Source organism: Lemur catta, chromosome 16 (genome assembly GCF_020740605.2).
Source record: "Lemur catta isolate mLemCat1 chromosome 16, mLemCat1.pri, whole genome shotgun sequence".
NCBI lineage: Eukaryota > Metazoa > Chordata > Mammalia > Primates > Lemuridae > Lemur > Lemur catta.
Window position 1 is genome coordinate 12,120,307 of NC_059143.1, and position 282,475 is coordinate 12,402,781.

The following is a 282,475-nucleotide window of genomic DNA, read 5'->3' on the forward strand; positions in this document are numbered from 1 at the left end:
CACTCGTTTCTGAAAGGTGATCTCAGCCCCGCTCCCGCTGTCCTGCTCTCAACCTTCTCGGCGTTCAAGGACGTTTTCTGCCCATTCTCCAGTTACCCTAATCTCTGCCAATTTCTTTTGGGGATGAAGGACCCCGAGGAAGAATGTTAAATTCTCAGGGGGCGTTTAAGGTGACCTGCTGCATCTACCGAGCGCACTGCCGTGAGGCTGTCTCAGACTGCGCAGGTAAACTGCCCATCGGTGAGCTACAGGCCATCAGCTGTTATCCGGATAATAAAGCTTTGCTACGTTCCTAGGCTATTAAGCGAAGCCATTGGTTCATTTTGTTTCTAATATGCTTTGATGGTGGTGTTGGGCCTCTTGGTTTGCAAATGGAAGCAAGAAAATTCCCCAAGTAGCAACTTCACACAAACCAAGCAGAAAATTATACCATGTATGGGCATCATCTGTCCATGAACTCTCTAAAGGGAAGATCCTGCAAAAATAATGGACTGAAGTCATCCCAGCCTTCAAAAGAGCCACCCTGGGGGGAGGGGAATCGAAGAGAGGGCTAAAAAGCTGTCATTCGTAACCCAATCTGTATATTTCTATGTGACTTCCCTGTTCCTGCCTGTTCTAACACCATTTTGTTCATGAAGAGTCACAAGGAAGACACAGCATAGAAATGACTGAGAGTGAGACAAGGGAAAAAAAAAATGGAGGAAACACACCACTTATGTATGTGCACAACCAGCAGCTGACAACTGTAACTCCTCTTTGATCAGGTAATTCTCAAACTTGACAGTGAATTGAATTGATCAAGTGAAACCTATGTTTTCTCCTATGGAATGAAAGTTATACCAGGAAGTTGTCCAAGAGTTTGAGGACCAACTTTTCATTGTGAGGACCACAAATACCATATTTAATCAGCTATTGATGGCATTTATTGGTAAATACATTTTATTTTGAGCATCTGTTACAAGCTAGGCATTGTGCAAAAATCCTCAGTGAGCCCAAACTGACATGGGTCAGGTCCTGCGTTTGCAGAGCTTCCAGGCATTCCCGTGCAATGAGGGGTGTTAAAGTTCCTGATGGACAATTAGCTGAACTGATGTTTATTGCATGTCTCTCTCTAGACCCAGATCCGTGTATACTGGCACAGGGCTACTCTGGGAGGATAGAAGAAGAACTCTTGACTTTCAGGAGGTCACTTCTTGAGTTGAGGCCAAGAGTCCAAGAGACCTTCTTCCCTTTCCATTCTCCAGCCAGGGGAAAGTACACGAGAAACTCAGGAACCAGAGAAACTTCCATGAGAAACAGGGAGAAGGAAGCTTCGAGAGGATAGAGAGCTTAAGCACATTAAGAAACAGACTAACTGGGCAGGTCATCTGGTCCCAGACATGAGCAATAACGTGCACGTGACTGGCAGAATGCTGCAAGTGTGAGTCTTTATACGCCGCCAACTACACCCAATGAACACTTGAAAACTGTCAGTTTCCTGTAACAATCTGATGGAATTTCTTCTGTTTTTTTAAAAAAGCATCCCATAGTAACTTACACCCTTGATTGTGTGACCAACTTACCTAAAGCAAAACCAAGGAAGAGCTACTTCATAGAACCCATCCCCTCATTCACTTGTTGGTCATGACAAAATATTCAGCAGGGGACACTTCCCTTGGAAGCAGTTAGCCTCCCAGGCCTCCAGTAGCCCCAGCTGCCTTCTCGGCTGCCTGGTAGAAAGGAGGGTGGGTGCCCGTTCCTGAGGCAGCAGGCAGACACATGTCCCCCGGCCCCACCCCAGCCATCTGGGCATGGGACATTCGATCAAGATGAACTGATTTGCCTCCAGGATGTGGTCAAGGATCATGAGACTGGCCTGGGCTTCCCGCCCTTCAGCTCCCTCATCTCTGTTTCCTACAACTCCAAATAATGTCCCCTGGATTTCAAGGTCTATTTGTAGGTATCTCTATTGCTTCCTTGTTCTGCTAATCTAATTATGGAAAAAAGAGAGTCCTTTAAGACTAGATATCTTGAATAAATTTTTAGTGCAAAGCATTTCTAACATATTACCCTAAGATAGTGTCTTACACATTCATAAATCAATGATAAGACATCCTTCATTCTTTAAAAAAAACTGCAGTTTGATAAGAAATGAGAGACAGAAATATCTCTGAGAAAGCTTAACTGGCTGTACCATTTAGCTTGGTCTGTGTTTTGGAATGCCAGCGTTCAGGGGATACGATTGGGTTTAGCTCCACTTGAGATGGCATTGCATTGGATGAGGCACCTTCAGAATGAACTCAATTAGTCTCCAGACTTCAACATTTATAAATAACAGCTACTTTTCCGTCTTGTCAAAGGCTTTGATCAAATAGATCAAAACAAAGAACACTTGCTCTCTTCAAGTTTCCTTAACTTACTTATTTGCAAATATGCCATTTGCTATTCATAGCTGAAGAGTCAAAAATCTCATAGTATCTTTTGAACCCAAGACAGGTCTTATAAACTGACTGATTAGATGACATTCTTAAGTACTATGGTCATTATTTTAATCATCCTTCTTGTGAGATGCCAGGAGGAATGCTCCTGTGTTGATTAGGGGTGTGTACCTTCACACATTTTCTGCCATCACCTGAGAATTGCAAACCTGTGCAAAGCTGAAATCATACCTGAAATCACACATTTTTTAAAAAACTGTTTAGGAGTTCATGTGATGGACTTAGTGCACTGTTCAAAATTTGCCACCCTGGCCTAGTAAGCAGAATGATCAAGCAATAAGCCCCTCTTTCCTCAATTTTCTCTTTGGAAAACTGGAAACCCTCATGTGGCTGTTGGGAGTTGAGTAAACTGCTTAACGTAGCGCCCGGCACACAGTGAATGGAGGATGCGCACTCACAATTGTTATGTCACTCACCACTTCAGTAACAATGACAAATCTGCAGTCAGGTTCATGAGCTTTGTCATTTTTTGTGTGTGCCAGCTGACATGGAAGCTGACCACCGACTGCAGTTCTTTCCAGACAACAAGTATGGAGCGTGCACATGTACAACCCGATCAGATAACCCTGTGTGGTAGCTAATGGAACACTGGGCTCTTGGCTTCTAGCCCCCTTTCCTTTCTGCAGCTCCCAAGAGAAAGCACATAGCTCAGCTTATGGTTTAGGAGATTTCATCCTCTACGTTGCAAAGGAATTTATTTTAGAACAATTCAATGAACTCTCTGAGTGGATTAATAACTCTGCATAAATAAATTCAGATTATCAGGCAATTCTACAATAAAGATCTTTTTCCTCAAAAAGATGAAATTAGTTATTAGTTTCATATCCTTTAATTTTTTTCAGATGTTTCTTAGACCTAAGAATACTTCGTACAGCTAATTGTATGTCACATACTACATTTGAGAAGTCATCGCTGTCACACTTATGGTATGGCTGTGAACACATTTTTTTCATCATAAGAAATAACTGACAAAAATAGGCTGTTTTAGAATTTTTTGCTTGTTTGTTTCCAAGAGAGCTACAATAGCTTAGGCAATAATGTCTTCATATGTAGGAGCCACATCAAACTATGTTGCAGTTAATTGTTTATTTATGGAATGAGAGTTAACTGTTGTGGAATCAACAAAATGTTCTAAATAGGCAAAATGTGTATGATGCTTATTAAATAAATTATTAAATTTTAGCACAATCTTGGTCCATACACAGAATAGTGTGGACTCTTCGTGAGCAACTTAACTCTAGTAGTTCAGGTTGTGCAATTCTAACCAATGTTTTAAGTATTTAAGTACAGTCAGTTCTGTGTATTTGCAGTATTTATGTTCTATAAAGTCACTGTGAACTCTGAATTAGCAAATGCTGAACAATTGCTCATAGGGGAAATCCAGGGTTAGGTCTTTATGGGGCTCTGGTCACAGTGTTTTTGTTAATCAATCAATACAATACTTTGTTTTATGTGTATTTCCACTTAAAGATACCAAATTTAATATATCTTGTTGATTGATTAACACTGAACTCATGGAAAACCCCACTATAACTCATGCCTGAACGAAGCTTCGCTAACACACATATTTTCTCCATAAGGCACATTACAGCCTTCTTGTGCTTAGAACATTTGACAGCACTTCAGCTGTCTGCTTGGGAGCCATTTTAAACAGTGAAATCACCAACAAAACTGCAAAAAACGTGGCACTGAATGTACCATGACAAGGACACTTACTTACAGTATGAGCTGAAACGAGAAGGCAGAATATTGCCTTGTTGGACCTCAGCTGGGAACATACACATTGGGTGACACAAATGTTTCCTCACTGCATAGATCCACCGAAGACCAGGAAAGTGCCGTGTGTATTGCTCCTGGGGTTACAAATAAATTTTAGCAAGTAAGAGAATTCACAAATAGGGAATCTGTGAATAACAACAATTAACTGTATTTCAACTAAGGTCAGGGAACATTTGGGGAGCTACATTTGGGGAGAAAAGGAAAAGTTCTTGGAATTTTGTGATCAAAATATTTGTTCATTAAGAATATTGAACACGTTTTGCATGTCGGGAACATTGTACCAGGCAATCTGGGAGCCAGAGAAAAGCAGATCTAGTTCCTTATCATCTTAATTGACTGGAAAGCAAGACACACACTTATGAAATGACTTAAGAACTCTATACGGTTACATTCAGTAAAGAGAAGACAACATAGCAAAAACCTGTGTGTCACTAGGTGCGGCTGCTCACGCCTGTAATCCTAACACTTTGGGAGGCCGAGGCAGGAGGTTCACTTGAGCCCAGGAGTTGGAGACTAGCCTTGTTACCAATGTACCTGGGTTCCTATAATCTCCCAGGATAGAAAGCAAGAGACATCACTAGGCTTTGCAGATGCTGCTGCTTCCCGGAGTCACCTGCTACTAACCATGGTCAACCCCACTGTGTTCTTCAATGTCGCCGTTGATGGTGAGCCCTTGGGTCGCATCTCCTTTGAGGTAAAGGACCTGGAAACCAAGAAGTGACTGCTTATCTAATCCATAAAGCTATGTTAACAGATTGGAGCTGTTTGCAAAGTTCCAAAATCAGCAGAAAACTTCCATGCTCTGAGCACTTGGAGAGAAAGGATTTGGCTATAAGGGTTCCTGCTTTCACAGAATTATTCCAGGGTTTATGTGTCGGGGTGGTGGCTTCACATGCCATAATGGCACTGGTGGCAAGTCTATCTATGGTGAGAAATTTGATGAGGAGAACTTCATCCTGAAGCATCTTGTCCATGGCAAATGCTGGACCCAACACACATGGTTTCCAGTTTTTGCCCTGCACTGCCAAGGCTGAGTGGCTGCATGGCAAGCATGGTCTCTGGCAAGGTGACAGAGGGCACGACTGTTGTGGAAGCCATGGAGCGCTTTGGGTCCAGGGATGGCAAGACCAGCAAGAAGATCACCATTGCTGCCTGTGGACAACTCCGATAAATTTGACTTACATGTTTTGTCTTAACCACCGGAACATGCCTTCTGTAGCTCGGGAGAGCACCCCTCTACCCCACTCGCTCGCAACCTCCTGAAATCTTGGCGCTCTCGCTGCAGCTTTCCGGGTTCCATATTTTCATTATTCCCCTCCACGTCCAGCTGGGTTGCAGAGTTAACTTTATGATTATGAAATAAAAACTAAATAACAACATCAAAAAAGAGACGTCCCTAGACGTGGCAGCAAAGAAAAAGTTTACTTAGCTTGTGCACAAGGGAGCCAGCACTTCTCAGTGGAAAAATCTTTTCCTTCTCAAGGGAAAATCTGGGCTGCTCCCGAGGCTGGTGTGGGAATTGGTTCTATGTGGCTTTTCTAAAGGGAAAGGTTACGTGGAAGCATGTATGGGAGGCATGTACCAGGCCTGTGCGGCAGCTTTACATACTTCATGGATGGTATGTAGTATCAGCATTTTAAATCTCCACCCTGGGTGTGATTTTTACTATTAAAATGAAGAAAAAGTTATTATAAGGTGGAGCTTAAGCCTAACTGTGCGCCTTTGGAGGCTCCAGGGAAGTCTCTTGCTCCCTAGAGCAGGATTTTGCAGTCAACGAGATTTTGCTGTCTTGTTCTTAACTGGCTGAAATTAGATAAATTGTAATCTCTGGATCACATCAGAACAAGAAGCTATATCAAAACAGAAAACTGATTAGTCAGCCTGTTTCAGCCTGAGCAACATAGCGAGACCCCATCTCTACAAAAAATTTAAAAATTAGTCGGGCATGGTGGCACACGCCAATAGTCCCAGCCACTTGGGAGGCTGAGGCAGAAGGATCACTTAAGCCCAGGAGTCTGAGGTTGCTGTGAGCTATGAGCGTGTCGCTGCACTCCAGTTGGAGCAACAGAACGAGACCCTGTCTCAAAAAACAAAACAAAACTGTGTACCTAGGCCTGCGGGGTGGCTCACGCCTGTCATCCTAGCACTCTGGGAGGCCAAGGTGGGCGGATTGTTTGAGCTCAGGAGTTTGAGAGCAGCCTGAGCAAGAAAGAGACTCCATCTCTACTAAAAATAGAAAGAAATTATATGGACAGCTAAAAATATATATAGAAAAATTAGCCGGGCATGGTGGCGCATGCCTGTAGTCCCAGCTACTCGGGAGGCTGAGGCAGGAGGATCGCTTGTGCCCAGGAGTTTGAGGTTGCTGTGAGCTATGCTGATGCCACGGCACTCACTCTAGCCCGGGCAACAGAGCTACACTCTGTCTCAAAAACAAACAAACAAAAAAAAACAACTGTGTACCTAGATGATGATGAAGAAATAGAGCTTGATTGAGGCAATCAGAGAAGTTGAATATTAATTGGGAAAGACTGTGGAGTGGTGTGGGTTTGAGCTGAGTGTTTTCTGTTTTGTTTGGTTTTGCTTTAAGTCTGCTGCGATTTGCAAGAGAAGAAGGGGCAGTGAATGTGACCTTGTGATGTTTTTAATAAATAAGGAAAGGCAGGGCCTGCTGGGAGATTAGCTAGACTGAGGTGCTAATCTCAGCGGGACCAGTGGGACTGAGGAGAAATGGACTTGAGGAAAGGGGACAGGACATGCCACTGTTAAAAGACACAGTGAAGACTGGTGGAGACGAGAAAAACAAAACAAAACAAACAAAAACCCCCACCAAAGTCTGGTTTCTTTTCTCTGGGAGGTAAGAGGGGTGACCAGAAATCCTGGTTTGCCCGGCCAGTCTCGGGTTACTCGGGTCACTTAACACTGTTCATTATTTTTAGTGTCTCTTTTCATCTTCAAATGTGCCTTGCTAGGTCTGCATAATAAATTATTTGCTCATTCTAAGAGACCTAAAATGAACTGAAAGCCACACTGTTTGTTCAACCCATCTTTATAAAGGCTAAAACATTAGTAAATATCAATGCAAATACAAATAGTAAAGTAAGAAAACGAGAAAGCTGGATTGCTGTCAGTCGTAATGCCTCCATCGGAGCAAGTTCTTCTGTTGTTGCCTCATGCATTCTGGTAACTTTATGAAGCTTATATTTTTTCAAAAAAGTTGATTTAGTACTTGAGACTTGGTTGTTTAGTTGGTTGCTGATGTAGCCGGGTATTTGCACAAGCTTTCCTTGGCTCTATCTTTGCAGAGTTGATTGCTTAGAGTTAATCAGAGACATTTCACTATACACGCTCTTAAACTCATCTTCAGGAGCTAAGAAAAATATGCAAGCATGTTGGTATACCCTCTGTAAATGATCCAGGCTTGTCCTAGCACAGTTAAGAGGCACACAGCAGCCCACAATCTAAGCCACACTGATATCTTAGAACATTTTTTACTTAAAAAAACTAAAACAACATAAGTAATAAGCTATGCATAGATCAAAGTGACTAATATCTTTTGACTAATGGAAAATACAAGGTGAGACAAGAGTTTCATATTTAGAGAGTGTTGAGGGGTCAGGAGGAATGTGCCTTAGTTTTCTATTACACTCTGACATGTTTTTTCCTCGCTTTTAAAAATATAAAAACAAAGTATTTTATTTCTTGAATATTCTGAGGTTATGTTTCTAAAGGGCTGTTTGGGGGTAAAGTGGTGCCAGGATTCTGGGGAAAAATAGAAAGAACATTAGAAAAAAGCTACCAGAACTTAGTTCCAATGTGTTTCAACCCTAAAAGAACCTTTCACTGTACTACTGGAGATTCCAATGTAATAAGATTTTTAAAATATTAAAAATAAATGTTCGTGGGCCAGGTGCAGTGGCGTGTGCCTGTAGTCTGAGCTACTCGGGAGGCTGAGGTGAGAGGATTGCCTCGGCCGGGGAGTTCAAGGCTGTAGTGTGCCATCATCGTGCCTGTGAATGGCCATGGTACACCAGCATGGGCAACAGAGTGAGACCGTGTCTCTGAATAAATAAATGTGGATTGTAGTTTTCTGATGTAAATTTTATCAAAGTATAACATTCTTACAAAAATATATAAATCATAAGTGATCAGCTGAATGAATTTTGACAAAGTGAACACAGCCACGTGTAACCGGCACCAGGATCACAGAGCAAAACACGATCAGCACTCAGGGCCCCTCTCGGCCCCGCCCAGCTATCAACACTGCCCCAGACTGCGGCTGTTCTGACTTCCAACACCATCGATGACTCTGAAAAGTATTTCTTATTCATCTTATTCACATTTTGTCCCTATACCTGGCCCAATGCCTGGTGCCTAATACTTGTTTAATAACTTGGGTTGAATGAGTGAAAGTGAGCAGATATTTGATTTTAACAGGCAGTTCATCAAATTAACATACATAATAAAGAACTAGGATCCAGAAATGCTATCCTGGAAACAAGCTGAAAACTCACACTTTGAACAAAAGAGTACATTTCAGTTTTATCTTTTTTTGTCGTTGTTTTAGAGATACGGTCTCACTCTATCACCCAGGCCAGAGTGCAGTGACATGGGATCATAGCTCACTGTTAAGGAAACCCCATTATTTGAAACCATTGCTTTTAAAACTCTTTAAAGCATATTACCTCTTAAAGTGTCATAAGAAGATGCTATTGTCTTTGTTTATATAAAAGATATTGAGCAAATATCTTTAAAGACTTCTTGGGTTTTTTTACTCTTTGAAAATTTACCTTGACATTTACTTTAACCTGATTTTTTTCTCTTTTTCTTAGAGATAGGGTCTCGCTCTGTCACCCAGGCTAGAGTGCAAGGACATGATCATAGCGCACTGCAGCCTCCAACTCCTGGGCTCAAGTGATCTTCCTGCCTCAGACTCCCGAGTAGCTGGGACTACAGGTGTGAGCCACCACACCTGGCTAATTTTTTTAAAATCATTTTTCATACAGATAGGGTCTTGCTACATTGCCCAGGCCTGTCTCAAACTGCTGGCCTCAAGCAATCCTCCTGCCTCAGCTGCCCAAAGTGCTGAGGTCACAGGTGTGAGCCACTGCGTCGGGCCTCAGTTTTATCTTTTAACAAATGTAAACAACTCAAATAAATCTAAACCTCTGTAAAGTTTTCCTTGAGTCTTTCTCAGCGGCACTCACTACACATCCACTGTAACTGGTGAGGCCAGCCTCAGGGGACCTTATTTCTTCTTGCTTGACAGCAGACAGTGTTACAGAGACCCTCCCACCTGCCCGATGCAGCCAAGAAATGACTATTTTCGGCCCTTCCCACCCCGCTCCAAGGCCTGGTCCGTCGGAGTACAAAATAGTCACCCTCTCCCTAGGCCAAAGCATGTGATCCGCAGCCAGAGTGCTTCCCACCCCACCGAGGGAGGGAATGAGGGGCCAAATAAGGTTTCAAAACAGGCGCTGCCTCAGCATTACAGTTTTCCTTAACTGTACTTTTAAATAGCTGGAACTAAGAACCAGGCATTGCCAAGTCACTGCTTAGCAAGAGATCTGTCATCTGTCAGAGATAAGAAATAAAAGGAAACCCCGCTTCAAGCTTTGAACTGCTGCTTCTAAGTGAGTCCCAGAGAAATACAAATAAATTATATCTTTTGAAGGCAGATTCATTACGAATAATCACATTAGACTGCAGTTCTAAATACTTCCAGATACTTCAAAATTTTAAAGGGAGCAACTCTGGACAACAGAAACCATTTCATGTGGAGGATGGTTTCCTCCAATCTGCCCACTCCCTTCCCCAGAGATATTTGCTCAGAGATGACCCAAACGGGACAAACACACACATCCATCGTATCCACATGGAAAGCAATCTTCAAAAATAGGAATGTTAGCTGGGCGTGGTGGCTCAAGCCTGTAGTCCCAGCTACTGGGGAGGCTGAGGTAGGAGGATTGCTTGAACCCAGGAGTTTGAGGCTGCTGTGAGCTACAATCACACCACCGCACTCCAGCCCAGGTGACAGAGTGAGACCCTGTCTTTAAAAAAAAAAAAAGGAGACTGGGCGCGGTGGCTCAAGCCTGTAATCCTAGCATTGTGGGAGGCCGAGGCGGGTGCATTGTTTCAGCTCAGGAGTTCGAGACCAGCCTGAGCAAGAGCGAGACCCCATCTCTACTAAAAATAGAAAGAAATTATCTGGCCAACTAAAAAATATACAGAAAAAATTAGCCGGGCATGGTGGTGCATGCCTGTAGTCCCAGCTACTCGGGAGGCTGAGGCAGGAGGATTGCTTAAGCCCAGGAGTTTGAGGTTGCTGTGAGCTAGGCTGATGCCACGGCACTCACTCTAGCCCAGGCAACAGAGTGAGACTCTGTCATTCATAAATAAATAAATAAATAAATAAATAAATAAATAAATAAATGAATAAATAAATGAATAAATGAATAAATAAATGAATGAATAAATAAATGAATGAATAAATAAATGAATAAATGAATGAATAAATAAATGAATGAATGAATAAACGAATGAATGAATGAATGAATAAATGAATGAATGAATGAATGAATAAACGAATAAATAAATGAATAAATGAATAAATAAATAAATGAATGAATAAATGAATGAATGAATGAATGGATGGATGAATGAATGAATGAATAAATGAATGAATGAATGAATAAATGAATGAATGAATGAATGAATGAATGAATGAATGAATGAATGAATAAATAAATAAATAAATAAATAAATAAATAAATAAATAAATAAATAAATAAATAAATAAATAAATAAATAAATAAATAAATAAGGAACGTTAAGGCCAGAAACACAGCTGATTTGCCTGAGGAAGGCTGAGCAGGGAAACCAGGTCTTTCCCTTCTTAAGCCCCTTTCCAGCTATGTGAGACGGAGGCCCTTAAGCAAAGCAGTCTTTTTTTTTTTTTTTTTTTTGAGACAGAGTGTCGCTTTGTTGCCCGGGCTAGAGTGAGTGCCGTGGCGTCAGCCTAGCTCACAGCAACCTCAAACTCCTGGGCTCAAGCAATCCTCCTGCCTCAGCCTCCCGAGTAGCTGGGACTACAGGCATGCGCCACCATGCCCGGCTAATTTTTTTCTATATATATATTTTAGGTGTCCATATCATTTCTTTCTATTTTTAGTAGAGACGGGGTCTCGCTCTTGCTCAGGCTGGTCTCGAACTCCTGAGCTCAAACAATCCACCTGCCTCGGCCTCCCAGAGTGCTAGGATGACAGGCGTGAGCCACCGCGCCCGGCCAAGCAAAGCAGTCTTTGCACGAGCTGTTCCACCCGTGTGGGACGGCAGGCCGACCTCTCTGCGTGGAGGGCTTCAGCTCCACCTGCAGGACCCTGGCTGTCCTCAGCCTTTCTCTGAGGGTCCCCAAGGCCTTCAGCCCCTCTCAGATGTTGTAACACATAATTGAGAGAGAATTTATAGCAGAACTTAGCAAATCAACAACAAATCAACAGGGAAAAGATGAACAACCCAATAGGAAAATGGACAAAAGGCTGGAATCAGCACTTCAAAGGGAGAAAATATTTTTGACAACTAAGATGGCCAACATCAATTACTACCTCTCCCTCCAAATTTTCTAGCAATGTTCCATTAAAAAAGAATCCCAGTCACCGGTTATTTTATGCAGTTAACGTCTGTTTGTATTTACCTTCGTCTCTTAGAAATGCTTCTTGCATCCGACTCCTTCCTCCTGGGTTTGTTTCCTGAAAATGGTGGCACCTCAGTTGTCTACTGATACATAAAAAATGACAACAATACTTAGTGAATTAAAACAATAATTATTTATTATTGCATTTGAGACTCTGGGTCAGCTGGGCTTGTTCCCGTTCTGAGATCAGCGGGCAGGGTGCTCGGAGACTGGCTCACACGTCTGGCGAAGTGCACAGGTTACACAGGGGACGGAAAATTTTAAGACTTGTTTTGTGGCCTAACATATGGTTTGTCCTTGAGAATGACCCATGAGCTGAGAAGAATGTATTCTGTAGGTGTTGGATGAAATGTTCTGTAAATATGTATTAGGGCCATTTGGTCTATACTGCAGATTAAATCCAATGTTTCTTTGTTCATTTTCTGTTTAATCTGTCCAATTTTGAAAGCAAAGTGTTGAGGTCTCCAACAGTTATTTTATTGGGGGGGGGTCTATCACTCTAATTCTGTTAATATTTACTTTACCTATCTGAGTACCCCACTATTGGGGGCACATGTATTTATAATTGTTATATCCTCTTGCTGTATCAACCCGTTTATCATTATATGACTTTGACTTTTTAAAGTGTGTGTCTTGAAACCTATTATTATATTATCGGATAGAAGTATAGCTTTTCCTGCTCTTTTACGGTTTCCATTTGCATGCAGTATCTATCCTTTGATTTTCAGTCTGTGTGTCTTTATAGGTGAAGTGGATTTCCTGTACACAGCATACAGTTGGGTCTTGTTTAGTACATTCACATTCAATGTTCTTATTGATGGGTAAGGACTTACTACTGCCATATTGTTATTTGATTTCTGGTTGTTTTGTGATCCAGATTTTCACCTCTCTTAAAGAATTTCTGTAGATTTTCTTGAATAGATGTTTCTTCAGTGCCATTTGCCCTTAGAATCATCTCCAGAGGTTTTAAATGGTTGTTTTTTATGCTTTTAACCAGTTTCCCAGTATAAAAATGAAACAATTTTATTTTACTAAAAACTGTTGTTTGAAAATTCTAGATTAGAAATATAATGGAATTAATCCCACCCATTTTATAATGACTATAATCAAGTCATAGAGTCAAAAGTTTAAAACAGAAAATGATACATTTATCTTTTTAGTACTAATATTTAACAATTGGAACTTTTATCTTTTGGCACTAATATTAACAATTGATAACCAATTTCACTTAAAATAATTAGCAGTGATGTATATGCAATAAATGTTAGTCTCTTTGTTTAAAAAACTTGCATCAAGAATTCTATAAAACTTTAAGTTTAGCCTAGTTTTAGTACAGACCTGGCCAAATGTATACATGAAAATTGATGGGTGTAATGTGAAAAGAGGCATGGAAAAAGTTTATTAATATTTCAGTCACTTCAAAATACAAATAGGCTATTATTTTCCTTTGGAAGAAGAAATCAGGAAACAATAACCATCATCACAATTTAAGATTATATCACACTATGTAGGAAGAATGGCTGTGGTGTTAATTTTTCTTTAGTTACATTTTTTTGCAGTAAAAGTCTAAAATTAAAACCTAAAAAAATGTAATTGTTCTTATATGTTAAATATTAAAGACAAAAGTGGTCTATTATTAATATCTAGTATAATATGGACCTCAATATTTGCTCAAATGTAGAAAAGGGTAACTTAATATGTTGAGAAAAATCCTTAGCTATTCACCTGCAAAAATACAGAAAAACTTTTTATGTAATTGCTGGGAACCATCAAGGTTAATTTTTAAAGGGTGGAAAAACCCCACAAAATGTATATACATCCTTAAAACGTTATTGATAGAACATTTCTAATATTATAAGATAAAAAAAATTATAGATATGGGCTCAGTGCTAGATAATATCCATAAAATCTGCTATTTTAAAGAATAAAAATTGACATTTCTAACAAAAGTTAAGAAATTTTAAAACAGATTTTCTTGCTTTTATATGGTCTCAATGCCTTGGATTTAAAACATGACTACCTTCTGGATATAGGGAATTATAAAAGCAAACTACTTCCACATATTAATCATGCTTTCAAGTCTAGTTTCTTTCTTTCTTTCTTTTTTTTTTTTTGAGACAGAGTCTCACTCTGTTGCCCAGGCTAGAGTTGAGTGCCGTGGCATCAGCCTAGCTCACAGCAACCTCAAACTTTTGGGCTCAAGTGATCCTCCTGACTCGGCCTCCTGAGTAGTTGGGATTACAGGCACACCCCATGAAACCTGGCTAATTTTTTTGTTTCTATTTTTAGTTGCCCAGCTAATTTTCTTCTATTTTTAGTAGAGATGGGGTCTCACTCTTGCTCAGGCTGGTCTCGAATTCTTCAGCTCAAATGATCCGCCCGCCTCGGCCTCCCAGAGTGCTGGGATTACAGGCGTGAGCCACCGCACCCGGCCTCAAATCTAGTTTCTAAACAGTCATTTCTCTCCAAAGTTTCTTACCTATCATTTTCATATTATCTGACATCTAAGAACTCCGAATATTGGTATAGGTTGAGTTTCCCTAATCTGAAAATTTGAAAGCAGAAATGCTTCAAAATTTCAAACTTTCTGAGTGCTGACGTGACATTCAAAGGAAACTGGAGCATTTCCAATTTCAGATTTTCAGATGAGGGATGCTCAACTGGAAAGTATAAAGCAAGTATTCCAAAATCTGAAAAAATCCAAAGTCTGAAACACTTCTGGTCCCAGCATTTTGGATAGGGGATACTCAACTGTTAGCATTATGGAAGCCAATCTTTCCCATAGATGATTCTACTATTGCCATCTTATTTCTTTCTCTAACAACATGTTTAAATGATTTCCAATTATAAACATAGGTTAACATTGTAATAGTTTACTAAGGTAATTTTTATGGAGGCTTCAATTGTAAAAAAGAAAAACACTTATCTATTCAGTAGGGAAGAAACAATCCTGTTTATTAACTTTACTGCATATTAAGAAAGGATTAAAAAACACACACATTTCCTGGGACACAAAACTGTACCAAAAGTATTTCCTTACAAAATAACTTCACAGATCAATAGCTTTGAACTGACACAATGACATCTGTACTAACATACATTTATAAAGTTTGAATTAATGCACAATTCAAATGCTTTTACAGCACATTAATGTGAGAGTGTATGTTTTCTTTAACCTCTTAAAAATAGTAATAAAAAATTACAAAATAACGTAAGTGTAGAATTAAGGCTGAGACTATATAATCTAGTATTAATAAAGTCAAACAATACTTATAAAAATTGATGCTGCTGGATATTTTATATATATATACAGGATAAGTCTTTAGAAATTTGAAATGCTACTGTTGTCACAAGTTCACTCACCAATTTAATGTTTTTCTATGTATCTTAACATTTGAATTCCCAGATACCTGTGCTTTTTAATTTTTATCCTGAATTCTTCACTGTGTTTTCTCACATATTTACAATTAAATATCTAGCCTCTAGAACCTTCCTTACACAAAAGACAAAACATCTTTGTTAAATAAATTCACACAAAAGTAATAAAAAGGTTTCAAGAAATAGTTCTAACATTTGTTATAATTATACTGAAAAATAGTACATATGCTTTTCTTCAGGACTAACAAATGCTGTGTGCCAGTTTTACAGTCACTGCCATATTAGCACATTTTCCTCTGACACATTTGCAAGATGACGACAACCAAAGAGCACGATAACTGGAATAATTCTAGTAAATCCATTCTGTCCAGTGAGATTCATAAAATTGAACGGTTGCTTCCAGTCCCATCTGGATAGACATGAAAATTCATGCCCAGATGCTTGTATTGTCCCCAGAAATATTCAGTCTTGTAAGTCACCTTCTTGGTCTTCTGAAACAAAGATGGAGAAGGCAGAGCATTCTTAGTGAGGCCAATGGCCCCCTCTCTCTACCACATTTCATATATCTAGTTTGTTTATAATCCTGGTCAAAGTGGAAAAAAAAAACACGTAAGTTTTATGTACCAAAGATTTCCTTTTCCTGAACTCCCTCATCATACCTGGATACTTAAATATCCAGTGGAACTATGCTCTATTAATTATAATTCTTGGTATAAACATATTTAATTAAATCCTTATATAGAATCGTTTATGTCACAAGTATACAAAGAAGTAGTAGTTGGCTGGGCATGGTGGCTCATGCCTGTTATCCTAGCACTCTGGGAGGCCAAGGTGGGAGGATTGCTTGAGCTCAGGAGTTTGAAACCGGCCTGAGCAAGAGCGAGAGCCTGTCTCTAGTAAAAATAGAAAACTTAGCCAGGCATGGTGGCCCATGCCTGTAGTCCCAGCTACTCGGGAGGCTGAGGCAGGAAGATCGCTTAAGCCCAGGAGTTTGAGGTTGCTGTGAACTATGATGACGCCACTGTACTATAGCCTGGGCAACACAGAAAGACTCTATCTCTGGGGGTGGGAGGGAAGAAAGTAGTTAATGTATGTGTATATATACACACTCAGCTATACATATACATATACGTATATGTATAACTATATATAAGTAACATAAGTAGTTCTTACCATAGTTCTTTGGAATGGTATTATCTCAGACCCAAATTCTGTAGATTTTTGCCTACTTTTTACCCTTTCCTTAAATGAAATTACTGTTTTAAGAATTATAATGCTTACTATAAAAGTCATAAAATAATAGAAGCAAAAGGAAAAATGTTTTAAAATGCCCATAATCTCATTCATGTAGAGATGAACACAGTGAACACTTTGGCATGTATCTTTTTTATTCAGATATATCTAAATACTTTATTTTCTAATGATAGTTTCCCGAATTGCCATCTCCAAATAGAAGATACGCTTTTTTTTTTTTAAGACAGAGTCTCACTCTGTTGCCCAGGCTAGAGTGCCATGGCATCAACCTAACTCATAGCAACTTCAAACTCCTGGGCTCAAGCGATCCCTCTGCCTTGGCCTCCCAGAGTGCTAGGATTACAGGTGTGTGCCACTGTGCCCGGCCAATACACATTTTTGATAAAGAGTTAATTTGTAATCTTTATGCATAAGAAATCAATTAGGAAACCAAAGCCTCTATTCAAGAAAACAACTGAGTTTACCTCATAGTATCATACATTGCTAAGCATGTTTAATTGATTCTAAGATCCACATTTTTTTCACATTTAACATCTCTGAAATCTAGATGCACTTTACAATGTCATGAGTTAATTAGAAGTTATTTCTCTTTAATGTCTCAGAAAATAGTGGCATTTCTTATAATTAGTGACATCTTAAAGTGGAAACATAGTATGCAATCTATATTAAAAGCTAACAAATATAAATTCAATATATATACAAATATAAATAAAAACATAAACATAAATATATAAAGGCACACACATACTATGTATCTATTTCCTTTCCTACTATTAAATTTGTTCCTGATTGTATGGATGAAATATATCAATACTTCAATACTGTTAAGATACTTTATTTCAAATGCTCAGACATTTTGAGAGAGAGAATTATTACTTCAAAATTTATGGAGAATAGGCAGAGATTGGGGATGAGAAAATCACTAATTAAACAGTGATTTTAACAAATTTCCTAAAGATAAGCAGGATGCAAAAGCGAGAAAGTTATAGGCCAGAATACACCAAATTTTTAACCTAAAGCTTCTAACACTGCCACTACAAACATTTTGTGTTTACTATATGCCAAAAGCTGTACTGGCAATATGGTTCTCTTTCTTCAGCTCTGCGAAAACATTTACAGTCTTCCCCCTTTAATATTCTACAGTTTCACTGTGAAGTATCTTAGTGTATCTTTTGTCAGTTATTGCGCTGGGCATTCAGTGGATGTGTCCCTTTCATTCATCCCTGGGAAACTCTTTTGCATGATTGGTTTTTTTCTTTCTAGGATTCCTGATAGTCTGAATTGATTCTCTATGTCTGCTTCTATCTCTTTACATATTTTTTTTCCTATTTGGAAAATTTCTTTGACTTCAGTTCTTTTGTTGGACTTTTATAATTTCAACAACAATATTTGTAATCTGTGTTTACTCATTCTTGTCCTGGCTATTCTTTTTTCCTAATTAGTAATTCTGAATAAAAAGGATAGTCTCTTTACTGAATGTTCTTCCAGGGTTGGTTTTGCTATTTATCTTGCATTTTCTCCCTTATGTGGCTGACTCCCCTCATACGCATAGTGATTCTTGGTTATCTAACAACATTTGATGAAGAGGATTATGTTGTTAGCCAGGATTTCTTCTACTGTTACAAAAACAGAATGGTTTTCCCATCAAGTCTCTTCTCCGAGTGGGAATTATAACTGGGATAGGGCACAGCAGGGTCAGTAGGCCCGCAGGCTTTGCTTTGAATGTTTGCAGGAGAGCCAATTATCAGGCTTCTGGCTCCCAGAGTCCAGCAACTATACTAAAAAGCCAATATACCAACGTTCAATTAATTTCCATTGTTTTCTAACTTTGTAGTTAGCAGCTTTTTATACCTCGTAACAAGGGAAGAAAGCTTTCAAAGTTTGGGTTGAAATCTGGCACATTCTAGGCTGTGGCTTCCTCTCCTTTTCCATTCTGCTCCATCGTTTTATCTCCCATCCTCCCTGTTTGGGACTAGACTCTGAGTCTTTCTGGGGTTGCAACAGGCAGACTGTCTCCCATTATTTCTATACTATATCCCAATCCTTTCTCCTCTAGTATATTATTTCTATCCTGTTATCCCCAGAAACTTTCAAACAAATCTGAAAGCAGAATGAAGACATTTTCAGACATGCAAAAACTCCAAGTTTCTTTCTACAGTTTTTCTAAGGAACTTATAAGAAAGAAAAAGACACAAAACCCAAGAAATAGTGGGTTCAATTGAAGACAGCAGCCAAGGAAGACCCAGGATGGCAGAATTTCAGAAGGCTCACCCAGTTACTAGTGACTGGTACAGAAAGAAGAGGATATGATCAAGAAATATGATGAAAGAATAAAGAAAAGCAATTAAAAACTCCAGAAAAATAAACAATACATAAGAAATAGTCTAAGTAACATTTAGAATACAATTTAGCATGATTTTAAGAATAATAGAATATGGAAGATTTGTTTGGAACACTGACTAGTGGCCTAAATAAGGGTCATGACATTAGAACGATACAGAGAAGGAAATGTAATCCTAGCACACAACCTTACCTAGAGCCAAATATTCACATAGCTGTAATAATGTAAAATGTTTATGGTTTTTTACCTTTGAAAAAACCATGGAGAATTTGGTTGTGGCTGTAGGATAGAATACAACTAAACAATCACGATAATATTAAATTCACAAATAATTTAGAACAATTCAGTTCAAAAGTCATTAGGTGGGCCAAGCAACATAGATCTTCACACCAAGAGGTCAGGTGTACTGTACTGTCTGAAGTTGATAAAATCAGAGATAAGTATATCTTAAAAATGATGGCAACAACAGAATAACTAAAAATTAACACAACAAAGGTTGCCTCTGGGGAAAAGAATAGGGGTGAGGATGCATAGGAGGCAAGACTTTATCATCATAAGCTCTTTCTATACCTGTTCTGTCTAACACAGTAGCTACTAGCCATGTGTGGCTCCAGAATACTTGCAATGTAGCTAGCCCTAATTGAGATTTGCTATCTTCTGAATTTTGAAGACTTTGTATGAAAAAAAAAATGTAAAATAGCCCATTAATAATTGTTTACATTGCTTACATATCGAAATAATATTTTAGATATTGAGTTCAATAAAATCTATTATTAAAATTAATCTCATTGTTTCTTTTTATCTTCTTAACATGGCTCCTAGGGGATTTAAAATTATATGTGGCTCACATTATATAGTACAACACTGTAAATCTATAGGATTTTTATATGTATGACTTTGATGAAAATGATACTACTAACTAATAACACTGGTAAACTTTAACCCACACTACCTCTGAATTGCTACACAATCTTAATTAACAAGATCCAAATCCATGTCTGTAGCAGTGCTGTAGTAACACCAAGGTCTGGGGCAAATTCAGTGTTGAGGGCTGTGAAGCAGCCTCAAGAATATGCACTTTACATCTCAGCCTAAAACAGCTCCTGATTTCTCATTTTACTGGGAAACGGGGTTCTGGTTTCTTAGAAAACCAGAAAAAACACTCCCCTCTGTTCATAAAATATTTTTTAAAAAATTATGGCAAACCTACATAAAAGCAGAGGGAATAATACAGTGAACTCCTGTCTTGAGCTTCAGTGATTGGAACATTCTGCCAACTTTGTTTTGATATATCCTCTACCGCTTTATTTTTCAGGAGCATTTTAAACTATATTCCAGATATCATATCATTAAACTGATTTAACCTCAGTATGCATTTCTATCTGTGCACATTTATTTTAAAATAAATACTATGTTACTATACACAAAATTAACAATTCTGTAATATATCTAATAACCAGATATTCAAATTTCTCCCATTATCTCAAAGTTGTCACTTTAAAGTTGGTTTATTCAAATCTGAATTCAAACAAGGTTTGATTTTGGTTGTTGTATCTTTTTAATCTCTTTTATTCTATAATAGTTTATCCTTCTCCCTCCCCTTTTATGTCATTATAATTTATTAGCAAAACCAGTCATTTGTCCTGTAAAATGTCCCATTCTGGACATTCTGGATTTTTGGACTGCTTCCTGGTAGTAGTATTTAACTTGCCCCTAAATTCTCCGTATTTCCTGCAAAATGGTAGTTAAATTGAGCCCTTCTTAAATTTGTGAGAGAATTAAGCTCTAATATCTTAAGGCATCTAATGTATATAATAAATTAACTAATTTCTTATGCATCCAGAATGGTACTAGCTAGGTACTCTCCTAGGGAAAACTGGGAGAATAGTCATTCAATTTTCTGCAGTGCTTAATTTTCCCACAGAAGCCAGCTGAGAAAGGGTGACTAGAGGCATCTTCAGATTCGGCTTACCTCCTATTGTGGCATATATAACAGCAAATGTCCTACTACTTTTAGTGTTGCTAAGATTGATCAGTGAGTTCAAGTGTGTCAATCTGATCTTTCTATTAATATTATTAAGTTTCCCCATCTTTTCAAGTATCCATTGGTTATTGTTGCCTAGATTCATTCCTTTATCAGGAGTGGCAAAATTGTGACGTTTTAATTGTATCATGCCTCTTATACTTTACTCTTATATAAAAACTTTCCATAAAGAAGAATACTATCGGGTGATGGGTACACTGTAAGCCCTGAGTTCACCACTACATATCCATATAACAAAAAGACTCGTACCCCCTAAATCTATTGAAATAAAAAAAAAAAAAGAACTTTCTCTAACAATTTGGTAATCTGAAAGACGGTTCATACAAGAAATACAGAACACAAGTCTTTCCTGTATGAATACATTAATTTTCAAAGGAATGAGTCAGTGCCCTAGCAATTGCCAATGATGACCAATGAGGGGTTTTTTGGTATCACGTTGAACTCATGATTTCTAAAAATTATGTGTTTAAATCCACTGCAAAGATTCTTTCTGATGCTAAATTACCCCACCACACTTTCAGTGATCAGCTTAGAGTTTGTATACACTGAATGCCCATAAACAAACACACAATATTGCCATGGCTACATGTGTGTAAACATCTTTCAAATGGACGAATACCATATTCTTATAGACTCATTATATTTTCAATAGCTCTTCTCTCTAATTTATTAATACATTAAAGACAGGTTATTCTAAGCAAGTACAGAATTTTAAGTACTTGAGAGATACCAATGAACTTAAAATATAAAGAATTTTACCTCACAATTTTTTGCAGCATGATTGGGGGGAGCTGTTTATAATCTGGCTATTGCCTATATGCCCAACCACATCTTGACCCTCTCCCTCTTGCCACCATGCTTTAGCCACTAGCATCTTTTCAGTTTCTCTAAAATACCATGGTTGGTTTTCTCAGAGTTTTCAAGCCTACTTTTCCTCTCTGACTAAAACCAATCCCTACATGGCTGGCTCCTTCTGATCCTTCAGTTCTCTGCCTCAATGCATCTTTCCTGACAACAGATACTGCTTCCCCATTATTTTCTATCACTTCACCATTTTTTTCTTTCCTTGTAAATAGAAAAAAGTGCGTTTGCTTTTTAAACTGTCTCTCTTCTGTGCAGGATTATAGAACTCCAACAAGGACGAGAACAATGTCACTTTTATTGACACAGCAACATACAGCATAAAGTGAGCGTTCCAGTATTTCCTGAATAAATCTAGAATATGCAGATAGACAGGGCACAGAATACCAATCTCAGATGCTATGGTATCAAGGAAACCATCGAAGCTTGATATAAGAAACTTGTTCAGGTAGAATCTATGCTTAAACTTTTTGAAATAATGTATAAGAAACCCCAGTACCATAGTGTCCTTCTGTGGGATGGCCTTATTAGTGGCTAATCTATAAATAAAAAGGACATTTTTCTTACCACTGAGTTAGGTTGCAAATGGCTGTGTTTGCTTTTTGGTGATCTAAAGGGCAACTGATTCTCCAAAGCAAAAATTATAAGCCATTTTTAAATAAGTATGTACAAATGTGTTTGCAAACTGTATACTTATCAAGTTGCTGATCCTATAAAGGAGAATGCAGTGTATTTGAAAGTTAAGCCAAACAACACAAAAGCAATTTGACTCTTAACATAAAAATAAACTATTAACATTTCTAAATAATTAGCAAAAATCATTTAGAAAATTGGGTATCTTCTAGGAGAACATCTTCATCATCATCACTTGGTTTTTTTGTCTTTTTAGTTTAAAATACTAATTCTGGCTCAAGGGGAGAAATCAGAAATGAATTCATACTGTTTTTAAAGTATAATGACCCAAGAGCTCTGATAAACTAACCAATGATAATTTTCAGGTCATAATGAACTCACCTATTTTGTCTTATAGTTTCTCTTCTCATTCTTTTAGGAGGAATTGGACAATCTGTCACCTCAACCTTTGTTGAATGACGCAATGAGTCATTACACTTACGTATGGGAGTCATACCTGCAAAGATGGAAAATGTAGAAAGTTAACCTTAAAATAAAAACACTGGAATTATTATATGAAAGAAAAGCAAATACAAATATATCTTAATTTATAGAAAAAGAATTAAGAAATAATACTGAGAATGCCTCCTATTACTCCTGATGAGAAGAGTTTATAACCATTTATTGGATGACTTAGAGGTTAACAGTTTCTGTTGACTTAAGTTCTGGATCATTTGCATTCTTTCTTCTTGCAGTTGGACTCTTTCTCTCTCTTATCATCAATATTTATCTCCATACAGAGAAAGTATAAGTTAACAAAAAGTAAACACCTAGTTTTTGCTCTATTAGCTTCAGATTTTTCTCTTGTTCATCAAGTTCTTGCTTTTTTTGCTTCATATCTGGAGTACGAAGGTACTCTAATTGATTGTTAAGGTCCTTATTCACAGCATCCAGCTTGCACAGAGCAGAACGATACTGTTGAAGAATATCTGTAAAAAACCAAAGACATTCGATGAAATCACTGATCTCATACCAAGCTCGTGTTTTAAGAAAAAGAATTAGCAACACTGGGTTATTGTGTTATAATGACTCATGGGAACTACTTGTAAAGCCATAAAACATTCAATGTAAACAAATGAAATAGAAAAGCATAATTTAGACCCCAGCACCAAAATGTTAAATTTTAATTTTCTTTGATTGTTTGACTTCAGTTTATTTGTATCAGCAAACTGTTTTCTACATAAAAGTGCTCTATCAATTGGATCACTCACAGGCCAATGTTTACATCCTGTCTGATACTCAGTATTTTGAGGGGAGGGTTTCTTTTTTTTTTTTGAGAGAGGGTCTCACTCTGTCACCCTGGCTAGAATGCAGTGGCACCATCATAGCTCACTGCAACCTCAAGCTCCTAGGCTCAAGCGATCCTCCTGCCTCAGCCTCCTAAGCAGCTGGGACTACAGGAATGTGCCACCACACCTGGCTAATTTTCCTATTTTTTGTAGAGAAAGGGTCTTGCTATGCTGCTCAGGCTGGTGTTGAACTCTTGGGCTCAAGTGATCCTCCTGCCTGCACCTCTCAAAGTGCTGGGAAGTGCTAGGATTATAGGCGTGAGCCACTGGGCCCGGAATGATTTTCAGTATTCAACCCAATTCCACGTGGCCAGGAGAGGGAAAATGCATTAAATATTGTACTGTTTGAAAATTACTGCTTCCCAAATGAAACCTGGTAAGTAACAGGGGGTTTCTAATAAAAACATTTATAAATGTAACTGTGACATGGATTATGCTGTGGTTAAAACTTGGCAGCAATGCAACTTACTAATTGTTCTCATTCTTTGTACAGTGAAAAAAAAGAAAGAATACCACTGCTTCTAACAGACATAGCTATTATCTTAAATACAGAATATTCTTTCAAAAACACACTGAGTAAAATACTTAACTTTCAAAAAACTTAACTTTCCTTAAATTATTTTGTCTGAAAATGTATTACATTATTTAGGTTTGAGATTATTGCTGGTCTGCATGATTTACTAGACACTAATTTTTTTTTTTGTTTTTTAAAGACACAGTCTTGCTCTGATACCTGGGCTAGACTGCAGTGGCATCATGATAGCTCACTGCAACCTCAAACTCCTCGGCTCAAGTGATCCTCCCACCTTGGCCTTCCAAAGTCCTGTGATTACAAGCATTGAGCCGCCACGACTGGCCTTAGAAACACTAAATATTAAATAGTGACTATAGTCTAGGGGTTAGTAAACTACTCTCCCTGGGCTAAGAATGGTTTATCTAGTTCTAAATAGTCACATTTTAAATGGTTATATAAATACCTTCATAGTAATAATTTCCTTGACTTTGCCACTTGGCCATCAAATCCCCAAACATTTATTACCTAGTCCTTTAATATGCCAGACAGACACAAAGATGATCAATATTCATGGGAATGAACATATAAACAGACATTTAACAAACATATACAGTAGTTTACACATAAAAATTCTGAAAGAGGCTGCTCGTGGTGGCTGATGCCTGTAATCTCAGCACTCTGGAAGGCTGAGCTGGGAGAACTGCTTGAGGCCAGAAGTTTGAGACCAGCCTGGGGGCAGCACATAGTGAGACCCTGTATCTAAAAAAATTTTTTTTTAATTAGTAGGGCATGGTGGCACATGCCCATGGTCCCAGCTACTTGGGAGGCTAGGGGTGTAGGATTGCTTGAGCCCAGCAGGAGTTCAAGATTGCAGTCAGCCATGATTGAACCACTATACTCCAGCCTGGGTGACAGGGAGACTCGGTCTTTAAAACAAAAAATAAATAAAACTGTGGAAGGAATTATTTAAGAGTACAGAGTATATTAGATGTAACATGAGTTATTCTACATTTTACGGGTCAACAGTAGTATTTTAAAAAGAAAAGTATGCAACATTCTAGAAATCTACATATAGAATGAGTGCACAAATACACACGCACACACACCTGTGTGCGCTTGGGAACTTACTCATATATTTAAATACAAATTCTATATTTGCAACTAAGTGATGATAACGCCCTCATGTTCCTTATTCTTTGTGATTTATTTGGAATTTCAGGGAAAAAGTCTTTAGGAAAAAGGCTGGTTTTCCGGCCTGACATACTTCTAATGTCACATTAATGTTTTCTAAGTACATAAATTTATACTTATTTTGTGTGTAAGGTTACAATACTATGTCCAAACTAAAATCTGATGTTGCCCTTACACAAAAGACAATACATAAAAACTGAGGATATCAAGGATTGAAATTCTATTTCTTAATATAATAAATTAGTAATGAGATTAATTTCTTTTATTTATTTATTTTTTTAAAACCATTCAGACTGCATCCTCTACCTTTTCCCCTTGAAGGGAAAGAATGATCAACAGCAAATGGCGGTTACAGCAAAGCAACACCAAGAGCCGCCTTCACACTCAGGAGAGAATGCTGTGTCTCCCGTGCTCTGCATGTTCAAAGAAAATTCCCTAGTAGTGAACTACAGAAATGACCCCTGAAAGTATAATCTTCTTTTATCTTTTAAATACTCAAGAAATGAGCATATTCAAAAGTTTTAATAGAACATTAATCTTACTTATAAACAGAAGGATGGGATATTAAATATTTCCCATTAAATTCAGTACATTTTATGAATAAGGTTCAGTTTATGCATCAGATGGACAGTAGAAGCTTCATATGCCTTATCAACCCCCAATTTTTTGTATATGAAATGTAACTTCATAGTGTCTAGTAAGTCTTACTTATCAATAGGATTTGTTGAAAAGAAAATTTTAAACATCACATTTAATTATTTATAAATGATTTTAGAGCTCTTACACATTTTCTGAAAATTTCACTCATCTGAAAAAAACTGATGAAGCTTTACTGTGATGTAAACAGCAAAATATTTTTAAAAATTATTTTATGTAACAGGAAGAAAGCCCGAATTATATATAATGCATTCATTTCTATATGACACATATTAAGATAGATTATTTCAATGTATTCAGGAAAATGATCACGTAAGCAAAGTTACCAAAATAACACAAAAGGACTGAAAGTATATCTGAAGGGCTGTTATTAGGTGAGTGTTTAAGGACTGCCCAAACATGGGTTGCTTTAATAGGCTAAAGCAATTTTCTCACCACTGGAAGATTTAAGCAGTTAGATGAGTAGGTAGAATTTCCTAAGTAATATTTAGCTCTCTTCAAACTCTGTGCTCTACATGATTCTAAGAACTTTGTTGGCAAAAAAGTGATAAGCACTTGTGACTGGTAAAAAATTATGTGGAAAAATACACCAGAATCTCTGCTTTGACTTGCTTCAAATAAACCACCCAGGAAGAAGAGGATAGAGGTAAGCTGTGAGAGGGTGGGTATACATGAAACAAGATTGGCTATGTTCTCATAATCAAAGCTGGGCTATAGGTCCATGGGAGTTCATCATACTGCTCTATTTCGATAAAAACAAAACACCCTTTCCCTGAAAACGACAGCATTTAAATAATCTTGGTCACTACTTATAAAAATATTAAGAATGGCTTTACTTAAAAATAAAAACACCAATAAGTGAACTGTAATAATTGAGAACTTAATATTAGAACTAATAAATTAAGCATAATATAATAAACAATAAGTAATGTCAATCCTGGCCAGACATATAATACTCTAGAATATATGAACGTAACAAAAATCTTAATAATTTTGGTGATGTCATGATTATAAACTATATATTACAGTAGTCCCTCCTTATCCTCGGGGGATATGTTCCAAGACCCCCAGTGGATATCTGGAACCATGGTTACTACCTACCCTATATTGTCATGCGTTGCTTAATGAATGGGAGTATGTTCTGAGAAATGCTTCATTAGGCTATTTTGTCATTGCACAAATATCATAGAGTGTACTTATACAAACTTACATGGTACAGCCTACTACACACCTAGGCTATAAGGTATATCCTATTGCTCCTAGGCTACAAACCTGTATAGCATGTTACTGCCCTGAATACTGTAGGCAACTGGAACATAATGGTAAGTATTTGTGTAGCTAAACAGAAAAAATAATGCTACGATGTTAGGCAGGTATGTCACCAGGTGACATGAATTTTTTGGCTCCATTATAATCTTACGGGGCCACCATCGTATGTGGTAGGTCATTGACCAAAATGTCATTATGCAATGCATGACTATACTGTTTTTTTCTTAAAGTAAATTTTACTTTTTAAGGAATAGTCTCAACTATATGAATTCCTTCAAACTTCACTGGTAAAGTTTAAAGGAGTAAATAATGGGGAATGTTTGGGAATATCTTGGCTCCTTTTCAATTAAGTATAGTTTCAGATTTTAGAATTTAACAAATATTTTGGAATATTATTATAAAGTTAAACTATGAGTTCTGACTATTGTTTCATCTTTAGGGTGGTTCCTTTCTGGCCTTGGCTGGTTTTCTCACATACATGCACTTATCAGTACTCAGCTAAATACTGGAGGGAGACTTGGGGGTGGAGGTGAGGGAGGATAAGAGAGGAGAATTTCTCCTAGGAGTGGTGGGAGCCTTCTACAGGCTGTGACCCCTTGCTTCTAGCCAGCCAATATAATTGTCTCTACGTGTCTGTGCTCTGAAGTACATATACCTAGCAGGAAGCCCCCTCTAGGTCATTACTTTAGAGCCTATATGCTCTTAAATTTATATAGTTCTACTATACTTGGCTATCTGCTTTCCCAACACAGAGCAGTTTGTTGTTGTTAACTTTCTTTTAATTGCAGCCACCATGCCCAGCTAATTTTTCTATTTTTAGTAGAGATAAGGTCTAGCTCTTGCTCAGGCTGGTCTCAAACTCCTGAGCTCAAGAGATCCTCCTGCTCCAGCCTTACCAAGTGTTAGGATAGAAATTGTTATTTAAGTACTTATTCAACTTACCTATTTGTTTCCCTACGATCAGGCACTGTTTTGGTACTGGAGCTCCAAATACCATTCCTCGAAGTTTATCCATTGGAGGAGCTTTATTCTGAAGGCCCCCAAACTTTCCATTACTTCGAATTCGATCTCCATCTCTGGTCAGCAGTGTAGGACAGTGGGCAATTTTAACAACCTATTATAAGTAAATGAATATTAAGTAGAGAACAGCTTGTTTCAATTGCTCTAAGAAAGGGGAAAACATTTAAGGCTTTTGAGATTAGAAATGACATGATCATGGCAGTAGTTTTACAAAATTAATAACTAGTGATGTATAAGATGAACTAGAGGGAAAAATCCAGAGACAGGAAGATTAATTAGACTACTTTTCAAATGTTAGCCTAAACTAAAATAGTAACAATGCAAATAGAAAAAAGTGAAATTGATGGCTTGATTAGTAAGAAAAAAGAGGACAAGCCAGAGAGCTCTGTGCTTCTGATCACATGGCTGTATCAGGGCAGCATCACCAAGCCAGTTTAGATATAAGATTTTTAGATGGCTAAAGGATTGCAAAATGATAATACTACACTGAAGAAAATACAGACTGAAAAGCATAGGACTGAATTTTCCAAGAACAATATTATGATTTCATTTATAGGAAGAAAAAGAGCTAATAATTTGAGAGTTGGGGGAACCAGAATCATGTAGAAAAACTGAAGTCAAGGAAAGGGAAGGCAGAAGGAATCGTCAAGAATTAAATTCTTCAGAGAAGTCAGAATAAAAGGAAAACACTGGATTTAGTATTTCATGATCTATAAGAATGGTCTTGCAAAAAAGGTCTAGGAAATATAAACAAATAAATGTTAAACTTCACTGGTAACCAGAGAAGTGGAATTCCAGTCATATATTTTCACTACTCAAAATGTCAAAACACACACACACAAAATTTTGGAGGGTGCTATGGAGTAAGAGCCTACTTGTACACATCTGCTCTGGGGCAGCCATTCTCAAAGAAAATGTGATAAGTGTTACAAATTTTAACATTCTGCACCACCTAGCAATTCCACTCTTAAGAATTTAATCTGAAAAAAATAATCACAGATGTGAACAATGTGCACCGAAACATTTCAGTAATGAAAAACAGTAAACTTACAATGTCTTAAGTTACACAAATAAATTATGGCACATCCACACATCAAAATAGAATACATACATTAATAAATGGTTGAAGAAGAAAGTCATAATTCGTATTTATTTGTTTTGAGACAGGGTCTCACTATGTTGCCCAGGCTGGAGTGCAGTGGTCATTCACAGGCAAAATCATACTGTACTACAGCCTTGATCTCCTGGGCTCAGGGGATCCTCCTACCTCAGCCTCCCAAGTAGCTGGATTATAGGCATGTGGTACTATTCCTTATAGAACATTATAATTTAACATGTACGAATTCAAATCTAATATTGGGGCTAAATAGTCTGTGAATTATATAAATAAAAGATAAAGTAAAACTACATCTTTAGAAAATGAAATATAATTGAAATGAAAATGAAAATACTTTATAGGTGTTTTCCCACCAAACTGGCTACTTTAAAAAAATTTAAATGTAATAAGATGACTATTTGAAGAAATCCTATGGTGAATTTGTTGGTAAAGTCAGTATTTACAAATTCTAAAATTATTTGTTTTAGTAAAAGAAATAATGATATGTTTTCTAAAAGTAAACATTAAAAATATAAAATGGCTTCATGTGCTATCCATTTATCAGGATTCAGGCAATGTTTTTAAGGATTTAATACAATCATAATTAACAAGCAGTCAGATGTACAGACTTGTCTATTCTCCTGTTAACAAACTGACAATATAGGAGAAGACAGTTATAAGCCTCTGGTAGATGGACAGTTTTTCAATTCTCCCTTATTCTCATGAGTTTACCTCACTAAGCACACTATTAGGACAAAAAAGTCATGATAGCATTTGTAAATTCAGCGAATAAACAACAGTGTTACAAATGTAGACATTACTTATTCACAACTGCTGTAGGGACTAGCAAGAGGTGGAATCAACAAGGAGCTGAAGTAGTTTATATAGCATGAAGAATGTAGAAAGAGAACAGTAACGAAGACTACCAAAGCCCAACAAACAATGCAATGTTACACCAAGGGATATCATCAGTGCCTTTTCTCAGAAGAGCTTTAAAACAACATTTAACTGGTAAAGTTACATATGACTTCATTAAAAAATTTGGAGACAAGGATATCAAGATGTGCTGTCTGTATCAACTATTTGGAACAAATACCATTCCCGTTTTTGTCACATAGCACTATAACATTTTTTGAAGCTAATATCGGTATCTTTCATCAGCTTTAAGTTTTCAGCTATTAGTTCTTCAAATATTGCCTATGATCCTTTTCTCTTTCCCTCTTGGCCCTGTTTAGACTTTAGATTTTCTCATTCTATGCCTCATGTCTCTTCAATATCTTTCTCTTTCTCTCTGGGTTGCAGTCTAAATATTTTCTCTGATCCACTTTCCAATTCACTAATTACCTCTTAAGATGTTAAACCTGCCCAGTTAGTATTTGATTTCTATAATATCTTTTTATTTTTAGAAGCTCTATTTAATTTTTTTCTTTTTTTTTTTGAGACAGAGTCTCACTTTGTTGCCCGGGCTAGAGTGAGTGCCGTGGCATCAGCCTCGCTCACAGCAACCTCAAACTCCTGGGCTTAAGCGATCCTACTGCCTCAGCCTCCCGAGTAGCTGGGACTACAGGCATGAGCCACCATGCCCGGCTAATTTTTTCTATATATATTTTTAGTTGGCCAGATAATTTATTTCTATTTTTAGTAGAGACGGGGTCTCGCTCAGGCTGGTCTCGAACTCCTGACCTGGAGCGGTCCACCCGCCTCGGCCTCCCAGAGGGCTAGGATTACAGGCGTGAGCCACCACGCCCGGCCAAAGGTGAGCTTTAATTTTTTTCAAGTTGACTTGTTCTTTTCTCACTTTCCACACTTTCATTTCTTAAACTATATTAATCACATTTTAAATATTTGCTCTTATCGTCAAATGGAAATTTTTCAGTGCTAAGATAAAGGTGAATTCATCCAGAAAGAACCTGTGTTTGTTTCGATCAAATATGTAAGGATGCTACCAGTCCAGCACCACATGAAACCAAATGTTCACCTTGAGGTTTTTCAGAACATCCAAGTAGTATGAATGTAGGTTGTGAACAGATGAATTTGTTTATGCTGATGAATCTTCTAGAAAAGTATTTAATTTTTCTGTCTCCACTTATTGCCAAGGTTCAAGAGATGCAAATTTTTAGCAGTCCCCAGAAGCAGCTAGAGTTGAGATGGAGGTGGCAGGTTTATTTCTTTGTTCACCTTTACATTAAATTTTAGCCCATTGCGGGGTGGGAGATGGCGGGGTGGGGTCCTAGCTATCAGATTCCCCATGTTGGTAAGAGCCCCGGGTTTTGTCTCCTACCCTTAAACCCCTCAAGAGATTGAAAATTGATACTCAGGTTTAAATTAGTTTGGCAAATGTTCTCAAGGCAAAAATCTGCCTTTAGTGTTCTTTATCTCAATGGGTTCCCATTTCCACTTAAAATCTTTACTTTCTTGCAAGTTCATTAAGATAGATATCTGAAATAACATTTTAGTAATCTCAGATGGAGTTTCCTATGGTTGATCTGTCTAGTTCATCTTTGTATAATCCCTAGTGCACTGTGCTTAGTGGAGTGTTGGAGTCAGCTTGTACTGGGTCACAAAAGCCAGGTGTCCCAAACATTGCATTCAATGACTTTATACAGGCAGTGGGAAATCAGCCATGATGAGTATTTACACCAAGGAAACTGGCAAAAGCCACAAATCAAGGACCCCCACACCACCTCCCCAGAGAGCTGGTTGTTCAACATTTAACAGCACAACATTGTGTCTCACACACAGTAAGTATCCAAATATCTGATTGAACTAATTGGTCTTCCGGTCATCATCCTATTCTTAATTCCGTATTCACTGGTAAGCTTCTCATCTCCAAACCAATTCCATGTTATCATAACATTTAATGGGTACGACTTCTATGCCATAATTTAGGGCATATAAACACACATATCACCAACAGAATATAGTAGCCCTCCCATCTAAAATCACTTTCTGGTACAGTATTATTATATTATTAGGTTCGCAAGAAAACATTCATGAAGATGTCAAACACCATTCCTCAATTAGCTGAATAATATTCAATAAAAGCACTAATTTAGCTTTCTCAAATTAGTGAAGATGCGTTTATTACTGTTTCTTAACTAAGCCCAAAGAAAAACTGCTCTAAAGAATTCAGTTCTAGTTCTGATATGAATTACTACTGTGATCTAGAAAAAAATTCATTATTTGTTGTTTTTTCTTTAATTTTTATTTTTTTAGAGATGAGGTATATCGCTATATTGCCAGGCTAGAGTGCAGTGGTTAATCTCAGGTGTGATCATGACTCAAGTGACCCTCCTGCATCAGCCCCCAGAGTAGCTGGGACTACAGGCACATAGCACCGCACCACCCAGCTCTCCATTATTTGTTTTGAGCTTAAGGTTTCCCATCTATAAAGTGAGAGTAGATGAAACTGAAGGTTGCCATGATTTCAGAATACACAATTTACAAATAATGGCTAAGATCAAGTCTAGTGCATTGCCAGTAAAATGTAGCCTGAGGGTCAAAATCAAGTCAAGGAAGTCACTTTGTTAAATCCTCAGAAACATTTAAAGTGCTGCTCTCCTAGACCCCTTTAGCTAGACAAAAAGGCTTCTAAAACTCTTAACAGGATTATTCTACCCTATCTCACCCTGGTGGACGAGAATAATAACCCCCAAAGATAATCCCAACTGAGCCCCTGGCCAATGCCAGGTGACTTGCCAGATGGCAACCAGCAGCAACTGCTAGTTATGTAAGGGAGGTTATTTTGGAGCTGCCATCATCCCAGTGCAACTAACTAATATTGCAACTAGCTAACATCACTTGGAGAAACCCACAGACAAAAGAGAACTAATACACTGTTACTTAAACTCACTAAACTTTTGGATTGTTTGTTATGTAGCAATAAGCAACTGGAAAATTTATATTGCCAAACTGTCCTCCAAAGGTGCTATAGGCTGAATTGTGTTTCCCCAAAATAAAAGTTCTCAGTATCTCAGAATGTGACCTTATTTGGAGACAGGGTCTTCACAGAGATAATCAAGTTACAGTGAGGTCACTGTGGTGGGCCCTAATCCAATATGACTGGTATCCTTATAACAATGGGGAAATTTGGACACAGTCACACATAGATGTGAAGAGACAGAGGGAGAAGACAGCCATCTACGAGGCAGGAAGAAAGGCCTGGAATAGACCCTTCACTCACAGTCCTCAGAAGAAACCAACCCAGCTAATGCCTTGAATTTTGACTTCCAGCCTCCAGAATTATGAGACAATAAATTTCAGCCTGGTGCAGTGGCTCATTCCTGTAATCCCAGCACTTTGGGAGACCAAAGCAGGAGGACTGCTTGAGTCCAGGAGATCAAGACTAGTCTAAACAACACAGCAAGACCCCATCTCTGCAAAAAATAAAAAAACTGGCTGGGCGTGGTGGTAGGTGCCTATAGTCCCAGCTACTCAGGAGGCTCAGGCAGGAGTTTGAGGTTCTGGTGAGCTATGATGATGACACTGCACTTTAGCCTGCACAGCAGAGTGAGACCCAGTCAAAAAAAAAAAAAAAAAAAAATCTATTAAGCCACCCAGTCTGTGATACTGTGTAATGGCAGCCCTAGCAAACATACAAAAGGTTACACCAAACTGTACTTCCACCAAAATTATCTTAGAGTATTCTTCTTCCAATACTATCCTCGATAACAGATACTGTTTTGAGTCTTAAACAATTTCATAGCCCACAAACATATCTCATTTTAATTTGCATTTTGGCCTATTCATTCATGTATTTTGCCTAATTTTAGGTTGCTTATTGATTTGCAGGATTTACGTTGGTTTTGACAGGGCTACTTAGTCATCCTGTACATGTATTATCAAAAGGAATGATTTCTATATATGGCTTTAATATATTAAATTTTTGAAATACGTGTGAGAACTGGAGCCTATAAATTAAAAATGAAATCAAATACATACCTCTTTTCTATAATGATTGGCTGCATCCAGATTATCCAAAATAATTGTGTCTCCTAACAGCATACCAAATACTTAAAAAAAAAAAAATTTTTGAAAGTTGTGGTATTTTCTTTGGTCATATTAAAATTTAACACACTGCAAATCTTTCTTTGATAAATAATGCTAATATAAAATATCACTTATAAGCTGCATTAAGAACATTAACTTTCATAATCAATAATTTGTAAATCTGTATCACAAATGCAACACCTCTACAAAATAAAGCCACCATAATATCCTTTACCTGTTTCACAATGTTCTATATTATCTGGAAACGTTAACAAATCTCGAGCAAAGACTGGATCTCCAATGGGCTTAAAATGCAATTTTCCATTTCGGAAATGAGGTAGAGGTCTAAATGAGAAGAAATTTTAAAAAGGTATTAAACAAAGCACATACAACCTTTTAATTTTAAAAAATATGAAAAACATATGAATATACTGTATATCATTCTGATCATATAATCAACTCCCAAATTCACAAGTGCTACTCCTAAATGATTAGCTATTATGCTCTTAGAAACAAAAACAATATTTACCATATAAAAATATCTGCTTGATTGTATCTTACTGCTACCTTCAATTAGTTTGTACTAACAATATAAGCCAAATGTAGTTTAGTTTGACAAGGAAAGTAGAAAAGCAGCCTCTAAACCTGGTCCTAAACAAGGATGCCAATGATATAACTTCATCTGTTCATTTTTTCTAACCTTTTCCAATCTGGAAGAGTCTTCTTATAAATAGAATCAAGGGGCAACACTTGCTGACGACCTTGGGTTTCATCATAGATACGACGTGCAGCATCAGTGGTCAGGGTGACTACACAGTCCATGTCACTTGCCAGATGCCAGGAAATAACCATTGCAGCTCTATCATCTTCGATTTGTGCTAGATGTGCAATCTATAATCCATTTTAATAAAATTAAGTAAAAAATTAAAAAATACATACATAAAAATTTGATAAATACTTTAAAAGCCCAAGTCTAAATAACAAAAACACTTTTCTGAAACACTAACATGAATTAAAAATAAATTCTCAAGTTGTGAAAACTTATTGACTTGAATATATTAAATTGTCTATTTGGCTATTACATGCTGAAAAAATTTTCAAGATTAAATTCCAGTAAATGTGTAAATAGGCAAGTAAAAATATTTAGGAATTTTACCAGCCAATTGAAGATATGTTTTTTTCACATTTTAGTATCTCTATAAATGGGACATGCCTTATTAGTAAAATGACCATAAAGTATATTTAAATAATTATACATGAAATCATTGCAGTTTTAAGATTCAATTAAACATAAAATACAGTTATAGTTAATGTACCCCTCCCTTCCAAGTAGATAATTTACTCCAGTATTATAGTGTATCTTTCAGAAAACAAATCTAAATGTCACAAATGAGAATTGTTTCTTCTGTTTCTGCTTATAGGAACATTTCTTTGGAGCTTAGGATAAATAATTACACTCCTATTTACAAATCCTTCCTTCAGTCACCAACACTCCTGCTCAAAGTCCACCTAGGTTGGAATACTGCGGCCAGTATCAAAACCTCACTCATCATGCTGGTATGGTCTTATCTACCCTTTACTCTTACCTGGTCTGGTAGCACAAACCTACCCTAGCAATAAGACATGTAAGTGAAGATGAAAAAAATGTTCTAGCCAATGTAGGAAGAATTACTAGAGGAAAATCATAGGTAAGCAGAGGAAGCAATTCTTATTTGTGATATTAAGATATGTTTTCTGAAAGAAATACTATAATATTGAAGTTAAATCTATTTAGAACGGCATATTAATGATATTTATGTCTAACTGAATAAAAAAATCTTAAAACTGCTGTAAATTCCTCCTCATTTAGGGATGGGCATTTCAAGATATTTGGAACTGAGGAGGAAAAGACTAAAATATCCAAGTTAATTGAGGTATTCATGATGTTAAAACTAAATACATTGTAAGGTTTGGGGGGAAAATGTCCCCTTGTTCCTACCATAGTTCCATGATTACTTATTCTAGTTTTAGGATAAATGCCAGGAAGAATTTTTTATAAAGGAAGCAAGGGAGAAGATTAAGGATGATTTCGTGGGACTGAAAAGTTTTCTCTTACTGGTTAAGATAGAATCTGTACTTCTCAAGAGACAGAGGAGAAACTATACCAAATGAAATATCAAAGATTTCCCCAGATTTTCAAGATATGTAATTAGAAATATTTAAACAATAGACTTAAAAATATTTCTCTTGCTAAAATTTATTTTATATGTTGGTAAAAATCTTACATATTGTGTAAGAATTTTCTATCGGATGGATCATTAAAATGTGGAAACCAGACTATCTATAGTTATCTACATGCTTAGATTAATGGGACTTCTTTTTTCTAAAAATTGGTTCTGAACAATCCTCAGAACCAATTTTTAGAAAAAAGAAGTCCCAAGTCTAAGCATGTAGATAACTATAGATAGTCTGGTTTCCACATTTTAATGATCCAGCAATCCCATTACTGGGCATCTACCCAAAAAAACAAAAGACATTCTATAAAAAAGACATTTACACTCGAACGTTTATAGCAGCACAATTCACAATTGCAAAGATGCAGAAACAGCCCAAGTGCCCATCAATAAATGAGTGGATTAATAAAATGTGGTATATGTATACCATGGAGTACTACTGAGCTTTAAGAAACAATGGTAATATAGCACCTGTTGTATTTTCCTGGATAGAGCTGGAACCCATTCTACTAAGTAAAGTATCCCAAGAATGGAAAAATAAGCACCACATGTACTCACCATCAAATTGGTTTCACTGATCAACACCTAAATGCACATATAGGAATAACATTTATTGGGCGTCGGGCAGATGGGTGCGGGGAGGAAGGGATGGGTATATACATACATAGTGAGTGCAATGCGCACCATCTGGGGGATGGACACGCTTCAAGCTCTGACTCGGGCGGCAGGGGGCAAGGGCAACATACAAAACCTAAACATCTGTACCCCTATAATATCCAGAAATAAAAAGAAAACAACAACAACAAAAAACCCATTACATATTAACATACTGTTTTCTAACTTATGAATTTATACCCTTAATTTTTCAATTTGCAGATCTGGGGTTTGGGTAATAATGTAATAGGGTTTGGGTAGTAAACATTGCGACATATCACCTCCTATTTTCAGCGTGCGGTTCAGTATATAAAAAAACTACCATGGACTTTGGAGTCATAGAGACCTTGATTTGCATCTAAGCTCTGCCTCTAACTATATTTTAGCAAGTTATTGAAGTTCTGTGAACTTCAATTTCCTCATGTAAAAATGGGAAATACAACAAAGAGTTCATACAGTGGATATGAAAGTAGAATGATGTATTAATACATAAGCAATAAGCACAGACTATGCAGTCAGACTGCCTGGGGTTTGAGTCCTGGCTTTGCCACTTCCTAGCTGTGCAACCTTGAGCAAGTTATTTAATCTATATACCTCGGTTTCAGTTTAACTTTAAAATAAGGGTAAAAGCAATTAAGATGAGATGTATATTAAGTGGAAAAGTTAACAGGTAAAACATACACATATACCACAAACCTTAACACGATTAAAAACCGAAGATGTCATAGGGAAAATGCACATTATAAAAGATGTACAGAGAAGAAGTGAAACTTAGCTAAAGAACTTACTGATAATTGCAAATATTAACAGAATTTTGATCCAGAAAAAATATAAAATAGAATGTTCACCATTGAATAATGGCAGGACAAAATGAAAATACAACTCATTTAACATAAGTAAAAACAGAGGACAAGGACGGCAACAGAGAAAGAAGAATGGCATTTTCCCTCAGCAGCAAATAATGTAGTAAGTTGTTTGTTTGTTGTTGCTTTTTCTTAAATAATTCACTGTCTAACATTAGACTCAGAACCCAGAAGAATTCTGATATTTTTCTCTCTTCTGTTGTCTCCCTTCAGTCACCTATAAAGGTGCTGGCTCCCTATAAAGCTGTACGACATGAAAGCATCTCTAAGTAGACAACAAGCCTTGAACTAAGACATGTTATCAACTTCTGCCACAGCCTTCAATAGCAGTATTATAAATTTCAGTTTTAAACTCTGCCAAATCCCAATTATGGTAATGAGAGCAGGTAATGTATTGGAAAAAATTTACAAAGGAGCTGACACTCTTATTATGTCACATTTAGACAACACATTTTAAACAAAATAAAACAAGATAATAAAGTACACTGCCTCTTAAAAGGCTTAAACACAAACCTTTCCCAAAATATCTCCAGTGCCTTTAGTATAGTTTGGAAGAGTACATGATCTTCTAGGTTTTTTCTTTAGTTCATCCTGTTCTGATAGCTTTCTTTTCAAAAGTGCTTCAATGTGTGGCATCTGTAATTTATAAACAAAAATTACCTACAAGGCCAATTATTCTTGTACCAGGCAGCCCATAATGACAGCAGACAAAAATCAATAATTTGGATAACTCAAGAACATGAATAAATAAACATCACTTAAAAAAACTATGGTTATAATAATATAAAGCTCTCACTTCATTGATTTTTTTAAATCTTAGTTAAGAAATACACTACCTATAATAGGACTTCTCTTTGAAACTGAATTACACATATAGAAGAATATAAGTTTAGAAAAAAATCTACATTGCTTTCTATTACTTTCTCTTATTTTGTTTACCATCATGTATACTGGTTATGCAACCTCTTCAACTGAATACTTGAGCTGGTGTATTATAACTACATTTGTTGGTATTATTACATTAAAAATACAAACTGCAATTTATTTGAAAAGAGAACCTATTTTGCCCTTTAAATGTCTAGTAAGTGACTACACTATAATACATGTCTTTCTATCTCTAAAACAACACTGCCCAAAGAATTCCTAATAAAACATGAATGATAAAAAAAATTGTAGAATAGAATTCAATAAAAAAATCTTTCATGTCACTTGGAAATTGTACCTGTTGTGTTGTAGGAATGTCAATATTATGTACTTGTAGCTCATTTCGCAACTGGGCCTCTTTTAATCTTGCTTCTTCAACTTGGCCTAAAATTAAAAACAAAAAAACTGCATTAATTTCTGATAGCCCCCAAAATATAGATTTCAAAAAATATTTTTAATTATTTTTCTTTTTTTCCTTTTAACGCCTGATGCTAAAATGAAAATTGACAGTTGACTAATTTACAAATTCAAAATTAAACTATAAATCTTAAGACTCAATTCAAATATACAAAAATGAGAAAGAAAATTAATACACGCAAGGGAGATATTATGATATCACACTGTAAACTCCTAGTAATCCTGGATATGTTATTTAATCTTTATTCTCATGACTACATATAATTTATAGATAACTGTACAAGGTTATTCTTGGAACCAATGAAGACGTTATGGAAACAATGTTTAGTGTTGCACAAATGACATATTATCTGATTACTAGATTTAGTTCCTAATATACTATAAATATCCTTGATCTTGTACAGATATATAAATCTGAGTACTCTGTGGCAAGTACTAAATATTTGTCAGTTAGCTGATCAAAATTTTAACCATGTAGCTAACACAAAACCAAAAACCATAGCAAAAACTCTGACAAATGAAAAGGTAAAAGATGATAGAGCACAGCTCAACAATGCCTTGTCTTTTAACCGCATATAAACATTACTAGAAATTTTAGCAAACATTCTATGGACTGACTGAAGAATAAGTTACATGTTTCAGTATCACTGTGTGCTGCCCTATATCTCCATGGTGTGACATACTACAGATATTTTTAGTAAAGTACACACAGTCCATGAGCCAAATAAACAATTATATTACCCATTACTCCCTCAGTGATAATGTCATCCAATATCTTTTGCCAGAAACTGGAGCTAGAGATAAACATTATTATGTCAGTAAGCCTTAAATCTTCCACAGATTCAGATTTCTAATAGAAAATCTCAAATTTTTGTAGGTAAGCAAAATAAAATTTATTTAAAATCAAGAATACCTCATCTTAAAAACTATCAAATGACAAATAACATAAGCCATCATTACTACCTTTCTTCAGTGTTCTGAATTTTACCTGCAGTCCAGGAAAGCAGATACATGTTTGTGTATCATGGTCTTTACCTTCTGCCTCACCACTCCCTGAAGAATAATTTTACAATGCCTTTGAATACAAAATAACTTACGTTTCATTTCATCAAGAAGCTGTTGATTGGCTTCAAATAAACCTCTATATGCAAAAATAGATTTAGATAATTGGTCCTTTTCTTTTGTAAGTGCTGCCATTTGTTGCTGCTTCTTAACATCTAAGTAAAAAAATACAGATAATTTAAACCTTTTAAAAACTTTGACTTTTCCAAAACATGTCATAACACAATTAGATAACAAACACATTAATGAAAAGCAAACAAAGTTATCTAAAGTACCACTAACAGTTTAACCGTTTATTTTCCTAGAAACTTACCATTATAAAACATAAATGGTAGGATATATGGTTCTAATGTTCTTGATAAAAGTGGTAGCCGAGGCTCAAATATAATAAAATATTCAGTACTATCTCTTCCAGGACTGTTTTCTGCCAGCACTAGACTCTGTATAAATAAAAAAGCAGAAAGAAAAAAACAGATTTAAAAAGATATTTTTCAATCCATAAATGTTACATATTTCATTATGCATGCTCTGTTTTCAAATAAGTAGTGAATTTTCAAGGCAAAAGGCATAGGCCAATCCTTAATATTTCATCACCACCACCTAAGACTTAAAACTTTTTACCTTTTGGTATTGGTTTGACAGCCAAATAATCTTACCAACAGCTTATGCAAAAATTATATGTAATAGAGAATTGGAAGAAAAATTATCCTTTCCTCCACACTAGAAATATCAGTGGCTACTTATATCTCGACCTGCAAAATCTTCTTGATTCTAACCTTTAAACTGAAGCAGTATGAAAGTTTATAATCACAAAGCCCAATGCTGAGTTTAAGTTACAGCTGTTACTATGGAAGTAGACCCAGCAGTCCCAGGTGACAGAACAAGAGATCTTGAAAAGCTCTAAAGATTTTTCATTTTTTCATCAATGCCCCCAAAACCCTTGTGAAATACTTTAGATTAGAACCATAGCATATAAATAATGCAAATATATTTTTACTCCAAATGATTTTTTCAGTTTTACAGGAAACAACAGATACTAGCTACTTTGTTTTAGACTACAACAACACAGACAAGTTAATTTTTAAAAATCTAAACCGATATGACACTGTAGGTCAAACCATAAAATATAATTATAAATTATAGCTAACAATTCTTTTTTCCAAAGAATATAGAATACAAGCCCACCATTAAAACAATTCCCAGTCCCAGTTTGTGAAAGCTATTTTCAATGGATTTACATAAATGTAAACAAATATAAAGAAAAAAGTTTGTATTTTAAAAGTAACATACTTTATACTTTAGCAACTTACTTTCAGCTCTCAATTTAATTTGTTGATCAATTCATGTGAATTGTATAAACACCAGTTTTAAAAATGTATGCACAGTACAGATACACTACACTGTAATACCCATTCACCGGGTGGTGAACAACATTTATTATGTTTGAAATGTTAAACAATTATCCATAACACAGCAAAGGATATATCTTTCATGTTTCTTTGTAAATGTGTTTTCTAGGATAAATAACGAGAAACATAATGACTAGTTAAAAGTTTATTCTAATAGGTAAGTATCAAGTTTCCTTTCAAAAAAAGCTGTATCAATTTATCCTCTCACCAGCAGTACATGAGTACCCAATTCCCCTGCTGCCAGCCAACACTTAATATCATGTATTTTTTCCTAAAAAGATGGACTGAAAAACAACCAGTCATTATTGCTTTAACTAGCATCTCCCAGAGTGGTACTTAGGTCATGCTTCTTATATTTACAGATCATTTATATTTTCTCTTCCATTAATTGCCTGCTCATATTCTTTGCCTTTTTTTTTTTTACTTTTTTTTTTTGTTTCTTATTGATTGCAAGAGTTCTTTAGGAGGTTTTTGTTTTGTTTTGTTGAGACAGAGTCTCACTCTGTGCAGTGGCATCATCATAGCTCACTGTAACCTCAAACTCCTGGGCTCAAGTGATCCTCCTGCCTTAGGCTATAGGCATCTGCCATGGCACCTGGCTAATTTTTCTATTTTTTGTAGAGTTGGGGTCTTGCTCTTGCTCAGGCTGGTCTTGAACTCCTGACCTCAAATGATCCTCCTGCCTTGGCTAGGAGGTTTTAAAAATATGTTCACTGTATCAATCCTGTATTATATGTATATACATATAGTTATGCTTCTGTCAAAGGTGGACTGCATATAGGATGGTGGTCCCATAAAATTATAATACTGTATTTTTACTGTACCTTTTCTATTTTTAGATACACAAATAGTTACCATTATGTCACCTACAATATTCAGTACAGTTATATACTATACAGGTTTGTAGCCTAGGAGAAACAGGTTACACAATATAGCCTAGGTGTAGAGTAGGCTATATCAGCTTGGTTTGTGTAAGCACAACTTATGATGTCTGCACAACAATAAAATCACCTAATGATGCATTTCTCAGAACATATCCTTGTCCTTAAGTGATGTATGACTATATTTAGACTACTACCTTTAAATTTTTTTTCTTTTTCTATTATAGAATAAACCTCTATGTATGCATCACCCAGTGTCAACAATTATCAACACATTGTCACTGTTCTTTTAATTATGTTTAAGATATGCTTACAGTACATAAAGTTTAACTTTTAATGTAACTAAATATAATCTTTTCCATTATGACATATTTAGAGAGGCCTCTCTTATCTCCAAGTTTTATAGTTTGTAATCCCTGATGTGCAGCTAGCAAGAAAAAAGAATAAACAGAATAATAGAAATGAAGAGAAATTAAGAGTCAAAACTGAATCCAAGCAGAAATGGTAATCTGGCATATGAGAAATGGACAAATCCATATCAGAATGAAACTTAAGACACCTACTTCAGAAATTTCCAGATCATGTCAGCAAATAACGCAGAAAATTTGAATCACACACATTTATAATTTGAGCAATTACAAATTTAAATTAAACAAAGAAATAATGTGGAACATTTACAAATACTGGTTGTGCTCTGGGCCAGTGTTTCCTTAACTTCCCTAATGATAAGAATCTCCTGCTTGTTAAAAATCAGATTATAGATCCCTGCTCAAGATACATGAAATCAGTATACGGGGCAGGAACTTCAGAGTTTTCTACTTATCCAGTGAGGTATTAGGGACCTCTAGTGGTAAGAGGAAATTTATACGAATGACTCGAAGAGTAGATTTTACATGCGGCTGCTGAGGAACTGCCAAATCACTGCCTTAACCTCAGAAGCATATACAGCAGGCTTAGCAATTTCAAATGACTACAGGGGGCGCCAAGAAAATAGGACATAGGAAAATAGTCAATAGGAAAAGGGGGCTAGGTGTATTCTATATGTGCCTTCATTACCTAATTTAGGGTATGAGAAAATTTCACTTTATTCTCCACTATAATAAAAATAAAAGAACAAGTGTGAACATAAGTGGCACTTGACACTTGTCCTCAATGCCAAGAAATGAAAAGAAGTGGCATGGATGCAGGTGACTGCAAAACATGCACTGAGAGGAGCAGACACTGCTTAGTCCCCACATAAGGCTGCCATTAGAGAATCCTTGCCCAGTGTTGCCAGATCTTTAGATTTCTCCAAATAAATAAGAAATGCAGATTTTTTTAAATGTAAAAACCCCAGAACTTTAAATGTTGGAAACTAATTAAAATAAAAATGCTATATTGGTCAGTCATTGCCAGACTAACTGACAAGTCTCGTTTGTTTTTTTGCTGTTGTTTTTTATTTTTTAACACACTGACTGCTACACTAGAAAAAAAATTTTTTTCCTTGGGGTCACAGTGTTTTATTATGAAAATAGAAAAACTTCAAAAATAAAACAATCCTTTCTAATCTAATAAAAAATTGTTATTGTTTTCTGCACGTGAGTTATATGCAACTTGAAAAATAGTTGTTGTGGCTCCCAAGGTAAAGAGACATGAGTTATATATGCTTCACGAGGCCCTGGGCTCAAAACTATCATCAGTTAAATACAGTTAATGGGTTAAATAGAGCCCAAGATCCCACTCTGTTGCCCAGGCTAGAGTGCCGTGGCACAATTATAGCTTACTGTAACCTTGAGCTTCTGGGCTTGGGCAATCCTCCCACCACAGCCTCCCATGTAGCTTGCACTACAGGTGCATGCCACCACACACACCCCCTTTTTTGGGGGGTAGAGATGGGTCTCGCTCTTGCTCAGACTTGTCTCAAACTCCTGGCCTCAAGCAATCCTCCCACCTCAGCCTCCCAAAGTGCTGGGATTACAAGCATGGACCACTACACTTAATGGGCAACTTGACAAGTCTTTAGGCCAGATGCAGCTGGCAGACTCTCAGTTTATAAGCCTGTTATTAAAACAATGTGATATTATCAATGCATCAGATACAAAATGAACAACAAAAATATAAGAAAAGTTAACATTTCAAATTCATTAGTACAGAAAGAATTATTCAATGAAGATACCAAGAAAGTCAGTTAATGAATTTGAAAAGGGTCAATAAAATCCAGACATATCAAAGATTAAAGGTGTAAGAATATTAAAGATAGTATTGTGAATATATTCTGCCCCTCCAATATAAACAAAGGTAAACATCTGAAAAAATTCAGGAAAAAGTATTTATATACAAAAAAGCATTAATATCTTTAATATATAATTAAGAAAAAATGAACATTCCAAAAGAAAAAAAGTCAGTGGACAATTCTACAAAGATGAAAAATGTTCAACCTTACTAATGACAAAGAACATTTTTTAAAATAGGAAATCTGGTTATAATTTTTAAAACTGTTCATATCTAATATGCTAATATGAGGAGGATGGATACAAACTTCTGGTGGAAATATAGAGCAATTGGCAATAACTATCAAAAGGCTTAAAATGTGCATGTCCTGCCTCCAGCAAATTCTGCTTACAGCAATTTCTTAAAGAAATAATCAACATACGCAAAAGAATTTACAGTCATCTCTTAGTATCCATGGGATATTGGTTCCAGGACACCCCATTGATATCAAAATACAAAGATGCTCAAATCCCTGACATAAAATGGCACAGTATTTGTATATAACCTATGCATACCCTCTTATATACTTAAATCAACTCTAGATTACTTATAATACCTAATACTATCTACAACCCTATGTATAAATACTGAAGGGAATACTGACAAGAAAAAGTCTACATGTGTTTGGCACAGACACAATTTTTTCCCCAATATTTTTGATGTACAGTTGGTTGAATCCATGAATGTGGAACCCGTGGATACAAAGACCAAATGTATGTAAAAGAAGGCTTATGCAATCCCTGTTGATAAAAACAAGCTTTAGAAAGATACTAAATTTTCACTAAGGACTGATCAAATAAATTGTGGTCATTAATACAATGATGTAGGCTTATTTTTACTGATGAACAAATATATCAGATACATTAAACAAGAAAAGATTTTTATAAAAGCACAGTTATATTAACGAAATTTTACATCCAAATATAAACATGTTTATGTATATAAATCATACACACATGGTATGTAGGCAATAGTAGTGTACATATGGAGACTCTAATGTTATATACTAAATTGCTAATCATCATTATCTGACAGGTGACAATACTGAAATTATTTATGAAATTTCTTATACTGTGTATTTTTTAATACAAATAAAACTATTTTCATTTCAGAAAAAAATAAGCTGTTTAATTAAATTTCACCTGGGCTATGTTTTATTCTGTTTCTATCCACATAATGGCAGTTTTTCAATAAAACATGAACATCATATTATCACTAAAGCTAAAAACCAGTAGAATTAAAAAAGGTATTTAAATATGATAGTTTAAATACAGAAATCTTATTTACCAAAAAATATAAAAATTTACCGTGATTTCAGCTGAGCCATTCACAAAGGGAAATTCAAGTGTTCTAACTTTCCCGTTAAAGAGTGGGGTATCAGTATCTTCCTCATTAAAACCTTTAATGGTAGCTATAATAGTGCCAACCAAATCAATTCCAGTATGATTGCTGTGTTCATCCTTAAAATAAACAATGGAAAATAACTAATCAGAAGAACTGGTTAGAGGATTAAACTCAGAGAAGGGCATGTACAAATCAGAAATAAGACGTATTTATAGAGCCCCAAACATTCAATTATCCTACTTCTTAATCTAAGCGCAGAATTCACTTCCAAGTTTAAGTGTTCCACAGGCAGGAAACAGTTTCAGAAATCATAAAAGAACCAGCAACTTCCATCTAACACAATGGCTCTTAACTTTCTAAACTACAAGAAATCCTATTTTTAAATTTCACCTTTTTATGTACTTTTACCACCTACTGATATGAAAAAGTATTTAATAACAAAGATATCATTACCTTATAATTTTCAATTATTTTATTAACTTCAGCATCTGCATACATTTGAAAAGCAATAGATTTGTATGTGTGAAATATTCTATATGATTCAGACACTTGGTGCTTATATGAATTTAAAGACCCTTATAGTATTAATAATTCCATGGAACTGCTTACCCCAAAGATGTATGCGGAAGAAGAACCACTTGTTTAAAATAAGAAAATAAACTTTAGTTAGGTATCCCACCAGCCAAATTTTCCAGATAGGTGAAGTCCCGCTACTGTGTTTTACATGTTTTTGTTAGTATCTTTGGCAGCTCTGTTGCTACTTATTGTCTGGGTAATAAACAGCTTTGAGGAGCTCTGATTTTCTTAACTATGATCAGTTATCACAGCAGATTTCTTCAAAATATTTAATTTCTTCTGACCCCTCAGTGAACTGGACATTTAAAAATCAACATAGTTAAAATACATTCACAATATATACATGAAATAGGGGAATAAAGGTATGTATTGGGATAAGTAGGTAGATTTCCGCATTTTTCAATCAGTTCTTCCTGGTATAATATCTGTACTCATTTTATGTATAATGTTATGTGTTCTATTTTTGTACTCAAATACAAAGATGTTTACAAATATTTAGTTCGTTTGCACAAATTTTCCATATAACCTTAAAGTGAATAATTGATCTGATTCTATAATAACCACTTTGCACTCTAAAATAAAAAGTAATTTTTTCTCATTACCCTTTGTAGTTTTGGAAGAAAATAAACATTACCGTGATACTGAGATGTAGATCTCTGACCAAGGTCCTACTGGCAACGGAACGAACATTAGAAACAGCTGGTGTAGGTGGTTGACTTTTAGGAACTAACTTCACTGGCTGATTAGGCAGAACATCAACTATAATCTTATAAAACAAAAGAAGCATTCTGATTAACAATATATTGATGCTTTAGTATTTAAGAGGAAGGGAAGACAATGATGACATATACTAAGTGAAATGAATGTTACCCTCTAAAATTTATTTCCATCAATCCCTTAAAAGTAATCAATTTACTTTTAAAATTCAAAATAAAAGCCAGGTCGGATTAATTTCCGAATGTTTATAACCGACTAAGAACAAATTTAGGGTCACTGAAATATGTAGTTAATTTTTTAAAATTTAGTACACTGACAATATTAAATGGAGATGATGTATGTTAAAACTACCTTGACCTTAACTATCAGGACTTTTAATAACTGAAATGTTATTAATTGAAGCTTTTTCGTGTATGGTTGACATGAGCAACTTTACCATGCTATACACTAAAATGCTTACTGAGTCTTTGATAAAAAGAGAGATGGAAAGTGACTGCTGCATCAGGTCCAATTATTGAACAAATTAAAATATATTCTATTCTAATTTTCCTAGAGGTTGAATTATTTATACTTTGAATCCAATAATTAATTCACTTTTAAACTAAACATTTCATTCATAAACTAAGCAAGAAAATGTACGGCTAACTGTAAAGAAAATAAACAAACCTGTTCACTGTTGAGAATATTTGCTTTATCCATCATAAAACCAAACTGGATACAATATGTCCCCACTTTGTTAGGAATTACTTTATCCCTAAATTAAAAAGAGATAAGATTGATTACTGATAATTTTTAAATAAATGGCAAAGGAATCCAAAGCATCAACATTTCTGTTCCTTTCACAAAAAGTAAATGAGTAAGAAGAATAGAAAAACTAATACTACATTCATCTTCATTCATTCCACAAATATTTCTTGCATATTGGGTTTCATCCAGGTCCCTCTTACCTGCACATTTTTACAAAACATCTAGAACAAAGGTTCTGGATATGGTAAAAATGGAAAGAATAGAATATAAAGTGAGAAAGTAGTAAAACACCCCAAAACTGCTAAATTGTATGTCAAGTAAATTTTGCTTCATTTCTACATTATAAATTTCCAAGGGACAGTTTTGTATTTCAAAATTAAGACCTGTTGATCTTCTATGTGACTTTATTTTCCATTTAAGTACTATTCTAAATATTTTAACTTTAGGTGCAGGAGCCAGCCTGTATGGGCTCAAAAAGCCCACTGTTACATATTTTTTGGTTTTTCTGTGTGTGTGTTTTTTTTTTTAGAGACAAGGTCTTACTTTGTCATTCAGGCCGAAATGCAGTGGCATAATCAGAGCACATTGTAACCTCGAATTCCTGGGCTCAAGCAATCCTCCTGCCTCGGGCTTCCGAGTAGCTGGGACTACAGATGTGCACCACAATGCTCAGTAGAGACAGAGACTCTATGTTGCCCAGGCTGGTCTCAAACTCCTGGTCGCAAGCAATCGTCTGGCCTCAGCCTCCCAAAATGGTGGAATTACAGGTGTAAGCCATCATGCCAGGCCCACTGTTAAATATTTAAGAACTTTGTGAGCCAGCTGTTAAATCATTGGAACCCTGAAAACCGCCATGGTGGGAATATTTACACCACGGAAATCAGCAAACAGTACAAATCAAGGCTTTTTTTTTTCCTCAAGAGAACTGGTTTACCAACACACTACAGATTAAACCAAACTGAAACTAAGGTTGCCAAACTACCTGCTTACTTCTTTTCACTACAACTCACACCTTTGATCAGGCTCTGAAACAAACAAATGACACAGAAATTTTTGTGGGTGGTTCTCATTGCCTCTAAATCAAGTTCAAGGGCTATCTCTTTAAGAATCTTTTCCAAGAACCCTTTCCCCAAATCCTTCCTATTTACTATCACTTCCAGTGAGAATGGTGGCTTACTTGTTTGCATGTACACAGAGACACTGTCAACTACCCAAAGGCAAGAAATTTTTTAAAATTAGTTTTTGAATCCTAGTTCTTAACAGAGAGCATAGCTTGTACAGGTAGCTCAATATATGCTTGATGAATAAACATGTAAATAAAGAATAGAAAAATAAATAAAATTTTAACTTTATACATATTAGGCACTTACTGGGATTAAATTATCAATAAGGTACTTAGTGCCCAAGAAGAGGCACTTACTAGCCTGTTCCGGTCGCACTTTATTTACCACAAAAAAAATATGAATGATGTTCTATGGTATACCTTGACATGTGCAATGTGGCTCATGATCCCCAAGGTATCTCTGGCATAGCATTCATATTCTCAAAATACTGGCTCAATGTAATACAAAGTGCATAGGCTTTGAACACATATCTGAATTGAAATCCCAGCACTGTAACATCTTTGCAATCTTGAAGAAAATTATTTAACCTTTTTCTATGCTGTTTTCTCTGAAAGGATAATTCCTAAGAAAGTTACAGGAAGAATTAAAACAAGACTTTTGCTTCCAAATGGCAGGCCAACCCCTCTTGATGAAAACAGCCATACAAGAAAACATACACTTTAAGATGGTCAAGAGCTAACAAGCTATAGTAAAAAATAACTCAGCAGAATATAAGATAGAATGGAGGCTCTTGGGAGATGAGCTTCACATCTAAGGCTGCTTTACTCCTGGGAGCAAATGCTAGCAGTATAGGGAAACCTAAAGCAGACAGGCTCTGAAGGGAAATGCAACTCAGCTTTGAATCATCTCAGCCTCTGAAAACGGACTGAAGTGATAACAGACTGGTAATGGCCTAGACAATTGACAAAAGCAAATGTAAACTCTCTCTAGGGAAACATATCATTCTATACATTCAATTATTTTTATAAATATTCATAAATAAAATGCCTGGTACAACAACAAAATAACCAGACATATGAAAAAGCAAGAGAATGAAAACCAACAGAAAGCAAGAAACAATCAAAAAAGAGCTAAAGGAATTCTAGGCAGATTTTAATAAACTGATTGTTACTCAGGGTGATACAAGGTTAAAAATTCCAAAAGAGAACTGAACCTTTATAAATATTAAATGCAAGTTCTAGAACTGAAAATGCCAAACAAAAAATTCAATAACTCAAAGAGGGATTTACTAGCAAATTAGATGCCGCTGAAGAGAGGATTATTTAACTGAAGATAGTTCAAAGCAAATATCTAGAATGAAGAGAGATAAAAGAATGGGGAAAAGAGAAAAGGGTAACAGTTAAGACAGGGCACAGTGCAAAAAGGACTAACACGCTTATAATAAAGAGTGGCAGAAGATGAAAAGAATGAGAAAAAAGTCATATTTGATGAAATAATGGGTGGCAATTTTTCCAAATGGAAGACCACAAAATTCAAAACCTATGAAAACCAAGCAAGATACAAAAGAACAATCTACACACAGGCACATCATAGTAAAACTGTTGAAAGCAAAACTCAGAAAACAGCCAAAGAAGGGAAAAGGATTTCTTTTAAATGAACAAGACAGACAGCTAACTTCTCAACAGAATGATGAGATAATGAAGAATGGCTTGAAAGTACTGTAAGAAATTGCCAACCTAAAATATCATACCCAGTGAAAATATCCTTCAAGTATTTGGAATACAGATATTTCCAGGTAAAAATAATGAGATAACTCATCACCAGCAGAAATACTAAAGGAATTTCCTCAGATGGAAAATAATACTAGATGAAAGCCTTGAGAGCCTTGAGATCAGGATTAACAGAAAGTAGAAACAACTTCCTTTATTTGGAGGGAAAAAAAGATTAACACAAAGGACAAATGAGTAAATCTAAATGAACATCGATCGTAAGCAGTAATAATAATGACTTCGTAGGTTTAACACACACAAGAAAAAGGCCTGTAAGCTGGGAGAAGGAAAATGGAATTAATTGTTCTAAGATCCATGAACTGTTCAAGAAGGTAAAAAAAAAATACAAATTATTACTAGATATTGGTATGCCAAATATGCATGTTATTATACTCTCTAAGGAAATCAGAGAACAGTAGAAAGACTGTATAACTAACAGGTTACTAAGGAGTAGAAAATGACAATTACAAACAATAAATCAAAAAGAAAACAGGAAAGAGAAAGTAATAAAGAACAGTTGAATCAAATAAAAAATATTAAGATAGCAGATCCAAAAACAAGTGGATTGGTAATTATATGTAAGACCTAAACTTTTCAATTAGAAGACAAAGATTATCATAAAGAAACTATAATGCTATTTACAAAACATACAAGCAAAAGAATGAAAAAATATATTATGCAAATACTAACCCTCATAATCACTAACAGTTTTTGCATGTCATTCATATGAACAGTTGGTATACAGTTATCAAAGTAGACTGTAAGGCAAAAAACATTACCAAAGAAAAAGAGTACTTCATAATGATAAAAGATTAAATTTGCCAGAAAATATTAGAAGAATCTAAAAGTCTGTATGTACTTAATAACAAAGCCTCAAAATATGTAAAGCAAACACTAGGAAAAATACACAAACTGTCATTCATACTGGGAGATGTACCATACTGCTAGATGGAGCAAACCAAAAAAAAAAAAATCAATAAAGATATAGAAATATTAAACAAAAATGACTAGCAAGTTTGACCTAATGCAATATAGAACACTACCTCAAATGCAGAGTATACGTTATTTTTTAGTATATTTGGAATATATACAAAAACTGAATACATATCATTATATAAAAATTAAGCACTGCTGCTCAAGATTATCATAAAGAAAGTATAAAAGCAAGTCAAAGTGTGGGCAAAGATATCTAAAAAGGGGGCTTATCTCCATAATACATAAAGAACTCCTAACAAATTAATATGAAAATAACCTCAACACAAAAGTTGGTAAGACATTTGAACAGGCATTTCACAAAAGGTAATCTAAATGGCAATAAATACATGAAGAAAAGAAAATGTCAATTAAAATAAGCGTGATGCCACCCCACTACACATTCACCAAAAGACTAAACCTAAAAAGACTGACGACACCAAAAGTTGGGCTGGGTGCAGTAGTTCATGCTGGTAATCCTAGCACTTCGGGTGGCCGAGGCAGGAGGATAACTTGAGGCCAGGGGTTTAAGACCAACCTCGGCAACATCAAGACCCCATCTCTTCAAAAATAAGAAAAATTTTTAAAGGGGCATGGTGGTGCACACTTGTAGTCCCAGCTGCTTGGGAGGCTGAGGCAGAAGGATTGAGTGAGCCCAGGAATTTGAGGTTGCAGCAAGCTATAATCATGCCACTGTACTCTAGTAGCTTAGGCAAAAAGGAGAGAGATCTTGTCTCAAAAAAAAAAAAATACATAAAAAATAAAATAAAAAGAAAACAACGTTAGTAAGGATATACAGCAATATGAACTCTCATACGCTGCTGATGAGAATATAAATTGGTAAAAACACTTTGGAAAACTGTTTGGCAGCAGCTACTAAAGTTAAACATACACATCTCTGTTTAGTTTCACTAAACATATGATCCAGCAATTTCACTTCTACATGTGCACCAATGTTATCAGACATTATTTGTAATGGCCCAAAACTGAGAATGCAAACAGCCATTAACGGTAGAATGGAAAATGGCAGTATCCACAGTGGACTTCAATACAGCAATGACAATGAATTTATAGCTATATGTCATATAATAACCTCACAATGCTAAGTGAAAGAAGTTATATACAAAAGAACACGTTATATATATAAAGTTCAAAAATGGGCACAATTAAACTGGAGACTTTAGGGATGTGTGCTTGGATGACAGAACTCTAAAGAAAACCAAGTCAGGAGAGAGTCTGTGGCTGTGTACGTGTGTATCTACATGACCGTGTGTGCAACTTGCACAGCATGCTGGAAGGAAGGAGGTAATAACTAGGAGGGGCACGAGGCAGTGCTTCCATGATAACGGCAATCTTTTACTTCTTGACTTCAGTAGTCACTACACAGATATTCACTTTGGGAGAAACCACAAAGTTGTTTATCTTGTTTTTTCTACTTTATGGGTTTTCTACCTCACTTTTTAAAAGGTTAAACAAACTAAACGAGGCCAGGTGTGGTGGCTCATGCCTGTAATCCTAGCACTCTGGGAGGCCGACACCTGAGGATCCCTTCAGGTCAGGAGTTCAAGACCAGCCTGAGCAAGAGTGAGACCCTGTCTCTACTAAAAACAGAAAAAGTAGCTGGGCATGGTGTTGTGCACCTGTAGTCCTAGCTACTCAGGAGGCTGAGGCAGGAGGATCGCTTGGGCTCAGCAGTTTGAGGTTGCCGTGAGTGAGGCTGACACCATGGCACTCTAGCCGGGGTGACAGAGTGAGACTGTTAAATGAGATTATATCCAAAACCCTAAATACAGTGACTGACAAACAGATTAGGAACTCAAATATTTTCATTCATTCAAAAATATCCAACATATAGAAAGATATTTTATTATACTGACAGTGTAGGTGATACATTTTTTTATTGAGGTAACATTCACATAACATAAAATTAGCCATTTTAAGGTATAAATTCACTGGCATTTAGTATATTCACACTGTTGTACAACCAACACCTCTGTAATTTTAAAATACATGTGATTATTTTCAAAATATTTACTAAAAGCTTTCTTCAAATGGATCCTTCAAATGTTAAAATACGATTCAATTGAAAAAATTATGTAAATATTTTGGAATAATGAAACAGCCAAATTCTCACACATTTTAGTAGACTTAATACGCTGAAAGATAATTTAACAGACTGAAAGAAGGCAGTATGCTACTTTTTGGATGTGTAAATCAGCTCCATGTAATAATTTCAGCATACCTAAAAAACCAAAAACAATGTTATTCAAAGCGCGGTCCAAGGTCAGGGGCTGGCCTGAACATTTTGTTACTGGTCTGTCACAGAAAATTACAAAACTCAACATATTCAGAAACTTTTTTAGCAATGTGAGATTACCTCAACACAAGTACACATTCAGTGGACTTTTTTAAAAAATTAAACAAAAAGCATCAGTTTATAACAGAGAATTTAAAAATAATAAAAACTGGTCCTTTACCAGTTACTCTGAAAAAGCACTGAACAAACGTAATAAGCCTTTTAACCCTATTGATGATAATTTAAAGAGAAATTTTTTTTTTTTTTTTTTGGAGACAGAGTCTTGCTCTGTTGCCTGGGCTAGAGTGCCATGGCGTCAGCTTAGCTCACAGCAACCTCAAACTCCTGGGCTCAAGTGATCCTCCTGCCTTAGCCTCCTGAGTAGCTGGGACTGCAAAGATGTGCCACAATGCCCGGCTAATTTTTTCTATGTATGTTTTTAGTTGTCCAGATAATTTCTTTCTATTTTTAGTAGAGATGGGGTCTGGCTCTTGCTCAGGCTGGTCTTGAACTCCTGACCTTGAGTGATCCTCCCGCCTTGGCCTACCAGAGTGCTAGGACTGCAGACGTGAGCCACTGCGCCCAGCCTGAAGAGAATTTTTAACTAAAGAGAATTTTTAAAGAAACTTCAGATATAATCTTTTTCTGATTTGGAAATGGAGGTCCAAAATGAAGAAGCAACATGCTCAAAGTCACATAAATGTTGAAAGCTGGTCTAATGTTTCTTCATAAGATCTTAGAATTATAGAAATCTCTCACATAATAAATTATAAAGTACTCTGACAACATAAAAAAATTCTTCTGATAACTTTGATAGTTTCAAATGCTAATATATCCAACACAACAATTTTCCCCAAACCAATTTATGAAGGTTAAAAACAAACAAAACATTATCTTTCCCAAAAATCTTTGACAAAAAATTACAGAAACTAACATTTTCTATTTGATCATAAATTACTTTTCCTTTGGTGAGCCCACAAATACCTCCAAGGTTGAATTACTTTGTGACAAAACATGCATAAAAATGTGAAATGACTTGAGAAATACCTGAAGTAGAAGCAGCCATCTTCCTTGTCATTATCTTTTATTTTATTACAACTAAATGTTTCTGCCTAGAAAGGGGAGTAAAAGAGAAGAGGGAAAGGAAAAATGACAAACTTTAAACATAGTATATTTAGGATGAAAACTTTCCTGAACTGAATGTGTGAATCCAGACCACAATTGGAGTTTATAACAAGTATACACACACATGTGTATATCTCTGTAATACATGTAAGGCACAATGAAAGACTGGTCACAGTGGAAAGACATCCCACTATTAAAGGGCACATAATAGATCTCTATGGTGATACTATTTTAAGGTAATTGCAGCTTGATTGGACTGATGGTTTAAATTAAAGAAGCAAAGATTCAGGTAGCTCAACTGGTAAACTTTCAGACTATTAAATTAAGCAAGCCAGTTTCTGAAACAGATGACTAAAATGAACCATAAATGCTGAAGTGGATTATTAAATCAAGACACTGTGACAAGCTTTAAGATATAGTTCACAATTTAAGATTTATTTCAGAAATGCACTGTCCAGTATGGTAGCCAATAGCCACATGTGCCTACTAAGCACTTGAAATGTGTCTGGTCTGAATTGAGATATGGTATAAAAACACCAAATTTCAAAGACTTGGTAAGATAAAAGAATGTAAAATTTCCTTAACAATTGTTATAATATTGAGCATATACTGAAATGGCAACTTTGATATATTAGGTTAACAACATTAGAATTAATTTTATTTATTTATTTTTACCTTTTTACTGTGGCTACTAGAAAAGTTAAATAACAGGTGTGATATTTCTATTGGATAGCACTGCTCTAGACCGTCCAAGCTCATCTCCCCATTCTCCCTCTCTTTCCCCTCTAGACTATCAATCACCTATCTCTGTTATCTTATTTCTATGTTATCCCTTCATGATATTTAATGGCTTTTGTCTTGTACTACTGTCCAGATAAAATAATTTTGAAACATATGCTGATGTAATTTTTTTAAATCCCAAGGAATGGGGTACATTTCTCAAATATACACACACTGTATTTTTATATTCCATGACTTACAGTTGCTGGTGGCCGATTCCCACTGCTAGACAGCTTCCACATTTTCATGGAAATACGTGCTGGATTAATACTTTTAATGATACTGTCATCTTCAGAAATAACAGTAATCATAAAATCTGTTATAGTAAATATTTAAAAATTATTTTCTTTCTAGTTCAATTAATGGATAGAGTTAAATAATTTTATGTCTTAAAGCATGTATCTTATTTAAATGTTAATAAAATTCTGATGAAGAAGAAAATAAAACTCTTCTTTAACCAGGATACCCCGACAATTCATCTGTACAACTTACTAATCATAACAGACAATTCTCTAGTGCCAAATCTGGACATCAAGGCTTTCCCCAGAAGTTTAACAAATATATCTTTGCTCCTAACATTCTCTTGTTTTATTTTCACAATCTGCTAATGCTTTAAGTTCTAGCATGCAAGATGAGAAAGGATAGACTGTATGCTTAGCAACTTACAATTAGGCCAATTGGACACCATATGCTTTAGGTATTTCAAGAATAGAATGTTCCCAGCACTCTGGGAGGTCGAGGCGGGTAGATCGTTTGAGCTCAGGAGTTCGAGACCAACCTGAGCAAGAGCGAGACCCCGTCTCTACCAAAAAAATAGAAAGAAATTATCTGGACAACTAAAAATATATAGCAAAAATTAGCCAGGCATGGTGGTGCATGCCTGTAGTCCCAGCTACTCGGGAGGCTGAGGCAGGAGGATTGCTTCAGCCCAGGAGTTTGAGATTGCCGTGAGCTAAGCTGATGCCCTGGCACTCTAGCCAGGGCAACAGAGTGAGACTCTAGCTCAAAAAAAAAAGAAAAAGAAAAAAAAAAAAAAAAGAATAGAATGTTTACTTTCTTTTATGATTTCCAATAGCATACAGTAACTAAAGTATCATTATATATAACATTCCCATTATACTAACCATCTGTAACATTCATTTGGCACCTGTTAGTTTTTTAATCACAGGAAATAGATCTTATCTCCCCTAGATTTAAAACTGTATTCAAAGTACACAGAGTCTACTTTATAAACTATAAAACGGTATGTATACATGTAAGTAAAAAGTACAAAGGCCATGTATGTAACTTAATTATTAAAAATTATTCTTAAAACATTTTAAATCTAAATTTTGGGAGTACTTCATTCACTACTTAAAACTATTTACAGGAATTCATCCCTTTAAGAAAATAGAAGTCTTTCAGAAAGTTGCCTGTGTAAAGCAAAAACTAATTTCTATTGACTTAGCATCTGCCACACTATATTGAAATTATTTGCTCACTTGCCTCCTACATTACACTAAACCCACTGAAAACTGTCATATTCATTATTGTAACTAAGAGCCCAGCAAAGTACCAGAACATAGCGGGTACTTAGTGAATGTTTATTGTTCTGAAATATTTGAAATCATAAATGCTGATGTGATGTGTTTCCACTAATATTAAGCTAAACAGTCCTGGTTTTGATGGGCTTAAGATAACATCACAACATATTTAGTGAAGCATAACTCCACAGTTCTCACCATTTAGTTCATATTTCTTTTATAGAATTTCAAAATTCAGTGAATGTACGAACACCAATGGAACTAATTACTTCAGGCTCTCAGTTTATGTATGAACTTTCAGTTTACTCTTGACATTAAAAGAATGCAGGACACAGTGATGAGAGTAGACACTGCTAAGTCAAATGTATTTTCTTTGCCATTTAGAAGGCTATTACATGCATGATTTTTTATCATGCTGAATACCTAGGATAAATAATTTATTCCACTACTATGAAAGGCAAATTATCACTAAAATTTATTTAAATACTATGAAATACTCACCAGTGAAAAGACCCCCTGCTAAAAAGGAAGCATCTTTGTCATACTTAACATTGATACGAACGGGTTTTTCAGGGTCTGGAAGAATCATTAACTTAATTGTAGGTCCTTCTATGGTACTCTTATTATAGATGGCTTTAACCTGCATAGTATGTTCTCCCCTAACGGGGAAAAAAAAAGAGGAGGGGTTCAAATTACATTAGTTATAACCTAAAAATTCTGAGACAATTTACATGAAGTTTAACTCTTTTAGGAACCTCAACTTCTATTCACTCCCAACTCTTGCCTAACATTACATAGGATGGTTATTACTCTTACCTTCAGCAAGTTATAAGAAAAACCAATCTCTATAATACCAATGACTATCAAACTTTAGGTTCTTACCTAGGGGCAAAAATACTGAACACTCCCAAATTAGCCCTGCCCTTGTCATCTGTTTTATGCTGTTGGTTTGAAGGCATGAGCTAAAAACAAAACAAAACAAAATGATTAATTAGAAAATTCTAGAGATCAAGTTTTCTTCTATTACAATATTCTTTGCCTCTATTCCTATTTTAAAAGTTGTATTTGCACATACTCTAAAATCTAAACTTATTGAATTTGAGCTAGTTCAAATAATGTAATATGTAATCACATAATCCAAAGGATAATAACTCATCTTGATCAATTAAACTAGAATTTAATATATTTTCGTTATTAAGTTGTAGAACTCTATGTTCTCTCTTTTGAGATCACTGATATCAAATGAAGTTTGGTAGCACAAACACTGAAGGTGTATTCTAAAGCTGGGGCAGGTGTGGGGGATGGCATTAGAAAAATAAACATATACTGTATGCACATATAATCTAGTCAAGGGATCATAACACTGTCTCCATTCTTATTTCATCTTTCCCCTGAATGTTCACTGGGATATGCCTCTCAAATTTTTGCTGCAATACTACAGCAGCAAAATCAAGTGATAACCAAGGCTTTTACTTTCAAGTGATTAAGTGGCCACACTTCTTAATAACTGGTTAGAAGAGTCTCTCCACCTTTTACAGATGCTTCTCTAGAAACTAGAATCATACCCTTATTCTGGGGCTAAAAATAATCACTGTCTAACTCTGCTGGAAGCAAACATTTAGAACAAAAGTAAATTTGTAGACCATAATAGCAACAAATCAGATTCTCTCCTAAACCCTAACACCCATCTCTGCTTAATAGAACCTAAAGAGTAGGTAGTAACAGTACATGCAGACAGAAACAATAGCTGGAGAAGGAAAAACGAGGAGTAACTGAAATGACAGGATAAAGTCCTGTTTATACCTATCCAATTGTCTCTGAACATTCTCAAAATATTTCTCCCATCTGGCTAACAAATCCTTGTTGCGAAGCCAGAGAAGTCTTATACATCAGGTCATATAGGAGCAATATCAGACTCTTGTTTAAGAGTCTTAAGAACCCTGATTCTGAGTACTTTATTATGTATCACAAGCCATTCCTGGCACTTTAATATTCTGTATGACTTTTAAGATCAACTTGTCAGGTTCTGGGAAATCCCTGCTGGGATTCTGACTGAACTAATAAATTTGAAGAGAACTGCCATCTTTATATAATATCAATTCTTTCTACCATTACATTTGTAAAATATCTGTGGAAGGATATACTCAAGACTGTCTGAATATAACCCCAGAACTCTCTCTGTGCTGTGTAGCAACAACCTGGCTGGGATCAATGAATTCCCTTAAACCAACAGAAGGGTTGTGTAAAAATACAACTTTGCAAGGACTGGCAGCTTTTCTTCTTTTGAGGGTCTCCAACTTTGCACCAGGTACTAGATTCTGAGAAGCTTCTCGATACTCATGGAAACAGGTGATACCTAATCTTGAACTTTCTGGTAGCCAACCCTACATTTGTCCCCAAACTTTACAAGGCCCTCTTCATTCCTGCCCCACAAAAAGAACAACAGAAGAGAAGGGCTTTACCCTAGAATACAACACCTGTATAGCTTTAGCAGCTCTGCCCAGGCTCTGGTAGCTCTCCATAAGATAAGGAGAGGAAGGTACCTCTGCATGTCTCTTTTTGCTTAGCCTCAGCATGTATGTTTCTCCAATAATACCTATTCCTTAACCTACACTATTGGTCATTGTGGTATCTGTCTTCATTCACTTTGTCAGTGTTAATTATCTATTCATTATAATCTGAAATGTAAATATTACTGGTACTGTATAATAAACGCTCAAACAGCTGTAACTACACAATGTTGGCCCCTTGTTGCACTGTTTGTAAGACTTGAACTTTACTTTCTCAAAATAATTTTTAAAAATCTTTAGGTTGATTTATACTAAGCAGTAATGAAGGTTATATAAAACTATATTTAAAAAAGCAGAAATGTGACAACTAAAGATACAATCATGAGAATGAAATCCAGAATTTTAAGTACGTGAAGTTTAAACTTACCTTTAAATTGCTAGCTTTTATGAGACTTATTTTAACATGTGGTACTGGTGCTGGATTATCCCATTGATCACAAAGTTGAACAAGAAGAGGGTTCTGTAAATCTCTTCCATTAATCACTGGAATGGACTGAAAAGAATATAAATATTTTAAGAAGCACTAAAACAGGCCAAACAATATAATTATTGGTATACTTGTAAAATGATAACTTACTTTATCTCTGTTGTATTCACACATGGTTTTCATCAATGAAAATAAACTTTTAAAAAGCCAATTAAGTTGTTACAAATGACCCTGTTATGGAAATGATTAATAATTTATTTAAAAAATAGCATTTGGCATTACAATCTTCCCTCAGTATCTGCAGGATATTGGTTCTAGGACTTCTGGTAGACACTAAAATCCTCAGATGCCTAAGTGACTTACATAAAAAGGCACAGTATTTGCATATAACCTATGCATATACTTTAAATCATCTAATACAACATAAATGCTATTTAAGAACTAGAGTGACTCATTCAATAGAAAAAGAAGCTTATCTTTGCTTCTCAGATTTAGCATTGGCAATCTGTAGTCAAGCTCCTCTCTCAGTTGGTTTTCAGCTCTCTGCCATTATACATTAAGGAGCTTTTTCTAGCCCTTGGTTAAATGGGACTACCCACTGATGATCTATCTACACTGTGTTGTTGACTTTAAAACGCTTCTTGCTTTTTCCCCAGCTAATATGTAAGGCTTGTGTAATTCTAGGAATCTGCCTGCTGACCTATTAATATTGGGCATATCAAAGGAAACACATTATTAACCAAGATAACCTGACAAAGGCCCAATCCTCTGTGTCAGATTTTAAAAGTTAAAAAAAAAAGGAGATGAAAGAAAACTAAAGAGTGAAAAAGGAAAGCTCTCTCCTACTGAGAATGTTCCTTCTGCTTCTTCCACCCCCTACACTTATCTGAGGTAGCTAGTTACCAAATTATGGCAGGAGGTTGCTGGAAATGGGGAGAAAAATTAACACTGTGTTATAGATAGGACAGTAAGGCGGGAAAAAAAGGCCAAGCATGGTGGCTCACGCCTGTAACCCCAGCACTTTGGGAGGCTGAGGCAGGAGGATCACTTGAGGCCAGGAGTTCAACCAGCCTGGGCAACACAGCAAGACTCCGTCTCTATAAAAAATAAAAAATTAGCGAGGCATGGTGGCATAGCGCACCTGTAGTCCTAGCTATTGGGAGGCTGAGGATTGCTTGAGCCCAGGAGGAATTTGAGGCTGCAGTGGACTATGATCACACTACTGCCACTCTAGTCTGAGCAACAGAGACCCTGTCTCTCGGGTGGGGGAAAAAGGCCCCTTGAGATTGGTTTCATTATAATGCTGTGTACCATAACATTTACACAGCTACAGCTGACTAATATTCTACCTGCTAAAGTTTATTAAAAAGCTTGAATTCTGACAAGTACTGACAGTTTCCAAATGAAAACATATGGTATTTTATTCCTAATCACATAACTGTTTACCTTAACTAACTTTAAAGAATATCCTTTTTAAAGGACTCCTGACTACTTTTAAAAAATACCTTTCAGTAAATGACTTGTAGCCAAAGCTGATAATCATAAAGTTTTCCAGGAAATAGCATAAAAAACAATTTCCAAAATCAAATGTCCATGAATAAAAATCTGCCCTCTGTCACGTTTTAATATTGGTATGTTATTTAACATTTCAGAATTTCTGTTTCCTCATTTATAAAATAATATACATGCATATTTATATATTTGTTTCTATTTATCATGCATAGGTGTTATATCAGTTCCCCTCTGCCACTCAGATTCTATGAGGGGAAGATGGGTCAGGAATTAAATTAGGAAACTCTAGGAAAAAATCACATGTTAAATGATCACTTTTCTAGCCTTATCTCTAATAACCATATGGCTTAACAGACTGATAAATTAGCTTATGTTTTATTTTTAAAGTTTCTGGATTACTATGGTAACTGCAAATAAATCTTATAGTAACTTTTAAGCTAACACGCTGTCATTATTTTTTATATCCCCTCAAAACCATATAAAAAGATGAATATGTCAAGATTTTTTTCCACCTCAAAAGTATACAATTGGCCACTGCAGTGGCTCACACCTATAATCCTAGCACTCTGGGAGGCTGAAGCAGGAGAAGTGCTTGAGCTCAGGAGTTTGAGAACACCCTGAAAAGAGCGAGACCCTGTCTCTACTAAAAATACTAAAAATTATTCCAGATTATAGTCAACCAACAAATCCTTTATTGCTATAAACAGGAGTAAAAAAAATGTGTTAATTTGTTATATAAATGCTCCCAGAAAAAAATAGATGCATGGGATTTTCAGTGAAACCCCTTGGTTAACACACTATTATTTTTAAAATTGTTTTTTAAAGCACACTGTCATAACCAGTTTATTTGTCTTGTAAACTCACAAATCAAAAAGGGCAACCTCAAACTAGGGCACAAGCATGTAAACTTTTCTTAGATGACCTGTTCCGTTACTAGAATAATTTCATCTACTACCATGATTAGGTGAGTTCATTGTCCTTTATAAAAAAGTTAGTTATCATACTAACAGTTAAAGCCCTGCTATACCATAACTGAATGCCAGAATCTGAACATTTAAAAATTAGAATTCTATCAAAGGATATAAAATGTCAATTAGATACGAGGTCTAAATTCAAAAGATCTATTGTGCATGATGACTATAGTTAATACCGTATTATATTCTTTAAAATTGTTAAAAGTAGATTTTTAAGTGTCCTCACCACAAAAAAAATAAGTATGTAAGGTAATGCATATGCTAATTAGCTCAATTTAGCTATTCTACAATGTATATATATTTCAGAATGTTGTACAGCATGAATATGTACAATTTTTATTTGTAAATTAAAAAATAAATAAAATGTTAAAAAGTAAAATTAGAATTCTAACAATTAAGTAAAAAAAGAATCAACAGGCCGGGCACAGTGGCTCACGCCTGTAATCCTAGCACTCTGGGAGGCCGAGGCGGGTGCATTGCTTGAGGTCGGGAGTTCGAGACCAGCCTGAGCAAGAGCGAGACCCCGTCTCTACTAAAAATAGAGACGGGGCCAACTAAATTATCTGGCCAACTAAAAATATATATAGAAAAAATCAGCCAGGCATGGTGGTGCATGCCTGTAGTGCCAGCTACTCGGGAGGCTGAGGCAGTAGGATCGTTAAGCCGAGGAGTTTGAGGTTGCTGTGAACTAGGCTGAAGCCACGGCACTCACTCTAGCCTGGGCAACAAAGTGAGACTCTACCTCAAAAAAAAAGAATCAACAAAAGTAGGATTTGACAGCTATTTGCAAAATTAGTATTTAAGATTTAAGTATTTGTATGGGTATAATGGCTTGATGTCTGAGATATGCTTTTTAAAAATCTAACAAAAAGTTTTAATGTAGTGTGAGAGAACAAACAAAATTGGCAAAAATCAGTAACTGCTATAACTGGGAAGGCACATGGGGGTTTATTATACTATTCTTTTTACTTTTATGCATGTTTGAAAATTTCTGTAACATAGGTTTTAAGATTTGAATTATTACACTAATTTTTTACAAACTAGGATACAATGATGAATTAAATAATGAAGTATTAAGACACAGTACCTTGCTTTCTTGTTATTGTTAGTTAAGACTGTTTGTTGTTACTTCAACAACAAAATATACCTATTCTGATCCACTGACAATTTGAAAGTAATAAGCCATGTGATATTAAATTCTTTTAGTCAAGATAAGAAGTTACTTACCTCCTTTAGTTCTGGCCAGTCTATTAGGAGAAGTTTAGCTGGAGGTCCAGAAATTAGCTGCACTCGAATAAAGTCAGAAAACTCACGCCAGGTAAAACAAAGATCCTTATTTCCAGGAGGACCTGGAATAAATCTGATGCCTCTTACACTTATACTTTGTGTGTTTTCCTAGTGAGGAGAAAGAACATTGAGAAAAGACGGGGATATCACTTAGTTTTCAGAAAGTGAAATAAAATGTTTTGTCATTATTCCATGGGCATACAGACGTGTTTCTGGCTAACATAACAGCAAATAAATTGCACCATGCCAATAGTGGCACACCATAAATTTTATTTTTGAGAGAGGAGAGACTAAATTTTTTAAAAAGGGGGGGGATCTAAAAGGTTACTTTATCTTTTCCTAATTTCCTTCTTGCTTAAAACATCTCCTTTTTGCTACCCAAATAGCCAAGCATGTTCCTGCTCAATAGCCTTTGCATCTGTTCTTTCCCTTTGTTTGCAACATTCTTTACCAGATATCTAAATGGCTTTTCTTTAGTTTTTAGCACATAATACCTTAATAAGAAGGGTCCTCTTGACTACCCTACCTAATGGCACACCCCTTCCCTATTTTATCTTTCTTCTTATCACTTATTTCTTATCATTGCATGCCCATGACAAGACGATCCCCACAAACGTAGGGCTTTGATTTCCCACTGCTCAATCTGTTACTTAGAATAAAGCCTAACATATCACATCAATGGGAATCAATGAAACTTGCCCATAATCTTTGCAATGTGACTGAATGATATAAACTGATTTCATACTGGCACGAGCGCTGTAGTATTCACATTTTAACACTGACCCTTAATGATATAATCATTTTAAATTTCTACTGGGTACAAATCCATTTCATTAAAATTTTAAAATCAGAGATAAGACTTAATGTTTTATGTTCTGAAACAACAATTTGCAGTACGTTTTATGTAAAAAAAAAAAAATCACTGTAAAATAACCAAAACTAATCTCTCCTAAAACCCCAATGAACACAGAATTTTTCAGTCTTTGGAAAATAAATTAAATAGATATTCATTAGTAAAATGTATTAAAAGTTCAAACATGTAAAGTCTATCCTAGGATTCCACATTTAATAGTAAAACAACTTCAAAAGCCGTATTGAAGAGGTGATTCCTTTTTTAAGTCATGCTAGAAGTTGTTCTGGTTTTATTTCAAATCTTGAAAATGAAATTGCATTTACAAACTACAGGTAAGTACAAACAGAATTAAATATAAAATTCAGAAAATAAGCCAAGATAGTATATATCAGTTGCACAAAATGAAAGAAGCAGAAAAAAGTCCACTTGGCTGGAGAGTAATGAGTTATGAGAGGAGAAAGATGTGAGATTATGCTGGGTAGAATATTATAGGGTATGACAACAAAGCCATACTAGGGCAATGGATTTTTCTTTGCCTTTTTGAGACATAGTCTCGCTCTGTCGTCCCAGCTAGAGTGCAGTGGCATCATCATAGCTCACTGCAACCTCAAACTCCTGACTTAAGTGATTCTCCTGTCTCAGCCTACTGAGTAGAGCTGGGAGTAGAGCTGGGACTATAGGCAAGCACCACCATGCCCAGCTAATTTCTTTCTATGTCTTTGTAGAGACGGGGTCTCGCTCTTCCTCAGGCTGGTCTCGAACTCCTGACCTTAAGCAATTCTCCCACCTCGGTCTCCCAGAGTGCTAGGATTATAGGTATGAGCCACCACACCCGGTCAGCAATGGATTTTAAATGCAGTATAGTGTAAAATGCTGATAGATCTAATGGGTAGCATGAGAACTGAAAACTGACCACTGATTTGGTCAGGTGGAACAGAGCAGAAAAACATGATCAGAGTGGCTTGCTACGGAATGACAGAAAAGCATGTAAAAACAGCGCATACAGCTCTTCCAAGGAGTTTTACTATAAAAAGGAGGAAGGCAGTAGATAGACAGGAATACAGGACCAAAGGAAGTTTTGGTGGTGCATTTTTTTTTTTTTTAGATTAGAGACATTTTAGCATGTTTACATGCTGATGGGAAGGAACTAATAGAGAGGAAAACTGAAGATGTAGGAAAACAGGTTACAATTTAGGAGCAATTAGGTGAAAGAGGATAGGAGCCTGTGCACAGAGTGATAGGAAGCAGGGATTCTTCACACGTAACAACGGGCACACATTTATTTTCTGATTTCATCTACACATACGGTGTAGCTAGATAATGGAAGACTAAAAGTCAAAGAACAGACTTGATCATTGTACAGGAAACAAAACATCATTAAAAGTTCCTCAACAGTGAAAGTGGTCTTCTGAAAATTATAAAACAATAATGTAACAGATGAGTAGAGACAGAAACTAGTTAGAAAGGGCAACATCGAGGCTACTATTGTGATTATTCTATTAAGTAAAAAAGGGTAAAGGAGGCTCTCAAAAGAAGAAGAGTTTTAAAAAGCATTCAATACTCTAAAGGAATTCAACTTCCCTTAGACCCGTGAGATCTTCCTTCTCACTCACTCTGGCCAGGTAGGTTCCTTGAAGACCCAGCTCTAGCTTGTCTATTTCCCCAAAGCTGTCTCTGACCTCTCCAAGCAGAGTACATTATGCTTGTTTATTTTAAACTGAAAGAATTCCACCAGGGTTTTTCTTTTTCAAGCTAACCTGAATTATTTGCACAGTTGCAAACCTTAACAACTAAGGTTTTCTGGATCAATATCATGTTAATTCAGGTGTGAGCACCAAGAAATTTTATTTAAACAGCTACTTGAAATACTATCACTATATATATACACATATCTATATCCCAAAATATTTATGGATGAAATGGTATGATGTCTGGAATTTGCTTCAAAATGATATGGCATAAGGAGAAATGATGACTGTTGAAGTTGAATGATGAGAACACAAGAATGACTCACATTTTTCTATTTTTGCATGTGTTTGAAATTTTTCACTATAAAAGCCTTTTAACTACCTTTTATGACTTTTCATTTTAAAAACTAAAATCAAACTTTTTAGTTATTTTAGGTTTTCCGAAACTTTTTGTGATACATAAAACAATGGAATAAACCAACTCTCACAGAAAGGAGCCATACCTGAAAAGTAGTTGTCAAATTTGAGGTATCAAGTCCAACCCCAGCAATTGACAAAGCAGATAAAGAACTTGGTGAAAATGCTTGAATCTGATTTCCATACTGATCTGTAATTATTATAACTTAAAAAAAATTTTTATTTTAGTGTTACTTTTTAATGAAAGATACATCTATAATACACTTAATAAAAATATGCTTAGAAATTTACTCTTTGTTCCCTTACTAAATGTTTTGGAATAAAATGATTATACTCATTTCTCTTATACTCACTACAAACAATATCAAGAATCTACATTAAGTGCATTTCAACATGATGCCATGTTAATCAGATTTTATTAAAGGTAATATTTTAATATTGTATAATTTTCTAGATATAAGAAAAATTACATAGGAATTCATTTGCTTTACACTTTTGTTTTTTTAATTGCTTTTGAGAGACATGATCTCGCTAAATTAGCCTTGAACTCCTAAGCTTAAGCCATCCTCCCACCTCAGCTTCCCAAGAGTCTACAGGCACACACCACCAGACCTGGGTTAATTTACACTTTTAATGTTAATTATTATTACAGAGTCTAACAAAAGCAAAGATCTTTTCAACAAAATATTTTTGCCAAACTGATTTCAAAGGTATGTCAGCCTAGGCAAAGATAGTCAAAATACTTCAATCTTTTCCAACAATGGATTTTAAACCAATAATACTATATACACCCAAAGCTTTCCTCTCAGATTATGTATGCTAAAGCCTCAATGTAAGGAAACATCATAAAAGTGATTTAAAGAAAGAAAGCAGGCCATACTTACCTATTTCTCCTTGTAGCTCTTGGCCCATTTGTACTGTTTTTCCTCCTTTTAACTCACATTTTAAATGTTTAGGTTCATCAGGAAGAGGTCTGAAATTAGTTAACCAGTTAAAAGATTTAAGTTACACCATTAATTGTAGGAAAAAATTAAAATAGTTTCAGTACACTAAAGAGTAACACATATATAATGTTTACATTCTAAAACTCAAACATAGTAAAACCTCTCCAAATACCTCAATTTATAGAACATGGCTATTAACTCAAAAGGAAATAGGGAAAAGACAGTTTAAGATATTAAGAATATGGACAAAAAACACATGGAAATGTTAAATTATAATATCTATGCTGTATTAAAAGGAAATTATGATGAGAACACTGAGAGAACAGACAGGTCAGTAAGAATAACTCATCAAGAGATCTGACTATGGTCACAAAGCAGTATATCTGAAAATTTAATCTCAAACACAGAACTGTTCTAAGTGTTGGGAATAGTATGGAAATGGGTAGAGGAATTAAAGGGCAAGAGGTTACTAGAAAAGAGGTGTCCAAGGAATTGACAGGCCAGGGTAGAAGATAGGCTTTTCTATGTATTTATGTAAGTCCTTCCCTTTTCTATGAGTTCTACGTATTAACTTTGGTTGGACTTTCAACTTTGAAAATCCTCACTAAGCAATGAAAGAATTTTTCCTTCTGAACTACATTGACGAATTATACTGTATCTTTTGTATTTTTCATGTCTTTGTCATTTTGCAGGTGTTTTAGCTGTTGCTTGCACTAGGAGGACTTTCCTTTAATGAAGGTTCTAGTTCTTCCAACTACTAAAGGGCCAATTTGGTACAGGGGCATAGTGATAAGAATTAATCACTATCTCCAATGAAGCTTTATTCCAAAGACAATCTATCATATTTCATGGAAATCGTGATATTTTCTACATTAAAAACAACTTTCATACATGTACTAAAATATTTTTGTTGCTGTATGCTAAAACTTAAAATATCTCAAAACATAGTAAGTCCACAAACCTTACTGTAAATGCACTTTCCAAAGACACATGATCATCTTGGAATGAAACCTGGCAATAGCGCATATCTTTTACAGATGTTGGTACCTGTACATCAGGAAGTAGACCCTGTACCAAGTGTTCTTTGTTAATCTCGGGAGTCCAGTTAACCTAGGAGAAAATTATACATTTAAGAATAATACAAAGCTTAGTCTACCTAATGCCCTTGAGGCTACTGCCACATCTTTTACTGAAGACTCTTAAAGCTAAATTATAACCCATTCTCCTCACCCCCAAGAAAAAAGAAAGCCCCCTTATGACCAGAAATGACAGTACTTCATATATTACTATGAAAGAAAAGTATCCTTTGTCTTTTGTGTTAATGTTGCCATTATCTTTCAGTGCAATAAAATAAAAATTCTTAAGTCATTTCGTTAGACCTTTGCCACAAAATAATCACTGTGCTCATTAAAGTTTAAAAATAACACATATATCATGTCATGTGATCTATTCTGAAAAGTAATATTTGGTTGTTTTTCTAAAAGAATCTTATTTATCGAGGTTTTGAACAAGATCTATGTAGACCCTTATTGAGCATCATGAGAAAAGAGGTTACATTCACTGATATAACTTCCACCCTTCTAGCCACCTTTTGATTTTAACCCCTTCTTGGGTACTTTTAGGCCTACCTTAATTTTAGATCTCTTTCATCCCATATTTTAATTTTTTCTTTAATTAACACTTTTCCAAGTTGATTATCCTACTCTGTCATACTTTTAAACTTCCAATCCTTTCTATTTAAGAATTTTTAGCTCCATTTTTTGCTTTTAGCCTTCTATAGTTGTGATTTTAAGATCACTGATAGTCTGATTACTGTTTCCTAGTCATGCTGCTCTAACATTTTTAGTTACCTTTTAAACCATCTTTATTCTCGGTTCTTCTTTATTGTACTTTTTTTTTTTTTCTAATAATGGAGGTTAAGAAGCAAACAGGAGTTATACAAAAATGATAAAGGCTTTCTTCCCTGGCCTAAGCTATGCTATCCCTTCAATGGATTCTGAGCTCAGTTCAAGCTGACTTCCCTCTATCTGGGGAACAGTACAAAACAGCTGTAAAGGCTGTATATTTAACTTAAAAAAAGAGCAGTATTCACTATCTTTTGCTGTCAATGAAGAGGTGCATGTTTTAAAATCTTTGGTACCCGAGAAATACATAACTACTATATTTGAGGCAAAATGCAGGCCACAAGCTTAGAAAATAGGAAAGAGAGGGTACTATGTATAGGGAGAGACTCTCCATTCAATGTTTTTTCTAAATCTTGATAAGAAACCAGGAAGTGGAAGCATTATTGTGGGAAAGCAAGGAAGTGTTCAGAAGTCAGATCTCTGGGACCGCTTTTAAACCACTCACCTTCGAATCTGCTGATACCGATAAAAATGGTTTGCTTCTCTTCTAAACAGGATCAAGATTATTTCTCTCTCAATCCTCCCTTCCCTCATTATGAAGGGGAAAAAAATAAACTGCCTGGAGCAATTGTTCAGATTCTTAAAACAAGGTCAGTTGAACCTCTGCTAAACAATCCTTTTAAAATACCAGATCCTATACCTGGAAATTCAAGATGGGTAGGGCATACCAGTGTGAAAGAGTAATGTCCCCACAATGGCAACTTTCCAAAAATTTACTTAATTGGGACCCCTTACACAATGTTAGCTCTCCTAACATGGGAGGATGTTTATCTCTAATTGCCTCAAAAACCCAGTTAGAAAATTATTTTCTCACACTCAAGATTTAAGGAGTTTTATTTGTATAGACATTAAGGGAAAAAGTATAGTCAGTTCTGCCATAATGCTTGCTTTAAAAATACAAATATTTTCCAATGCAATTAACATATTAGCAAACGATTTAAACATAAAGTAAATTTCATGTTTGCTTAAGCACAATTTCATCCATGAAAAAACGAGGTGAGCAGAGAACACTGAAAGATAAACTATCAAACACAAAGTAAGAGTTATAAACTCAAAGCACAACTGCCCTTTCATTTTGTTTGATTAAACACCTGGGACTCAACTCTTTGTCTTTTAAGATTAATCACCTGCAGGTATCTCTAAGCCTTTCTTTTCACAGCCTTAAAGAGCCCTAGGCAGACAGCAGGAGTGTGAACTCTCCATTCCAGCTCTTGCCAGAACCACATTTCAAGGACCCTGATAAACAGGCCTCACAGAGAAGGAAAAAAAAAATAGTAAAAATAAGACACAATAGCTTCACAGCTATTTGTGCTATCAGTTGGCAGCACTTTCTTTTTCCTTGGGCCCCTAACAGAAACCCCAAATACCTTATCCCCACGCCCATACTTCTTTCTTTATGTGCCCTTCTCATACTTTGAGAAGTAAAATAAACTTTCTTTCTTTCTTTAAAACTATTCCAAGGCCGGGTGCGGTGGCTCACGCCTGTAATCCTAGCACTCTGGGAGGCCGAGGCGGGTGGATCACTCGAGGTCAGGAGTTCGAGACCAGCCTGAGCAAGAGCGAGACCCTGTCTCTACCAAAAATAGAAAGAAATTATCTGGCCAACTAAAAATATACATAGAAAAAATTAGCTGGGCATGGTGGCGTATGACCACATGATGCCATGGCACTGACTCTAGCCTGGGCAACAAAGCGGGACTCTGTCTCAAAAAAAAAAACAAAAAAACAAAAACCTATTCCAATTGTTGTGTTGAGGAATCTTTCTCCACCTGCATATTAATTTACACCCTAACAAACACTGTACCCAACTGAACCAAACCATGTGGGAATACACAAAACAATGAACCTCAAGACACCTACCAGTCACCTCAGTTGACTATGTGTTATGAGGCACACTTATCCACGTCTAGTGTTACAACTTTCTGTCCAATTTCAGATCACCCTCTTTCCACCACTTCACAGAAACCCACAAGCTGCAACCCTTCCTGCAACTTCCACAAGCAAGGTATACTGCCATATTAGTATGGTATTTATGTACTTCTTACCATTTAATATGCATTACACTATTACTGCTTTTGCCATTGTTTTAGTAGGTTCCTATCTTTTTTCTTAATGGGTTACTGATGAAGCTTGAGAGTTATGCCTCTAATTTCCATTTCCCCCATAAGCCCTGTGATTTTTATTGCACAATTTTGCACAGCGCAGTGATTTTTGGGAATGCATGTGTCTTGTTATAAAAGAAATGACTGCACTTTGAAAGAAGCAAGCATAGATTGTCTACCTTCGCCTTTAACAGGTATTTTCTTTAGTGCCTTCAGAATAAATATAAATTTATTACTTGGTAAAGTAGTAATCTTGATTATGACTATGGAAATACAGCCTGTCAGGAAGTGTACAACTAAACAAAATGCCAAAAACTGGAAATTTTGTTTTAATGTTGGAATCATTTTTCTAAGTACAATTTTGTCACACATGAATCATACACATTTTAATCTGGTCTACCAAAAAATGTTTATCTAGACTAGAGTTTGAAATAACAGTATGATTGTTCTGTGATAAACTGCATCCTAAAGGCTACCCATAAAACTTCTTGTTCAGAGTCTTTCACACATAAAATGAAAAAAGTTCTTACAAATAATCAATCTGAGATACTTACTTTAATTTTTTCTGCTAAAGCTGATGTTATATTGATTTCTCTTTCTCCCTCATCATACATCTGAAAAATAAGATTACGCATAATGTCGCCTGCTATCCAATTAACCTCATCCTGATGTTTGATCTGGATTGCCTTTTGTCCTTCCAAGCTGAATATCTGCAGTCTTGCAACATGGCTACTGGGAAGCAACTTAATAGTCTTCTCCACAGATGGCACATCTTTAAAATTCTAGGAAGAGAGGAAAACACAAATATATACTGAGTGGCATCTGTACTGAAACTTTCTTTTTTTTTTTACTTTATGGTGAATTCTTTATACTGTTGAAGAAGTTAGTTTCAATATAATGGAAGAGCTTCTTATATACTGTTATATTCACAGGTTTTGTCATTAAGAAGGTACTGTACTACTGGTAATTCCATATTTTATACCAACAGGTTATAAATGACAGTAGCCACATTCTTAAAACCAAAAACAAGTATATTTGGACTAAAAGGATTCCCTTCTCCTTAATTTCTGAATTTATTTAAAAGTTTTGCAAACTTATTTTAATCCATCCATGTCACATATTTCGTGACTAGCATTTATTAAGAATAAAGATGTAAGAGCTTTCCATAAAATTAGAGACAAATAGGTGACACAGAAATACACTATTTAGTGGTAACAGGTTACACTGAGGCTTTCAGTGTTTTTTCAATTCAGAACACGTTGAGGTAAGTGAACAACGCTGCTCACAGCCAGAGAAGGGATCTAGATGCCCTGATCTATATTTTGGCATACTCATGATTTTTTTTCATATTCATAATTTATTATTGGCATACCAGTATTCTACAGATCAGTGAAGAAGAGCTGGATTATGCTACATAAACTGATTTTAAGGCACACAAAATTAAAACATTACATCATTATTTCACAATCTACATATAGTGCATTCCACAGCATACCCTAAATTAAAGTAAGTTTAACCAGAAAATACCTTTACAATCTTCCTTAACTCGTGTCTCCTTTCTCACCCCGTTGCAGCCATTCCTATGGAAACCCACACAAGTGACTGATGATTTATTTAAAATTCTACCTCACAGAATATCAGGGAAATAACCCATCCTCTGTTATAAGCATATCTTATCTTCTTGACTCTTTAAACTCAAGAGTTGCTACCTTTGGATAACATTTTATAATTAAATATTACAGGATATACTGTGATATTTAACTGACTTAGATTGTTGGTCTTATGCCTGCTGCTGCTCAGTAGTATTTACATAAATCCTAATGCTTGTTGCTCTTGCCTCCATGTCCAGATTCCTCCCTATTTCCAAGTCCTGATCTTTTGCAAGACAGTATGCTCAAAAATGCTGCTCACATTATTGCATAAAGGAAATGCATAATAAATACTTTAAGGGTATCAAAAATAACCAGTTTGAAAATAACTGGAATAAAGTCAAGAGTCATCTCATTCTAATTAAATAAATAAATCTTCTACCCTTTTGAGGCTGAGGATATATTAATAATTGATGTATAATTAGCAGGAAAATATGAGCTAACAAAGAAATTAGGTTATCTATCACTTACCATACCAATTCTTAGGAAATCACATGTATTTTACTTAAGAATCTGTTATCCCATTCAGCAACCTGAGGAGAGTGACTACTTATATATAGCACCTTCTTCCATGTTGGTTTCACCATCAGTCAAGATGCATCTCCAATAAAAAGTATACTACTAGCAAATTATAAGGAAATCCCTATTTGCAAAAATACTAATAAAAAACTATGTATTCATAAAAATTAAACACACAAATTGAAGGTTTATATGTCCTTCAGTGGTGTTTTAAATAGGGATATTTATCAAACTTTCTAAGAAACATGTGAATAACAAAAAACAAAAGAACAAAAATAAAATGACGCATTTTAATATAAGAAAAAAAAATTTTTGGAAAATATAAATCAATAATACCTACAGATACTGTAAAAGGTTTCATCAAGACAATTACTAATATTTGACAGAAAACATTAAACCAGTCATTACACCATTTCATGTTGCCTTTTCTTCTCTTTGGCTAAAAGAACCACAAATATCTGTTTTAAAAGTTAAACAACTTTGCATAGAATACTATAAAACTGTTAAACACTATTTGTATGAGGACTCAATATAATATCAGTGAGTAACAGTAATAACTTACAGGTATTTCAATTCTTGCTTTAAGTGTCTGGTCTTTTTTAATATTCTGAACTTGAATTGGAGATCCTGTTAAAATACTGGTTCCAGAACTACTGCAATCCACAACATAGACTGGAAGGTTTGGAGCACCTGAAAACTATTTGAAGGATGCAAAATAAGACTCAAATAAAATGTAACTGATTATTCAACAATTGTTTAAATTTTCAAATAATTCACTACAACTACTATTTCTGGCTATAATTCTAAAATATTGGAAAATTCTAAATAGAACTCACTGAAATTTTAGAAAATTTCTGTAAAAAATAATTTTCTATAATGCTAGGTAAAATTTATCTGTTTTGGAAGGAAAACCAACTTCTTCAATCATTATTCTTTTCTTTTTTACTTTAACTGGGCTTTCCTTTTCTTTTTGTGGTCTTTTACTCACTTTCATTTAACCATTCATTCCCATTCCTGAAAGACATTTCCATCATTCTATTCACAAATAAAATACTTCATCTGAAATGAGGGGGATGTAGGCAAGGGAAGAGAGGGAAAGAAACTTTCATCCATAAATTCCTTTATGTAATTGGACATAGCTGGCAATTATATTGGCTTATGGTTGGTGAAAAACCACTGGCAATGAGAGATTCCATAAATTCCTCCATGGGATAATAATTAAAGACTTAAATGCTAGGTAAGGTTTAGTACAAAGTAGCTAAAACATACAGTCATTGCCGTCCACTATGATGGGACTCAAAATCTAAATATTCTTGTCTTCCAATAAGCTTACCTTACAATAAACAATCAATTTTGGTTGTGCTGTTATGTTGTCTGATTCATCTAATATTTCCACCTGAAATGGGAAAGCTGTTCCATTTTCTATAACTAAAATTTCAGAATCAGGTTTCACTTTCAATCGATGAGGGTGACCTATCAGGAAATTATATAATGAAATATACATACAGGTTTCAAAGACTGAAGTATGACAATATCAAAAGAAACAACATTAAAATTTAAAGACTTAATATTTTATAAATAATGCTAAGAAAAAAATAAGCAATGTCTATGTTTAATCAGTTCTATCCTGAAATGCACGGATTCTATACATGACGAGAGCTGTCTCAACTGTATAAAATACCTGGTGGCTATGCTTAGTTTTTTGCCACAAGTTATGACAGTGATAACTCATGTGAGAAATCACCTGAACAAGTAAAATCTTAAAAAGATTCTGGGGAAAAAAGTATTCAAGAAGAAAATTGAAAGTTTATTAAACTACCTTATTTAATAACTTCAGCTTTATGTAATGACTGATTTCTCCACCACAAGTTAACTATATGCCTGCTGTAGGTATTCAAAGATTCGATTCTTGTAATAACATAAGCAGGCCATTTACTGTTTAGATCGTCCACTACCTTTGATGTCTAAGCAAGTTACACCACAAGTTCCCTCTAAGACTAATAAAAGAGGGTTTATACTTCTGCAGTGAGCCAATCTGATTTGTTCTATAAAAAATTGTTTTAAAATTCAATTTAGGCCGGGCGCGGTGGCTCACGCCTGTAATCCTAGCTCTGGGAGGCCGAGGCGGGTGGATCGCTCGAGGTCAGGAGTTCGAGACCAGCCTGAGCAAGAGTGAGACCCCCGTCTCTACTAAAAATAGAAAGAAATTATCTGGCCAACTAAAAATATATATACAAAAAAAATTAGCCGGGCATGGTGGCTCATGCCTGTAGTCCCAGCTACTCGGGAGGCTGAGGCAGTAGGATCGCTTAAGCCCAGGAGTCTGAGGTTGCTGTGAGCTAGGCTGATGCCACGGCACTCACTCTAGCCCGGGCAACAAAGTGAGACTCTGTCTCAAAAAAAAAAAAAATTCAATTTACACTAAATACTGGTAACAGACACATACAGAGACAGTTATTGGAAACATTTTATTTTGTAATAATACTAGCTGATATTTATTATTTGCTATATGCCAGACACTGTGCTAAGTTTTAATTAAGGACTATTCTCATATAAACCTCACAATAATCTTAATGAGGCAGGCACTATTAACTATCCCCATTTTATAGGTAAGGAAACTGTGAGCAAAGACATTAAGTATTTTGTCCAGGTCACAAGAGTAGTAAGTGGCAGACTTGGATTTAAATCCTGGTTTGTAATTTGAAACCCCTTGACTTTTATCACTATACCATACTACTTCCTACTTTACCATTTTGCCCTAAAATTCCCCAAAAATGTCAGATCTAGTTACTAAGAATTTTACTATCCAAATCCATACTTTTTAGCTAAACTCTGAAATAAATGTATACATGTTTATTAATATGTAACGATTTTTTTCTTACACTTCTACAGTTGTGCCAATTTTTAATTCTTTATTAACTCATGCTTCAGGGAAACCTCAAACAGTTTGAATTTGTGAAAGTAAATACCTAATAGTTTCTTTTTGCTTAAAACCAGTATAAAAGGTCACATATGGACAAAGATATGATCATGATATTGTTAATATCAGAGCTAAAGCTTATATGCTAAGCACTGGTTTAAATGCTTTACAGATACAGGCAGTTCTCACTTTGTACAGTATTAATATTGGGAGTGTGTCCTCCATCCAGTACTCCAGAATCATGCAAAGCGAGGACTGCCTGTATTAACTCAATCCTCACAACAACCCTATGAGAGTGCATATTATCTCATTTTACACATGAGGAAATGGAGGGATAGAACAAGTTAACCTAGATTCAAAACCAGAAGGGCCAACTGCAACAGACTGCCTCCCAAATTAGCCAGCATTTTCTATCCCGTGTAACTTTACTGCAACCTAATTTTTTCAAGTTAAGTCATTATCGAATTAACTTAGTAAAAATGACATTAGAAGCTTTTCTTCTTAAAATATGAAATAGTTATATCAACAAAAGGTAAAGGACAGGCCCAGTTCTTTAATAATATAAGCCTAATATATATTTCCCTAGAAATAGTTCCCTAATATATTTCTAATATTCAAATTTTTCTCTCAAGATTCATCAACATTATCCTAAAATTTCCTTTTTAAGAACTATTCATTTCTGTCAGTGCTGTTTGACATTGGAATGTATTTTCAAGATTTGTATCATTACCAATCCCTCAAAAAACTCCAACTTTATAAGTATCATTATTTGTAAGAATATTGTTTAAAAGGTAATTAGGAATATTTCTTTAATATTACCAGGTAGTAATCTGATTTTCAAAATCTGAGAGTCTTCTTTTAAACCCGGCAGGATAACCTTCAGGTTATAATTCTGTCGAAAAAAATTGTAAAAATTTAAACCCAGGTCCTAAATACACATTTAAGTAGTTTAGCCTCAATTCTGATTTATTTTTTGCTTTTCATTTTCATACCATAATAAAAATCTACTCACCAATTTTATATTTACTAAAATTATCTAATCTATATATGTAACAAATTCAGAGAAAAAATTAACCAATACTGCTTCCTTCTACATGATAATCTCTTCAAACTCAAAACGTATAACTTCTGAATTATTATCAGAATCAAGATGAGTATCATAAAAAATGTGAAATAGTAAAGTGTAAAGAAACAAAAATCTCAAAATTTCTAAATACAATGTGGTATTCTGGATTGGATCCTAGAATAGAAAAATAACATTAGGCCAGGCACGATGGCTAATGCCTGTAATCCTAGCACTCTGGGAGCTCGAGGCAGGAGAACTGCTTGAGGTCAGAAGTTTGAGACCAGCCTGAGCAAGAGCGAGAGCCCATCTCTACCAAAAATAGGAAAAAATTAGCTGGGCGTGGTGGTGTGCACCTGTACAAGTCCCAGCTACTTGGGAGGCTGAGGCAGGAGGATCACGAGCCCAGAATTTTGAGGTTGTAGTGAGCTATGATGACACAATTGCACTATACGCAGGGCAAAAGGATGAGATTCGGTCTCAAAAAAAAAAAAAAAAAAAAGGGAGAGAGAGAAAAGAAAAATAACATTAACTGAAGACAATTGAATTATGTCCATAGTTTTGTTAATAGTATTGTGACAATGTTAACTTCTTAGTTTGTATAAATATATGAGGTTCTGTAAGACTTTAATAGAGGAAATTTCTATATGCAACCTCTCTATACTATCTTTGGATTCCTTCGTAAATCTAAAGTTACTTCAAAATAAAAAAAGTTTTTAAAATCTAGAAATCTCTTTAGTAAGTTTCTATTTCTAAAGTCAAATTTTCCATAAATTTCAAGTTCTTTTTCCAGAAAAATCTTAATTCAGAAAGATATATAGAACTTGATCTTTGATTTGATTATACAAAGCAGTATATAGTACCTGAACAAATTCACATGCTCCATTTTTTTTTTTTTTTTTTGAGACACAGTCTCGCTCTGTTGCCCAGACTAGAATGAGTGCTGTGGCGTCAGCCTAGCTCACAGCAACCTCAAACTCCTGGGTTCAAGTGATCCTCCTGCCTCAGCCTCTCGTGTAGCTGGGACTACAGGCATGCGCCACTATGCCCAGCTAATATTTTCTATATATATTTTTAGTTGTCCATATAACTTCTTTCTATTTTTAGTAGAGATGAGGGGTCTCACTCTTGCTCAGGCTGGTTTCGAACTCCTGACCTCGAGCGATCCACCCGCCTCGGCCTCCCAGAGTGCTAGGATTACAGGCGTGAGCCACTGCGTCTGGCCCCACATGCTCTATTTTAAACATCATATTGATAGGGAAGTTTTTAGAATATATAGTCAAAGAAATGATACAGTAAAAAAGAGTCACTTATTATGCTACTAGTCATAGTGTCCCTGCTAGTCATTTAAATCTATTAGCTGCTTAACAGACCTAACTGAAAAATTACCTTGTTACGAGTTTATATCTTTACCTTTCCTAATTGTATTCCTCAACAAACATTTCCTTTTGTCTAAATACCAAAGCAATATGTTTAAAAATGTGAACTAGTTTCTCAAATTTCTAACTGTTATTTTTGTTCTAAGAAAAACATTCAAAAAATGTATGAAGGCCGGGCATGGTGGCACACGCCTGTAATCCTAGTACTCTGGGAGGCCGAGGCGGGTGGATCGCTCGAGGTCAGGAGTTCGAGACCAGCCTGAGCAAGAGTGAGACCCCGTCTCTACTAAAAATAGAAAGAAATTATCTGGCCAACTAAAATACATATAGAAAAAATTAGCCGGGCATGGTGGCACATGCCTGTAGTCCCAGCTACTCAGGAGGCTGAGGCAGTAGGATTGCTTAAGCCCAGGAGTTTGAGGTTGCTGTGAGCTAGGTTGACTCCATGGCACTCACTCTAGCCAGGGCAACAAAGTGACACTCTGTCTCAAAAAAAGTATGAAAAAAGTAATAGAGAGAAAAAAGAAAACAGTGTAGTCCTGGATAACTGTGTTAATATAATGGCTTTGAATGTGACAAAGCTGGAATAGGGATGATGAAGACCACTGAAAATATTTAAATCATAAATGTTTAAGCAACAACAGTGGTGAACATGTGAATTCTTCTTACATATATAACAGATAAGTCAGGTGAAAAGATGCTGATTAATTCCTAAGGACCCAATTACTGTCATCTTCTTTATAAAAATAGGTCATTCCATTTTAACTTCCTATTTCATATTTACCATATAAGAAATAAATATGTAGCAAGTATTATAAAATTTATATATAATGCTTACCTTGCCTTGACAAGAGTTTACAGGGCCCCTGGCTGTAACACCTCGAATTATACAATTTGGTCCTTTGGTTATTTCTTCATAATGTAAACATAAACCACTGGAAAAAAATAAGTTGTCTTTTAATTTCCTCTCAGTTAACAAGCTGCAGATGTGTTTTGCTTTCCTATGTGCCACTGGCATGTTTAATTCATTTTTCTAATAAAATGTTTTTTTTAAATAGGAAGAAATAACTAAACAGAAGCAAATTTGCATGAATTTCTTTTACAAAGAAAACTGATCCAAGAAGTATTGATAAGTGATATCAATGGGCTAACCACTGAAAAATGGTAGAATAGATATAATATAAAATTAAAACTGCACTTACTGAATTAGTAAAGATACAAGGCAGCCCACAATCCAGTGCTAGACCATGTATACAAGACTAAGAAAAGGAAATACCAAAATAGCCCAGGACATTTTTAAATGATGTCCTCCTCTGCCTTAGCCACAGATTCCTTCAAATCTTTTACCAGTGGGATTTTAAAAAATTTTTGGCACCTGTTATTAAACTTAGGTAAAATCTAAATAATCAAAGATAGCCTTGTAATGACATAAACTGGTTAGAATATATACTGAGATTTCCTGATTTATTGCCATGAGCAATATAATTCCTAAATCAGCTTTGACCAAATGCAGATCTTTACAGTGGTAACCTTTTACTCTGTCAAAGGTAAAGAAAGGGAAAAAAAAAGTAAAAAATACACCATGATGGAGAAAAATGGTAGAATAGAATTTAGAATAGAAGAATAGAATTTAAATATTTACAGGTATTTTCCAAACAAACTGTAAAGCTCATTTGAAAAAAGATGTAAAGGGATACACAAGATAAAAAACAGACTGCCTGGGAAAGATGGAATATTAAACACACACAGCTCCTTTCACTATTACTTAAAACCCCACTAATATGACAATAAACAGATTTCTTTTATTCGTTATTAAAGGCAAACATAAAGAAAGGGTAGAAAGGAAAAAGAGACAGGAGACCAAAACTTATCTACTAGAAAGCAGGACAGACCAGTGGCAAATGACTTAGCAGTCCCAAGAAAGCTGAATCCTAAAACAGCAATAGAAAGACTGGAAATCAATTTATACCACAGAATCCCCAGGTACTGCTCAGGAACTGGTTGTACCAGAAGAGAAGAAGAGAGGTCTGGGATCTAAACTTTGATCAATACTTTTTATTTTAAAGCTTTCCCTTTTGCCTCCAAAGTATTGATCAAAGTTTAGATCCCAGACCTCTCTTCTTCTCTGGCCAATAACTAGCAGATTATCCTCTGAAAAGGTCAAATCGGAAGATCCCTGAACCAGGGACAGCAGATAAGCTGAGAAACAGGGTAAAATACTAAAAAGAAAAGAAGAGGTAATCCTGAATGAATGTATATGGACACTGAGGTCTCTCCTCCCCAACTCCCATGGCAGCCTTGTTCCTTGACTGGCTAGGAACTAAACTATTCACCTTTCCAGGCAAAAGACTGAAGATCCTTCTTTGAGGAAACTGCCCAGCCCAAGACCTAAAGATACTGAAAACAGGATTTCCCCCACCAAAATGCTCCAGACAGACGTCCTACAGTTGAGCTCACATGTTCGCAGAGTTTCCCATCTGCGTTTAAGTTCTCTACTCCTTTACATGCACATGGCCAATAACAAGAGACATGAAGAAACCAAGAACAAATAAGAAAAAGCAACAAGTTGGAGACAACAGAGAGTATCTGTATAGGTAAAAGAAAGATTAAAAAAAAAAAAACCCAAACTACTATTTATTTTATCAGTGCAAAAAGGTATTACATTCATAAAATAGGATCTACAAAAGAACATTCAGAGAATCAGGACAAATTCATGGAGATTAAAAATATGATAGCAGAAAGGAAAAAAAATCAAAGATAAGGTTGAGAAAATATATCAGAAAGTAAAGTAGAAACAAGCAAAAAAGATTAAGAAAAATAGAGAAACATTACAAAAAGCAGAGATCCAATCCAGAAGGTCCAACATCCAATAAACGAGGATCCCAGAAAGAGAAAACCATGATGACAGGTGCAGAATGAAGTATTTCAAATAATGAAGAGATTTATACAAAGATATATCACTGTGAAATTTCGCCCCCTTGAGAATGAAAAGTATATCCTATAAGTTAAGAGAATAGGAAATATATATATTTTTTAAAACCAAAATAAGCTTAAACTAACCAGCAACACTGGAAGCTAGAGAGAAAATAATGAAGCAATGCTTTCATATTTCTGATAGAAAATAGTTTCTGGCTTATAATTCAATCAATCAAGTATCAGGCTAGAATAAAGACATTTCACAGCAAAAATTTCACCTCACACTTACTCTTTCTCAGGAAACTAGTGAAGGATGTGCTTCAGCAAAATGAAAGGGACATGGGATTTTTAAAAACTACTGGAAATCCATGAAAGGTCAAATGCTAAATAAAATAAGCCTCTGAACAGTCTCACAAGTCTGGAATGTTTCCTCAGGGACCAAGAACCATCTCTTTGAAATGTAATTTAAAAAGATAATGCCCTACCTCCCAATTTCCTGGGAGAGTAGGAGACTGAACTCTGTTGTTGGCTTACTTCAAATTGCAGCCTCTAATCATAAATACCTCTAATCATAAAGATCCCATAAATTTAAGGATTTTATCTTGAAAGCATGGATGTAATGGTTTGTACCCACTAAGCTATATAAAACAGCAACATTCCATTTGTCTTTGCAAATCTCTTAAGCTGACTGCATCACAAAGCTACTTTCTTTCACATCTACCATTAATGGAGAGGATTTCTGGGTTAAGAGAAAAGTTCTGTGTTTAATCCTATTTCCCCTACTTCCAATACAGAAGAAAGACAAAGACAATCCCCAGGATGAAGGTGGAGGAAGATCACAAAATGACAACTATGAAAGCATAAAAACAATCCGTCCAAACAGAAGCACATCACAAGCTCAAAGAGATGTCTCCAAAAATATGAAACTGACAGATTATCACCTAAACATCTTCAAAAGAGACTAGACAATTGACAGAGACTTTAGGGTTTAACTTGTAATAAATTTAGCAAAGAAAAAAGTATAGTAAAAATAAAGTTGTGAAATAAAGTAAGTAGAAGTTCCATAATTGTAACAAAGTAAGGACTAAATACTGATCCAGTGAGAATAGAACTTTACAGAAGAATGAGGAACAGGAAAGATACCTATTTGTAATGAAGGTGGCAACAAGAGTATGTCCTCATCTTCCATGACCATTAAGTCAGGAGGTAATGCCTAAAACTGAAAAATCTAATAGTAAAATTAAAGTTACACATATGGCAGTAGTCACCAAAAGAATCAAGTAAGAAAGCTGAAAGAGGTTCTCTGAGAAGTGGATTGTGGAGTAGGGAGGAGAGGAACCCTTCTATTTTATGACAAGCTTGTCAATCTATTTGATTCTTTAAGCCATATGCATGAATAAATTATTTAAATTTAAATAACACTGAGAAAAACAAAAATAGCAAAGAAACGCACCCATTCAATGGTCCTACTTAACTGAAGATACATTCATGTGAACATGCTACCAAATTTTTTTTAAAAGTCCAAAATCTTAAATATCACCATGTATGTATGGCAGAGACTTCATATGTAAGAATATTCTATCAAGGGTAAGAGGGAAGTTATAACAGATAATAGGTATAGAATAATGCACTAATATTTTCCATTTGTGTCTAGACTGCATGTTTTTAGTGTTTTATTACTTAAATAAGTATTCAACTCTTCCATTGCTGTTTAATATTCAAATTGATACAATATGTCAAAAAGATAAGAAGGACTTTTGGCAACTTGAACACAGAAATATAAAAAATTAATTTTGAATATTTTTTATAACCATGTATTACTTTTCAGAAACTTAATTATGGCATAACCTTGACACAACACTATCTCACTAGTCTGTCAACTTCGAGAAAGCAAATTTCCTTATTCACTTCTATATCGCCAGCTACCTGGAATATAACACCTTCTCAAAAGATTGAAAGTAAACAATTCTATCACAATGGGAAAAAAATACATAGAGACAACAGAAGAAGGTATACATAAAAAGTATGCATAAAAAGACAAATTTGGCAGCCAATGCAAACAAAGAAATATGTACCATTTATACAAATTAATGTTCAGAAGAAGAAACAACTCATGCTCTTCAGACTGATCAGCAATTTCTTCCTGGCCACCTCAGAAAGAGGTGATTAAATAATGAACATCATCAATAACATCAATGGACAGATGTTAAGTCTCTCAGAGCTATTTCTTAAGGCAAGGGCTTGTAAGGGCTACTGAAGTAAGGACAAACTCTAAGACAGGACCCAAATTTCCAGGGAAGGCATAAACTTTATTGCTACGGTTTTTAAAACACCAAAATTGCATTGGCAGGTTAAAAACCTACTACTAGGTAATACCACTAAGTTTAAATGGCCATAATGTCTAAGTAAACAACAACAACAACAACAAAATAAATACTGGTATTACTAACAGAATTGCCAGGAGACATCATATCATACTTGGAAAAGGAAACAGAGTTAAGAACTAAACACCTAAATAACTTCAACAGTAAATTCAGTCAAAAGATAAACTTCAGTGAAGCAACTTACATATGATACTGTAGTCACAGAGGACAGTTTGGAGCTAAATAAATCCTCCAGATATCATAAAATTCACTAAATGTTTTAAATGATAGTAACAAAGTTAAAAACTTCACACAAATAATTTAAGTTTAAAAAAAGAAAAGAGGGAATGCTTAGCAAATATGAAAAAACAAATACAAATTGTTCCTTCAAATTACCTTGCTTCAAGAACTGGCTGAATATCAGTTACTAGTTGACTAGCATGACCAAATTCATCCTGAAACTCCAGAGGGATATTGAATGGAACTCCAACACGAAAAGGAGGATCCAGTAGACCAAATGAAAATTTCTCTGGCTTACCCTCTTTAACAAAAACAAAAGTGAAAACAAAAAGCAAGTTCATTGGTCAGAAAATTCACTGGAGGTCAGAAACAGTTTAGGACTATGATAAAGATGGCATTTTAAATCTGTGCAAAAATTATATAAATTTTATTGACAATCCACTTGGGAAAATAATAAAGTTAGATCTTTATCTCACACCATACATAAAAGTAAAATTCTAGAGGTGGAGATAAATTTATTTTTAAACTAAGAAATCATTAGAATATAAAGAATATGTTTATAACTTTATCAGAAGAATGAAATTCTAAGGCATAAAACAATCATCAATAGCTATAAAAGGATATATTTGCCTAAGGTAAATAAAAGAGAAACTCCACATGAAAAAGTATTTGCAAAATATGCAATAAAGAATTAAAATTCAGAATTCATGAAAATCTCCTATAGACCAGCTGTTCTCAAAGTGTGGCCTCTAGTCTAACAGTTTCAGTCATCCCCTGGGAACTTATTAGAAATGCAAAATCTAGGGCCCACTTCAAACCTGCTGAATCAGAAACTCTGGGGGGAGAACCAGCAGGCTGTGTTTTAATAAGCCCTTTAGGTGATTCTGATACAAACTCAAATTTGAGAACCACAAGTTTAAACTATTAAAATAGGCACAACAAATGAACAGGCTTTCACAGGTGACATACAATGTCCAAAAAGGCTAGAAGAGGTACACAACCTCAAAATTACAAAATAGTTTAACCACCAAATATGCAAAATAAATACATAGTTTAGCCAAGAATGAGCATGTGGGAAACTGAAATTCTCATAGTCTGCTAGTGAGGGTCCCACAGCATAGCCTTTTGGGAATTCTGCTTCTTGGTATCCACTCTAGAGAGATTCCAGCAGATGTACACAAAGCAGTATAATTCTCTTCCAACACAGCAATATCGTTTGTAATGGCCAAAAAATTAGAAACAACCTAAAAGGTTCATCAACAGGAAACTGCTTAAACTATAGCACATCCATACTATGAAACATATTCCACAGCTATTTAAAGAACATGGTAGATTTATATGTACAACAAGAAACAGTCTCCCAAAAAATTGAAGAAAAGAAAAAAAAAAAGGAAAGAAAACAGTCTCCAAGGCAGTCCTTCTGATCAAAGAAGGTAATCACAGCTACTTAGATCAGTTCTCCCCAAAATCCCCATAATAATGACACTACAGATCTTTTTTAAGAGACCCAAAAACCTACAAAAAAAGCAAACAAGAAAAAAAGACAACGGTAATAGAATTTGAAGGCTAGAGAACACATGGACAAGGCGAACTGACTTAGCAGAAAGGTCCAAGCACGTCAAATCCTCAAACAACAAAGTTACCAGAGACCCAATCTGCTTCACACTGTAAGACACTCAAAAGGCTCAGGAATGGCTATATCAAGTTGCAGTAAAATTGGAATAAAACTGGAAGATCTGTTGAAGTCTATTTAAGAAACAGTTCCCCAGATCCTCATCCCTTAACGCACGGGCCAAGTAACTGCCCTCCTCATCCCCAGTAAAGATGAAAAGTTTATTCTCTGGGAAAAGAAGAGTAGGTCTAAGAAGTAAGGAACGCAGCACTACTAAAAGTCTCAGAGTTTGTTGCAAATAAAAAAAATCAACTGAAAGATTATATACTAAAGTGAGACAACCCCCTCAACAGTCTTCCCCAGCTTGGCTCCTAAAATACTGGCAGCCAGGTCTTTACCCTCCTAGCACATGACTAGAAGGCTCTACTCTGGGAATCTGAACAGCCAAAGAGAGAAGGCCTAAAAATTCTCATACCATAATTTCCCCCAATGAAATAGAAGTTTTCAAGTGTTCTATTCTTAAATATGAGCAAATCACTAGTCATGTAAGAGAGTATCTCACAGGAAAGACTCAGAGAAAGAGAGAAAAAAAGTAACAAGAAAGAAACAGACTATGAGTAAGGAAAAATGCTTCAAGAAAAACTCCAACTATTATTAACATCTTCACAGAATTAATAAAGATATTGAATTAATGAAGTAGGAAGAGAATGCTTTGAAAAGGAATAATGGGGGTGGGGGGAAATTTAGAAGCTAAAAATGATAGCAGAGGGGAAAAACTCAATAGAAAGTATAAAACATCTAGTTAAGGAAATCTCTAATGAAAGAGAAAAACAAAACCAAGCAATGGAAAATAGAAAAAAGAAAAAATATTAATAGTATATTGGATCCTTGAGTACAGCCTTTTGACTGAATCCAAATTTTACAGAACAGATCCTTTTAATACAGGGATTTGTTCTGTGAAGTTTGGATTCAGTCAAGGGGCCACACTTGGGGATCTGGAGGGCCACACATGGCATTAAAGTTATAGGTTCCCCACCCCTTGTATACAACATCAATTTAAGGAAATCTCCAATGAAGTGGAAAACCAAAGAGATGGAAAGTAAAAAAAAGGAAAACAGTGTATCAGAGATCCAACATTTTAATATTACATGTTCTGGAAAGAAAGCATACAGTAGGAAATCAAAGCAATGCAAGAAAATTCCTAGAAAATAAAACAGGAGCTTCCAGACTAAAAGGGCATACAAGGTATTCTGTTGGATGAAACTGGATGAAAACAAACTCACACGAAATGATACAATTTAAAATTCTAGAAATTGGGGGTGTCACATGCAAAGGGTCAGGAATTAGAACAGCATTAGACTTTACCAGCAACAATGGAAGGTAGAAAACAATGATGTCTTCAAAATTCAGAAGGAATATGATTACCAAGTTGATTTTTAAGGCCATTTAAAAATCCAGATGGTTACCTAACTGTTCAAACATCTTTTACTGAATTATCTATCTTTTCCTTTTTGATTTAAAATGCCACCTTTAGCATATATAATTATATATTAGTATTTTGCTTACCTTTAACAGAAAATTTAATTATTTTAGATGGTAGTGGTCTTCCTGCATAAGTGTCTGCATTACTTTCATTCAATACAACTTGTAATTTCAATGTGTAATTCCCCAACTTTTGAATGTTTTCTGGATAAATTAAGAACAATTAAAAATCAAGTCAGCATAATGCAGATGAATTTTTTAACATTAAGAATAAGAACACTCACCCATTTTTTTAAACCAGTAAGGCCATTTTCCTCCATGTTGACTAATATGAGAAATGATTTCTTTATTTCCACTTGAAGCTTAATAAAAGAAAAAAGAAGCAATTTGCCTTGAGAAATTGAATATGAAACATGAATATAAAATGTCACCCTGGCAAACATCTTTATTTGCTGTACATTTTAAAATTTCTTTTAAAGCTTCAAAAGCTCTAACATCATCCTATGCAAGTGAACAATAATGAAAGTCTACTCATTCAGCTCCTTAAAAATCCCTTTATTTCAAGTCTTTTACTTTATTTGTAAAGTCTTTTATTTGTAAATAAGCTTAATTGGTACACAAAAAAGAATATATAGTGAATTTTCTTTGATACTAAGAATCATTTTCCTTAAAATTGTTTTCTCCAATTTTAAAATAGCATAGTTTATTGATACAGAGTAATCTCCAAGTTCTACTCAATTACTGTTAAGAGAAAAAAGAAATACAGTAAAGATAAGTCAAACACTAATAAAATTACTACATAAAGGAGGAGGAAGAAAATAAGACAGAGGGATTGACTTCCCTGAAATAACATGACTTTTATGAAATAGTCCTTGGTATTTATTGTCCACTTTGGAATTATGTAAACAACTTAAATATTCAAAAACCAGAGTAGCCAGGCACTGGGATTATATCAGTAATCCCAGCTACTTGGAGAGGTTGAGGGAAGAGGATTGTTTATGGCCAAGAGTTTGAGGCTGCAGTGAGCTATAACTATGCCAAAGCACTCCAGCCTAGTCAACAGAGTAACTCTATCTCTTCAAAAAAACAAAAACAAACAAACAAACAAAAAAACAAAAAAACCCATACACACAATAAAAATAAGGCCATTCATAAACAAAACCAAAATGTTTACCAAGTAGGTGACATGACCACATAGACAAGAAAGAGAATAATTTCAATTAACTTTAGAATTTTTTTTTTTTACTATTTACATAGAGAAAAATATTGTAAGGACAAATAAAGCCACAAACTAAATGTAATTCAATGGTCTTATTATTTGTAATATCAGCATTATTTTGAAACTTTATATATATATATATTATATGGTAAAGCAAATATGCAATTGTTAATACTGTTAAGAATCATGATTGTCAACAGAAAGTAAATATATTGTATGTGGCTGCATTTTTGTGACAGAGTGAGACTCTGTCTCAAAAATAAATAAATAATTAAAAAAATTTTTTTAAAAAGAGACTGGGTCTACCTCTGTTGCCCAGGATGGTCTCTCACTCCTGGCCTCAAGTGATCCTCCTGCCTCAGCCTCCTGAGTTGCTGGGATTACAAGAATGAGCCACTGTACCTGGCTTTCATGGCCGTGTTCATTCGACAATGGCACGGTTAGGTAGTCATGACCAAGAACTTAGGGCCCTCAAAACCTAAATATTTAATACCTGATCCTGGCCGGGCGCGGTGGCTCACGCCTGTAATCCTAGCTCTGGGAGGCCGAGGCGGGTGGATCGCTCGAGGTCAGGAGTTCGAGACCAGCCTGAGCAAGAGTGAGACCCCGTCTCTACTAAAAATAGAAAGAAATTATCTGGCCAACTAAAAATATATATACAAAAAAATTAGCCGGGCATGGTGGCTCATGCCTGTAGTCCCAGCTACTCGGGAGGCTGAGGCAGTAGGATCGCTTAAGCCCAGGAGTCTGAGGTTGCTGTGAGCTAGGCTGATGCCACGGCACTCACTCTAGCCCGGGCAACAAAGTGAGACTCTGTCTCAAAAAAAAAAAAAAAAAAAAAAAAAAATACCTGATCCTTTATAGTTTGCCACCCCTATCATAAAGGGAAGAGACATTTAAGAAATAACATTTTGGCCGGGTGCGGTGGCTCACGCCTGTAATCCTACCACTCTGGGAGGCCGAGGCGGGTGGATCGCTTGAGGTCAGGAGTTCGAGACCAGCCTGAGCAAGAGCAAGACCCCGTCTCTACTAAAAATAGAAAGAAATTATCTGGCCAACTAAAATATATATAGAAAAAAATTAGCCGGGCGTGGTGGCGCATGCCTGTAGTCCCAGCTACTCGGGAGGCTGAGGCAGTAGGATCCCTTAAGCCCAGGAATTTGAGGTTGCTGTGAGCTAGGCTGACGCCACGGCACTCACTCTAGCCTGGGCAACGAAGCGAGACTCTTGTCTCAAAAAAAAAAAAAAAAAAAAAAAAAAAGAAATAACATTTTGTCCAAAGGTGGGAAAACTTGGCTTGTATGGGAACCAAAAACAGCAATTGTGGTTGGAGCATGGTGAGTGAGGATGAGATGAAGTTGGAGAGAGAGGAAGAGCCAGTTGATGTGTGGAGTCTTGCAGAGCTATGATTGGTTTTCTGGGCCACTAAAGGTGAACATAATATAAAACAAGAGAGTAACATAAACAGATTTGCAATTTAAAAAGATCACTTTGGGGTACAGTGAGGTAAATGAGCTGGAGCAGTGCAAGACTGAAAGTGGAGTCTCCAATGTGGTAATGACTAAGTGGTTAAAATGAGAGATCATGATGATATGGACCTGAATGGGCAGAATAAAGATATACAGTTGTTCCTTCGTATATATAAGAGACTGGTTCCAGGACCCCTGTGTATACTAAAATCTACTAAAGTCTCATAGTCAGCTCTGTAGAGTCTACGTATATGTAAAGTTGTCCCTCCAAATATATGGGTTTCAAATCCCATGAATAATGTATTTTCAGATTTAGTTGAAAATAGTCGATATAAGTGGGCCTAAACCCATGTTGTTCAAGGATCAACCGTACTTTAGTATGGTACTTGGCTGTACACTGGTAACAAGGAATTAATAAAGGAATGGAAACACCAATCCTTTCCCAACTTTTCTAAAAAAGTAAAGAGAGAACACTTCCTAACTCACTCTATGAGGTCAGCATTACTTGATACCAAAGCCAAAAACATCACAAAAAAAAGAGAAACATATAAACTTTATGAATATTGATGCACAAATTCTCAACAAAATGATAGCAAACCAAATTCAGCAAAATTTTAAAAGAAATTTCTTAGTTCACTTAGTGTTCCTTATAAAAGAATACCTGAAGGCTGGGTAATTTATGAGGAAAAGAGGTTTATTCGGCTCATGATTCTGCTAGTTATTAGATTGAGCATTTGGTGAAAGCCTCAGGCTGCTTCCGCTAAGGGCAGAATAGGCAGAGATCACATGGTGAGAGAGGAAGAAGGAGAGAGAAGGGGCGGGCGAGGTGCCAGGCTCTTTTTAACAACCAGTTCTGTTGGGAACCAACAGAGCAAGAACTCACACTTTGCTGCCAGGACAGCACCAATTCTTTCACTAGGGATCCACCCCCATGACACAAACACCTCTCATTAGGTCCTACCTCCAACAGTGGGGATTAAATTTCAACATGAGGTTTGGAGGGGACAAACATCCAAACCACAGCTGGACTATATACAATAACCAACAGGGATTTATTCCTGGAATGTAAGGATGTTTCAACAAATAAAAACCAATCAATGTAATACAATACTTTAACAGAATGAAGGAGGAAAAAAACCCACATAATCATCTGAATGGATGTAGAAAAAGCATGTGACAAAACAATAACCTTTCATGATAAAATACTAAATAAAAATGGAATAGGAAGACACTTCCTCAACATGATAAAGGCCTATATAAAACCCACAGCTATCATATACGTTCAACTGTGAAAGACTGAAAGCTTTTCCTCCAAGATCAGGAACAAGACAATGATGCCTCCTTTCATTACTTCCATTCAACATTGTATTGGTCCTAGCCAGAGCAATTAGTCAAGAAAAACAAATAAAAAGCACCTACTTTGGAAAGAAAGTAGTAAAATTATTTTTGTTCATAGATGATATGATCTCATATGCAGAAAACTCTAAAGATTCCACAAAACAAACTGGCACAGCTGAAAAAATAATTCAGCAAAGCTGTAAGATACAACATCATAGCCTGAGCAAGAGAGTGACCCTGTCTCTAGTAAAAAAAAAAAAAAAAGATACAAAATCATGTTCAAAGTTGCAAGATTGAAATATGTACTATTGTTAAGGTGATGATAATACTCAAAGCAATCTATACATGCAATGCAATCCCTACCAAGATCTCAATGGTGTTTTTTGCAGAAATAGAAAAACTCATCCTAAATACATATGAAATCTCAAACGATCCAAATAGCTAAAACAACCTAGACAAAGAAGAATAAAGTTGGATATCTTATACCTCCTGATTTAAAAACTTACTACAAAGCTACAGTAATCAAAACAGTGTGATACTGGCATAAAGACAGACATAGAGAATCATGGAATAGGGAGCTCAGAAACAAGCCCTCACATGTATGGTCAATTGGTTTTCAACAAGTGTGCCACATATCGCTATATACTTGTGTGTCTGAGCTGTAGATTTTCAATTTTTGGTATTTTATTCAGTATGTGTTCATTTTTGAATGCCGTGTTAAGTTTTTAAGTGTTGTAAATGAACACATATTGAATAAAATACCAAAAATCGAAAATCCATAGCTCAGACACACAAGTATATAGTGATATTTAATTATCTGTTATAGAACAGATAATTAAAATTGTAAAATGTTAAGTATTTTAGTCAGTCGAGACAAAAACAATGGACAAAAAAGTTAACAAACAAGGTGATGAAGGTCAGGGAAATAGAAGATGAGCAGTAAGAGCTGGCTCTGTTCCCTTTACCACACAGTGGACGAGGCTTACTATATGAACCAAGTATTTCTGGCCCACAGGTTCAGAGCTGCAGTATTTCTGATTTGGAAGGGACCTTAAGGCTTAGCTAAATTCCTACCCAGTACAAATTCCTCTATGTATATACACCATATCTTTACTTTAGCACAGTTACCTACATGACAAAATTTAAAATAAAGTGTTTAAGAAGAATTAAAAAAATATCCACAAAAAGTAAATTATTTATAACACACTTGAAATTCCTAACTTTAATCAAATCCATTTCAGATTCCTTGGTCATCAATAATTATAAGACATTTAAATCTGCATTACAGCTTTAAGAATAATATTAAAGAAAATCAGTTTTTATACTTACAGTGTAATATAACTTTAAGCTCAACTAGGAGTTTCTTTGACCCTCCGTGACTTGTTCCTGGAAGCTTTTGCATTGCTTCCCCTTTTTTATTCAGTATTTCAATTCTTAGCGCACCTATATGAGTCAAAAATTAGAAAGAATATCTTAATTATACCCAAAGAATTTGGTGAATCCACTAAGGACTTTCCTTACATTACATTTTAATTTTTCATGGTCCTTTACATATTGGAAATCTAAGACAAAAGAAAAGTATTTTTTTGGTATTAGAAAAATAAACATACCAATGGGGGTTCCAGCAGGCCTAATCTCATTAGGCAATAATGCATCTCCTTCAGGCCAAGTTACCGACAATCTATCAGGGAGCCTGTTATGAAACCACATATTAATGTTTCACAAATTTTGCTAATTATGGTATTGGTTAGATATAAGTTATTTTCTAGTAACAAATATTTACTGTTGATATATTGTGAAAGGTTAAATGTGGAATTCTATATAATTAATCATCTAAAAATTTTTTCCTTCCTAACTATTGCTGTGGCTACTAAAAAAAAAAAAAGACAAAATCTCTTGATATTATGAGCCAAGAACTGTCAGATTTATATATTTGTTTATAGTATAAGTTATCTTTGGGAGATAGAATAACCTGTAACAATCAAAATTCAGTAAGAATCAAAAAGACTGCATCATTAGCTATACAAGCAGAAGAGTCATTTTCTACCTCTTTTACTTTATTTTTACTAATCTTTACCTCGGCAGGTACTATAATTTTCTTCTAGTTGTACACCAAACCAAGTAGTTTTTTTAAAAAAATGCCTTAATCATAGCGCCTTTAAGAGTGGCACTTCACTGGACAAAATGTAATGGAAAAAAAAAAGAGTGACACTTTAGCTATATAAGATTTCATTCTTTTTCTACAAAACAAATGGCAGATTCTGTTTTTGTAACTAGATCTCTCAATTGTTTTTCCTTTTAAAGTCAGGAAGTTCATCTCAATATATATATACAACATCTAAGAATACAAATGCCCTATCAGCAGAATGAATAACACAGTCAAAAATACTTAAACACACTACAATTCCTATTAATTTTTCTTTTTTTTTTCTTTTTTTTTTTTTTGAGACAGAGTTTCACTCTGTTGCCCAGGTAGAGTGCCGTGGTGTCAGCCTAGCTCACAGCAACCTCAAACTCCTGGGCTAAAGTGATCCTCCTACTTCAGCCTCCCGAGTAGCTGGGACTACAGGCATGCGCCACCATGCCTGGCTAGTTTTTTCTATATATGTTTTTAGTTGTCCATATAATTTCTTTCTATTTTTAGTAGAGATGGGGTCTCGCTCTTGCTCAGGCTGGTCTCGAACTCCTGAACTCAAAGGATCCATCCACTTTGGCCTCCCAGAGTGCTAGGATTACAGGCGTGGGCCACTGTGCCCGGCCTTAATTTTTCTTATTATTTTTGTCACGTACCTTTTTTTTGAGACAGAGTCTTGCTGTCACGGAGCTAGGTAATGGCGTCAGCCTAGCTTACAGCAACCTCAAACTCCTGGGCTCAAGTGATCCTCCTGCTCAGCCTCCAAAGTAGCTGGGACTACAGGTAGGTGCCATCACACACAGCTAATTTTTTCTATTTTTAGTTAGAGACAGGGTCTTGCACTTGCTCACGCTGGTCTTGAACCCTCGGCCTCCCAGAGTGCTAGGATTACAGGTGTGAGCCACCGCACTGGCCTTTGTTATGTATCTTGAAATGTGACTTACCTTGCCATTTCATCTTCTACATATTTCTTAACAGCTTTCTCTGCAACTGTCCTATCCAGCTTTGCAATTGGCACAGTTCTTATTTCATCATAAAGTGCCTGAGGTTCCTGAATAAATAAAGGTATACCAACATTTCAAAGAAAACTATTTAAATTGAACTGCAATAAAAACACCCATTTGTTTCTTTCAAAGAAATATATTTTATTTAAGTATATAAATCACAGTAGCTATCCTTACATTTTATCACAGTGTTTATTTCATTTTTTATGTAACCTCCACAGACCTGATATACCATTCAAGTATTTACAAGAGAGAATGATGTAGGAAAAATAATCTACTCCAGTTTTACAGTTATTCATTCTTGAAATATTTCTCCAATGTTTACTATTTACTAGTTTGTGGGCCCTAGAGGAAATGTGCACTTTATAAAATTACTGTGATGACTAGCAATAATGTATGTATGTTTGTGAAACATAGGGCATATAGATGTTAACATAATAATAATCTATAGCAGTAAATATTTAAAAGCTAATTAAGCTTTTAGCTTAAAAACACAAAAAAACATGCAAATACTACAACTACTTTATCCAATGGAAAAACCAAACATAAGTAAAATATAAAATACTATATCTTAACATTTATACAAAAATGGTGCCAAAAAACTGTCAATAAGTATTTTTTATTACATGAAATCTTACCATTGCAATTTGAACCTCTCCTCCTGTAGCATATACTTCTCCATCATGATCACCATAAAGAAAAAATCTTACTATGCTTCCATAAAAGACAGGAAGTGTCTTGATTGTCTTAACCTAATAGTTAGTTTTTAAAAAGGGTTTCAGTATTAATATTTATTAAGAGAAAGTTTTAATAATAATTATTTCATAGAACTTTTTCACACAAAGCAAAACCAAAAAACTGTGGTAACTATCATTAGAAAAACTAATGAAACAATCATTCTATTAATAATATTCAAATAAAATTATATTTTTGAAGTTCTCCACTTATTCGTAACAAATCTTTGTAAAAATGCAGCAGTTTCTTCATACAAATATGTCATAGGTAAGCATGTGTCTTAAAAGTCCATAATTCCTTCAATTATTATGAATGCCAAAGTACCGGAAATCTTTTTTCTCCATAAAATCTTGCTCTCAGACCATGAACTGCAATTTATGAACTTTAACAAGTTAACACGTCTTTCAAATACATGAGCTCAAAACTTGTCTATATTTCTTTTCCTTAGTTGGCTTGAAAAATCTAAGGGTAATTTCCATTAGTCCAATTCAGGAATTTCCAAAGACTACAAGAGTTTATACCCTTTCTAGCCTCATTCTAAACTAGTTCTCTTCACACACACACACACACACACACACACACACACGCACACGCACACGCACACAAAATGGGTTACAGGACAACCCAACTCTTACTGCTTACTGTTTCCCTGCACTTACCTATGTGTGTGTCTATGCTCAGATGATCTTATTTAGAAAGCATTTTACTCAATCATGCAAAGCATTTAACAAAATGATCACCCCTTCCTTCCTGTAAGTCTTCGCCTAGCTTCAGGGATACCATATTCTAGTTTCCTTTCATCTCACCAGCTTATCCCTGTCAGTCTCCTTTGCCAGCTCCTCCCTTCCATTCTAAACCCTGAATGGTGGGAGGGCTCTAGGCTCAGTCCTTTGTCTCTTTAGCTACACTCCCCACTTCTAGGTGATCTTGTCCAATTCTATGGCTTTAAGTATATGAAGGTGTCTTTCTCATCATGGAGAGAATAGATGCCCTTCTACCTTTATAATTATCTGTATAAACCCAAGCCTCTACTCCTTTCAAGGTCTACACAAATGCTCGTTCTTGCCCCATGATTTGCTCTTTTCTCCCAAGCCCCAATACCACCCAAAGTGAAAAAAATCCTCTCTTTTCCTTCTAACCTGCCAAAGCATTATTAATCCTCTCTTTTCAATGCACGTATTCTCTCCTTACCTATTATTATTTATGTTTACATCATCTCCATTTGTAGGCTATAATATCCCTAAGAACAAAGTACACATCTTGCCATTCTCCACAATATAGTCAAAAGCTGCAATAAGTTACTGTGTTTGCAGGTGCTCAACAAAGAGTATTTAAAAATCATTATTTCACATCACATTTAAAAAAAAAAAACACTGGGATCTCCATGTGAGTAAAGTTTAGAGTAAGAAACAATAAAAAACCTTGCTGATTAAGCTTTTGGCAATAAACAAGGTTTTTTTAAATGCTATAATAAATTATGTAATTAAAATCAGTTTGTCCTTTTCATTCTCTCCTGGCCTCTGAGAAGCCAATACTTGCATTTTGTTGTTACTGTTGTTAAATTCTAATACATCTAACTTAGTTTCAGATTCTACTAAAAATCAAATCTAAAAATAAGTTAAATCTCTAGAGATGATGGAGGGCACATGGTGTCAAACATGTCCTTTAAGAGTCTGAATAAGATTTTTTCATGAAATGTAAGATTGGAAAAAAGCTATTTGTAAAAATAAAATATCTTTTATATATGCAAGTTTGCATATGTATTTTAAACTAAATTGTTATAAAAAAAATAAAATAAGTTAAACCTACCAGCTGTCCTGTTTTGTATATTTTTCCATCCCATTCTATTGCCAAGTATGTTGCCCAGGGGCCTTGCTTTTTAGAAGGAAGATCAGGACGTGTAATTACTCCTTTAAAATGTGTAAATTTTATTTGTTTATCGTACTTTTCATGACAGTCCTTCAGCCATAAAGCAAATTCTCTGTCAATTTTCATTCGTTGCTCCTGTAAAATTTTAAAATGTTCTATGAAATATAGGCTAATACTAAACAAATATAACAATAGATACTTCTCATTCACTTCATTTTTCCTTCCATATACCTCAAATCAGAAAATCTAATAAAAACTAAAATATTTTGCTAAATCCTTCTCTTGTAAAACTTTAGGTGATTTCAAACAAAAGCATTACCAAACAAGACATCTTTGATATCATTCTTGGAACCAAGGTCTCAGTGGTCAATATCAACAACAAAACTTTCCTTTCCTACTTTATTAGGTCATTAAATATGAAATGTCCAATTTCAAATCAAAAATGTAGTTTGTTATATCTAAAACAAGAAGCAGTACAATTAATCAAAGTGTGTGCCTAAACTATTGACACAGTTTTGCCATCTTCACGGTAGCTTGCTTATGCCAGCAGCGAAGAAGCCTGGAGAATGAGAGGCAATGAAATTACAAAAGACATTTTCCACAGTTTGTTTAGAATTGAATATTTTTCCTTGCAAGAAGTGGTCCAAAGCCTTGAAAAAGTGGTAGTCAATTGGTGCAAGGTCTGGTGAATACGTTGGACGACAGAGAGTTTCCAAGTCCAGTTTCTGTAGTTTGAGTAGTGTTGTTTTTTGCAATATGTGGTCTTCCAAGAGGATTGGCCTAATTCTACTGACAGACCTCAGCGGCTTAATCACAACCATCCTCATCATTTCATCCAGTTGATTGCAGTAGACATCCACTGTAATCGATTGACCAGGTTTCACGAAGCTGTAGTGGATAATACCAGTGCTAGACCACCAAACAGACACCATTAGCTTTCCTTGATAAATATTTGGTTTTGGACTGTGTATTGGCATTTCATCTTTATCCAACCATTGTGCCAAATGCTTGTTGCAATTGTCAAAAAGAATCCATTTTTCATCACATGTTAACAATACATTGTAGAAATGATTCACCTTTGTGTTGTGACAGCAAACAAAGGCAAGAAGACAATTTCTCTTCTGACACTCAATTTAATTCACGCAATATCCATCTATCCAGCTTCTTTACCTTGCCCATTTGTTTCAAATGGTCCAATATTGTTGGAATAGTAACGTCAAACCTTGCTGCTAATTCACGTGTAGGTTGAGATGATTTCACTTCCACTACAGTTTTCAGCTCACCATTACCATGTCTTGGTCTCAGGTCACCCACATGGCTCATTTTCAAGATTAAAATCACCAAAATGGAACTTCTCAGACCATCGAAATACTGTACATTCATTAGCCACATCCTTCCCAAATACTTCATTGATATTTCGAGCAGTCCATGATGCATTGGTTCCATGACAAAACTCGTATTAAAAAATAACACAAAACTGGCCGGGCGCGGTGGCTCACGCCTGTAATCCTAGCACTCTGGGAGGCTGAGGTGGGTGGATCGCTCAAGGTCAGGAGTTCGAGACCAGCCTGAACAAGAGTGAGACCCCGTCTCTACTAAAAACAGAAAGAAATTATCTGGCCAACTAAAATATATATAGAAAAAAATTAGCCGGGCATGGTGGCACATGCCTGTAGTCCCAGCTACCCGGGAGGCTGAGGCAGTAGGATCGCTGAAGCCCAGGAGTTTGAGGTTGCTGTGAGCTAGGCTGACGCCACGGCACTCTAGCCAGGGCAAAAAAGTGAGACTCTGTCTCAAAAAAAAAAAAAAAAAAATTAACACAAAACAAAGAAATAATGGACTTAATAGAATGCTAGAACAAATGGGCCTGACTGACATCTACAGGACATTCTACCCAAAATCCACTGAATATACTTTCTTCTCATCAGCTCATGGGACATTCTCCAAGATTGACCATATCTTAGGGCATAAAGTACGTCTTAAAAAATTTTAAAAAATAGAAATTATACCATGCATCTTCTCAGATCACAGCGGAATAAAAGTAATAATGGATCCTAACAGAAATTCTCATTCCTACTCAAAGTCATGGAAGCTAAACAACCTTCTCTTGAATGATTATTTTATAAATGAAGAAATCAAGACGGAAATCAAAAGATTCTTTGAATTAAACGACAAAGGAGACACAACTTATCAAAATCTGTGGGACACAGCTAAAGCAGTCCTGAGAGGAAAATTTATTTCCATAAATGCCTATATCAAAAAGACAGAAAACTTACAAATAGACAATCTAATGAATAGACTCAAAGAGCTGGAGAAGGAAGAACAGACCGATCCCAAACCCAGCAGAAGGAGAGAAATTATTAAGATCAAATCAGAACTGAATGAAAAGGACAACAAACAAACCATAAGGGAAATTAATAAAACAAAGAGTTGGTTCTTTGAAAGAATAATCAAGATTGACACACCTCTGGCTAGGGTAACCAAGAGCAGAAAAGAAAAAAACTCTAATAACCTCCATCAGAAACATGAAATGAGAAATCATGACCGATGCCACAGAGATACATGACATCATCTATGAATTTTACAAAAATCTTTATGCACACAAATTGGAAAATGAGGAGGAAATGGACAAATTTTTAGAAACACACAGCCTTCCCAGACTCAACCAGGAAAAAATAGAATTCCTGAATAGACCAATATCTAGATCTGAAATCGAAACAGCAATAAAAAACCTTCCCAAAAAGAAAAGCCCTGGACCAGATGGGTTCCCACCTGAATTTTACCATACCTACTAAGAAGAACTGGTGCCCATCCTACATAAACTATTCTCCAATATCAAGAAGAATGGAATTCTCCCCAACACATTTTACCAAGCCAACATAATTTTAATACCAAAACCAGGAAAGGATGCAACAAAAAAAGAAAACTACAGACCAATATCCCTTATGAATATAGATCTAAAAATTCTCAATAAAATCCTAGCAAATCGAATCCAAGTGCTTATCAAAAAAATAATCCATCACGACCAAGTGGGCTTCATCCCAGAGATGCAGGGATGGTTTAACATACGCAAATCTATAAATGTAATTCACCACATAAATAGAAGCAAAAATAAAGATCATATGATCCTCTCAATAGATGCAGAAAAAGCATTTGACAAAATTCAACACCCTTTTATGGTAAGAACACTTAACAAAATAGGCATAGACGGAGCCTATCTAAAAATGATACAAGCCATATATGACAAACCCACAGCCACCATCATACTGAATGGGGAAAAACTGAAAGCATTCCCACTTCGAACTGGAACCAGACAAGGCTGCCCACTGTCCCCATTACTTTTCAACATAGTATTGGAAGTCCTTGCGAGAGCTATCAGGCAAGAGAGCAGAATCAAGGGAGTTCAAATAGGGAAAGAAGAGATCAAACTCTCACTCTTTGCTGATGATATGATGTTATATCTAGAAAACCCTAAGGATTCAACCAAGAGACTCCTGGAATTGATCAATGAATTCAGTAAAGTCTCAGGATACAAAATCAATACACACATATCAGAGGCACTCATATATGCCAATAACAGTCAAACGGAGAACCAAATTAAGGACTCAATACCCTTCAAAATAGCAACAAATAAAATAAAATACCTAGGAATATATTTAACTAAGGAAGTAAAGGACCTCTATAGGGAGAACTACACAACACTGAGGAAGGAAATCGCACAACATGTAAATAGGTGGAAAATCATACCACGCTCGTGGATCGGAAGAATCAACATTGTTAAAATGTCTATACTGCCCAAAGTTATCTACATATTCAATGCAATCCCTATTAAATTACCAACATCATTTTTCAAAGATATAGAAAGAATAATTTTACGCTTTGTATGGAACCAGAGAAGACCCCGTTTAGCAAAAGCAATTTTAAGCAACAAAAACAAAATGGGAGGTATTAATTTGCCAGACTTCAAACTATACTACAAAGCTGTGATTATTAAAACTGCTTGGTATTGGCACAAGTGCAGGGACACAGACCAGTGGAACAGAACAGAAAATCCAAATATAAAACCATCCTCATATAGCCATCTAATCTTTGACAAAGCAGACAAAAACATACTCTGGGGAAAAGATTCCTTATTTAACAAATGGTGCTGGGAAAACTGGATAGCCACATGTAGAAGGCTAAAACAGGACCCACAGCTTTCACCTCTCACAAAAATCAAATCACAGTAGATAACAGACTTAAACATTAGGTGGGAAACTATTAGAATCCTAGAAGAAAATGTAGGAAAGACTCTTACAGACATTGGCCTAGGCAAAGAATTTATGAAGAAGACCCCTAAGGCAATCACAGCAACAACAAAAATAAATAAATGGGACCTGATCAAATTAAAAAGCTTCTGCACAGCCAAAGAAACAGTCATGAGAGTAAACAGACAACCTACAGAATGGGAAAAAATTTTCACGTACTACACATCAGACAAAGGACTGATAACAAAAATATATTTAGAACTCAGGAAAATCAGTAAGAAAAAAATCGAACAACCCTATCAAAAAGTGGGCAAAGGACATGAATAGAAATTTTTCAAAAGAAGATATAAAAATGGCTAACAAACATACGAAAAAATGTTCAACATCTCTAATCATCAGGGAAATGCAAATCAAAACCACAATGAGATACCACTTAACCCCAGTGAGAATGGCCTTTATCAAAAAGTCCTAAAACAATACATGTTGGCGTGGATGCAGAGAGACAGGAACACTCATACACTGCTGGTGGGACTGTAAACTAGTGCAACCCCTATGGAAAACAATATGGATATACCTTAAACAGATTCAAGTAGACCTACCATTCGATCCAGCAATCCCATTATTGGGCATCTACCCAGAAGAACAAAAGTCATTCTATAAAAAAGACACCTGCACCCGAATGTTTATAGCAGCACAATTCACCATTGCAAAGATGTGGAAACAACCCAAGTGCCCATCAATTCACGAATGGATTAGTAAATTGTGGTATATGTGTACCATGGAGTATTACTCAGCTTAAGAAATAACGGTGATACGACATCTCTTTGGTTCTCCTGGAGAGAGTTAGAACCCATTATATTAAGTGAAGTATCCCAAGAATGGAAAAACAAGCATCAAATGTACTCACCAGCAAATTGGTTTCCCTGATCATCACCTAAATGCACACTGGGGAATGATATCAACTGGATATCAGACTGAGGCAGGGGGTGGGGGGAGGGGATGGGTATATGCCTACATGGTGAGTACCAGGCGCACTGTCTGGGGAATGGACACGCTTGAGGCTCTGACTCAGGGGGATGGGCAGGACATGGGCAATATATATAACCGGAGCTTTTGTACCCCCATAATAAGCTGAAATAAAAAAAATAAAAATAAAAAAATAAAATAAAAAATAACACAAATTTTTTACTTATCCATGGTTTTGTAAAAATTGCTCTAAAAGAAATCTGAAAGATAATCACAAGCCAAAACGTGCATTTGAAAGAATAAGGATATATCTTCACAATTAAAAAAAAAAAAAAAAAGTGTCAAAGTGAGATGTCAGAGATATCAGCCATCAAACTTAGTACTTAAGGAAATCAGACATTCCATACTCAATAACCTAATAAATCCTAGGATATACGAAAAAATGGTAACACTTGCTGCCTAGGAGGAGAACTAGCTGGCTCCAAAAACGGAGTAGGTGGAGGCCTTCTCACTATAAACCACACATATTCTCAATGGGATGATAAAGATTCATTATGTACCTAGCACATACATACATACAGTACATAGACAGATGGTAAATCTATGATATTAAAATTTCACTGGGGGAAGTAATCAAGAAAAAATGTCTTAAAAGGCTCCTTATGAGGAGGATAATGAAAATAAGGTTGGGGAACACTGCTACACAAAATTATTTTCTTTTTAATTTCATATTTTATACATATGGCCCATTAAAAATTAAATGATAAAATAAAAATTAAGAGATGTGTTTTTGTCAATCATCCTTCACCCTGGTGGGAGAGAATATAGACATTTATGCTCAACCATAAGCTGCCATACACTCACTCATTTATACCCATCTGTAGGACAATGAGGAGGTAAGACAATCTTCCCATAACATGCTTTCACAGAGGACAATCCATAAAGTTACAGAAGCCCATTCCTTCCTACATACCTTATGCCATAATATGCCATTTTCCAAAGGAAAATTAGGCAAAATGATTTTAGCCTAAATTTTTGAAGTGTACTGTTAGAGGGATACACTGTCTTAGTTATTAATAAACAAAATTTGATTTTAAAAAGTTACTTGAGTAAGAAATACACGTACACGGTAAAGACTCAGAGGTCCAAAATGGTATACAGTTTCAAGGAAATCCCCACTGCTCTCACTCCTGTCCCAGGTATCAACTCTTTCCCTAATCAGCAAATCATTGCTGTCAGTTTGCCACCTTGACATGGATATTAAAATTATTAACAAGGAGCAGGAAAGTCTGACTACCAAATTCTTAAACTGCATTCCAAAATACTCAGGACTCATTATCAACCAAAAAAACTGCCACATGCATCAATTAAATCCAGAAACTCAGTAACAGTCAAAGTATAATGTACTAGGCATGGCAAGGTGACAGCTAATCTAGGAGAGTAGTATGTAGACAGTCACTCTATTCTTTCAAGTTTTCCATATACTTGAATTTTTCAAAATTTGAAAAAACTCATTTAAAAAGTACAATGTAACAAATTAATAGTATTAACCTATTTTAGATAACTTTTGAAAAGATCTAACTGCGCAATCAACATTGGATAATAAATACCATATTTATAAATGAATTCTAAATGTATCATAACTCATTTTATTTACTTGTTTGTTTGAGACAGGGTCTCACTCTGCTGCCTGAGCTAGACAGCAGTAGTGTCGTCATAGTGCAGTGCAACCTCAAACTCCTGGGCCTCAAGTGATCCTCCCACCTCAGCCTCCCAAGTAGCTTGCGTGCCACTGCACCCAGCTAATTTTTTTTGCTTTTTGTAGAGACAAGGGTTCCCTACATTGCTCAGGCTGGTCTCAAACTACTGACCTTCTCTGGCAGTCCTCCCACCTCGGTCTTACAAAGGGTTAGAAGTAGAGGCATGAGCCACCATGCCTGGCTATACTAACTCATTTGATAAGACTGTTCTTAGTGGATAATTCTTAAAAGTGTCTTAATCTTCTGTGATTCAGAATCTCTACAACAGCAAAATTAATTCTGACATTTTACATGAATGACTGACTATAAATACTACGTACTATGCTTAGCAATTTTAACTTGATAATAAAATCATCTATTTCTTGACAACTTAATACTAAACTACTGAAAGAGTAGTTTCAAGTAAAAGTTTCCGAGGTATGTGCATAGAATACAAGCACACTAGTATACTAGCACCATTCAACTTTTTTAAAAAAATTATTCACGGTGGAATCATTTTTTTATTAATCAATGCATGTATTTTAATATTGATTCAGTCTCAAATCATCTTTTAGCTAAAGTATTTCACAGTTCTAGCCCATTTTTACCCTCAAGACTTGCTTAAAATTGCATAATTAGGTTACTGCTGTACAAACATAGCCCTTAAAATAGACACAATTGTTCATATATGCTCTCATTAAGTGGAGATGCTTCTGTGGCGTGTACTTACTATGTAAAGGGCTTGATATTGAGATCGAGTAAAGAAATGTAAATTCTATCCAAACATAACCAGTTTATAATTTCTGAGTGATATAAACACTTTGAATGTTCATGAAACATTTATACATCATATTCTTTTGATTCAATAAATCCAAAGTATACAAAATATCAGTAAAATCCTACACTACTAGTATCTTTCATTTTACTTAAAAATAGAACATTTACAAATATTCAAAACTTTATATTTAAAAATCATACCTGTCCATTTAAAATTCTTGTAAAAAGAGTGTTCTTATCTTTCAATTTTAGCTCAAGATCCATAAAAGTCAGTTTATTTGTGCTGACCTGGAATTTGTCATTAGTGAATAATGCACCAGATATTCTATTGTAGCATTCAATTGGTGCAAGCCCTCTCTTCTTAGGAGGAGTACACCAGTCAAAGCTTGAACAGAACAAAATATAATAGTTAATAAAAAAGATTAGGTTATAAAACAATATAATTTCAGCAAAAATCAAAACTTACTCTTCAACTGATGTATAGGGTATTAATCGCCCATTCCAAAAACATTCAAAAATAGGCCTTTTCCCTCTTGCTGCCTTCTCAAGTATGAAACAATCATCATCATCATCTTCATCTTTTAATTCTAGATCAAAAGAGTTAAGTGGAACAAAATGTTTATTACTATAATGTGTGTGCAATTTTTATCACTCTGAAGTCAACTGCTATAATGAAATATTAAAGTTGCTTCAGAGAGAAGATAATGCAAACACATAATCTTTCACATCACAATCTATAAAGCCTGAAGGTAGTTTTACTCTGCCCTCAGAAAGGCAGGTTTCCAAAGTGGTTCCAGATTACCAATGGTGTTTGCCATTTAAAAGTCAATAATTACTTATATACTAATCAATCTGTGTTAAGAGTACTACATTAGCTGCTGAACCTGTAATCTTTAAAACCTATTTATAGAATTAAAAGAGTCATATACCCAAAAAGATTAGCTTAAATCTTGCATCCAAAACAGTTTCACAATTCTGTCAGAACCAGTATATTCACATGAAAATCATCTGAGAAATCTATGACATTTAATAGTATCAAGTTTGCCTAGGTTGGACAAATTAGTCAATAATACTGAATTTAAATTTACTTTTTACGAACTATTTCATTTGCAGATTCAGGTAAGTAAGAAATATGCATGCAGTTGGAATTACAACATACATTACTATGTATCAAAAGCATGATTAGCACAATTGTCTATAACATTATGGTTCTTAGTAATACATTCTCATTTATCCAAATAAATTAGGATTAAACATTATGATCCTGATATATTAACACCTCAGCTATCCTGGCATTAAATCATCCATCTAAAATAAAGCCTTCCCCCAAAAAGCCCTCACAAGAAATCCCCATGTAAAAGTTCCTTTCTTCATGCCTATAATCCTAGCACTCTGGGAGGCTGAGGTGGGAGGATCCCTTGAGCTCAGGAGTTCCAGACCAGCCTAACCAAGAGCAAGACCCTGTCTCTACTAAAAATAGAAAAAATTAGCCAGGTGTTGTGGTGCGTGCCTGTAGTCCAAGCTACTTGGGAGGCTGAGGCAGGAGGATCACTGAGCCCAGGAGTTTGAGGTTGCAGTGAACTAGGCTGACACCACAGCACTCTAGCCAGGGTGACAGAGCGAGACTCTGTCTCAAACACAAAAAAAGTTCCTTTCAATCAAACCAAATCACTTTGCTCTGATCATCACTCAACTTACTGGCTCTTATGTTAAGATATCATTTGAAAACTTTATATCTTTTTGTCTATAAGCATAAAAAAATTAGAAATAACAAATTTAAAAAGTCAGAGAAATCACAAGAAGCGGAGTCACTGAGAAGTAACATGTACTGAACACTTACTAAATAGTGCTGGGCACTCTTGAGAACTTGCCTTGGTTTCTTATTTAACCTTCACAACACCTCTATGAGTTATGAACTACTACCCCCTTTTCACAGATGAGCAAACTGATGTAGGGAGTAGTTTGTCCAAGTTTACACAACAGAAAGTAGCAACGATGGGATTCAAATTAGGAAGTCTGGTTGCAGAGCCCACAAAACTAAGAATGTACTTACTAATGAAGCACTCTAGATAAGAAAGTTTGATATTATTAATCTAAAAATTCACTGCAATCTCATTAATACCAGTAGGATTTTTTTAAATGAATGTACAAAGCTGATTCTAAAGGTTATCTACAAGAGCAAAAGTTTAAGAATATTTTCAAAAAAGAAAAATAGTGAGAATGTCTTGCCCTGAAGATATCAACATACAGGATAAAGCTATAAGACAGTATCATTACTTATGTACAAAAATATAAAATAGTATCTTACAGTAAAAAGTCTAGACCTACATACTTACTGGAACTTTATATTATAAAAGTAATATTTCTAACTCCTGGGAAAATTATAATATTCAATAACTGACGCTATGAAACTGAACACCACCTAGAAAATACTTAGTTAAATCCCTACTTTACTCTATGTACAAAAAACAAAGACAGATGTATTAAACATCAAATGACAAAAACAAAAAAACTACAGAATTTTTTTATAATCTTGACGTGTAAAAACCCTTTCTACAGCAAGAATAAATCAGAAAGCATAAAGAAAAAACTGATAGATGTGGCTGCATAAAGTATAAAACTTCTTTATAAAAAAAAATAAAGGGAACATGTAAAGGAATAATAAGAATATATATGTAGCAGTTCAGTTCAGTAAGAGATCTAAGATAAAAGAAAAATTTCTCAAAGCTTTATTCATCTGAAATTAAAAATATACAAAAATCAATCATTATAAAAATTACAAATGCCTAACTTAAGACTTACATAAGGAAAAAAATTTTAGTTATTTATCTAACCTTAATAGCCCAACTAATAACAATCCTTTAATGAAACAAATTACTATGCTAAATCACAACTTCACATTCAGTAGCTAAGATAAGACATTAACGTACTTGATGGAAAGCACGGATCATCAGGGTAAGTTTCTCTATCATATAAGAAAGGATGGTATCGGATAATCCCTTCCACTACACCGTCTCCTTCAACATGAGCCTTGAACTCAAAACTATCAGCTGCTGTGTTTATATACAATGTTTGCATGTCATCTTGTATTTCCCTTAGGTTGACAATTTTAGGTGCCTTCCCTTTTTCAAACATAGAAATCTAAAATAAAAATAAAACAAAAATAATTAAATTCTATGGTCACTTGACTTTTGCTCTCAGCTATGATTCAACAACAGAATAGGCAAAAACTATGTTTACTTGTACAAGTAACCATCTGGTTTAATGAAATATATATATTTACATATGGATTAAATAACTTTAACACATTAACTGCCACGTGAGTTGTATGTAACTCAGGCTAGTTTTGCGCGAAGGGCCTGGTGAAGCGTATGTAACTCACATGTCTCTTAACCATGGGAGCCACGAGAACTATTTTTCAAGTTGCATATAATTTACACACAGAAAACAACAAAAAATAACTAATTTTCAATTAAATTATACAGGATCATTTTGCTTTCAAAGTTTTTATTCTACTTACATAATAAAACACCACGGCCCCAAGGAAAAAATTCCTTTTTCTAATGTGGCGGTCAATGTGTTAAGAAGCATTTCAATAAGGAATATACTACTAAAAACTATAAAGTAAGCAAAGAAACAGTAAATTAGAGCTAAACGACAGATAAGTAATGAGTATATTTAATTCAAGGTTTCTTGCTAGAGGCACAAGTGGAATAACATTGTACATGAAATTTTTTCTAATGTGTGGGCGAGGATATTAAGAACCTAACACTCAAATGTTCCGTGCTTCTAAATCTTGTCACCACTAGAAGACTTCTATGAACAAATGGAAAACTATGTTATGTCCCTTTTCCTCTCTGCTTCAGGACAAGATGTTTGGTAACAATTCATGTCACTATAAAAGAGAGAAAAAAGAGAAACATAGTACTGCAATAAATAAAAGTTCAAGAAAAATACATCTAAGAATGATCTCTTTACTTGGGTATCAAATAACCAAAGTACTTTGGAAAAAGACAAGGAGAGGGAAGTTATCTAATTATTGACTGTGTTTTGTTATTCAGAGTCACTTGGAATCAGGACACATAACTAAGAATTTGTAATATTTAAGATGGATTATTCTCTTACTTCAATATCAATGTTGTTGAAAGGTCCAACTTCTTTTGATGTTCGTATTTCATTTCCTTTTGGGCCATGAATATAGTAATGATAGATATGCCTAAAATATAGAATAACTTTATACTTTTAATGCATATAAAAATTAGTTCATATAATCTTCTATCAAAAAAATTTTATTAACAGTACTCATTAGGTGCCGAGCACTTTATTAAACATTTTTAAATACAGTATTCCATTTACTAGTAAAAACAATTCTGAGATGCAGGTGTTATTACATCTCATTTTACAGATACAGAAACTGGGGTACAGGGAGTGTATATAATTTATCGAAGGTTACAGAACTAGAGTTAAGGAGAGGTGGGCTTCAACCCAGGCCTTTCCAACTTCAAAGCCCACATAGTTTACACTTCCAAGAAGTATAGTTTATGAAATAACTAAAAAACTAGAAAGCAACAGTCTATAATTCTATTCGCCAGGGATGTTGTAGAAGGGACTCCATTATCAGGACAGGGGTAGACTGCATTGGATACCTTTAAACAATCTTCTCAATGTGAGAATATCAACCTAGAATGTTCATTTCTCCTCTCCTATGGCACGATCTTACCCCAACATTCCAAAAACAAACAAAACTAATAAATTCAACATCATCCCATTGAACACCACTACTTCAGAAATCTCTGCTATTTTATTTTTTAAGTTCAAAAAGATTACATTTTGGTGGGATTATTCACGTCTTTAGTTATTCCTGAAATAGATTATTTGCAATATTCTTTCTTTGTTAGAGCAAAAGTATATTTTAATTATGTTATTCACATTGAGTTCCTTCAAAAAAAGAAACTATGACTATAAACTAACTAATAAAATAAGTAGTAGAGAAGACAAATCCAAAGTCGTATTTAATTATTTATTTATTTATTTTTGAGACAGAGTGTCACTCTGTTGCCCAGGCTAGAATGAGTGCCGTGGCATCAGCCTAGCTCACAGCAACCTCAAACTCCTGGGCTCAAGCGATCCTCCTGCCTCAGCCTCCCGGGTAGCTGGGACTACAGGCATGCGCCACCATGCCCGGCTAATTTTTTCTATATATATTTTTAGCTGTCCATATAATTTCTTTCTATTTTTAGTAGAGACGGGGTCTCGCTCTTGCTCAGGCTGGTCTTGAACTCCTGAGCTCCAACGATCCGCCCGCCTCGGCCTCCCAGAGTGCTAGGATTACAGGCGTGAGCCACCGCGCCCGGCCCAAAGTCCTATTTAAATATCCTGGATTACAGGGGCAATAAACAGCAATATTGAAGAAGAAAAAAAGTATTTCTAAAAACCAAATTTATGTTCCCATAAAAACAAAAACTTTAAATTCTGTTAATATGCATTTATGTATAGAACAGAGAATCTCAAGTGCAATGGGGTAAATGTGAAAAGAAACTTTTTTTTAAAAAGTATGAATTTTGTGCAGATAAACATCTTGCAAGAATCAGTAATTCAAACTCATATAAATTATGGACATGATCCAGTAAATAGAATGTATCATACAGCTATAGAGAAAAAACTTAGAGCCATTAAATATTCCTATGATTTAGTCTAATGGGATATATAGTCCCTACAAGTTTTACTGGAATAGATACACAATGACTTATTTTCAGTACTAATATGTCACACAGGTACACAAAATTTTTTATTTTAATAGATTTGATGCATTCATTTGATGAACATTTATTGAGTATCAACAAGATACTCTACACACTGGGGATATAGCAGTGAACTCAAAATGACATTTCAATGGGAGAAAGCTGACAAAAAAATAAAATATATGGTATGAAAGATTATGATACATGTTATGGAGAAGCAGCACAAAATGGAGACAGAAGAAGTGATGGCGCTGAATTTGATAAATTCTGAAATTCATTTTTAATTTTATAATAATCCTGTGCCTCAAATAATGCTCGGTACACTGAGATGCTCTACAAATATTCACAGAATAAATGAATAGAGAACTGTTTTAACACTGACAACAGAGTACTTGATAGGGAAGGAAATGGTACAGGAGCAAAAAGGACAGCCAACAGGCTTCAACGTATCTGTAGTATTTTCTGTCTTTTTAAAAAAGATAAGTAGCAACATTTCCTGAACCAAATATAATTACTTACGCTAACTGTCGCGTCCAAAGATGGAAATAATTTTTCAAGTACTGTATGTGTTCTGGTTGTACCCCTGTGATAACAACAGCAGTAAAGCTATTTTTTTCCTTCTCCTCTGTGATAAGATGATGTAGAAATCTTTCATCATCATTTGTAATGTGAACAGAATCAGATGGCTACAAAAGCAAATAAAAATACAAGAGATTAAATCATTTGAATTATAATTATACAAATTAACTATCATATCAAATTTTAATGTGATTCATTTGGATATTTTCAGAAATAAGCTTCAGGAAAACTTCTTGTAGGACACTGGCCCAAAACAACAAACTGGCTGACTGTGTGAAAACACTGGGAGGACAGGGGAACTTTCCACACAGATTGCAAAACTGGCACACATAAAGAGTACTCTATCTCATAATGCTAACTAATTTTAGAATCATAAAGGAAAAAGTAAAGACAAATACAGAATTTTAAAATGCCTTTAAAAACTGAGGATACTTATCCTAGGATGGAATGAGTCCTTACTTGGGATACCTACCACTTGACTTTGTCAGGACCAATGCCCAGCCCTCCATGTTCAAGAAAACTAGAGGGAAGCCTGGACCCAGCTGGCTGAGTCCAAACACAGTTTTTAAAGGGGGGTAAAATCATCCTGTGCACCAGTCCACTTTAATATCTGTAGCCTATGTAAGGGGGCAAATATGAGGATAAAAATTACAATCTTCTCAATTTGCAGGATGAGTTTATGTTTTAATACTTGCGTACATATGAATGTGTGTGTGTATATACACACACACATATATCCAGTCATGTGCCACATAATGACATTTCAGCCAACAGACCACATATACAATGATGGTCCCCTAAGATTATAATACCATATTTTTACTGTACCTTTTCTATATTTAGATACACAAATACTTACCATTGGTGCTACAACTGCCTACAGTATTCAGTACAGTAACTGTACAGATTTATAGACTAGGAGCAGCAGGATACACCATACAGCCTAGGTGTGTAGTAGGCTATTCCATCTAGGTTTGTGTAAGTATACCCTATGATGTTCGCACAATGACAAAATCACTCAATGATGCATTTCTTAGAACATTATCATTGTCATATGTCATGACTGCATATATTAAATGCATTGCTACAGATAAACAAAATTTAAGAATGGAAATATGTACTAAATTATTATCTTTATGTAACTGCTTGATTTTCTTATTTATTTTTAATTTTTTTTTTTTTTTTTTAGAGATAGGTTCTCACTCTGTCATCCAGGCTGGAGTACAGGGGCACAATCATACCTCACTGCAGCCTCGAACTCCTGGCCTCAAGTGATCCTCCTGCCTCAGCCTCCCAAGAAGCTAGGATTACAGGCGTATGCCACCATGCCCAGTTAATTTTTTTAATTTTTTGTAGAGATAGGGTCTCACTATGTTACCCAGGTTGGCCTTGAACTCTTGACCTCAAGCAATCCTCCCACCTCAGCCTCCCAAAGTACTGGGATTACAGGCATGAGCCACCACCCCTGGTCTCTAAATAATTCTTATTACTGTATAGTTCATATGTATGTAGATGTTATAGCTACAGATGGCACATGCTTGTAGTCCCAGCTACACTAGGCTAAGGTGGGAGAATCACCTAAGCCCAGACGTTCGAGGTTGCAGTGAGCTATGATCACAACACTGCACTCCAGCCTGGGGGACAGAGCAAAACTTCATCTCTAAAAAATAAAAACATTATTTTTAAAATAAGCACATATTATTACTTTCTTAATTAAAAATAATAAAAACAAACCCTTCAAAATCATTCTAGTGCATCTTTATACATTAAATTACTAATATTATAGTTACAATATATATCATACAAGTAACATTTTCCACACTTTGAGAGTTAGTAGATTAGTCTGGGTTTATCAGTGATGCAAATTCATTATCCAAATATTTATCAAGCACGTTCTCTAGTCCTATGTCTCAAATTGTGCCTCAGGAAGATAGGTCCAAGATAAATAAGATAGTGAGCTCTTGATCTCTACAAATTCCATCTGGTTCTCATGACTTTTTAATTCAAAAATAAAATGCCATCTGGTAGGAGATGAAAAGTAAATGATTACAAAACAACATGCCATTACGAAGATATGAACCAAGAATTACAGAGGTAAAAGGAGGGTGACATTCATCTAGTAGAAGGCTGAGTAAGAACATTCCAGACAGATGAAAACAGGATTTAAGAGTATAAAGGGAACAAGGTAGTTTAGAATATATGATAAACATGTGAGGAAAGATTAGGCAGAAAAAGCCAAATTACAGCAGTGGAAAGTGAGTGGAAGATTGGGTTGATAAAAGAAATGATTTAAAAGACATAATTAAGTGTAGTGAATGATTAACAACAACGGTTACCAATTTTAACTGCATGGCCAGAGGATGCCATTAATAGAAAAGGATAGCTGAGGGGAAGTGGGGAAAGAGAAAGAATCAGAAAAGTTTATAGATAATATTTTATTTCAAATGTACCAAAAGTGACTTATTTCCAGAACACCTAAGGAAGGACATCTAATTGAAATTGGAAATGGGTGTGCTGGATATGATCAGTTGGTATTCATCACCTATTCCTACCACCTTTCATTGTACCCTCCTAGGCTACAGAGGTTGGAAAGCCAAAAAAAGTATATTTTCTAAAATCCCTTGCATTTTGGGTCATGGGTGAAAATTAGGTTTCAACAATTAGATGTACTAGCCAAAGATTTGGAAGCCAAAAATGAGGCATAGGCTATTTCCTGAGGTTTCTTAAAGGTTTTCTGTTATCAGAAAAACCAGTAACCATGTTCCAAGTGTCAAAAGGCCACACTGCAGCACTGGTTATGGTCAGAAATTTCTAGGTTCCAGTGTTGGTACAACTGTGGCTGTGAGATCATTCCAACTCTTAGATCACAGATACGGCAGTGAGTTCCTAAATTCCAGGCCCAGTGGTGGTCCTCCAACTATGAGACTATAGCAGATATTGCAGAATCCCTTAAGGGTCAGTTTGGAGTGCCCTGGCATCATTTTAGGAGGCTCTGCCTATAGTTCATCTTTTGGCCCTTCCAATAATCACATAAGCATCTAATTCACTTTACTAAATACTTTTCTGTTCAAAGTGTCTAGACATTTTTTTTCCTCTACTGACTGAACTCAGCCTGATTCAATGCCTCAATCTTAAGAGAAAGCCTTGACAAGAAACACAGATTTGATGTTTGTATTTAAGTGGTAAAACATATATGAAAAAGGCAAGTCTGCTAACTACAGAACAAGAACCACTAACTCCACCCACATTCTGAAAACTGGTAACAGGTCAGGGATACAGAGGAGTCCAACAAAGTAGGCTGCAAAGGACTGGTCAAAAACAGAAAAGGACAAGGTAGCCATTGGTACCCTGAAATGTTCGTTGGGATGAACTAAGCACAAAACACAAAAAAGGCTAGCGCAGAAATGGTGATTCAAGAGACCCCAGTTCCATTCAAGCTTCGTAATATAAACACAATTTTGAAAAGCCACTTAAATTCTCAATTCCTATTTTTTACCAGTTTTACCACAGCAAGAAATATTTCCACCATTATATTTTATAGGGCTTTGTGGTGGTAAGACAAGACAGAAAAGACAGGATGGAATACTGTTATGTAAATACATCAAAATACGTAATTTGCTAAACAAATAAAACAAAGTAAAAGAGAAAAAAGTGGGTTGAGCAAAAGTAATTTCCTGGACAGAGGGAATGTTAAATTACGGAGAAAATAAAAGCAGCTAATAAAACGAAAAAAATAAAATTCAGCCCACTAGTAATGAAAGAAAAGGTATTCTTTTACTTACAAAATTGCCAACATTTTACTGCCTTTTCCCCTTCTTTCTTTTTAAAAGTAAAGAAATGATCAGACAGGTACTTCTATATACAGTCGTTAGAAGTGTATTTGATTTGGGCTTTTTAACCTTTCATTAAAATAATTTTGTAATATGTATCACGAACATTTAAAAAGTCTAAATTCATTCACAACTCTTAAAATTCTAACAATCTAAACTAAGGAACAAAATCTGTAATTCAGAAAAAATGTTACACAAAGATATTCACGGCAATGTCTTTATACGTATGGTAAAATTCTTCAAATAAGCTAAATGCTCCACAGAATAGTTAAGTTACATCATATTCATTGAAAGAAATATTATGAAGCTATTAAAAATGTGTTGTATACCAAAATATTTTGTGAAATGCAGACAAACTCAAAATGCTAATTTTTAAAATTGTGGGATCAAACCTTTAAGTACATAATTTTAAAAGTTGAACTAGAAGGAAATTCACCAAAATATCATCAATATTCTCTGACATTTGGAAGTATTTTAATTTTCTTTATTCTTCCTATAAATTTTTCTACAATTTGATTTAGATCAGAACACCATTTTTAAAAACCTCTAAACTGGATGGGTGTGGTGGCTCACTCACTCCTGTAATCCTAGCCCTCTGGGAGGCCGAGGCCGGTGGATCGCTGGAGGTCAGGAGTTCAAGACCAGCCTGAGCGAGACCCTGTCTCTACTAAAAATAGAAAGAAATTATCTGGCCAACTAAAAATATATATAGAAAAAATTAGCCGGGCATGGTGGCGCATGCCTGTAGTCCCAGCTACTCGGGAGGCTGAGGCAGTAGGATCCCTTAAGCCCAGGAGTTTGAGGTTGCTGTGAGCTAGGCTGATGCCACGGCACTCACTCTAGCCAGGGCTACAAAGCGACACTCTGTCTCAAAAAAAAAAAAAAAAAAAAAAAAAAGAACAGCCTGAGCAAGAGTGAGACCCCATCTCTACTAAAAATAGAAAAAATTAGCTAGGTGTGGTGCTGCACGCCTATAGTCCCAGGCAGTCAGAAGAGTGAGGCAGGAGGATCTTCCGGGCCCAGGAGTTTCAGGTTGCAGTTAGCAAGGCTGACGCCACCGCACTGTAGCCCAGGTGACAGAGAACACTCTGTCTCCAAAATTTAAAAAAAAACCCTCAAAATTACTTTCAAATAAAAATTTTCAGATACAAAATAATGTTTCAAACAGAGAAAAGTTGAAGGAATATGCAATAAATACAACTCACTGACCACCAAGATGCTATCCTATTAAAATGAGAATTTGAATGCAAACTTGTAACAGAAATCTCTCATTTATTTCTCTGGAAGTCTGATTTCCTGAAAGTCCATTACCCTATCACTGTTATTCTACTCTATTTCTATTGTTATATAACAAAGATTTTAAAACCCAAATTCAGACCAAGGAAAAAAGTTTACAATCTTACAAACAATTTATAGAAAGCAGTTAGACTTTGAGACAACTTCTTGTCTGAAGACTTTCATAGCCTAAGAAAGCACATAAATGATAATTTTTGCTACTTGCATGACTAAAGCAAAAAGAGTGAAAAAGTAACTCATTTTAAAAATTTCATACCTTCACATTTTTAAAACAACTTTGCTATCACAGAAATTAGAAAAAAAGTTACGTCCTATCATCTAGCCAAAGGAATAAATTTACAATTATGAGTTAAAATGTACCTTTCTGTTTCTAATATATCCACTATATATTGCTTCTTTATTTTTCTCCTTCTTCTCAAAATCTTCTTTAGAAAGTACAAGCTCATGAACATCTTGGGAATCTGCAGGTTTGCTTATCATCTGTTAAATATTAAAAAGAGCACTTTTAAAATTCCTAATAGTTAAACTGGTTAATACATTTGTATAGTTAACCTCAAAATAGTTTGATCACTTTTCATTTGTAAGAAATCTTTTTACTTACTCTGGCTGATTGTCCAACAAAGAAAACAGCCTGCTTGCCCCCAACACCAAAATAGGAAATATCACTATTTAAACTGCGTGGCACTGGTACTGGACGAACATATCCAGAATGATCACTAAAACAAAAAATTATATTAGCGCAGTGATTTTAAACAAGCTACTTAAATGTTAAAGGAAAAATTTATTGCTCTTAATTGTTAATAAAATGATCCCCAAGCCAGCTAACACCCCTAATTAGAAGGTGAAATAATCAGTGCTGAAAGTCAAGATATTATTTAGTCCACTGGTTCTCAAAGTGTAATCACCAGACCAGTTGCATCAGCTTCGCCTGAAAACTTTATGAAATGCAAATTCTTGAGCCCCATTCTACTAAATCAGAAAATCTCTCAGCAAACAAGACTAAATAAATATCCTTATCATCGTTATCACGTCTCTAGAACCTTCCCTTCAAAACTGTTTGCTATATCAAAACTTATTAAAATATTATCTGAAGAATAATGGGGATTAGAGTGAAGAAAATTCTCATTTTCATGTATCATGACAAATAAAAGAGTTCTAAGGGAACCTCCCACTACACCACAACAACACTGCGAGAAGAGGCATCACTGGTCTTTCAAAATAAACAAAGTCACTAGGGGCATCATTTCCCAAAATCAGAAATAAACAGAATTGGAAGTGAGACGGGAACCACTGTTAAACTCAATGGAAACCTTAAAGAGCAGATGTGACACAGCTTGAGAGAATTAGAGAACAGAAAGATGCATTCAATATGGAGATACCTTCAACAGATTCAAGTAGACCTACCATTTGATCCAGCAATCCCATTATTGGGCATATACCCAGAAGAACAAAAGTCATTCTTTAACAAAGACACCTGTACCCGAATGTTTATAGCAGCACAATTTACAATTGCAAAGATGTGGAAACAACCCAAGTGCCCATCGATCCACGAATGGATTAGTAAACTGTGGTATATGTATACCATGGAGTACTACTCAGCTATAAGAAATAACGATGATACGACATCTCTTTGGTTCTCCTGGAGAGAGCTGGAACCCATTATACTAAGTGAAGTATCCAAAGAATGGAAAAACAAGCATCACATGTACTCACCAGAAAACTGGTTTCCCTGATCATCACCTAAATGTACATCAGGGAAGGATACCAATTGGATATCAGACTGGGATGAGGGGTGGGGGGAGGGGGTGAGTGTATCCCTACATGATGAGTGCGTTGCACACCCTCTGGGGAATGGTCATGCTTGAAGATGCAGGCCCGGGGAGGTGGGGGGGGGGGAGGGGATGGAGGTATGACTACATGATGAGTGCCAGGCGTACTGTCTGGAGAATGAGAACAGACGCGCTTGGGACTCTGACTCGGGGGGATGGGTGGGACATGGAAAATGTATATAACCTAAACTTATGTAACCCCATGATGAGCTGAAATAAAAAGGAAAAAAAAAAAAAAAAAGAAAGATGCATTCAAAGAACTTGCCCATCAGAAACAAAGAAAAGGAAACTAAAAATATATCAAAATATAAAAGACATGAATGACCACAGAAAAATATCTCACGCAAGTTTAAATGTAAGTTCCAGAAAAAGAGGAGAGAGAGAATGGATAATAGCTGCAAGTATTCTCAAACCAAGAAAAGACACAGATCTACAGAGCCAGGAAACCAAGAGTCCAAACAGGATAAATAAAAAGAAATCCATATCATTGCAAACATCAAAAACAAACAGAAAAACTAGAAAATAAGCTAAGAGATAAAACAGGCTTTGACAGCAACAGTAAAAGACAGTGGAACAATATCTCCACAGTGCCTAGAGAAAAATCTATCAACCTTGAACTGTAAACTAAAGTGAAATAAAGAATTTACAGGGGCTGGGCGCAGTGGCTCATGCCTGTAATCCTAGCACTCTGGGAGGCCAAGTAGGGAGGATAGCTTGAGCTCAGGAGTTCGAGACCAGCCTGAGCAGGAGTGAGACTCCGTTTCTACTAAGAATAGAAAGAAATTATATGGACAACCAAAAATATATACAGAAAAAATTAGCCGGGCATGGTGGCACATGCCTGTAGTCCCAGCTACTTGGGAGGCAGAGGCAGTAGGATCGCTGGAGCCCAGGAGTTTGAGGTTGCTGTGAGCTAGGCTGATGCCACGGCACTCTACCCTGGGCAACAGAGTGAGACTCTGTCTCCAAAAAAAAAAAAAAAAATTTATAGGTAAAAAGATTGCAGTGAGCCTTTCCTTTAAGAACCATGCTGGCGGTCAAACGCTATTGGATTTTGGGACATTTTGGATTTCTGAATTTTGCCTGTTCAATATGTATATATGTGTGTGTCTGTGTGTATGCATGTATGAATGAATGAATGAATCTTTATTTATGAGACATTTTGAATTTTCGAATTTGGCCTGCTCAATATGTATGTATGAATCTATGTATGTATGAATGATTATTTGTTTGTTTGTTTGACAGAGTCTCGCTCTGTTGCCTGGGCTAGAATGCTGTGGTGTCAGCCTAGCTCACAGCAACCTCAAACTCCCGGGCTCAAGTGATCCTACTGCCTTAGCTTCAAGAGTTGCTAGGACTACAGTCATGCACCACCAAGCCTGACTAATTTTTTATATATATGTTTAGTTGTCCAGCTAATTTCTTTCTATTTTTTTAGTGGAGAGAGATGGGATCTCGTTCTTGTTCAGGCTGGTCTCAAACTCCTGAGCTCAAACGATCCTCCTGCCTCGGCCTCCCAGAGTGCTAGGATTATAGGCATGAGCCACCGTGCCTGGCCTTTAACCTGTATTTAAATTTTTAAAAGTCAAATTCTATGCTCAGCAAAAATATCTTTCGGGGAAGGGGAGTTTGAGAGGTCCTGACTGTCAGACAAACAAAAGTTGAAAAAATTCATCAAGAAGAGACCCAAGTTATTAATGTAAAATATAAAAAATTTTAAGAAAGATCTTCAGGAAAAAATAGTACTGGAGAGATTTATGTAAAAAAAAATTGCATATAAGCACCAGAAATGGTAAATATGTGGGTAAACATAACTGACTCAGGGACTCAAACAGATACATTAAATGCAAGTATTCATAGCAGCAATTATCACAACAGACAAAAGGTAGAAACAAGTCATGTCCATTAACCTATGAATGGATAAACAAATATGGCATAGGTGTACAATGGAATATGCCATTCAACTATAAAAAGGAATGAAATTCTGATACATGCTACAACATGGATGAATCTTGAAAACACTATGTTAAGTGAAATAAGTCAAATACTAAAGGACAAATACTGTATGACACCACTTAAATAAGGCACCTATAATAGGTATAATAAATTCATTGAGCCAGAAAGTAGAACAGTGGCTAGCAAGACTGGGAGTAAGGGTAATGTGGAGTAACAGGTAGAGCTTCAATTTGGGAGTGGGGGTGAAAAAATTTTGGAAATGGTAATGGTTGCAAAACACTGTGAATGTAATTAATGCCATTGAATTATATACTTTAAAATGGTTATACTGGCAATTTTATGTTACGTATATTTTTATCACAACTTTAAAGAAAAAGACTGCATTAAAAAGAGACAGAACAGTATGTTGTTGGGACACAGAGCAGATGTGTATAGCTTAGAAATGTCAGGAAGGTGAGAAGCAGCCTTTTCATATTAAACAAAAGAGAAAACCAACTGAGTGGTTAAAGCAAAATAACAATGTACTTTTATATTTAAATGTTAAAGTAAAATGTATGAAAGCAAAAGCACAAAGATCGAGACAGCATAAATGGAAGTACATTGTTATGAAGTACTTTTTGTGAAGTAGTATATTAATTGATATAGACTATGATAAACTAAAGGTAAATACTAAAAAACAAATAACAAAGATGGTGAGCTTAAATCCAAACACACCAATAATCCTATTAAATGCAATTGGCCTAAACATCTCAATTAAAAGCCAGAGACTGTCAAATATTAAGACAAATACCTATTGCGTAAAAGAAACCCTCTTTTAATATAAACAGACAATAGGTTAAAAGGTTGGTAAAACAGTTATCATTTTAACACTAATGAAAAGAAAGCTGGAGTGTATATATTAACATCAGACAAAGTAAATACAAGGAAGGTATCAACGAATGAAAAAAGGACAATTAAACAAATAAATAAATGGGTAAATAAAATACACTGTCACTCTCCTCTGGAGTTTTCCAAATTATGTTAGACTATTAAAATCAAAATAATACTGTTCTTAATGTATGTACAGATAATATGTAAGACAATTAAATCATAAATGGGAGTTAGGAAACCTAAATTGTGATAAGATTATTACAATTCACTTTAAATGTAAAATGTCCATGCTAGTAGAATGTAATAAGTTTGTATGTATACAGTAATGCCTAGAGCAACCACTGAAAAAAAATACAAAAAGATACACTCAGAAAGACCATGAAGAAAATGGAATACTAAAATATGTTTAAATAATTCACTGAAAGGCTGGAAAGAGAAATGAAAAAAACACATGGCTGGGCATGGTGGCACAGCTACTTGGGAGGCTGAGGTGGGAGGAGTGCTTGAGCCCAGGAGTTCAAGTCCAGCCTGGATAATATAGCAAGTCCCTGACTCTTTAAAAAAAACAAAAAACCCAGAAAGACAACTTTCTCCTCTAGGGCACAAAATTTAATTTAATAAAAAAGCTGTAACATGAGAGAGGCAAGATGGCGGATGAGAAACACCTCCAGCCAGAGCATCTCTGCAAGAAGGAGGAATTTTAAATGAAAGAGCAAAAACAAACACACATACAAACAGATCAGATGAGGGGCAGAAGGAAGGGTGCCTGAACCTACAGGAGACTCCACATCAAAAAGCTGCAGAGCAGAACTGGAAGGAGAAAGGCATCCGCAGGGATTAAGCCCAGATAGGCTTGGAGACCAGTGAGGACAGGTGGAGCTGCTTAAAGAGACCTGCTGACACCAGCCCAGAGACTGCTGCCGCCAGTGAGTGGGGAGCCTACTGTAAACAGAGCACCACCCTCCTAGCTCCCTCACAGTGCCTCCCGCCTAGGGGGCCTCAACTCCTCAGGATTCATCTTGCTTGTTCCACACAGACATTTCCCAACTCCAGCTCAGATTGCAGGAGTCCCAAGGGTTCAGTGGGTCCTGAGACATCTGCGGGACTCCAGAGTCCACTCATTCTGGGAGGACTACCTCCTGTACAGAGGGTCGGAGACTACTAGTGTGCAGCCCTTCCACCACCTAGTCAGTCCTTTATTCTCTCTTTCCCTTCCTCTACCCACAGCTGCCAAAAGAGGTAATTTAGCCACCACTCAGAAGCATCCACAGGGAATGAGGCTCACACCTTTCCTTTTAGGGCCCTGCAGTGGACTGAGGGGTGCCCGGACTACGAGCTCCCTACCCACCAACCCTTCCTGGTGCTGCTGGCCCGGTGACCCCAGCAAAGTAGGACAAACACCAAGGCAGAGGGACCCTGATCCAGTTTGGGCACCCCATGGGTGACTTGAGACCAGCATTTTCCTCCCTGGTATGCTAAGGGATTGATCTCCGGGCCAGAGAAGAGACCTACAGGCCATATCCCGTACACCCAGGTCTCAGTCGCATTATCCAGGGGCACACAGGGGATATTTGTGAATCAGTTTACTGAGGTGTGTGTGTCTTCAGGGGCAGATCAGAATGGGTCCTGCCTGCAGCTTGCTTGTGGGGAACCCCTATTCCCATGAGAGAGCCAAGTTCCCAGCTCAGGCCAGGATCCTAGGCAGGGAACCTCCGGGCTGGCGTCACAGTAGTGGGGGAGCTCAGCTGGCTTGCGGTCCTGCCTGCTGGCAAAGAAACCAGAGAACAGGGAAGGGTGAAAAGGAGCAAGGCCTGCTCCAGACTGCCAGACGGCAGGTCCCAGACAGTAGGTCCCAGACAGTCCCACCTCCACACCCATACTTTCTGGTTGAGTGGGGCCACTCAGCTCCTCCCTAGCAGCTTTGCCCAGAGGCGGGGGAACAGACCTTTGACCCCTGCTAAAAGCATTTATGGAGCTAGAGGGCAGGCTCACCCAACCCAGCCATGCCCAGTGTCACTCCCTGCCCTGCCCCTGCTGAGGTAGACAATAAGGACACACCTGGAAGTCCCAGGACCCCACCCTCCATCTGGGGCACTAGAGTGCCTCTCCAGAGGAACTAGAGCTAGTCACAGTACCCCAAAACAACATTACAGCTTGCTCCTCTGGGCAAGTGCCACCTACTGACAGGGAGGTCAATCTGAACACCCTTATACTGCATCTACTGACTCATCATACAGGATGTGGTCAAGTCTCACTCACAAGCGCCACCTACTGGCTCAGAGACTACACTGGGCATGTCATTATCTAAATAAAAATGCAAAGGTAAGAAACAACAGCTGCTCCACATGGGAGGAACCAGCAAAAGAACCCCGGAAGTATAAAGAATCAAACTGAAAGGACACCGCCAAAAGGGAACACCAGCTCTCTAGCAACAGAGACCAAACAAAATCAAAACACTGAAATGAAAGATGAAGAATTTCGAACATAGATTGTAAGAAAACTCAATGAAATGCAAGAGAAAATAGATAACACAGAGAAACTATAAAAAAAATCCAGGAAATTGGACAAAAAATTCACTGAAGAAATTGAAATATTAAAGAAAAATCAAACAGAACTTCTAGAAAAGAAGAATTTATTCAAGGAATTACAAGACACAGTAGAAAGCCTCAAGAAGAGGGTAGATCAAGCAGAAGAAAGAATCTCAGGGATTGAAGATAACACCTTTCAATTAAACAATTCAGTCAGAGAGACAGAGAAAAGAAATAAGAGACAAGAGCAAAGCCTACAAGAAATGTGAGTTTATGTGAAGAGACCTAACATGAGAATTATAGGCATCCCTAAGGGTGAAGAAGAAAATATACAACAGCTGGATAAACTATTTGAGGTTATAATGGAGGAAAATTTCCCTGGCCTTCCTAGAAATCCAGATATTCAGATACAAGAAGCTCAAAGGACTCCTGGGAGACTCATCGCAAACAGGAAGAAACCACAACACATAGCCATCAGATTGGTCAAAATAAACACGAAAGAGGCACTCCTACGAGCCATAAGGTGAAAGCAGCAGGTAACCTACGAAGCAGGTAAGCCATCAGACTAACTGCACACTTCTCAACTGAGACCTTACAAGCCAGAAGGGACTGGGGCACCATTCTCAGTCTTCTCAAACAGAATAATGCCCAGCCTAGAAGTTTATATCCTGCAAAACTAAGTTTCCCACATGAAGGAGAAATAAAAAACCTTTTCAGACAAGCAAAGACTGAGGGAATTCATCAAGACAAGATCTACCCTCCAGGAAGTACTCAGAACAGCGTTACAAATGGATCAGCATAAAAGATACTCACCAATGTAAAATCATCCAAAAGCTAAAGGTCAAAGGCCAGATACCACAATGGCTCAAGAGAGAAAACAAAGCAACAAAGTTCAATTCCACAAGATAAACAGAAATCTGCCCCACTTATCAATTCTTTCAATAAATGTGAACAGCTTGAACTGCCCACTAAAGAGACACAGGGGCTGGGCGCCGTGGCTCACGCCTGTAATCCTAACACTCTGGGAGGCCGAGGCGGGTGGATCGCTCTAGGTCAGGAGTTCGAGACCAGCCTGAGCGAGACCCCATCTCTACTAAAAATAGAAAGAAATTATCTGGACAACTAAAAATATATATAGAAAAAATTAGCCGGGCATGGTGGCGCATGCCTGTAGTCCCAGCTACTCGGGAGGCTGAGGCAGTATGATCGTTTAAGCCGAGGAGTTTGAGGTTGCTATGAGCTAGGCTGACGCCATGGCACTCACTCTAGCCCGGCCAATGAAGTGAGACTTTGTCTCAAAAAAAAAAAAAAGAGAGAGACATAGGCTGGAAGAATGGATAAATATATACAAGCCAAGTATCTACTATCTTCAGGAAACACATCTAACCCACAAGGATGCATTCAGACTCAAGGTGAAGGAATGGAAAACAGTATTTCAAGCAAACGGAAAACAAAAGAAACCTGGCATAGCAGTTCTGATTTCAGGTAACTTACTCTTCAAATCAACAAAAGTAATGAAAGACAAAGATGGTCATTATATATTTATATACCAAACTCAAGTGCACCCAGATTGATAAAGCAAATCCTACCTGATCTAAACAAAATGATAAACAGCAGCATCGTAATAGCTGGAGACTTCAACACCCCTCTGACAGAACAGGACAGATCCCCCAAACAGAAAATAAACACAGAAACAATGGACTTAAACAGAACTCTAGAACAAATGGTCCTGACTGACATTTACAGAACATTCTACCCAAAACCCACTGAATATACGTTTTTCTCATCCACTCATGGGACACTTTCTAAGATTGACCATATCCTAAGCCACAAAGCATGTCTCAACAAATTTAAAAAAATAGAAATGATACCATGCATCTTCTCAGACAGACCACAGTAGAGTAAAATTAGAAATCAACTTCAACAGAAACACTCATCTCTACACCATGGAATCTAAACAACCTTCTGCTGAATGATTATTGTGTTAAGGAAGAAATTAAAATGGAAATCAAAAGATTATTTGAACTAAATGATAAAGGAGAAACAAGTTATCAAAATCTGTGGGGCACAGCTAGAGCAGTCCTGAGAGGAAAATTTATATCCATAAATGACTATATCCAAAAGACAGAAAGATAACAAATCATCAATCTAATGAATCATCTCAAAGAAATGGAAAAGGATGATCAAACCAATCCCAAACCCAGCAGAAGAAAAGAAATAACCAAGATCAGAGCAAAACTAAATGAAATTGATAATAAAAAACTATATGGAAGAGTAATAAAACAAAAAGTTGGTTCTTTGAAAAAATAAACAAAATTGGCATGCCTCTTTCTAGAGATAAACCAGAAGCAGAAAAGGACTCTAATAAGCTCAAGCAAGAATGAAAAAGGAGAAATTACCACTGATACCACGGAAATACAAAATATCATCTATAAAAACTAAAAAAACTCTATGCACATAAACTTGAAAACATGGAGGAAATGGAAAAATTCTTAGGAATACACACCCTCCCTAGGCTTAATCAAAAAGAAATAGAATTACTGAACAGACCAATATCAAATACTGAAATTGAAGCAGCAATACAAAACATTCTTTAAAAAAAAATGTCCCAGACCAGATAGTTTCACACTGGAATTTTACGAGACCTACAAAGAAGAACCAGTGCTTATCCTGCAGAAATTATTCTACTACATCGAAAAGGAAGGAATCCTCCCCAACATATTTTATGAAGCTAACATTACCATGATACCAAAACCAGGAAAGGACTCAACAAAAACAGAAAACTACAGACCAATATCCTTATGAATATAGATGCAAACATTATCAATAAAATCCTAGCAAACCAAATTCAGGTGCTTATCAAAAAAATAATCCATCACGACCAAGTGGGCTTCACTCCAGAGATAGCGGGATGGCTCAACATACGCAAATCTATAAATGTAATTCAATACACAAATAGAAGAAAAAACAAAGACCATACGATTATCTCAACAGATGCAGAAAAAAACATTCGACAAAATTAAGCACCCTTTTATGGTAAGAACTCTTAACAAAATAGGCATAGATGGGACTTACCTAAAAGTGATAAAAGCCATATATGACAAACCCACAGCCAACAGCATACTGAACCAGGAAAAACTGAAATCATTCCTGCTTAGAAGTGGAACAAAGTTGCCCTCTATCACTGCTTCTATTCAACATAGTGCTGGAAGTTCTAGCCAGAGCAATCAGACAAGAGAAGGAAATCAAGGGCATCCAAATGGGGGCAGAAGAAGTCAAACTATTGCTCTTTGCTGATGATATGATCTTATATCTAGAAAACCCCAAACATTCTGCCATGAGACTACTGGAATTGACAAAAAAATTCACCAAAGTCTCAGGTTACAAAATGAATATACACAAATCAGTAGCGTTCATATATGCCAATAGTCAAACCAAGAACCAAATCAAAGAATCAATACCCTTCACAATACCAACAAAGAAAATAAAATACATAGGAATATATTTAACTAGCGAGGTGAAAGACCTCTAGAGGGAGAATTGCAAAACACTGATGAAGAAAACGGCAGAGGACATAAACAGGTGGAAACCCATACCATGCTCACACATCGGCAGAATCGACATTGTTAAAATGTCTATACTAACCAAAGTGATCTACAGATTCAATGCAATCCCTATTAAAATACCAACATCATTTTTCACAAATCTAGAAATAATAATTCTATGCTTCATATGGAACCAGAAAAGACCCTGTACAGCAAAAGAACTCTTAAGCAAAAAGAACAAATTGGGAGGCATCAATTTACCAGAGTTCAAGCTATACTACAAGGCTACAGTAACTAAAACAGCATGGTACTGGCACAAGAACAAAGAGATAGACCAACGGAACAGAACTGAGAACCAGTTATAAAACTATCCTCATATAGCCATCTGATCTTTGACAAAGCAGACAAAAAAATACACTGGAGAAAAGAACCCTTATTCAATAAAGGGTGCTGGAAAAATTGGATAGCCACATGTAGAAGACTGAAACAGGATCTGCACCTCTCACCTCCCACAAAAATCAACTCGCAATAGATAACAGACTTAAATCTAACGCATGAAACTGTAAGAATTCTAGAAGAAAATGTTGGAAAAACTCTTACAGACATTGGCCTAGGGAAAGAATTTATGAAAAAGATCCCAAAGGCAATCATAGCAACAACAAAAATAAGCAAACAGGACCTGATCAAATTAAAAAGCTTCTGCACAGCCAAGGATACTATCATGAGAGCAAACAGACAACCTACATGAGAGAAAATATTTGCATCCTACACATCCAATAAAGGGCTGATAACTAGAATCTATACAGAACGTGGAAAAATCAGCAAGAAAAAAAATCAAACCACCCCATTAAAAAGTGGACAAAGCACATGAACAGAAATTTTTCAAAAGAAGACAGACTAATTGCCAACAAACATATGAAAAAATGCTCAACATCTCTAATGATCAGGCAAATGCAAATCAAAACCACAATGAGATATCACTTAACTCCAGTGAGAATGGCTTTTATCAAAAAGTCTAAAAACAACAAAAGTTGGTGTGGATTTGGAGAGACAGGAACACTCATACACTGCTGGTGGGACTGCAAATTAGTACAACCTCTATGGAAAGTAATATAGAGATACCTCAAAGAGCTAAAAGTAGAGTTACCATTTGATCCAGCAATCCCATTACTGGGCATCTACCCAAAGGAAAAAAAGACATTCTATAAAGAAGACATCTGCACTAGAGTGTTTATAGCAGCACAATTCACAGTTGCAAAGATGAGGAAACAACCCAAGTGCCCATCAATACATGAGTGGATTAATAAAATGTGGTGTATGTATACCATGGAGTACTACTCAGCCAAAAAAAACAATGGTGATCTAGCACTTCTTGTATTACCCTGGATAGAGCTGGAGCCCATTCTACTAAGTGAAGTATCCCAAGAATGGAAAAACAAGCACACGTACTCATGCTCACCATCAAATTGGTATAACTGATCAACACTTACGTGCACATATAGTAGTAACATTCATCAGGTGTTGGGCAGGTGGGAGGGGGAGGAGGCGATGGGTATATTCACACCTAATGGGTACAGTACACACACTCTGGGGGATGGACACACTTGTAGCTCTGACTCCAGTGGGACAAAGGCAATATATGTAACCTAAACATTTGTATCCCCATAATATTCTGAAATTAAAAAAAAAATTTTTTTAAAGTATAGCATGACAGACTTATATCTTATGGTATCAATAATTACATTAAATATAATGATATAAAAATATACTTAATAAAATTGGCAGAGTGGCTGTTTAAATGATCCAATTATATGTTATCTACAAGAAACTCATTTCATATTTAGTGATATAGGTAGGTTAAAAGAAAATGGAGAAGAGATATATCATCTACACACATAAAAAAAGCTGGTATGGCTATATTAATAAATAAAATAGACTTCAAAGCAAAGAAAATTATTAGAACAAATAGCAGCACTGCATAACTATAAAAGGGTCAGTCGACCAAGAAGGCACAGAAGGCATAACAATCCTGTGTATGCACCAAATAACACAACTTTAAAATACACAAAGCAAAAATTAAGAGAACTAAAAACTGAAATAGACAAATCTAGAAATATAGTGGGAGACTTCAATACCTCTCTCTTAGTAACTATTAGCAGGATAAAGAAATGAATAGTATTAATGATATCAACCAGTAGAATCTAACTGACATTTACACAATGCTTCTCCCAACAATGCTTCTCAAAACACACCTTTTTCTCAAGGACACTCGGAAAATTCACCAAGACAGAGCATATTCTGAATCATAAAACAAAACTTAACAAATTTAAAAGAACTGAAATCACACAGAGTATGTTCTCTAACCATAATGAAATCAAACTTGAAATCAACCAAAAGATAATCAGAAAATCTGCTGGGGACACTTGAAAATTAAACAACACACTTTTAAAACAACTCATAGTGAAAGTGGGGATAAGGGGGGGGGAGAATATAAATTTATTACCACTGAATTGTACACTTAAAAATAATTTTAAAATTAAAAAAAATCCATAGGTCAAGGAGCAAGCAGCAAGGGAAAAAATACACTGAACTGAATGAAAGTGAAAACATAGCTTATCAAAATTTGTGGGATGCAACCTATTTCCTAGAATTATGACTAATCAAAATCTATGAATATAATATTCATTAAAGAAAAAAAACAGTAAATAGTTTCTAGGTTGGGCACCGTGGCTCACGCCTATAATCCTAGCACTCTGGGAGGCCAAGGTGGCTGGATCATTTGAGCTCAGGAGTTCAAGTCCAGTCTGAGCAAGAGCAAGACCCCATCTCTACTAAAATTAGAAAGAAATTATATAAACAACTAAAAATACATACAGAAAAAATTAGCCGGGCATGGTGGCACATGCCTGTAGTCCCAGCTACTCGGGAGGCTGAGGCAGTAGGATTGTTTGCGCTCAGGAGTTTGAGGTTGCTGTGAGCTAGGCTGATGCCACGGCACTCCAGCCCAGGCAACAGAGTGAGACTCTGTCTCAAAAAAAAAAAAACAAAAGTTTCTGAAAATTCAGTTAACTTTAGCAATACTTCTAGGAAATAGACTGAAAATATCCTCCCATATTGTCCTTAAAATATTCATGGGAAAGCATACAAAAGTTTAGGGAAGAGATCCTGTTCCCTCTAAGGGAATGTGAGCTGGGATTAGACCATAAAATTAAAAGAGAATAAACAACAACAACAAAAAGTGTTTTTAAAAAGTTTAGGGGAGAAAGAACCTCACTGATAAAATACAACACATACATAATTAAAGCGACGCAAAACTAAAGAATTGTCTTCACTGATTAGGAATGGACACTCTCGTAATCACCAGACAGTAAGTCTCCTTTTTCAGCCCAAACCATCCATACAAACCTCATCTAGGCAAAAACTTTATCATAGCAAATAAGGCTGAGAACACAGATTTCAAGTAGGTCTCAGAATTGTGTTAATGAGTCTAGAAAAATTCCTGTATCCACACTCAAAGGCTATGTAAATATCCCTTCATGAGAATAGGTAAAAGTTGAAAAATAACCTAAGATTTCAAGAAACAATTTTACACAACAGTCCTCTGGAGAACTAGGAAATTTGTCTCATTTAGAAATAATTTACATCAAAGTGCAAAAGAATTTCAGAAAATATCTCATTCATATTCTTTATAGAATAAAATAGGCTACTTTATCTTTTAAAAACAAAAGCAACTGATTTAATAGAAGAGAGATTCTCAACATGCACAAAGCAGAGAAAAAAAAACAAGCAAAAAATATACCAAAAAAAAGTAGAAGCAAAATTTGCATGGAAACTAAACATGAAAAGTGTTTAAGAAAAAGGAAAGGAGAGATATCAAATTAGTAAAAGAAACTAAAAAACAATGTAAGTGATAGCCAGGAAATAGGGTGGAGTGACTATATACGTATATTTGTATCTCACTATCTTGAAATCTACCAAAGGAGAAAAATCCCTCCAAAATGAAGAAAGCTCCACCTATAACAACACTGGCCACTGACACCTATCAGAGCCTCTGGAAAAAATCTGCTAGACACAACGGAAATAATCAAATTAAAATAGCATGCTTGAACATTATCAATAAACATAATCTCTAAATTCAAATAAATACAAATATTGGGAAGTAAATGAAGGCACATCTTAATCTACAGAAAAACAGTGAGAACAAAGCAGCTTTTTCTTAAGGAAAATTAGAAAGAAATCCTGTTGGAGGTGCATTTCAGCAACCTAAATATGGCTTAGGTCATTTAACATGCCATTTTTATTTTCCCAGAAATGGCTCTTTGACTGAGTTGAAAGCCCTTGCTGAACCAAGCTGAAAGTGCAAAAAGTAGCACTGATCCAACACATACCTTAATTATATCCACCCAGCTGATCTAACTAATGTCATACTCCTTCTACTACAAAGTAATTAAAATGAACACACAATATTACAATTATGTTCCAGGTATCCAAATAAACATCTAAGGTATCCAAATTAACTATTTGAATAGTGACAGAGTTAATAGAAAATTTTCTAAGTTTCTGTAATGTTCTATATTTTGATAGGTGTTTCAGTTATACAGATGTATGCATTTGTCAAAAATCAGCAAACAGAGTAAACCCTTCCAGAATGGTACCATAAGCGTAAGGACTTCTGCAAATCTACTCACTGATAAAAGCAATGTGGACACTCCAAAAAATTGTCAAAATCAGCTTTTTCAGAACTCTGAAAATTAACCAAAGGCTTATAACAACCCAAGGGATGGATACTTATTCCAGAAACATGGCTGTATCTCAGTAAGAACACTGAGGTCTGTGGTGTTGTAACTTGCCCTATTCCATTCCCCTCTGACTAGCTCCACAGTAACCTTGAACACCAACAGTCTCACAGCCACTGGAGTTTCCAAAAAGCCCCATCCCCAGAGAACTGTCATTAATGGACCTGTCCAGCAGTTCCCTAAGAACTCTCACTTGCAGGGGTTGTCTTTATTTGCGCAACTCAAAGCTTGCTCCCCATGGACAGTTTTTCCCCCTAGGGAGGTGTCAAAAACCATCAGTGGTGACCATTTATCATCACAGCTGCCTGAGGCGATGAAAACCACTGGGCAAAACAAGAATCTGGCCAAAAACTTACAAGCAAAATCTGTGGAATGAGGTCCATAGTGGTTTTGTCATTGTTGTTGGTTTTATTTTTTTCTTGAAACAGAGTCTTGCTGTGTCGCCCTGGCTAGAGTGCAGAGTACAGTGGCGTCATCACAGCTCACTGCAACCTCAAACTACTGGGCTCAAGCGATCCTCCTGCCTCAGCCTCCCAAGAAGCTGGCACTACAGGAGTGCTATGACACCTGGCTAATTTTTCTATTTTTAGTAAAGATGGGGTCTCATTCTTGCTCAGGTTGGTCTCGAACTCCTAAGTTCAAGCAATCCTCCCGCCTTGGTCTCCCGAAATGCTAGGATTACAGGCTCAAGCCACCATGCCCAGCCCCATAGTGCTTATTAAAAGCTTCAGCATACTCATAAGAATTGAGAAGGTCACACCCGTACACATGCTCATGAAAGAACTGAGAAGGCCCTAATCACTCACCTCTGGCCAACCTTAAGGTTCTGTGCAAGTAGCAAAAGCTAAGACTTAAGTTGTAAACTGTGACTGAACATTAAAAACATTCCCCACTATGCACAGAGACCATCAGCAAAAGCTGGGAGACATAGGGTTTCAAGGCATTTAAGAAAACGTTCGGCCGGGCGCGGTGGCTCACGCCTGTAATCCTAGCTCTGGGAGGCCGAGGCGGGTGGATCGCTCGAGGTCAGGAGTTCGAGACCAGCCTGAGCAAGAGTGAGACCCCGTCTCTACCAAAAATAGAAAGAAATTATCTGGCCAACTAAAAATATATATACAAAAAAAAAAAAATTAGCCGGGCATGGTGGCTCATGCCTGTAGTCCCAGCTACTCGGGAGGCTGAGGCAGTAGGATTGCTTAAGCCCAGGAGTCTGAGGTTGCTGTGAGCTAGGCTGATGCCACGGCACTCACTCTAGCCCGGGCAACAAAGTGAGACTCTGTCTCAAAAAAAAAAAAAAAAAAAAGAAAACGTTCACTCATTAGCTGACCACTAAGCTAACCAAGCAGAGGTTTCAATGGTAACATGAGATAACGGATAGAAAATTAGTTCACGGAAGCCACCACACAAACATACAACAACAAACAGAAGCAACAACAAGCCCTGGGGAGGAGAGTATCAGATTTCCAGAGTTGCTACATTGTATTACTTAATATATCCACTTATCAATAAAAAATTATAAGCCATGCAAAGAAATATTAAAGTATTGCCCACATATAGGAAAAAGAGTAGTTAGCAGAAACTGTCCCAGAAAAAGCCCAGCTATTTTAAATATAGTCAAAGAACTAATGGAAACCATGTTTAATGAACTAAAGGAAAGTATGAGAACAGTATTTCATCAAATTAAAAAAAAAATCAATAGAGACAAATTGTAAAATAGAACCAAACAGAAATTCTGGATCTGGAAAGAACAATAGCTGAAATGAAAAATTCACTTAAGAGATCCATGAGCAGATTTGAGCTGGCAGAAGAACCCATGAACTTGAAAGCAGACTGACTGAGATTTAGTCTAAGGAACAAAAAGAAAAATGAAGAAAAATTATCAGAGCCTCAGAGATCTGTATGACACATCAAGTATACCAATATATGGATAACAGGAGTTGGAGGAGGAGAAGAGAGAAAAAATATTTTGAGAAATAATGGCCAGAAACTTGCCAAATTTGATAAAAATATTATGCTACATATTCAAGAAGCTTAACGAATTCCCAGTAGGATGAACTCAAAAAGATCCACAACTAGACTCGTCAGTGTTAAACTGTCAAAAGCCAAAGACTGAGAGAGAATGTTGAAAGCAGGGAGAAGCAATTTGTTACACAGAAGGGATCCTCAATAAGATTATCAGCTGATCTCATCAGAAACAAAAAAGCCAGAAAGCAAGGCTAACATATTCCAAGTGTTGAAAAAGAGTGTCAACCAAGAGTTCTTTATCCAGCATAGTAGCCTTCAAAAATAACAGAAAGATTAAGAAATTCCCAGATAAACAAAAACTGACAGAATTTGTCACTAGCAGATCTGCTCTACAGGAACTACTAAAGAGTCTTCAGGGCTAAAATTAAAGAACATCCAAAAGTTACTCAAACACACATGAAGAAATAAAGAGAAAAGTAAGGTAGAGTCTACTACACAAATAATCTAAAAAGACAGTATAAATGTATTTTTTTGTTCGTAACTCTTTTCTCCTATCTGACTTTTAAAATAATGGAATAAAACTGTGGTGATGGGGTTATAATGTATAAAAATCTCATTTATATGAAAATAATAGTATACAGGAGTGGGAGGGAAAGAAGCTATACAGCAGCAGTTTTTGTACACTATAGACATTTAATTGGCATTAATTCAAACTGGATTGTTATAAATTAAGATGCTACTTGTAATCCCTAGAAAAACAACTAAAAATGTGCATTAGCAACTATTAGAAGTATATTAGTGATTGCCAGGAGTAAGGAGGAGGGGGAAATAGGGAGTAAGTATCAATGGGTACAAGGTTTCTTTTGAAATGGTAAATTTTTACCATTCTGGAATTAGTGGAGATGTTTGCATAACTTTGTGATCATATTCAAACTATGGAATTGTATACTTTAATACTGTGAATTCTGGCTAACCACAGTGGCTCACACCTGTAATCCTAGCACTTTGGGAGGCCAACGCAGGAGGATCACTTGAGGCCTAAAGCTCAAGACTAGCCTGAGCAAAAGTGAGACCCCCCCCATCTCTACAAAAAAATAGGAAATTTAGCCAGGTGTGGTGGCACATGCCTGTAGTCCCAGCTGCTTGAGAGGCTGAGGCAGGAGGATCACTTGAGCCCAGGAGTTTGAGGTTGCAGTGAGCTATAATGATACCACTGCACTGTAGCCCAGGCAACAGAGCAAGACCCTGCCTCCAAAAAAAACCCTGAATTTTATAGTAAATTATATCTGCATAGAAAAATAAATTCAATGATGATACACTTAAGACAGATATGAGCATTTAACTGTACAATATGTACATTTTATCTCAAAATAATAAAAATATTCAACTCATCATTGCTTTCAGTATTAGAAAAAAGTATACTGATTTCTATAATTTATTTTAAACTGAATCAAAAAATAAGATGAACTGATGGCTGATGGGATAGATGAATATGCAGTAAAGCAACTATCAATGGCAGAACCAGGGGGTGTGGGTATATGGACATTTGCTGTAGAATTCCACTCTTCTGTATGCTTAAAATGTTCATAATGAAATACTAAGGAAAAGAATAGTGCTAAGGAAACACTCAGATCCAGGTTGTAGATCATTTTATAAGAAGACTAGCCTGAACTCTACCAAAAAATAACAATATTATGAAAAACATAAAAGGTGGGGGAACTATCATAAAGAAGACTGGATAGACATGACAACAAAAAACCTAATATGGAGATTATAGTAGACATTATTTTACCAATGATAAATTTCTTGGGTGTGATAATGGTTTTATGGTTATTTGTGAGAATGCCCTTATCCTCAGGAGGTACATGCTACAGTGTTTAGGAGTGAAACGTCATGAACTGACTGCAACGTACTTTTAAATGATTCAGGAAAATAGTGTGTGTGTATGTGTATGTATGTAGATAGATAATAAATGTGAAAAAATGTTAACAACTAATAATTCTAGGTGAAGGATATATGAGTGTCAGTATTGTTCTTTCAATTTATCTGCTGGCTTGAAATTTTTCAAAATGAAATGGGCGGGGGAAGAAGGTAGTACCCAGGTGAATGAAAGTTACCTCATCTCTTTCTACTCTCTCTCCCCTTCGTATTCTGTACTCCAACCACACTGGTCCCCTTTCTGTCCCTCAAACAAAACAGGACTGTCAATTTCAGAAGCCTTTGCCTTTGCTGATGTTTCTTCTACTTGAAATACTCCTCCCCTAGATCTTAATTTGGCTGTGTTCTTCAAATCATTCCAGCCTCAACTCAAAAATAACCCCAAAGAGGCTCTCTTTTCCAACCACCTTACCTAAAGGAGATGCCCACCAGCCCTATCATATTACTCTACATTTTATTCACAGTTAATAATCAATAACTGAAATGCTCATAAATGTAATTTTGTATTTGCTTGTTTCTCTCTCCAATACAACATAAGCTGTTGGCCAAAATTCTCAGTTGTTTTGTACTTTTAGCCTGTTCTTCCTCTTCCTCTACTGTCTGTCTCCTAATATCCACTCCTATATCCAGTAAAAACTGAAATGGAAGGAGTAAAGCAACTGATAATTTCTTCAATATAAGCAGAAGCTAGAAGACTGAAGGGCTGTATCTGATGTTGACAGAAACTGGAGTGATCCAAGAGACTGATACTGAACTCAAAGACAGTATGAGTACCTAACAGCCATAACAACAACTAACTGTTTACTAACACAATACCTATAAAGCTGGGATCAAAACCAGCAACAGGGGCCAGGTATGGTGGCTCATGCCTATACTATCATCACTTTAGGAGGCCAAGGCAGGAGGATGACTTGAGGCCAGGAGTTCAAGACCAACTGGCACAACATAGCATGATCCTGTCTTTACAAAAAATTTAAGTAATAGTAATAAAAAAAAAAAACAGTAACAAGAAGATTTTTACCAGAAATTAAAATTTCCCCAAATTTGGGTTAAGTTTAAAAGTTTGTGTTGTGCTAGGATCTAGAGAAAAATCAGAGTCAATGTCCCATGAATCCAGTTAAGATTTAATTTCTTTCTATTGTTCTAGTTGATTTAACTGATATTTCTCTGACCTTTTTGCCTGATTCGCCATCTATTTTACCTTCCCTTCTACCTAATACTTCCATTGTAGGCTAAATCCTATCTTTAGACTATAAAAGACTGGTCTTTGCCTTCTTCTCTCAAGCTGTTTTATAAATCCTTTAAGTTCCACATACTTATGAAAACAGTGAATTAGAATGGTTACAGAAAAGTTTAAGGTCAGAAATAAGAAGTAATAGCTAAAATGATAGTTTATATTTATCGACTGCTTACCATATGGAAAGTTCTGCCCTAAAGATTTTCCGTGTATTAACTCACTTAGTCTTCACAAAACCTTATGGGATATTATCCCCATTTTATGAATACATAAACTGAGGCACAGAGAAGTAAAGCACCTTGACCAATGTCACACAACTAGGAAGTGGCAAGGCTAGAATTCAAACCAGGTCAAATGATACCGGAGTCTTTGTTCTTAATTATGTTGCCTCTTACAGTAGTACTGTTAAATCTTTACAAATTTGATGAAAATTCTGAGACTGCTGAATTTCAGAAGCAAGAAGGCAAATGTGCTAACTGCATTAATTTTAACACATTATTGAGAGTGATCCTTAAACGTGGGTGACTTTTCTCAAAAAAGCACAGCAAAGAGCAAAGCAGGTTATGAACAAACACTAACTACTTAAAAGAATGCCAGATTCTTCCCAAGTATGTTATCTGAAGTACACAACACAGCTTAAAATACCAAAAGACTCATGAATCAAAGCTCTTTTTACTAGAGTTCTACTATTCCAAGAATCCAAATCTTTTTATCTCTCGCAGCTGTTAGTGTATTTTGTTTTCCCTATGACATTCATATTCAGGATATTTTCTATAGCTTATTCTGATACAAAACTTAAGACTGGATTCTACTCCCTAATAGCTGTGAATCTTCTGCAAAACAGAGCTCTGAAAGTAGAGCAATAACAGTAAGTTCCACAGAACCACATGTAGTTTTAGACATTTTGCAAGTGGTATAAAATGACTTCTAAAGTCTGTTTCAAAATCATTCTACTGTTCTAGAGGCTACATAGAGTTAGTAAGAAAAAGGGAAAAGCTCCAAGGTACTCAACTTATCACCATAACTCCTATATACCTCAAGAAATGCAAAAAGAGCTATTCAATGGAAAGGCACCACATTTTGTAGTTCTATTTCCGAGTATTGATCAAAAAGATTCTATAATATCAAAACCTAAATAAATATGCTGATAACATCAAAACTTCCAATGTATCATGTGTATCTAAAGGCATATTAGAATTTTTATCCTTATTAAAATACATAGCTACCCATAAAAAAGTAAGGTTTTCTAACCTTTCAAAGTCACCTTGCCGTGTAAATTTTGACAACCTATACACGGCCCAGTTGTTAAGCTGCTTAGAAGTCATTCCTCTTCCATTATCTATCACTGCAACAGCAGGTTTTCCTTGTGTTTCATCAAAAAGCTATGAAACAAAATAAGTTCAAAAAGACAGAAAAAGTCAAATCAATATTTTAAAACATGAAAAGTTAAATATGAAAAAAAGTGATTCAGTGAGCTCACTCATACACTGCTGGTGGAAGTGTAAATTAATACAACTTTCTGAAAGGCACTTCAGCTATATGTATCATAAGCCTCAGAATTCTTCATGTCCTTCAGCCTAGAAATGCCATTTCTCAGAATGTAACTTAAGGAAATAATCAGAGATGTGCACAAAGACATATAAGAATATTCATCATCCCAGCATTGCTTTCAGTGGCAAAAATATAAAAATATGTAAATGTTTAACAGAACACTGACTACATAATTTATATTACAGTCAATAAACCACTCCATAGCAGTAGACTATTCTGTTACAGAATATTCATGATATGGCAAATGTTAACTATTAAGGGAAAATAGAAGATTATAAAAAATAAAATGTACACATACATGTGTACATATATGCATAGAAAAAAGATACATGAGAAAATTTTACCAATGGATGCAGAGATACCTGATAATTATTTTTGTGTTTAGGTTATCCTGATTTTCTCATTTTTCTCCAATGAACTTACACTACTCTTCTAAAAGTAAAAGTTAAACTGCTTTATAGTATTATTTTCTTACCAATTTGATCTGTATTCTTCTAATACCAATGTTACGAGAAGTGGCAGACAATGAATTATCAATTAATTCCGCAAGTGCAAATGCTGGAAAAGATTAAGAAAACATTATTGCTTAACTTTTCCCTACCAAATACTTCATATGAAAGATCAAAATGGAAGAAATTCTCAAGTATCTTAAAACCATCACTTTTATTTTCCAAGGAGCCAGAATTAAAGTATTATCCTAATCCTAACAATATAATACATAATAAAGGCATCAACACAAATCACCACTTGCATAAAAAAGCAGTCATCAACCAGTACTTGTATGGCACTAGTGATATGGCATGACTTAGCCAACCATGACTCCTAGCTTCAAGGAGTTTATAATCTAAAGACAGAGGTAAGAAACAAACAGAAGACCATGACCATAAAATCAAATAATAGTTTGTGGTATGTAATTACATTATGCACAAGTCCAAAGTAAGCACATTTAGAGATATGAGGGCAAATATAAAGCAACAATAAGTGTCTCTTAAAAGCTAATTTGGATACACAATTCTCATGACTAACAGAAACTTGTCAAATGGCAGAACACATCTGCTTAACTGACATAAAATTGCTATTGATTCCCTACCACACCACCAACTTGACATTCAATTTATCACTGGCAGAGCTCTCTTTTCTTCAAGGTCACTACTCAAACTATTTCCTGCTTTTATTCCATTAATTAAAAAGAAAGGGAACATACAAAATTTATGTCTCTTAATTCCACAGAAGCTTAACCCGACTAAAGCTGTAATTAATCCACAGAATAGCACTCCAGCAAGCACTTCCATTCATTCTACACGCTCAAGAGATGGCTATATTGAACTAATTACAAAGAAGTTACCACAAATCAGACATGTATAAGGATCTGGCTAAGGGCAATAACTCTACAAAATGAAGAAGGGCACTAGACACAGTGGCTCTTGCCTATAATCCTGGCAACTCTGGGGGCTTAGGCAGAAAAACTGTTTGAGACCAGGAGTTTGACACCAGCCTGGGCAACACAGCAACACTCCATCTCTAAAAAAATTTAAAAAGTTAGCCAGACATAGTGGCGTGCCTGTAATCCCAGCTACTGAGGAGGATCACCGGAGCCTAGGAGTTCAAGACTGCCACTGCACTTCAGCCTGGGCAATTGAGTGAGACTCTGTCTCTTCAAAAAAAAAAAAAAAAAAAAATGAAAATGAAGAAGGAACATTGCAGGAAATGGGAGGAAAAGAGACTTATTAAGAGAAATTTAGAAGGAAGAAATGAATAAAACCTAGTATCTGATTAGATAAAAAAGAAGAGGAAAAAGAAATCCAAAATGCGTTTGAGTTTCTGCCTCTAGAAGACTGGATAAATGGTCATATTTCCGATGAAGGGAAAATTTAGAGGGGAGGAAAGAAAAATTCAGTTTTAGATATAATGCCCTACCACAACACCAAGTTCAATGAGTAGAGGTATTTCACAGGGAGCTGAAGCAGATACTAAGCATAACTAAGAGACTGAAGACAGCCAGAGATAACGATTTTTGCTTCATTGACATAGGTACAATAGTTAAGGCTACGATCAGCTTACTAAGAGAAAAGTGTAAAAAGAAAAAAGATCACAGCATGACTTGAAGAAACATCCACCACACAGTCAAGAAGAATCAGAAGCTGGGAAACAGAAGTAAGAAAAGATGCAGGAACATATCGTAAACTCACAGAAATCAAACAAGAATTTAAGCATTGAGGTTCTCTGCTTATGCACATAATGATGGTAGAAATAAAGACTGAGGCCGGCCTGTAATTCTAGCACTCTGGGAGGCCGAGGCGGGTGGATCGCTCAAGGTCAGGAGTTCAAGACCAGCCTGAGCAAGAGCGAGACCCCCGTCTCTACTAAAAAAAAAAAAAAAAAATAGAAAGAAATTATTTGGCCAACTAAAATATATATAGCAAAAATTAGCTGGGCATGGTGGCACATGCCTGTAGTCCCAGCTACCCGCGAGGCTGAGGCAGTAGGATTGCTGAAGCCCAGGAGTTTGAGGTTGCTGTGAGCTAGGCTGACGCCACGGCACTCACTCTAGCCCAGGCAACAAAGTGAGAAATAAAAACTGATACAACTAATCTGGAAGGTAATTAAACAAACTATATTGAAAGTATTTAAAATGAATATATGTGTTGACTTTATAATTATACATTTAGAAATTTATCCCCAGGGAAAGAATTAAAGATTCATTCAACATTCAAATACTTATGTACTTACTATTCGCCAGGCATTGTTCTAAGAACTGAACAAAATGGACAAAGGTCCTGTTCTTACAGATTTAGCATTCTATTAGAGGAAGACGGTAAATAAAATATAGTCATAATAAATAAGTAAATTCTATAGTATGTTAGAAGGGGTATGTACTATGCAGAAAAGAAAACGGAACTGAGAAAAGGGATCAAATAACAGTAAAGACATAGAGGGAACACCATGGCACTTAAATAGCGTGATCAGGGAAGTCTTACTGAGAAGGCAACAGACAAGTAAGACTTGAATTAGGTGAGAGAATGAGTCCAGGGCTATCTAGAAGAGCATTACAGACAGGGGGCCCTAAGCTGAGAATATGGCTGGCACTGGAGGGGAGTGAACAAGCAAGAAGAGTAGCAGAAACAAAGTCAGGGAGGTACAATGCAGAGCTGCTAAGGCCTGTCAGTAACTAAGGACTACGGCTTTTACTGTTAGTGAAATGGTGAGTTATGAGTGTTTTCAGCAGAAGAATGATACAATCCGACTTTTCAAACCTTATATGGACAGGGATAAAAAGAAAGATACCAGTTAGGAAGACACTATATATTCTAGGTGGTATGATGGTGCCTCAAACTAGGTGGTAGCAATAAAAGTGGTGAGAAACAATCATTTTTAGATAAATATTGAAGATAGGACCAATGGGATTTTCTGACATATTGAATGGGAGGCATGAGACAAAGAAAAATTGATATAATTTTTGACCTGAGCAACTGAGCAACTGTAAAGACAGGGAAATGATCAATTCAGATGGGGAAAACTATGTGTAGTATAGAATTTAGTGAACAGATTAGGGTTCCCATTTTAGATGTCCTAACAAGATGCCACATAGGCAGCTGGAAGCTCCAAACTGGAATTCAAGAGGTAAGTGTGGTACTACTTTCAATATTTAACTAAAAATGACCATTTCTTGCCACCTCCATTTGAGAGTCACTTCTAAAAAGACAGTAGTTAGAGCCATGAGCTTGGACTTGATCACCAAGTGAGGAAGTAAGACAAAAGGTAAAGGACCAAGGACTAAGCCCTGAGGCACTTCAACATTAAGAAGGTGGGGAGAGAAAAGACGAGAATGAAGCAGTGAGATAAGAATGAATGCCAAGTAAAAAAAGTACATCAGAGAGGAAGATGTGATAAAACTATGTCAAATAATGCCTCAAGTAAAATGAAAACTAAAAATTAATCACCAGATTTAGTCATTGGTGACCCTAAAAGAGTAGGCACAGTAGAGTGGTAGGGGCTACCGCCTGGTCAGCGTAATCAGGAGAGAATGGGAGGAAGAGAAGTACTGCTGATAGTGAATACAGTCAACTCTTTCGATGAGTTTTACTATAAACAGGAGCAAAGAACTGGACAGTAGCTAGTGGAGGAAGATTACGGTGTTTTTATAATGGGAGACATAAGAGCTTTTTGTACAAAAAAACAATGTGGAGGTACTAAATGTACTGGTTATAAATTCGAGCTCTGAAGTCATTCTGCTAGGGTTCAAACTCTGGCTCTACCATTCATTAGCAGAGTGGCCTTGGGCAAGTTCCCTAAAATCCCTTAGCCCCAACATCTTCTGCAAAATAGGATCATCACCTATGTCATTTCTTAACATAAGCAACCACACATGATTAAGGATTAAATGAGGTAATGCTCATAATGTACTTGGCACAGCGCCTGGCACTGCAGCTCATAGTAATAACGGCAGTAGTAACGTAAGGATGCACATAAAGATTTACTCACAAGAACATTAGGGGTCATTTGTAACAATGAAAAAACTAAAAACAACCTAAATGTCTCCTTATACAAGAATACTGTTCAAATAAATTATGTTATCTAAATATCATCAAAAACATATATATTTACATATATATTAAATATGTTCACTTTATTTTTAAACAAAAAAGCAGGTTAAAGAAGCATGCACCATATAAAATGATTTTAAAAAATCAGATAATATAAAAAGGTCTGAAATAATAGACACAAAGCATCGGTGGTGGTTATGTCTGGGTGATAGAGATTTTCTTTATGTTTATTTCTATGTTTTCTAATTTCCTGCAAATAATAATGCATATATAATGAGAAAAATAATATTAATAACAAAGTTTACAAAGAACATCTAAGTAGTATTAAACACTTTGGGAGGGTCCAGAGAGAAAGTATTCAGTAAATCAACTGATTTGTAAAGATCACTAGCAAACAGTCTAGAGGTGAGACAGAAACTAGCAAGTAATAAAGGTAGAAGGAAATGATAAAGACATGAGAAGAACACAAACTACTTACTTATACAATTTAGCCACATAAACTTGTAAGATAAAAGAAATATTTTCTTAATCGGGAAAGGTATGTAGGAGGCCAGGAAGAATAAATGAAGAGAGGAGAGTATGCAAGAGATGGAAGGATGTACAGGTACAAGACCCCTTCTAAGCTGAAAAGAAATAAGTTCTACTAGTAAGTTAGCTTTAATAAAGAGCATCTTTAAAGATGACTTAGGTAGAAAAAGAAATATATTATGACAATGCAGTTGTGTAAGGAAGCTCAAAATGAATGATCAGTCTTCTAATAAAGTAGATTGAGAAGATTTATAAAAAGTGAAGGAACATGACACAAGCCCTGGGGATAAAGGAGAATAATAGTTTATCAAAGTTAGTATAAATGGAATACTTACGTAATGGATTCTGTCCTTCACTTGCATAATATTCATACATGCCACTTTTAACCAGTGTGTCATAGTGAGGTAAGAAGTCAATTCGTTCTTTTGTAGCTGTTAGAAGTAACTGATTGACTGACTGCAGCAGGTATAGGGTGACTCCATCTTTAACAGTTTCATCTGTAATTAAGAGTTTAAGTGCTAGGTTAGGACCAGAAACTCAATGAACTGATAAATTTTGAATATACAAATTGTACCTATGAAATATCTTTCACAATGGTACTGGCAAACTCCCAAACAACACATCTACCTATAAATCCAGTTTTTATTAATGGTATCAATGAAACAAGCACAAACTCTCACTCATTTGAAACACTCAATTCTTAGTAAGTTAAACTATCACAGGAAATCAGATGAGGATCTGCACTAGAGCGGTATCAACATGAATGGAGAAGAATGGTTAAATTCAAAAGGAATCAGACATGGAAAACTGACAGGTCTTGGAAACTAATTCGATAAAAAAAGATAACAAGAATTCAAGCTGGTTATGAAAAGTAGCTTCTTAAGGGCCCAAACAGAAGATCTATGCTAGGTGTGAGAGTCTCATTTTCTATAGCCACAGCTGATTATCAACTATTTTCCTATAAAAACGCTTGAAAAATATGACCTCTGAGCAAACTATGCACATATAGCCAGTTTACTCCCTCATCCCAACAGATTAACCAAATCATCAATAGATTAAGGTGCTTATCTATGTAATGAAATAGTTATTGCCTGATCATGTACTAAAACATATTAAATATAAAGCATGAACTTAGTGACACTGTTTACTTACCAAAATTATCAGAGGTAATTTCTTTCCTACTTGTTGTTGTAATAACAAATTTTTCTTCAGGTGAAATGCCGAGTGTCTAGAGAAATAAAATCAGTTATTACTCAAAGGAAATAAACGCATTATTCAAGTTTATAAAAATATGAAAATATTGATAGTATATTACAGTCTTTTAACAATTACTACACTTACTTGTCTAGGAAATATAAGACTTGGTTTTTTTCAGGGAGTTGTTTTATTTTTAAGAATAGGGTCTTGCTCTGTCACCAGGGTAGAGCTCAATGTAACCTCAAACTCCTGGCTCAAGTGATCCTCCTGCCTCAGCCTCTGGAGTAGCTGGGACTACAAGTGTGCACCACCACATCTGGCTAATTCTTTTATTTTTTGTAGAGATAGTGCTATGTTGCCAAGGCTGTTTTTGAACTCCTAATACCACAGTGCTAGGATTACAGGCATGAGCTACCATGCCTAGCCTCGGTATTTTTAAATTTTGTCTTTGCATAATTAATATAACATAAATCTATATAAATTACCTATTTAACAAGGTTTTTTTTCTGCTACTATATGCCACCTAGGAACACTAGCAATTCAAGAGTTTTAACATCAGCAGGACCTACCCAGGAAAAAGATACATTATTTCATGGCAATATATAAGTTATCAATTTATCTGGAGCTAAACATTAACATAACACCTATGTTAATATGGATTAGCTATTTAAATATGTAAAAACAAAACAGAAGAAAACAGGTTGATATTTTGTAGCACTGAGGTAAGGACAACCATGCTATGCAGAATATCTATATTAAAGAATCTTTATATTCATTTTAACCCTAACCAAAAGCAAACTTTAAAAAATTAAAGCAAATTATAAATTACGGGGAGAAATTGCAACAAGAAACAAAGGGTTAGCATCCATAACAGACAAAAAGCCTTCATAAATCAAGAAGGCAAAGATCAACAGAGATAAAGGAAAAAGACATGAACAATCAAAAGGAGAAAATACAAATGACCGATTAAGACATGAATTATAAAACCTCACAACTAACCAAAAAATGAAAATTAGAAAAGGGGTTAATATTTTCACTTACATTAAAATTAAGACTCATGCTCTTTCTAAAATGAAACAATAATGATGTACAAACAGTTAAGAAAAAAGGCTTTTCCTTCAGGTAGTGATGGACTAGTTAATCTAGACAAACCTTTTCATGGAGGACTAAAAATTCTAGACTAATAACACTCAAATTTTCAATAATGATACTAATAAAAAACACTTATTGCTCACTACTGAAATTAACTAGGGCATCAACTCCTTACTCTGAATATCAACAAATTAAAGGGAAAGAACAAATCATTTATACTGCTTTTCTTATACCAACTGTATTTCAAGGTAACAAAATAGCTCTAACTGATGAGGCAAAGTTGTTCTTTAAAAGAATTCCAGCTAATAAATACAGGGGGAATGGCAATCAGAACATCATCATCAATGTGAATCATCACATCAAAACTTTTTTATGGAGGCATCCAGCTGAAACCACCTGAATCCCGCAAATTCACTGTTAGCACTGCTATGAGTGGGTGAAAAACATCCACACATTATGTGCCTCCCATTGTGATGTGATATGCACAGCACCACCTGCAAAATACTCTTTGCCTCCCAACTCCAAAGAGTTGGCTTAAATCAAGCCTTTAGAGCTAATTTCTAATTTACAAGACACATATGGAGATAAAATAAATTAAATGACACCATAAAACAACATAGACAATTCTAGAACATGTAATATTAAAGAAAAACCTAGTGGATTTCTTAATAGGTCAATTCCAGGAAAACTAGAGACTGAGGGAGGAGGGATTTGTTTAAATGCTTTAAATCTGAAAAAGAATTAAGAAACAAAAAAATAAAGTTCAACATGAGGACCCTTTTTTGGCCTTTCTGCCTCAGTGGTGAAGGGGGGGCAAAAAAAAAAAAGAAGCAAGTTCTGAAGTTCATTCTTGATTGCACCTACGCTGTAGAAGATAGAATCACGGATGCTGCTAATTTTGAGCAGTTTTTGCAAAAGAGAATCAAAGTGAACAGAAAAGCTAGGAATCTCAGGAGAGGGGTTTTAACCATCAAGAAGAGCAAGAGCAAGATCACCGTCACTTCTGAGGTGCCTTTTTCGAAAAGGTATTTGAAATATCTCACCAAAAAATATTTGAAGAGGAATAATCTACATGATTGGTTGCGTGTAGTTACTAACAGCAAAGAGAGTTACAAATTACTGTACTTACTTCCAAATTAACCAGTACGAAGAAGAGGAAGATGAGGAGTAAAATTATCTGGAATATTCTGTATGAGTTCTTGAATAAAACTTGTGAATAAAAAAAAAGGCATTTTTATACAATCAGAGGACTCTGAATATGGATTGACAGATAATATTAAAAATGCTTAATTTTGATGGTGTGATAATAGATATTCATGCTGAAATACATTAAAGGCGAAATGAACTAAAACCTAGGATACACTTTAAAATATATTACAAAAGACAAAAATGATGCTACTGTGGTAAACTCTTGATAACTGTTAAATCTGGGTAATGAGTATATGGGGTTTCATTACATGATTCTCTTTGTATACATTTGAAGTTTTCATAAGAAAATTTCTAGTTTCAGCCGAATGCAGTGGCTCACTCCTGTAATCCTAGCACTTTGGGAGGCCAAGGCAGGACGACTGCTTGAGCTCAGGAGTTCAAGACTAGCCTGAGCAAGAGTGAAACCCTATCTCTACTAAAAATAGAAAAATTAGCCAGGTGTGGTGGTGCACACCTGTAGTCCCAACTACTCAGGAGGCTGTCGCAGGAGGATCACTTGAGCCCAGCAGTTTGAGGTTGCAGTGAGCTATGGTGACGCCACTGCACTCTAGCCTGGTGACAGAGTAAGACTCTGTCTAAAAAAAAAAAAAAAAATTCTAGTTTAAAATATCCTGTAACAGACAGGTGGAAGAGAATAGAGGGCTCTGAAATGGGCCCACGCATATATGCATGGAGAGCATATATGGTAAACAGGGGTGACTTTACAAATTAGTGGGAAAGAATAAACTGTTCAATAATGATATTGAGACAAGTTCATCACATGCAAATAGATAAAACCCCATCTCAACATACATAAAAATAAATTCTAGGAGACTTAAAGCAGCTGCACATTAATCCAAAACTACAGAAGAAAACACAGAGGCAAGGTAGCTCACACCTTTAATCCAGTGCTTTGGGAGCCAAGGAGGGAGGACTGCTTGAGCCCAGGAGTTTGAGATCAGCCTCAGCAACACAGGGAGACCCCATCTCTACAAAAAATTTAAAAATCATCTGGGTCTGGTGGTACAATGCATGCCTGTAGTCCTAGTATTCGAGAGGCTGAGGTGGGAGGATGGCTTGAGCCCAGAAGTTTGTGGCTGCAGTGAGCTATGATGATGCCACTGCACTCTAGCCTGGACAACAGAACAAGACCCTGCCTCAACAACAACAACAATATAGAGAAATAATTTTGAGAAGCAGAAAAGGATTTCTGAAAAGATACAAATGGTCATAAACGAAAAGACGAGAAAACATGAAAAAGACGCTCAACCTCACTAGTTATCACAGAAATTAACTTATTGTCATTCCCATGAGGTACACAAAAATTTTTAATTCCGATCCTATCAAGCACAGGCCACCATATAGGGAAATAGGACCTTACACATTGCTGGACTGAAAATAGTACTGGAAATTAGTACAGCCATATTAGAAAGCAATCTGGCATACTTCAGCAAACTTAAAGATACTCATATCATGTTCAATTCCACCCTAGAGAAAGGAAGTCACAGACATAAACTGGGAATAAGATTCTATTTCTTGAACAGAGACAGAAATTGACCTTACAGATTTTTTTTTTTTTTTTTTTTTTTTGGAGACAGAGTCTCACTCTGCTGTCCAGGGTAGAGTGCCTTGATGTCAGCCTAGCTCACAGCAACCTCAAACTCCTGGGCTCAAGCAATCCTACTGCCGCAGCCTCCCGAGTAGCTGGGACTACAGTCATGTGGCACCATGCCCGGCTAATTTTTTCTGTATATATTTTTAGATGTCCAGCTAATTTCTTTCTATATTTTTTTAGTAGAGACAGGGTCTCGCTCTTGCTCAGGCTGGTCTCAAACTCCTGACCTCGAGTGATCCACCTGCCTCAGCCTCCCAGAGTGCTAGGATTACAGGCGTGAGCCACCATGCCCGGCCGATCTTACAGATTTTTATTACGTTTTTGAGTGATCACAAAAGCCATTTGTTTTTTAGTTCATTACTACTTTATTTCTATAATACCCCAACTATTAAATCATATGCTTATGCATCCTATAGAACAAAATGAGCTTTTATAACTATGTGCAAATGATTTTTTTAAGATCTATATACCTCTAAAAAATATTTATATCTAATTGTTCCATATAACCTCCCCATAAATCTATTATTTTTATTTCATTTGGAAGTTTTTTTAGTACTCTTCTAAATAATTACGTAAGATAGTTCCTCTCTCCTTCCTGTCAATTTATCTTTAAGGCACCTTAGTCCCTTCTTCAAACATTTGCAACTGTGTTTTGTTATTCCTAATATTCTGGTTTTACCCAGCATTGCCTATATTTTCCTGCACTAGAGCACAGTTCACTTTCTTTTCATTTTTAACCTATATTAAAAATCCGTAGATTTAAATCCATAAATCTACTATTACTCATTAAGACACATAAGCTATCTTTTTGTTTTGCTTGCTTCATCTATAATTCTATAAAAATTGTTTCTTGAATTCATAATCCTTCTAAGTATTTTATAGCTCTGATATTTGAGAACTATATATATTTTTACATTACTATTCATTATGTTTTATTCAAGACTTCATACCCTTTTCTAAAAGAAAGAGAAGGTCTTTTTTGGTCTAAAAATCTTAGACACAAACTAGTCTTTCAACCTGGCCTTTAATACAGAGATACCTCCTCTGCATTTCTATACATGAAAACAGGATGACATTCTATTTGGGCAAGAGTCTTGATTAGGCTTTTTCATAATAACTTCAATCCCACCCTTTTCGGGTTTAATTTTTAAAGCATATGGATCTGCTTTTCATAAGCAATACAAAACACCCACCCTCCACGTCCTTATATTAGCTTCAAACTACCTGCTGCCCAACTTTTCTTATAAGCCAATTTTAAGAAATATTTATGAAGTGCTAACCTGCATTCCATAAAATCCTCTTAAATACATTAAATTCTGTCCATGACTTAAGTCAGTCAAAAACTAAACACCTTAGTGCATTGCTCTGAAACTCAGCAAACTAGCCTTTAATGATCGCATTTTGGCATTGTATCTGATGGCTGTGTCCCTGAATCACCCACAGACCAGGAACACTCAACATTGGACGTAAGAAATTTCTACAAAAAATTGGGTGGTTACTGGTTAAAGCAGCTTGCATTACACTCTAACATATACCCTACCTTGTATTACGACAGAATGTTCCTATATGTAAGGACACTGTCAAAGTTATCCCTTAGGATTTATGAGGAAACCAGGAAGAAATTTTTCTCAAATCAAAGTTCTGCTTCCCTAGCAGTTGGAATGTTATTTTATAGACATTGTGGATTTTGTAACAATTGGCTCAGCATTAGTGTAATGTATTACCAAATGAACTCTCCCATTTATCACCTTTCCTCTGGTAACTTACTATTCTATATCTATTTTTCTTTACTTTTTTCCCTTCTCATCTTTTGTTATTTTTAATAAGCTACCATAAATACACTTTTTAAGAAAGTAAGAAACTGGTTCATATAACTAAACAGCTATAAATCAACTACAGCTATAAACCAACTCCTGTCTTCAAAGAGTATACAGTATTAAAAATATATAGAGAGTAAAAAAAAAACCCAATTAAAAAATGGGCAAAGGACCTGAATAGAAATTTCTCAAAAGATGACATACAAACGGCCAACAGGTATATAAAAAATGCTCAACATCACTAATTATCAGAATAATGCAAATGAAAACCCCAATGAGACATCATCTTACATCTGTTAGAATGGCTATTATCAAAAAGACAAAAAATAACAAGTGTTGGTGAGGATGTGGAGAAAAGAAAACCCTTGTGCACTGTTGGTAGGAATGTAAATTAGTACTGCCATTACGGAAAACAGTATGGAAGTTCCTCAAAAAACTAAAAATAGAAAACCACATGATCCAGCAATCTCACTACTGGGTATACCAGGTCTGTGTGGAAAGTGCCCAGCCACGTAATATGAAAAATAGAGACATTTATTGAAGAAGATACCAGACACAAGAAACATTGTACATAGGACAATGACACCTCAGTTCCCTTCAAAGTAGGCACCTTAGGACCTCACATAGTTCTCCCAGAGTCTCTTAACCTAACCCGTACATGTTTCAACATTCTCAGGTATTCTGCTTGTTGCAGGCCTTCCAGAACATGGATTATTTTTAACAGATTCCCGACCATCTTGTTATATTAACAATGGCTGGCTACTTTCCGGAGGTACATCCAAAGGAAATGAAATCAGAGATATGTGCACTCCTATGTTCACTGCAACATTATTCACAACAGCCAACATATGGAATCAACCTAAGTGTACATTAACAACAATGAATGGACAGGCCGGGCGCAGTGGCTCACGCCTGTAATCCTAACACTCTGGGAGGCCGAGGCAGGTGGATCACTCGAGGTCAGGAGTTTGAGACCAGCCTGAGCAAGAGCGACACCCTGTCTCTACTAAAAATAGAAAGAAATTAGTGGGCCAACTAAAAAATATACAGAAAAAATTAGCCAGGCATGGTAGTGCATGCCTGTAGTCCCAGCTACTCAGGAGGCTGAGGCAGGAGGATCGCTTGTGCCCAGGAGTTTGAGGTTGCTGTGAGCGAGGCTGACGCCACGGCACTCTAGCCCGTTTGCCCGGGCAACAGAGTGAGACTCTGTCTCAAAACAAAACAAAACCAAAAAAAAAAAACAATGAATGGACAAAGAAAATGTGGTATGCTACGAAATACTATTTAGTTATAATAAAAAATAAAATTCTGTCCTTTGCAGCATCATGGATGAGCTTGGAAGACACTATGTTAAAAGTGAAATATGGCAGGCACAGAAAGATAAATACCACACGGTCTCACATGTGGAGTGAATGTAAAAAAGTTGAACTCATAGAAACACTAAAATGGTGGTTGCAGGGAGGAGGGAAATGTTGGTCAGAGGACACTAAATTTCAGTTAGGAGGAATAAGTTCAAGAGATCTATTGTACATCATGGTAACTATAATAACAATATAACATATTTGAAAATTGTTGAGAGATTCTAAATGTTCTCACTACAAAAAATACATTGAGTTAATGCATATGTTAAATAGCTTGATTTAGCCATTCTACTATAAATACATATATTAAAACATCATGTTGTACACCATAAATATATACAATTTTTTACTTGTAAATTAAAATTTAAAAATTCTTAACATTTTAAAATGAAAATCAATTGGCCCTTTATGTCCAGGTCTGTTTCTGGCCTCTTTATTCTGCAGCATTTACCTATATATCTATATATACATCAATTTGTACTGCCTTGACTACTATAGCTTTATAATAAGTCTTGAAATCAGATAGTTCCTCTCTGACGTAGTTCTTTTTCAAAGTTTTTTTGTTTTGTTTTGTGGCTATTCAAGGTGCTCTGTATTTTAACATAAACTCTATTTATTTATTATTTATTTACTTTTTTTTTTTTGAGACAGAGTCTTACTCTGTTGCCCGGGCTAGAGTGCCGTGGCGTCCGCCTAGCTCACAGCAACCTCAAACTCCTGGGCACAAGCGATCCTCCTGCCTCAGCCTCCTGAGTAGCTGGGACTACAGGCATGCGCCACCATGCCCAGCTAATTTTTTCTCTATATATTTTTAGTTGTCCATATAATTTCTTTCTATTTTTAGTAGAGCCGGAGTCTTGCTCTTGCTCAGGCTAGTCTCGAATTCCTGAGCTCAAACAATCCGCCCGCCTCGGCCTCCCAGAGTGCTAGGATAATAGGCGTGAGAGCCACCGCGACCGGCCCATAAACTTTAAATTTTGTTCACCGATTTCTGTAAGATTTGGGGGAAAAAAACAAAAATCAATGGTATAACAAGTGCCATGGTAGGGTAATAAGATACATAGTGGAATCACACAAAGGAAAAAAATAGATAAATTTCTCAAAAGTGGGGGGTGGGAATAGGACATACGTATACATAGGACTTAGTATCTGGGCATATTTAAAAACTAACCAGTGAGTCATTTTCTTAATCTTGGATTCTGCAAGGCCACAGGGCTCAGGTGAGTCAATAGCCACTGAATTGAGCAGTGTAAGGTCCTCTTTCAGCTACCCTTCCTCATCCTCCCTCTTGTGACTGCCTCCCTTTTCTATAAGGTGAGCTTTCCTCAAACAGCAGTTTAGGATCCATAATAATCTCTGGCACTACAAACATTTAATGGTTTAATTTATGTTTTAATAAAAATTTTAATTTAGTATACTATTTTGCCTCCTCTTCAAAAGACGAAAATGAAGGTGCTCATATACAGTTGGGGGGGTAGTTTTTTTTAAATACAGCTTTGAAAGCAAATTGACCTAGATTCCAATCCCAGTTTCACCGCTTGTTAACTGTATAATCTTGGACTTAATTCAGTTCTTCATGTATGTAATGGAGACAAGGTTATGGGATCTTCAACATAATCTAATAATACTTAAAAGGGTAGATTCTTTTAAAAAATAAAAGGTAGTCTTTTTATTCTTACTAGTTCTCTCTTATTTCTAATCAAATTTAATCTTCATCTGTTCTAGCAGGATAATAAAGTGAAAGGAAGGAGGAAAAGAATTAGTCAAAGGAAATATTTTCCTTAGTTTTCAAGCTGAAACATTGAAGGAAGGAATAAACACATCTGTTCCCTATAGCAAAGAACTTCACTTGAGGCAGTGGTACAGAATGAACATGGGTTCTGGGTTTGAATAATATTAATTTCAATTTTACTATCTTAGATAAGTCACCATCTCTACGAATAAGTTTCTACTTCTGTAATAAAAGGCCCATAATACTTCCCTTATCTATCTAACAGTTACTGAGACACCTCACAGGGGAGAAGGGAGAAGGAAATAGCGTATTTCTAGACGGACGATAAATTAGCACAATCTTTTTGAAAAGCAATTTAAAAATATGTATTGGGAGTATTAGTGATGTTCCTGATCTTTGATTCAGGAATTTCACTTCTACGATTTCAAACTAAAGAAACAATAATAAAGACATAAAACGCTATATATTCAAAGATGTTTATCATAGCATTACTTAAAATCACAAAAATTTAAAGTAATGTAAATGTCAACAAAAGAGATTTGGTTATGTAAACAGTGATACCAAATCGACCGTTTCAAGTTTTGATTATGAAGACCTCAGCATCAAAACAGACACTTCTGACAATATTAAGTGAAAAAACATGTATTATAGCTATAAAAAAAAGGTGGGAGGGTGACGGAAGGCCGCAAAGACATCATAACCCCAATTGCTAAACGGGTTATAGTAGTAAGTTTTACAGTGAGTAAAAGGTTTACTTTTTCCTCTCTGGTTCCATATTTCCTTTAATGCGTTGATATTTTTACAATAAAAATAATAAACAGTTTCCCTTTTGTGGTATGGTTCTGAACACAGAATATTGAACAAAAAAATATGAGCATTCATTCATTCACTTTCAAACACTATGGGAAGCTATTACATCCATCAAGGCACAGAATGAAATTCAGAGTTCATAGGTTTTTGTTTTCATTCATTTATCCATTCTAATCTGGGCATTTACAATATGCCAGGGCAGTTTTAGCCGCTGGGACTACAGCTGTGAACGAAACGAAGTCCTTGCTCCGAAGCTGTTTTTACCCTGCGGATCTTAATTTCAGCAGTTATGTCTCCAGGAACATTTCTAAACCTATCAGCCTACTCAAAGGCAAAAAACTGCTTCAAAGTTCTTTTTCCTTGGAAGGTAAGGGTTCTTTACAGCTTAAAAAGTACCTCATGTGGTTAATTCAGGGCATGACAATATTCCCTCTTTAAAGCTTAGGCAATAACGTCATCCCCTCGTATCTATAAAGTGCTTCACAGGTTAAAGCAGGTTTTCCTACATAGTCATTCATTTTTAAAGCAAACTAATACGGTGGGTATATACGTTCTTTGGTTTTGCACAGCTGCCCACGAACACCCTGAGACAGTTCAGGAACTCCCACGGGCTGGGGCGCGGGAACCAGAAGGGCAGCTCCACTGGAGAAACTAACTAACTTGGACAAGTGTTTCCGCGCAGAAGGACCACGCCAGGGCGGACCTCACAAACCCTCCTGACAGGACAACCCGGGCAATTACTGCATCATTCAGTGAACCTGAGTAAACAGACTCCAGGAATTTCACAACTTCTCACCGTCGCCACACTCTCCACAGAGCCACAGGGTATAAGTCTGTCCACTGCTTTTATAAAAGTTACAAACTAAATACCAGCGGCTTTCGCCCAGGAAGATGAACCGCAGGGCCGCAATCGGGCTCAGCTCGCCAAGGGCCAGCTAACCCCGAGGGCTCCGGTGAAAGGACCGGCGGCAGGGAGAGGCCCGCGGCAGGGCCAGCCCGAAGCGCCCGGCCGCCCGGTCACGGGCATGGCGGCCACCCGGGAGAGAGAAGCCCAGGCCGCAAGACCGGGGCCGGTGACAGGTTTATTGCTCTCGGTGAGCAACATGGGTTTCTGGTCCCCGTCCCACCCCCACATCTACGCGCGCATCCTCCTGCGTCCGTTCGCGTACCTGACACACTGAGGCGCGGAATCCCGCGTAGTCCGAGCGCTCCACAACCTGCAGCGCCCGCTCACCGAGCTCGGACTCCTTCTCGCGCCGATCAAATAAGTACACCGTCCTGGAGCCGACACCTCCGCCATCCTCCCCAGTCCCCTCAGAGGGCCCGCCGCCGCCCGCCGCTGCCATATTGGGGGAAAGGAGAAAAGACAGCGGCGCCGGCCGCCGCGGCGCTCCGGGCCGAGCTGCGGGCTCCACGCAGCGCCTTCAGCTCCGGCCCCCGGGGGCGGCTCGAGGCCTCGGCCGGCGCAAGGCGGCTCCTCCTCCGCGGCCGCGGCGGCAGAGGCGGCGGCGGCCCAGGAGCTGCAGCCGCGATGATCACCCGGGAACCGATTCAAACGCGATCCTGTCCGTGCACCACGTCACTTCCGCGGCCCGCCACTACCGGAGGACAGGGACGCGCGGCGCGCTCCTCGCAGGGCCTGGGCCCAGCGACCGCCGCCGCCCACGCGTGCCCCACAGCGCGAACGGGGACGGGACGGCCGTGCGAACTGTGGCGCAGAAGGAAGAAGGGCGGCGGGCGGGGGGGGAGGGGCGGGGGCGGGGCGAATCCAGCAGGCCGCGCGGGCCGGGGCGGGGCTTCGCTGCCGGCGAGCAGGGCCCGCCCCCTGCGCGCTGGTGAAATTGGAGGGAAGCGTGGTGCTTCCTGCGCCCTGCGTGGAGTCCCCAAAAGCCGAGGCGGGAGGGCGTCCCCGTCTCGCCATGACCCCGACCGAGCCTGCTCGGTGTCGAGCTTGCCGCGCCGCGCTGGGGCCCTCCGCGGCTGGGTCGCGTGGACGCGGCGGCGGGGAGCGTCGGGCCCACGGGCTTCGCGGGGCGGAACGTGCCCCGAAGCCAGCACGTGGGCCCCCTCGCGGAGAAAACAGACGCCGAGAAACCTGGCGCCGCGTAAAAGCTTCATTTCCTAGTAATTCTGGGTGGGCTCCGGTGTGCGCCACCGAAACAAAGCTGGTGCGTGAGACTCTACAGTCTGCGACGTCACTGCGGTGCCTCCCCGCCACCCGCCACCCGCCACCCGCCGCGCCTCGGGGTCCTCAGTGTGGCCTGGAGCGCAGGTGGCGTTTTGGGCACTGGGGTGTCGCAAGCGTCCTATTTTTCCCACTATAGGCGCCTCGCCGTGGCCACATTGTTGTAAATTGTGAAAGACAATAACACCCGTGCCAGAGTTATTAGAGTTAAATGTTCGCAAAATTATTAATACATAGTGCATTTTCAGTAAAAGCCTTTATCATCATTGGGGGGAGTACATTTAATTAACTATGCTGATGGTGGGCGTGTAGTGCCAGTAAACAACAAATAAAATGTCATTGTCGGAGGACTCTCCAATTCTTAAAAATAGTGAATATTTCGTACTGGAGAGTGATTATGTGAATTCAGGAAGCCCAAGGTAGCACACTGGGGAATTTTTCAAGTCTTCAAACAAAAGTGTGGAGAATATTTAGTGTGTTTTGTGTTTTACAATGTTTGCCAAAACCTCCATGGTTAGTTATCATATGGACAGACTAAAGTTAGTGTATTTTCGAAACCTAGATTTGGTGGTGGTTATCAAGATGTTCCAGGATCCTTGGGTGTGTGTATAATTGGCTAGACATAAGATATTATAGATACAATGCACAATTGAAACAAAAGTGTGAAGGCATGTGTTTGGGAAACAAAAAGTACAGCTGGAAATGGGGAGAATGGAGCAGCAGATGGTGGAAGATAAAATTGAAAAGAGCTAAGTTGTGACAAAATAACATTCATGTCCCTTAAGGGGAAGGTGGAAGAGGAGAGACAAAAGGAATCCCCAACTCCCATGGAATTTCTCTGAAGTCTCTTGTTTTATTTACCTTTCAAATTCATGTGAATGTTTCATTGTATGTATATAGTGGTGTTTGAGTTCAATGACTCAAGAAAAACACAAATTGTTTTTATAATTCTTAGTTAATGGGTAAGATGAATTGCCTTTCTGCTTCAAATTGCGATAGAGCCAGAGGTTCTTCATCAGGGTAATTTCTCATTTCTTTATAATAAAAAGTTATACAATCACATGGATAAAACAGACATAATATCTTTAGAAGAGATTGGAGCATAATCTCTACTGTTTTTTTTTTTTTTTTTGAGACAGAGTCTTGCTCTGTTGCCCGGGCTGGAGTGAGTGCCCTGGCGTCAGTGTAGCTCACAGCAACCTCAAACTCCTGGGCTCAAGCGATCCTACTGCCTCAGCCTCCCAAGTAGCTGGGACTACAGGCATGCGCCACCATGCCCGGCTAATTTTTTCCATATATATTTTTTAGTTGGCCATATAATTTCTTTCTATTTTTAGTAGAGACGGGGTCTTGCTCCTGATCAGGCTGGTCTCGAACTCCTGAGCTCAAGCTATCCACCCGCCTCGGTCTCCCAGAGTGCTAGGATTACAGGCATGCGCCACCATGCCCGGCTAATTTTTTCTATATATATTTTTAGTTGTCTATATAATTTCTTTCTATTTTTAGTAGAGACGGGGGTCTCACTCTTGCTCAGGCTGGTCTGGAACTCCTGACCCACCCACCTCAGCCTCCCAGAGTGCTAGGATTACAGGCGTGAGTGACCGTGCCCAGCCTGGAGCATAATCTCTAAAAGAAGAGATAAAAAATGCTGCCTGTGGTCTGTCAAAAAAAAAAAAAAGTCTGTCAAAAAAAAAAATGCTGCCTGAGAAAGGTACTGCAATATTATGGTCAACTATTGATGGAAACATTGATGTATATCTTCCCATTGAGAGATCAAGTCTGAATCAGTTTCTTAGATGAAACAGTCTAGGAACCATTTGCCAGTCACTTTTGCTCTCAGAGACTCTTCAAAAAAGCTTTTTCAGTGAAAAAAATTGATTTGTTCTTTTCAATTTTCATCACAAGTAAATAAAGTATGAGTTTGAAATGACCTAGTTCCCCAGTTAGTTCTCTTTAATTGACTCATAATTTTTATTTTCATCAGCTATCTTAGCATGTAGAATAAAATATTTAAAGGGCTCTGTGTCAGTTATCTATTGCTACATAACTTTCCCCCAAACTTAATGACCCCTAGCGCAGCTCCTTATTCCGATCCTTCAGTGGTCATTTCTCAGCCTTGAGGCTGGCAGGACTTGAGATGCCACAGACCAGACCAAGAGTAGCTCAGAGGTGGTGAATAATAGCTCTTCAAGTCTGCAATTTAAAATGGCCTCCAGTTAAACTGCAGTCATCCCTCAGCATCCTTTTTTTTTTTTTTTTTTTGAGACAGAGTCTCACTCTTTTGCCCTGGCTAGAGTGCCGTGGCATCAGCCTAGCTCACAGCAACCTCAAACCCCTGGGCTCAAGCAATCCTCCTGCCTCAGCCTCCCAAGTAGCTGGGACTACAGGCATGCGCCATGCCCGGCTAATTTTTTCTCTATATATTTTTAGTTGTCCATATAATTTCTTTCTATTTTTAGTAGAGATGGGATCTTGCTCTTGCTCAGGCTGATCTCGAACTCCTGAGCTCAACTGATCCACCCACCTCGGCCTCCCAGAGTGCTAGGATTACAGGCGTGAGCCACCGCGCCCAGCCATCCCTCAGTACCCTTAAGAGATTGGTTCCAGGCCGGGCGCGGTGGCTCACGCCTGTAATCCTAGCACTCTGGGAGGCCGAGGCAGGTGGATCGCTCAAGGTCAGGAGTTCGAGACCAGCCTGAGCAAGAGCGAGACCCCGTCTCTACTAAAAATAGAAAGAAATTATATGGCCAACTAAAAATCTATATAGAAAAAATTAGCCGGGCATGGTGGCACATGCCTGTAGTCCCAGCTACTCGGGAGGCTGAGGCAGTAGGATTGCTTGAGCCCAGGAGTTTGAGGTTGCTGTGAGCTAGGCTGACGCCACGGCACTCATTCTAGCCTGGGCAACAAAGCGAGACTCTGTCTCAAAAAAAAAAAAAAAAAAAAAGAGATTGGTTCCAGGACCCCTGTGGATACCAAAATCCAAGAATTTGCAAGTCCTTTATGTAAAATGTGTGCTGTTTGCTTATAACCTACACCCATCCTCCCGTATATTTTAAATCATCTCTAAATTATTAATAAAACCTAATACAATGTATATACTACGGAAATACTTGTTATACACTATTGTTTTTTCATTTGTATTGTTTTTGTGTTATATTGTTATTTTTATTGTGCTTTTAGAAATATTTTCTGGCCAGGTGCGGTGGCTCATGCCTTTAATTCCAGCACTTTGGAAAGCTGAGGCACGAGGATCACTTGAGGCTAGGAGTTCAAGACCAGCCTGGGCAACATAGCAAGACCCTGTCTCTACAAACAATTTTAAAATATGTATTTCCTGTCCTTGGTTGATTGAATCTGAGCATGGGAAACTCAAGGATATGGAGGGCCAACTGTACATTGCAAGAAATGTGAAAGAAACAGAATAGAAAGAGTGAAGAAGCTGAAGAGGCAGAACCTGAGGATTTTGTGGTGGAAAATGTACTAAACAGAAGTGCCGTGAATGAAAAGGGGCAGTGCTTCCTGAAGTGGAAAGGATTTACCGGTGCTGATGGTCCTTAAGAACCTGAATAAAATTTAAATTGTCCTGAGTTTATTGAACCATTTCTTAATCTTCGAAAAGCTATAAATGAAAAGGTAGTACAACAAAGAAAATCTTTATCTGACTGTGAATCTCACGACAGCAAATCAAAGAGATGCTGCTGAGAAACAAAGAGACTTTGCCAGAGGTTTTGATCTCAAACTGGTGCCACAGACAACAGTGAAGAATTAATGGAATGGAAAGATTCACATGAGGCCAACGTGGTGCTGGCAGAAGTGTTCTCAAATTGCAATTGCTTTTTATGAAGAGAGCCTACCTTCACATTCTTGTCCAGAAGATGAAGCTCAAAAATTGTTGCGCTCCTGTATCCAACCTAGGTCTTAATTTTCTAACTACATTCTAATGAAAATTGACTTTGATATGTTTGTTTTGAAGTAATATTGAGGGAGTTTGGGGTTTTGTTTGTTTTTTGTTTTGAGTTTTTTTTTGTTTTTTGCACCATTAGCGCTGGTTACTTTGAACAAATAAATAAAAACTTTCTGTAGTTGCTTCATTTATCAGAAAAGAACATTTGCTACTGTGGTATATTATTTCCTCTGCATTAGAGAATAGCATTTATAAATGTTGAGGAAAATTTCCATAGTCATTACTCAATCATCACTTGTGTTTAACCCATAATGGCTAAGGCTATTCTGGGTTTTTGTTTATTTGGTTTTGTGTGTATACATAAATACATATATACATTGGTGTGTTTTTGTTTTTGTTTTTTGCATTAACCAAAACAAAATGGCATTTCACAACCATGGGTGAAGTTTATGTTATTTTTGGGATGCCATCATTCTAAGCAGCCCAAGAAATAGATCACCTCAAGTTAAATTGAAAATTTTCCTGAAGCTGTAACTTTCAAGTTAAATAGATGATTCTGTAATTAATTGAGCAACTTAAATATAATGTAAGCAATTTAAATCGGATAATTTAAAGCAGCCCAGGCTGGGCACGGTTGGCTCACACCTGTAATCCTAGCACTCTGGGAAGCTGAGGCAGAAGGATTGCTTGAGCTCAGCAGTTTGAGACCAGCCTGAGCAAGAATGAGACCCCTATCTCTACTAAACATAGAAAAATTAGCCTGGCGTGGTGGCACATGTCTGTAGTACCAGCTACTTGGGAGGCTGAGGTAGGAGGATGGCTTGAGCCCAGAAGTTTGAGGTTGCAGTGAACTATGATGATGCCAGTGCACTCTACCCGAGATTGAGCATCTTTTCAAATTTTTCTTTCTTCATTGTGTTTCCTTTTCTATGAAATGCCTGTTCGTGGTCTATGCCTGTTTTTTTGATGAAATTATTGGACTTTTCTTATTGATTTTTAAAGTTCTCAACATATTGTGGTTACTAAAATTTTGTTGGTTTTATCTTTTTAACATCTTTTCCCAGCTTATGACTTGTAGTTTCCCTTTCTTCATGAGATCTTTTAATGAATAGTAGTTCTTGATCTTAATATGATTTAATTTATCAAATTATTTTCATTACGGTTTGTGCTTTTTGGTCTCTTTGTAAGAATTCCTCTACCAGCCAGGCATTCTCAAATTTTATTCTTTTTATTTTATTTATTTTTTGAGATAAGGTCTTGCTCTGTTGCCTGGACTAAAGTGCAGTGGCATCATCATAGCTCACTGCAACCTCAAACTCCTGGGCTCAAGCAATCCTCCTGCCTCAGCCTCCCAAGGGGGACTACAGGTGCATGCCACCACACTCAAATTTTATTCTTAAAGTTTAAAATTAAAAAAAAACTTGAGTCCTTAATTTGTGTGAAGTTGATTATTATGTATGACACTAAAAGGGGATCCAACTTCATTTGTTTTCAAATTGAGCATCATTTATTGAATAGTCTTTTTCCTGTTAATATCATGTGTAACTTTTGTCACTACCAAGTTTCCATAAATGTATGCTTCTGTTCCTGAATTTTCTAGTCTGTTCTATTGGTTAAATTTTTTCCTCTTTGCTAATATTGTACCACCTTAATTATTTTACCTTTATTATGTTTTGATGTGCAGTGGAACAAACCACCTCACCTTATTCTTCTTCAAGAGTGTCACGTAGTTGGTTTGGTTTGTTTCGTTTTCATGCCGTTGCTGGCCTGAAGACATGTAATTGGTTTTTAAGTGTCACTTCAAGAGCGATAATTTTCCCCTCTTTTTGCTCTGTTTTCTCACTTAAGAGACACTTGGGATTGTGGTTAACTGTGTTTTCACAGTAGTAAATCCCATAGTTCAGTAAAGAATTGAGTACATAGGCCGGGCGCCGTGGCTCACGCCTGTAATCCTAGCACTCTGGGAGGCCGAGGCGGGTGGATTGCTCGAGGTCAGGAGTTCGAGACCAGCCTGAGCAAGAGCGAGACCCCGTCTCTACTAAACATAGAAACAAATTATCTGGCCAACTAAAAATATATATATAGAAAAAATTAGCCGGGCATGGTGGCGCATGCCTGTAGTCCCAGCTACTCGGGAGGCTGAGGCAGTAGGATCGCTTAAGCCCAGGAGTTTGAGGTTGCTGTGAGCTAGGCTGACGCCACGGCGCTCACTCTAGCCCGGGCAACACAGCGAGACTCTGTCTCAAAAAAAAAAAAAAAAAAAAAAAAGAATTGAGTACATCATAAGCTTTTTAACTTGACTGGTATTGCTCTCTACCAAACACTTAGTTGCAGTTGGAAAGCTGCTGTTTCCAGATCAAGCTCATTATCAGATCCCACAACCCTTGGTATTTTCATATTGTTTGTAATTACCCTGTGCATTCTGATTCAGTTACAGCACTAATAGCCCAGGTCCCCTGACAACACAGAAGTACCAATTTTTAAATCACTCGCTGCTTATATAAACTTTTCTCCTTCTTGGGTTTTAATGGCTTTCACCCAACTGAACTAAATGGGAAAATGTGATTCTGCTAATTTTGCTTGCATATGTACACATATGCAGGCAAAATTTTCAAGAGAAATAAAATTGGAAACTTTTTCTCCAGCCACAAATCCTAAAAGAAAAATTAGCCCTCTGGACTAGAATAATGCATGGCTTTATCCTATGACTTCCTCACCCCTTCGTATCGCGAATTGAGAGGGATGGTTCTTGGTAGTCAGAAGCAATAGGAAAATTTTGTAAGTGTGTGTGGCATGATAATATCTGCCCTAAAAATAAAACTCTGGCAAGAGTGTAAAGGAGGGACACCATTTTGTATTCACTTTATAATTTAGTTAGATGATAAAGTGAATTATTAAAGATCTGTCATTATTCATTCAGCAAATACTGTGTAGAAATTGAGATTACAATCAAAGTCCCTATCTTCATGGTTTTCACATCTATAGGAGAAGACAGAGACGATTCAACAGTTATACAGAATGTCAGATAGGGATCAACATGCTGTGGGGAAAAAATAAAGAACATGGATGCTAGAGGCTAGAGGGTCACACTTCTATGTAGGGTCAGAGAAGATCTCTCCATGAGGTGACATCTGAGCAGTAAGTGGAAGGAAGTGAAGGAGCAATTTGGGAAATGATCAAGTGTTCCTGGCAGAGGGGAAACAAGTGCAGAGATCGTGAGTTTTGACAGGATGGCGTTGCGATGGAGAGTCATGGAGGATGAGATCAGAGACATCAGTGGGGGAGAGAAGGGATGATGGAAAGGGAAGATGGTGCAGGGCCTTGCAGGTCACGGTGATAACTTTGGCATTCACCCTGAATGAAATGGGAAGTGTTGGAGGATTTAGAGCAGAGGTGTGATATAATCTGACAGATTTTTTAAGAGAACCAGTCTGACTGCTCTGTTGAAGTTAGACCATCAAGAGCCAAAGGCAGGGGCCGGGCGTGGTGGCTCACGCCTGTAATCCTAGCACTCTGGGAGGCCAAGGTGGGTAGATTGCTCGAGGTCAGGAGTTCGAGACCAGCCTAAGCAAGAGCAAGACCCTGTCTCTACTAAAAATAGAAAGAAATTATCTGGCCAACTAAAATATATATATAGAAAAAATCAGCCGGGCATGGTGGCGCATGACTGTAGTCCCAGCTACTCGAGAGGCTGAGGCAGGAGGATTGCTTGAGCCCAGGAGTTTGAGGTTGCTGTGAGCTAGCCTGATGCCACAGCACTCTAACCTGGGCAACAAAGCCAGACTCTGTCTCAAAAAAAAAAAAAAAAAGAAAGAAAGAAAGAGCCAAAGACAGAAGCCAGCAGGCCAGTCAGGAAGCTGATTCAATAATCCAGGCAAAAGATAATGAGGGCTTGAGCTAGGCTGGTAGGGGTCTAGCCGAGAAGAAGAGGTCATCTTCTGGATATACTTTGAAGGTGAAACTGACACATGTGGTAATGGATCAGATGTGAGGTATGTGAAAAAGAGAGTAGTTAAGCCAATCTCCAAAACGCGTGGCTCCCGGGCAAGCGTTGTGCACACTTGCATATTTTTGGCTGCCCAGCATCTCAACCCCTGCCTGTGTCTGGGGAATTCCCCATCATAAGGGTCAGTCTGAGTATACTTGCCACTGATGGTGTGGCTTGAACGTCAGACACTCCTTCTCCCAGGTTTTCCTGCAGCTGAGAAGTGTGCATGTCACCAGGGCTCAGCCAATCAGAGATTAACGGGGCAGCCACAGCGGTATCCACTTTGTAGAGGCAACAGAAGCACCTATACCCCAGGGTGGAATGGTGTCACCTGCGCAAGGGGCAGGTGGAAAAGGTGTCCTCATGGAACCAGTTCGTGATTTTAGCTGTGCTTCTGGCTCTGTAGCTTTTAAGTTATATTGGCCAACCTCCTCGCAAAGCCACAAGCTACCCAATTTCCTAGCCACAAATACTGTTTCTGCTTTAAAAAGAACCAGAGGTGGTTTCTTTTCCTTGCAACTAGGAACGCTGATTCATCCCCTAAAGACTGATATTTCTACAGTGAATGTTGTCATAATAATAACTGTCATTCATAGAGTGAGGCACTTATTTCAATGAATTCTGCTAGATAGATATTCCTCTATTAGAAGTCCAGACACTGAGACATAAAGAATAAATTTCTTGACCGGGCGCGATGGCTCACGCCTGTAATCCTAGCACTCTGGGAGGCCGAGGCGGGTGGATCACTCGAGGTCAGGAGTTTGAGACTAGCCTGAGCAAGAGCGAGACCCCATCTCTACTAAAAATAGAAAGAAATTATCTGGCCAACTAAAAATATATATAGAAAAAATTAGCCAGGCATGGTGGTGCATGCCTGTAGTCCCAGCTACTCGGGAGGCTGAGGCAGGAGGATCCCTTAAGCCCAGGAGTTTGAGGTTGCTGTGAGCTAGGCTGACGCCACGGCACTCACTCTAGCCGGGCAACAGAGCGAGACTCTGTCTCAAAAAAAAAAAAAGAATAAATTTCTTGCCCAAGGTCATATGGCTTGGGTAATTGACAGACCTAGGACTAAAATCCAAATTTATTTGGACCCAAAGCCTGAGAACTATACGTAAGCTCATTTGGGGTTCATATAATATGAACTGAGCCATTTTTACATTAATTCAGTTCTCTATATGACTTCTATGCATATTCACAACAAATATTCTAATTTCCTTGAATCCTCTAAAACTATATGTGGAACTTAGTGCTGAAATAATAAGATGTGTCATTGTTTTGAAAAATTATCATAGTCCGGTAAAAGCCATAAGTCAAATTCAAAATAAATTCTCTTATTTGTTAGTATTGTTTGGGATTTGGGCAAAATTAGTTTTTCTGAGTTTCAGTTTTAATAGACCTTTTTGGCCAATTGGAATTTGGAGGCAAAGTACTATACTGGTAAATACACTGAGCTCTTCCACAGATGGCATCTGTTACCAGAGACATTAAGTACCATGGCTGGTTGAAATATACACCTTTTTGGTGCCATTTTAAATAATTAAACAGCTGTAGTTCCCTAAAATGCAAGGATGGTGGGTTTTAATATTTGAAACTCACTGCTGGAAAACAGTGTGATGCTTGCCAGTAAGAGATGTGGTTAAAAAGAAATGAAACTGATTATTATTAGAAAAGAAACTGTGGTTTGTGAGCCTCGAGAAGAGGCACTCAGAGGGGGGACGCGTTACTATGTTTCTTATCTGCACAGCATTAAAGAGTCAACATGATGTTAGGGACCAAAAAACTGAGCTAGGAGTAAGGACCTGTGCTCCCAAGTGCCAAATCTAACTTATATGTGTGTAATGTAAATTATATATAATAGACATAGTTTTTATTTTTCAGTTAATAATAAGGAAAGAAAAAAAAGAAAATATCATAAATATAAAATATATTTTAAGTTAAAGAAATTAAAAATTTAAAAATAGAAGATGTTATGGTTGTATTACGGACAGATGTGAAAGGCTTTTAGGAGGTGGAATCAACAGACCCCAGATAAGAAACTGAGGAGAAGTAGGAGTCAAGGATAACTCCAAAGTTTTACGTTAGGCCACTGGATAGATGATGATGCTTCCACTGAGTTGGGGAGAGAAGGACATGCAGGTGATTTTGCTGCAATAGAAGGGGTTCCAGCACATTACACAGGGCAGGAGGAAAGTGCCAAAGGAAGACTCAAAAGACTGCCGGATTGAGAAGAGGAAGGAGATTCTCATCACAAAAAATAAAAAGGATGTGAGGTAATGCATATATTAATTAGCTTGATTTAGCCACTCTACCATGTACACATATTTTGAAACACGATGTTGTATACCACAAATATATACAATTTTTATTTGTCAATTAAAAATATATTTTTACCTAGCACTCTGGGAGGCCAAGGCAGGAGGATCACTCGAGGTCAGGAGTTCAAAACCAGCCTGAGCAAGAGCGAGACCCCATCTCTACTAAAAATAGAAAGAAATGATCTGGACAGCTAAAATTATATATAGAGAGAAAAAAAATAGCTGGGCATGGTGGCGCATGCCTGTAGTCCCAGCTACTCAGGAGGCTGAGGCAGGAGGATCGCTTAAGCCCAGGAGTTTGAGGTTGCTGTGAGCGAGGCTGACGCCACGGCACTCTAGTCCGGGCAACAGAGTGAGACTCTGTCTCAAAAAAAAAAAAATAATAATAATAATAAAAATATATTTTTAAAAAGACCTACTTTCAAAAATTAAAAATAAAACGAAAGAGAAACTTTACTTGCCATCAGTGCAAGGTTGTCAGCCTTCTTTCTCAAGAAGCCACAAAGACTGGCTTACTAAATTCAAAACACAAGTATTTAACGGGAGAGAAAAGCAAAATTATCAGAGTACCTAGTTTACATCAGCCTGTTGATGGTAGAACAAAAGCAACTTACTTACAGGACTCTCATATATACAAAGTCCATATAGCGAAAAGTCAGCGATAATGTTGCTTAGAGAATCCAGGTGCACTAGAAGTTTTCGGGGGGTTGTTATTTTGGAAACAGGATATTTGACATCCAGTGACCCTAGCATTTTCAGTTTTTCTAAGAATGCACAGTGTGTTTTCGTTGTTGTTGCTCCTGACTGTAGTATATGACGTGCTCAAGCATACTGGAAGCAGAACAAAGCTTCAGTTTTGCTTCTACAGGAGAGTAGTAATGGAATAGGCACAGGGAGGGACGGGAAGGAGGAGAGGAAGGATGGACTGGCTACAGGTAGGTGTAGAGTTGGGTGGCTGTGGCATCCACGTGCGGCAAGGAACAATTGTGAACTGTTATTCGGACTTGTCAGCCCTGTGTCATCATTTGGGTGTCAGACGTCGCATAAGGCCACACAGCAGTTCCAAACTGATTTGGGCTCCAAGTGAAATGTTGGTGAGGGGTCTTTTCCGTACTTGGAGAAGGTAGAACTGAAAACCCAAGGGAGATCCTACTCAAATGGTTGCAGAAGGTATTGTTTAGCTCACAGAAGATCATTCTTAAGCATTTAACAGCAGCCCGACTTGGAAGCCTCAGGCTTCGTCTGAAATTACTAGCTCCTGTAATATCAATCAAACTAAAAGCTCCACAAATGGCAAGAGAGGGAGAATTTACACACAGGCTCTGTTAAACTTTGAAGTCCCAATCTTCCACTTGGGATCTCGTTCTGTGGCTGTCACCGCCAGCTCTGTTTTGTAGACTCTATCACCTTTTATGAACACAAATCCCTCCTTAATTCCTGGCAGCACAGCTGAGACCCTGCTGGGGTGTCCAGACTATAGCATGCACAAGAATAACCTGCGCATGTGTGCTTAAAGCACAGATTCCCAGGTTCCATACCCAGATCTTTTGAATCAGTCAAATATAGGACTGGGAATTTATATTTTTAACAACTTCCATGTGATTCTAATGGAGATGTCCAAACACCACATTTTGAGCAACATTGAACCTAAAGGGCCAAAAAGGGTGATGAATATAGAAAAGAACACACAGAAGCCAATCTGAAAAGGTTATGTACTGAATGATGCCAACCATAGGGACATTTTAGAAAAGGCAAAACTTACACAGACAGTAAAAAGGTCAGTGATTGTGGGGCTGAGGAGGAGGATGCACAGCCAGAGCACTGAGGATTTTTAGGGCAGGGAAAGGACTCTGTATGATACTGTATGATACAATAATGGTGAATGCAACTCATTATATTAATACATTTGTCCAAACCCACAAAATATACAACACCAGGAGTGAACCCTAGCTATGCACTTTGGGCGATTGTAATGTGTCCATGTGGGTTCATCAGTTGTAATAAATGGGCTACCCTGGTGGGCAATGTTGGTAACAGGGATGTTATACGTGTGGAGGGCGAGGGGGTATATGGGAACTCTCTATACCTTTCTATCAATTTTTCTGTGAACTTAAAACCGCTCTAAAAACATAGTCTTATTTTTTTAAGAAGAATATATAGATAGTCTGATTTACAAAATATATCTGACTCGTTTGCAGTTTATATCCCTTGCCAAGAAACCATCCTCCCCTAACAATGAGTAATGCCCTCAAACGCATCCAATTGATTTCAAATATAGTCCCAAGACAGAGCCCAGAGACAAATGGAAGTTCTGCTTATGGACTAGGTTTCCATCTTATCTAAGTTTCATTTTCTTATAAGAGAATTAATCTCTTCCCCAAAACTGTGTATTCCTCACCTTTACCTTAGAGTGCAGTTGGCCTGTTACAGAGTTAGAGTGCAACCTCCCCACAAGAGATACACAGACAATATAGCACATAGGTCATTTAGTTACTCATAACCACATAAATTATGAAAAATAAGGATGACTTTTATTTTCCACATTCTTCAAAAGTCTGTTCTTTTAAGTTCTAAATACTCTCATCAATAGTTAATTCAAACTGATCTCTGCCAAGCCCAGGTCAGTTCTTCCAGCTTGAAGTGAACATGTCTCCTACAATTCTCCCCCTGCTGATCTGTGGGACTTACCTCCTAATGCTTCTCAAATGTGATCTAGAAGAGAAAGACTTCTCCAAAAGAAACAGTAAGTTTGCAGAGAAAAAATTGCCTAAATCACACCGGATATGCTGCACGAAGAGAACCAACCCTCCCCATTCCCAGTCACACGTACAGAGAACGTAGACTTTTTCAAGAAAGTTAGTTGGACCAAAATACGCACAAATACTTTGTTTTCATGTTTTTGTACTTCAGTTTTATAGTAGATGTTTCCTGCTTCTACAGCTGTGGGGTGTGTCCCTCCTCCTGTTCCTGTGATCTAAAACCTAAAAAAAGCTTCTCAAAAAAGAATAAAGACATAGAACAGAGTCACAAGTGTGTGCATGCTTGTTCACACACACACACACACACACACCAATTCACAGGGTCCCGTTGGATACTTTAGATTCTTAGATCCATGTTATCTCAACCTTTTCCATTTTAGAGAATGTTTTTGCCTTACACGTGCAAAAACTAAATCTGTCCAACCCTGTTGCTTTTTCAGAACAAAGGGAAATTTATGCTACGTAGTGTATTGTCTCCAACTTTGCTAGGCTAAGAGAAAAATTGCTTGTAACTCAAAGCCAAATTCCTCAAGGTGTTTTAGCCGAAAGCCAACCACAACAGGAAGGGGAAGCACAGCGGTATCTTATGCTCAGTGTAATTTTGCTGTTCTCTCTCCATGTCCCTTGTCTCTCACAAATTTCTAAAACTTCTCATGGGGTAGGGCATCCATGGATGTGCAGGAAACAGCTTCTGGATATCCGAGGTAAGGCTCACCTTAGATACCTCCACAGCTGCTGATCAGCCTCCTGTCTCCGCACAAGTCAAAGTCCCTATTTCCCTCTGCTTTAGTTGAATTTTTCATGGACTGTCCCTCTAGAAGCACAAGCCTACTGAGCTTTGTCTATGGCCTTCTAGTCAGCCAAATTACTTTCTCCATGCGGGACCCTTAACTCTAATCAGGACTTGAGAAACTCTGTCAGCAGTCAGGCCATGATAAACAATGTTTTTAGGTGGGCACAATGGCTCCTGTCTGTAATCCCAGCACTTTGGGAGGTCAAGGGGGAAGGATCACTTGAGGCCAAGAGTTTGAGACCATCCTGGGCAACACAGAGAGACCGCCATCTCTACAAAAAAATGAAAAGTTAGCCGGGTGTGGTGGCGCATGCCTGTAGTCCCAGCTACTTGGGAGGCTGAGGCAGGAGGATCGCTTGAGCTCAGGAGTTCGGGGCTGCAGTGAGCTATGATTACACCACTGAACTCCAGCCTGGATGACAGAGTGAGAAAAAAAAAAACCCAAAACAAAAAACCTCAATGTTTTCTACAGAACAAAGACAAGGCCAACAGAAAAATGTTTCTAACCAAACATAATTAAGGCAATACTGCAGTTGCAATGAAATGACTAATAATCGCTTCTTAGAATCAACCAACAACAAGCTCAAACTGCATAACAAGCCCCCTACCCCCATCCCCGCCCCGCTCCATCTGAAACATCTCATGACCAGTTCCTCCTTACCACAGCAAGTTTAATACTCCCAACTTTTTTTCTATCGGTAAGGCCTGTGGTCTCCTCTTTGGTTAGTGGGCTTTAACTGGCTTTTGTTAGCTCTGGGTGGCTTCTCCAATTCTCAAAGTGACTGTCTCCTAGAATTTGAGTCTCCTAACTCTCCCTTGCCCTAAAATCCACATTTTCCCCCTTACTTGATGGAACTCCCCAAGTTTCCTTTCTTTGCCCCAGGATAGAGATTTCCTTAAGGCAAGACTCCGGGATGCGCTGCTCAGTTCCCCAGTACCCAGTTACTCGCTTTTTTCCACCCACAGATGGAGAGCACCCACCGCAGGGCGACTGGGGATGATCTGCAGTCTCAGTATCTCCTGCCGCTCGCCAGCCTCCAGCAGAGATTTCCTGCTGGATATGTCAGAGTCGGTTCAGCCTTTCCCCCCTCTGTACAGCCAATGCAGTTTCTAGGCTGACTCAATTCCACGTCTTTTTCTTCCTCTCCTGAAAATGGACAATTTCAAGTAACAAACTGTCTCCCTTCTCCTCATCCCTCTTCCACACTGTGAGACGTGAAGGTGCAGGTGTGAGAGCAGACCTGGAATCCCTCTTCCAGAGTCTAAATAACTTGGACCATTAGTCTCCTGATGCCTAGAAAACCACCTTCCTCAAATGGGCGTCCTCTCATCTGCCCTACTGCAAAGGTGTCAGATACCTAGGGAATCAGTCTTACAACCATTCTGTTTCTCTCCCAGCATATTGGTGGAGTTTTGCAATCTCCATCTTTGTGAGCCAAGTACTTAAGGACCTTCTCTGGGTAACTAACTTATTCTTTGTTTTATAGAGAATAGATATTCTTTTTTTTTTTTTTTTGGAGACGGAGTCTCGCTTTGTTGCCTGGGCTAGAGTGAGTGCCGTGGCATCAGCCTTGCTCACAGCAACCTCAAACTCCTGGGCTCAAGCGATCCTCCTGCCTCAGCCTCCCGAGTAGCTGGGACTACAGGCATGTGCCACCATGGCCGGCTAATTTTTTATATATATATTTTCAGTTGTCCAGCTAATTTCTTTCTATTTTTTTTTTTTTTTGTAGAGACGGGGTCTCGCTCTTGGTAAGGCTGGTCTCGGACTCCTGAGCTCAAAGGATCCACCCGCCTCGGCCTCCCAGAGGGTTAGGATTACAGGCATGAGCCAGCGTGAGCCACCACGCCTGGACTAGAATAGATACTCTTTTCTGAGGCTGAAAGATAAGGAGGGAGTAATTTTCCCCACCATTCCACCCCTCTGTAAGGACACTGGTCTGGTTTGCATACTCTTTGTGACATGTTACCCATAAAGTTTCCCAAGGTGGACCCATTTCTGCAAGCAAACAGACCGGCTTCTTGAGCACTGACGTGTTTCTCCTTTTCCCGGAGGGGCAAGAGCTGTCAGTGGAGAGCAACACATTACCCCACCCTCCTCCACAAAGGAGCTGTCACCTCCCTTTCATAGGCAAACAACTTAGGGGCCTTCCCCATTTGTATGTTAACTCTGTTAGTGTCTGGCGGGTGGAGTTTCCTGCTTTAGAACTGATATCTTTCTCCCCTTAAGGCACTGGAAGGTCTGCAAAGGATTAACTGTACTCTATCATAACCCTCTTACAGAATGTTGGCGGCACTAGTCCCCGACTTGCTTTACATCCCAAATGTAACCACGTTCCCCCTGCCCCACCACACCACACCCTTGCCTAGTATACCAACCCTTGGCAACTTCACTGATCAAAATTTCATGTAGTTTACAGTTGCTTTTGCTCCAGTCATGTTACTATACTGCACAATTCTTAGCTCCTTGGAGAATTGCCTGACTTCCTGGGGTACCTTGCTAAATTGCTTCGCAAACTCCTGTCTTCAGAACTCCTTTTATTGATCTCAAGTTTTTCCCCTGGGAGATCTCTCTTTCTCCTACTGAATGGTTTGACCCCAAGTGACACCACACAAAGAAAAATATGACAAATACCCATGAAATAATGATATAACAATTAAGAATTGAGGTTCTGAAATCCGATTTTGCCCTTTACTGTGAGAACTTGGTAAAGTTACTGAATCTGTTTCTCAGTCTCTTAGTGATCAAGCAGATAAAAAATAGGCTGGTTACACTGGCTCAGACTTCTAATCCCAGCACTTTGGGAGGCCAAGGTGGGAAGGAAGATCTCTTGAGACCAGGAGATCAAGATCAACCTGGGTAACATAGTGAGACCCTGTCTTTACAAAAAATTAAAAAAATAGCATATGCCTGCCCAAGGTGGGAGGCCGAGGTAGGAGGATCGCCTGAGCCAAGGACTTTGAGGTTACTGTGAGCTATGATTGGGCCACTGCACTCCAGCCTGGGTGACAGAACAAGACTGTCTCTTAAAAAAAAAAAAGGAAATTACGGAAGACCTTAGAAATTAATAAGATAGACCTGATTAATAACATATCAATTTGTATATCCTTAGAATATGCTTTCCTTTCAATTGTCCATGAACACCCGCAAAAAACTATTAGGCCACAGAGAAAAACTCCAGCAAAATCCAAACAGGAGAAATAATGAAGGTAGTATTCTCTGATTATACTGCAATACAACTAGAAATTCATAAAAATTGAGGGAGGGGAATCCCTTCTGTGTGGAAATTCAAAACTGTTTTATACGGTTCTTACAACAAAGAGAAACCGCCACCCGAAACTGTAGACAATAAAAACACAACATATAAAAAGAGGGGATACTACTAAGGTAGAAACCAGAGGAAAATGTATAGCCTTAAAGACTTAGATATTTTTATTTTTTATTATTTTTCTTTATCTTTAGAAAACAATGTTTATTGTTTATTTTCTCATTATAACATAAGTATATGCTTGGAAAATATGTGAGTTTGAAGAAAATAAAAATTACATATAATTCTACATCTTAAAGATATTCAAAGTTACTATTAGGTTGGTGCAAAAGTAATTGCGGTTTCAGACCATGAATTGTAAATCATTATAAGTAGGCTCAAACACAAGACTTAGAATTTTTTAAAAAAGAATTAAGAGTCTAACTCAAAAGTTGGGGGGGGGGAACAACAAAATAAATTGAAGCAAAACAAAAGGATTTAATTAGTACAGAAAAAAGCAAAAATTTAATCAGTTGGAAACAAAGACTTAAGTGTTAAGTTTATTTATTTATTTATTTATTTATTTTTACATTTTGTTTATTCATTTGCCGGTTGATGAACATTTGGATTGTTTCCAGTTTAGGGTTCTTACAAATAATATATAATAGGGCTTTTAAAAAGCGGGGTGGAGGGTGATCCCAGTAAAATCAAGTTGGGTTTTATTTTTTACCCCTTCTCTGTGGAGTCCCCAGGAAAGAATCCTTTTATTAAAAAAAGGTGATGAAAACAAATCTCATACATTTTGGTCATATTACTACTTTAAATATCAGTATCTTGTGAGTGTTTATTAAGTACCTGCAAATACTAATCAATGTGGGGAAAAGAAATTCTAAAGCCTCTGAAAGTACACTTTAGATTCAGTGACAGAAAACTCAAGTCTTCCCCTAGTGAGGGAAAATTTGGATAACACAGTTTATCTGAGGAAAACTAAGTGAAGTACAGGCTGCAAAACCTATCCTTCGACTTGAAAAACATTACAAATTCAAGAGGAAAGTATCCAATTTACTACAAATAGGGACCTGAGAAATCTATGGCTTCAGAACGCCCCACGAGAAGAGGGTGGCTGCTTTGTTTGTATGCCGGGACTCGCAGGACAGAGTCGTTCCTGGTCAAGATGGTGGAGTTGCTAATATAAGTGTTAAGTTTAAAAAACCAATTTAATAGAGAAACCATTCCCTATTTGATTCTAGGGAAAAAGGGAAAGAGTTTAAATATGTCACTAAATATGGGAGAAAATAACCATGAAAACAGAAAATTTAAAAAAATCACAATAAACTACTTTGCTCAATTTTATGCAGATCATTTTGAAAAACTGGATTAAATAGAAAAAGGTCTAAATTAATATAATTTACCCAATCTACAGAAGAGATTAAATATAAAAACTTAACCTGAATTCTGTAGAACTAAGTAAAGTTGTCAAAGAGCTCCCTCATGAAAAGCAGCACACCCACATGGAGAATCACACTAAATTTAAAAAGCATATTATTCTAATACTTTTCTATTATTCCAGAGAAATTTAATAAAGAAGGAAAATGTCTAACTTCTTTCTCTGAAGTGAGCGTAACACTGATACCAAAACCTGCAAAAAATTAAAAAGTATCTGTCAGACTACCAATATCACTTACCAATATCAATGCAGAAAATAAAATCTCAAATAAAATATTAATGGAATCCAGCAGCACATAAAAAAAAAAATACACCATGGCCAAGTGAGATTATTCTGGAAATGTAAGGCTGTTCACATGTTAGGACAATTATCATATGAAAATACTAGGAAAAAAGTCATTATGTTCGATGTCACAGATTCTGAAAAGTCATTGATAAAATTCAATAACCACAATAAAATTTTTAAAAATTGGTTCTTCCTTAACATGATATATATAACCCAGCACTAAAGCTGGTATTTTGATTAACAGGGAAATACTTAAAATATCCTCACTAAAATTAGAAAAAAGACAAAGATATTCTCTGTCATAATTATTTAATATTATATTTGATTTACCAGTCAACACCATTAGACGAAAAGAAGGAAATTGGAAGTATAATTGTAAGTAAAAGATATGAGTAAAACTATTACTATTTTCAGAAATTATGACTATAACTGGAAGACCCAAAGACTCAACAACAAAACTACTGAATAGGCCAGGTGCAGTGGCACACACCTGTAATCCCAGCACTCTGGGAAGCTGAGGTGGGAGGATCCTTTGAGCTTAGTAGTTCAAGACCAGCCTGAGCAAGAACAAGACGCCATCTTTACTAAAAATAGAAAAAATTAGCTGAGTGTGGTGGCACGTGCCTGTAGTCCCAGCTGCTCAGGAGGCTGAGGCAGGAGGGATACTTGAGCCTAGGAGTTTGAGGTTGCTGTGAGTTGGGCTGACGCCACGGCACTCTAGCCCAGGCAACAGAGTGAGACTCTGTCTCAAAAAAACAAAAAAAAACCCAACAAAACAAACAAACAGACAAACAAAAAAACTACTGAATAATTAGCCAGGTGTGGTGGCACATGCCTGTAGTCCCAGCTACTCGGGAGGCTGAGGCAGGAGGATCACTTGAACCCAGAAGTTAGAGGCTGCAGTGAGGTATGGGTCACTGGGGTTGATGCTAAAGAGAGTAACTCTTGGTTCCACTCCTCAATTCCTGTTCCCATGTATCCTTCCTGCTGGGGACACAGCTGAATACAGAGGCCTCTGATTTAGTAAATGTGTTGCATCCTGTGGGATGATATCCCACCCCTTCAGAGTTTCCTCCAAGCTAGCATTTCGGTTGCACCTTTGGATATCTGTTCCAGCATTCTAGAAGGCCCGTACATGACGTGATGAGTGGATCCCATGTCATGGGTTCACTGCTATATTTCTTTTGCTGTTCAGAGCCTATGTGTGTGGAATTCCATGTTTGTGGTCAAGGCATTCCGTGAGCCTTAGATAATGGTGAAGGTTGAGCTTCCATGGACAGAAAAGGCAAACCATTTTCCAGAATAGGGATCTTTCCTGGTGAGGATGAAGTTCTGGTCCTTCTAGAGTGAAAGAGGCCTCATGTGGTCAACTTGCCACCAAGCAGCCAGTTGGTGTCCTCAAGGGATGGTGCTGTGTCAGAGGCTCAGTGTTGGTCTCTCTTGCTGACAAGAGGACGTCCAGAAGTAGCAGTAACCAGATCCGTCTTGGAACGGGGCCGTCCTTGCCACTGGGCCTACACGTATCTTCTGTCTCTGAGGGCATAGCCACTCCCGCCAGCTGCCCATCGGCCACCCACTTCTGCCCAGCTTCAGCTGGCTGAGTGATTTTGTCAGTGCCTCTTCCATTGTAGATGTTTTCTGGTAGGTGTTAATATGTGACACAAAAATCTTCACACTGTGTCCCCAATCCCATGTATTCATTCACATGGCTCTGCCACAGATAATTTTGTCTCCTATCAGTCAGTCCTTTGCTTTCTAGGCCTCGGGCTGATGGCCAAGCCATTGGCTACTGCTCAGGAATCTGGCTTTTCATCTCACCGAGACACAAACTCACGTTAGCCTAGGTCTACGCAGGGTCAGGATCATCAATATCACTATCTTCCACCTCCACATCTTTTTTTTTTTTTTTTTTTGAGACAGAGTCTCACTTTGTTGCCCAGGCTAGAGTGAGTGCCGTGGCGTCAGCCTAGCTCATAGCAACCTCACACTCCTGGGCTTAAGCGATCCTACTGCCTCAGCCTCCCGAGTAGCTGGGACTACAGGCATGTGCCACCATGCCCGGCTAATTTTTTTTGCTATATATATTTTTAGTTGGCCAGGTAATTTCTTTCTATTTTTAGTAGAGACGGGGGTCTCGCTCTTGCTCAGGCTGGTCTCGAACTCCTGACCTCGAGCGATCCACCCGCCTCGGCCTCCCAGAGTGCTAGGATTACAGGCGTGAGCCACCGCGCCCGGCCCACCTCCACATCTTGTCCCACTGGAAGGTCTTCCGGGCAATGACATGCCTGGAGCTGTCATCTCCTATGATAACAATACTTTTTTTGGAATACCTCTTGAAGGACCTGCCTAAGGTTGTTTTACAGTTAACTTTTTAGAAAAATATAAGTTGAAGGAATACACCCTTAAAATAATGACAAAAAGTATAGTATACAGCCTGAGCAAGAGCGAGACCCCATCTCTGCAAAAAATAGAAAAATTAGCTGAGCTTGGTGCACCTGTAGTCCCAGCTACTTGTGAGGCTGAGGCAGGAAAATCGCTTGAGCACAGGAGTTTGAGGCTGCAGCGAGCTATGACTGCACCACTGTACTCCAGCCTGGGCTACACAGCAAGTCCTTGTCTCAAAAAAAAAAAAGTATAGTATAGTAAACGCATAAACCAGTAACATAGTCATTTATTGTCATTATCAAGTATTATGTATTGTCCTTAATTGTATGTGCTATACTTTTATATGGCTGGCAGTGCAGTAGGTTTGTTCATACCAGTGTCATCACAAACACATGATTAATGTATTGGGCTACAAAGTCACGACGGCTACAACCTCAGTAGATGATCAGATTATTCAGCTTCTTTATAATCTCATAGGACCAGTGTCCTTAGATTTTTCTACTAGGGACGCTATTAACTACCTTCACAACTTCCTTCAGGTTAAGCCCCCTGGACGGCTTCTCTGGCCTTGCCTATCTTCGTGGGCTGCCTCTCGGCCTTTGCTACTTCAGGGCTCCATGGTCCCCAACGATGTCGATGCGCTCAGCTCTGCGCCTGCCTCTCTCACCACCGTCCCAGCCTGCAGAGGACCCACCACTGAACTTCTTAGAGATGCGGCTGTCCCCCTCCCCACGGCATTCCCTATGGCCTTAATGGAGGGGGTGTCCTCAGGGCCTCCTGTGGAACATAATCCTCTGGGAGGGGGTCTCTGGCTTTACATAATAGATGCATTCCAGCATGCTCACCTCCCTCCGCCTTTCCATTTCTTCCTCTACTGTCTGCTAGGGAAACACAGCCATTGCCAGGTCACTGAGCGTTAGCTATCATTTTATACATGCTCCTGAGAGCCACCTCAGCAGTGAGTTTGCCCCATCCCCTGGGGCCCCTGCCATATTCTGAAAAAGTGCCCTCAAGCCAGTGAATCCTTGCTTGTTGAGCCTTATGCTCTGGTCCTCATGATCAAGTACTTGTGTGGTGTTGGATTAGAACTGAAGATATCCACATGCACTCCTGGTTTAGTATGTTGATACAGATAGATACATAGGTGTGCGTATGTACATGCATACTTATGTTTTCTAGCTCTGTCCTTGGAGAGGGCCTGAAAGCAGTGGCACTTTAGGAGCAATGAGCACACAGATGCCCAGATTTTCGATTCTAAACCCTATTGTCCTTTTAAAGGAATCAGGGATCACTGGAGAATTGGCTAATTCTAGGGGTGGAGCAGGAACAGTATAGGATGGTCCTGGAACATCTTACTGTACTAGAAGTGAGCAAATGCTCAAAGAATGACAGAGGAACGTCAAAAAAGGACACAGGAGCCAGCCTGAAGAGGCTCCCACTGGCCAATATGGGTTGTTTATTTATTTATTCATTAGAGACAGGGTCTTGCTTTGTCACCCAGTGGCTCCATCAGTGGTTATAGCTCACAGTAACTCTGACTTCCTGGGCTCAAGTGATTCTCCCACCTCAGCCTCCTGAGGAAGTGAGAATACAGGTACCCACCACATTCAGCTAATTTTAAAAATTTTTTTGTAGAAATGGGGTCTTGCTATGTTGCCCAGGCTGAAATCTGGGATAATTTAAACATAAAAATAAATAATGATAGTTAAAGATTACAAAAAGAAAAGAAAAGAAAATTACAACCCATTGATTAAAAGAAGAATCCATGGGTCCATATTGACATAAGTGAGTAAGTGATGGAGAAGAGCAAGTTCTCGCAGTAGAATGGCAACTAATAAGAATGACAGGGCCGGGCGTGGTGGCTCATGCCTGTAATCCTAGCACTCTGGGAGGCTGAGGCGGGTGGATCGCTCAAGGTCAGGAGTTCGAGACCAGCCTGAGCAAAACCCTGTCTCTACTAAAAATAGAAAGAAATTATCTGAACAACTAAAAAAATATATAGAAAAAAATTAGCCGGGCATGGTGGCGCATGCCTGTAGTCCCAGATACTAGGGAGGCTTAGGCAGGAGGATCGCTTAAGCCCAGGAGTTTGAGGTTGCTGTGAGCAAGGCTGACGCCACGGCACTCACTCTAGCCCGGGCAACAGAGCGAGACTCTGTCTCAAAAAAACAAACAAACAAAAACAACAAACAACAAGAATGACAGAAAGAAGATAGAAATTTAAAAATAATTTTTTTTTGGCAATCATATTAACAATCCATTCAAGAGACACGGACCTGAAAGCTTGATAAGCAATATTATGTTTACATCGTCTCAAAGTATCCTCCCTACATGATACATATTAATTACAAAGGTGAAAATACTAACCTTGCAGACACCACCAAAATCAACTGATTAAAGTTAACAACATCATGTACCTTCTGATGTGATGTACTGAAAAGATTGTAACATCACTTTCGTGTATATCCTATCTAATCATGAGATGCATTAGACAAAAATTGAGGGACAGTCTATAAATTATTCTTAAAAAATGCGAACGTCATGAAAGTCAAAGTCAGAGTGAGGAACTCTTCCACTGTAAAGTAGATTAAATAGATTTGACAACTAAATGCAATGTGTGATCCTGGGTTGGATCCTGAATCAACAACAACAAAAAAACCCTAATAAAGAACATTTTGGGAACAATTGTCAATCTTTGAGTAGATTAGGCATTAATGTACCAGTATTAATTTCCTGATTTTGATAATTGTACCCTGGTTATGTAAGAGACTGACATTGTTTTTAGGAAATATACATTTAAATATTTAGAGGTAAAGGGGTATCATGTCTGCAACTCACAAATGAGTCAAGATAAATAAATAGGGAGGGATGGAGGAGAGAATGATAAATATGTGTAGTGAAATATTAGCTAGTAATTTGTGTGAAGGGGCTATCTGAATTATTCTTGTAACCTCTTTTTAAGTCAAATTGTTTCAAAATTAAAAATCAAATAAAAATTTTAAAACACTTCCACAGAGAAGTGTTTAAGTCTTAAAATAATAACATTGAAAGCAAGGAAAAATAACAAAGAGACCAAAACAATTGGGGAAAGACTGATTTAATCAAACATAGGATCAAACACAAGATGAACAATAAAAAATAAAGATGAACAATAAAAAATAAAGATAATTGATGTTCCTCAAGGGAATTGAAAACTGTGATAACTCAGCTACTCAATGATAAAAAGATGGAACTAGAGGAAGTTACATGAAGGCAGATTTCAGTCGAATAGAAGATAGAACCTTCTGACAAGCAGTGTGCTAAGACATTAAATGCTTTTAAGTAATGAGCAATTTGGAAGCAGCCCTATTGCTGGAAGCATTCAGGCAAGGGCTAGGTAACCATCTACATGCCTTGGGAAGTATTCCTCATTGATTGGGAAGTTGAACTTTATGGTATCTAAAGCCTTTTCTGACTCTAGCATTTGTACCTGGACTATATCTCCCACTAATGGTGTTAGTTCTGAAGTATAAGCGTATCCTGAGGAACTCAGAAGAAACCTTGTAGCGTGAGGTAAAACATGTTAAGAGAAAAGTGCCCTCCAAGTACACGTTTCTTGAACATGTCTCAAGTTGCACTTAGGTTATCACTTTGTTTGAACTTGGTATGATTTTTCTGTGTCATTTCTAACTTTACTACTAAGTACTATTACATTAGGCATGCTATTTCACTAGTGATGACTTTTTCAAGTACTACATCTCAAATTTTAATGTACATGTGAACAACTTGGGAATCTTTTTAAAATGCAGACTTGCATTCTGATTTTGATTTGGTAGCCAAAATTGTAAAACTTATAGAATAAAGCATCGGTGAAAATCATAGTGATGTTGGCAAAGATTTCTTGGGTTTGGAAAAGATTTCTTAATACTACACAAAATATAAAAGAAAAGCATAAAAGAAAAAAGCAATAAATTGGACTTCATTAAATTAAAAACTTTATTTTATAGAGAGTCCTGATGGCTGAAAAAAATAAAATTAAAAACTTTTGCTCTTCAAAAGACACAATTAAGAAAATGAAAAGGCAAGTCACAATGAAAGAAAGGATTGGAAAGGGCCATAAGGAAACTTTTGGTGCTGATAAATATACTCATTAGCTTGATTTTGATGGTGGTTTTACAGTTATGTATGTCAAGACTCATGAAAACTTTAAATATGTAGTTTATGTTAATACACTAAAAAGTAAAGTTTCTGATTCTGTAGGTTTGGGGTAGCACCAAGAGTTTGCATTTCTAACAAGCCCATAGGTGACGGTGATGCTGCAGTTTCCACACCAGTGGAAAGGGTGACAAAAGCTCTTGAGTCTTTTTTTTTTACAGTTTGTTTAATACATAATACATGTACATATTTTGGGGGGACGTGATATTTTGATGCATTCATGTGTAAAATCAAATGAGGGTAATTGGAATATCCATCATCTTAAACATTTCTTAATGCTGGGAACATCTGAATTATTCTGTTAGCTACATTGAAATATACAATATATTATTGTTTACTATAGTCACTCTGATTTATCGAACACTAAGTCTTATTTCTTTTATCTAACTGTATTTTTGTAACCAATAATCAACCTGTCTTCATCCCTTCCTCCCCCCTACCCACCCCAGCCTCTGGCAACCACCCATCTACTCTCCATCTTCATGAGATCCGCTTTCTTAGCTCCCACATGAGGACATGAGATATTTGCGTGCCTGGCTTATTTCACTTAACATAATGACTTCCAGTTCCACCCATGTTTCTTCCAATGACAGGATTTCATTCTTTTTTATGGCTGAATATTTCACTGTGTATATGTACCATTTTCTTTATTCATTAATTCATTGTTGGGCACTTAGGTTGATTCCATATTTTGGCTATTGTGACTAGTGCTGCAATAAACATTAAGGCAAATATCTCTTTGGTATATTGATTTCCTTTCTTTTGGATATATCCAGCAATGGGATTGCCCAATCATATGGTAGTTTTTTAGTTTTTTGAGGAACCTCCATACCATTTTCCACAGTGGCTGAGCTAATTTATATCCTCACCAGCAGTGCGCGAAGGTTTCCCTTTCTCCATATCCCTATCAGCATCCATTATTGCCTTTTTGATAAAAGCTATATTAACTAGAGTGAGAAGCTATTGCATAGTGGTTTTGATTTGCATTTCTCTGTTGATGTTGAGCGTTTTCACATACTTATTGTCCATTTGCGTGTCTTTTGAGAAATGTCTATTCAGATCTTTCAGTCTCTTTTTGTTATATGTCATTTGAGTACAGAACAGCCACATTGGACTGGTACCTCTTTGGATAGTGCAGACAGAACATTTCTACTGAAGAAAGTTCTATTGGATGTCAGAAGTCAAGATTCTTCAGTACATTGGTAACTACTAATCTTGTCATATCTGACTATTAGTTATCCCCCAACCATGACCTTTGTTCATTCCACTCTGACTGAATGTGCTCCCCTTCATAAAGCTTTGCTGTTAATTCCATTCCAAATTTTTACAGTACATTGCTTACATTTCTTTTCTTTTTTTTTTTTTTTTGAGACAGAGTCTCACTCTGTTGCCCGGGCTAGAGTGCTGTGGCATCAGCCTAGCTCACAGCAACCTCAGACTCCTGGATTCAAGCAATCCTCCTGCCTCAGCCTCCCAAGTAGCTGGCTAATTTTTTCTATATATTTTCAGTTGTGCAGCTAATTTCTATTTTTTTTTTAGCAGAGATGGAGTCTCATTCTTGCTCAGGCTGGTCTCGAACTCGTGAGCTCAAACGATCCACCCGCCTTGGCCTCCCAGAGTGCTAGGATTACAGGCGTGAGCCACTGTGCCCGGCCTGCTTACATTTCTTTTTACCATATGTTCATCTGACTCACATTTGAGTTGGAATACAGTTGAAAGAATAGAAAGCTAAACCTCACATTCTAACACAACTTCCTCATTATCCTGGGTATTCATTTTTCATGGCTCCTGTGGCTGTACTCAGCATTGTGCTCCAGCCCCGGTAAGTTCCAAAGTGGCTTCTGCATTACTAAGAGGTGAGCCCTGAGGTAAATCAGAACTTCTATAGGAATGAATTCTCATCTCTAAAATGAGGGGATTGAACTATTTTATTAGTTCCTCTGTTTCTCACATTCCATATGCTTCTGCTTCAGAGTAAAGATGGCATGGGGCCAGAAAGAACTTTAACCTCTTGGAAAGCCATCCGGTTCTGGATCAGGAGTGGGTTGGACTGTATGTCCAGAGTCATTAAAAAGTTTTAGTTAGATAGTACCAACCTTTGTATAATTTATACAAGAGGGATCAGCAAACTTTTCTATAAAGGCCTGGATAAGAAATATTTTTGGCTTTGCGGGCCGTATAGTCTCTGTGGCCTACACTCAACTCTGCCATTGCAGAGTGAACCAGTCATAGACAATGTGTAAAGGAGGGGGAGTGGCTGGATTTGGCCTACATGGTATAGGTTGGCAGCATCCCTAATCTGAAGTGCTCCAAAATCTGAAACTTTTTGAGTGCTGACATGACACCACACAAGAGGAAAATTCCACATTTGACCTCATGTAATGGGTTGTAGTCAAAACCTTATTGTGAAAACAAAACAAAACAACAACCAAATCCAAAACATTTCTGGTCCCAAGATACTTAACCTATAGCTGCTAACTTCTAGTTTAGACTGGTTTAGACCTATCTTCTCACCATGTGAAGTTAGTAAGAAATGAGGGAAAAGAAACACACTGTACTGATTCAATTTTATTAACTATGGATACAAAGATAATCAACATTTTATCTTCATTCATCAGAAGCCTTAAGTAGAGCAGCTTTCTTCTTATACTTATCTGCAATATCTCTAATATTTTCCAAGAGATCTTCTGCTTTGCATTCTTCATACTCTCTGTCAACTTTAGCCTCCTGCTCCTCAAGATGTTTCTAGTGACAATTAGCAATTGTTAATGTAAAAACATTAATTTCTTTTAAAGTGCTTCATTGTGAAATTTACAAACACAGTGTAACATTTGTAAGTTAAGAACAGTAATATTCAATGGTAGGCTGTCATAAAAAAAGAATAGGAATAAAAAAAATATTCTTGTATTACCCTGTAGGCCTTTTCCTAATCATACTAATTATATACCCTCTTTTCCTGCCCCAGAGATAACCACTCACTTGTACAGTGTTTTGCTTTTCTTTTTACTTTTATTACACACACATACCCCCCCTACACACCCACAGAGATATGCATCTCTAAATAATATATTGATTTAAAAGTATCCAGTTTTAATCTTCATATTTACTGAATGATATTAAATGACTTTTTATCCAGTATTTTAAGATTCATTCATGTTAATACATATAGCTACAGTTTACTCGGGTACTGCTGTATAGTATTCCAGAATGAATATATCAATATTTACTTATTTTACTCGTAATGAATTTTTGATTGTTCCCAGCTATGGTAGGCTGAATAACAGCCTCCCCAAAGATATCTATGACCTAATGCTGGAAAGGACCCTGTGACTATGTTTTATTACAGGGCAAAAGAAACTTTGCAGATGTGATTAAGGACCTTGAGAAAAGATTATCCTACACTATCCCCAAGTGGGCCCAATGTAATCACAGGGGTCCTTATGATAGAGAATCAACAATGTCGCAATGTCAGAGTTAGAGAGAGAATGTAAGAGCAGAAGCAGAGGGCAGAAAGGAGAGGAGATACTATGCTGCTGGCTTTGAAGATGGTGGAAGGGGCTAAAAGTCATGGACTGTAGGTGGCCCCTAGAAGCTAGAAAAGGCAAGGAAATGGATCCTACCCTAAAGCCTCCAGAAGGACTGCAGTCCAGTGGACTCATTTTAGACTGAATACAGTAAGTAAGATAAAATAAATTTGTGTTGCTTTAAGCCATTATGTTGGTGGTAATTTGTTATAGTAGCAATAGGAAACTAATATACCACATTATTTGTTTTTTTGCTATTTCAAATATTGATACCATAATAAATTCCCACAAACTAGGTAGCTTAAAACAACAGAAATTTATTCTCTTTATAATTCTGGAGGCCAGAAGTCCAAAATCAAAATGTCAGCAGGGCCATGCTCTCTGTGAAGGACCTAGGGAAGAATCCTTCCTTGCCTCTTCCTGGCAATCCTTGGTGCTCCTTAGCATGTAGCTGCTTCACCCCACTCTCTGCCTGTCTTTACGTGGCCTTCTTACGAGGATACCAGTCATTGGATTTAGGGCCTCCCCTAATCCATATGACCTCATTTTACCAATTACATTTGCAAAGACCCTACTTCCAAAGAAGGTCACATTCTGTGACTCTGGATAGACATGAATTTCAAGGGGGGACACTATTTAACCCAGCAAACACCTAGAGTGGAACTGCATATATATATATGTACCTTCAGTTTTATTAGGGATTGCCAAATTATTTTCCAAGATTGTTACATCAATTTAATAACCACTAGCAGTAAATGAGAACTCCCGTTTCTCCATATCTTTGCTGCCATTTTGTATTATCAAACTAATTTTTGCCAATTTCTTAAGTGTGGAATATGGTATATATTTTCATGTTTATTAGCCACCTTGGTTCTCTTGTGAAATTCTCATTCAAGTATTTTTTAAAAATTATTTTTATTGCTATATCTCAGATATACGTATTTTTGGGGACTATTCAAGTCTTCTGTCCACTTTTCTTATTTATTTTTTAGAGGCCATTATATATCTGGATGTTAATCCTTTACGAGCTGCGTCTTAAATATCTTGTACCAGTTTGTAGCTTGTCCTTCCACTGTCTTTTAATGTAGACAAGATCTTAATTTTAATAAAACTGAATTCATAAATAAAATTTCTCTTGTGGTTTGTACTTTTAGTATCTAATTTAAACTCCTTTACAACCCCTGAGGTGTAAAGACAGTCTCTTATAATTCTCCTAAAATTAAAAATTTAGCCTTACATTAATTTCCTAATCTACCTGGAACTGATTTGCATAGAGTTTAAGGTAGGGATACAACTTCATTAATTGAACAATTCATTTTACCCCACTATTCTGAAAAATTGCCCCTCTCACATATCAGTTTCATAGCTATGCTCATGCATCTATTTCTGCACTCTTAATCACAGAGACTAGTCTTTCTGCATCAATACTGCAATGTGCTAGTAATTATAGCTTTATAATAATTTTTGGTATGCCTAAATAGACAAAAAAAAAAAAAAAGTGATTTTGTGTCCCTCAGGGAAGTAGGAGTCTAGAACAGGAGTTAGCAAACTTTTTCTGTAAAGGACCAAAATAGTATAGTAACTATTTTAGTCTTGGCAGTCCAGCTGGTTTTCTGTACAACTGCTCAACCTTGACACTGTGGTATGAAAGCAGCCATAGATAGTACTGAAACAAATGAATTGGCTGTGTTCTAATAAAACTTTATTTACAAAAGCAGGCCGTGGACCCAATTTGGCCCACAGGCTGTAGTTTACTGGCCCCTGGTCTAGAACATCAAGCCACATAAGACCTGTATGGTACTCTAACTGGGAATTGCTCAAATAAGCACTTTGTCCCATAAGAAAAATATACCATCTAAAGATACCATTAGATCTAAACTCGTTTTCTTTAGTCCAACTTCATTACTTGTTGTAAAATTTCTTCGTATTAGGTTTGACTTTCTGTGTTTCTTCTATACTTTATTAGTTAAGCTATTAAACTTTTTTTTACTGGCTAATCATCAATTTTGTATCGTACAAAGCGATCAGTAATTATTTATTGAATTTGGTCTGATCTTCTCAAACACTGAACTGCACAGAAATTAACTAAAAAATAATAGTAATCTACCATTATATTTTCAAATCTAACTTTAAGTGACTAAAACTTTGATAGCTGTGGTTACTTTTCACACAAATCCCTAGCGATAAGTCACTACTGGATTAACACTGAGGACAGACTAATAGCTACAGATAATAGAATGGTAGAAGTACTGAGGACGGTGACAATTGTTTAGTAAGACCCTTTCATTTAACAAAGAAACTGAAGACCAAAAGATGTAAAAGGATATATACAAGCAGACTTTCTCACTCTAAACCATCAATTGTATGCTATGAATGAATTTTTCTCTTATGCATCTAGAATGGAACTATTGTACACCATCCTTGGGAAAATGAGAAAATATTCACTCAGATCATTTTCTGGCCTATGATTCAGATAAACAATACTGGTTGAAAAGGATCAGGCAAGGTTATAGAGCCACTAAATGGGTGAATTAGAAAGTGAGCAGAACCCAGGTTTTCTGATGTAGTGTCGAGATGCCTTTCTTACTTCCTACCACTGAGCAGTAAAGAGCCCTGTCAAGCCTGAAAGCAGCAGTTCAATGTCTTTCAGGAGAGATGACGGGAAGTAGATATCACGTTTTCAATAAATGGAAGCCTTTTCATGTGAGATAATGAATTTTTTTTCTTAAACCATTCTCAACTGGAAATACAGTATCACCTAATAAATTAACCAGGAATTTTATAGTTCATAAATTTATCTTAGCTTTTAAGGGCTCTGTAAAGCAGGTTAGAAGAAGTTTTACTGTTGAACTTTTAAGCTAAGTAAAGAGTGAAGATAAGGTAAATAAGCTTCATGCTTCAGAAATACTTTACTCTTGGTTTACATGAAATTACAGAAAGGAAAAACGCTTGTCATAAGAAACTCATCTTAACCTTAATGAAATCCTAAATGCACTGATGTGTCTTCTGTGTGTAGAACATGGCTGGCACAACATCATTACACATTGTTGATGTATTAAGTATCACTGTATATTGCTTACGCAAACAAAGCAGATTACTTTATAAAATTTACACGTGTTCCCCTGTATCCCCTCGCCACAACACTAGACAGGATTCTTCTGATAAATTTTTAACAGATCATATTTTCAATAGAAAGAAAATTCATCCTTTATTTTCTATAGAAGTAAAGTAGAAATGTATCATAGTTTTAAAAACCTTTCTCAGAATGCAGGAAAGACCATCATACACTTACCTCTACAGACACTACGTGTGTAGCAGCCATCTCTACAAGATGCTGCAAGTTATTTCCCACTTTTCGTCTTTCTTCAGTTGTGGTCTGGACAACTAGTTGGTATCTGTAGAATAAAAACTCTTGTTTAAGTTGTCCAGGAAAAAAACCAATGTATCAGTTCTAGTTAGTTCACTTCCCATTACCATATTCAATAAAACCAAGCTGTGATATACAGGTCTATGTACTGCTTGCTATATGTATAATTCACAGAGGTCCATCGCTCAATCATTAAAACAGAAATAAAAACATTTTCAATGACCCTTTGTAAGCAACAAGATAAAAAAAAACAGCACCCAAACCTCATGATTTAACATATGAAGCTTTAGAACAAATGGTCTTATCTGAGTCTCCAAAGGTACTATACATTCAAATGCTTTCAGGACAAGGCAGAAAATTTGCAAATGGGGGAGTAGAAGTCTTATCTTTAGGCATTCAAATTCAAATTCAAAACAAATAAAACTGCAGGCCAAATAAACCTCAACTGAGTTTTCTGTCCCTAGACTACAAATAAATAAGTTAAGAGGTATGACTTTCTCAAGGCTTGTACTTATAATATTAAAGTAAGAATTTTTCAGTTATTTGAGGGTGACTTAAGACTTAAAAAAAAATGTATATTTTATATAAATGTACGTAGAGCCTATGGATTAACTATTCAGTACCTTGATTTTATATAGGTTGCACAAGAGAATTATATATACAAAGGCAGAATATTTAAAGAAAGGATGCCACTATTTGTAGTTACAGTTATTACATACTGTGGCTAAAATTATTCTTAGGTAAGTTGTAAAAATTATAAGGGAAACTGAGAAGGAAACCCTGACAATGTATAATTTGATTATAAAGGACTTCTGAGAAATATAACAGACTATACAGGCAGTTCTGTTACGTTTGCGTGGAAATGTGTATTTGTTCCAACTGGATTGATTTATCAGGTGGAATCTGAGCATAGCACAAATTTCAAGTTTGCTATGCCAACTTCCTCCTTGAGAAAATACTAGGTGAATGCAGAAGACTGCACCCAGCTGGATCCAGATGCAAAAGAATCCACAAAACACACATAAGCACACACCTCAAACATCCACCAGCTACTCCGTTCACTGCATATGTGATGAGCCACATGCATCCATTTCTGAGGTTCCAATTTTCCATCCCACTTTAGATAACCCTCTTTCCACCTCTTCACAGTAATTCACAAGCTGCAACCTTCTGAATGCCCATTTCCCAAAGCAAACTAGAGGTCTTTTTAAGGTACAGAGTCCAATACTCATTGTAGCATTTAAGTATTTCTTTCTTTCTTTCTTTTTTTTTTTTTTTTTATTTCAGCTCTCCATGGGGGTACAAAAGCTCAGGTTATATACATTGTCCATGTCCTGCTCATCCCCGAGTCAGAGCCTCAAGCGTGTCCATTCTCCAGACAGTGCGCCTGGCACTCACCATGTAGTCATACCTCCATCCCCTCCCCCCACCCACCTCCCTGAGTCAGCACCTTCAAGTATTTCTTAACTATTAAACATGTGTAACATTATGCTAACATTTTTATTAGGTTCTCATCTTTTATTTATATGTGTCACTGATGGAGCTTTATTTTATTTTATTTTAATTTTATTTTTTTAGTGATGAGGTTTCATTACATTGCCTAGGCTGGCCTTGAACACTGGGATTCAAGTGATCCTCCAGCCTCAGCCTCCCAAGTAGCTGGGTTACAGGCACATGCCACCAAGCCTGGCTATTAATGGAGTTTTTGAGTGTTACGTCCCAGTATCAATTTTCCCTTAGGCTCTGTGATTTTCATTGCATGATTTTGCAAAAAAAATTATTAGGAAGGAATATGTTGTGTTATAGTAGGTTGTCCATAATTTTCACTATAATTACATTTTACCATATAACATACATAATTTCTAGGAAATATAACTTAAAAATATAAGAGTTTAGTGGAGTTTATTAAAGCTTAGAGGAATTTTATCAAAATTCACTAAGAAACAGCCAAAGTTATCTGAATTGATTTAAGTGTTTATGTTGTTTTCAGGGATTAGATCCATTTATTAATTAGATCTAAAAATGAACGATTTCTTGGTGAGCAATAATATAATAGTAGCAGAATGTATCTGTTGATAGGGGAAGTATCTCATGTTATAAGCAGTTGTACTTAAGTTCTATTTACTGCTCCCTCCACCCCAAATAGCTCTATACAATAAATTAAAGCAAATAAAAATAGATCTAGTTTTATAGAAATGTTAAATAAGTAATCTGAAAATATATAAATCTTGGCGAGATGAACTTACTCCCGCTGAACAGCATCTAGTTCATTCATAGCTTCACTGAGACCCTCGTTCACAGTACTCTGCAGCAGGTGCTTGTGCTTCTCCAAGGACTCAAGCTCATTGGCACCTTTTTCATCCTCTTCTTCAGCTTCCTATCAGGGTAGAGTCATGGTTACGGTCTTTTGATATTCACATTCTATATATTCTAGGTGGATTTTAAAAATTCATGTAAAGTGTTTTAATAAAATCAGGTTGCATCATTTGTATTCTCAGGGTGCTTACTGCTTTACATGTAAGAGACTTTAAAATGCTCCTTTGGGAATTCTATACTATAAACACAAATGTGACCTTTTTTTAAAATTTGAAAATATTTATTAAAATCTAAAATATATGCAACCTTTAATTCAATGGTTCTGCTTCAGAAATTTATCAAAGAGAAAGATGGAAAATGCATAAAAATATACATATAAGGATATTTACAGCAACATTATTTGTCAGTTGAAAATTTAGGGAAAAAATAAGAGGTTGGCTAAATTATACATATATAAAATAGAAACACAATTGAAGGATAGCTCTCTATATATTCGCATGGAGGGATATCCATGACACACTGTTGAGGAAGGCAAATTATAAAAAACTATGTATTATTTGGTACCATTAAAAAAAAATGTTTGTAGATCTGGAAGACACATTTCTAACTTTAACAATTGTTTCTAGTGATGGGATTACGGTAGATTGTGAGACACTTTTCATCTTCCATTTTATATGTTTCTCTTTTGATTCTCTATTGTTTGTAATGAGCATTTTTTAAGTCTGTAAAAAAAAAACGTAAATACTTATTTCCTTAAAAATATTAAGAAATCATTTTATTCTCAAAGATCCAAAAACTAAATATAATTGTCTGGTTCAGTTTTCAGGAAGCCAAGGTCAACTGGTTAGAGTCTAGAAGGTGAGGTTCTTTAGCTTCTTGGTGAGTTTGAAGTTTTAACCAATGTGACCTTGAAAGAGGCCTGTGTAGGATTCACTCAGTAGTATTTTCAAGTTTGAACTACAAGAAATTTTATGATACTTTGAAAATTTTTCCATGAGCATCAGGGAGGCCTTATGTAGCTCTTTATTTCGCAGATGTATTAACTATGCACAGGCAAAGTAGCCGTAGTTCAATTCTTAGGTTTGTGAAAATGAAGTATCATAAAGTCTTTCATGTAACTGCTTCAAAGGATAAACTCAAGTATTGTCATGGAGGACATATGAAAAAATAAAAATGATTACCAAATGTCTCATATTTCACATGCAGGTCATATTATATGGTATATTTTCTAAAAGTTTCACACTGCTTAAAAAAATGTGTAGGTCCTAAATATAATATAGGCCAAGAGGAAAAGTTTTCAATTCCCAATACCTTGTTGAAAGTAAGAAATAATGGTATAGTTGAAATATTCACATAAATTGTATAATTGGCAATGAAGAGAATCATCTGAATACTTCTCTAAATAAAATGCTGGTCAGGAGGTAGAGTGGAGAATCAATCTTATTATTTTACCCACCTTCTAGATGTCATATCAACGGTCTTTGGAATTTGGCCAGGATAGTCAGTCAGCAGTGATTCTTGACGAGCAATTACATACAAAAGACTTTACTGGGGGGTTCTAGCTTTAGGAGCACATAATACTAAATCTCTCTGAAAAGGTAGGAGAGATCTCTGTTTTGGTCTTGCTAGGGCACTAAATCATATATGCAAGTATAAAATATCAGATAATGGAACAGTAAGTGTTTTTTGGTGAAGTAGCCCTAATGCAGAAAAATGTCCTTTAAAGAACAAAATAAAATAACTCCTTACAATAAACTTTGGAACAGGAACTAAACTAAGACACAAGTTATTAGATATAGATAGCTTAAAGATTCCAGTTTCAGAGTCAGAATATGTGCCTAGTCAATTGATCATGACACAGCTTTGGCAAACATATACAAACCACAGCAAAGTTCTTACCTTAACTTTTTGTTGGTAAAGATCATCCAGCTTTTGAACTTCTTCTTTCAGAGTTCTCACGCTTCTCTTGCTTTCTGTTATCATTGCGTTCAACTTGGGGAATAAAATTTTGGTTGAGAAATCATAACTATACATCAAAGACATTTTAACAAGTTATGGTGTTTTTACATTAACAATCAACCAACTAAAAAATGTTATTTCTTCTAGTCTCTTTGGACTCTGACAGATCATTTGTCCAAAAATTTTATTTGCAAAAGAGAAATTAATTTCAAAGAAATCTTAAAAGAAAGATGTTAATATCTGTTTTTCTACTAGTAGTTGTGGGAGTGCTTTATAAGTTGTCATATATGTTATATAAATATTACATATATTAATATTACTATATTAATTTATTCCTACATATAAGTGGTTTTTGCTCTACAGTTTTGAAGTCTAGCTTTACTTAGACTACATAAACTGTAGCTAGTTATTCAGTTTTCCATCTGTGTGTTCACTTTCTGGAATGTTAGATAATTGTTTATATTAATTTCATTGGATAATGTTTGCTGTTTAGTTATAGTAATGCATTCTGCCAAATAATAATAAAATAACCACATTTAATCTTATTAAAGCTTGAGCTTTAAGATCAGTTGAAACCAAAACTAAAGAAAAAAATTTATTTCTAAAGCTCATTTCCTGTTGGCAAGTGCTGATTCCAGTTTATACCAGCAATTAATACAGAATGTTCTTTAGCTAGGCCAAAAGGAAAATGTTTCCTGCAGGAAACAGAAAATAATAAAAAGTACAAATAGCTAACATCTTTCTTTAAAAGGATGATTCTGCACATATAAGAAATTAAAAAAATAGTTTTTTGGGGAAAAATTTATTTGGTAAAAGACATTGAAATTACTACAACTATTAAAGAAACTTGCATATAATTCTCATTTAATCATCATATATTCTTTCTAAAGGAAGTTCTTTTCCTATTTTACAGGTGAGAATATGGACTGGAAAGAATACTATTAGCTAAGGATTACACAACTAGCCTATGCCCAGAACTCAAAACCAGATGTTCTAACTCAAAGGACTTTCCCTAAATATATGTTATTTCTTAAGTAAATAACAAGTTAAATAAGTTGTTTCATTAAATCCACCTGCCATAAGACCAGCAGACACTCAAGTACGCAGAACTTCCACTAGCTCCTCATGATTGGTCAAAACCATGTCTACTCATCTCTGAGCAACTTCCACATTCCATGTCAGCATTACTAAAGTTGCATTAATTACCTAAACATTTTTTTCTGATTCCAAAAAGACACATTTCCATTGTGGTAAATTATACTTTTCTCTTATCCCATACTCTCGGTAATTCATTAACATGTTGTGCTCTTTGGACTCTGGGCCTTAAGGGGTAGGGTGTATGTGTGTGTGTGTGTGTGTGTGTGAGTGTGAGACGCATGTGTGCCCATGAGCATTCTTCTATGTATCCACTGGCCAACTCCTACTTGTTATTCACAACTCAGCTCAGCTACCACATGGCTCAGAAAAGATTCTGTACTTAGTTAGGTTTATTATGAGACTTCACAGCATGCTGTATTCACACTACAAAAGCGTTATGATAGAAGAAATAGTTTTCATGCTTGTCTTTTCATGCTTGTTGATACTTCTTTCTCTCCAAACTTGTACATTGAGCCATACAATCTTTGGTTTCTACCTTCTTAACATTTCCTAAACCCGTTCTCTTCCCTCTACTATAAGTTAATTTCCTAACATTTTCAGTTGCATTCCCTCTAAGCCACGTTTTCCTATAGCCCAAGGGGTTTTGCAAAAATGAAAATCTGATTAGCACAACTGCATATATGCCAGCCTTTTTCTCTAAATAGAAGTCCCTGCAGGATGTATTTATCTTTAGAACGCTAACGTGGGGCCCAGTCTACAGTAGGCATTTAATAATTTTCCCCCAAGTTTTCCTGCTAATAGCCTTTAAAAAGTTGAAGTCAGTCTGAAAGATATTTCAGTCATGAGGTCCCTATTGTTTGGAATTCACACCTTTTTGAGAGTCTCCAGGTTTAGTGCCCATTCCAACAAAAAAGAGAAATCAAACTGAAGCAGGCTAAAGGAAGACTTCACCTCAAAAAATTGTCTACCCAGGGAGCCGTCCTAGTTCATCATCTTTCCATAGATATTTGAGAAGCCCCAAATTACAGTAACAGGAGTATGGTGAAACTCCTTATTTATCTAATGTTACGAATTTTTCTATTTTTCTGAGGAATGGAAAAATTCTTTCTAATACAAAGTAAGTGTTAATAGAATTTAACATTAAAAAAATGTCTTTCTGTGGGTTACTAGCACAGTTACTTGTGAAAGGCCATAGGTTTTGTTTCCAGATGAGAAAAAATAAACAAGCTCCTATTCTGAGAAAAGATAGGATTTCATTTTTTATCTTGAAGTCTGTTAGCCAGATCACACTAGTTCTTGAAGAGTTGAATTAACAAGGGGTTTCCTTTAATTGTTTGGTGTCCTATAAACAATATCCTTTGTGTGTGCGTTTGAGAAGTAGCTTAACTTTTTTAATCAACTAACAATGTTTAAAGGTTACTGAATACGATATAGGTGATATTATGTTTTAAGGATCTCAGAAGTAGGAACTATATAAAATTTATTTTTAGTAATAAGACTTCGATAGGCATTTGAGTTCTCCTGAAATTCCATGATCCAGAATGAAAAGCTTGGTAAAAAGAAACCTCTTACTTTATCATAGCTAGTTAGCCTCTAACCCCAAATAATACATGCCTACCTATAAGGTAGCCACCGCAAATCTTTTAGTATAAAAAGGAATATTAAACTATCTCAAGTTAAAGAGGTAATTCTCTATTGAAAAAAAAAAAGCAAAATTTACTTAGTTTCATATCACTTCATCATAAGTGATATGTAAAACCTAAGATGTTTAAATTACTTAACAACTTACTTCAAATATTTCTGTCAAGGATATACCCAACTTTCATTTTTCTATAATTTTATTAAAAAATTAATTCCTTAGCAATCAGAAACCACAAATCACATTTAATACTAGGTTTTAAAAATCTTATTTTTGCTTTTAATGACTGTGTGTTTCATTACTTACTTGTTCTAAAGTATCCTCCAAACCCATTTTTTTGTTTAGAGCTTTATTAATTTCTTCTTCGGTTTCGTTCAGCAGTTCCTTCAGAGGTACCTATAAAATACATAGGAATGTGGGTGATACATGGCATGTAATTGCAAAACACCTCCCCTGATATGTCTACACACTGCATAGGAGGAGCCACATTTGGAGAAAAAAGTGAAGCCAGGACATTTTAAATCTAATATATTATCAACATGAAAACAAAACTAATTTTTAATCAAATTTCTATAGCTGTAGAATATAACCTGCTTTTGGTTTGAAATAGTAGCAGAATCTAAGATTTGCTCATCTATTCTGGAAAGTCATCGATATTATTTAAACATTTTTATAAGTACCCTTAGTTTACTGTAGTGCCTTTTTGAGAACAATTTCTATGTAGGTTGTATTTTTATGCTATGTTCTCCATCAATTTCTTTTTTAATTTTTTTAATTTTTCTTAGAAAAATGCACCTATGCTTGGAATTTTCTCTTAATTCTTTTCAACTGTTTAGTATTATAATTCTCTGCTTGTATTTCTTATGTTTATCTTCTGTTCTACTGATTTTATTTTAACATAGTGCTTCATTGCTCGTCATTATTTTTTTTTAATGGAGATAAAATTCACACTTTAAAATGGTTAAAAAGAAATAGGTTAAAATGAATTTACCATACAATTAAACATAAAACATAAAATTTAACATAAAACTAAAGTGTGTAATTCAGTGGCATTTAGTACATTCACAATGTGTGTAACCACCACCTCTAGTTCCAAAATATTTCATCACTCGAAAAGAAAATCCCAGTCGCCATTATGTTTTAATTAGGTCTTTTGAAGTTATTGCTGAGTTTTAATTCCTGTTCGCTCCTTTTTGAAAGATGCAATAGCCTCTTCAGTCTCTTTACGAACTTTTCACCAAATGCTACTTATAACACTGGGCTTTGTACCTTATTGATGCTATTTCCATTTTATTGTTCTATTATGATGTAAAACTTTTCCCAGAGATCAAAGTAAAATTTCTCCTTCTCTGAGTATGAGTTCTTTTTGCATTGAGTAATCTTTTCTACAGCAATTTGATTCATATAACTATTTTCTTGTACCAGCCATGTCAAACTATTCAACACAGTGGTGAGCTAACTCCATCTGCCTGCCCATCTATAACCTGTTGATAGATCAATGGAGCTATCTATTTACCTAGCCACCTACTGGCTTGAGAAATAAACCAAATAAGTGAATAAATGTTTACTGGATGTGTTTTCTTCCTATTGAAAATAAGCCTAACTTGATTTAATCAATGCCTGTCCACCAATAAACTGTAATCTCTGGGAAAGTAGGAATGTATCTTTCTGGGTATTTTATCTCAAGCACCTAGCTGGTCTGTAACATAATATGCACCTAATAAGTATTTGTTGAATGAATAATTCTCAAGGGAAAAAATGTACAGCTTTGACTTTAATCAACATTCTTCTATTCAAAAACTAAGTATCTTGAAAACTGGCATTGTTGGGGGCAACCCAAATACTAAAATCTGTAAATAACTGAGAAGATGCAATAGAGCTATTTAAAAATTTTCTTATCAAAACCTCCTCCTTCGTCATATTTCAAAATTAGGCATCAAGTTCTCATGGTTGACTGCTGGTGTTCCTTATTGCTCTACTATATTTTATGCCTTTATGTGTATCCTTGTGCCTGGGACTCTTTCTACAGACCATCCCCATAAATATCTCCTCTTCTGAGATTTCATTCCAGGGTTACCATCTCTGGAGTCTCTTTTGCTACATGGGAAGAATCAACCTTGTTCCTATACCTTGTAAACACTTCTAATAAAACACGTATAGAGCATTTATTTATGTCTTTCTCCTCTGAGGGGAACAGTAGCAACTTGAGAGCAAGGGTTAGGTCCTTTTTGTCTTTTATATTCCTGGTGCCTATTTTATATGTAATCAAATTTTTAACTGGCTATTTGGCTAAAGTAGGTAGAGAGGAAGAAAAAGCTTTATCATTTGAAGAGTTAGGTATAGAACTGTGGTCCCTAACCTCCAAGCTGTGGACCAGTGGCGGTCTGTGGCCTGTTGCAGGGCAGGAAGCCAGTGGGAGGTGGGCAGCGGGCAGCGGGCTAGCGAGGCTTCATCTGTGTTTGCAGCTGCCCTCCATCGCTAGCCTGTCACTGCATGGGCTCTACCTCCTGTCAGATCAGCAGGTGCATTTTATTCTCACAGGAGCCAGAACCCTACTGTGGGCTGCACATGCTGCGAGGGATCTAGGTTGGGTGCTCCTTGTGAGAGATTGGTGCCTGATGATCTGGGGTGGAGCTGGGGTGGTCATGCTGGCGCTGGGGAGCGGCTGCAAGTGCAGATTGTCACTGGCAGAGACAGTTGACTGTACAATGAATGTGGTGCGCTTGGGTCATGCAGGGACCATCTCCCCCCCACACCTCCCTACCATCTGTGCAAAGATTATCTTCCATAAAGCTGGTCCCTGGTGTCAAAAAGGTTGGGGACCACTGTTAGAAGATTTATACTACCAAGAAGAAAGAAGAGAGATTTTCAGTGTTTTATATCTTTGTTTAGTCCTGGGTTATGAACATGCTGAAGTTATGTATCAATCATATAATATAAAAACTTTCAAAGTAGTCATGATTACTTACATACACTTGAGCCCTGTATTTGACAAGACAGTTGGCACCAGCCTCAGGATTAAACTTAATTTCAAAGTCATAACCTTTGGAATTCTCAGCACCTTTAGGGATAAGTTTTAATTTTCTAGCCAATTTGTGATACTCTGCTAACTGTGTTTCAATCTGTAAGAAGAGAACACAAAAAGAAACATTAAAGCAGCCCCATTCCATATGGTTTTCAACTGGCATTTTTGCAACTTTATGCAATATATATTTCATTTATTTTTAGTGGTTTAGTAATTCAGCACTTTTTTGTAGTAAGTAGCAGTTTTAACCTACACAAAGGGCTGGGCGCAGTGGGTCATACCTACAATCCCAGCACTTTGGGAGGCCATGGTGGGAGGATTACTTGAGGCCAAGAGTTAGAGACCACCCTGGGCAACATAGTGAGACCTTGTATCTACAAAAAATAAAAAATTAGCTGGGTATGGTGGCATGTGCCTGTAAGTCCTAACTTCTTGGGAGGCCGAGGCAAGAGGACTGTTTGAGCCCAGGAATTCAAGGCTGCAGTGAGCTATGATTGCACCACTACACTCTAGCCTGGGTGATAGAGCAAGACCTGGTCTCAAAAACAAAACAAACAAACAAAACCCCAGCCCCAAACACAAAGAATGAAAGGTTTTAGTCACACTTAATTTATAGAATAATTAAGACTATAATTGATTGGTGAGTAATATACTACGGTTCTTCCACTTACCTGACAAATAGTAGGGAATAACAGTTCATATTTAGGTATTAACTGAAATTTACTTTTTAAAGTACTAGATAAAGAAATTATGAAAGAAAACATTTAACCTTAGTTTTGTCAATGTACAAATTAAACATTTCATTTATCTAAAATAAGTGAAATGTAATCATTTAAGTCTGAAAATGTTATTTTAACTATATTGATAAAATATTTTACTAACATATTTTTTTCCTTCCTTCATGGCTCTGTTCAAATTATGTCATCAGAAAGGCTTTCCCTCTATTTTTCAATGCTTACTTTGTTTTATTTTTCTTCATAGCACTCATCACTACCTGACATATATTTGTTCACTTCCACTACTTGAACATAAGCTCCATCAAAGTAGCTGTACCCTCAGCACCTAGAACAGTGCTTGGCATATAGTAAACTTATTATAATATTTGATTGAATAAATGAATTTGCAGAGTCCAGGCAACTTGCTTTTACCCTGCTTCTTCCATTTTACTACTAATAGGTACTTAGTTTCTCATTATTATTACCCATCCATAAAAGTAAATAATTTGAATGAAGGAATGCAATGGTAAGAACACACATAGGACCTTACTTAAATAATCTGCAATATCCAAAAATGCATTAGATCTCAAAAGCAATTATATCAAATTAAAAATTCTTCTACTAATGAATCAGGAAATCATTTCAATTACTATATTATAATATAGCAGCTCTCTAGAGACTACTAAGGTATGTAGGTCTGTTAGTCCTTATGTTAATACTAAATGGTTCTAGAAGTAGTTTCTTCTGTTTTTTTACTGTGTTTTTTTTAATCTAATGAAAACAGCTTTCACAAGGCCATGTACTTTATCATGCCTAACTGCAGGAGAGCAACTATGTGACACGTATTTCTCTACTTTCTCCTCATGATCAATTCAGACAGAGAAAACTTACCACACGCTTTCCTGATAAATCTAGATGCAGTCTCAATGTCTATCTCAACAAAGAGCTCCAGAAGGCTACGACCAATCAGAGTTGGCATGTGGAATAAAAATTAGCCCCGAAAAAAAGACAAAGGATGCAATGTTTATGTTGCTCCTTTGCATCCTGCCCCCATCCTTTAATATCCCTTGTACCTAAGTCTCAGGTACCCAGTACTCTGAGGCTTTCTTTGCACTGTCCACAGCCCTACGCTGGCCCATCACCAGGCCACTGCTTACCTAATTCCCAGATTTTTCCCCTTTTTTTTGGCCTGGTCTTCCAAATCAAAATTGTTATTTGTTTTAGTACAGCTCATTTTAGTTAGTTAAATGCAGAGTTCACCAGTCTAGAGATTCATAACTTTCTCTTTCTCACAGTTTGAGAGATAATGAAGAACATTCATTAACATCCATTGAACTAACTCATTTCAGATTCACTGATCTAGCTTAATCACACTTCATTTTATAAATAGGTAAACTAAGGCTACGAAAAGCTTGATGACATGGTGAGGTCACATAAGTGGGTAGTGGCAAATCCAGGGCTAAACCCAGATTTACCACATTCTATGCTCAAAGACTCTGGGCTCATCTCCATAGGCTATTTCTTATAAATGTACATTTTTCTCTTTGATACACGAGGACAGAGATTACCTAGAAGGTCAGCAGGATGAAGGAATACAGAGGGCTAAAGTACGTTTTTTGTATGGTGAAACAGACTCAAGAAAGGAGATACTGCTAACTGCTCATCCTAAACTGTCCATGCTATGTTAAGAATTACATAGGTAGGTATGTACGAGGGCTGTCCAGAAAGTATCCAGCCAGGTAACTGTTCCTGTTGTATTAACAACGGCTAGACACTTTCTGGATAGCCTTGCGAAAAACAGACTTTTAATAATGCAAAACAGTTAAAACCTGACTGATTAAGAAACTATAGTACTTTGCATTATACCTATAATGTGATCAGAATAAAAAACTAGTATTGGCCCGTTGGGCAAATAAAATTGATTGAACAACTTTTTTCATTTCAACAATGGTGATAAGTATATGTAATCAATACTGTACTAAGGAAAGTGCTGGAAATAATTGTATTAAAAAAACCATTATTTTGGGAGCAAAAGTTAGAGACTAGATTATTCTCAGTGAGGTTTAAATTTTAGAGTTACCCTTATCAATAAATATTCCAATTGAAAATACAAGGGTAAAAAAACTTCAAACTAAAATTTAAGTTTGACACTCTCTGGTCTCTATTTTTCTCCATTAAAAAAAAAAATGTCTTTTAAGCACATGCTTTCTTTCCCTTTCTTAAAAAAGATCACTGTGGAACTATTCAATAGGAAAAAAATATCCCTAGACAACCTGCTAAATTATTATGTTGTTTTAGAATACATTAGTGTTACGTACATGATTATACTGAATTACTAAGAAAAAGTTCATTTACAAGAGTATATAGGTCAGGCGCGGTGGCTCATGCCTGTAATTCTAGCACTTTGGGAGGCCGAGGCGGGAGGATTGCTCGAGGTCAGGAGTTCGGGACCAGCCTGAGCAAGAGCGAGACCACGTCTCTACTAAAAAATAGAAAGAAAGTAACTGGACAACTAAAAACATATAGAAAACATTAGCCGGGCATGGTTGCGCATGCCTGTAGTACCAGCTACTCTTGAGGCTGAGGCAGTAGGATTGCTTGAGCCCAGGAGTTTGAGGTTGCTGTGAGCTAGCCTGATGCCACAGCACTCTAGCCTGGGCAACAGAGTGAGACTCTGTCTCAAAAAAAAAAAAAAAAAAAAGAGTAAATAGTGTATGATATGGCAGGAGTACAGAGCATTTATAAAAGATTACCTACAAAAATAAGGGTAAATTTTATCTAGAAATTCATATGGTCAGAAAGTCCTTTTTATTAACAATGTTGGCTAAATTGTTAATGTACTACTGGTAAAATTAAAGTTAACTTTAATAATCTGCTTCTTTTATGCTGAGGCTCAAACCCATATATACAATAGACTATGGTATTTTCACTTGGACATGGTTATTAGCCATGGATAACACATCCATCTCCATTCTTGACTGACAATTTCTTCCTTCTCCTCTATTCCCAAAAGAATGGCACTACTGTCCAGTTTACCTAAGCCAGACAGAGCAACTGCTTCCCTTCTCTTTCATCAAGTCTTATTCACTCTACCTCCTAAGGGGTGAGAATCTATCCACTTCTTTGAATCCTCACTATTTAAATTCAGCTTGTAATTTCTCACTAGATTACTGCCACACATTTTCATATTACCAAAAATAAGATCTTTCTAAAATGTCATCACACTTGTTTAAAAATGTTAAGATCTTCTTAGAGCTCTCAGGATAAAGCCCAAACTTTTAAACATGAAAAGAGCTGTCACCCTCTGTGAAGTCGTCACCTCTCTAAGCTTACTTCTTGAGTCTCATCTCTCACTACGTCTCCCTTGCTATGAAGCTCCAGCCATAAGAAAAGCTTACTCATCAGACCGTTTTCTTTCTGAACCTTCCCACATACTCCTTCTTTTGCTAACCCTCCTACCTTTGCCATGCTAACCCTTCCTTGTACTTCCCAGTTCAGTTCCGGTGTTTTCTCTTTAAGAAAGCTTTTTCTCATCTCCCCACAACATGTACACTAAATCTGGGTTAGGTATACTATATTTCCTCAGTACCCTGTGCAAACACCCATCTGTTAGAGGTCTGATCTCATGGTAGAAAATATAAACTAGGAGGGAAGTTTCTTGAGGGGAAAGTTTATGTCTTTTTATCTTTATTTCTGCTATGCCCAGCATGGTAAGTGACACTCACCAAATGTTAAATAAATGAGTAGTGAATAGGTAAATGAAGGACTCATTTCCTCCTCTACAGAATAAGAGGGATGGAATATATGAAAATTATTTTCATGGCCTTAGAGACTATTTTTGCTTATTTCTTGGTTCACTGTTTTAAAACTTATAGGTTACCTTAAATCTGACTGAGAGAAATTGGGGTGTAACTAAATTGACATAAAGGGATAAGTGTTTTATTAAAATGTCAGTGCTAAAAAATTTTACTCCTTTAGCTGATTTGTTCTAACCACTGAATTCCTCTTAATTGGGACAGACCTTTACAAAGGTCAGCTATGGTGAGTTGCCACATGGGAAATGGTATGACATACCGCCTCTTTGCCTCTGGCGTATTTTAGTTCCTCATTCCACAACTTCTGTTGTTCAGCCTCCAGGTCCTTGGTTAATTTATTAATAGTCTGTTGCAATTCATTTCTTTCATGATTTATTCTCTCAATGTCTGCAACTGAGTACTTCTGGTTATCAATAATATTCTGTAGTCGAGTGTTCTCCTGTTTTATTGCTTCATATTCTAGCTCTGCATTAGGAAAAAAAAAACACACATTTTTTTTTCCTTTTTAGAGATGGGATCTGGAAATACACAAATTTTTAAAGTTTTTAAAATTTCCACAAAGAAACAGATGACATTATTTAATACAGCTATCTAAATTTCCAAGTTATATACATATATTTTCTTTCTTTTTTTGGATAATTCTGTTTGATTCTACTTTGTTAATAACATTCTTGAAGATGATTACAATTAAAGTTTTATGTTACAATCTTATTTCCCTACTGGCTTGCTATGGTTTTCAGAAACTGCTATATGAAAAAAATGTGGCCCCACACACAATGATTACAATTAAGAGTCCTGGGGCTATGTGCTCAGCCGCACCCTGAGTGGGGCCCAGCCAAGGAGCCAAGCGACATTCTAGGCTGCTGGACATCATTGGTCAGTGCCAGGGCTGGGCTGAGGCACTGTGGTACCATGAGGCGCTGATATTTAAGAGACTATGGTGTTTAAAACCCACAATGTTAAAAAACAGAACTTTAGTAATAACATTGAGGATCACTCATTGTTCTTCCTAGAAAAAGGATTTCTGATTTCACTAATAAGAACATGAAGAAGGTTAAGAAATCTTTAAAACAGTTGGATGACAACATAAATAGAATAGTTAGACAAGCCGTGAAAAGCCCAGATAAACTACATAAGATGATCTGTCACAGAAAGGAAGTTCCTCATCCTTTTCTAAATCCCTGTTACAGAAAAAAAAACAGTCGCTTAGAGGTGGGGGCTGTGACATGGCAAATAAAGAAAATGATCAGGCTTGTGCAGGCCACCTTCCTGAAAAATTATGCCATAGTGGTTGAGTTGACCATATTTGGTTAACTCCTGTGATTTTATTCACAGACATACAGCCAATTATCAAAATATAGTGGGTTTTTTCCTGAGGTTTCTCGGGACCATGAAACAATGGCCCAAGTTTTTGTTCAGGAATTTGAGATTGAATGTGGCTTTACCTTTCTGAAGAAAGAGAAGTATAAGTGAACTTGCAGCTTATTTGGTGAGGATAGAAGATCTTGGAGTTGTGGTAGATCGACTTCCTGTGCTCACCAATAATTTACAGAAAGAAAAACAATGTATCTCACTTGGCTGCTGTGTAGACTTGTTGCCTCTAGTAAAGTCACTACTTAAAAGCAAATTTGGAGAATAATGCAATCATTGGATTAAACTGGCTTCAAGTAGTTATAAAAAGTTGTTAGAACTATCATTCAAAATAGAAATTACAAATGATGGAAATATTCAGATTTTAAAACAATAATTAAATGGATTGTGGGAACAGGAAAGCCATCTTACTTTGGTTTCAGGATACACTGATAATATAGCTAAGGACATAGATGCTTATTTATTACAGTTGCATTGAGAGATTTTATCTACTGAAGAGCATTTGGTTATTCAAAACATCCCTGGACTAAATGATTTACAAAAAAAAGGTCTCATCTGAGAACTGTAGAAGAAATCAAAACCATTTTTTCCTTTTAAAAAGCTGCATAATGAAATCACTAATAAAACCCTAACAATCTACTTCACGTTGAAGTGGAAAAATATCTAAAAGGAGTAGCTTCAGCTTCAATGAGGTGAAAGTACACTAGGAAGATTGTTTGCCTTTGCTGCATTTGGGATTTATATGTTATTTGGTAACATTGTTTAAGAACCACTGGGTCTTAATGCAGTTTTGCCTAAGAATATAATTTATCGTATGTGAAAAAATAAAACAGGACTTATGGTTGGCACAGTGGCTCACGCCTGTAATCCTAGCACTCTGGGAGGCCGAGGCAGGCGGATTGTTTGAGCTCAGGAGTTTGAGACCAGCCTGGGCAAGAGCGAGACCCCGTCTCTACTAACAATAGAAAGAAATGAGCTGGACAACTAAAAATATATAGAAAAAATTAGCTGGGCATGGTGGCACATGCCTGTAGTTACAGCTACTCAGGAGGCTGAGGCAGTAGGATCACTTGAGCCCAGGAGTTTGAGGTTGCTGTGAGCTAGGCTGATGCCACAGCACTCTAGCCCAGGTAACAGAGACTGTCTCAAAAACAAAAACAAAAAAAACAGGACTTATTACTAGGAACCACAAAGACCCATCATCATTAACTTTTTCAAGATTTTGTTTTATAAAAAAAACTTAAACATGTGCAACTATTTTCTTATGCCAAAAAGAACAAAAGTTTAAAACTTAAAAAAAAAAAGGAAACTTTACATTTAAGAGGGACAGTCTGTCTCTGTTAATGTTCAGGTCAAATGCTTTTAATACTCCTGCATGATTCTTTGTAATAATTCAGAAAAACCGCAAGTTTTTTTCCCCCCAAACATAAGAACATGTATAATAAAATACATTAGAGTTTATTCATATTTTACTGACATTTTCAGTGATAACCACACTAGTTAGGTTCTTGCTTTGTCTGGTCTATTTACCAACAGTGTTTTCCAACCTCTTGTGCCTCATGGCTTACATAGAACATGACAGCATTTTTACAGAAGCTGGGATGAATGGATGAGGATGACCAAAGGTGCCAAGAGAATCATCTTGAGGGCTGAGAGGATCAATATCTTGACTTTGTTATAACCTATTTGAGCACAATAATTGGGAACCTTCACATCTGAGCTTAAAATAAATTAATCGTTGGTTTAAGTAAAACATTGTTCTTGGCCACGAATGGCTTTAATAATCAAGAAAGTTAAAATATTCATATAATAAAAACATCTTAGGTTAACAGTTATCAAATCAGTGTCTCAAACTAAATCATTGTGGAATGGCAAATGATTTGCTGAAGTATTTCTCTCTCATCCACTTTGTTTGCAACTATCAGAAAAGAATTCTTACAACGAGTAGGCACTGAAAACTTAGTAGCCTGCTATGGACATTTACCATAGAAGAAAAAAAAGATACAGATAACAAATTGGTTTTTATATGTGACAAATCCCACACAGGTCCACATCCCAGTCTGAATGACCTCTTTTAGCATTAACTGTGCTTACCTATTCTAGCAATTTCTTCATTGAGACCATTCAATTTCTGGTCAAGAATGGCTGAATGAGACTCCAAATTGCTCATGTATGCCTGATATTTTTGAACATCTCCTTGCAAGGATGCTTTCAGTTTTCTTAATGACTCTAGACGATTCTTTAAGAGAAAAGAATATTAAATTAGTTATTCTCATTAATAACCATTCCATACTTTAAAGTAAAGCAGTTATTACTTAAATTTATCTTAGAGAGAGGTAAATTTGAGTTTTCTTTTCACTTTTAGAGGGAGTCAAAAGAACTAAAAGGGGACTATACTATTATTACTTAATTAAGAAGATGGACTTTTCAAGAAGTCAGTTTGGGATAGAAAAATCCAAGGGCCAGGGTCAAAAAGCACAAACATTTTAAATCTGGCATTTTACAGAACAGTCTGGGTGCTTCACTAATAATACACAAAATAAAATTAGATATCTATATATTAACATTTAGCCTTTAGAAAACCCTTAGGATACAATATATTATAGAAATCTACTACTTCCATTCCTTTTTCACTAACTCCAAAACTCAGGGCCTCTTGTGAGTAGTGCTCCCTGGAGGTATGTAACATGGGGACCTTGTTCAAAAGATACTTTTGGTCTTATGTAATTAGGTAAGAATCTTTCATCATATTCTGGGCACCATTAGTCTAAGACTGATAGAACACAAGGGACAATAAAGCTCCAAAGATACCAAACATGTTTTCATTGGGAGTTCTATCCTATGTGAAAATTTAACTTTTAAGAAGCTTACTTTGTGAACCTATTTTTAAAAAATTTTGATAAGGAAGCTAGTATCCTCTAAGGAGACACAAGAGTCTAAAAGAGCTTAAGTGTATAAACATATTTACTAACCGGTTCTTTTTCTCTTTCTTGTTCCAATCTTGCAATCTGTTCATTCAATGCTTTGTTTCTTGCTTCTAATGATTCCAGCTTGGAAGCATCTACATTAAATAAATCCTCTGGAGACAAAACCCAAAAACTTGGTAAGATCTTAAATCTGCTTAAAGCATTCTTCCCTAGGTTTTCACCATTGCTCACTCCTTCGCTTTCTTCTGGTCTCTGCTCAAAACACTATTAGTGAAGCACGTTCTATCCTTTATAAAATAGCATACCCTTCCCGTTACTCCACTGCACTTTCTATTCCCCTTGCACTGCTTAAGTTTTCTCCATAGCACTTGTCATCATTTGACTTCTAAATTGCTCATTTCATTATTTTTCCTTTCTACTAAAATGTAAGTTCATAAGAGCAGGGATTTTTAATCTCTTATTCATTATTGTATCCTCAGTGCCTAAATGGTGGCTGGCACACAGTAGGTATACGATAAATATTTGTTTGAATGAATGAATTCAACTTATATGCTTAATTAATTATATATAGAAATGTTCAGTTACTCACTAGATGCTTAGATCACTATGGATTTTCATCTCTTAAAACAAAACATCATTTATCTTGCTCCCTTTCCCATGTGAACAAGCTGAAATTGTCCTGCTTACTCTTCAGGAAGGTACATTCCCAGGGGAACCTAAGGCAATGCTTTCACCTTTTGTGCTAACACTGGCAAGGTGATATTTTGTTTTGATCGACTCTACTGTTTTTGGAGAAATAACTTCACACGTTAGGTTTATCTATTTTATCTACCACTCAAGCATGTTATATACAAGGCTATTTCAACAGAAGGAACAACATGTAAAATAATACCTTAGGAATGTTTTAGAGTTAGCCAGTAAATACTGAATGTAACTGGACTAGATGATAGTTGAGTGGAAAACAATTTCCTTACTTATCTGGAAATGTAATGTTCTATTAATTTTCTGCTGCAAGTCTGAAAGAGATCTTAGGTATTTCAACTAATTGGTGCTTTAATTTCTCAATGAGTAAAGCAAGGACATCACAGGGATATTATTTCCCAGGAGGAATAACATTTGCTGATTATCTTCTGTGTTCCTGGTAGTGTATTTGGTACTCTCTTACACTGCCACGTAATCCTGCAAAACTCTGTCAGAGAGGTCAAGTATTGAGGTCATTAGAGACAGGAAGGGCTTATGTCTCAGGTCTAGCTTGACATTAAATATTCTGTCTGCTTAACTATTCTTCTCTCCACCAAAGCAACCATGAAGATAAAAACCAGCAGGCATCCAGATGCATTTAAAGTAAGTAGCCCAGATAAACATTGGGTATCGTAAAATAAGCTACCACTCCATGAGAAGAGTTAAAAGATCAAAAGCAAACACATTAGGAATGAGAACACTTACTCAGCTTTGACTGCAACTCTGCATTCATATCTTCAAAGCTGTCGGCACCATTCATAAAACTCTCATAGCATTTTATGGTGTAGTCTAAAAACAACTGATTGGGTTAAGCAGATTTTAAACACAAAGTCTTGATTCTCTATTTAGTTTGTTTCACTTTTCTAGGTAAAAATTTTAATTTGAATAAAATAAACTCAGGAAAATTAAGTAGTCATATGAGCTTCTATAAATAAGAGACACAAACCTAGGGCATATCATTATCCTATACAGACTTATGTGCTACTTCTACATATGAATAACGAAGAGGAAAATAATACATATTTGGATATAAGTAATATTTAAAAATAGTACACGATATCCTCAGAATTTTGAGAAGGTCAAATAAGGAAGCTTGTTAATAAATATAATTCAACATAAAATGCACAAACTTAATCATCTTTAGGAATAAAGCACCTTATGGAAAATTTAAATAAACTGCTGATCATCTAAGTCCAATTAAACTGACAAGGTGTAATTGTGAAAACCAGAATGTAATTATTTTTTATTTATTGATTTATTTTGAGACAGAGTCTCGCTTTATTGCCGGGGCTAGAGTGAGTGCCGTGGCGTCAGCCTAGCTTACAGCAACCTCAAACTCCTGGGCTTAAGCGATCCTACTGCCCCAGCCTCCCAAGTAGCTGGGACTACATGTATGTGCCACCATGCCCGGCTAATTTTTTCTATATATACTTTTAGTTGTCCAGGTAATTTATTTCTATTTTTAGTAGAGATGGGGTCTCGCTCAGGCTGGTCTCGAACTCCTGACCTCGAGCGATCCACCCGCCTCGGCCTCCCAGAGGGCTAGGATTACAGGGGTGAGCCACCGTGCCCGGCCAGAATGTAATTAATAAAGGCTATAATTATATTGTAACTTCAAGCTAAAAAATGGCATCATAAGTAGAGATCTATATAGTAGATCTTTCCAAGAGAAAGTAACACTATAATTTGCAATCATGAAGCATTTTGGTCACAGAGAATGCATACTTTATTAGGAGGCAAGGAAGGTTGATCAGAATATTCCGTAGCCTAGATAAAGTAAATATCCCTCAAGACAAACCAATTCCCTTTGTGCTAATTCTCTGCTTACTGCTTTAAGCAACCTTCTTATTACTTGGCTGATATGAAAAGGGTACCCTGATTAGGCATTATGAATATTTCTGTAACTGGAAAGGTAATAGTAAATTAATATTGATGGTAAATTAATATATTTTCATTCTGCTTCGGAGCCATCTTTTGTGAATCTGGTAAGAGTGAATCAGTTTCCTTACGTTTGGTCAATTTTGATCCTATAGATTAAAGAAATTGATTTTTGTGGACCCACAAAGCTGAGCATCAGAATCTTGTGAAGCTGGATACCCTGAAAACTCTTTTTTTTTTTTTTTTTGAAGAGACGGGGTCTCACTCTGTCGCCCAAGCTGTAGTACAGTGGTGTCATCCTAGCTCACTGCAGCCTCAAACTCCTGGGCTCAAGCATTCCTCTTGTCTCAGCTTCTGAAGTTGCTCAGACTATAGGTACATGCCACCACACTTGGCTAATTTTTCTTTTCTTTTTTAAGAGATGGAGTCTCACTATGTTCCCCAGGCTGGTCTTAAACACAAACAGCACTATATAGTTTCAAAGTGCTTCTCTACATATTTTCATTTGAAATAACAGTTCAGATAATAAGAATAACATTCACTGGTTTAGCCTTTAAGATGAATGTTAACACATTTAATACTTAATAGGTATTGTTGTAATGGTACTTGGGGGAAAACTGAGGTGCAATTATTATAAATGTAGTCCATATACATATTGCAGTGTGGGAGGAGAATTCTTTCAAGAGTAGGATCAAAGGCTTTCTAGGAGCCTTTCCAGCTGGGCTCATTGCTGAAGTAGTTAAGGGGCATGTTTATTTTTTGTTAAAACAAAAAAGGCAATGCTACCACGCCAGTCAGTTGATACATCTTTGAACTATTTCCTGGGCAGTAATAAAAGATGAGACTGAAATTATTCCTACTTTTCCTTTTGTGACAAACGTTCCAAAAAATGAAGGTTAGAATTTGAACAGGCCAGGCATGGTGGCTCAAACCTGTAATCCTAGCACTCTGGGAGGCTGAGGCCAGTGGATTGCTTGAGGTCAGGAGTTCGAGACCAGCCTGAGCAAGAGCGAGACCCTGTCTCTACTAAAAAATAGAAAGAAATGATCTGGACAGCTAAAAATATATATAGAAAAAAATTAGCCGGGCATGGTGGCACATGCCTGTAGTCCCAGCTACTCGGGAGGCTGAGGCAGGAGGATTGCTTGAGCCCAGGAGTTTAAGGTTGCTGTGAGCTAGGCTGATGCTACGGCACTCTAGCCTGCGCCACAGAGCGAGACTCTGCCTCAAAAAAAAAAAAAAAAAAGAACTAGAACAGAGAATAGTTTTTCTTCTTAGGGGGCCTATGTGATGACTGGCCTTTTATGTATGCTAGGGAATGTTAATGTACAATCTCAACATTTTAAATTTATTCCTCAGAGTTGGTGTTTGCTCCATTTGGATATATAAATTTGCATATTTTAGGAAATAGTATAGGATTAGTTACATAGTTTAGGTTCTAATAAAGTATATGGTGGGGGCCGGGAGTGGTGACTCACATCTGTAATCCTAGCACTCTGGGAGGCCGAGGCGGGAGGATCGCTCAAGGTCAGGAGTTCGAGACCAGCCTGAGCAAGAGCGAGACTCTGTCTCTACTAAAAATAGAAAGAAATTATCTGGACAGCTAAAAATATATATAGAAAAAAATTAGCCGGGCATGGTGGCACATGCCTGTAGTCCCAGCTACTCGGGAGGCTGAGGCAGGAGGATCACTTAAGCCCAGGAGTTTGAGGTTGCTGTGAGCTAGGCTGACGCCACGGCACTCTAGCCCAGGCAACAGAGTTAGACTCTGTCTCAAAAAAAAAGTATATGGTGGGAAAACCAATTCAGACCACCTATTACTTTTATTTCAATCATTTTTGGAAGTGTTACCTCTGAGCTAAGTAGCAATATGCCTAACTAAAAAGGCCAAAACAAAATAAACAAAAAACACATATGCAATATGTTAATACTCAATCTATTATGATTTGTATTAACAAGGAATTATATTAAAATAATGTTGCCAGTATTGATATCTTCATTCTGAGAATGAAAGGAGGAAAAAAAACATTACATCTGTAACATGTAATAATAACATCTTACAATTTAATTACAAGCTCCTTGAATTTTTTACTTAGTTAACATTTTCAAATTTCTGTGCCGAGTTAATTTTAGGAAATTATAATGTGATTTCAATAGGAGAGCCATTGATTAATATTTTTAAAAATAAATTTTACAATTTTTCAGAAAGGAAAAGAAAAACTCTGCAAAAGAATATACAGATGGTCCCTAACTTATGATGGTTTGCCTTAAGATTTTTCAGGTGTAAAAGCATTCAGTAGAAACCATACTTCAAGTATCTATAAAACCATTTTGTTTTTCACTTTCAGTATTCAATAAATTACATGAGATAATCAACACTTATTATAAAGTAGGCTTTGTGTTAGATGATTGTGCCCCACTGTAGGTTAATGTAAGTGTTCAAAGCGTGTTTACAGTAGACTAGACAAAGCTATGTTTGGTAGGTTAGGTGTATTAAATGTATTTTTGATTTACAATATTTTCATCTTATGATGGGTTTCTTTTGATGTTGCTCCATGGTAAGTTGAGGAGCATCTGTATTAACTTCAATAGTGACATTTAGTAAATAATTTCAAAGCAACTCATTATTATAGTTTATGGTAATGTATGGTACCTTATTATGCATAATTCCATCTTCAGTTTCTTCTCCCCAAGGCTGCCCATCATCAAATAAAGGTGAGCTTTCTTTCATGGCAGTATGTATCTAATTGGTACACAAGTAAGACTAAGTTAATTAAATTGATGTGAAAAACATACAGCTTTCATGTTTTGCCAAATTTGGTCTTTAGTGTCTTTTTCAGAAACATTTACATTATTGCATGACTCAGTCTCTTTTATTATTATAAAAGAGCCCTAAAATACTTTTTTCTTTCAAATCTTTTGATACTTTCAAAATCTTTTACATTTTTTAGTAACTAAATCCCCTCAGGATTTAGAAAGGATGGGCTCCATATTTAGTTCTCTTCTGTTCTGCTGACCTTTATGCTGCTGTTGACCCATTGAGAGCATTTACATACATTTTAACGCAACTCCAAGAATTCAAAACGAAACTGCCACATAAAAGGTGAACCAGTAATTCTTCTCTTTTACGTGAGCTCAATTGTGATGCTCAAATGTTATCAACTGACTCCCTCAGTACATATAAATATGAATTTTAGATCAAATTTTACAATAAAATCTTTAGAAATACTATAGTTGTTTATAATTGGAAGTGATAACCAAAATTATAGCAAAACATTCAGATGTTTATAATTGACAACTAAAAGGAAAATAGCTAAGAGTTTTTAAGGCACAGAAATTCCATTTTGTAACAACTATTTTGTATAACTTTTAAAAAAATATATAACCTTTCAAATATGAAAAAAATTTAAAAGTTTAAATGAAATTGCTATGAAATGTATATATAGATACAAGTATATATTTACACCTAGATATCATATAGATGTTTATGAATATTTATATACCTATGTAAACAGGTATATTTATATACTTATATCTAGTATAGTGAACATTAAGTGTAAGAATACTAACTTTTAAGAAAAGGACTACACATTAAGAATGCATAAAGGAAGAATGTGGTTTCTGTTGAAGGCATTCATAACACTTTTTGTATATTTAGGGAAGATGCAGGGGAGCTCTATCAGCTTGTCCTGTACCTCATCTGTCTCAACAAGGTCTCAGGTGACAGATTTAATGATGTCTAAAAGACATGTAATGTAGAACCGAAGATGAAGAATAGAATCTTTTACCTGGTCATCAGGGTAAAGACAGTTATTGTTGCCTTGTCAAAGGTTCTTGTGAAAACTCTTGCTACTGTGCAAGACTCAAGGAAAGCCTTACACAGGGACAAACATATCTCCAGGACTTATAGAAAAGCCTCTACTGAAAGAACAGAAAAGTTCTCAACGAAGGAGATTTGGTTGAAATGGTTTCAACCTGAAGTTATATATTAAGATTTAAACACAACACAAAGAACCCATAAAAATACTGGGGAAAAAATTGGAAGAGCTTTTTAAAGAACTGTTTCTTAAATATGGATTTTAATTTAAAAGGGGGAAAAGTGAATTTCATGGAGGAAAATAAAAAATCAGTTTCTTATGGACTCATTTTTTTTTTCAGCTGTAAAAGCTCATGAAAACATAATCTCCTTGCCAACGTGGTACTTCTTTCCCCTTACCTCTGGTATCATGTGTTGATAGTTTGAAAACTTAAAATCAAATGTCCTTTGAAAAATGAAAACTCTGAAGTGGATTTTGAGGAAACTGGCAAAAGCAAGATTGGGAGAGAAACAGAAATATCTTTTTGAGAGAAAAACCCCTCTCATATGTGTACATTTAAAAACCACAAATCAAATACCTTGATGCAGTCTATTAGCCAAACCAAGGCTGCCACAATGTGAGGCCACGTATGAGGGGCCCCCACTGTATACATGGAGCTTTTGGATAGTGCAAAAGGATACCTATGAAAAATTAGAAAAAGTAAGCTAACTTAATATGTTAATTTAGTAAAAATAATGGCTACATTAATTAAGAAGTTACATTTTAAAAATTCCACACACATTCCCATAGTCTTGACTTGTTTAGAAGATAGTTGTTGAGATTCTGTCCTTAGTCATCCTACTTTCCAATGATTTTGTGAATTTTTTGGTTTCTTCTGTGCATATTACTTTGTACTTATACCCTTTAAGCTGCAGAACCTGATTTACTCAACCAATATGCTGGACTTCACTTTCAAAGGTCTTTTAGTCTCTCAAATGCAATGTACCCTCAATAAACTACATGTATACACATTTCTGAATCCATTCTTCCCTCTTTCAACTTCATCATATCCCATTTTTACCAGGCCTCAATCCTATTCTATAGATTCTGTGGTATCCAGCCTGTCCTTTCTATTCCCCAGCAGTTCAGGGCCTTATGTTCTATCACCTGCTGTTCTACAATAACCTACAAATAGCTGTTTTTCGTTTCCTTTTTCTCTCTCTTTAATTCATGGTCCATATAGTGCCAACAGTGATCATCTTAAAACATGTTATTTTTCTAATTCAAATTCTTTACAAATCTATTGAGCTTGATTCTTTTCTGTGTTCCAATAATGTCTCTAACTAATGAGAAATATACATACCCAAGATCTTTAAAGATTCTTGGAACCTCTTCTTCAAACTTTGTGTCAGGAAGTTCGTATGAGGGACACAGGAAGCCATAAAGAAAAGTGAAGATCTTTAGGAAGTCCTTAACAGATGGAGCTTGTAGAGATTTCATGGATACATTATGTGCATAACCATTTTCTGTAAGAAACTATAATAATTTTTATGAAACATCAAGCGTTCCTTAATAGAAAATTATTGGAAAATACCTAAGAGAACATACAGAACTTAGAATGTTTCAAATTATGAAGTACCTCACAGAGTTGTCGAATACACTGCTGAATGAATGCTTTGTCATTAAGTGGTCTTGGGTCCTTAATTTTTTCAGAAGTGGAAAATATACCAAGCTGACTATTCCGGGATCCATGTCCACTAGTTCTGGAAACACATTTTTTAAAAAGTCAGTCAACAAAACTCTTTCCTTCTGTAATCAAGTCTAAATATTTCAAAGTGATTTTATGTTTTAACATCGGCATGAAACATCAAAGTTTAACTCTTTAATTCTTATTTAACTAAACAGAATTATTTTATTTAAAGCAGAGAAAAAGAGCAAATAATGAAAAGTATGACGTTATAGCTATTAACAGATAGATATAAAACAAGGCAAGAAGAAAACCCCACTTGTGATGCTTTACATTACCAACACATATACCATACTCTAAGAATGTACATTTCAAGTCCCCTAGATCTTCTGCACCAACTATTCTCTGAATGTATTCAATAACCAAAGTCCTTTTACTATTCTCTTTGCTGCTCCATGACTGCTCCCTTACTCCCAACCCTTTCATTTGTCATTATTTCTTGTGGGAAAGCTGCCTTTGAGATATGCTAAAATAGGCTGTGCAGGCTTTTCCTCAACGTTTCTGTCATGCAATACCTATATTATGTATCGGATTGTGATTTGCCATAAAAATATATGTTGCTACTTTTTAGTCATTAGTGGCTGTAGCATATGTGCTACATCCCCCCAATAAAACTTTTCTTGTTTAAATAATCGTTATATTGCTGTTAATATATGAACTCTATTCATCAAAACTTCATGTCTCCCTACAAGCTGCTTGCAAATTCTTTTCTGCTGAGGATCTAAGAGTTCTTTAGTTTGGGCTCTCTTACTTAACCATCCTGATTAATTATCTAAATAATTCGCTTATTTTTCCTGAGAATTTACTAGTATGAGAACTTCTTTTCTACATACTGCTATTACTTAACATTTAAAATTTTTTTTTCACAATAAAATAGGCATATAGGTTCAGCAAAACTGCACTGATATCTTTTTAAGTTTCAAGAGAATTTTCCACCCAATCAAAATACTGTATCATTCAATTTATTGGTTAAAGAGGGTAAGGTCTAGTGCCAGAATGTATGGTTTCAAGCTCTGTCCCGGTTACTAGTTGCGTGACCTTGGGTAAGTTACTTAACCTCTCTGTGCTTCAATTTCCTTACATATAAAATGGAGACAATAACAGTACCTCCTCATAGGGCAGTTCTGAGGATTGATTAAAAGAGTTGATATAGATAAAGCACTTAAAACAATGTCTGGCCTATAGGAATGCTCAACAAATGTTAGGCTTCATAATTAATATGATCTCTGAAGTTTAGCTCTGAGATGAGTTATATTACAAAAATGCCTTAAGATTTTCATTACATAGAATAAATACCAGAAATGGAAGTTTAACTTGGTTTCATGGCAGAGACTTTTTAAAATAAGGTGAGAAATATTTCATCTCTAAATATTTTCAAAACAATTGAAGAAACAGATTTGTCTTTTTTTTTTTAGCCTAAACAATGTTACAGTTTAAGAGGAGAAAAAAGACAGCAAATAGTTTATTACAGGAAATGGGGTAGAGTGGGAGCAGTGATTAGTTAGATTTAGAAATGTTAAGTTACTTTGGGATATTTGTTCACTTGATTTGGATTTTGCAGGTCATCTGTGATTTTAGTAAGCTATGAATTATGAAAAAAAGTCCTTTTCAAATGGTTAACAGTTAAAGGAAAAAAAATATACAACTCTGGGCTGTAGCAAAAGTGAGGCTTTTGCTACTGTCTTGCCTCTCGTTTACTTCTCAGTCCTCAGCAACCTGGACTCTGATCCTCCAAATGTTTCCCCTTCCTTTTCTCTGCTCATTTTTTAAATTTCAGAATATTATGGGGGTACAAATGCTTTGGTCACATAAATCACCTTTGAACTGCCTGAGTCAAAGCTACAAGTGTGCCCATCCTCCAGACCGCACGCACTGCAGGTTTGTCTTAAAGTTATATTTTGTTTTGGTGAGACAACATATTATCTTAATTTTAGGGTTGAGCATTTAAAAAAAAATCAACTTTACTGAGACAATCTGTTTAGAATAAAATGCATCTGTTTAAAGTATACAGATTGATGAAGTTTGATAATGAATGTACTTGTATAATCTGTACCAATCAAAATATGAACATTTCCATCATCCCCCGAAGTCCCCTTATACCCTTTAACAGTCAATCTTTTTCCCACTTGCAGCCTGGACAACTGCTGATCTACTCTACATAGTTATTCGCAAAGTGTTATGTAGGGATTATTGAGAAGTTGAAACTATTTTCATAGCAAAACTCAGATGTTATTTACTCTTTTCATTCTCCTTCTCTCATGAATGTACAGTGGAGTTTTCCAGAGGCTGGCTACATGATGTATGATATCAGTAACAGACTGAATACAGAAGAAGATATTGGAATCTAGCTGTCTTCTATTAGGCCACACATTAAAGAGATTTGTGAAAAGGTAAAACAATGTTATTCTTCTCAATGAAATTGTTTTGTTTTTTAAAATGTTTTCTTAAAATTAAAAACATGTTATTTGTTACCATGTAATGGATTTTAAGTTGAATTAATACATATTTAAATTTTTTCTCAGTTTTAATTTCTAATAGGGTTAATATCAATAGATATAGCTGATAAAAGTAAAGCTTTCTGGAGTCTTCATTAATCTTTAAGAGTGTAAAAAAGTTGAGACTAAAATGTTGGACAAGATGATGATTCCTCCTTATTTTAAAATGCTATGACTCCATAGTATCTGAAAGTTAAACACAGACTTTTCAATCAACTATTCACTTATAACAATGAAGTAGTGTTCTTAGTGTGTTAATCTATCATCTAAAGGAGATATAACCTAAAATTTTAACCATTTAAAACAGAGGAAAACTAGATTATAACTTTTCTCTTGAAAGAGACCGTATAATCTGAATTTTTGTTCTCTGAGGGCATCACTATATGGCTATATGAATCCCTTTATTAGAACTAATAAAAAATATCATTACCTTTTACCAAATACAGAGACTTTTCTTTCTGATGCAGGTTTGTTTATACTCAACTTTCCAAAGGTTGATTTCTCTTTGCTTTAAGAAAAATAGAAAAACAACTCTTTAAAATAAATACAAAAATATTAGCTCAAGAAACTTTTGGAAATACATTAGAACCAATACCTCTTCCCCATTACTTATAAAATAATTAAAAATCATGAAAATTTTTAGCAGCAATGGTAGCTCTTATAAATCGGATGGGCTTAAACATAGTACTGTAAGTTATGATACTTGTAATGTTGAGGGACCAGTTAGGGGGTCCCTCTGCTCCATCCACCCTTTGATAGATTTAAAGTTTGTTTTAACCATAGCACTGTCCATTTTTACTCATCATGTTTTTAATAGCTACCTAAAAGTTTTCTACCCTAAATTTGCAAGTCCAAAGAGTAAAAACAAGGTAGAAAATTTACATCCCAAATACCATTTTTTCCTACTTTAAAATTTTTACTTAAAAATTTTTTAAAATTGATACATAATTGTACATATTTATGGAGCATACAGTGATGTTGCAACACATATAGTGTACAGTGACTAGATCAGGGTAATTATCATCTCGAACATTTATCATTTCTTTGTGTTGGGAACGTTCAAGTACCTTTTTTTAGCTATTTGAAACCATATATTAATGTTAACTATAGTCATCCTACAGTGCTATAGAACAGAACTTATTCCTCCTATCTAGCTGTAATTTTGTATCCTTTAACCAATCTCTCTCTATCCCCTCTTTCCCTCTAGTATCCTCTGTTCTACTCTTTACTTCTATGAGCTCAACTTTTTTTAGCTTTCATATATGAGTGAAAACATGTGGTGTTTAATTTTCTGTTGCTGGCTTATTTCACGTATTTGCCAAGAGAAAGAAAGGTGTAGCTAGGAAGCCCAGTTAAGACCAAACAGCCAGAGGGGAGGGTTGTTATGCTGATTTAAGTCTCTGACTTCTCCACTGTAAGAGTTTCTAGTGACTTAGTCCTTCTCTTTTCCAGGTGCAGCACAAAAACCTTGTCTACATTATGATTTCAATTATCTTAAAATATGTACATTTATGGAACAACTTTAAGGAAAAAAATTTTAAAATAGGTAAGTTCAATCACAGGTTGATAACCACAGTTAAATTTTTTTCTTTTAAAATCTTCTCTTTATTAGAATGTAGCTGCACTTGACATACATAATCTAAATTACAGACAAAAAATTGACAATGGTGACTTTTTAGCTTCTAATACAATTCAAGGCATAAACTTTTGGTGTAAGTAATGTGCAACAGCACAAAAAATTTCCCTGTTGAAAGTATTCAGAAGGAAAAATACGTAAATATTTCAAATTTCTAAAAGTAGCAGAAGCTCATACTATGTAAACCTAAGTAATTTAAGAACAGTTAGCACGTAACTTGTAGCTGGGTATTAGAGAAGTTGATACAGCTCTACAGTGGCTGACAATTAGCCTTCTCTTAACTAGAAAAAAATCACTCAGTGAAAAACTAGAGTTTATGATAGCAAGTTCTTCTGGACACTTTTTCAGCAAATCTTCAGGAAGCAGTCTGGAGAAGTGGTGTTTTATAGCCTGCTACTACATTACAGCCTATTATCAAGAGTAAATACTGGCCGGGCGTGGTGGCTCACGCCTGTAATCCTAGTACTCTGGGAGGCCGAGGCGGGTGGATCGCTCCGGGTCAGGAGTTCGAGACCAGCCTCAGCAAGAGTGAGACCCCGTCTCTACTGAAAAATAGAAAGAAATGATCTGGCCAACTAAAACTATATATATATTAAAAAAAAAAGAATTAGCTGGGCATGGTGGCGCATGCCTGTAGTCTCAGCTACTTGGGAGGCTGAGGCAGTAGGATCGCTTAAGCCCAGGAGTTTGAGGTTGCTGTGAGCTAGGCTGACGCCACGGCACTCACTCCAACTCAGGCAACAGAGCGAGACTCTGTCTTAAAAAAAAAAAAAAAAGAGTAAATACTAATAATATTACTCTGATTTGATTGAGAATGTTGCTAGTTGGAAACATCTCAGTAAACTGAAGTTACAGCACAGTCTGCTCAAACAAGTAGCTCTAGAATAAAGGAGGAAAATAGGAGTGCTGAAGAAGAATTAGTTCTTTCAGGGAATGCTGGGTAAAGCACTTGGCTTCGGAATTTAAGAAACAAATGAGATGCCACACAACACCATGCCCACTTTTAGACCTTACTGATCCGAAATTAGGTACCACTGGGAACAGACAGTATTCACCAAGACATCATTCATATTACATCTTTGAATTAACCATTTTTATGATTTCTTTGTCCAAGCAGATAAAGCATGTACGTCAGAACCACAAGGGAAACACTTACGTTTGAGGAGTATAGAGGCCTTGTTTATTCAAGTCCTGGGATCTTAATTCCTGCATAGAGAGGCGGCCAGCACCACTAGTGGAAACTGAACTGCGCTTCATGCTTATGACCTACATTCATGAAATCAGTATTAAAAAAACTTTCCAGACAAAGATGGTACATTAAGCAACTATTTATCCTCAAATAGAAAGGCAGCCAGGCTTCACTGTTTTTTCAAGATAACTATTCCCCTAGAAAATCTTTATTTGTTCCTGTACACTGAAGTCTTCATTTCTAGGGTACATCTATTTAACTTTATTTTAAAATATTCAACACACATAAACATTTATTAACTGCCCATCATGTACAAGGGAGTGTGCTAGGCAATGCAGGAGATACAAAAGTGAATAAGGTCTGATTCTTGCTTTCACAAGGGTATCCATGGGTAGCTAAAGCCCTGAATATGTTAACCCAGACCGCATTACTGCTGTTGGCTGTGCCTGTTTCAATGGGAAGTCAAAGAACTACCTCAAGTTCTCTTATTCACCTCAAAATGTTTCCTTTTCTTTGGTCTCAGAGAACGAAGCTATTCTGTTTTCTTCTTCTAATGCCAATCTCTCTCGTTCTATCCTTAACCCATTGTTTCCTAGTTCGTATTCAATTACTGCCCTTTTGGCTTTAATCTCCCCTTTAACAAGGATAAATCATCTGGTCCACAAAATGGTCTATAAGCTGCCTCCCTTTCAAACCCCGTTAACAATTCTGTTCACATTTACTAAAAAGGCTGTCTCCTAGGATACTCCCGATTGACAAACCTTTTGATCCTGTCTCATCTCTGTACCCAGCCTTCTCAGGTCCTGCCCTGGCTTCCAGGAAAGTGGTTATCCTTGTACCTGCTGTGTACTGCTTAGTCTTTTACACTGATTACACTCGTTCCTTCTCGGTTCTGGCCGCCTATTTCTTCTTCAATGAGAGCTTGTTCATCTGTTCATCTTTTCCACTTACACCCATATGTCCACTCTCAATCTTCACTTACGAGGAACTCTCGAGATCTAAGATTAAGACTTCCACACGTACTCCTTACGCGGCCACTAAGATGCTACACTAGGCTGCAGACGCAGCACCCCAAACAGTTCCTCTCTTGTCCTTCCCCTCTTCGCTCCCCTCAACACTTCCCCTTTCCTCTCTCCAGCCTCTTCTCCCACCAGGGACCCCCAGGTCCGCCCCTTCTCCCTTGGGAAAGCGTTGCTAATAGAAATTTAGAGGACTCCGTGAACCTGGCGCCTCGCACAGAGTTGGGCCAATGGCCTCTCCCAGCACCAAACATTGTCCCTCAGGGCTTCTACATTTGAATCGTTGGCGCCTTCACTTTCCTCCTCCAGAACAGTTCTGCAGAAACAAAGTTAACCCACTGTCATTAGTTACCTTCCTTCCAGTTTCCTGACACAACCCAGGGACCGAATTTCCGTAAACCGTGCAATCGTCCGCTAGACACGACAGCAGTCACCGAAACACCAGCTCCTTCCTCCGCCCGCCCAGGCCGTTCGAATTTGAAAAGCTCCGCCGGCGTGACGCCATTACGCACGACGGGCGCGCGCAACTCTCGTGCGACCGCTGCGTCACCGGAACTGCGCGTGCTGTTGGCGCCCGGCTGCTTGGCGACGCGTACCGACATCTCTGGGACAGGGTACCCAACCCCTGGCGAATCCGGTGGCACTCCTAAAGTCAGCCCTGAAGATCCAAGGCCGCCCTAGCGTTCCAAGTCGCTCTGGAGATGTTTTTCCGTACAGCAACATGGCGGCGCCCGTTGACTCTTAGAGAAGGAGATTTTTTTTTTTCCCTATGAAAGGGCCGTCTTTCGTGACCGCTGTTTAGATGGGTGCTGTTTTCATGACGAGAATCTAGGAAGGCGGCGTGCACTTTTCTGACAAGGGAAGCAGTGAGGTAGGAGGTAGTGGTCGCCGAGTGTGGGTGCAGTGGGGTCCAAGGATCGCGCTGGCGCGGCTGCCGCCAGAATTCGGGCTCCGGATTTGACTGCTTGCAGGGTCCCACCGTCCTCTAGTGGTGGCTGCCTGCGAGAAGCAAGGAAGAATCCGAGTGGTTGGGGGTCGCCAGGGCATGAATGTGAAGCAGAGAATCAGGAGGGGTGCACTAAGCGCTGTAGATTGCTAAAATAGGATTTCCCCGCTTCTCTGAGTTTGAACCCAGAGACAGGCACTGCCCAATACCTGAGAGAGTGGGGGCGGGAGAGGAGCTCAGAGCTTCAGAAAGTCTGGATACTTGGGTCTTGTAGCAATTGTGCCATTAACTAGGGTTGTAATTTTTGGGCAAGTCGCCTTTTTTCTCTGAGTTTCAGTTTCCCCGTCTAAGTTTCTAGCTCTCACTAGCCATTGCAGAGCCTTCTCACCTCAGTTGGTAACTATGAAGGGGCAGGGATGGGTGGGGGACCAAGGTTCACCCTGGATCACCTTCACCAATAGCAGCAATTAGCATTTACTCCAGCAATTGGCTTTGCGTCAGGCACTGTGCTCCACACTTGATGTGAATCATCTCATTTAATTACCTAAACTGCCCTCTGAGAGATTTCATAAAAAATAACTTTGAAGCTCACTGAGATCAAACAACGTGCCCATGGTTATATTGCTAATACATAATCTGTAGAAAGAACAAACTATTTCCCTTTACTTTCATACCAGCAATCAACACAGAAGACTTCTGTGACCTCTGGTCACCGAGAAGTATACGAGGAATTTCTCTTGCTCAACAAGCAGTCAAGCACTTCTCTGGATTCTGAAGCAGTGGACACCAGCTAGGTGTCTCTAATTTAATTCTGACACTGTCTACCTTGAGATAGTGTCAGTTATCACAGCATCATTGTATAGGTATGATTGATTAAATCATTGGCCATTGGTCAACTCAACTTTCAGCCCCTCTTCTCACCCTGGAGGAGGGTTATGGGAGCTGTGAGCCAGGAACTGTAGATGAAAGCCAAAATGTGTGTGTGTGTATCTCACAATGTCACACATGGAGTTGGAAATTTGAATCTAAATGCCCTTATTGTTTTTTTTTTTTTTTGAGACAGAGTCTCACTCTGTTGCCCAAGCTAGAGTGAGTGCCGTGGCGTCAGCCTAGCTCACAGCAACCTCAAACTCCTGGGCTTAAGGGATCCTACTGCCTCAGCCTTCCGAGTAGCTGGGACTACAGGCATGCGCCACCATGCCTGGCTAATTTTTTCTATATATATTTTTAGTTGGCCAGATAATTTCTTTCTATTTTTAGTAGAGACGGAGTCTCGCTCAGGCTGGTCTTGAACTCCTGAGCTCAAGCGATCCACCCGCCTCAGCCTCCCAGAGGGCTAGGATTACAGGCGTGAGCCACCACGCCCGGCTAAATGCCCTTATTGTTAATTGTGCTATTAAGCACTCATTTATTTCTTATTCTGTCCTCTCATAAGTTCTCCACTACACTAGATTTAGAAAGTAATATCCAGAACTGTAAACCATCTTTTGAAAACAAAAGTTCTGAAAAACCTAGATATCTGAGGAGTACTGCTCAGCATCAATGACAGATCTGGACCTGTAACCTTGCAGTTTAGCTAGAGTTTAATGATTCTGATGTGCTGTTAAAATTGTGTTTGGCCAGGTGTGGTGGCCCATGCCTATAGTCTCAGCTATTTGAGAGGCTGAGGCAGAAGGATCACTTGAGTCCAGGAGTTTGAGGCTGCATTCAACTATGATTGTGCCATTGCACTCCAGCCTGGGTGACAGAGCAGGAGCCTGTCACTGCTCAAAAAGGGGAAAAAAAGTTGCGTTTGCTTTGACTAGACCAATCTTTTCTTTTTACCCTATTCCTTCATTGGTAGTAGTGATTAAGTACCACAATGATACTGGAGAATGGGCTGACTTACTACAGAAAATTTGAAAAAACAAGCAGTGACCTGATAACAACTCCATCCGAAATTCTGTGACCCTTTCTAGTTAGGTTTATCTCATTAAAAAGGTTGAATTCTCATAGGTAATTTAATATTCTTTGCTTTGACAGGACACTTTCAGCTTTTAAGGATTCATTGACTTCCTGACTTGGAGAATGTGGACTTAGTGGCTACATCCTAGGACCAAAGCAAGGTGTTGTCAAGAGCCTAGGAAAACAGGAGGATCAAATTGGGATTCCAGAAATCAGATCAGGTTTTAACCCCTTTTGGCCAAGTTGGCTAAAAATTTGAATGATCAACTCTGAAATTAAAAGGAGTTTATATTAAAATGTTGTAATTTTTCTTAGAACTTTTATATATATTAACATATGTGTGTTAAATTCTCTTCAGTGTACATGTGAGGTTTATATATTTGCACATCAGATTTATCTGTGTGTATGAAGTAGTATATTTTTATTAAAATTCAGGACATTTGAGAATCTGATCTGGAAAGTTGGGTTTTACTTCTAGTCCCTAATTCCCAGAGACTTTTTTAAAGCAAAAGAATGTCTGTGGTACAACAGTTGTCACCTGGGTGGTTACTGGATCATCTTTCTTTTATTAACAAGATAAACTATCAATTTCACCAGCATGATGAGCCTTGTTGCAGTAAAAATGAGCCCACTTCTTCTGTCCACTCTGATTCTCTTCAAGTGGATTCTGTATCCTCTTTTGGAGCCTGTGCTACATTTGTTTCTTCTGACTTTACCACTAAGCCAAAGAACAATGACAGAGAAAATTATGAAACATTTACGCAAAAATATGTTTTTCGACCTGAGCTGTTTGATGTCACCAAACCTCATATAACTCCAGCTGTTAACAGAGAATGCCAGCAGAGTAATGAAAAGGAAGATCTAATGAATGGTGTTAAAAAAGAAATCTCCGCTTCTATTATTGGGAAGGTAGAAAGTTTTAAGAAATATTTATTTTTCTATAGAAAACATAAATGAGATTTATCATTTTAATATCTCAACTGTCTTGTGATTTATTAGGTATAAAGAAGAATCAATAAAACATAAGAAGGCTTTAGCATATACAGAATAACTTTTACCTTTTTCCTAATATTCTACCATTTTCAGAATACCAAATTGCATAGTATTCCAAAAATAAGCAAAGTTGGCCCTGAAGTGAATGTACTATAAATTAAACAAAGAAAATAAGTCCATATAGCAAAAACACCTTTTTGGCTTAGGCATTTGTAGTAATTAAATTTACACCTATTTTTGCTGAAAAAAAAGTTTCTCTGTAAAATTTCTAAGCAATAAATGTTTTTTTTTGGAGATTTTTAGAGAGCTAACCCTTGGAGATAGCTCACATAATAAAAGCTTGGAAGATGGTGATTTTTTTGAAAAGTTTCTAATGAGAAAAATAGCTACTGTACAACGTGTATATGTTTATAAAGTATGTATACTTGTACATACAGACTGGTGCAATCTTTTAGTAAAGTTTTGAGAATGCCATACAGGATCAAATTAATTATGCTTTGATACTTTTTGTATCTTTCAGGATATTAGAGTTGATTATACAAAGTACACTTCAGATAGATTATATCAGCATTTTCTTTGTTAGTGATAGGATTAATGTTCATTACGCAACCAATGTTTAGCTCTTTCTATGTGCTATTGTACATAGAGTGATGAAACAAGATAATTATAGTCTTTGCCCTTGCAGATCTTATAACTGAGTTGAGGAGAAAGATTAAATAACAAAGCATGTTGAGAATTAGAATAAGGAAAGTAATAAAGATAATTTATTACATTGTTATAGATACCCAAAGTAGAACTTTTAATATTCTTGTGATTTTTTTTCTTGTACATATATTTTTTCCCTTTCAACAAATATTTATTGGTTATCTGCTATGTGGCAGGCACTGTAAAGAAAATATACAGTGTTGTCTGATAGCTCAGTAAAATAGTATATAGGTAATACATCATAAGTAATTCAGACAAATAAGTGTTTTTAAAGGAACTTTGCAGTTTACAGAATATGGCCATTAATTTTAACGTTTAGTCTCTTAGGTAAATTTCTTATTTTAATATGGAAAAATGTAAGTGAACATATGTAATAAATGTTACCATGACAAAAATTACCTTGTTTCTGATATGCTAAAGCAAATTATACAATTAGCTTAATCTTAAGTACATTTATTTATTCAGCCAACAAATATTTATTGTTAGCCTGCTAGGACTTTGACACTGTGTAAGCACTGGGGTTTCAGGAATAAAAAGTACAAAGTCCTTGCTCTATATTGCACAGTCTTACATGTTCTTTTCTAGGGAGTTGTTTTATATAGAACTGTTAATATATCAGATTTGTACCTAACGCTCAGATTAATCATAAAGAGCTTTAAAAGTACATTGGAATTTCTTTTGATGACAGCACATGGATCCTTCCTTTCCTCAGCAGTGAAGTTGAGAATAATTGTAGCATACATATGAACTGATAGATGACACTGGTGACTATTCATGCAGTATCACATTCCGTGGGTGCTGGTGCTATGCTTTATCATGTAGAACTAGTTCTTATTAATAGCAGGTAAAGCTGAGATGAACTTTCATCACCCATTTTTTTTTTTTTTTTTTTTTTACCTTGGGAATGCTTGTCTCCTTAGTCCATACCCTATGCTTCGATTTGGACCTCAATATACAATTATTACCTCTTAAATACTGAGATATATAATATGGATAATGTGATTTAAAAAAGTAATATATTTCAAAATATGAATATTGTGATGGCAACATAACTTTTCCCCTGTAATTTATTTACCCTTTAGAAGCGTAAAAGATGTGTTGTTTTCAATCAAGGTGAATTGGATGCTATGGAATACCATACAAAGGTAGGTGTAAAATCATTGATCACATTGGAAGATTAATGTGACATGGTAAATAGAAAATAAATAGACAGTATAAATAAAGATGTTCTTCAAAATCAAGCAATCATTTTGGTTAGGGTTAGAATTTAATAGTGATTCTTTTATAGTAACGAACAGTTTAAATCAGTTTTTGCTGAAACAATTTATACTACTAGTAGATGAAATATTTAACATAAGTAAACTTATACTGGTTAAGTTTAGATGTTTTAGAAATTATAAAAGCCTATTGTCCATAGGTAAAATAATATATTAAGATAATGGCAGAAGAAAGCATGAGTAATGTGAAGGATATATTTATAGAACTTAGAGATAAATGAGATCTAAGGGTTAAAGAAATGACAGGAAACAGAGGGTACACAAGTATTTTAAGCTTGACTCTATGGAGTACCTTTGATTGAAACAGGAAATTTGGGTTTGGAATTTGGCTTAGGAGGGATGATAATTTTAGTTTTGGACACATTGAATTATTCTGATGGTAGGACACCGGATTCCTTTCTTTCTTTCTTTTTTTATTGTGGTAGAATATACCTAACATAAAATTTTCCATTTTAACCATTTTTAGGTATACAGTTCTGGCATTAAGTGCTTCACAATGTTGTACCATCATCACCACTGTCTATCTCTTGAACTTTTTCATCATCCCAAACTGAAACTCTACCCATTAAACACTAACTCTCCATTCCCCCTTTTTCTACCCCCTTGTAACCACTATTCTACCTTCTGTCTATGAATTTGCCTATTCTAGGTACCTCATATAAGAGAAATCATATGATATTTGTCCTTTTGTGTCTGGCTTATTTTACTTAGCATACTGTCTTCAAGGTTCATCCATATTGTAGCATATATCAGAATTTTCTTCCTTTTTAGGACTGAAAAATATAACATTGTATGTAAATACTACATTGTGTTTATCCATTTGTTTATGGGCAGTAGGGTTGTTTTTACCTTTTGGCTATTGGGAAAAATGTTCCTCATGCATTATAGTATTCTTCTCTAGAAGCTTGAGTTGTTCTTTTTTAAATAGCTTCATGTCTCTTCTTAACATATTCATTTTTTCTTTATGTTTTTGAACATATGAATATGGTATAATGAGTGCCTTAATATCCTTGTCTACTTTTTTCTCTAATATTTTTCAATGGGCTGCAAGTAAACCTACGTAAACTTTTCTACTAGTAGTATCATCTGTGTCATTACTGTGTTTTTCTATTGCGTGATTTTTCCTTTTATAATGTATTCTGTTTTTCTGGTTCTTTACATTCCTGGTACTGTTAAATTTTTTGTAAGTTATTTCAATTTTAACTTTTTGAGTACTGGATATTTTCACACACCTTTAAATATTCTTGAGCTCTGTTCTCAGAAAAAGTTCCTTCAAAACTGGTTGATCCTTTTGAGACTTTTTTTTTCCATTTATAATTACAGTAATCCTTTAATATTTTTCTTATTAAAAGAAAAAAAAGATCCGAATCATTACAACATGAGAGGGAAAAGTTCTATATCTTGACACAAGTAGTGGTTACATGGATATACACACACAGTAGTCCTTGAGTCATATGCTTATGATTTGTACACTTTGTAAATTATATGTCAAACAATCTAAAAACAAACAAGAAGTCAGTGTGCCTCACTGTAAGAGACACAAAAGCAAGAGATATTGGCATCTTTATTTAAAAAAAAAAAGTCCATCTGATACAGAGTTGCTTGAAATAAATCCTTATAGATACAGTGTTTTTAGAAACAATTAAATGGATAAACCTTAGTTGTTAGCTCCCAGGGGACAACAGAGGTCAATCTGTTCTCAAGGTTTTACAAAGTTACAACAGCAAGTAATCAGTGCATATTTTGTGGAAACTCATACTGCAATAATGAAAACTGCAAATGGAGAGCAGCTCCTTTTTGGTAATTCAACAAGAATATAAGGGATTAGATTAGAAGCCTAACTCAGTTTAGTAATATGGCATAATTATTTGTAATCCACAAATATTGATTCTTTTCCCTATAATATTGTATTTCAAATGTGTGACTTTAAAAGAAAATGTACCTTGCAGCCTTCTTGCATTAAGAGAAATAATTTTGGTAATTGTGCAGGGACCAGAACCAGAATATCAGTTTTACAGAATAGCAGGAAGCAAGACTTATAGGAAACCAAGGAAGGAAAGAGCAAGATTGAAATTATTAAAGTCAGTACAATAAGGTGAACATCCAAATTTGGAATGGTGTTCATTAATAGACAATGTGAATTAACAAGTGCCTGACTCACAAACTTCTACAAAACGAAGCTTAGATACACTAATTCAGCTTAATCAAGTAACTTACATAAGATCAAAATTATATCAGAAAAGTTTTATGGAATGTTATTGTTTATTCCTCAGTTTGGCTATTACCATCCTTTAGGATTTGCATTCTCAGGAAAGTTTTGACCTATCAGATTGAGAGAAACACACCACAGGGAGAAGGATAAAGCAAATGTGGTAAAGTGTTATACGTTGGGGCATCTGGGCAGAGTGTATCTGTAAGCTTAGGACTAGAGCAGACTTTGGTCTAGGGCTATTTTATTTTCTCCACTACTAAGCCAATACCCTTCTGAGTGGTCTACCTGATGCCCTGTGAATGATGAGGTTTTCCATTTTGACTGGTGTGAGCCCTGGGTGTTATTTCCTCTGGTCATTTCATCTGGTTCTTTCCTTGACCTTGGTAGTTTCATCATATGCATGTACTGATCACTACTCAGCCGGAGACTTGAGTGGACCCTCTGCAGTTCTCAAGAGCTCTTGGTGCCCTGCAAACTCTAGCTGCCTTAGCCTTTCCAGGCCCCCAGGTCCCTCCCCTTAACTCATAGAGACTGCTGGACTCTGCATGTGTCTCCTTCCCTATGCTGCTGCCTGGGAACTTTCTCAAGGCAGTAAGCTGGAATAATCCTTTGTTTCTCCTATTTAGGGACCGCTGTTTTTTTTACTGCATGACATCTAAAGTCTGAAAGTCTTTTTAAAAAAACATATTTAGTATATTTTATATAATTTCAGTTGAAAGGATTAATCTGAGTGGAACATGGCTTTTATTATTATAGTTATAATTTTGTAAAACTTTGTTTACATGTTAATTTTACAGTTACTTTTTTCTTTTTTATAATTCAAGCTATATTATATAAAATAAAAGGTATATTCATTTTAAAATTGGGATCATAGAAAAATCTAAGATTAAATGTTGTGATTTAAACTTATTCTCTTAATAGATTAGAAATTTCATTTTCTTTTAGAGACATTCAGATTATCAAATTCATCTTATAAATTGTTTTAGGATATATTTTCCTATATATATTATCTGGTTACTTGTTTTTTTTTTCCCTAAGTACAGTATATGACTTTCAATGGTTATTTAATTGTCAGTGAATTTGTGAGGTTTGTTTCATTCAACAATTAGGAAACAGCAGTTCTAAGGTATACTTGCACATTCTTTTTTTTTTTTTTTTGAGACAGAGTGTCGCTTTGTTGCCCTGGCTAGAGTGAGTGCCGTGGCGTCAGCCTAGCTCACAGCAACCTCAAACTCCTGGGCTTAAGCAATCCTACTGCCTCAGCCTCCCAAGTAGTTGGGACTACAAGCATGGGCCACCATGCCCGGCTAATTTTTTCTATATATATTTTAGTTGGCCAGATAATTTCTTTCTATTTTTAGTAGAGACAGGGTCTCGCTCTTGCTCAGGCTGGTCTCAAACTCCTGACCTTGAGCGATCCACCTACCTTGGCCTCCCAGAAGTCTAGGATTACAGGTGTGAGCCACCGTGCCTGGCCTTACTTGCACATTCTTATCCATTCATTGTAGTACAAATTATTTTACTGTAAGCATCAAGAATGTTGATTTCAACCTATAAATTCAAGTATTCAAAGCATAGTATAAATTTTATTATTTAGAAAATTGTTTTAATGTCAGTGTTGTTTTAATGTACTTTAAAAAAATTCTCTTACAGATCAGAAAGCTGATTTTGGATGGATCTTTACAATTAATCCACGAAGGTCTCAAAAGTGGTTTTCTTTATCCACTTTCTGAAAAACAGGACAAATGTAGTAAGCCTGTTACTTTACCACTTGATACTTGCAATTTGTCAGAATTATGTGAAATGGCAAAGCACTTGCCTTCTGAGAATGAAATGGAACTTCAGACCTTACAATTGATGGAAGATGATACATCTGTTACAGAGCAGGATTTATTTTCACGGGTTGTTGAAAATAACTCTAGTTTTACAAAAACAATTACTTTAATGGGACAGAAATACCTGCTGCCACCAAAAAGCAGTTTTCTTTTGTCTGACATTTCTTGTATGCAACCACTTCTGAACTGTAAGTAATTATTGTGTTTATTATTAGAAAAATATAACTTTTCTACATCCTCAAAAGTTAGGGCGCTAGTCTGAATTTTGAATAATGGTCAACATTTATGAGGATGGGGTAGACACTTTTCCCAGTGTTATTTTTCCATTAAGTTCAATTTTAAAATGCTGACTTTTGCTTTTTTTTAAAAAAATTGAATTCTTATTATGACTAAAGGGTCACAAACTAGTTCCTAAGAGAGCAAATACAGTTACTTCTCTATACTTAGGAATTCAGTATACAGTTGTATTTAACCAAAGGACTTTAACTTTTCATGGCCAAGTATAATAGAAACACTTCAGTTATGAATATCAATTCCCAAATCATTTCTTAGCCTTTTAGGTTATGTTTTAAGGTAATGTTCCAAGAGTTCATTGTCTAAAATTTCTTAAAAGATTTTTCTGTATAAAGCTAAAAAATTTAGATACTGAAATCTATAATCACATTTGAATTTAGATTCAAACGTATTTGAATTTAGATTCTGAAGCTTATTTAACTGTGAGTTTTTGGGCTATTCACATTATAAAACTGAGCCTCAGTTTCCTAATCTATAAAATGGATAAATATTTACTTTTCCTAATCTATAAAATGATAATATCTATTAATACTTCTGAGGGTTATTTTGAGGATTAAATGATATAATCTCTATCAGGTTCTTAGCTCAGTGATTTACAAATTTTTCATAAATTATAACTATTATATTCTAAGGGATGTGGTAGGTAAGAGGTATATTGACCAAATTGAATATAATCTGCTATTTATTGTTATTTGGACATTTTATAGCAAAATTTTAAGTTACTGAGCAACTCCTACATAGCTGACCAATGAAAGCTTCTTTTTTTTTTTTTTTTTTTTTTTTTGAGACAGAGTCTCACTTTGTTGCCCGGGCTAGAGTGAGTGCCGTGGCGTCAGCCTAGCTCACAGCAACCTCAAACTCCTGGGCTTAAGCGATCCTACTGCCTCAGCCTCCCAAGTAGCTGGGACTACAGGCATGCGCCACATGCCCGGCTAATTTTGTTTTTTCTGTATATTTTTTAGTTGTCCAGATAATTTCTTTCTATTTTTAGTAGAGACGGGGTCTCGCTCAGGCTGGTCTTGAACTCCTGACCTCGAGCTATCCACCCACCTCGGCCTCCCAGAGGACTAGGAGTACAGGCGTGAGCTACCTCGCCCGGCTGAAAGCTTCTTTTAATTGCTATCAAGCCATCTTACACATGAGTGATTATCCATGTTGCAGTCTCATAAATTCTTTAGACTAAATGACAGGATAACAAATTAATGAGAAAACCATGCTATGCATGAACATTTTGTTCTATTCTTTTTGATCTTTGTTACTCTAACAGTTTAAAAAGTGTCACCGCCTTATTTTAATTTGTATTCTTTTGATTACTTATGGGATTGTACATTTATAAAAATATATCTATGTTTATAAAAGGGGGAGAAGGGACAGCTCTTCTTTATAGTAAAATTCTAGTTAATAAAGGTGAATGGAATGTTGGAACTAAAAAATTTCCATTTGATGAACACCATAGTAATAATTGGATGTCAAAATAGTGGATGAAAAAGTAAAACATAGGATATTTTCATGGTCTTAGAGTATCTCCCCATGAGATACATGTTAATTACAAGGGAAAAACTGGAGAAACTTGGAAGACAACTTTTTAACCAAATGATGTCAGTCTCTAACTAGTAATGGGACTTTTAGACACCCTGTACCTCCTGATGTGTTCCTTTGATAGGACATGGCAGACAATGCATTGATGATGCTCTTGCCAAAAATAACCTAAATTTAAATCACGAGGAAATACTAAACCCAAATTGAGGGACATTCTATAAAATAATGGGCTAATAGCTTTTAAAAGTGTCAAAATCATAAAAGACAAAGAAAGACTGAAGAACTTACCCAGATTGGAGGAGATTTAGGAGAGATTGCACCTAAATGCAATGTGTGATCCTGGATCAGAAAGAAGGACATTCATAGATAATTGGGGAAGTTTTATTTATGGTCAATATGTCAGTTATAAGACTGAAATTCTTTAAAAATAAAAAGTTTAAAAAAAATGACCAAGGTTTGATAGGATCATATTAATATGGCTGCCAAGACCGACATGGAATTTATAAATCATATGTCCAGCCCAGTGAGCTATAGTCATCTGCAGGTAGTCTCTGCAAAAATTGTAACAGGTGAAATTATGTTAAAATTCCATAAATCCCTAAATTATAAGGGAAATCTCTAATTTTTTTTTTAGCTATATTATTCTATTTGAATAAATGCTACAAATCCTTTTGTCCCATTCAGTTATATTTGTGTCTGTAGTGAAAACACTTCAGTTTTGAAGGACATGTTTAGTTTTTACAGTGATTACAAACAGATGGTATTTTCTGAAATTGTGTCTTTGTTTTTAGGTAGGAAAACATTTGATGTAATTGTGATAGATCCACCATGGCAGAACAAATCAGTTAAAAGAAGTAACAGGTGAGTAGAAATGAATTATCTATTAGAGGTGCTTTCTAAAAACTGTAGTCCTTTGTGCATTGTAGTTTAATGTACTATTGGCATTACTTTGTGATACAGGTTAGCTGAAACTACTAAAATGCTTTAAATAGTTTTTAAATTTTAATTGCATTAACTAGATAATTCTCTTGAACTGGAACTATATATAGGCATAAGAATGTCAAGAGTAATATATTTATTAATTGCCTGAATCAGTTCAGAGTTGTTTCTGTAACATCAAAGAACAATACTTTTGCCACCTTTGATATTAAATTCTAAAATCTTAGGGTAATTGGTTCAATTAGTTACTAAGATGATATTTCCTTTAAATAGTTTAAAAAATTTTTTTCCTTCTAGTTCTGATGAATATCCTCAGTTACATTTCCTCTCTTCAATTTTCTAGGCTGAACAATTCCTATTTCCTTGACTTAAACTTCATATGAAATTTCTTCCTCTCCACAGTCATCCTCAGCTTCCTTGTGCTTCTTGTTTATGGGCTGTGCCAATAGGATTTGTTTCTTTTGAAGTTGCAAGAATCATACAAAGAATTGATGTATTTGTTCTTTCTCTCTTTCTGTGTAAATATCTATATATGATTTTTTACTAAATTACTTGAGTATGAGTTAATTAAGAGAAAGGGTAAGTTACTCTTAAATATTTCAATGTGTATTTCCTAAAAACAAAGATATTGTCTCACATAATCATAATGTAATTATCAAAATAGGTAATCAACACTGATAAAATACTCTTATTGATACAGTACTATTACCTAGCTCTTATTTAGGTTTCACCAATTGTCCCAGAAATGTCCTTTGTAGCAAAAAAAATCATTATGAGAAATGCTAGGCTACTAGAAGAGCATTGGTTCAGAGGCAGGAAACTTGAGTGCTTGAAATCTGAATTCCTTTACTCATTTATTTGTTTAAGAAATATTTGTTTATTATTCCTGACATCAAGCAGTTGTTATGTGTTAGAGCTAGACTTCAGTGTTTGTTGCATTTGGCCACTGGGAGGCTATTTACTTTTTTCAGAGCAGGTATAGTTGTAGAAGTCTCATTGGAGTCAACTGAGGAATAAGATAAAAAAAAGGAGAGAAAGTAGAAAGACTAAGTGCATACCAGTTCCTAACTTAGATGTAGGTGGAAGGAGACCAGATTGAGGGAATTTCTCCCTTCTTTTCTCTTCTCTCTTTTCCTCCCCCCCCTTCTCTCCCCTTACCTCTCTTCCTCCTTCTTCTCCCGCCCTCCTTCCCTCTTTTCTTTTATTTCTTCTTTTCAAATGGGATAGTATAAGCATATTTATAGGTTGATGGTAAAGAAAATACAGAAGGAGGGGAATAATTGGCATTACAAGATACTAGTATATGGGAGTGAGAGAATACAACTGGAGGGGTGAGCTTTAATAGGTGAAGTCATGCCGTTTCCTTTAAGAGGAAGTGTGTGGAAATAGGTAAGGAAAGGTGTATAAAGGAGGGGAGAGAGGGGCGGGTAGTTGAAGGAACTTGGTGACCTTTAGTTTTACTGTTGAGTTAACTTCATCTGCCAAGAGTGACTTTGGGCAAGGGACTGAAAAGTAGTGAGGGTTTCTAGTACTTGATCAAGGATAAGTAAAATAATTGGTGAGTAGTTTTGAAAGCCTGAGAATGGATTTAATAAACTTTAAGTGACCCAGTTCATTTGTTCTGCATTTTCTCCATCTGATTTCCCCATTTGAAGACATTGAATTAAATTGTGATATTGATTTAAGATTGGAGGTTTGCAAGAACTGTGAGGCTGAAGGGTAAAGGGGGATGGGAGTTGAGGGATGCTCTTGAGAAGACAGTGAAGTGATTGGTAGTCTACGGGGAAGAGGAATAAATGTGGTCAGGAAGAAACTGACAGACTCAGTAAGGTGGAGGGATGGGGCTCTGGAGGCTTTGATAAGGTCAAAAACCAGGTGAGGCATGGTAGGTTATAGCCAGAAATTGATGTTTATGGTTTCAGAGAGGGAGCAAATGTGAGTGATGACAAAGACAGGTTATGGCATTGAAGTAGATTGTTGAAATGGTATGAATGCAGTTTTATTTGTTTAGGTGAATAATTGAGGTACTCACATTATATGGATTGTGTTTTGAAAGTCGAGACAGGGTCCAGCTCTGTTGCCTGGACTAGAGTGCAGTGGTATCATCATAGGTTATGGAAACCTCAAACTCCTGGGCTCTAGTGATCCTCCTGCCTCAGCAATATTTGCTTGATTTGAATGGGAGAAAAACATATTGTAAATAGTAAAATTCCTGAAATGTAATGCATTTGGAAGTGATAAAAAAATGCAGCCTGCCGATTTTATACTAGGAAAAGAAAAATGAAATTATTTCCGACTTGTGTGTGATAATGTGTCCACTGGGGGTCACTGTGGCCTCATATTTAGCTACACAAATGACAGCAGGTTTGTATTTGTGGTCAGTGTTATACAGGTCTTCTCCCTGCTTATTTTTCTTTTTTGCAGTGAATTTTGCTCATATTTTTTTCTGTTTATTTTTAGGTACAGTTATTTATCACCACTGCAAATAAAGCAAATACCTATTCCTAAACTGGCTGCTCCAAACTGTCTTATTGTTACTTGGGTGACCAATAGACAGAAGCACCTACGTTTTGTAAAGGAAGACCTTTATCCTTCTTGGTCTGTGGAGATAGTTGCCGAATGGCACTGGGTAAAAGTAAGTTCAGAAGTTAGCTCATTTAAAAAAAAAAAAAGAAATGAAGTTAACTTATTTGTTAATATAGCATGACATATAAGTCACATAAAGGTAGCATCTACTTTTTAATGCTCAATATGTCACTGCTCTACTCCTCAATATGAGCTAATTCAAACTTTTGCTTTGCTGCTAAACACTTTTATCTTCTTATTCTTAACGCTTTTACTTGTTTCTTTTGTGTCTTTTTGTAGTAGGGTACCAAACTGCTGGCCTTGGGAAATAAGTCAGGGAGATATCTGAATGAAAGTTTACAAAGCTTTGATGTCTGTTGTTTAAAAAACAATAAACAAAAACTTTTGGGAATCTATTCATTACCAGACATAGAAATAATCTTACCCTTTGTCTTTTCCCCCTGTATATGCCACAATTTCAGTCACTCTTTGTGACTTCTTTCCTTTTTTTGTTATTTTGCTGGGGATAAGGGCAGAGAATAGCAAAGTAACCCATTTTAGAGGGGGTGGGAAGATGCCAGAACCAAGAACTTTTTATGTTCTAAATCTTAACTTACGTCCTCAGTGCCTTATGTGCTACTGGGCCTAGTTTTGAAAGAAATGATTCCAACTCTAGAGTTGGTTGAATGATCTTTAATACTTCTGTATGCTGTAAGAATACCTAAAAATACAGAAAAATAAGGCATCCATTCTGAGTTCATTGGGCTCCCTTTTAAAGATACATTGACTATTTAGATGAATTCTACAAAAGCCCTCCTGAATTCTAGAAAGATAAACCAGGTTGTCATTTCAGTGCTTAATATTTACATAGCTGGCATATTCATTTTAGACACAGTAGAGTTGTACTTTCATGGGCTTTGTGTATACTTTTTAATCTACTGGAATATTTTCTAAAAACTGTGTACAGTAGTCCCCCCTTATCCATGGGGAGTATATTCCAAGACCCCCTGTGGATGCCTGGCACTACATCTATAGGATATAGATGCATCTATAACTATAGGATAGTACCAAAGTACCAAACCCTATATATACTATGTTTTTTCCTATACATATAGACCTATAAGAAAGTTTATCAGTTAGGCACAGAAAGGGATTAACAGCAATAATTAATAATAAAATAGAACAATTATAAAAAATATACTATAGTAAAAGTTATGTTAATATAGTCTCGCTCTTCCTCAAAATATCTTACTATACTGTACTCACCAATTTTCAGACCATGGTCGACCGTGGGTAATTGACACTGCAGAAAGTAAAGCTGTGGATAAGGGAGGAACTACTGTATATCATTTACTTGTACCTATTTTATGAGACTTGACAAACACATATTTAGATACATCTTTGTTTTCGTGATATACTTTGCTTTTAGTTTTGGTTGATTTGTTATAGGGCCATGGCAGGAACATAACAACACATTCCATCTTGCCCATTATGGTAGTTCTTTTATGGTCAGAGACTGGGGCCAAAGTCAGGAAGAGGTTAACTTCTGAAATCAAACCCAGTAAAATGTTATACATAAAAACTAAGACTATTCATGTTAGCAAGCAGTTCTAAGAGAGAGGGTTTGATAAGACAGAGTTTAAAACAATAATATATTAAATGAAGCATTTATTATGTAATTACACACATTGTTATAACAGGAGGAATAATCTGCATGGGATATAGAGGCTATGCAAAGAATAAGAATTTGCTGGTAATTATACAACGGTATGTGTAAGAGATGCTGTGTCTGATTGGCCCCAGAGGAGATAAAAGGACTTTCTGATTACTGATTTGATTGTTTAGGTGCATTGGTATAGGGTAAAGTTTCCATAGATACGAGATATGAATATTTTGACAGTGAAAATAAATATCCCCATGGTAAATAATGAAGTGATATTATAAATTATGTTTTGGGTTTGATTAGCTTAAATGAGTCTTTGAGAGTATGGACATCTCAGGGTGAAATGATATAATAAAATTGAATTTATGAATTTATTAAATATAATGCCAAATGCTAGTCTCTGGACCAGGTATTGTCTATCTTACCAACCACCCAGCTTCTTTCCTTATTCATTTTAGCTTTGATGGTATTTAATGATACAATTTCCTATAACGAAAGGAAAGTGCATTTTTATGATCTATTAATACTTAGTCATGTTGCCAGTAATCAGTAAATGTTATTTGAATGAATTAATAAATGCATTACTGTTGACATGGTTGCCAGGAATAAATTTTAATGAAAAGTAGAGATTGTTTATGTGCAAGATGAAATAGTTATATTTGAAATATTTACATAATGTATTTTTTAATGTCTTATAGAAACATTGTGCAATATGGTAGCCACATGTGACTCTTCAGCACTTAAAATGTGGCTAGTCCAAATTGAGATGTGCTGTTAAGTATCAAGTACACACTAGACTTCAGACAGAGTACAAAAGAATGTAACATGTCTCAATAACTTTTTTGAATTGATTACATATTGAAATGATAGTATTTTGGATATGTTAGATTAAATTAAATTTGTAATTAAAGTTAATTTCACTGTATTCTTTTTCCTTTTTTTTAATGATTCTGCTAGAAAATTTAAAATTACATGGATGGCTAACATTATATTTTTATTGAACAGCACTAGCCTGGGGGTTTAATTTCTTTTTTTGTGTGTGTGGAAACTATAGAGTGATGGGGAAAAATAACCGTTTTTCGTTGGCTCCTTCCTATCAGATCACCAATTCAGGAGAGTTTGTATTCCCATTAGATTCTCCACACAAAAAGCCTTATGAAGGTCTTATACTGGGCAGAGTTCAAGAGAAAACTGCTTTACCATTAAGGTAGGAAAGGTGATTTTTCAAAATTACATAAATATGTTAATTTTAGGCTTTTAAAAATCATTAGTGTAATAATTATTGATTTCCCTTAATTTTTATATTTTTGAAAATCTGAAAATGGCCCAGAGCAGAAAAGAATGAATGGTATGGTACATGAAATTTTATATTATCTTTTGTTTTATCTAGTATGTAATTGTCATTACTGTAAAAGAAGAAATGACAGGAAATGTCTCAATACTTAAATTGTTAATTTCCTTCATTGATTCTATTCTTAAATTTGCTTTAAAATCAGCTACAATTTGAAGGAGAAAAAAAATCAATGCAACTCTACCATATATATTAATATAAAAATTGTTTTTTTAAAATGTGGTTTACCTTCTTGTTCTGTTTTAATTAGGAATGCAGATATAAAAGTGCTCCCCATTCCAGACCACAAATTAGTTGTCAGTGTGCCCTGTATTCTTCACTCACATAAGCCACCGCTTGCTGGTATGTTTTTATAAAATAGAATTGTTATCACTTTTGTCAAAATTGAAAAAGGATTGAATTTAGTATTTGAATGGTCTACAGATTTGGAAATTAAATCAAATGTGTGTTGTTTTAATTCATATGCTAAAATTTTATAGTAGAATTTACAGAGAATTTATGAAATAGAGAATGGTTAGTTTTACTTTACCCCATCTTCTCTTGTTACACCATTTTGCAGATTCCCCTTATTGTCGGCTGCTTCCCCATCACTGGCCTTGACAGATGAATGCTTTTGGGACATCTGAGGGTGTAGTTCAGCGAGGGGCTTTATTTTGCTACTAGGGCAGTAAATCTCTTGCTTGTTCTAAAACCAGGAGTCAGAAATGGTTAGAATCCCCTTGATACTTGGCAGAGGTAAAGGGAATTCTTATGTTTTTTTTAGGGGTACTATTGTTTTTCTGAAACATTGAAAGGTAATTGCTGCAGCCTGCAGTTCTCACCAGTCTTAATGCCTTAGTATAACATTTATCATTCAGTGAAACTAAGCAGCGAGGGATAGTGGAGAATTTGGCTTTGGAAATTGATTAACATGAGTATGGGCCGGGCGCGGTGGCTCACGCCTGTAATCCTAGCACTCTGGGAGGCCGAGGCGGTTGGATTGCTCGAGGTCAGGAGTTCAAGACCAGCCTGAGCAAGAGCGAGACCCCGTCTCTATTAAAAATAGAAAGAAATTATCTGGCCAACTAAAAATATATATAGAAAAAAAATTAGCCGGGCATCGTCGCGCATGCCTGTAGTCCCAGCTACTGGGGAGGCTGAGGCAGTAGTATCGCTTAAGCCCAGGAGTTTGAGGTTGCTGTGAGCTAGGCTGACGCCACGGCACTCACTCTAGCCAGGGCAACAGAGTGAGACTCTGTCTCAAAAAAAAAACAAAAAACGTGAGTATGAATCCCAAGTTACTTGAATCTTTTTCTACCTCAAAGTCCTCATTTAAAAAAGGAATAATGATATTTAATCTTTGAGAGTTGTGAAAATTAGTTATATTTAAAATTTTGTAGCATGTAGTAGCAGTTCAGTAAATGCTAAATTTTTCAAATCACAGTTTAAAAACATGGGAATGTAAGTGCTTGAGAATTTGATATTCAAAGTTTACTTTTCAAAGAATTTCTTTAGGAATACATATTTTATTAATTTGGTAATTCCTGCTTTAAAAAAAACCCACCACAACTCCTTTAAGCTGTCACTCAGGAAAACTGTAGGCTTATGTTATTTTGCAGAATATGGGATAGATAGTTCATGAGCTAAGATATGTAGGAAAGTGAACACAAATTCCCAAGAGAATTTATATTTTTAGCATTCAAGATTTCTGTTATCTTAATAGCTTATGCAGAAGGGTCTTTATATTATTACTTCATTTGAGAAATGTACAATTTCTCAAGTGTATACCTGATGATTTGTTCTTTGACTTAGAGGAATTCTCAGTCAGTAATCTCTACACTTTGTAACCTTTACACTTTGGACTCACATAAACTCTTTAATGTATCAATATATGACTTAAATGAAAAGTGAGACTGCACTGTTGTTTGAGGAAAAAAAATTATGTTTGGCCCTAGTTATACCTGATTGTGTATGTTTTCCTCTCATTTGAATTATCTTTATCATCTGGTGAGTAACAAAGCTTGATTTAGTGTTTGTCTCAGGCCTTATTTTACTTAAAAAATCCAAAAGCTAAGACCTTAAACTTTTAATTCTCAAATGATAGTTAACTATTTGTAAATTCCTTTTAAATAGAATAAAATTATATTTAAAGATTAGTCTCAGGAGAAGGGGTTTAAAATAGTGAGTAAAAATTAGTCTTGCTGTAAAGTATTACAGTGTGTATCTTTGACATGCAATTCTGCAACATTCCCAGTAGAGAGCAGCACAGATACATTTTTAGGATTGAGAATGTTTGAAAACAAAAGTTAGATTTGGGGGGAAAAGTCTGAATGACTCTATATAATCCTTATGTTTTGGTTAAGTAGTGATAGATAGGAAATATTTGTAATACTTTATTTTTGAGTTCATGTTACTATGTATATTTTGGGTATAAAGCAGTGCAAATTAAAGCCATCAGAAAGCAGATTTCTATGGTATATTTTACTCTGAAGTCATAGCTTTAGGGATTTGTGTAATATCCTATATACAGTGCATAGAACTTTTACATTTAAATGTTCTTAAACTGTTTTATGGAAATCCATAAAATGAAATGTTTTCCCTTTTGCATCTAGAAATACCCAGATTTTTTCTTTTAAAGGTTTAATTTGTTATTTCTTCTGCAAAATGTTAAAAAAGAGATCACATTCCATTTAAAAATGATACATTTACTCTGTTTAAGTTTGAAAATTTTTTAATGTAGATTGAAAGATAAGGCATTAATAGCTGTGATTTACAACCTAACGTTATAAATGTATATTAAGTTCAAAGGTAGGAAAATTATGAAATAAAACTATTTGAATCAAGATTTTGGCTTTAATATTTTAGAGGAATTTCCACTGCTTATTACTGCTTTACTACTGAGAGTTTCTATCTGAAGAATGAAATATATTTGACAAGATTCCATGCACTGATTTTGGGGGCCAGTTTTCCCCTGCTCCCACCCCACGCTTCCAGAACAAAAGGGGGATGGCTGGCTGTGCATAGATTGCGTCTTCTCCGTTGGTACTGTGTGTTTTACTCGCTCCAGATGCTATGTGATTGTCTAAGTATATGAATGTCATACTCATGTTTAAACTTATACATTTATTTTTAAGTTGATATTTAAAATTTATAAGACTATTACATCTCCATTAATTTGCCTTTATTTGTTTTGCCTTATTTTGAAATAAAACAAATATAGTTAACATAAAAACATTACTTAATTTCTAGTTTTTTTAACTAGAAAGAAAAAGAACCATGCAAAAATGTATTATATTGAGACTGGTTAAGTTCATGGGGAGAAAATGGAAAAGTGATATAGGGTTATTGTCCTCTAAGACTCTGGGGAAATCTTTCTCTTTCAAGTTTAGTAGTATTTAATTTATATACTTATGAAAGGACTAGAAATCATGCCAGCATCTGCTAGAAGCTGTCAAAGCCTGCATTTGAGTTCAGTTGAATTATAGACAATGAAAACTTTGAATTCTTCTTTGATTTTTTGCTCAACAGGACCAGTACTTTCAGACAAACGCAGTATTTTGCTATGAGAGCAATGGAAGAATATGATGAAACCTAAAATGTTTGATATGTTGCCTTTTGAACCTAACCCATATCAAGTATTCCTAAGGAACCCTTATTATTCCTAAAGGGAATTTGATACATTTCTTCCAAGTTCAATCTCACATAGCAATTATGAACTATGTTTTACCTTTTCTAGTGACTTTTCTTCTTTGAATTATTATTTTCATATCCAATTCTTATTTATGTATGTGGTTACTATAGCTAACCAGCAAGCTAACATGATCAAGGTTAAATTGATTTAAATATTTATCATCTAACTGAGCATGTGCTTTAAAGAAAAAAAGTATATGGTACTCTTCTTTCTCTTAAAGGTATAAATCACAGCTGTTTAGCCAACATGTATATGAGATACCTTTCCTCAACAAATATAATTTTCAATAGTTATTAATATATTGAAGAATATAAGGAATACTTAACTATGGAAATAAAATGGTGAAATTTTAGGTAAAGAAGGATCTATAATTTCTTTTTTTTTTTAAGAGACAGGGTCTTGCTCTGTCACCCAGGCTGGAGTGCAGTGGCCCAATCATAGCTCATTACAGCCTCCAACTCCAGGGTTCAAGAGATCTTCCCACCTCAACCTCCCCAATAGCTGGGACTATAGGACTGTGCCACCACTCCTGGCTAATTTAAAAATTTTTTTTGTAGGGACAGGAGTCTCGCTATGTTGCCTAGGCTGGTCTAGAACTTCTGGCCTCAAGCAATCCTCCTGCCTCAGCCTCCCAAAGTGCTAGGTTTACAAGCATGAGCCAACCGTGCCCAGCCAGGATCTATAATTTGAACATGAAGAAATCTCAGTACTACCAACTACTAAGAGGGCTGTAGTTATCTGTTAGTTATTTGTTCTCAATATTTCTATCTACATTACTACTCTTTTACTAAAGTGTATGTTGCAAAGAGACATATTTTATCTTAGTTGTTTAAATGGGTTGTCTTTGTATTTCTTTAGAGTTCTTTTTCATGCATGGATTGTATTTATTAAAAAATGAATTAAGTTAGTACTCAGGAGATATGTCAGCAATATTGGAAAACTGAAAAGTCACCTAGGTGGGTGTTAAAATCCTCATTTCTCATCTACAAACAAAAACCAATAAATCAGGGCTACTGAAAATTCTGATGGTATTGTTCCCAATCTCAAGGGGCCTTATTTCAAATGGCTTTCTAATGATAAATGTTAAAGCTTGTGATGAAATCCTTGAAATTAATTTGCTGTCTTTTTTTTTAAATGAAACATCCTTTCTTTTCTGCTCTTAACTGTTAAAAGAAAATTAATTCCTTTCTTAATAATAATTTTTGTTGTTTTTTCTCTTTTTTGGACAGAGGTTCTAAAAGACTACATCAAGCCAGATGGAGAATGTTTGGAATTGTTTGCTCGAAATTTACAGCCAGGTTGGACTAGTTGGGGCAATGAAGTTCTCAAATTTCAGCACATGGATTATTTTGTTGCTCTGGAGTCTGGAAGCCGTTAGTATTATCCTAATTCAAGTAGTGGTTTTTTCAGTGTTTCCTCACCCCTTCTTCCTTCATTCTTATTCATTTTTCCTTTTATTACCAACCAATATGCTCAGAGATGTAATTAGGAGTTGGTTTTTCAGTAAAGTGACCAGAAGTGACTAGCCTTCATGTAATTTTGAGATGAATTTTACTTTCGTTGCACCAATATTCTACATTATTCTAGACTCTCTACAAATAAAGAGCTGAACAGAAAGATGGCAAGACTATGCTATTGAGAAAGCATACACTGTGGACCAGAGGTCATAATCCTGCCTATGGATGTGTTTTGTTTGGCCCACATTGTGGTATAAAAAAATTTGAACCATCATTCTAAAAAATTGGGAAATTTTACATAAAAGTCCAGATTTCTGCTTCTCGCTGCTTCTCTTTAAACATCAGAAGCTCTGGCTCCACTGAGGCCTGTGTTCTTTCCTGGCCTCATTCTGCAGGACCTAGTTGTGGTGGCTCTCGCGGGAGGAGCCACGTGCTCTCCAGTTCACCACAGTACCACTTCCTCTGTGCTGCTCTCTTACAAGATCTACTTGTAGATACGACCCAAATTTGCACCCTCTGGTGCACTGTTACATTCTGGAAAAAGCATTCAGAGGCCTGCCAAGTACTGCATTAGTACTGTATTAGTATTGGTACTAAGTTTACGCAACGTTTTTGGAGGGTCTTAAATTGCATTCGTGGTCACTTTTCAAGCACTTCTTAGTTTTGCTTGTTTTTCTAGAAGAAAATTAAAAGATATTTCTTATAAAAATGTCAGAAAGTAAACCCTGGCTATGATTGTAAAATAAGTATTTATATTTATAGATTTTCTACAAATAAATATTTGTTTACCAAATAAAATATTTTGACTGAAATGATTCTTTGAAAGGCATGTTAATTTATTATGTATTACCTTTAAAAAAATTGAGGTATAATTTTCACATAATGAAATTCTTCAATTTTCAGTGTAGAGTTTAACAAGTTTTGAAAACATGTATACAGTTGTCTGTCTACCATTATGATCAGGATTTAGAACATTTCATCCACTCCCAAAACTTCTCACGTGTCCCTTTGAAATCAATCCCCTCCTCCCATCTGTGGCCCCGGGCAAACAGTGATTTGGTTTCTATCATTAGTTTTGCTGTTCTAGAATTTCATATAAATGGAATCATGCAATGTGTAATCTATTGTGTCTAACTGGTTTCACTTACCATGTTGAAAAAAGTATTTATATTATTTACAGATTATCTAAAAATATTTATTGAGTAAAATGTTAGACCGAAATGATTCTTTGGCAAGCTTGCCAATTTATTTACTGATTTTTGTCAAAGAAAAATATGTCATTTTTGAAGTTTGTTCCTCCTTTTGAGTGTATATGGTATCAGAGGCTTATTCTAACTTGTTATTTAAAAGGAAAAAAGGTATTAAACTTGAAGCAAACTTTTCAAAATTTCATTTTGAAATTCTTTTGAGCTCCTTGTGGTATTTATAGTGTATATAGTTTGTGGAAACATTTTATCCTTGCCAAGTTTTTGGACGTTTGCATCATAAATACTGGTGCTATTTTCTCCAAAGAGAGAAAGAGAGAATTTTTATTCAGTGAGTCTGGTATTCAAGTAGCAGGAGTTCTCGTCTTAGCTCTGCTCCTAAGTGGTGCGACCTCTGGTCCTTGTTTGTAACACCAATTTAATAATTGGGCTCTTTTTTGAACAAACGATGATTCTACAACATAACAATAATATCCCTTGTGAGAACAAAATTGAAGGAGTATGAACATTGAACCTTGACTTTACTACCACTCAGTTTTAGACAGGTGACCTGATGAACTTACATATTACAAGGTGTTTTCAGAGATTTCTGTATTACCTCTATAACTTGTAAGAATTTTGTGTTTTTTTCCTATCATATTCTTTTTATAGGTTTAAGGTCTTTAGTATTGGTAGTAATGCTTGAGCAAAGGGATGGAGCTAACATTTGTTGTGTTGTATGTGCTACTCTGTGCTATGTTTTTTACATATTTTATTGCATTTAATCCTTGCACAGTCCTGGGAGATAGATACCATCTTCCTTTAATAATTGATTAGTTGAGAAAACCGAAACTAAGCAATTTTGCCCGTAAACACAGAGTAAGAATTGAAACTAGGTTTAACATGCAGTTTCCTGACTCCAAAAACTGAGCAAATGACTAAGGATTTCTAAAGTGATATCATTACCCTCTAGCCTGTCCCCTCTAGCGCTAGAGTTGGGTTTGATTGGGACTTACTCAGAGGCTGTGGGATCACAGTGGACATCCTGGACAACCCATATGTGTTAATAAAAAGCCTCCCTGTCACTTTGCCACCACATGGTTAACTGCTGACACCACTCAGGAAACTTTGGGGGAGTCATGCCTCGTAACATCATATCCTTGGAATTCCTGGTCTTTCTCCTGATGCTCTTTCACCCTCCCACACGGGGTCCAGTAGAGTAAAATCACAGAACACAGACTACGCACGAAATCACGACTACTCTCTTGGAAGCAGATCCTCTTTAACTTGACCCTTTTTGCCACTTGTCTGTCTTTCTTGTTCAGCCTTTATTTATACCCTCTAGTCCAAGTTTGACTTAGTTTCTTTTAGTTCTCTTGGCCACTGGGGGGTGCGGGGTCTTTTTTGTACTTAAGGCAGTAAGTTCAGCGTAGCAGTCAGTACAGTCTAAAGCCAACTCGACTAGCTTTCAACCCCAGCTGGCTTTTAACTTTGGGCAGGTGAGTTGTGTCTAAGCCTTGATCTCTCCATCCATAGAGATGGCAACAACAATACTACCTCATATAGTTGCTATGAGGACTAAATTAGTCAATACACGTAAGGCAATTTCAGCAGTGCTTGGAATATTTTAAGCACTCAGTAAATATGAGGACACCTTGCATATTTTTCAATTTCAGAACAAAAAGGTTCTTTATCACAGTCTGGACTGTAATTCAGGGAACTCACTGGAAGTTAAATGTTAGCTCCATTCCTTTGCCTAAGCATTACTAAATTGCCTATAGAGTTTTTCCTATCTAAACATCCTTTTTTTCTTAATCTTTTTCTTGGGATCACATTTCCTAACCTGCACCTGATTTCATATGTCAGGAAGCTATAAAATCTTCCTTCTTTCCCATTGTGCTCCTGCCTAAAAAACAAATAAAAACAAATTAAAACAAGTGCCACGTGTGGTTTTGAGCTTCATTTCTTGATTGCCTGTTGTCATACGGACTCCGGGCTGGGTAGCTACTCTGCCACATTGCTCTTTGTGGACTTCCATAGGTGGTTAATAGGTGGCCTTTTTTATGTTTCTTTGTATTCAGAGACTTCAGGCCCGTGTTACGGTAATTTTGGTTTAAAATGCATGTTACACTTTGCTGCAGGTGTTAGGAACTTGATCTTTTTGTGCCACCCCGGGGATTTTCCAGTTCGTAAGGCACAGACCAAGTAAACAAGGCCTGTTTCTTCAGATGGTCTGAAAGGCACCAGTGGGCCTAGGTTTCTCCTCTTAGATGCCAATATTTGAGGGAGGTCAACAGCACCATGGGCCAGTGGTCTTCCTGGAGGAGGAGGTAACAGAGAGCCCAGTCGGTGACTCTGGGGAGATTAGTTCTCTGTGTCTTGGCTGGCTTCAGTTGCAGCCTTTGCCCTGTCCTTGCTGTAGGCTCTTGTTTACCTTGTCCTGTTTTAGTCCTCCAAATTCTATAGCTCAAACTCACTCTTATAAGAAAATCCTAGGCCCCCAAATCTTCCCTTCTCAAGCTTACTACCCTAGAGACACATATCTTTAGAGAATTGTTATGTATTCAGCTTCAGGCAGATATTGGGTTTTCTACTGATGTGATTCAGAAGAGGATTATAATCACTTCAAGGAACCTTCCCTTCCCTGAAGATGCTGCCTGATTCAACTCATTTGACTCATGTCATGCACCACGGGCCTGTCACACCCTGGTAAGCACCGCAGCGCTATTTGCAGAGTGCTCTGGTTACCAGAGTTCTTTTGCTTCGGTGATCTCACTTTATCCTCAAAGCAATCTTATGAAAGTGTAGATATAATGAGGGAATAGTTTATAAAGCCTACTTCTAGGGCTAATAACTAAAACTTGAATTCTGTTCTGATTCCTAAATTAAGGCACTGTATGGTGTAGCATGTTTGCTAATGAACCTGAGGTCTTTATAGGCCCATCAGTTGCTAATCAGAGGATTCACTATGTGGCCTGGAGCAAATTTAGAATGGTTCATATATAATCACCTACACATACTTTTCTCAATATACCATTTCATGAGTCTTGAGTTATTAAGACAATATTTTTTGTTAGAGTTCAGCGATGGTAGTTGAACTGACAGCCTGAGTGGAACTTAGAATCACTCGGAATCTGATGTGCTGCTAAATCCTTTGACATAAGCCATTAGCACTTTAATTATACCATGTGGTTGTATTTTATCTATGCAGACTAGCCATTTTAAGTTCACATTTTAAGGATGCTCTTCTGCAAAATGTTCACCTGGACTTGAGGCTGTTCAGGTGGTTAGAAAGGGGAGATCAAGAAAAGTAAATACAGGTGCCAATGATTTGTGGTGATCTGCTACCAGTGTTTGGATGTATGGACTAGCCCAGAACTCCAGAGAGGGTCTTAATTAAATTCACAGCTCTGTTGATCAGTCTACTTAGCTTGAAAGCAAGGGAGCACCACCATGATAACTCCGCAACCAGATTTTTCCCCGTAAATATTTTTAGGGGTTAACCTGGACCTCCTGGGGCTTCTGTGAAAACTTGAATGAAACCTCTTGGACTTTTTCAGTATCCATACAAATCCCTGGAACGAACTGATTGCTAGGAGTAGAGAGCATGAAGAAAATATTTGTTCATCCAGTTTTTCAGATTAGATGTTGGCCTAGTTATCAGATAACCATGACATTAGGATAACTTTGGATGACAGTTAAGGCAAATGGACAGTTGTTTGCAGTATTACATTCTTTTTAGTCAGTATCAATAAGGAAAAACATAAGACTCCCCACCTGCTTTTAAACTGCTTCTTCCTGCCGGGTGCAGTGGCACATACCTGTAATCCTAGCTGCTTGTGAGGCTAAGGTGGGAGGATTGCTTGAGCCCAAGAGTTCAAGGCTCTAGTGTGTTATGATTGGGCTTGTGAATAGTCACTGCACTCCAGCCTGGGCAACAGAGCAAGACCCCATCTCTGTAAAACAAAATCCCAAACAAAACCAAAAACTGCTTCTCCCAACACTGTCCCCATGTGTCCTGAATGTGAAACTGGACTATTTGCTTTTACCTGATTGAGGCTTCTGCTTTTGCTCATCACTATCTAGACTTTGTGATCAGCTGGGTCCACATACTGAGCCTTGATAATTAGCTTCGGAGTGACTTTGAACAATTAGTTACCTTGAATTTCATTTTCCAAGGAAGGCTAATCTTTGGGCCTTATAGGATTATTTTGAGGAAGAAGTGAACTTACTGTGAAGGTGTTTAGCGTAGGGCCTAATACATAGCAGGTATTCAGTATATGCTCATTTTTAAAAATTTATTTACAGTCTTCCTGGCAACACCTCTAATTTTGTGACCCGCTTAAAAATTTTTTATTTTGAACTAATTGTAGGCTTATAGAAAAGTTGCAAAAACAGTACAGAAGTTTCCAACTATCTCTCACCTCTGTAACCTCTGTGGAACCTTCTACTACTTTATAGTCAGAGGTAATCATTCTCAAATTGAGCATTTTGTGTGCTGCTTGTAGAATACTCACTGAGTTTATTTTCTCTCTTTGCCTCTTTCTCCCCCAATAGATTATGGGAGGTAAGACAAATTTTTATTAATATTTATCTTTATGTTTCTTATCCTAATGAAGGGGAGCAGAATGTGCATCCCAAAATATGCCACTTTGGCATGAGGATTATTTTGAGCTGAAGGCAATTGAGAAGCAGAAACAAGAAATCTCTCTGCTCTCTCCCTGTTTGCTTAAAAGCAAGATATAGATTTACAAAGTCATTGCTCCTCCCCTCTGTAACAGGAAGGACAAAAGTTAGTCACCAGGCCAGCATGATGGTTCACACCTGTAATCCCAGCACTTTGGGAGGCTGAGGCGGGGGGACTGCTTGAGGCCAGGAGTTTGAGACCAGCCTGAGCAAGAAAGAGCAAGATCTTGTCTTTACTAAAAATGGAAAAATCAGCCAGGTGAGGTGGTGCACACCTGTAGGCCTGGCTTCGAGGAGGCTGAAGTGGGAGGATCGCTTGAGCCCAGGAGTTTGAGGCTGCAGTGAGCTATGATCACTCCACCACACTACAGCCTGGTCAACACAGTGAGACTCTGCCTTAAAAGAAAAGTTAATCACCAGACTGAGAACACTGTAGACCCTTATGAATCCGCATAACAAACTTTATTAACTAGCCTTTTATTTTTTAAAATTTATTAAAAAAATTGACAGCATTGTATGTTTTTATCCTCTTACCATAAAAATGATGACTATATGAGGTAAAGCACTTGTGAATTTGCTAGATTAACTGTTCCACAATGTCTGTGCACTAACTAGCTTTTACCAATAGTTTTCCATTTATTTGCCTTCCCACAATTTGCTGCCTTATGAGACTCAAGGTCTGTTTCCTTTTTCTTTTCACTTATCTAAAAATGTATTGTTCTTTGTTGAAGATGCTCTATAAATCAGAGTTCTAAAGCACTTCTTTGAGGATTACTCATTCCCTGGGTTATCTCCCAGGTATATGACATACACACGTTAATAAGCTTCTGTTTATTTTTCTCTTGTTAATCTGTCTTCTGTTACAGGGCCCCAGCCAAGAATGAAAGCTAGAGGGAAAATTATTTTTTCCTTGCCTACACCAAGATACCTGGAACTGCCAATATTTAATGAATGAATGAACCGACTCTTGGCCTTTGAATTTAATTGAATAGACAAGACTCCTGCAAGAAGCTAGTAGAGCATAACAAACCACAGCACACAGTCAAGCACTAAGAGCTGCAGAACAGATGGAAAGCGATGCAGAAGTTTATGGAAACAGATTACTTTGAGATTACTAAGCAATATGAGAAATGGAGAGCAGGAGCTGTGTCCTGATTAAATTTTGGTTTATTTCCTAACTCTAGGTCGTGGCCGTAATGTAGTTATGAGAGAGTAGGCAGCTAAAATGTGCTGGTTCAGAACAGTTACAAAGGAAAGATTTTGTTCTCTAGATTGTAAACTTTGAAAGGTTCTTTTCCTAGAAATGTAGAAGATGTTAATTCACACAGTTTATTTTGTCAATTTAATACAACTAGGGGTTAAATTCACAGGTTCTTTTTTTTTTTCTTTACCTGCTTCTCTTTCTATTTTTTAAATGAAAATGTTATTTGGGCTTCTTTTCTATAGTTATCTAAGAGGCTTATTTTTATTGTTTTTATAGTTATATTGAGGTATAATTGATACACAAACTACACATATTTAAAATGTACAGTTTAATGAGTTCTGATTTATGTGTACACCTGTGAAGCCACCACCACAGACAAGGTAATGAACATAATCGTCACCACTCAAAATTTTCTCATCGCTTTATAATCCATCTCTCCCTAATCACTTCTGTCCATCCCATTTCCAGGCAATCAGTGATCTTCTTTCTGTACTATAGAGTTGTTGGCATTTTCTAGAATTTTACAAAGATGAAATCATACAGCACATACCTTCCTTTTTTGTTGAACTTCTTTCACTCAGCAAAATTATTTTGAGATTCTTCCTTTCCATTGTATGTATCAAGAATTCATTCCTTTTTATTTTTTATTTTATTTAATTAATTTATTTATTTCAGCTTATCATCATCGGGGTACAAAAGTTCAGGCCACATACACTGCCCATGTCCCACCCATCCCCCCAGTCAGAACTTCAAGCGTGTCCATTCCCCAGCCAGTGCGCAATGCATTCATCATGTAGTTATACACCCATCCCCTCTCCCCACCCCCCCACATCTGCCCAACACCCAGTTGGTGTTATTCCCAAATGTGCACTTAGGTGATGATCAGGGAAACCAATTTGCTGGTGAGTACATGTGGTGCTTGTTTTTCCATTCTTGGGATACTTCACTTAGTAGAATGGGTTCCAGCTCTCTCCAGGAGAACAAAAGGGACTCCATATCACCGTTATTTCTTATAGCTGAGTAATACTCCATGGTTTACATATACCACAATTTACTAATCCACTCATGAATTGGTGGGCATTTGGGTTGTTTTCACATCTTTGCAATTGTGAATTGTGCTGCTATAAATATTCGGGTACAGGTGTCTTTTTTATAGAATGACTTTTGTTCCTCTGGGTAGATGCCCAATAATGGGATTGCTGGATCGAATGGTAGGTCTACTTGAATCTGTTTAAGGTATCTCCATAATGCTTTCCACAGGGGTTGCACTAGTTTGCAGTCCCACCAGCAGTGTATGAGTGTTCCTGTCTCTCCGCATCCACGCCAACATGTGTTGTTTTGGGACTTTTTGATAAAGACCATTCTCACTGGAGTTAAGTGATATCTCATTGTGGTTTTGATTTGCATTTCCCTGATGATGAGGGATGTTGAGCATTTTTTCCTATGTTTGTTAGCCATTCTTATATCTTCTTTTGAAAATTTCTATTCATGTCGTTTGCCCACTTTTTGATAGGGTTGTTCGATTTTTTCTTACTGATTTTCCTGAGTTCTAAATAGATTCTTGTTATCAGTCCTTTATCTAATGTGTAGTATGCAAAGATTTTTTTCCCATTCTTTAGGTTGTCTGCTTATTCTCGTGACTGTTTCTTTGGCTGTGCAGAAGCGTTTTAATTTAATCAGGTCCCATTCATTTATTTTTGTTGTTGCTGTGATTGCCTTACGGGTCTTCTTCATAAATTCTTTGCCTCGGCCAATGTCTGTAAGAGTCTTTCCTACATTCTCTTCTAGAATTCTAATCATTTCACACCTAAAGTTTAAGTCTGTTATCCACCGTGATTTGATTTTTGTGAGAAGTGAAAGCTGTGGGTCCTGTTTCAGTCTTCTACATGTGGCTATCCAGTTTTCCCAGCACCATTTATTGAATAAGGATTCTTGTCCCCAGAGTATGTTTTTGTCTGCTTTGTCAAAGATTACATGGCTATATGAGGATGGTTTTATGTTTGGATTTTCTGTTCTGTTCCACTGGTTTTTGTCCCTGCGCTTGTGCCAATACCAAGCAGTTTTAAGAACCACAGCCTTGTAGTATAGTTTGAAGTCTGGCAAATTAATACCTCTCATTTTGTTTTTATTGCTTAAAAATGCTTTTGCTATACGGGGTCTTCTCTGATTCCATACAAACTGTATAATTATTTTTTCTATATCTGTGAAAAATGATGTTGATAATTTAATAGGGATTGCATTGAATCTGTAGATCACTTTGGGTAGTACAGACATTTTAACAAAGGAATTCATTCCTTTTTATTGCTGAACAGTATTCAATTATATGGATATACCACATTTTCTCGAGTCATGTAGTAGTTTTCTGTCGTTAATATAACAAATCACACAATCAGAATGGCTTACAACAGTACCCATTACTAGCTCATAGTTTTTTAGGTCAGAAGTTCCTGGCAGTCTGGGCTGAGTTTACTGCTTAGGATCGACAATGCCAAACACAAGGTGTTGACTGGGCTGGGCTCTTATCTGGAGTCTCTAGGGAAGCATCTGTTTTCAAACTCATTCAGATTGATAGAAGAATTCGGTTCTATGTGGTTACAGGACTGACGTACCCACTTCCTTGCTGGCTGTTGGCTAGGAGTCACTTTTAGCTTCTAGAGGCTTCTAACTTGTTCTTGCACAGGCCCCCTCCATCCACGCAGCCTCAATAGCCCATTGAGTCCTTTCCCTTTGAAGCTCTCTGACTTCCTCTTATGCAACCATGTAGAGAAAATTCTTTGCTTTTAAAAGGTTTTGTGATTGGGTTGGACCCTCCTGGATAATCTCTCTTTTGTCACGTAATGTAGCATAATCACAGGAGTGATATTTCATCATATTCACAGGTTCCCACCAAACTTAAAGGGGAGAAGATTATACAAGCCTGAAGGGCATTGGGAGTCATTCTTAGAATTTTTGCCTACCACTTCCCAACCTCTGGCCCCCAGTGATCCATGTTCATCCCACATGTTTACATTCCCACGTGTGAAATACATTCACCTCATCCCAATGTTTGCAAGGGTATCATTCCATTATAGCATCAGCTCAAAGTGCAGAATCTCAGTGCAAAAGTCCCAAATCTCATCATCTAAATCACCTAAGTCAGGTGAGAACAGAGGCTTCCAATTCCTCTCTATTTGCAAGCCTGTGAAACTAAAATAAAGTACCCGCCTCCAACATTCCCAACATCACAATAATGGGGCAGGCATAGCATAAGAGTTACAGCCATTCCGGTTATAAAAGGGGAAAGTAGGGGGAGGGGAAGTCTCACTGGTTTGAAGCAGTTTTAAAATCCAGCCAGGTAACTCCAGGCTGAGTTCATTGATTAGATTTCAAGGGCTGGCGATAATGTGAGGCTCTCAGCTCTGTCCTTTGAGCTCTTGACTCCAGCCTTTGAACTCTTGGCTCAGCCCTCTGGGATTTGGGTTGCATCCTCTGAGTCATTCTTTCTTTTCCGGGAAAGGTAGCACATGTTTGCAGCTGTGCTGTTTCGTCAACCCGCTTCCTGTCAGCAGAGTTTTGGAGATCCAACAACCTTCTTTCATCTCATACTCTCTCTTTTAGGCCAAGTTTCCGCTGATACAAAATTCTCAAAGACTTTGTGGATCTTGCTTGGAATTCAAGGATTCGCTCAATCGGGCAAGAGCCAAATACGCAGATCTTTTCAAGATAAACCCTTCTCTGTGTTTTGGCTTCTGCTGAGGTGGCTGAGAGCCAATGCTCTTCAACTTCCTACAGGTCCTCTGTATTGACTGAGAAGGTCTATTAGGAATGCCCTTAATCTCTTGGAAGAATATTCTGTGTGGCTGAATACTCTGACCCTTTGGTTTTCCCCAGGTGTCAGCAAAGGCCAGTACAGTCACATGCCCAGTCTTTTCCTTAGGCCAAGCTTTCAGAAGCCATCTCTTACTTTTAGCATCTTTTACCAACTGGATAGGCTGAGAATTTCCCAAATCAGCAAGTCCTCAATCCTTAACAGTTCTTTTCTCGATTTATCTCAGTTTTACCATAAACAGCAAGAAGAAACCAGGTGATGCCTTCAACAAATTGCTTGGAGATCTCCTCAGCTAAATAGTCAAGTTCATCACTTTTGAATTCTGCTTTCCATGTAATTGCAGGACATAATTTTGCTAAATATTCTGCTTCCACATAACAAGCATTTCTCTTCCTCCGGTTTCCAATGACATGTTGCTCGCTCCTTTCTGAGCCCTCACCAGAGCGTTTTCAGCATTCATCTGTCTACTAAGTCTGTTGAGATGTATGTTTAGCACCTCAGCATTCTTCCAGCCTCTGCCCTCTGTCCAATTCTAAACCACATTTTAGATATTTGTTGACCCATCACCCCCAGTTCCAGGTACCAAAATATGTAACAGTTTTCTATTGTTGTGCAACAAGTTACCACAAACACAGTGATTTAAAACAACACTAGGTAAGAATGCCAAGCAGGCTAGACTAGGTTCTTTGCATAGGGTCTCCCAAGGCCACAAGCAAGGTGTTGGTCCGGCTGGGCTCTTGTCTGCGGGGTCTGGGGAAGAACCTGCACCTGAGCTTATTCATGTTGTCGGCAGAGTTCAGTTCCCCGTGGCTGCAGGACTGAGGTCCCTGTCTCTTTGCTTTCTCTCAGCAGGCAGAGGTTGTGCCTCCCCCTTCATCTTCAGAGTCACCAATCGTGTGCCAAATCCTCTGGGCTTCCAATCTGACTTACCTTCTGCTATCAGCCGGAGAAAATGCTCTGTTTTTAAAGGGCTTTTGTGATTAGATTGGGCCCACCAGATACTCTCCCTTTTGCCATATACAGTGGCATAATCAAGGGAGTGATATTTCCTCATATACATCAGTCCAACCACAATCAAAGGGGAGGGGATTATATTAACATGTGAATCATTCTTAGAATTTTCCTACTATAATTCTCCTGTTGATGGAGATTTGTGTCGTTTATAGTCTGGGGCTATTATAAATAAAGTTTCTATGAACATTCATGTGTTAAGTTTTTGTGTGGCTCTGTACATTCATTTCTCTGGGGTATATACCTCAGGGTGGAATGTCTGGGTCACATGGGAGGTGTAAGTTTAACTTTTTAAGAAATGGCCAGACTATTCCATAGTGATTGTACTATTTTATATTCCCTCTCAGCAGTGAGTGAGAATTACTGTTCCTGCCAATCCTTGCCAACACTTAGTTTGGTTAATCTTTTAAATTTTAGCTGTTGGAGGGAATAATATCTCATTGTGGCTTTAATTTGCATTTCCCTAGTGACAAATGATTTTGAGCATATTTCATGTCTTTATTTAACATCTGTGTATCATTGGCGAAGAATCTGTTCAAATTTTTAACCTGTTTTTTATTTGTTTGTTTGTTTTTTTATTTTTGAGTTGTAAGTGCTCTTCATACATACTTGATACAAGTTCTCTATTTAATAGGTTTTGCAAATATTGTCTCTCAAGCTGAGACTTGCCTTTTAATTTTCACAACAATGTCTTTTGTTTCTTTGTTTTAAAGTTTTACTTTGAAATAATTATAGATTCACAGGAAGTTGTAGACATACTGTATATACAGAGAGGTCCTATATACTCTTCGTCCAGTTTCTCTTCATGGTAGCATCTTTCATAACTACTGTGCAGTATCAAAACCAGGAAATTCACATTGGTGTCAGCCACAGAGCTTATTCAGATTTCACCAGTTTTATATCCTCTTCATGGGGTTTTGCACAAAGCAAAGTTTTTAATTTTGATGAAGTCTAGTTTATAAATGTTTCCTTTTATTGATCATAATTTTTGGTGTCAAGTCTAAGAAATCTTTGCCTATTCCTAGGCCCTGAATATTTTCTTCTAGTTTATAAGAGTTTCATATTTTATATTTAAGTTCATAATCATTTTGAATCAATTTTGTATGAGGTGTGAGGTTTAAGTCAAGGCTCTTCTTTGTTAGTTTGTTGATGATTATCTAATTGCTTCAGCACCATTTGTTGAAAATGTTATCTTTCCTCCATGGCATTGCTTTTGCACCTTTATCAAAAATCACTTTGGCATCTTTGCATATTTGTGTGTGGGTTTATTTCTGGGTTCTCTATTCTGATCCATTGATCCATGTGTCTATCAACAGCACACTGTCTTGATTACTCTGGTTATATAGTAAGACTGGAAATCAGAGAGGATTAGTCCACAAACCATTTTCTTTTTCAAAGTTCTTTTGGCAATTCTAGGTACATTGAACTTTCACATGAATTATAGAATCAGATTGTCAGTTTCTACAAAAAAAGCCTCCTGGGTTTTGACTGGAGGTAAATTGAATCTGTAAATCCACATGGAGATAATTGCCAATGTGCCTTTGTGCAGGCAGTTGCTGTGCAGGCCCTCCCCCCCTCCCGCAGTGCCCTGCATCCCTGGGTGCCGTTAGGTGTGCGGGAAACATGCCTCCATGTAGCTTCCCTCACTCATTGCTTCACATCCCACATCCTTGGAAAGATGCTTCACATACTCTCTCCCCACCCTGCACCTCTGCCTGCCACTAATTCTTCCACCCCAGGAAAGGAAGGTGGAAAGAGAAGAGATGGGAAAAGATAGGAAGATGGAAAAGGAAGGGGAAATGGGAAGGTAAGGGAATGAGCCTGAAATTTCTGAAGCCAATTAAAGAAAATGCTTAAACAAAGAAGAGGTGAGGGCCAGGCGCGGTGGCTCACGCCTGTAATCCTAGCCCTCTGGGAGGCCGAGGCGGGTGGATCGCTCGAGGTCAGGAGTTCGAGACCAGCCTGAACGAGACCCCGTCTCTACTAAAAATAGAAATAAATTATCTGGACAACTAAAAATATATATAGAAAAAATTAGCCGGGCATGGTGGCGCATGCCTGTAGTCCCAGCTACTCGGGAGGCTGAGGCAGTAGGATCGCTTGAGCCCAGGAGTTTGAGGTTGCTGTGAGCTAGGCTGATGCCACGGCACTCACTCTAGCCCAGGCAACAAAGTGAGACTCTGTCTCAAAAAAAAAAAAAAAAACAAAGAAGAGGTGAGCAACTGTGTCAGTGGTGCATATATTTGGAATAAGACGAATGCCCATCTGATTTGGCAAGGGAGAGGTTACTGGTCACCTTGACAAGAGTGATTTTAGTGGAAAAGTGGGATAAAAGCCTACCTGGAATGAATTAAAGAGATAATGGAGGGGAGGAACGTGAAGAGAATGAATATAAATCACTCTTTTAAGGAGGTTATTTATCAAGAATGAGCTAAAAATGGGGCAATAACTGGAAGCAGCTTCTTGAATAAGTCTTGCCATTTCATTGCAGATAAAATAATGTAGTTTCCAAAAGAACTTATGGGAATGAATGATATTTTTGCTAATTGGGTTTTGGTTATCTGGGGATAGTATAATCTAGTAGAGTGCTATTCTTTAGAGAATGAGGACATACCAATGCAGAGAGAAAACTGTATAATGGAAGAACTGTGTTAAGAGAAGAACTGGATTGAAGTTGCCACAACTATTATTGATCCTGGTAAAATCTATTGGCATCTCAGAGCCTTAAATGCTTATCTCATGTGATAATTTTGAGTATCAAAATGAGAAGGTGCACTGTCTACTTAAAATGAACAGTAATATGTTTTTTGCTCTATCTTTAGGCCTAGAACAGTGCTGGCACATACGTGTTCAAAAAAATATTTGTTGAACACATAAATGAGTAACTTTTTATTGTATATTACTTATACATAAAAATGAATAAAGCACTATAGCATATTAAATGATTAATGGAAATTAATACAAACCTCTTAATTTCAAGTCAGATACTCTTGCTATTATTAAAAATTTACATTGCTAAATTTACTTTGCTAAAAAAAGACAAAGTACCATTATTATTATTATCTTTATAATAGTGATATAAATGTTTTACCAAATAGTCCGAATATTTTATCAATGTATTCACTGAATATTTTCCAGATGCAGAAAAATTGATGTCTTTACTGGTTAAAAGAGCTATTCCATAAATTGTACATTTCCCTTATAATTCCTTCATACAGACTTTATTAGGGATTATTAAACGGACTCTATAGTTGAGAAAATTGGAATTTGGGGAAGTCAAGCCACTGAACATAGTTTATAGAGCTAACAAGCAATGAATTCTGAACTCCAGGCTTTTTCAATGCCTAGATTACATCCCTTTCAATGACATCATGAAACTTCTTTTGAAACAAAGGGGTACCTAGTGATAGAAGTGACATTTCAGGAGAAAGGAGAATACATTTTGTTTACATACTTTAGGGATGAATTTGATTGAAAATATCCAATTGGGATTATTTTAGCCTAACAAAAAAGTAATCTCTCTCAACATAAAAGTATGAATGCCTTTCTGTCCTCTTAATTACTATTCAACTCTTTTCCAACCAGGAGAATATTTTATGTTTATAAAGAGAGCTAGCTAAAAATAAGATATGCTTTCTACATTATCATTTATAAGTTTGACAACAACCTTGAAAAGTAGCTGTTTTACAGATGATGAAAGGGAGATCCAAGGGTATTTAGTGTTTATCCAAGGTGGTCACACAGCTAGTAACTGGCAGAACTACGATTCAAAGCCAGGTAGACAAGACTTTAAACCCTTTAGTGTCCACTACCTGCAGTCATCCCTACAGGGTATCAAGCCATGCTGCTGGAAGTAATGGCAGGACATGCTCGTTTTGGCATGAAGTTTGGTACTTTCTGATTATAAATATGAAAGTTAATCACCATGTACCTTTTTTTTCTGGTCTCTAGAGAAGGATGGTGTTTCAGTTTGTGTTGCTGTAACAAAAATACCTTAGAATGGATAATTTAAAAATGACAAAAATTTATTTCTCACAGTCTGGAGGCTGGGAAATCCAAGACCAAAGTCTGGAGGCTGGGAAATCGGCAGATCTGGTGTCTGAGCCTTCTTGCAGCATCCTCACATGGTGAAAAGGACAGGGCAGTTCCCTTCAACCTCTTTTGTAAGGGCACTAATCCCATTCGTGAGGGAGGAGCCCTCCTGACTTAATTGCCTCCTGAAGGCCTTATCTTTTAATACCACCAAACGGGGATTAGGTTTCAAGATAGGAAATCTGGAGGGACACATTCAGACCATAGCAGATGGTGTGCGGTGTTATTGCTCTTACTGCCTAGCCGTCTATGAAATGCCAACCTGCAGAAATCATTACTTTAATTTACAATCTTGAGAAACATGATATATTTCTTGAGACCAACTGAGAAGAGGAAGGATTTTCTGTCTTGATGAAGGAGACAAGGGGATAAAATAGTTAGTTTCCTTTTAAGCTGCACTAAGAAACATTGTTACTTAAGGATCAATAAGATGGCAACTCTGCATAGCCAGGATATCTGCAAAATAATATAACTATCATTGTGTTACGTGAAATTCCACAAGTGTAGCTATAATTACAAAAGATTATCTTATCTACATGGTACTTAGAAGTAATTTGCGATCTTTATTCATTTTCTCATTTTCTGTGAGTCTTTTAACTATTGCATTTTGTTGTTAATTACCATTTTTTCTCATTTGCCCTGGCATATCAATGGTCTCTTCTTTTTTTGAGTGCCTTAGATTGATGGAAACATAAAAGACAATATATTCAAAATTGAAGAAACACTTTTTAGCTAAAAAATTGGAGTAGACAAGTGACAACAGGGGACCTTCAGTGCTGGAAATGAGATTCCTTGATTTACCTGAGTGGATTAGATTTGCTTTTGCATTATTTGCAATGACATGTAAATCACTAATTTTATGTTGCTATGAGCATTGAAATTGTCTTGAGGCCAAAAAATTGATGATAGATGCATGCATCATTTATATTTAATGTAATTATTAATATGATTGGGTTTACACCTATGATTTTGTTATTTCTTTTTCTATTTGCTCCATCTGTTCTTCACTTCTTTCCTCTTTACTCAGCTTCTTTTGGGTTAATTGTTTTTTTTATGATTCCATTTTATTTTCACTATTGATTTACAAGCTATATCTTTTTTCTTTTTTAATGCTGTACCTAAGGTTTATGACATCTAATCTAGCTTACCACAATCCACCTTCAAATGACATTGTGTTTGATTGCCATTTTATTGATCCTTACTTTATGTCAGAGAACCTTACAGCAACAAACTTCCATTACCCTCTTCCATCGTTTGTGCTATTGTTTTAGATTACACAGCCAGAGAAAGGCCCTCGCTCTCTGGGAGAAGAGCATTCCAGAAGGTGGGAATAATAAATGCAAAGGTCCTGGGTGGGGAGCAAGTCTGGTAGGTTTGAGATAGAGCAAGGAGGCCAGAGAGCTGAAGCTGAGTATGGGAGGGTTTGGGTAAAGGTATCCAAATTAGAAGGGCTTTATAGGACATTAAAAGGATTTGGGGCCATGGAAAGTCATAGGAAGGTACAAATAAGTTGTTGATCCTAATGTTTCAGCTGACGAGTAATGGGGCAAGCACAAGTTTTGCATGCCTTATTTTGAGAGGTATGTTATTAGGCAGTGTTTGCTGGGTTATATGGTGTAACAATAAACCACCTCAAAATCTCAGTGATTCACACTAATAAGACTGATTTCTCTACACGTCTGTGGCTCTGGGTTGGCTGCCAGTGTCCCAGTTCAGATCACAGGTCAGATTCAGACACCACAGGCCTCTTCTCAGTCTTTGTCTCAGGCCAAAGGAACAGCTTCTAATGGGACATGCCCTTCTCATGGCAAAAGGCACAGGAGAAAGAGGCCTTGCTGAGCTCATGCTTGCCCCTCTCTCTGTCCTAGAGAAAAGGAACTTAATCTATAATGGCATCCTAAGGTACATGTAACTAGACCATGGGATGCAACTTGGCTTAAAGGGGAAAGTTTCAGAGGGAAGTATAAAGTGGTTAAAAATGCTTTTTTCCAAGTTATGTTTTGGGGTTGTCATCTCTTTTGTGTCTCTCCCTCTACCCTTCATTTTCCTTTCCTTTCATTCCATTGCCCTCTGTCCTTGTTTCTCCAGTATGGCTGGAAGGAAGGGCCCAGGGCTACCCTCTCTTTCACTTGGGAGGACACCCTTGGAGATCCTAGCAGGCACTAGGGCGGGGTCCAGAGACGCATAGGGAGTCTAACTCTAGCCTAACTCTAGGCAAAATGGTCTTTGCATTTACACTTGGTCCGTCCAAGTTCACCACAACAGGAGAGGTCTCGGGAGCTCAGGCCCAGGCACACACGCTTACAGATCTGTGATAGAGTTAGGCTGTTAATGGAGCAATCAGGGTCTTGAGATTCTGTCAACTTTTCTGTTTGTTAAGAGTAAGGCATATAATATTTTTGATATTACATCACATTATGATATGAAACATATTGATGGGACAGATGGTTTGTTGGCTCTGGGGACATAATGTTCTATGCAAGTTTAGTGCTCTGACAGCTTTTAAAAGAAAATATATGTTTGCTGCTTGGAATTCTTGAAATTTAGTAAGTACAAGAACATAAAGAGAGAAAAATGAGGAAAAAAAGGCTTAGGTTAAAAGAAAAGTCAAGCATTTTGATTATGCTTATACACAACCTGTCTCAAGGTTGTTCTATTCTGTTACATACAATAGGACAGCTGAGTTCATACATAGTAGGAACTCAGTACATACACGTTTAATGCTGGAAAGGAGATGTTTGTATTAAAATTGAAGGTTCATGTAGGGAAGGGAGGTTTTTGATAGAGTGAGTAGAAATTTTAGTTGCTGAATATAATGCATTAGTGTGTCTATAAAATTTTGCAGTTTACAAAGAACTGCTACATACAGTGTATTATTTTTTCCTTACAACTCTATGGGGCAAATATTAATATTCCTCTTTTACTAATGAGTCCCAGAGAGGTTAAGTGACTTGTCTATAGTTTTACCTAAGTGGCAGTCAGGTCTCAAGCTCCATTCTTCTTTCTCCCAAATGGAAGAAAGAGTTTTCCACAGGAGAGGAGTAACAGAGGATTCAGAGCTACAGAAATATTTAAGAAGATTTAATATTGCAGTGTTGGTCATGGCTTTCCCAAAAAATGACCATATCAGTGGAATGAAAGATTAGAAACCAGTTAGACACGTTCCTGGAAGATAGATGCTCATACTTTCTTCATGGGGGACAATTTTTTCTTAAGTACAATGGTTTTCTTCCATATTTATTAACTGGAGAAAGTTAATGATTTTAATAAACTCACAAGCCATTCTATAACATTAGCTCACTTGTATAGTTTCCAAATAATTTAAAGTTGCTAAAAGAGTAGAACTTACAATACTAGGAGAACACTTGTCAATTCTTTTGCACTTGGAAATAATTATTTTCTGAAATATTTAAGGGCTACGAATCTGTGCCCCAATTCTCTAAATTATTCCCAAGCATTTGCTCAAAGACATGCATTGGTAGGAATTGTTATGCAAAATGTACTTTAATTAGGATTTCACTGAATTTCTTATATCATTCAAGTTTTTCGTGTCTTAGTGTTGCACAGTTTAATGATGGGATATCTGTGGAAATCAATATTTTAGAAAGCTTTCTTCTATAAATGTCAAGACATTTCTGTTAAAAATTATACAACTACTATTGTTCTGATAGTCGCATACTATCCCATGCCGCTGCTGAAATACAGCAGAGCGCATTCACAGGATAGAAATATCATGACCACGGGGATGACATGAATAGCTGGAGCTTGTCCTCACCTCACTGAGACCTAGAGGATTTCCTCTATTGACAGATTTTATTTTTATAATATTCATAGTAGTCTACTTGTAATCTCAATTGTTAGAGTTTGCTTTAAGTCCTTACTCTATGACATACTCTATGCACATACCCAAGAAAAAGGACCAAAAAATGACATGAGAATAGTTTAGAAGTTTTCTCTTGAACTTTTCAGTATATATTGATAAAGTGGGAGATATGACAACAGAATGTTTGGCACTTGGGCCAACAATCTAATTTATTCATTCAGTTCAACAAATATTTTTTTATATATCTACTTTTCAGCACGTAGCACTCTGCAACATGCTGGGGATATGGTGTAGAACAAGACAGACATGGTCCTTGGCCTCCTAGGCTTACAATTTATAGTTGCCAGATTACAGAGTATAGAACAGAAGCAAACTGATCAAAAAATTATGTGTAAAGATAAACGTAGAATAGGAGTTGTCTGGGTTTGAGTGTGAGGACAGATAGCATCGCCTGGCTGGCAGTTTGCTCTGCTTCCTTAAAAGGTGACCAGAACATTGATTACTTCCATTCTGATATGGGTCTCACTCTTACCTGGAAACCCAGTTCACTAGCAGCTGTATTTTGCTGAGGCATAAAACTTTTTTAAACTAATATTCTATTCAGATCCCAGATCAGCCTTCCACAGGTTAGAGATTTCTGCCTGGACTGCAATGGCAAAAGCCATCCAGTTTTGGGCAACATTCAATACTTAACTGTCTCAGCACAGTAACCTGTGATGCGTTCCAGTTAGATTCATGACTAGTTAATCTCTCTTTGTCTTTTAGCTCTGTCATCTTCCACACCCCTGAAGTGTCAGTCCTTTTAGGCCTATGCCTTTCGCAGTGTGGCTCTTCCAGCATGTCTCTGTGCTGGCAACCCTTTCTCAAATCATCCCCTCCACTTCCTTTCGCCAGGCCTTCCCCTGTGCCTTTTGAACTTCCCACATGCAGGAATCCTCCAGATTAACAGGGATGCTCATTGTGGCAAAGGATTCCTCAAAACTGAGCTCATTGGAGTTCGGTGTATTATTTATTTATTTATTTATTTATTTATTTATTTTGAGACAGAGTCTTGCTCTGTTGCCCTGACTAGAGTGCCGTGGCATCAGCCTAGCTCACAGCAACCTCAAACTCCTGGGCTTAAGCGATCCTACTGCCTCAACCTCCCAAGTAGCTGGGACTACAGGCATGCGCCACCATGCCCGGCTAATTTTTTCTATATATATTTTTAGTTGGCCAGATCATTTCTTTCTATTTTTCAGTAGAGACGGGGTCTCACTCTTGCTCAGGCTGGTCTCGAACTCCTGACCTCGAGTGATACACCCGCCTCAGTCTCCCAGAGTGCTAGGATTACAGGCATGAGCCACCGCACGTGGCTGGTGTATTAATTATTATATCATAATTAGTCATTTATAAGTTTACTACTGCTGGGAATGAAGCTGAGTCCAAGATGCGGAGACAAAAAATGATTTTATATAGACAGGGAGAAACTTGGGACCATCTCCTCCCTGGGACCTGACACTCATGAAATAATTTTTTCTTTCCATGGGAAGCAGGTGGGATGACTAGACTGTGACCATGACCATGACACAGTGCTTAAGTGAGGTGACCATGATTTTTGTGCCCATTCCAGAGATGGGCTATGTATCAACATGAAAAAACATGGAAGGTCTACTCATCTCCTGCCAACAGCTCTTACATTTAGTAATCATGGTTATTTGCTTTACATATATTTTTGTCAGTAGTTAATACAAAGTAAGAGAAATTATGACTAGATATACAGTTGGAACCATAACTTCTTGCCTGAATGAAACAATTGAAGGGATGGGAGCATCATCCTTTTCCTACCCTGTCTCCACCCTCTGCCTTATCTTTGTATGACTGTCTGGTCACACTCATAGAAGCGTAGCTGTCAAGGTCAAGAACCCTGTCACGCACCCAAGAAACTCATTGCCGAGGGAGTGTCACTGCCTCTCAAGCCTACATAGGTGGTTGTAGAATTTCACCTGTCAGACAGAAGGATAAGAAATGTGTAGGCAAAACTACCAGGCCCTGCATTTGTTAAGAAATAAAGAAAGAATACAATCTTTTGACAAATTTTATCTTATATAATTTCTGTCTCATTGGGATCAAAACAACCAACATAAAGTGTTGGCCAGAGAAAGAAGATATTATTAATTTTGAAAAGCCCTGTGACACCTTGACATTTTCTCATGTTCTTTTAATTTGCTTTTCAATTTTAAGCTATGGCATATTCTGACATACAAATATGTAAATTTTTATTTCATCAGATCACTTTTCTGTTTTGGACTTTTGCTTTATGTTTAGAAACTCTGTGAAACTCCTAATACTAAAATTTGAGGGTCTTAAAAGAGCCAGGGACTTCAGCACACTGTACCCTCCATTTCTCCTCTGAAAGTGCTTTTTTCTTTATCTGAGTCACTAATATTTTAAAATTTTTAATTATTATGGGTACATAATAGTTGTATATCTTTATAGGGTGCATGTGGTGGTTTGATACAGGCACAGAATGAAAGACCATAGGATCATTCTATTGATGCTGAAAAAGCATTTGATAAAATTCAACATCACTTCATGATAAAAGCTCTCAAAAAACTGCGTACAGAAGGAACTTACCTCAACATGATAAAAGCCATATATTACAGACCCACAGCTAGTATCATACTGAATGGGTGGAAAATTGAAAGCATTTCCTCTAAGATCTGGAACAAGACAAGGATGTCCACTTTCACCACTGTTATTTAACATAGTACTGGAAGTTCTAGCTAGAGCAATCAGACGAGAGGAAGAAATAAAAGGCATTTCCAAATTGGAAAGAAAGAAGTCAAATCATCTTTGTCTGTAGATGGTATGTTCTTATATCTAGAGAAACCTAAAGACTCCACAAAAAACCTGTTAGAACTGATAAACGAATTCAGTAAAGTTACAGGATACAAAATCAACATATAGAAATCAGTAGCATCTCTATATGCCAGCAGTAAACAATCTGAAAAGGAAAACTAAGAAAGTAATCCCATTTATGATAGCTACAAATAAAATAAAATACACAGGAACAAACTTAACCAAAGAAGTGAAAGATCTCTATAATGAAAACTATAAAACACCGATGAAAGAAGTTGAAGAGGACACACAAAAAGGGAAAGATATGCCATGCTCATGGATTGGAAGAATCAATATTATTAAAATATCAACACTACCCAAAGCAATCTACAGATTCAGTGCAATCCCCATCAAAATACCAATGGCATTCTTACAGAAATAGAAAAAATTATCCTAAAACTTACATGGAACCACAGAAGATCCAGAATATCCAAAGCCATCCTGAGCAAAAAGAACAAAACTGAAGGAATCACATTACCCAATTTCAAATTATAGTACAGAGCTGTAGTAACCTAAACAGCATGGTACTGGCATAAAAACAGACACATAGACCAATGGAACAGAACAGAGAACCCAGAAATAAATCCACACATCTGTAGTGAACTTACCTTTGACAAAGGTGCCAAGAACATACACTGGGAAAAGAACAGTCTCTTCAATAAATGGTTCTGGGAAAACTGGATATCCATATACAGATGAGTGAAACTAGACCCTTATCTCGCACCATATACAAAAATCAAATAAAAGTGGATTAAAGACTTAAATCTAAGACCTGAAACTATGAAACTACTAAAATAAAATGTTGGGAAAACACTTCAGGACATTGATCTGAGCAAGGACTTTTGAGTAATACCCCCAAAGCACAGGAAAACAAAGCAAAATTGGACAAATGGGATGACATCAAGCTATAAAGCTTCTGCCCAGAGAAGGAAACAATCAACAAAGTGATGAGACAACCCACAGAATGGGAGGAAATATCTGCAAACTACCCACCTGACAAAGGATTGATAACTAGAATATGTAAGTAGCTCCAACTACTCAGTAGGAAAAAAATCAAATAATCTGATTAAAAAATGGACAAAGGATCTGAATAGACTTTTCTCAAAAGAAGACATACAAATGGGCAACAGGTATATGAAAAAATGCTCACATCGTTAGTCATCACAGAAATGCAAATCAAAATTACAATGAAATATCATTTTACCCCAATTAAAATAGTTTATCAAAAAGACAGGCAATAGTGAATGCTGGCAAGTATGTGGAGAAAGGAAACCCCTTGTACACTGTTGGAGGGAATGTAAATTAGTGCAACCACTGTGGAGAACAGTATGGAGGTTCCTCAAAAAACTGAAAGTGCTTATTACCTGTAGCTATTAAAGTTCTTGGTTGCAAACAACAGAAACCAATCTTTGGTTAACTTAAAGGGAATTTATTGCAAAGATATCCAGTGATGGGAAGGCTTGAGACTTGGTCTCAGAAAATGAGCAGGAGCCAAGGGAGGCTGCAGCTGGAATCACAATCCATGTCTGGCACAGGGTCAGTTTGCTTTGGGGCCTGCAGCTGGGTCACACCTCTGTCACTGCCACCATTGGACTCTTAGCCATCTGAGTTCTCTAGTTTCATAATAAAACATATGTGGAAATTAATATTTCAGAGTAAAAAATCATCACATTGTATTGTTAAAAATTCTACCAACTGCTGTTTTCAAATTGTCCTCCTTTCCCTACCCCCATTTGCTGAATTAGATCAGATGAAATATTACATCTCATGAAGGAAATGGTGCCTTTAGGGATGAAGTGAGTATTGGGAGTCCTTTCCTACCCTATTGATGTTTAGAGGATATCGGATGTGGACTATTGAATGTTCCAATATGCCTAATGTCCCACTGCATGTGAAGAATTTCTCAAGTTCGCTGCACCCTGGTAAGGCTGCCTCAAGGTCCAGAGCAGGAAATGGTGTTGGCTGAACCCAGGCCACGTGCAAGGGCCAGGGAGAAGGAGAGTCTTCTCCTTCTTTGGCTTCCATGGCCTCCCAAGGGCGAGTCCTGCCCCCCACCAATTCTGGAATTTCCTCCACAATAGAAAGGGGTTTTGGATGCTGGAGAGTGGAAATGAAAGAAAACTTCAGTAGAGCACTTGGTTGTCCTGGCTGATACCCAGTGTTCTTCCAGGGTCGCCACCCTCTTCACATCCTGGCCAAGTGACTGCCGCTGCTCTTCAGTCTCTAAGAAGCAGATCTGGGCAGGGGTGAGATCAGCTTCCATTTTGTCCTTAATATTACCATTAATACTTCGAAACTGTTGTTTCTTCCTCATGTCAGACCTTTCTGGGAGCTCATGCCATCTGGCTAGAATACTCTTTACACCACTCTAGTTGGGGTTATTTGCTAACTTGTCTCTCTTCCATATTCACAAGAAATGTCATGTGGCTCACCATCCCCCTTCTACCTTTGCCCTGAGTAGTGACTTTATTTAGGCACCAAGCATCTATCTATTACTACCTTTACAATTAAAGTTGATCTTACAGTTGGCTTTACAACATGAATTGGCCTCCATTTCAATCCTACAGATAACTCTAATTTAATATGTTAAACTGAATTTATAATCTGTCCCTTCCAAACCTGCCTCTATTCCTGAATTCTTAGTTAACAGCATCACTGTCTTCCAAGTTTCCCAAGACAGAAATTGGTAAGTCATTCTGAACCCTCTTCCTTTCTGGGCACCCCATACCCAAACCACTTACTATAGATACCCCTTCTTTAGAATCTCTTGAATTCACGTTATGGCTCTAATTCTCCTAATCATTGCCTTAGTACATGTTTAGATTTCTTTTCATGGGGATAATGGCAATATCCTTCTAACTGGTTTTTACTTTTAAAATGCAATCTCTTCAATCTATTCTCTCATGCAAAAGTAATCTTCCTGAAACAAATCTGATCATTTCCTTCCTTTGCCGAAATCCTTTTGTGGACCTCTTAGCTCTCAGAATACAAATCAAATTCAGCCCTTTAGATAAAAGTCTGTCTTTGATATGACCTTTGATTATTTCTGTAATTCAACTACTGTATCTTCTGTTAGGTGAATTTTACTCTAAATTTCTCTAAATTGGTCTTCTACTCTTTCTACTTCTTTTCTATGTTCCTTCCTATTAATGTTTTAAAATTCAGTTTGATTTTTGAGGGATATATTTATAAATAGATAATATTTTAAGATTTTTAGTATTGGCCTGTGATTCAATTTGGGGCAATCAGAGTCACCGGGACTTTTCTCCCGAAGGAGCTGAAAAGACCACATTTTTGCCTTTTAGGTTAGGATGCTGCAAAGATGTGAACCTGGATTCCTACTGCTTGGAGGATGGATACTCATTGACAGAGAGAATAACATCAACATCTAGAGAGAGGCAGAGATAATAACTAGAGCAAGGGAGTATGAAAGAGTGAGAAACCAAGTCTTGGTGACACTGCTTGGATCCTGGATCTATTGTGCTTGATGCAAGATCTATTCTAGTCCTTTCCAGTTATTAGTAGATAAAATCTACTTGTCCACTTTTTTTTCACTTAAATTAGATTGATTTAGCTTTTATCACCTGAAATCAAGAGAGTCCATGGAGATGCAATAGAATTAAAGAATTAACATTACTTATAAATTTAGTCTTTACAGTTTTGGCTCTAGTATAATTTTGACAGACGGGTTTTCACTGAAAACAGACTGTTATATGTGTATGTGTTAACTTTTGTTTAAGTCTACATAAAGAGGGCTGTACTTAATGGTAGTTCAGACTTTGTCCAAATTAGTACTGGAATTAGACAAAGGGAAAATATAAGTGTCTTTTTTGAAAGCTTGTTTGTAATCTTGTATCATTTAGCCTAATGGTTTTCAACACTGGCTGTCCATTACAGTCATCTGATGAACTTTTAAATTTACAGGTGTCTGGGTGAGAAGAAATCGTATTTTTTAAAAAGCTTCCCAGGTTTCCACTTTCAACAATGGTTGAGAACCACTGATCTAACCTAATATTTTTCTCTGTCCCTTGAGGAATTCAGGTTACTCACACATGGCAATTTGTTGATCTTTTTTTCCTCAATGTAATTTCCTCTGTAGTGAGCATAACATTAAAAATCAGGTTGCTGGCTTTCATGCTGTTTTCTAGGTTGGGATTAATTTTTGCAAAACCTGGCCAGGGACATATGATTGGGCACTGCTGACTTTTAATTTTTAAAGTAATAATGTAGCTATAAATGCAAATCTCTATAAATTGAGTTACCCTCTATTGTTTTGCTTAGATTTATATTTTCTCAGAGTTATATTGATAAGAGCTTTCTTTAAGGAATTGTTACTAGAAGTAAACACAAAATGGCTTTTCCTTCCTTCCTTCCTTCCCTCCCTCCCTTCCTTCCCTTCTTCCTTTCTTTCTTTCTTTTTTCCTTTAGAGATGGGGTCTTGCTCTGTTGCCTGGGCTGGAGTGCAATGGTACAATCATAGCTCACTGCAAGCTTGAACTCCTAGGCTCAAATGATCCTCTTGCCTCAGCCTCCTGAGGTGGGACTACAGGCGTATGCCACTGTGCCTGACTTCTAGAAGATACTTTTCAATAGTAAAATTGAAGCAAAAGAAAACCATTAGAATGATACATTAAAACAAACTCACTTTATATCATTAGGAGTTTAACCTGTGAAACAAAAAGATCCCTTGAGTTCATATGTACATTTTAGTCTGTTTTCCCTAAGAGTTCACCAACATTCCCATATAAAAAGCAGTTTCTGTCCAAGATTAAAAGTATATGTAGTTTTAGGCTGGGCTGTAATCCTAGCCCTTTGGGAAGCTGAAGTGGGAGGACTGCTTGAGGCCAGGAGTTCAAGACCAGCCTGGGTGACAGAACGAGTCCCTGTCTCTATTTAAAAAAAGGTTAAAAAAATGATATGTAGTTTTTAATGATATAACTGATTAAAGGCAGACATTTTTCTTAATTCCTAGTTTATGACATCTGCCAGTTGCCTTTAGGTATTATACACACATTTGTTTTGTTTTACATTAGTTGTAATAGCATTTAAATAAATCCACAGAAAATCACAGCTAGAAAGAAAATGATGATTTAGAGAAATGTAGGAATTAATTAAATTTGCCTAATTAACCATACGAGCATTTCACAGAATGCCTCCTTGTGGCCAGCATTGCCCCAGGGCTGAGAGGGATACAATCACGATCATCTGGAATTTATAATCTAATTGGAGAGATGAGACATAGCAGAAAAATTAATAAATTTTCAGGGAGTGTGTGATTAAATGCCAGTCTGAATGGTAATGACAATAAATACTTTAACTCAGATAAAAGTGATATTCAAAATAAGCTTCCTAAAAGATGCGAAATGAGAGAGACTTTTTGGTATTTCTCTATAGGCTTCAATACCCCGTGGTGGGTTTTTAGTTTCATATTTTCAACAAGACCTAAATCAGAAGAGAGTTCCTCAGGTGGTCAATGTTTTGTTTTTACGGTCTACCGTTTATTATAGAACATTGTTAAGAAAGTTAAATATCGAGGGGAGAGCTGATGTTGTTTCAAGAGATTTCCAAAATTCCAAATATGTAGGTTGTACTTTTTGAAATTTGGATTGGGTTTTGTTTATCCTGATTCCCTTCCTCAAAACACAATGCAGTTTGAGCTCAGTAGAGAATCTTGGCTCCTGGTCTGGGGGACTGGTAGTGAGTGACAGGGCTCAGATCCAGAGTGTCTTCGGGGACTGTCTAATTCTTTTAACTTGTGGGCTCTCATGAGCGTATTGACAAGTAGTCAGACACTTTGGCCTTCTCTAGGCATTTCCAGTTGCCCTTTCTAGTTTGTCTTACCTCTGCTAATGAATGAATGGTAACAGCCCAAGGTGTCTAAATCATTTGTGAGGTATATTCAAAGTAATGAATGATTCACTTTTCCCACATTAGCGAGGTTATCCCACAAAGACAGTACAGTCACACGTTACAATTCTACAGTAGAAGAGAAAGAAATGAAATGTAGTGAAAAATTGCACATATCTAATATCCTAGGATTTTTTGTGCTTGTAGGGGATATGTCTTAAATGGAAAAATCATTTCTCATGTGTGTCTTGGTGGGTAAAAAGGTACAAAACAATTGCTCTAGTATAAGGACAGAGCTATTTCTCTCTGGTCTCATCTCTCCTTATTGGGAAAGAGTTGTGTTTTTTTTTTTTTTTTTGTCTGGGTCTCAAATCTGCTTTTTGGTGGCTGGTCAAAATTGCTTTCCTTTCAGCCACTTGAAAGCCAATTCAATTAGACCATCTCTCCTCAGGGCACCTAACCCTTATTATAAAAAATCACCTAAGTTGCCCTTGATGTTTAACAACACCACCCAATACTAATAACTTCTTACTGTTTTTTTTTTCCTTCCTTTCCTGAAGTTATCCAGCTTTCTTTATCAGCTTGTCTCTTTGTTTTCACTCACTGTGGCTTTTTATTTTGGTTCCTCATCTGAAGATCAACTTCTGGTCCACTGTCTCAAATAAATACTAGCGTATCTACCAAAACTAATTATGTTTCAATCCCTCTAGCCTCAGGTACCTAGGGATTTCTCAAGTTACTTTTGATTTGGGGAAGGGATTTTTTTTTAATGATTCAACATTCCTAGAAACTTAAACTTCAGAGGTGCAAAGAGCCTCAACGTAAGTCTAAGTAAGCTTCATGTCACCCTAGTGAAGTAGGGAGGACGAATATGCAGAGAGGCTGCAATCATTTTCTCTGAAGCACGATTAAAAACAAAGTTTCAAAATGTTAGAGCAGTGCTAATCTGCATGACTGCTCCAGGTTTCATTTGAGAAAGAGTTGTGGTGCAAACATTATCGCTAAAATATGTGAATCTATTTCCATAATCAGAGCCCTATGGGATGGAGCCTAGATTTAATGTGGTTTGGTGCTTGCGTGTTTTCCAGAACATTGATTAATACTGTCCTCTCATGTGGAACCCAGTCAGGGCAACCTGCCAGAGGACTATTTTCTATACATTTCAGCTGAACTAATATATGTGGAAACCTTAAGACTAAAGAAGAGTTGATGCACATACTGCAATTAAACTGGCCTTGTGAATTGAAGAAGGAAGCAAAGGATAATGAACACATTGAAGTGACTCCACATGTTTTATTCATGACACATTTGTAATTAAAACAGATCCTGAAGGTAAGTTTGTATATACTAATATAATGATTGCAAAAAAGCAAAGTGTGTTATTAAATATCTACAGGGCATATTTCCCAAGTGCAGAATGTGAAAATTTGGCTCATTTCACTTCCTCAACAGTTGCTTATTAAAAACTAAAGATTAGGTATACTAGCAAACCACACTTGTTAGGAAATTTGTCTATATTGATCAAAGATATGCATATTATATAAATCTATCAGCTCGCCCCCAATATATAAACTTCTAAACAATATTTTAAAATAGGTTTAATTTCAATTACTCAACTAAATATTAACATTTGTCAAAATTCCTCAGTCTTATGAGGATCCTTTGCAATCTTTAAAAATTCAACAGTTACCATCCATAGCAGCTCAGGGTTGCATGACGATTGCAGCCAGAGCCACCTCAGGATTTAATATGAATAATTTACAGTTGTTTGCTAACTTTACAATGTAGAGCTTTGCATGTTTGCAACAACTGTATCCTTGGCCCTTTTCATCTTGAGTAGACTTTAATCTATGTATGCCAACTTCTAAGCCGCTCAGGTGTGTATGCACAGATGTAAACCAGCACACTTCTATACTGAATGAAGCAGATTCTCAACACAGTGAGAATGGGTGGGGTGGGTAGGCCTTGGGGCCTTCCACATACCTTAAGTGGAGTACGTTAAGAAGTGAGAACCACTTGTCTTCAGTTCTGAGTTGGAGAATTACAGGCACCTGCTTGGTTGGCGTGTGGTTACAGGGCTCTGCATGCACACCTCCAATTTTCATAAAGAACATGCTGATGTCATGTGTTTATGAGAACGGATAGGACTGATTGCATTGAATCCAGGCTTTTGCTATATGACTATGAAGAAATAGAATCACAATCGGATGGACCAGAGCCACCATTAAGCTTTATATGTGAAATACATAAAAGTATTCTTTTTTTTCCCTGAAGCATTGATTTCTTACAAATGCCTACGGCTCTAGAATTACAGGGGAACTTAGAGATTTGCCAGTCTAATTTCCTTATCTTTTGAAGTGAAAAATGAGCTACAGAGAACTGTGGTGATTTAAGATCACAGAGGCCGAGATAGAACCAGTGATCAGAGTCCCTGATGCTCAGCCAAGAGTGTCTTTAAAAAAATCTAAGTTTTATTTTTTTTGTGTGTGTAGGAAACATATTCACATGGTTCAGAAATTACAAAAAGGCTTATAATGAAAATCTCCCTTCTGTTATTTTTTTCAGCCATCCAGTCTCCCTCCTTGGAAGGAAACAATGCTATCAGCTTTGTAAATAGGCTTCCAGAGTATTTTATGGATGTGTAAACAAATGTGTGTGTTGGTATTCCTCCCCTCTCTTTCCGTAAAAGTGGTAATATACTCTTCAGTTGGTTTTGGACCTTGTGTTTTTTTTTTAACTTAACATTTGAAATCATTTCATATTATTACAAAAAGTGCATCCTCATTAATTTTTGTGGATGCTGGATACTTTACTGAATGGATATAGCATAATTTATTTAACCAGTGACCTATGGATGAACAGTAGGTTGTGTCTAGTCTTTAGCTACATCAAGCAATGCTGCAGTGACTATCTCGTATGTGTGTTGTTCGTATTTGTTTGAATGTATCTATAGGATAAATTCCTAGAAAAGAAATTTTCTGGGTTTAGGAGTAGAATATCTGATATATATTGCAAAGTTGCGCTTCAGAAAGGTTGAATCAATTTGCATTCCTGCCTTACCAACATTTATCAACACATTGTATTATTAAACTTTGTGATCATTGCCTACCTAACAGTTGAAAAATAGTGGCTAAGTGTTGTTTTAATTTGCACTGCTCTTATTTCTAGTAATTTACTCAACATAGCATTAACATTCACATGTAGATAGTTTAGTTCTACATGTAAACAAATGGCTGGCAATAGAGTAAGTGGTCAGGATATGGGAAGATTATAATAAACTTATTTTATATTACTCTGTCCCTCCATTAGACTATGAACTCCACAAAGGCAGGAATATTTTATAAGCTTTTATAAGAATTATTTCCTATCCTCCAGAGCCATTTTATTTATACTTTTCTGGGAACTGTGTGTTCATATATTTGACCATTTTCCTGCTAGTTTGTTGGTCTTTAATGATTTTGAGGAAATTCTTTATAAATTAATGAAATTAATACACTGATTTTTTTCAGCTAATCCTAGGCTAGGATATGCTGTTCACTTTTGAGAATGATCATAGAAACTCAGCTCTGAATATTTGTATATTTTGAGGTGAGGAATCGTTTTTCCTTGGCTATATCTGAAAGAGCTGCGGAATCAGAAGGAAGTTGTCACAACAGCACACTGTGTAAGAGTCTGTTTCTGATGGAACCTGCTGTGGATCCAGGTTAGGAGAAGCCTTCAGTTGTGTTACAATGAATGGAAACAAAGGAGTGCTGAAGATCTGCAGCTGCCTTGCAAAACAACTCCTTTCTCTTAGGAAACTGCCACTTTCTTAAAATCCTGTATTTGCACTTAGTTTTGGGAATTCATATTGTTTAATTAAAAATTATGGTTTGGTTTGAGCTTTGTCCTGTGTTATATCCTTATGTATCTCAAATGGGGAGCTCTTATTTATTAAAACGAGGCATTCTCCATTTGTCAGGAATGTGATGCAGGCATTACCTTCCCCACTTGACAGGTGGGAAAACTGAGGCTTGGAGAAGTTAAATAAAATAAAAATTAAAAAAGTGTCATTTTATAAGTGTATAGATCTGAGTAGGTTGAGGTTTTAGCAAAGATAGTTCTTTATTTGAAAATAGTCTACATCATCCTAATGCTCAGCTTTCTAACTGCTTCTTCAAGCCCTCTGTGGTCATGGATTTTAGTGGTAAACTGATAGAATAAAAGCACCAAGAAGATTTTCTGATGCTACCCCAGAAATTGAAAATAATAAAAGCATATGCAAGGAAGAAATTAAATGTGCAGTATTATTTGCAATATACAACATTGAGACAAAAGATCAATTAACATCATTGTCCAAGAGGTATTGATGAAAAAATTGTTCAAACTGTTATCCACAAATGTCACCAGATATGGTTGAGGAAGGGTGGGGTGGGGGTGGGAAGCCCAGGAGTAAATAAATTTGGCATTAAATAATTAATTCTAAAACTTGGTAAATGGTGTTACTGAAGTAGTATATCTGCCTATACTAATGCATATTAATTATAGTTAATAGCTTATATAAGAAAAAGCATAGAATTTCTCTAAATAACATCAGTTAAACAGTTATGATTAGGTTGTCAAAGGGGAAGAAAGAGTTGCTCTTGCTGATAACTGGTGGAAGGTCACTGAGGGCCTGTGTCAATGGCACCAATCTGTCAGTGCACAAATGGTATCTCTGTATCAAAACATCAATGGCACCAACGCATCAGTGCATCAATTCCATCAGTGGCATCAGTGCGTCAGTCATTCCATCAGTGGAGCAGCCATAGCATGAAGAGAAGTTTTAAGCCAATTTATATAAAGTAAATTCTATTCACATTTAAGGAGTCCAAAGCATTTTAAATCTTTGGATAATATGGCCATATGGAACCTATTTCAGTCCCTCAAAGACTGTACCTTGCTCTCTTGCTTCTAGGCCTTTGTATACATTTTTCCTGCCATCAATCTTCTCCATCTCTGCCGTTCTCCTATGTTTGGCCAACCCCTACTTCTCATTTTATAGGTCTCAGCTTAATTTTCCGTTCCTTCTAGAAGCTTCCTTGACCTCTCAAGTATGGGTTAAGGACTCTCTTAAGCACTGTGAGAACAGATTGCACTTCCCATCATGACATGCATCACTCTGCAGTCTAACCACCTGCTGACTAGTCTCTTTTCCTGACTATGTTATAAATTCCCAAAGGCTAGAATCCATTTCTCTTTTACATATTATTTTATTCCCAGTTATATGAAGGCTTTAAGAAATATGTGTTGAATAGATAAATGTGGAAGATGGCGGAGTGGAGGTGACCTCCTGGATTTGTGCTCCCGGAGAGGAAGGCGTGGATCTCCACCTGCCACAACACTGGAGGATTGCTCCTCCACAGGAACGGTGGGGTGAACCCACGGAGAATCACCGTGGGACACGGGGAACAGGAAAAAACAGAGGCGAGTGGGAAATCAGACCGAGATAATTTGGAGAGTGCGGGACGGAAAACAGACAGCAGAGTGCGGGACGGCCGTGCCTGCCTCACCGGACAGTGGGGCGGGTGCAGCCCCACAGCAGAGCGGCTTGATCTCCCCACTGACCCCCACATCCACTCGGTCAAGGATCTGACTGAAATCGGTGCAGAATCACCGCGGGAGACCTGGAGCTCCGAGGACAGGTGACATAGGCGGGCGAGAGCTTGGACTCTGGCGGCTCTCCGGCGCCCTATCTCTTAAAGGGACAGACGCGGGCCTGCGCCGAGGCCAGGGGCCGCGAGCGTAAAATATTAAAGCGGGACTTTTTTGCTTTTTTTTTTTTTTTTTTTGCCCCTACGGCAGCTCTCCGGCTGGGGAGCTGCCGTGGGCCCTGGCGCCTGCCGAGCTCTGAACGCTCTCCCCGGGCGCCGGCAACCGGCGGATGCGCGGTCGCCATCTTGGTTCCCACAGCTAAGCCTCTGACGGGTCTCCAGCGCCCTATCTCTTAAAGGGACAGACGCGGGCCTGCGCCGAAGCGAGGGGCCGCGAGCGCGAAATATTAAAGCGGGACTTTTTTGCTTTTTTCTGCCCCCACGGCAGCTCTCCGGCTGGGGAGCTACTGTGGGCCCTGGCGCCTGCCGAGCTCTGAACGCTCTCTCCAGGCGCCTGGAACCGGCGGATGCGCGGTCGCCATCTTGGTTCCCACAGCTAAGCCTCTGGCGGGTCTCCAGCGCCCTATCTCTTAAAGGGACAGACGCGGGCCTGTGCCGAGGCGAGGGGCCGCGAGCGTGAAATATTAAAGCGAGATTTTTTCTTTCTTTCTTTTTTTTTTTTTTTAAATTTTATTTCTCTCTTTCTTTCTTTCTTTCTCTTTTCTTTCTTGTTTTCTCTTTATTCTCCTTGTTATTCATATTGTTTCTCTCTCTCTCTTTTTTTTTTTTTCTTTTTCTTTTTTTTCTTTTTTCTTTTCCGGTGGCCCTCCAGCCCAAGAGCTACTGTATACTCCTGAGTGCTCCAGACCCCCAGGTCTGGTTCCTATTGGTCCCTGAATATTGCCCCCCAGTACCAGTGAACTGCGGGTGGGCAGCAGCAATTGTGAGGGCCAAGTCTAACTGCTGCAGAGCCATAGGGTGCCAGGCGGCTCCCCAGGAGGCTCCATCCCCTGATCCATAGACCCTCTCCAGGTCCCCTTCCCAGGTGTGAACACTGAGTGCTTCCCCAGACGCAAGAGTGTGGAGCCTGGACCTTGGGAACACTGGGACAGTGTAGACCCTAGCCCGTGGGAGCTGCAGCAGCTGGGGCACTGAGGGAGTGAGGGCACTGCCTCCTCTGCCTAGCCAGTGTCTTTCCTG

At 36.7% G+C, this 282,475-nt stretch overlaps 3 protein-coding genes and 4 pseudogenes across 6 annotated transcripts; 4 read left to right on the forward strand and 3 right to left on the reverse strand.

Annotated features, from left to right (window-relative positions):
* The first annotated feature begins 4,851 nt into the window (after window positions 1-4,851).
* LOC123621705 lies at window positions 4,852-5,427 on the forward strand (annotated as a pseudogene).
* A 9,449-nt stretch (window positions 5,428-14,876) lies between these two features.
* Window positions 14,877-157,649, reverse strand: SMCHD1 (structural maintenance of chromosomes flexible hinge domain containing 1). Of its 2 annotated transcripts, none has more exons than XM_045527403.1 (48): window positions 157,143-157,649; window positions 146,314-146,389; window positions 145,497-145,658; window positions 140,565-140,647; window positions 139,790-139,920; window positions 118,476-118,590; window positions 118,235-118,354; window positions 112,689-112,855; window positions 110,554-110,644; window positions 109,359-109,569; window positions 106,895-107,015; window positions 106,630-106,813; window positions 98,640-98,834; window positions 96,734-96,847; window positions 96,036-96,142; window positions 94,568-94,650; window positions 94,287-94,400; window positions 89,216-89,293; window positions 89,016-89,135; window positions 85,994-86,138; window positions 81,157-81,253; window positions 78,696-78,768; window positions 76,290-76,429; window positions 75,519-75,653; window positions 73,343-73,570; window positions 69,744-69,892; window positions 68,723-68,811; window positions 67,925-68,043; window positions 64,821-64,988; window positions 61,048-61,173; window positions 58,993-59,072; window positions 58,612-58,769; window positions 56,788-56,903; window positions 55,730-55,794; window positions 48,501-48,588; window positions 47,752-47,883; window positions 46,505-46,657; window positions 40,971-41,097; window positions 40,693-40,812; window positions 39,477-39,562; window positions 38,768-38,890; window positions 35,225-35,415; window positions 34,760-34,869; window positions 34,477-34,547; window positions 28,362-28,533; window positions 23,270-23,428; window positions 22,842-22,956; window positions 14,877-15,818 (listed from the first exon to the last, which is right to left on the reverse strand). In XM_045527403.1, exons 1-48 carry the CDS (start codon window positions 157,317-157,319, stop codon window positions 15,803-15,805), a joined length of 6,000 nt encoding a protein of 1,999 aa, XP_045383359.1. In that variant the 5' UTR covers window positions 157,320-157,649; the 3' UTR covers window positions 14,877-15,802. The 2 variants fall into 2 exon arrangements, with proteins under 2 accessions (XP_045383359.1, XP_045383358.1); XM_045527402.1 differs by having other exon boundaries at window positions 14,877-15,910.
* Window positions 25,782-25,970, reverse strand: LOC123622009 (annotated as a pseudogene).
* On the forward strand, window positions 148,219-148,621 carry LOC123621918 (annotated as a pseudogene).
* A 28,379-nt stretch (window positions 157,650-186,028) lies between the features above and the next one.
* On the reverse strand, window positions 186,029-224,259 carry NDC80 (NDC80 kinetochore complex component). The gene is made up of 17 exons (XM_045527404.1): window positions 224,091-224,259; window positions 222,687-222,796; window positions 220,325-220,402; window positions 217,292-217,415; window positions 217,016-217,188; window positions 216,251-216,353; window positions 214,509-214,598; window positions 210,683-210,776; window positions 209,282-209,388; window positions 208,404-208,548; window positions 205,198-205,403; window positions 200,352-200,504; window positions 197,689-197,778; window positions 194,586-194,678; window positions 192,617-192,747; window positions 190,296-190,398; window positions 186,029-186,224 (listed from the first exon to the last, which is right to left on the reverse strand). Exons 2-17 carry the CDS (start codon window positions 222,785-222,787, stop codon window positions 186,087-186,089), a joined length of 1,929 nt encoding a protein of 642 aa, XP_045383360.1. The 5' UTR covers window positions 222,788-222,796; window positions 224,091-224,259; the 3' UTR covers window positions 186,029-186,086.
* LOC123621572 lies at window positions 205,876-206,787 on the forward strand (annotated as a pseudogene).
* A 37-nt stretch (window positions 224,260-224,296) lies between the features above and the next one.
* METTL4 (methyltransferase 4, N6-adenosine) lies at window positions 224,297-247,920 on the forward strand. 3 transcript variants are annotated; one of them, XM_045527644.1, is made up of 10 exons: window positions 224,297-224,609; window positions 225,362-225,547; window positions 226,707-227,537; window positions 229,409-229,471; window positions 233,469-233,838; window positions 236,275-236,344; window positions 238,883-239,057; window positions 241,751-241,857; window positions 242,252-242,343; window positions 246,901-247,920. In XM_045527644.1, the coding sequence occupies exons 3-10, from the start codon at window positions 227,142-227,144 to the stop codon at window positions 247,047-247,049; spliced, it is 1,422 nt and encodes a 473-aa protein (XP_045383600.1). In that variant the 5' UTR covers window positions 224,297-224,609; window positions 225,362-225,547; window positions 226,707-227,141; the 3' UTR covers window positions 247,050-247,920. The 3 variants fall into 3 exon arrangements, with proteins under 3 accessions (XP_045383600.1, XP_045383601.1, XP_045383602.1); XM_045527645.1 differs by lacking the exon at window positions 225,362-225,547; XM_045527646.1 differs by lacking the exons at window positions 224,297-224,609; window positions 225,362-225,547 and having other exon boundaries at window positions 226,705-227,537.
* Window positions 247,921-282,475: the final 34,555 nt, after the last annotated feature.

Coding starts and splice junctions, on each gene's coding strand:
- SMCHD1 (XM_045527402.1), bottom strand. CDS start 157,319: ATGGCAGCGGCGGGCGGCGGCGGGCCCTCTGAGGGGACTGGGGAGGAT. Junction 118,591..139,789: donor CGGCAAGGTGACTTTGAAAG/GTTAGAAAACCT, acceptor TTTTTGTTTTAG/TGATCATTCTGGATATGTTC. Junction 96,848..98,639: donor TATACAAAACAGGACAGCTG/GTAGGTTTAACT, acceptor ACTAACTATTAG/GTTAAGACAATCAAGACACT.
- NDC80 (XM_045527404.1), bottom strand. CDS start 222,787: ATGAAGCGCAGTTCAGTTTCCACTAGTGGTGCTGGCCGCCTCTCTATG. Junction 217,189..217,291: donor GTATTCGACAACTCTGTGAG/GTACTTCATAAT, acceptor AAATTATTATAG/TTTCTTACAGAAAATGGTTA. Junction 192,748..194,585: donor TTTACCAACAAAAAGTTAAG/GTAAGAACTTTG, acceptor CTACCCTGATAG/GAAGCTGAAGAAGAGGATGA.
- METTL4 (XM_045527644.1), top strand. CDS start 227,142: ATGTCTGTGGTACAACAGTTGTCACCTGGGTGGTTACTGGATCATCTT. Junction 227,538..229,408: donor CCGCTTCTATTATTGGGAAG/GTAGAAAGTTTT, acceptor TTTACCCTTTAG/AAGCGTAAAAGATGTGTTGT. Junction 233,839..236,274: donor TATGCAACCACTTCTGAACT/GTAAGTAATTAT, acceptor CTTTGTTTTTAG/GTAGGAAAACATTTGATGTA.